This window comes from Pituophis catenifer, unplaced genomic scaffold, assembly GCF_029215685.1.
Source record: "Pituophis catenifer annectens isolate HBS135680 unplaced genomic scaffold, rPitCat1.0.hap2 SCAF_1, whole genome shotgun sequence".
In the NCBI taxonomy this organism is placed as follows: Eukaryota; Metazoa; Chordata; class Lepidosauria; order Squamata; family Colubridae; genus Pituophis; species Pituophis catenifer.
In genome coordinates this window covers 68,731,995-69,020,352 of record NW_027256881.1, presented here as the reverse complement: position 1 = coordinate 69,020,352, position 288,358 = coordinate 68,731,995, and the positions used below count along the sequence as shown (strand labels likewise).

Sequence of the window (288,358 nt, the reverse complement as noted above, 5' to 3'; positions counted from 1 at the left end):
AGGAATTTCCTGACAGAACAATTAACCAGTGAAACAACTTGCTTCCAGAAGTTGTGAATTCTCCAACACTGGGAGTTTTTAAGAAGAGATTGGACAACAATTTGTCTGAAATGATATAGGGTTTCCTGACTGAGTGGGGGTGGGGGTTGAACTAGAAGACCTCCAAGGCCCTTCCAACTCTGCTATGCTATGCTGTGCTGTGCTGTGCTGTGCTGTGCTGTTCTGTTCTGTTCTGTTCTGTTCTGTTCTGTTCTATTCTATTCTATTCTATTCTATTCTATTCTATTCTATTCTATTCTATTCTATTCTATTCTATTCTATTCTATTCTATTAAGGAACACTCAGGGTAGAGAGCTTTTTCTGTTTTTGTGCCTGTCCTTTGGAATATCATCTACCTGGATATTAGATTTGACTGGAGACTGGAGAATCCTGGAGACATGGTTTTGTCATTGGGTTTGGGGATCTAGATATGTGGTAGAGACAGAGAGAAATTGTTCTTTGATTTGTTGGTGGTGGCTCTGTTCTGTTTTTATTTTAGGTATTGATTCTGTGCAGCGTTATACTTATGTGTTTTGTGATTTTTTCCCCCCATTTAGAGTTGTGAATGTGAGGTGGGTGGCTATATAAATTGAAATCATAAAGTCGTTTTGTACAAAAGGGATGTTTCCTATCAAAAACATTTGTGTCTTTTTGTGTCTTACTGTCAGCGTTCCAGAAAAACCCCAACTCCAAGTAAAGACTCTGAAGCAAGCATTTTTCAAAGTTCTGTTTACTGGAATAGGTAAACTGGCACATCTGGGAAAACCCAAAACTGAGAGGTCCGGGTTTTCCCTCAGTAAATCAAAACCCTCAAAACCATTCCCTCACTCCTCAGTTGATCACATGCTCCAATCAACCGCTGTCCCATCTTGAGACATCACTCCGACAACTCCTTCTCCAGATGCAGGATCGCCCTGACCTTGACCGACAGGAAGAATGCTATTATGTCTACAGACAACCCCTCTACTTAGGGTTGCCAGGTCTGCTTCCAAAAAATAGTGGACAAGCCGGGGGGGGGGGTGTTAAGTAGTAAAAAAAATTAAAAAACATTACAATTAAATTATATATTTTATTACAAACATTTTAACACGTATTAAAATAATCACTTCAAAACTTTACTTAAAATTCAAAACATCAAATATATTATAATAATATGTAAAATATTAAATTTACATTTTAATTTCATCATAAAGCTTTTGAATAAAAAAAATGTCCACTATTTTGTCAAAAAAAATAGTGAACATAATGTGAAAAAAGCGGACTGTCCGCTCAAATAGTGGACACCTGGCAACACTGCCTCTACTAAATCCCCCTCCTACTTTCCTACACATGAGAAGGTGGCAGCATGGAAGCTTCCGGCCTAATATGGCTTCCAAAATTGACACTTACAACACAAAACTTTAGTCTTACACTAAAGTTGAGTCTAGTTCCCTTTCTCTTTGTGCACATGTTGTACACAAATTGTACAATCTATAATGCAGGAACTTTTAAAGAAGATAAGGTATAGCAATGGAGGTTCCAGGCAGACAAAAACATTGATAATCTATTCTGGATACAAGGCAGGTTATCTTTGAATATACCACATACAATCCTAGATTAAACCTGAACCTGGTTAAGTATTACTGTATAGTCTATTGGAAATATCTTTGGACAACACTGGCTCCCTTGGCTAAGAAATGAAGACAAGCACCGTCCCCTAGAGCCAGACACAACTGGACAGGGGAACCCTTTATCTTTAGACTCTTATTGAGAGACAATTTTATTTTTTTATTGTTTAATAATCTCTTGTCATTCTATCAAGTTGATGTCAAATGTATTGGGGCAAAATTGTACAATCAGAGAAATCCCAAGCAAGCAGATTTCCTATGTTAGGATAGTTCTGCAAAGGAAATTGAGATTCTTCATGATCTTGAACTCTGTGACAAGATGGTTTGTACTTCTCCAATTGTAAGAGGTGTCCTCTGGTTCAGAGCAAAGGCCAGTCTACTGCACCATCATGTTCTCACTAGCCAAGTAAATGCTTCTGGAAAGCCTATAAGCAGTGGTGGGCTGCTGGTGGTTTAACAACCAGTTCACCCAGCACCAAAAATGTGTGTGGGTGCATCCTTCCACGCAACACGGTGATATAGGACGGGATAGCACCATGGCGGGCGGGGGCAGGCCCACTCGCAGGTCGCAACTACCAGTTTGCCCGAACTAGCAGCAGCCCACTTCTGCCTATAAGTAAGATACTCAGCCCACCTCTGCCTATAAGTAAGATACTGTGCAATAGCATCGGCTGCACCTCCCACCAACTGGTAGTAAGAACTCACCTTTTCAGCTTTTTGTTATTTTATTTCCTCAGGGGATCCCATTTCAAAAACTGAGGGAGACATGAATTCTCACAGAGCTCAAGCTTTATTTTTACTCCCTGCTGATGAAGCAGACTTGGAACTTCTTTTCACTGTTTTACAGCTAATGCTCTCTGTCAGAGGAGCAATAGGTGCTCGCAAACCCTTTGTAAGGTTTTAATGTGATCAATAAACCTTGATGAACATCCACTATTAGGCGATTTAAGACCTTCCTTTCCCTGTGTAGAATTGCTTGGAAAGCTACTTTTTGTAGCATAACCATAATCTATAATAGCAAAGTTGTGAGAGTTTCTGAGAAATTGCCCTCCAGTAACCTAGCTTAAAAGGCCTTGGGAAGGCCATATGGGATAGATAGCGCTTTAATTCAATCCCACAGCATCTTCTGCCTGAATTATCTGCCTTATTAGACCTACCAGTAAGGCCAGATCTGCTCATAGATCAACCTTACACATGGTTTAAAAGAACAATTAAAGACAGGAGGAATATATTTATTGCTGTTTCTCTACAGCAGGGGTGTCAAACTGGCGGCCTGCGGGCCAGATGTGTCACGCACAGGGCACACTCCCCCCAGCTCCGTGAAGGGAAAAAACACCGCAAAATTTCATGTGATGGCAATGTGATGCCACAAGTTTGACACCCGTGCTCTACAGCTTAACTGTTTGCACGTCTTGTCAACTATGTTAAAACCCATATTTTATGTGCAATTGATTTTTTGCCTCCATCTCTCTACTGTATATATCTGTTATACTTGATGACAAAGTAAACTACACCAAAAAGTAGCTGCCAGAAGTACCTGCAACAAATATTTTATAAACCAGGTGACACTTTCAAACAGCATACATATAGTCCTCAATTTACAACCACAATTGAGCCCAACTTTCCTGTTGCTAAGTGAGATTTTACCCATTTATGATCTTTCTTGCCACTGTTGTTAAGTGAATTGCTGCAGTTGTTAAATTAGTGACACAGCTGTTAAGTGAATTTCAGCTTCCCCATTGACTTGCATGTCAGAAGGTCACAAAATGTGATCATATGACCCTGGGACATTGCAACCGTCATAAATATGAGACAGTTGCAAAATGTCTGAATTTTGATCATGTGGCTATGGGGATGCTGCATTGTAGGTAAGCGTGAAAAATGGTCATAAGTCACTTTTTTCAGTGCTGTTGTAACTTTGAACAGTCACTAAGGAGAACTGCTGTAAATTGAGGACTACCTGTAGTGTATAAATCTCTTGTTGAAGAAACTTTCTGTTTGTAAATAGGATTGGTAGAAAATTATAAACAGAGACAGAGATCTCAACTATATGGAAACAAAAGTAATAGATGATTTGAAAAAAATAAATCTAAATCTTTCTTATAAAAAAAGAATATCCAGACATAGTGTTGTATTTCAAAGGCAATGTTTTTTTACAAAAATTATTTTATTGGCAGTGTAAAAATTATTTGAGTACAGTGTAAACTTTTTTGTCACCTGAACTTGAAATAACACTGGTTACTGTTTTTTAAGAAGCACCTTTTGTTTGTTTCAGCAGTTATTGTTTTTTGATTTACAGTTTCAGATATTTCTAACAGAATGAAAAAAAAATTAAATGTATTAAAGTTATACAAAAGTTATATCAAATTTAAACATTTAATATAGTATTTTATATTTCAATGATAAATATAACATGAAAATGTAATCAGAGACTTAATATCGGCTCTGCTTTCCTTACAAGGAAGTCTGATGGGCTATGATTTCTGATGCATATTTTATTTTCTTAAAAAAATAAATTGCTGCCTTTTAGAACAGCTATCTTGACAAATTTGATTTGCTTGTTGGACTGTAGATATACTTTACCGCAGCAGCAAACCTTCCTAAACCATTTGGAAATATTTTTATTAACCCACAGATTGTGGGATATAAGATTCTATTTTGTTAATTTGAAGGCCAGCAAGAGGCACAGAAAATCTACTCCTTTTTTTCTTAATATCAAGGAAATCATAGAATAAACACAGTGACTAAAGAAAATAAGTAATCTTCCCAGTGGGTTGTTTCACAATAGCAATTGCTCTTGCCATATGTAATTAAAAAGCACATCTAAATTGGACACAAAGAAACTACAAGTAGTCCTCATTTAGTGACTGCAATTGGTTCCAATGACTCAGTTGTTAAGTGAAATAAACAACAAGTGGACATATGACAGAAAGAAGAGAGAGACACTGCAAAGGTCGCAGCCTTCTCCTTCAGAAAGGCTGCCTCATACAGTGCCCTGTGCCTGACTTTCTTCTTTTTCCCTCTTGCAGAGAGATTGCTTAAATGAGTTATTACTGAGTTGCTTTTCTCCACAGCCCAGCACTTCCCTAAAAAGTGCTAACCCCAAGTTAACATTCCATCCAATGCTGGCAATTGCTGCCTGAAACTGACTAGACTTTAATCAGTTTCTAGACTAAAGGGTTTTTTTTTTGTCATAAATGCATGCATTGGTTGGAAAATGATTTTTAATTACCATTTATTACAATCATATTTATGAACAATCGCCATCCAAGACAGTTGCTAAACAATGACTACCTCTACTAGAAAAAATGGATATAAAATTTATTAAGTATATTTGACAAATTTTCACCTGAAATCATTTTTCCCACTGTTTAAACTTTTTGCTGTTCAATGTAGACATCCACAAGGCCATACCAAAGAGCAAAGGAATTCTGCAATCATTTGCTAAAGGCTGTTTATTCTTCTACTGAAATTAGACAAATAACTCATATATATCTTTTTACTTCCCCTATTGCATTCTGGAAAATTAAGTTGGGGAAAAGATAGCATTAAGAGATGTTGTCAATTTTTAATATCACCCTGCTTTAATCCTTCTTAATAGAGATCTAATATTATTTTTATTTTCAAGATTTCTGTGGAAAAGTGATTGTACTTAAGATATTTGGCATAAAAACATGAGATTCTCTTTGGCTTAGGTAGCTGATTATAATTACAAATAAACTCCTACATTTTGGGCTTCAAGTCATTTCATTAAATTCCTTCTTGGTGTTTTACTGCCCAGCATGCAGTTGTATTAGTTATACATGAATTGCCAAAATATGATTCCATACTAAATAAACATGGATATTTAATATTTGATTCTCTTGCCTTTTGTAACAGCCTGTTACCATAATTCATACAATAACTGGTTTAGACGGTTTTATTTAACTGGCACAGTTACAGGTAGTTGTTATATTTTGTGTTCTTCTGTTTCTTTTAAAAAAGGAATGTATAACAAGTGGCTGCAGAGAAGTACCAATATTCGATTGCAATGTGCTTCCAGCTCCAAGAAAGAGCAGTGATTATCTTAGGAATCTTTCCATTATCTTAAGGAAACTTGCTGCTTACTTAGTGGCAGTGTAGTTCCCCAGGGTGGGAGCTACAGTTTTCAGTTCCTTTCTATACAATCCACTCCAATGATGTTATCTGGGCATCGGCAAGAACGGCCTCCTGGGGTAGCCAGACATAGATGAGTACAGCCTCCATTATTCACGGAACAGTAGTTATGTCCTGCAAAATATATATGCCAGCTTAATGAATCCAAGTGCTTTATTTATTAAATAAAACCTTTTTACAATGGTGGCAAATATCTGTAGCTCAGGTGGAGGATGAGGGTGGAGGTTCATTCTCCAAGCTTGTGGGTTTATTTCTAAACATTTCATTAACAGGATAGGTAACAACTTCAGTGGAGTTTAGGTCCTTATAAACAGAGGAACACTGACACTGACATCCCTTAAACTCAGGGGTGCTATTCAGCAGGTTCTGACAGGTTCTGGAGAACCAGTAGCGGAAATTTTGAAGTGATAACCGGTAAATATCACCTCTGGCTGGCCCCAGAGAGGGGTGGGAATGGAGATTTTGCAATATCCTTCCCCCACAAGTGGGGAGGGAATAGGGATTTTGCAGTATCCTTCCCCTGCCACACCCACAGAACCAATAGTATAAAAAATTGAATTCCACCACTGCCTAAACTCTACTGAAGTTGTTACCTAGCCTGGTAAAAAAACATTTGGAAACCAACCCACAATCTTGGAGAACAAACCTCCACCCTTTTAAACGGTTTTTGGCAAAACAAATATTAAACCAGCTTGGATATGTAAGCCACAATGTACCTTAGGATGAATCATGCATTTCCTTTACTGTCCACCTTTTGCATACAAAAGTAAGGAACTTGGTTCTTTCAGAGAATCCAGGCTAAATATCTCATAAACTGTGTGACAAACTATAATAATAATGGATTGGAAAACCTGTGTATTTGGTTTGTGAGTCACATATCACAGGGAAGGATAACTAACTTGGGTAGTTCCTTCCTAGAATTCTTTTCAGTGGTCTTGAATAATACTTGCCAAAACTCTATTTGTCAGCTCTGAAATGGCATTTTTGTCACACAAGCTGTAACCAATACTCAAATTTCCCAAATATTAACCGAGAGCTTTGTATTTGCTTCTATAATAATTTACTTCATTCAATCCACCTTCTATTTTAGCTCTTTTGCCTGTTTAACAATTGCACAAACAAGGTAAGAAATGCCATGTTTCCCCGAAAAATAAGACCCAACTGGAAAATAAGCTCTAGCATGATTTTTCAGGATGCTCGTAATCCTGAACCCTACCCCCAAAATAAACCCCAGTTAAGATTGTCAGTCAGACAGACAGATTTTACTACAGCATTTCTCCAAAAATAAGGCCTAACCAGAAAATAAACATTAATGTGTCTTTTGCAGCACAAATTAATATAAGACCCAGTCTTAGTTTTGGGGAAACACAGTAAGATAAGCAAGGAATATGTTAAGATCTTTCTTTATTTCTAATTTCAGCAGAAAGCATGCCAAACGCTTTTTATTCTTGATAGCGCTAAATTCTTGATGGCACTGATCCGTCATGAAAACTGACTGAATTGAAAAAGGATACTCTACTAAAATATATTACCAAGCAGGAAAAGATAATATTTTCTGTTTGTTTTAACTCTTCTAAAGCAATCAAAAGAAAGAAATGCAATAAGTTAATTAAATTTGTACTATTAGGAATTACACTGATTTTTATTGGTAGTGGAATTTCTCCAGAGAATTTTCTAAAATCCATGGTGTATCTTCTTTCCTATTTCAGCCTCTAGTTCATTATAAGTTTGCACCATTACCTGCTGGACATTGAGCCAAGGCTGTTGTTATTCCATAAAGACGAGTGCGCTTATAGGGTTGGAAGTTGTCATTCTCTTTAGAGATTGTGCGATCCACTGCTACCACAGCATCTCTATGGACATAAAATAGTGACATAAATAAAATACGAGATAATGGAGAAAGAAGGAGAGAGAAAAAATTAGACCTTAATAAACCAAAACTTGTTGGTGTGCATGCAAGCAACCACACATAGACCTCAGGAAATTTATCTAAGTTATCTGCCTGCAGTGGATGTAGCAGTTTTTAATATACAGATTTTCCCTAACAATATTTGAAGGCTTTACCACTTATATGAGGCTTGGGGGTAGGGGAGTGGAGACGATGAGTAAAGTACAAGCTTTTTTGTAAATAATATAAAACAAACAAAAAATAGGTAAATCATACCTTCTCCAGTCAGTGTAAAATAAATTCTTCCCATAGCTTGTAATGCTAAAAGGATATTGAATTCCTTCTAGGATCTTTCGACGGCTATGCTGGTTGAGATCCATACATTCTACTCTTTTGGTCCCTGCGTGTGAAAAAAATAAGCTGGACTTTGCAAAAAACTGATGACCCTTTTCTTAGTAAGAAAATTTAGTATTTACTAAATTAGTATTAATTTAATATATATTCTCGGTTAAAGAAAATAACTTCTCTACATATAATTTGGACATGATTATTTGAGGATTTTTTTCCCTTTTGGATAAATACAGTGTATATACTATTGTGGCTTCCTTTTCCATTCTTCTATATTAACCCATGTCAAAACCTGTCCACGTCTTTTCCAGACATTCATTTTGAAAATATTAATTACAAAGTTTCCTTGCTGCCGCCAAACAGTTTTGTGTTGGACACCCAAAGATCAATGTAAATAAAACAACAATTCTTAACATTTGCTTTCCTTGCCCCTTTTTGTATGCTTGAGCTATTCTAGAGCTAACCATTACCCATTACCCATCATGGGTAATTTAACATAATACTTTTTGTAATGACTGACAGTCCTGAGAATTTCAGATAGCAGACTTCCACAGCTGTGCCTTCAGACCTGAGAAATTAAAACTGGACTATGATGAGAGGTTAGGGGTCACCTCTAAACCACTGCTATTTTGAAACAGAAAAGAAAAAGACAAATGGCATAATTGTTGAGTACTGAGAAGTAGCACCATCATGATTACACCTTAATATTTTTAGCATCCAGCTGCTTATTTATTTCATCAGTTTCGTTTATTCTACAGTGTAAGGCTTTACCTGCATCTACCCAGCACAGCAATGAAGAATAGGCATCAAATGTCAGCCCATTTGGCAGTCCCAAATCATCCTTAACAAGAATTCTTCTATTGGTGCCATCCATATAGGAGGTTTCAATTTTAGGAGCTTCTCTGTTCCAGTCTGTCCAGTAAAGGTTTCTGAGTGTATTGATAAAGACACATACACAAATAAATAAATAAATAAATATAATTGTGCATAAGGAGGGTATTGGTATTATGTAGTATTATTTCTAATAAAATTACATGGATATTTCCATTAAGGCACCAGGAGTCAAGCTTGACTTGGGGAAGATGTACCTTTGCACAGTATTCCCCTCTTCATTTTAGTTTGATAATAATTTGATCACTGATATTTTAAAATTCAAGATTTACCTGCTATTTACATAACATAGTGAACCTCCAATCACTTTTTAATCTAAGGCACTGTGCAAACTCAAGTCAGGTAGTTAGTTTATACATTGAATCTGAATGAAGTTGGGTAATTTATAGTTCAGCATCACCTAAGGAAACAGCTATTATGTCAGCATACTGAGTGAACAACTTAAGCCATCACTTGTTTTTTGAAAAGAAAAATAGGACATAGCATATTATATTTAGCCAGTTGTGTGATATTAAATCATGTTTAAATTTTAGCCTTTTTAGTATGTTGCATGATCTCAGCCAGTATGTTGTGGGAAACTAAAATTTGGGGTAAACCCATCGCTCAGTGAATGGTCAGTGAGCTTTTCGTGTGAATACAGCTTTTCTTCCCAAGGAAAAAAGGTCAGACCTTTTAAAAAAATCACTTGTTACTAAAACACATGGAAAGTTTTTGCAGTAGCTATAAAATTCTAGGCACTATATACCAAGCAGTAAAAATATTATACTGCTTCTTATTTGTTAATTTAGCATACTGCTTCCATTCTACATTTTTTTTCCAGTTTTATAGCTTAATCCTCTTTTTTTTTTTTTTGCACCAGAATTACAGTTAGGTTTGTAGCATGCTATGGGACTAAGACTGTCGCCCCTGTTTTCAATTTAGGCTTTCATTTGAATTCATGAATTCAGAATATTTTACTGGTGTGCTGTATAAGATAGGTTGTGATTAGTGTGAGTTCAAGTACTGTTGTGTGATATTCAATTTAGTGCAATTTATAAATTGATATTAGGTATGTTTAACATGAGCCAAAATTCAGTTAGTGTGAGGCTGGCACATGCACAGTTAATATTAGTGTATGCACAGCCTCCCTTAATATATATTTAGCATATAGTTTGAATGAATAAAGACAAGTCTCATCCCTTCGCTGATCTGGAGCCAGTCTGTTTTCTCATGTTTCATCCTGTCCTGTATATAGGTTCCACCTGGGATTCCTCTTTTCCTAAGGACATTCCACTGTTTGGCATAGTCCACACAACTGAATGCCTTTCTATAACCAATGTTTCTTAAATATCTCTCGGAGGGTTTTTGTTGTTGTTGTTATTGTTAAATTCCTTCTTTAAATCATTATTTCTCAACATTGGCTTCTCTTCTCTTGGCAAACTCCATCATCTGTTCTAACATTCCCTTTAGATTCTTGTTTTTCTTAGTCTTTGGCAGTTGTTTTTCACATTCATCCTTAACGACTTATTCTATTTCATTACACAGTTCATTTGGTTCTCTCTCAATGAGGTTTGGGACTTTGAAGCAATTCCTGATCTTCTTGAAAATGCTGCAAGTGGGGTCAAGATTGTGGAAACTACTTGGGTTTGTTCTTCCACTTTAGCTTGACTTGGCGCTTGCACATGAGCAGTTTGTGATCTGTTCCCCAATCAGCCCCTGGCCATGCCTTTGCTATTATAACTGAGCTCTTCCACTTCTTGTACCATTAATATAGTCAATTTGATTTCTATATTGTTCCATGCAACACTAGTTCAGTTTCATCAGCTTGTACCTGATGTGAGATACCCTTCCCACCTTTTCTAGTCTTGAGTTACTGCTGGATTCCAAATTAAGATCATTTGCAAAGAAAACATGATCTCATACTGGCAGCCTCAGCTTGTATACAATATTAATTTTTGCCAGTTGCCCAGGGTCATCTCTAGACGAGATGTGTGGCACATAATTCAAATAAATGAATATAACAGGAAATCTCCAAGCTGCTCTCTAAACTGAAAGAAATTCAACATTCAGAGGCTGGGTTCACACAACATATTAGACTAAACTATAATGGATTGGATAATTTGTAGTCAGGTTGTTATCAGATCTTACCCTTGTCTTACTAGGTTGTGTGATTCATGCATCGTATTAAGCTGCAATACAGTTTATGTCATGCCTGGAAGCCATATTACCTGTGTGCAGTGGTGGGATTCAGTCAGTTCGCACCAGTTCGGGAGAACCGGTTGTTAATTTTCTGAGCAGTTTGGCAAACTGGTTTTTGGAAGAAATCATTAGGGCAGAGAACCGGTTGTTAAATTACTTGAATCCCACCACTGCCTGTGTGCCTTGAAGATCCAGGCCTGCCACAATCATACCGTGGGAAGTTGGGACGGGAGATTGCATGAGTGGAGTAGAGATAGCCATAACAAACTTCTCTAAGAGAAGTTCAAGGCCATGGTGTCCGGCAGCTGTGCAAAGAAGAAATTGGAGGATGTCTTCTGTTTGGAAGAGAACTGATTGGAGCTGTGTGACATGTGGGAGATGTGGGCAAGGTCTTGAACTTTCTTGTGGGTGGAAGCTTTCAGATTCGGGTTTTCCCAAATTTGCCAATATGACATCTCTAATAAAAGTTAATAAAAAAGCTAATAAAAGTTAGTTTTGAGGAACTTCAAACCTTGGAATTTGATTTCGTTGGGGGTGTTACTTGGAACCCTGACAGTTTATTTATTTGGCTATAACATGTTATGGACTGATAGTTTTAGCATGGGAAAAGAACCTGATATAGGTATTGAAACAGCATGGGCTATAGGAATAGGAAATAGATGAGAAATAAAATAACAGGATATTTATACATCCCTACCCCCTCACAGGATCTGCAACAATGGCTCGAGGATTCACCAGCTCAGTATCAAACAACACACGCCGATGGGTGCCATCTACTTTGGCTACCTCTATTCTGTCAAGCTGAGAATCAGTCCAGAAGATGGTACGACCAAGGTGATCCAGTGCTATTCCTTCAGGACTTTCCAAATCTTGAAGAAAGAGATATAAAGAGAAAACATCAATCAAAGGGCATGACTAACATTCAAAGCCATGCCTGAGTTTTGAGGATGTTTATTTTGTTCAGGAGATATCCCTTCCACATTTGATCTCAAACTTCTAAAAAGGGCTTGAGGCATCTAATGTTACAACGGTAATACAGTACCTCAAACACCAAAAATGCAGGGGTCCCTAATAAGCAAAATGCTGAGACCTAGTGCCATATTTTTATGTATATCCAGTGTGGGTATTGAGGATTTTGAACCAATTTCCTCTGGAGTGGAATATCTCATCTTGCTCCAGGCAAATTCAAGGAAAGTATATGTTGGTTGTGAATAGGATTTGCTAAAAATCACAGTAATAACTCTTTAGTGGTAAGGCAAAGGCAGACAATATGCTTAAAGATATCGAGAAACTACATGGGAGAAATTATGAAACAAAAATATCCATTCTGTTGAAGAGAAGGTAAAAGTTAACTAGCACTGGTGGATTTCAACTGTTATTTCAATATAAAATTTCTTAGTTATGGATTTACAATAATTGTTGGAACACTTGCCCTAATCTTCAAGTTAATTACTATAAGTACCATGTTTCCCCAAAAATAAGACCCTGTCTTATATTTTTTTGAGCCCCGAAATAAGCGCTTGGCCTTATTTTTGGGGAGGTCTTATTATTTTGGGTCGTGTGGAGCAAAACGGGGCTCCTCTTGCCGTCTTACCTGATTTCCAGCTCTGTCTCCCTAACCCTAACCAGAGGAAATGACAGGGATCAGCTGCGGATGCATTTAAATATTTTTGGGGAGGGCTTATTTTCAGGGGGGCTTATTTTAGTGCATGTGCTCAAAAGCCCGATTGGGCTTATTGTCAGGGATGTCTTATTTTCGGGGAAACAGAGTAGTATAAATACAATGTTGAGAAGAATGTTTCTTTTGTTAATTGACTGATACAATTTTGTTCTGCATTTCCTCAGGAGCTCATGGTAGTGAATAACACAATTGCTCTCTCAAAACTTCCCTGTTGAATAGGTTGAACTAAAGAGTATCACTGGCCCAAAGTTACCTAGTAAACTCCAAGGTTCAGTGAGGCTTTAAATGTAGGTCTCCCCTAACCCTAAATTATAGGGGTATAATATATTGTGGTACAGTATAAGTCACTATACACATTAGTACTTATCATATTGTGACTTTTAACATTCTAATTAAATAAATACCGTAGGTTCATTCCATATAGACATCTACAAGGAAATATCTACACTGGGTGACTGTATAATTTCACAAATATGACAAAGTCTGTATTGTTTTTTAGTAAAAGAAACAAAATTGGGGCAAACTTATAAATACTTAAGTATTGTCAATAAAAGATACACACTTTTCTGATAGAGATACAATACCATGATGTTAAATTATTGACTGAAAACAAATAGAGAAGTACCCATTTTGAGAACTTTTTAAAATCAATTGGTTTTTAGTCATTAGAGGAAAATTTAGAGCTCTAAACAGCTAATTGTTTTGGAAAAGAGATTTCAGCTTTAGAAGAACTCCTAAAAATGTATGCAACTAGTTTTTCTTGGACAGCGACCAGGCCCAAGGCAACAGGAAATAGCAGATGATAACCTCTACACTGGTTCCAAGGACTGATCACAAACACAGATTGAGTATAGACATCTTTTTAAAAGTTCAACATTCATTCAACTGTGCTGGATTTTTTTCTGCTCAAAAAGGGTTTTGTTCTATTCAAGAGAGACTGACGACAATTCAGGCCAAGACTGTAAGCACATTCTGTTTTTAAATTAATGTTATACAACTTTGGTTTTTGTTTTTTAAAAAGTATACTGCATTCTGCCTGTTAAAAATGTTAACACTATCCTTTATGTATAAACCCCCAGGACATTCCCGCTCCCTACTCCATTTCTTATTTTAAATAAGATAAAAAGAGTACAGAACTTTTTCTTTTCTTTTCTTTTTTCAGGTTTTCAAACCTATGTTTTGTGATGAAAAGTTTCTAGTTGATTCAAGCGAGTAAAAGCCACTAAGTTATTTGACTCTGCCCACATAGGTAGTGAAATGGATGTAACCATTTTAAAATACTTATTACAGTATGTAACTCTTCAAATACTGTTACAAAATTGGATTGCTGTTTGATTATCAGACCACCTCACAATCAGTCAGGCATAATCGAAGAATGGAAAGGAGTTGAAGGTTCAGGGCACAATGCCGCATTTCTCCCCATGTGGTAGCTTCTGCAGCTGATAACTTGAGCAGATGATTATAAAGGTCATAGGCTACTCAGCTGACATGGAATATAGGTTTTAATGGGATTTCATGTATACAAAGCCACTTCTACTCATTAGGAAGGGGTTAATGCAGACTTCCCTGTGAAAACTCTTTCACAGAGACAGCTGTGCTATTGCTCTGTGGCCTTGAGAGATATAAGCAGCCAGAAGAGTTCCATCCAAGTTGGCACACGTCCCTTACATACATCTTAAAGAATTCTTCTAAACAGTCAGTAGGTTATTTGTTCTCATTGAGATGGAAACCTCCATTCTAGGCAATAACTCTCACTGAGCTCGGGGATATTTACTTCTGAGTTATATATAAAGGGACTGCACTATACATACAAATTAGGGATACTAAAATAAGCCACTGTAGGAATAGATGCAATCAAAATGACATGCAAAGTATTATAACAAAATTAGCTTAATACACATCACTTTAAAGAAATAAATTACATATAATTATACGATATGTTAAAAATGCAATACATAATAGTGTTTTATTCCAAAACATTTTTAAAAATAGCAAATCAAATCAGTATTTACTGATTTAGGAACAAAGTTATCCCAACATTAATCGGTACCATCAGTCTGGTTTATCAACACTATCAACATGTCAATTCAAATCTACATAATTTTTCAAAGTTCTTGGCTGTACCCAATAAATATAACAATCAATGGATTCTTTGAACAGAGTAGAATTAGTACCATTCTACACTAAAGTATCTTTGTTAAGTTTCCTGGATCTGGTTGCTTGTATGAGAACTTGGATAGTAGTAGTAATAGTAATAGACCAAGTGAATCTAGAGTTTCGAAATAATTGATTAGGTATTTTTCTGCAACTAAAAAGCTTTTTGATGTAGCAGAATGTTGAGCAATTTGTTAGCAAAAAAAGACAAGTATTGCAATTCTCTATCTGTGCATTAATTTCAAACTTACCCCATAGGGCTAAATCAGTGGTGGGTTGCCCCCGGTTCGGACCGGTTCACAAGAACTGGTAGTAAAACCGATGGGAAAACCCACCACCCCAGATGTCTTCATTGGCGATCTACGCATGCGCAGAAGCAAGGCGCGTGAGTGAGGGAAACATGATCCCATGGCGAACTGGTAATAAAGGTAAGTAGAACCCACCCCTGGGCTAAGTGTTTTATCAAGATATTGTGAGAGGTTATGCTGAGGACTTCATTTCATTTCATTTCATTTTGTTCAATTTGTATACCGCCCTTCTCCTAGTGGACTCAGAGGGAGAAGGCCCTCCCCCTGGGGGTCGCCAGCTGACATTGCCTGGCTGACGGCACCCTGAGGAGTCCCTCTCTGTGGGAGCATACTGGTCGGTGGGAGGCTATTGGTGGCAGAAGGCGGTCCCGCAAATACCCAGGTCCTATGCCATGGAGCGCTTTAAAGGTGGTAACCAACACCTTGAAGCGCACCCGGAAGACCACTGGAAGCCAATGCAGCTCACGCAGGAGAGGTGTCACATGGGAGCGCCCCCTCGCTCCCATAATCCCCTGTGCGGCCGCATTCTGCACCAGTTGGAGCCTCCGGGTGCTTCTCAAGGGGAGCCCCATGTCAAGAGCATTGCAGTAATCCAGGCGGGAAGTGACGAGTGCCTGAGTGACTGTGCGTAAGGAGTCCTGATCCAGAAAGGGACGCAAGTGGCGAATCAGGCGGACCTGATAAAAAGCCCCCCTGGCCACGGCCGTCATATGCTCTTCTAAAGACAGCCGTGCATCCAGGAAGATGCCCAAGTTGCGAGCCCTATCCAATAACTCGCCCCCAATAGCCAGCAATGGCACCAGCTGGCTATATCGGGACGCCGGAAGCCACAGCCACTCAGTCTTGGAAGGGTTGAGTCGAAGCCTTCAGTGTTAACTGCAGAAAATAATCTTCCATCTTTGAAAATATACATTGGATTCAGTTTGATATGGTGAGGAAGGAAATCTATAATTCCTACCTGTCTTTATGATGGATACTGGCTCTCCTCCACCAAGGCTTGCTCTACTGATAGATGGGCTGCTGATATCTGTCCAATAAACCATCTTCTCCAAGCAGTCATAAGCAACTCCAATAACAACTTTATCCTGCATTTTAGACAAACCATTATAAACCATTATATCACATTTGTAATGCTAAAGAAATGGATAAGAATTTAGTGGCTTGAAAATTCCACAATGAATAATAAAGAGACTAGTGAGGAAATTCAAAGGTTAAAGCCTTATATCCTAGTCCAAATCAAATTTAGGAATCAGTCCAGGTGGGTTAAGTGCTGCCTTCTGGCTTAAGGCAATACCCAAGATCAGAAACAAATTATATTGCAGGAATAGAAAAGGAATAGGTTGTGTCACCTAAATCTTGGGACCCCTGTAAGCCCAGCTAAAAAACTGAAGTGACAGAACAGTAGGACTACTCTACCTTATTATTTCAGTCTTTCCCAATTTGATAATTGCAAATGAAAAATCTCATGATGAGACCTTAGGATGTCGCCATCTGCCAGAATGTGTGAAGTCAATTGTCTGACCTTCTATAAGGCAGGTTCCTATATTTAAGTGCCAAATACCAATTATAGATAGATTAGGCTTCTGGAAGAATCAGAATAGATTACACACAGTCACGAAAGAATAACTATTCTAATTAATATTAATTTGAGCATAAAAATCAATTCCCCTCAATCTTTGTGCTTGATAAAATTCTAGTTTCCCTCTATCCTTTATCTGCCCGGAAGTTACTATCTTTATATTGCTTGTCTTCTCTTCTCCATATTCAAATTTATCATTCTAACACCTGTTGTCATTGAAACAATACTGCAATCAACTAAATTTCCTGTCACTGTTTAATTAGCCTCTCAACTTTGGGGGAAAAAAAGCTATGTACAAACATGGCATGAGTACTGGGAATGAAGGAAAAATGAATCTTTGGTTGAACGTGCAGGATCAATGGTTTCTATTACCTTTTCAAAAAAAATATAATGCTAGCATTTTTCAAGGCAGAGAAATGGATAACAAAGATGATAGAACTTGCTGAGATGACTGCTTTAATTAGAGATAGGACATTGTATAAATTTAAGGATGATGGGAAACTCATTGATTTTTTGTGGAAAACGGGAAAAAAGGATATATGGTTTTAAAAATTAGAATAAAAACAATAGATTATAGAGAATTTTTTTTAAAAAGAAAAGAAATTGTATTTCAGACATCAATACATTAGAGAGGGTTCAGAGACATTTTACTAGAAAAGTACTTAAATCTTCTGCTCAAAATAAAATTCTCTATACCACCAGGCTTGATATAAAATTCCCTATACCATCAGGCTCCGACCTAGGCTTAGTTCATAAGATTATTTACCAAAAAGTCCTACCTGAAATGAGTACTTTAATTTCAACCATAATAACACAAGGGCTATCAATAGATTCAAACTCAATGTAATTCGCTCTACCCTGTTTCCCTGAAAATAAGACATCCCCTGATAATAAGCCCAATCGGGCTTTTGAGCGCATGCGCTAAAATAAACCTCCCACCGAAAATAAGCCCTCCCCGAAAATATTTAAACAGAGAGCTGGAAATCAGGTAAGATGGCAAGAGGAGCCCCATCTTGCTCCACACACCCCAAAATAATAAGACCTCCCCAAAAATAAGGCCAAGTGCTTATTTCAGGGTTAAAAAAATATAAGACAGGGTCTTATTTTTGGGGGAAACACGGTAATCTTGATTATAGGAAATATGATTTCTGCAATGGAGTAGTAAATGTCTGGAACATTCTACCTGATCCTGTTGTTAGTCTTTCTAATCCCCATACCTTTCACCGTAAACTGTCTACCGCGGACCTTTCATGTTTCTTAAGAGGTCCCTAAGGGGGCGTGCAGAAGCGCACCAGCATGCCTACCGTCCCTGTCCTACTGTCCCCATTTATATGTAACCATTCTATGTGTTTATGGCTATGTTTTGCCTATTTATACCCTTTTGTTTGTGCCAATTTTTTTCATGTGTCCATGTCTATGTCTATACTGTTGTTTCCTTGTACTTGTTGATAAACAAATAAAGATAGATAGATAGATAGATAGATAGATAGATAGATAGATAGATAGATAGATGTATCATGTTCATGGTATACTTACTGGCACGTACAGCAAAGCTTTTGCATCTGATTTCTTCATAACATTCCCCTCCAGAGGGACATGGTCAATCTTCCCACTCTGTGCAATGAGTAAGTGGCTTCCTGGAGGCAGGGGAATTGCATCTGGTTTTACTGAAGGTCCAATTGTAACAGGAGGAGCAACTGTGCCCAGACCTTATTGACCAATAATATAAAACACATATTACTCAAAGACAAGACTTGCCATATCTACAAGGCCAGGTAAACTTACTGATTCTACACAAGCCTGGCAATTTAGCACATTTAAGCTATTGCTACAATACATGCATAGGAGATTGCAATTTGGTGCATTGTTATTTGAGATTTAGGTCCAATGACCTTAGCTGCCCTAGTCTCAGATTGCAATGCATGTCTCTACCACAAAAAGTGATCAAATTCTAAATGCAAAACTTAATAATGATTACACCATTGTATGCATGCATCATCAAACTTGCACACATAAAAACCTATAGCATATAAATGTTCATTGCATGCTACACTTCTTGCTTAAGAGATGTAGCCATTAAAAAACAAAGGTAGCCAATCCACACATTAATGTGCAATACTGAAAACTTATTTTATTTCTCTTACAGTTGATGATTTATTTATACATACATACATACATACATACATACATACATACATACATACATATATATATATATGTCTTCTTAAGTTTTCGCGGGTGTGCATATGCAAAAAATTAAAATCTCGGGTGTTTTCCCGAGGGAAAATACCCGAGATTTTAATTTTTTGCACATATATATATATATATAGGTCTTTGGTTATTCGGGTCTTCTCCCACGTAAAATTGGAAGTGTCTTGGCGATGTTTCAACGAAGTCTCATTCGTCATCTTCAGTCTGGTGTTCTCGGCTTCGTGCTTCCAGGAGCAAGGACCACGGACCAGAAGCCAGACCACAGCTGTATCATTAGCCCCTTTAAACTCCTCCAATTCATACATGAAGCAGACTGACACCCACCATGAAGAGGTAGCACGGCCACGAACACGAAGCCAAACAACAGCAACACAGCTCACCAGCTCAAATTCCCCTGCTACTCAGACTAACCCGAGCACAACCAAGCCCCCAACTAAACAGAACACACACCCATCCAATCAGAGCACAGCCAAACCCCCAACCATCAGAACACACCTCCACCCAATCAGAACACAGCCAAGCTCCCACCCAATCAGTTCATACCCCCACTGGCAGTTAAAAGGAAGAAACAGCTGCGATCACACACATTGCTCCTAGAAGCACGAAGCCGAAGACACCAGCCTGAAGATGACGAATGAGACTTCGTCGAAACGTTGCCAAGAAACCTCCAATTTTACGCGGGAGAAAACCCGAATAACCAAAGACCTACATACAAACACCCGTGAAAACCTCAGAAAACAAATATATATATATGTACGTACGTACGTACATATGTACATACGTACATACATACACACAGCAATAAATTTTAGGTCTGAAGTTACATTCCTGTGATCCCAATCGTGCATTACTAACAATATTAAAAACATTGGACAATTCAGAAAAACCAAGAAGGATGCTCTTCCCCAATTAATGTCCACTCCTCAGACATCCATGGGAGAAACACAGGAATCAATTGATGAAATGTGCATTATGATACCTCAATACAAACCACATGAGTTACATGTTTATGTCTGACATCAGGAAGCAAGTCCAAAGTATCAAAGTTTGATATGTGCTGTGTCAATATATGTTTCATCATTGTACCAGGGACCTATGATTTAACTTTCTGTTACCTACTACGGCAGTGTTTTTCAACCTTGGCAACTTTCAGATATGTGGACTTTGACTCCAAGAGGAATTCTGATAGTTGAAGTCCACGCATCTTAAAGTTGCTAAGGTTGAGAAACACTGAACCAAGGTAAAATGCAGAATTGACTGGAAAACTTATCCAAAACGTTTCATGCTAACAATATTTTACATTTTCTTCTGCAGTTTCTATTATTGGAAATACAAATCTAATTATAAAATACAACCAAATAATTCAAATCACATATATAGTATAAATGTACCTTTCACTTAATCACAGAACTTTGATATACAAATAACTGCAAATATCTCGAATTCATACATATCAATCTTCTTAATTAAATTGAAAGTAAGAATAGGCAAAATCTAAATGAAGAAAATTATTGCACTAACTTATTAACTTAGAAGCAACTTACATGGAGGTTGGATACCTGGGCCACTTCTAGTACCATCCATCTCATTACCATCTCTGTCCACACACCAGCAGTAACCAGTGCTAGGATGGCACTGGGTTGGCAAGTAATTCCCATAGATATCACACTGGGGAATAAATTGGCCAATTGGCCTAGGCCCTCTTGGGCCCAAAGCCAGAATTTGTTCTTGTTCTCTTTGACATTTGGTCTTCTCTACTTCTGTAATAAAAAGAAGAAGAAAATGTAAAAATTCTTTTAATTTTATTTCTATTAGGTGGGTTACCTAAGCCCATACCCTACCCACACGAGTTCTTCAAGGTCAGCTTGCTGTTTATAATTGCAGGGAAAAGATACAAACTTATTTTTTTTCTTTACACAATATGCATTTAAACTTTGGATTCACTACACTAGGAAGGCATGGGGGGGTCAATGGTTATTAGCTTTCATCGTAGTGTGACGGTTTCTGAAGACCATCTGCTGGCTTACTTATGGAGTTATTTGGCCACTGTAAGAATAGACCAGAGGCCAGAGAGCCAATCCAGCAGTACCTTGCTTATGTCTTTATTCTTTCTCTTTTTCTGGAGGAATAGTGTTTCTAAGTAACTATCATTGTTTTCTTTTGGATTTTAGGGGAGCGGAGCAGAACAAACCAATTGTTATTTTTTCCACAGCTGTAAATAATATATTTGAATAAATTAAATTCAGAAAACATCTGAGTATTAGACTACAAAGATACTCAAGAGAGATAGAGATCCAGTAAGGCTGTTCCTATGTTCTTAACTATGTGTGCCCTAAACATTTTTAGATGAAAAGATCCTAGCAGGATAGCTGTATATTCTACAGATGTAGTCCAACCCTTCTGGAGGATATCAAGTTGAGGTAGATTGGTGTAAAATGAGTCATCCTTCTCATGATAGCTCTTGGAAGCAACATGTCATTTTGAAGTGATATTCTTAAGAGAAGTTCAAAGAAAAATTATTTTAACACTTCAATATTAGGAGGTTATAATTGAAATCCATTCACTTTTACCTCTGTTATAAAGAATTACCAATTTGATGCAATTTTTTAATCAACAATTCATTTCCTTTGTGAAGGATAACACACTTTACAGTTGATGAATGGTACTTAGTGATAATACCCTCTAGCCAGTGTCTGGATTTGTTTCTGTATGGTAAATAAAGTCTATGAAGAGAAAGAGGTGACAGAATTCAGACAGCTGTTTCTTTTTGAAATCAAACAATAGAGTGTGAGGGTATAATGAATTATAGACACACTTAGTACTTTTTAGAGCGCTACTCTTACATCAGTACCTCTTTTACTGGCAAGCTGGATATGTCCTGAAGAGATGCAAAATTCTGCAACTTCTTTAAAGAATGAATTTGTTAAATGAAAACAATTTCTGCATTGTAGAATAAATACTTTTGTTTAAGTTTAAAGATGCAGAAAGCTGTGTTAAAATATTTCAGCTGTAATACTGTTGAAAAACTGTAAAAAATATTGGTAATAGAAGTATTGAATATGACCTTGTAGTTCTATCTTACAGCTATATATATCAGAACTGGATGGCTGTTTTTTCATTTCCTTAACTACAAGGAACAATTATCAAACAACAATAGATGGAACAGACAACAACAGATCTGAAGAAAGAGCAAAAAACAGTATCAAATAACTATACCTTAATCAAAGCTTGATTAATCACAGTATGCAAAACATAATTGCTGCCCATCTACTATTCCATGGAACTCAGTGATGAAATGTAAAATGTGTTACTACCAGTTCTGTGGGCGTGGTTTGGTGGGGGGATAATGTGACTGAGTGGGCATGGCCAATTTTTTTTTTTTAACTTTTAAAACCTCTTCGGCTGAAGAGGTTGTAAAAAAAATATTTTTAAAAGCCTCTGACGATCCCAGCTGAGTTGCCTGATCGTCAGAGGCTTTTTTTTCTTTTAAACGCCTCTGACGATCCCAGCTGAGTTGCCTCAAAAAAAAAAACCATTTTTTTCTACAACCTCTTCGGCAGGGATTTTTGCTACCGGTTCTCTGAACCACCCGCAGCCATCGCTACTGGATCGGGTGATCTGGTCTGAACCGGGAGCATTTCACCGCTGATGGAACTACTCTTTAGCGCTTGCACTCTAAGAAAGTTTTATATATTATTCCAAAGGTTTACCTTGTGGTGCACAGTGGAAGCCATCTCCATGATAACCTGCTTTGCATTGGCAGCTAAAGGACCCTGGGCTGTTGTAGCAGACAGCATCTGGATGGCAACGGTTCGATTGACATTCATCTACATCTATTTTTTTTTAAAGAGAAGAATAATACAGGATTTACTGTAAGGCTCTTCCATGCAATATCTTATTGTAAATCCTCTGCAAAATATTTGAGTCTGCAATCCCATGGACTTTTCTGTGCAGAGAATCAAGGCACAGTGCCTACTGAGTCAAATAATATCAAACTATTTGTTTGATCATTCAGAAACAACATTTATGCACATAGGTTTTGGGCATGCTAAACGGCTCCAAGATAGTTGTAACTATCTTAATCAACAATTAAGATACTTTAAAGAGGAAAAAAAGTACAAAATTGAATATGCCAGTATCCTGTGCATCTTCTATACAAATAAATAAATTGTTAATGGCACAGTAAATTCAATGGGAATCAAATATTGGAGAAACATTTAATTTCCCCCATTAACATAAAATAATGCATTTGTAGTAATATCACAATATTCACAATCAGATTATTTTATAACTGTTAATATTGAAATTAACAATTGCTATTTGCCTGCAAAGCCTGAGTATTCTAGATGGAATCTGTGAACTTTTGATAAGTGCAACTGTTAATAATTGGTTATTTCTGCCTTTTTAGAATTTCTGAAGATATATTTGTAATTAATAACATTTTCATATAAACTGTCATTGCACAGCATGCCTCACATTTACTTTCAAAAAATTAATATAAAAATAACTTTTAAAAAATATGGATTGTAGAATACTTGACCCCAGCAATAAAAAAAGCTTCTTTTGGTCCATTTCGGTTATTTTCTTCAGCACGTAAAAATTATTATGATAAAAGGATTGAACACAATTACCATACAACAGAATTGTATGTATGTAACAGAAGACCAAAAAAAGACAAAGAGGAAAGGGAACAATGCTATCCCTCACCTTCGCAGAAACGTCCATCTCCAGAAAATCCCTGAATACATGCACAGATATAAGAAGATCCACCGGAGTAGATGCAGCGGGCACGTTGGGGGATATCACATGTATGTGAACCTCTCAAACAATGATTCACTACATGGTCAACAGCTGTAAATCAGATATGCATATGTAAAGAAGATTAAAGTTGAAGCTTTTTCTTTAAAAAAAAAGTTCAGAAGATGATGAAAACTGAGAAAAAACTGAGTACTGTAGAATTTTTTAAAGTAATCTTTCCAAACTGGGATTTCAAGATATTGTTAACTTTATACCTTAGATGTTGCAAAATTTGGGAGAAATAATAAAAGCACTGGGTAGCCAAATTCTTACATAGAAGTGTAAAGTGTGTTATGGCATCTAGCTAGTACCCATGTCACCAGTACTCTGTATTTATTTATTTGCTAGTGTTTATCAGATATATTTTGGTTTCCTTCCTGTCAGTCTTGCAGTTTATATATAGATGCTAGAGTCATCTTTTGGTTTAGCTGCTTCTTTTTACCAAACCCTTGCCACATTTCCTGCATTCTGCTTTTTCTCAAGCACAGATTCTCACATTCCTGGTAGCTTTTTCCATCATTTAGTTCATTATGTTATACAAATTTATTTGATGTTTCCCTTCTCTACAATTCAACACAATTCCATACATTTTGCTGTTTGAGACAGTAGTCAAGGTGACAATCTCCAGACGTAGAGAAAAAGAAGCGTGGCAAACTTAGTTTGTCCCATACTTCTAGCCTGCTGATTTGTCATTAACAGGGCTAGGAGATCTCAGAGAATCCAACATTTGCTATTCATAATGTGTTATGAAGAATTTTTCACCTTACTTTCTAAATTATCTCTCCCACCTTCCTTTTCCCATGGCATCTAGACATGAATTTTCAGACAGTATTCTATTCCTGTTTGAAAATGAATGGGGAAAAAGGAGAATGTCGGCTGTACCTTACATAATAATCTGTATCTTGAACAAGAGAAAAAACACCAAAGATGATAGCCATTAGAGAGAGAGAGGGGGGGGGGGAGTGTCTGTCTGTCTGTAGCAGTACTAGCATTTATTCAAAATCATTCCAGTAGAGTTTACCACCAGTTACTGTTTTGCACCTGGGGAAGACAGACAGATACTGTAGATATGCACACAATATATAGCACAATATTATAACCTACTTTTGTTCAAATATATTTTATGACAGCAGCTACAGAGTAGAATATGTTTTTGAAATTCTGCAGTATTGCGTGCAACATTAATATCCTGGAAATTAATCAATTATGCATAATTCAATACATAATCAAAACCTCAAATGCAGCATTTTCTTTACATAATTGCTGAGTAGCAATGGCTCCATGTGGAGAAACAATAAAACCATGAAAGGGCTCTTTGCAAACTCTGGTTGCTTATACAAAGAATGATTTACTCTCTTACGAAAATTTAAGCCACTGATGACCCAGAATTACAATTTGGCAATTGACTATAGCTGCAACTCAGTGAGATATAAAAATGTTGGCAGATTAATGAGTTTTAAACAAATACAGAACATTTCCAAACTGAATAGTCATCAGTCATTTGGGAATTAAATTGTCTCTAAAATCTGAGAGAAACTATACTATTCATAAAACGATACATTTAAGGAGCATGTCATTAACATTCTTTTTAAACTCTGAAAATCTTCATCTATACTGTAAAATATCCAAAGGCACATTGAACCTTACTTAATTTTTTCTACTATGAAAACAATTTTCCATTTAAAATAATTAAGTAATGAAATAAATATATTCTACAATTAATTAATTAAATCAATTATTATTTCCAAAATATTTTGTATGACACTGGCAACAAATAAGGCTATGTCCAATGTTGGCTATACATAAGGAAAATATATAGTGCATATATAACACAGATTTCTCTCCTGCTGCAATTCTTCATGACTTCTTGTAAAACCTGACATATTCTCCCAATAAGACAAAATTGTCCAAGTTTCCTATACAATACTGCAAAGCATATCTAACTGTTTTCCTTTCCTTCAGAGCTATGTATCTATTGGGTCTGATTCCTGGTGACTAGATGGACAAATGATACAATCTCCACTTGTATCGAGCTATAGCCCACAGTATTTCCAAGGTGATCTGAGGATCTTCCTCATCCTTTAATCCAGGTGATTCTTTTCCTCTATTTCCCTCAACTTGAGCAAGCATAATAGTTTGTTATGTCAATCAGCTCAAATCATACTCCTAAAATCTGTGAGTTTCTGCTTGAAGCAGTCAGTTTTATTTAGTCCAAGACCATTTGATTAGCTACTTTGGGTAGCCAATGGTAATAACCTCAGGGACATAATTCAAAGGTATCCATCTTCCTTCTTTACTACTCAAAAACACTGCTTCAAAGTTTGGGGTTGTTGTTTTTGTTTCTAAATGGCTTCAGTATTGTCCGTCTACTTTTTCTGCATTCATCTGTCTCTTTTTCATTTCTCCTGTGCTTTCTCTTTAATAAACCTATCTTAGTTGTAAATTTTCTTCTGATTTTGTTATAAGACAGCTCTCTATCTGTTTAGCTATTTTCTTTTATTCCTTTGAGTTCTGAACTGAGGTGTATTACCTTGTGCTTTCTAGTTTATACTTTAAAATGCTACATTCAGTCATTGTACAGCTTTCGTCCTCTTTTTCTTCCCTGACTATAACAATAGCATCTTTTGATGGGTACTTGGATCCTTTCCTCTTCAAATATTTTTTCCTCTTTGGTTTTTTCATTATTTGACGCAGCTACTCAGATTCACTTTTGCATAAAGTAAGGATAGCAGATCTGTTCCTTATACTGATCTTATCTTTTGACTGTAGAGCAGGGGTGTCAATCTTGATTTCATTGAGGGCTGCATCAGGGTTGTGTTTGACCTCGGGGGGCTGGAGTAGATGTGGCCACAGTGGGCATGGCCAGCTTGGGATCACTCACGTTGGGGGCACCTATGGTAGTCTGAGCACTCTGCCAGTGAAAACGGAGCTTGGTAGGGCCTCCATTTTCACTGGCAAATACACCGTAGGCCAGTCCTTCACTGTTTCCAGGGTGGCCCTGAGGGCCAAATCTCCATGGGCTGGATCTGGCCCCCGGACCTTGAGTTTGGCACCCCTGCTGTAGAGACTTGAGGTCACACTTTTCTGGTATAACTGCTGGAAAAACTGAAAACATTTTTTTTCATTAGAGAATAGATGACTATAACTCTGGAAACAATGCAAATCAACTTTAAAAGAAAAGGGAAAAACTATGTGTGAAGAGAGGAGGCTGAGTAAGAAGTGGAAGGAACTCTGTACATCAGTAACTAATAGATAATGCATTGTAATAGAGGTTTATCTAATTAATGACAGTTCAGTCCAGGGTACAGGAAGAAAAGATTCAAAATATTCAAAAGAGAGGATTTACTTTAACAAGTAGTTACCTTCTACCTTAGTGGTAGAAGAGGGCTGGAAGTTCTTGTTGCATTTCTAGGAGTCTGTATCAAATTCCTAATTCCTATACTAAACTTCCTGATTGGTAATTCTTGATCATGTCCTTCTGAATGGGGCTTGACAGTATAAAACACTTCAATTTACAAGAAGTATTTTGTAAACTATTGAAGTTATTTGTTGCTCCTCAAATAACGATCATAACAAAAGTTGAGCTACTTTAAGACCCAAATTATTTGGGGTCGTGTGAGGCATAAATGTGGCTGATTGTCTAGGGTGTTATATCCCTTTCTACCTCCTTAAATATATACATGGAGTCCTCAACTTATGACTGGCCACTTAGCAATTGTTCAAAGTTACAATGGATTCTTACAACCCAATTTTGAAGTGCTGACATCTGCAAACACAGATCACATGGTTGCATTTTGGGCACTGGGCAACCAGTTCATCTTTATGGCTCTTTGGATCATCCCGTGGTCACAGGACAATATCTTCCTACACTTCTTGCTAATTCCCAGCATTTAGTCCCAGTTTTTGGCAAAAAACTGTCATTAGATAAGATGGATTCACTTAACAGCCACTCTGGAAAAGGTTGTAAAATCAGGCAAGGCCAGTTGTTACTTAACAACTGCAATGACTTATGACTGTAATTTCAGGCTCAATTAAGGTCTTTAAGTCAAGGACTATGTATATACAAAATACAAGTTGTCTTATACTGCACTAAAGCCCAAAACTATCTCCAGATTTCAGAGGATATTTTTTTACTTCCTTCCCCTTTACTAAACATACAGTTAACTAAACAATTGCATTTGACAGGGAGAAAGAAAAAAAATAATTAAAGACATGCCTAGCTACAGCCAAGCACTAAACTTTCTTCCAAACAGATGTTGAAGCTACTAAAATATAAGAAAGGAAATGTTTAATATAGCTGCTTGGCAGACAATAAAAATTTTTTCAGACTAAAACTTTAGAAACCTTATCACATATGCCTTCACTATAAACTATCCAGTCTCCCTTTATTCAAAGTTTAATCTTAACTCAGCCACAGTTTTATGTCTCCTCTTTCCTCAATACAGTTCTTTAGGACATTTTTAATATAGCAAATGATTTATTCAGTAAAGGTTAAAAAGACACTTCACCACAAATTCTGCTGGGATCACTTTGTATATTTCTCTACTAGAGGATCCATGATAGAACAAATGTTATTAGTTATGAAATCCGAGACTGTATTAATTTTTCCTACTTAATTTTTTTTTAAAAAGGAGCACAGGTATTGGTTCTACTTTTTTACATGCATTTGTTGATTGAGCACCTTCCATTTTCCATTATTTAGCTGTTAAAATCTCCCAGGTGCTCTTTGCCAAGTGTCCTCATCTTCTCTAGCAATACCGCAATGACCCAGAACCACAAAGCAGAATGGGATATTTTTACACATAAACAACAGCAGAACAAAGACCATAGTTATCCACAAGAGGAATAAGGGGAATGTAATTGTAATAAAATGTTTTGCAATACAATTTCTGCCCCTTATCTACCTGTGTAAATGGAAGCATGGCGGGATGGAAATTGTATCATGAAAGGTACAAGGTACACCAGATTAATAAACCAATGACATAGAGGTGAGGGCTACTTTTATTGTACAGGTAGTCCTCACTTAATAGGGACTAAAATTTTCGTTGCTAAGCAAAGCGGACATTAGGCAAAATGTCAATTGACTGCACTGCCTAGCAACAGCTATTCCACTAGTCCCTGTTTTAGCCAATAGGCTGGGATTGCACACTGTTGTTAGTCCCAAAGTTGCTTTTTCAAGAGGCAACTGGACTTTCTGGTTTTTCTTTGAAGATGTTTCGCTCTCAGCTTCTTGGATAAGAAGCAAAAAATATTCAAAGAAAAACCAGAAAGTCCAGTTGCCTCTTGAAAAAGCACCTTTGGGGCAACTATGACTCCTGGATGACTGAGAACCTCCGTAGACATACACTATTGTTAGGTGAGGACCTCATGCTTCTCCTACTCTGCAGTAGTCCCCTCTACTTCAATTCCCCCATCTCCCATCTCTATCCTCTTCTGTCCTTTTGGTCATCCTACACTCCATCACCTACCCCTACCATCACCCACCACTTCCAGCCGACCTTTGGTATCTTCTCCCTCTCATTGGAGGAGCCTCTGGCTGTAGCAGCTGCTGGACCTGTCGCAACCTCGCAAGCACACTTCATCAGCAGCGGAAGAAGATGGTGAAGGTCAGCTGGAGTGGCAGGATTAGGCAGCAGCAGAGTGCCTGGTAGCCAAAAGGGCAGAAATGGAGGGTGCTGGGGAGAGTTGAAGTGCATGCTACTGTTGTAAATGCCAAGTGACTACAATTGGGACCAGAGTTTCTATTGTACGTCGTTGAACCCAATTTTTACAGCAGTTGTTTTGCATGAATCAGGTAGTCATTAAGTGAATCCAGTTTTCCCAGTGGATGTTTGTCTGCTGACCATTAGCAAAAAGTTTGCAAATCAGAATCATGTGATCACCGGATGCTGCAACCAGTTGCAATAAATTGCAATTATGTGACCATAAGCACCATAAATGCAACTTCAAGTCATAAGTTCCTTTTTCTGCGGCATCATAACTTCAAACAGTCATTAAACTAATGGCTGTAAGTAATGGACTACCAGTAGTACTTTCTTTAACTAGTCTGGATTTCCCAAAACAACAAAGGAGGTTTTGAAATAAACTTACCTATGCATGTTCGCCCATCATCTGAAAACTGATAACCCTCTAAACATTCACATCGGAAAGTTCCCGGCTGATTATTACACACAGCATTACTGCCACACACTGTTGGCTGCTCCTGGCATTCATTTACATCTGTGTAGAAAAGTAACATTATTATTCAACTGTCACTCACAATTCTTTAAAGAAAGAGCACGATGTATCTGTGTTTAGCTTTAGTTCAGCTGAAAGGCCATCTCTGTTTTCCAAGCAAACCTGTTACAACAGAGATTAGAAGCACCAGCCAAATGACTTGTCAAGACATAAGTGATGAAGAACGTAGTATCTGATTTTGTCAGATTAGAATATCAGGGTGTTTTTATTCCATCTGATTCTTACAGCACAGTAATTTAATATCATGACAACATCAAGGTGTGCACAAGAGGGGATGGGTATTTATCTTTAAACCCAAAGTACCTCAGAAGATTGCAGCCTTGCAGAAGATGAATAAATTGTGGAGGGACATGGCTAATCCATCCTTTTTCTCCTAGTCACCATGCTGTTCAAAATTATCTTCAGATTGCTGTGTAGCTGCTGTGAAAAATTCTAAACATAACTCAAGCAGGACAGCAGCAATTCTGTACTGCCACTCCTCAGCTCTGATACACCATCTCCCAAGAAAGCATTTTTGTTTTCTTAAAACAACAATTGGCGCAATAGCTATTATTGCAAATCACCTTTAGTTTGGCCCTGAGAAACCGCGAGCAAAAGTCAAGGCAGTATTAATTGTATGGATTGACTCGGGTTCCCCCCTCCCCCACCCCTCATTTTTGCAGATGATAGGTAGGAATTGAATTTTATCTTCAGCATTTTTACGGTGGCTCCCATTTGGATTGCATTCCTTATGGATATGGGCAAAAGACCATTTCCAATCGGAACAAAGGATTAAACATTCTTCCTTGGTTCTACATTCCCAATCTGGGTCTACTTTAAAAAAAACTCCCAGCAGGAACAGGTCAGATTATACAAATAACCTCTATGTGTATACTTCACACATAGTTCTGCCCTAATTTGCCCTAATTGGGCTTCAGGATAAGCAGAAATGCTATAAAAAGATATTATATAGAGTACAATTTGATCATATTGCTATTTCTGTTGAGGAAATCAGGTGTCTTTCTGTTGGCACACATATACAAAGGGGAAATATATCAGAATTTGTCATGTATAGCAACTTTATAACAAATAGCAAACAGCAAAACCTAGATTCTGAAAGTGAATACAGTGATGAAAAATCACATTGATTTTACATATGTCCTATTAAAAATAAAATTCCTACCATAACATGTCCGTCCATCTCCTCGGAACCCCACTGAGCATTCACAGGTAAACTGATTGCCTGTTCCTGGACGACAAACTGCATTAATGTCACAACCATGGGTGCCTATGTAACAAGGATTGCGGCTTACATCACCCGAACCATCTGCCAAGAGACCATAGAAGATACTTTTAAAGAAGATTGTCTGAAAAAATAATCTTTCTACATTTGTGCTCTTGAAAAAGTGGTTTAAGTTAACATTGAACGGTTTCCAGGTCAATAAGATGCCGATGGGTGTAAAATCTGGACAGCATAGCTTTTAAATGCTCAGCAAAAAAAAGTTTATACTCCTCATGTTTGTAAAGGTTAAGATAAACTATGGAAATGTATCTTAAAGGTAATGAACAGAAGCTCTAAGTTCTTCTAGGCCCATGATGGCGAACCTATGGCATGCGTGCCAGAGGTGGCATGCAGAGCCCTCTCTGTGGGAACGTGTGTCATTGCCCCAGCTCAGCCAGCTGGTCATCGGGTTTCTGACGTGTGCATGCACGCCTGCCGGCTGGTCATTGGGTTTCCACCATCACTGTTCTAGGCCCATATATTATTTCTACATATAGAAACTCTAAGCATTTCTCTCAGTTCAGAATAACTATAAATATAAGTTTAATAAATAATAACTATGACTTAATAGAGTGAATTATAGCTGTATTCACAAACAGCATGCTGCATTTCTACTCAATTTTTCTGCAGTCCAATTTTGTTACCTATCCCATATGGATGGTTTATCAAATCCAGCTTTTAGAATTCTGTCTGTCTGTCTGTCTGTCTGTCTGTCTGTCTGTCTGTCTGTCTCTATCTATCTATCTATCTATCTATCTATCTATCTATCTATCTATCTATCTTCCAGTCATAACTCAGCCTGGCTTCTGAACAATTTTAATCATTTTAAAATGCAATCATTTTAATAATAATATATCATTGTAGTCAAATTCCATTATGCAATGACTTCATAAGTGATCTTAAGCACTGACATCTAATAAATGAGTTATCTTACTTATGAAATTTCATGGTAGAATGTTAAAAAATCAGATAGCGAATATTCAGAAAGAAAATATTCTTTAGCTATACCCAAACAGTAAGGTATTTCTCATTTAAAGAAGTAATCCATATGCACTTACATGGAAATAAGCCTTACTGAAATCACTGAAGCTTACTTTAGAATAGCCATATATAGGTTTGTATTATTGTCAGTGTAATAGGTCCTTTAAAAAACAAACTGCTTTTATGTCTGTTCTTAGAAGATCAGAAAATCAATAGCGCTGTTCATGAATCAACCCATTCTGAAGTGAATATCAGAGAGCAGAAGAAAAAAACATTCTTCATTTGAAGAAAGGTTGAATGATTGGGTTTTCTAACTAGCAAAAATATCACTAAAGGAGCAAATAACAACAATTTATGAATTTATATATGGGGAATGGATAGTGAATACTTTTTTTCTTATATTACTAGCACTCAGGGATTTACTGGATGGCACAGGTAGTTCAAGGCAGGCACAAGAAAGTAATTCTTCACTAAAATATATATGGAATTCATTGGCACTATACAGTGATGGTCACTAGCTTAAGTTACTTTAAGCAAAGATCTGTGAAAATCATAAAGAATAGAACTGTTAATGGAACTTCTAGGATCAAAGGCAATATGTCAGAAACTAATTTTAGAAATGAACAGCAGGAGGCTGACTGTTGCCTTCAGTTATTACATCCTGGAGATGTTTGATTTGACTCTGTGGGAAGCAGGATGGTGGATTAGCAAAGAGAAGGGCTCTTTCATATGGACTGTTGCATCTGAAAACCCACAAGTATAAAATCAAAGACAGGCTTCTATGCAAAGGCAGTGGAAGCGAACCAGGCTAACTGTCACCGAACGTACCAATTGGGCCAATTGAATTGCTCATTGCATATCGCAAAATCTGTTCCTCTTTGTTATATAAGACAAAGACACTGTCCACTGATAGCTGCTGAGTGGCTGAATTAGAATGATGGGAATCATCATGGATGCATTCATCAAACGAAATAGTTTGTCGCCATTGATAAGAAACTGTGTATGTTGGCGATACTCCATTTCTTTCTGGCTCCGTCACGGTATACTCTCTGGTAGAAGAGGATGTGGTAACTGAAAATAAATTCATATTAATAAAAATTAGCGACACTTGAATATATTTCATTTAACATAAGAGTATTAAACTATGACAAACAATCTAGCTCTACAATGATGGGGCCGACTCTTGATAATTCATTCACAGAAGACTCCAAAAGACATCTTGTTCCTACTGACAGAGGAAATGGGGTGGGGGACTTATTTATTTTCTCGTGCCTCCGCACTCTTTAGTCACATTTCATGCTGCTTTATTGCTATTTTGCTTCTTCAGAACAGCTTTTCAGACTTACAGGGAGGAATGTGAAAAACAAAAATTTTTTTCACTGTTTCTTTCTCCACTATGAATTGTGTGTGTGTGTGTGCGGGGGGGGGGTTGTCCCAATTCATTCCTTTATAAAAGGCTAATGTTTATTTTATCTTTTTTATATATTTATGCAATAGTTTAAGCCAAGGCTCAACAATATCAATCAGCTTGTGTTTAATTTATATTCAGTTCACTTTTATTCAACTAAAGACATTAACTTTGCAGTGTTGCAAAATGTAACTTTTTATATTGCGCAACTAAAGACTACAGCTGACTTGTTCAAAATGTTGAACTGGGTTAAAGAAAAGCAGTAGATCTCCTGAGACAAGTGTTTCCCAACCTCAGCATCTTTGTGTAGATTTCAGTAGAATCTTCTTAAAATAATCCATTTTTCCCATCAGGTTTCATAATAAAGCAGAAATATTTCCCATTGCATCACACAATTCAATTTTTGTACTATGTCTTGTTTTGCAATCTTAAATTCCATCCATCAAACAAATGGATGTTTTTGAGAGCAAGCTCTTAAAATCTATGAAATGGTAAACAGCACTGATCATAGGTCTTACAGATCTGGACTATAAAAATCTGGACAATTACTAGCTGTCAGCTAAGAGGCACAGAGAACTCAACACTCTCCTGTCATCTAGTGGTCATCTGGATTTTTGCAGCCCACATCTGGTCAGTCTAGCACAGTGATGGCTAACCTTATCTGGACTGAGTGCCCAAAGTGTGTGCATGCGAATGCAATGCGTGCACGGCCCTAACACATGTGCCCCACCCTCTGCACATGTATGTGCAGCCCCTGCACATGCCCTGTGCATGCACCATGGCCCCCCGTGCATGCCCCACCCCCACATGTGCACACAGGCCCCCCGCATACGCCCCACCTCCTGGTGTGTGTGTGGCAGAGACGCGATGACCAGCTGGCTGGCGGGAGGTGCGCGCGCTTGTGGGCAGAGCTGAACTGGGGCAATGGCTCGTGTGCCCACAGAGAGGGCACTGTGTGCCACCTATGGCACACGTGCCATAGGTTCGCAATCATGGGTCTAGCAGGTCACATCCTCAGTTACATGAGTGCAAATTGATCAGACTTGAGTAGTGAACAATTTCATTACAGAAAGGTTTGTCTGGCAAAGTCTTTTCAGTAAAGCATGTTCCACACAATGGATGTTTACATTTAAATATAGTAAGAACAATGTGAAGTATCTTTTTTATTGGTAATTATAAATGATCACATAAGGTTTCCTGGAATATAAATTGGGGAAATAAAAAAAACTGTGGCTCTCCCAAAGCTTTGATTGAAGAGTTCCTGGGGGGCGGGGGAATGATTAAATACAAACTGTGTCGAAATAAACTGCATTTGTGGAGTGTAGTTCTTAGCATGTCCCTCAAAATTCCTAATCAAGATAATCCTTTATTTTGAGCATATGGCTGGAAACTAATCATTTTGATCAAAATTTTTGTTACCAAATATAAAGGTAATTTGTTGGCTAAAACACTGCAATAAATTAGATAACTTCAATGTCTTGCTACAAATCAAAGATACACGATACCAATTATATAATTATACATGATGCATTGTGCTAGCCTGCAGATATAATACATATATATGGGGGGGAAATAATGGAACAAAATACATGTTTAGCAGAATTAGCAGAAACTGACTTATCTACCCCCTTTTCTCTCAGCAACCCCCAAGCTCCCCCAATCCAACAACTCTGCCAAGAATTCTGAAACTAGTAAATGCCTGACTAGTTAGGAAAATCTTTGAATAAAAAATGGTTGTCATTAATCATATCAGTTATCTCCTTTCTTCAATAGTCCTTAAGACTATTTGAAGGAAAGAGTTGCTTTGAAGGGGGAAGGGATGAGAAGTTAGCTTTGAACACCTGTATTTTGCATACGTTGATTTGGGTTCCAGCCACTTAATGTCAATTAGTTTCATAAATGGTGTGATATACCTCCTGTGGTTAAAAAGAGTTCCAGTCTGGAGAGACCAGAGACTGAATAGATGATTTCATCTTGCATTAATAGATTTGGCTGCAAGCTTTCCAAGCAACAAGCCTGCAAATGTATTTAACTTACCCGAACTAGAAGAGTGATATAGCTCAGTGTAAGGTTCTATATGGACAGATGAGCCGAATGGGATCTCAGGTACTTTGCCTTCAAGTTCCGTGCTGATTGTAAGATGCCCATGTTCATCAATCCCACTGAACTTCTGCTTAATTATCAGCTTTTCATTGTTGTTGAGGAATGTAACTTCTGCTTGCCTTGTAAACTCGCCACCTAGAAGATAAATTACATTATGTTTTATTTATCTGTTGGAAGAGCCACTCTCTATGTTGAAATATTAACCTTTAGTCTTGGTTCACCTAACCAGCTAAACCTTAAGTGGATTGTTTGCTTTTGGTTTAGTATCAGGGGTGGGATTCAGCCAGTTCTCATCGGTTTGGGTGTACTGGTAGCTCCAATGATCAGCAGAGAGTGAACCGGTTTGCTCCGATGATCAGATGGGCCCACCCACTCTCCCCTGCGCTATAACCTACCTATATTTCTTTTGTTGATAGACGCGGCAGAGCAGATTGCCGCGTCTCAGCTATTTTACTGACTCTGGATTCACTAGAAGGTAACTTTTGGTTGTAATGTGCATGCGCGGAAGCGCAAGTTTGGTGCGTATGTGAGTGAAGCGCGCATGCAGCGAACCAGTTGTTACAACTGGTGAATGCCACCACTATTTAGTCTTATGTATATACACCGCTAACTGTGACTTTGTTAACAAGCTGTAGTTTATATGTCTGAATTCTAAGAAAATTTAACAATTGTTTAAACAAATCATGTTTTAATGTGATTATGGAATTAGATTCTGCCTACACAACCCAAGGTCTATTTTTCTTGCCCATCTTTGGACCCACATTCTCGCTTTCTGCTTTTGGTGTCTCCTTGCTTTTATTATTATAATGGCTTGTTGCACAGTCAGCCAGATGTTTAGACTGGATTTGGCATTTTATCTACCTATTGAGTCCTTCCCAAGGACCTGGGATAGGCAGAGGTTGTTATTAAAGGTATTCATCACAGGCTGTAAGCTGTTCCAAAGTAAAGCTGTCTTTTGCAATTGACTGATGGTGATTTTGTCAGTCTGATGGGGTTTAAGTAGTGCTCCTGATGTTTTTGGGCTGCACCCAAGAGGCCTGTTACTATTGACAGTATTTTTTTTCTTTCTTTTGCTACAGTTGTTTCACTTTTATTTGAAAGTTTTTGTATTTTATGATTTTTTTTAGTATGTTATGATGATGATTATATTTTTATTAATAGGATGGGGGAAATGGTGAAAAAATAGTTCATGAAAGAAAAAACAGTATATTATGGTGTAGTTTTGCTACTTGTCTTCTTCTGAAAATAGTTATAATGACCTTACAAAGTCTCCCCTATGAGAATGTAGAAATCATCACAAATATTAAAACCTAAATATAAATATAATTTTGAGAACAAATGTTAGAAATTACCAGTAACGCTGAATCCATTTTGGTAACCTTCCTGTTCTACGGCAAACATCCATCCAATGATACCCCCAATGGAAGCGAGAGGAAGCAAGGAAAAACCCAGAGTTTCTGGAATTGTGCTAATGGCCGTGTACGCACGGCCATGGTTCATCACAACATATGAGTGGAGGTCGGTGTTCTCAAATACAACTGGTACTGGGTTGTTTCCAACAAAGATCCGTCCTTTGACTTTTCCATTGACTCGCTGAGGAGAACCTGGTAAAATAAAACAGGAAACTGTAAGTATTGTATTCCTGTAATATTGTAGATCTTGGTTAATGTGATGGGGCTCAAGGTTGACTCAGCTTTCTATCCTTCTGAAATCAATAAAATGAGAATACAGAATGTTGGGGGCAACATGTTGACATTGTAAATATTGTAAACATTGTAAAACACTGTAAAGAGTGCTGTAAAGTACTATGAAGTGGTATGTCAGAGGTCTTCAAACTTGGCAGCTTTAAGACTTGTGGACTTCAACTCCCAGAGTTGTCGTATCTAAGTCTATATACCACTAATTGCTATTGCTATTAACCAACTAGCAAGTTGTGTTCTTTTAATAATAACTTTAAGAACACCAGGAAAATGTGGAGTTAATTCCTTTTTCAGATTAACAATTTTAAAAATAATTATGTATTAATTTGAAATCCTGTAGTAGCTAGTAACATTTTCTTTAATCATTTCAGAAAGTTAAGTATGTCAGAGTTCTCTACTATATCCTGGACTGGATATTGTACAAGATCTTGCACAGTGCCTAGTCTGCTCTAAGAGAATAACATTTACATTCGCCAAAGAAAAGACACTTCAGAAAAATGCTGTGCAATATTTTAGATATTTAACTTGGAAACCAACATTTACCTTCAGCTACACATTGCCTGCCATTTCCTTTGTAGCCAACAATGCAACTGCAACAAAAGCCACTTGGGTAGTCTTTGCAAACAGCATGAACTGAACACTGATGGCGGTTGTTTGCACAGCTTTGCTGGACATCTGTATTGTAACGGAACACTGTAGACAGAGGAAAAAAATACAATGCTTTCTGTGGAAGACTGGTTAAGCTTGCAAAATTTTAAGAGTTATGGTGTCTTTTATCTCCCCATTTTTTAGCTATAAAATGTACAGAATGCAGAACCACATAATATAGGAGTATGTTTCTTATTGTAGAAGTAATGTCTCCTGAATTACTATTGGCCACATTTAGTTCTTCAGCACCCAAACCTCTGCCGGTTGTGAAACAGAATAGAAATTCAGCCTAGTAGAGCCAGAAGAAACAGATCCATGGCAAGGTCCAATTTTACAATTTTTCACTTACTGATAGCAAGATGCTTTTTTTTAATCTCTGGCACCAGACTTTCTCTTGCATTGTTCCCAGACTGTCCTCCCTCAGCAGCTGCCTCTAGCCTCCACTCTCCAAGCTTTTAAAAATATTTTGCAATACTTTGAGTTGTTAGGTGGTGCTGGTATTTTTTACTATGAATTTTAATCTTCATTATTGCCTCCATTGAGCAATGAGATATAATCCAAAATGAGAAGACATATGTTTGACAAGAGTACATCTCTATAATGTGCCTCAATTCATGTCAGGATTGTTTCAATGGACTTTGATAACAAAGAAGTATACAAGTTATTCACAGTGCACTACTAAATAGTCCAGCTCTTTCCCTTCAGTTAGTTAACAATGCTATTTTCTCTATCTAATACCAGGATTGCAAAGCTTTTATAAGCTCTACAAGGTAGACTAAACTAAAAAACCAAAACCATATAGGGCAGGAGTACTTTTATTGAAACAGCCTTAGTAACAGAATCTTGCAAATCTGAATGTGCTTCCCCCTCCTCCACTTTATATTCTTGTGAACTAGAGAGGGGCCTCTCTGAAACATTTACTCAAACTGGTTTCTTGGAATGGGTTCAAGCAGTTCTGATCATTGCCTTGGTAGCAGTTCTTCATCCCGTCCTTCAAAGCCATTCCCTGTATCCTGAACAACTTTTAACTTTGCAATGTTGGGAGAAGGGTTATTTTCTTAGGCAGCTAAGGGCCACAAGAGGCAAGTCAATGGCAACATAGCATTGCATAAATTCCTAATGTTTAGGAGGAAGAATTTTGAACTGCAGGTTGCCTCTCCTAGCCGAATTAGTAAATGGTATATTAAAGGCAGCTCACATTGGAGACATGTTTTGTTCATCAACAACCCCCAAATGAGGACTTTTTTATATGATGCAAAGTTAGCAAGTGAAAGACATGCTGTGAGACTTTTAACACTTCCTATGCCCATGCATATTTAGAAACTGTTGGGGGGGGATTCTTTCCGATTTGTTGTTCATCATACAATGGACAAATAAATACTTTTGTATCTCATAAAACAGCCTATAGTACTGTATTTATGTAAGATAATCAATAGAGATTTTTCTAGGTGATCTTACCAATTCCAGTTTCATCATCTTCTTCTACTTCAATAATCTGAGCATGCTGGTTGGGAAATTGGTGGATTGGAAACTGTAGAGGTGGATTTTTCCCTGTTGGGAGTGGAAGTTTAACTGGAGGCTGATCAGTTAAAGTTTGGTATGGAAGCTGCAAATCATCTTCTATTGCTGGCTGAGGTAAGCTGTATCCAGTCTCAAAATTATCTCCTCTATCAGAAACATCATAGGAGACTTCTGGATGGCTTATTTCAATGGGATCTTGTTGAAGAATGGAAGGGTCTAGGGTCACTTCCTGGAATTGCTCATAGTCACTGTATTCTACACTGGCAGGAGACTGAGTACCTTTGGCCGATAGGATATCATTTGAGCCACCAATCTCAAATGCCCAAACTCCAGGTTGTCCCAAATTGCTGGCCCTAAAAACAAAACAACAACAAAAAAAATCTAACTATACATTACTAACTATACATGCTCAAGCATTGTAATTTTTTTTTATATTTAAAAAAAATAAGTTCCACACCACAAATTACAAATATAGCTGGGGTAAGATAATCCTCATGAACTGTTTTGTTCAACCCTAAATGGGGAGGCCTGAGCATAAAAATTATTGGACAAGACTAAATAATATTTAAGGGGTACTTATGACCTTAGAGAAAGTAAATATATAAATATAGTAAACACAAATATAGAGAGCACACCACAGACCTGAATTTTAGAGAGATAGGAAATTCATTTCTGTTTAATATATATTTTTATTTCAAAGTCATGCTTTCCAAGCTGCAGAATAAAAGCTGGAAACTTACAATTGTTATCTATTTCTTGGAACCGGTATTGTCTGAGGAAGTTCAACTGAAGTTCCCAGAAAGATAATGAGCATTTGGACTGGGAAATGTTATAAGCCTTTCTCTCTTTGAATAAAGAAAAACTATGCATTGCTTTATTATTTAAAAAAATAGTAGTGGTATAAAGTTTTTAACTAAATATATTTTGTTCTCTTGTAACTTTTATCCCAATAAACATGCATAAGGTCCACACTGGCATTTATTATAGCAACACATTGCTTCAGGCTAGCTCTGAATACACCCTTGCAGTTTCCAATATGAAATGCTACTCACATGTTATTAACTTTGAACAGGTTCTGTAACTTCTACGTAATGTATGTAGGGACATCTAATATGTTCACACACACTGATACCACCATACCTCTTCCTCCTCTATCCTCTTTTTGTCTTAGTTGTCCATTAGGCTATTCTTTTAAAAAAACCTGTCTCTTACAATAGGAAAAGGATTATAAATTCTTAGCTACCGGTATCTCTCCACCTACAATTTTGGAGTCCTTCATGTGATGCAACTTAAAGAGTAAAATTTTATTCATAGAAGAACACTGTCAAGATTTATAGAATTACTAGAAAATAGAAAATTATTTTGGAAAAAATAATGAAAACCACATACTTGCACAGGTTCCTAAGGATCTCTTCATCATTAGCAATTATATTGTATGATCCAGCTTTTTCCCATAAGAAGTAATATGTAGAAGGTTGGCTGAAGCCAACAGTTGCTGGGACAAGTATGTTATCATTTTTGGAATGTGTACTATAGAACTGCAGACCATCTTCTGGATAAAGGAAAACTGCATAGGAACTAGAATCAGAAGACGCTAAAACAGCCTGGAATGTGTTTCTCTGTGGGGAAGATTTAAATTTAATTTGCAAAAAATTAAAAAATAATAATTAAATACCTGAATGATATACATTTCATAAAAGAAGCCATTTTAAGTATTTATTGCAGAAGGCAATAATAAGCTTACCCATTTTAGCATGCTCCAGTTCCACTCAATTTCAAGTTCCCAGAATTCCTAGCTAGCATGGAATTCCATATTACGATGCAGGCTAGAAATTCTGGGAGTATCTGAAAGTTCCAAATTAAGAAAAGCTGGAATACAGAATCAACACTTTAAAGAAAGAAAGCTAGAAAATTTAGAATTTTTATAAGAAACATTAAATTGTTCATGCCAAAGCAAGTTTTTCTCTAAGCACTGAACATCACAAAGTTGTATAATTCAGAAATGAGCAAACTCCCTTTCATAAGTCATTATTTATTAAACTGTTTTATTCTATTTCCAAAATATCTCAAAGCAATGAAGAAATAATAAACAGTATTCAAGTGCAAAAACAAAATGTAATTGAAATTAAATTAATTAAAACATGAAGAGAGCCTTTTTTTCCTGAGAGATATATATTAAATTCCACTTTAAGGTTGTACTCCTAAATTTCTAGGAGATAAAACCTAGGTAGTTTCAGTGAGAATTAATTCTCAGTAAATATGCACAAAATCATCTACACTTTCAGCATTAAAAAATAGTCAGTGAATGAATTTTTTTCAGTGGTAGGCTGTCACCTGCTTACCTTCACTTCTAAAGTAGCATCTTGTCCAGATCCTACATAAGGAGCCACAGAATCCCAGGTAACAATGACAACACTCTCTGGATCAAAGGTAGTATTTGGAAAGCCCCTTTTGATGTACGTGGCAGCAAGTTGGAGGATCTCAGGAGAAGAATCTTCCCTGTAATACACATTTCCATGTCTACCTGTAGTATCCAAGTCAGCATAAAAGGGAGCAAGACCTCCAAAACTAAGAGGAAATTGACCAAGATATTCGTCTTCTCTTGATGGCTTACTCACTGCTATGATGCCATTAGTAAGAACCTAGTTAGAAGAAAAAGTATGTGTTGCAAATGCTCAGATATAATGCAATCAAACAATGCTTACCTCCCTTTTTGAAAATATAAAAAATCTAAGAAAATTGTGTATTTGCTTATCTGAATAATAGGCAGATTGTGTATTTTCCAAAATGAAGGAATCAGCCATTGGTGCAGGAGTGCTGAAGGCAGTCCAATATACAACCTGAAACCATCACAGCACTGGCAGAGCCTAACTTGAATATTTGCAATCCTTATTGAAACTTAAGGCCATAACAAATGTTACTCAAGCAACATTCTTTTTATCATCTAGCTTGATGAAGGAGTCAAAAGCATAAATCTTAATGTATTCTTCAGGTTGGCCTAAAGATATAAGGTTATCATAATATGGATTTAATTTAGTTCATTCGACACTCAACACTTTTATTTTTTTGTATGATACTATCTTGGGTAGCAACTTCACTTATAGCATTAAATGTATAAAACAGTCAGGAAATATATAACTAGACTCAAATAATAGAAACCAGTATTCCACAACTCCAAGTCAAATTAAATAAACTCCTTTAATACAATTGCAATTAAGAGTAGAATTTCATAATTGTATTCCGCAAAGTTCAGCATTGATCTGATCAGAGTGGAACTACAGCTCTTTTCAGACATATAGTCTATGTGTTAAGAAATTCTATCTTGATTTTTTTAGGCATTCATGACATGGACACTATGTTTCTGTTAACAAAGCCTAAAATATTTTTAATTTCTTTTTAAGCAACTGCATGACACAACTGGCACTTTATTTGTCCTACCATTGAGAACCTTTTGACACATCCTGCCAGGGTGGATAAAAATCAATGATCTTTTTTAAAAAATCAAAAAAATCAGATTTTTTTTATTTAAATCGGATTTTTTTTATTTAAATTGGATTTTTTTGATTTTTATCAAATTTATTTTAATAAAAAACTTTTGGGGTAAAAATCTATTGTAAGATAGTTTTCTATTTAAGATACATAAATAATTTAGTTTATTCAGCATGAAATGGAGCTAAGTTATGTAGCATGAGGCTGTATATTCTGCAACACTGGGACTATCGGTGAGTCAACAGTGGGTCAAAGGAGTAGCAGAGATGACAGTTGCTCTTTAAAAATTATGTTTTAAATCGAGTTGATTTAAATCAAGCCTTTTTACTAGTGATTTAAATTGCGATTTAAATCAACTCGATTTAAATCAAATCCACCCTGCATCCTGCTAAAGCAAATCCTCGCCTTCATTTGCTTTGATGTGATGTGATTGTTCCCTTCTCTTCCCAGAAAGCCCTGGTTGTACATTTTTATTTTATATGCTTCCCTGTTGGTTAGAGTGGAATCCTGGTCTCTGATGTGCTACTTTTCTATTTACGAAGAACTGCTTTCATTTAAAAAAATCAATATAGTTATGAATTTAATAAGATTACGTATCATGTTTTCCTTGAAATGTCACTGTCTGCTCCACCACTTCAGTGTTCTAGTACAACTTCATATATATGGGGGGAGGGGTAACTACGGGGTGTGGGATATTTTCCTCCCATGTGCCAGATATAACAGCGATAAGGCCCGCGGGAATCAAGGTCGTCTCAATGAGAGTTCACAATGGCCAGAGGGAGTAGCTGAGCAGACTGCCATCTACCTGGTAGGCTAACATGACCTGTGACACTAGGGAGATGGGGGGGATGTCTATTTCTTCTATTATGACAAAACGCGGGAAATATTTAGAGTTGGTTTCACATTTGAACGTGCCAATATGATGTACCCAATAAAATGGATCTTTGAGAAAAGCCACAGTCTCAGAGTCCTGAATTGATTGGGAACCATGATATTAAACTAACTAACTTAAAGTAACAATGCCAACAACCAAAGATACTTGTTTGTAGTACTCCTTTTAGAATATGACCTGATATGACATCATTGTACTGGTTGAGTTTCACACCCTATGCTAAACCATAAGTTATGTATGGTTTATTAATAAACTAATAGATGGATTTACACTTCATGCTAAACTACGAAAACAATGATTTGTAGACAATAATGGCTGAATTCATTGCACATGATAAGCCAAGCACAGTCAAATCACATTTTGGTTTAGCATAATAGATCACTATATCTACCTCCCCCAGTACAATCCATCCTACTATTTTCCTTAGCCTCATATGTATATCGCACTATAGATGCTAATTTAGCAGGCTTGTGTTTTCAATATTCTGCTATTTGACTATGAGGCACAAACCTTATAAGGATGTCAAAAGAAAACAGAACAGATTCCATCTTTGCTATTTACTTTACAACTCTGGCATTTCCTTACCAAGATAAGATAATTGCTATACTCATACTTTCCCAGAAGGACTGAGAAGAACCGTCTCAAACAGATGCAGCTGTAATGCTTCTGGATAAATATATACAGGATGCCAAACAGATAAAAACTAGTTAGGTTGTCTGGTAAGAAAACTAATGCTACATCTTTCAGAGGCGAGAAGTTTTGATTCAAGGATATTTATTAAAAAATTCTGATATCACACTAATATCAGTGAGTAGGAATATTTAGTAAGTAACATAAACATTTGTTGTTAAACATTTCTAGCTGATTTATGATGGGGTCATATTGTTGTAGAAGAAGTGACATCATAAGGGAATTTTGCAATGATTTCTTAACTTCAAACTGAAGATAGGAATAAATAGATCCCTCAACTCCAAAATCAGGTTTGCCCATTATTCATACCACCTCAGAAGATCATATCTTCCCTGAAATATAACTTCCTCAATTTAATCCAAAATCACAAAATTTATTCGAGTTGATTAAATACTAAAAACTTCAAAAATAGAATATTTGATAAGTTATAAAACAGATAGTTTTATGTCACTGAATACACATTTAAGAATTTGCTCTAATTGTGTAAACTACTATAGCTAAAAAAAATGCTATTCATCCATCTCTTCATCAGATATCTTTGATGATATGACTCAAGAGTAACAAAAAATACTAATATAACACTATGTTTTATAAAAGCTAAAGACTTCTGTCTATTCATCATCAGATACTGATTTGCCACAGAAGAATAATTGTGCTTTGAAATGAGATAGCTAATCCAGACTTTGCTTTAGATAAGAAAATAACTATCAAAGTTTTCTATCTGTCTAAATCTAAGTACTGTTGCTGGTCAAATGCCTCCATTTGATTCTTCCATAGACTATTCACTGGTGTGGAAAGAGGTTCCTCTTCACACGGGGAACACAGGAAGGGCCAATTATAATGTTAGAAAGTCACAATGTTATGTGTCATTCCTCTTATTGTATTTTTGAATTTCTGTTGCTGTTATCTGTATTTTGTTTTATATGGTGGTCCACCCAAAATAAATAAGTAAAATTTCTGTGCCCAGGCTACAAATCCAAATTTTGCAGCACAAAAAGAAGTAAGATAATGAAACTTGATTTTACAATCACTAAGATAGAATCATTTGTGATTTTAGTAGTTATTACTCATATGCTTACAAACATTGAGTATTTGTATTTTTATAGTATTTTATTTGTTTTGTGTATAGGTTTTATAGTTTTATCTTTTTAACATTGTAAGCTGGGCCAAAGTTGTCCTGTAGTGAGATGGGCATCCAATAAATTTAATAAATAAACATATGTTGAAGCCATGGAGGTTCAAAACCAACGCTCTTCAAAATTTTTGAAAGGGATATTTCTTAATAAGTGATAGCCTTCTTTTGAAGCAATAAAGCAGCTGCATCTTTTTCTGGCCTGAACGAACAGATGTGATGAGTAATAAATTGGATTTGATCCTAACAGATTTAGATTCGTCTCAATGAACAGCCAATCGATCTACAGATGTTCATATTTCTCTCATTCCATTCTGTGTCATGTTCATAGATGTTAAGCATGTCTCATTTGTTGATGTCTCTGCTTTATGGAACAACATTACCTCTAATGTCCATATGGCACCAACCCTGTTATTCTTCAACTTGTTTTCTGGATCATTTTCCTCAGTGTTTTAAATGGACAAGTATGATGGGTTTTTTATTTGTTCATTTGGATGCTAGCTTTAGGACTTGTGTAGAAAACAGGTCACATTTTAGGTCGAATTTATGCAGAAATATTGAACATCAAAAAGAGTTCATAAACTTTTAAGCACTACTGTAAGTTACATTTGTAAGTAAAGATTTCTCTTGCATACACTACACATAGTTAGCTAGAGGAATTTATAAAAAGCAGCAAGAGGATAAAAAGAGACTTGAGGAAAATGTCCAGTGTTTCAAACTATGACATTCTTAGTATGAATGTCAATCAATCACATCACACAGTAGAAGGACATTACTATATACATGAGCCACAGCCCATTACTGTAATATCAAGAGGCTATATTTCGGTTGTGACAGAAGGGACACAGCAGAACTCGTAATTAAAACTTGGCAATTAAACAGCTTGCAAAAATTAGGGCAGGCAGGGTGAGGAGAGGTTTTTATCTCAAATTGTGAGGAGTTACTGCTTACCAAAACAAATAACAGTAACTATATGGGTCAAATATCTCATTCAGGACACAGCGGTTTCCTGTTTGCTTTCACAATCAATAGATTTGTATAAAAATGTTATTGTAGCTGAAAATGCAGGTAACATTTTAAAATATACAAGGCTTTCCAAATCTGTTTAGTTGAATATGATGTTCTCCCTTTAACACAGAAATTAACTCCTGCCCAGTGGTGAAATCTAAAATTTGTTACTACTGGTTCTCTGGGCATGGCTTGGTGGGTAGGGGGTGGAGTAATGTGACTGGGTGGGCATGGCCAATTTTTTTTTTTTTTACTTTTAAAACCATTTTGAAAAATGCTTTCAAAAGGCTCTGACGATCAAGCTGAGTTGCCTGATCGGCAGAGGCATTTAAAAGAAAAAAAGGGGTTTTTTCTTTTAAAAGGCTTTGAAAATCCCAGCTGAGCCGCACGATCATCAGAGACTTTTTTTTTTTACTTTTAAAAGCATTTTTTCAGCTGAAGAGGTTACAGAAAAAATGCTTTTAAAAGTAAAAAAAAGCCTCTGATGATTGTGCAGCTCAGCTGGTCATGGGGAGGGGGCAGGGATTTTTGCCAGCGGTTCTCTGAACTACCCGCCTCCATTGCTACCGGATCCGGTCCGAACCGGGAGCATTTCACCCCTGCTCCTGCCCCTCCATCTGCATTTTCCATGAACAAGTGCATTTCCAGAGCAGAGGCTTTCCATACAGATGGGTAGGTGTGGCATGAACAAGAGACTTTGCTCAGATTTGTACATTGTGCAAACTAACCCATGTTATAACGATCTAAGTGTGAGGTGATCATTATTTTCAAAAATGCAATTGATGACACCCACTTACAAATCTATTAACAAGTAAGTGAAATATTTCCATATTCTAACAATTCATTCTGCAATGCATGTTTCTTTGTTCTGATATCTATTGTCCCACTTAATTCCAATGACAATGAGAAACAATTACTCTGAATAGATTTTCCAAAATCTATTGTCCCAAAGACCAATTCTAATATACTGTATTACTTTTGTAGAAAATATACCATATTTTTTGGAGTATAAAATGCATCCTTTTCCCCCAAAAAAGAGGGTGAAAATCTAGGTGCGTCTTATACTCCAAATGTAGCCCCGCCCAGCCTCTCAAACGGAGGTTTCAGAGGCTGAAAAAAGCATCAGAAATGAAGCTTCAGGAAAAAAGCCTCCAAACAGAGCTTCAGAAAAGAAGCCTCAGAAACAGAGCTTCAGAAGCTTTTTTTCTGAAGCTCTATTTCGGAGGCTTTCAGAGACAGAAAAAAAGTTTTTTCTGAAACAGAGTTTCAGAAGTTTCAGAGGGAGAAAAAAAAGCAAAAAAAAAAAAAAAAGCAAGGCACAGAGCTTACAACCAATGAACCTGTTGCTAAAATTCACCTCTGGGAATAGCTGATTGGGGATATTCCGGGAGGCCAACCCACCCGCCAATCAGCTTTTTTCTTATTTTCCTCCCCAAAAACTAAGGTGCGTCTTATACTCTGGTGCGTCTTATACTCCGAAAAATACAGTAAGTGATCCCAAGAAGTTTTCAACAGAGTGATTTCCAAGGAAGGATTCTAGAAAATTGTACTTTACATTAGTGATGCATAGGAATAAAGAAGATTTACTCAGAGCAAATATATTCCATATCTTCCATATCTTATTTTCCTATGTCCCTGTGTAATTTATGATTTCCAACAGTGGTCCACAGAAATGAGCCTCTTCAAAACATCTTAATGTAGGAGGGAGCAGGACAGATATGTGCAGAGAGAGAATTGCACTCTCTCAAGAATCCAGCACATAATTCATGCAGTGCTTTACATGCCATTTGTGAAATCCTGAACTTGCTGCAGTCCCGGCCAAGTCCTTTAGAATTTATGTTTTATGAGTTAATCCTGAGAGTACCCAGCTGCTGTATTCTGCTCTAGCTACTCCTGATGTAATCTTCAAGTGCAGTTTCACATAAAGCACATTCCAATAATCTAGAAGAGAAATTATTGTTAATTTTATTATCACTACTATTAAAATAGAGGCTCTTAATTAGGAAAAATTAGTATAGCCAGATTATTCCTGTCTGGGAACCTCCAATAAAGATGAATCAAGTAAAATTCCCTTGTACTTGTCCTAAATAAGAATGCAATACCATTCAGAGCAGGATATTTACTCAATATCAATACCTGGGAAGCACTAATTCACAGAAACCCTCTTTGCAGGGGTCAGCTCCACATTACTGGTTCAGAGCCAGCTCATAACACACAACAGTGACTCCTGGATCTCTTGGATAGGGAGGGAATTCTGTACTGATGACACCTGATGAACTAAGTGTCATATAGCATTATGGAAGCAGCAACTTAGCAGCCATGGAGCCAAACAAACATTCTCTGAAGATCAGAGCAAAACTACTACAGAAGTGAGGTGGTGAACAGATTCTGGCTAGTTGACTGTTAAGTGGGCATAGACAGATGGTGGTTGTGGCTCTAGCTAGCGAACACAAGGAGAATTAAATGGTGGGCTTCCACAGGTCCTGCAAAGGAGAGATTTCTTTCTTTCTTACATTATCTCCTGCATTATATTCTTGAAGGATCATCCACCAGAGTTGGCCAAATCTTGTTGGCGTTGGACTTTGAGAGACGTAGAACAGGATCCTTGATTGGCTACTGTGATTACGGTAATTAGTTCAGCACTGTTCCTCTATACATGCATCTTGCAGTTGTAGCATAGTGATTCTTAAAATGTGATTTTCAGGCTACAGAGTACTCTAACATGGACAACTAGGTGCTCATTAAATCTAGTTTATAGCACAGGTTATCATCCAATGAATTTTGAGCAATACTGCACAGACCCTTTCAACATTTTATCCAAGGTAAAGGTAAAAGTTTCCCTGTCAGTCATGTCTGACTCTAGGGCCCGATGCCCATCTCTGTTTCTTGGCTGAGGGAGTCAGCGTTACCCGAAGACAATTTCTATGGTCATGTGACCAGTATTGCTATACGCCAAATATACATGGAACTCTGTTACTTTACCACCAAAGTGATACCTATTAATCTAGTTGCATTTGTAAGCTTTCAAACTGCTAGGTAGGCAGGCGCTGAAAGCAGCAGGCTGGGATAAAATTGCCCCATACACCCTAGGTATTAATGCAGTGGTGAGATGAAGCTAGTATGAATGTCTTTGTAATACAGGCACTGGAGAAGCACACGCTCTGTTGTTTCTGTGTGTCCAGAGTCTTTGGGGTATTGTCTCTCTGGGTAAGGAATTTTTCTGTATTGGTCTTTGACAACACCTTGAGGCATGACATTGTGGCAGAGTAAAGGCCCTTCAGTGTTTAGGTATTTTGAGTTTAATCAAGTATGCCATAAAGGAGACATAGTCCTTGTTGGATTAACTGGCAATAACATTTGGGATCCTAACTAGGTCCACTTGGTACACTGTGTCTGCTATACTCTGCTTAATAAATGCTTTGGCCTGATTGTATCACATGCTAAGTAGAACACCCGGAGAGAAACCCAAAGCTGAGATTTTAATTATGGCTGTCTGCTTACATGCGGATTGAAAATCATTACTCACAAACATCAGAAGTATAGTTGACTCAGCCTTCCATCCTTTCGAGGTAGGTAAAATGAGGACCCAGATTGTGGGGGCAATAAGCTGACTTTGTATAAAAAAATAACACAACTTGGGGGGGGGGCGAAAGCCCTATTAAGCAGGTATATACAAAAGTATGAAGGCTATTGCTTAACGCATTGTAAGCCACCCTGAATCTCCGGAGAAGGGCGGTATATAAATTGAATCAATCAATAAATAAATATTCAATCAGATGACAGGTCTCTCTAGCTCAGCATTGTGTGGCCCAAAATTATCAATCACATGCTATAGAAACTCCCAAGTAGGTCTTACAAGTTCAACAGCATTATCCTGCTTGTGTTTCCCAGTAAACACCAGGAGAACATTTTATGAGACTCCCCAACTAGTATCAACAGTAAATCACACCCCTGATACTTTCAAGATTTAGCTTGTCCACACTCAGCAGAAGACTCTAAAACACAGTTTAGCTAGATTAGAATCTTTGTTGAAACAAGAATGAGGCTGCACACAACAGCTGATACTTTACTATCAGGAAAAATATGTAAATGATTTGTATACCCCTAAACTTGTTATTCCTTCCTTCTGTCTTTTGGAATTAATGGATCTTGGCAAAGTGCTCCATGGTCTTAAAGCCAAACAGCTGTTGCATGTGCACATAAGGTCGCTTCTGCCCAGGAACCATTCATTGCAATTTCCAGCAGCTTCATTGTATGTTAATACAATATTTACATTGTCTAGTAGTTATTGAGAGCTTTACAGCAATGCTGTGACCTGCAATAATTTTATATGATTTTTCTAATTTTTCTAGATTAAAAAAAACCAGATTTATAAATGTTCAGCATATTTCATAAAATTAGTAACTCAAATAACCAAGAATAATGTAGGAATATGAGGCAGCACAAAAATATGGAATAACATAAAGCCTCAACAGTTGAAATGTATGGCAAAGAAGAATTTTTCATTTGATGGCATATAAAAGGCAGTAATGAAGATGACTGATGAGCAAATTCTGGCAGATAATTCTTCAACTTCAATACAACCACTATCATAAACATTAACCTAAAAAACCAAATCTTTTCCGGCTCTTGACTGGTATATATAATATACCAGCCCCGCTTCTACTGGGAAGATTTACAGGGGCTGATACATTGAACTTATATACAGGCATGTTGAATGGAAGACAATCATCCCTTCAATACCTAGGACTACCAAACTACTTTGAAGAATAGTGTAACCAAGGGTGTCTAACCTTGGCAACTTTATGACTTGTGGACTTCAACTTCCAGAATTCCCCAACCAGAATGGAGTTGCTCACAAAAGACATGGTACTGTCTTTTATATGCCATCAGATGAAGAATTTTTCTTTGCTGTACATTTCAAATGTTGAGGCTCTATGTTATTCCATATTTTCATGCTGCTTCATATTCCTACATTATTCTTGGTTATTTGAGTCACTAATTTTATGAGATATGCTGAATATTATAAATATTCCATTTATAAATATAAATATACAAATCTTAAAGTTGCCAGCGTTGGACACTTCTGGTGTAAACCTTGGATTTCCTGAAGATTTAGTCCAAAAATGAATGAGTGAATGAATGAATGAATGACACAGCTTTATGAAAATGACATACACAACCTCTAAATAAATGCTTTTCATTCCTTGCTACTGTAAGATTTCCTTATCATCAAGCTGAATTTCTGGTGACTTCAGCAATACATCCATATGGCAGCAATATGGAAAGAGCTTAATTACCTCTATGATTTTTTTTCAGCTCCAGCCTACAAACCGAGGATTTCCTAATGACTTCCCATCCAAATACAAGTAATCCTCAACTTACAACAGTTCATTTAGTGACCGTTCAAAGTTACAACAGCACTGAAAAAAGTGATTTATGACCATTTTTCACACTTCTGATCTTTGTAGCATTCCCATTATCGTGTAATCAAAATTCAGATGCTTGGCAACTGGTTCATACTTATGACAGTTGCTGTGTCCCAAGGTTATGTGATTACCTTTTGCAATTGTTTGACAAGTAAAATCAATGTGGAAGACAAATTCACTTAACAACCATGTTACTAACTTATCAACTGCAGTGATTCATTTAACAATCATGGCAAGAAAGCTCGTAAACCGGGGCAAAACTTACTTAACAAATGTCTCGCTTAACAACAGAAATTGTGGGATCAATTGTGGTCGCAAGTCAAGGACTACCTGTATTAACCAGGTGCACCTCTGCTTAACTTTTTCAAGAACAGTCACAGTCAACTAGGTGCTACCACACATGTGAAAGCATTTTATGTGGATTTGGCTGTTTGAACGAGATCAGAATATAACAAACCCACATATTCTGAAAACTTTCAATTTTAAGTACAGGAAGAAAAGCAAGATGACCTAACCCTATCATTGTTCCAATCCTCACCATGCTGAGAAAAACCAAGATCAGATAAATTCAAACCAATAATTAGCGTGAAAGAATAATCATGGATTAGATCTGTGGCTTGAACTGTACTAAGAAAGGAATGTAAATATTTAGAACAGAACAGGGTCTGCTTTTTTGTGCTGACATGCATGAGCATTATTTTATTTGCATGACCTGCAACTTCAGTGGATTCAACTGCTGAAATGATAGTAACAATGCTTTTTCTAGTTAGTATTGTAAATCTTGAGGAAAAAACAAAGGACATCTGCTTTCTATTTTGTTTGGAATTAGCAAAAGTCTATCCTAATTGCCAAAACAACTCTGAACAAATCCTTCCCACCGCACCCAAAACATCTCTTTGCTTTCCTTCTGCATAATTTCTTCTTCCAATATCCCGTGCAATTTCTCAAGCATTGACATTTTATTGAAAAGATTCTACTTATATCAGATCACCCCAGATTCGCAGAAATTCAAGGGACACCATTCGGTTTAGAATAGCCTGATGGAGGATAGCTACAAAGAACATAGGAGTTTCTTCTTGATTAGGAATGCTGATTTACAAATCCATATTCCAGGTTTTGACCCGGGGAATCAGTTTTTAATTATGAGACTTAACTGCAAGCTACATGGACTCATGTAGAATTACAATCAATTCTAGAGCCTTGGTGGCGCAGCAGACTAAAGTGCTGTTAAGTAGCACCAGCTACTTGCAATTAGTGCAAGTTCAAATCTCACCAGGCTCAAGGATGACTCAGCCTTCCATCCTTTCGAGGTAGGTAAAATGAGGACCTGGATTGTGGGGGCAATAAGGTGACTTTGTATAAAAAAAGAACACCGCTTAGGGGGGGCCAAAAGCCCTACTAAGCAGGTATATACAGAAGTATGAAGGCTATTACTTAACGCATTGTAAGCCGCCCTGAGTCCCCAGAGAAGGGCGGCATATAAATCGAACCAATAAATAAATAAATAAATAAATAAATTCAGACAGAAGGATAACATTGCCCTGAACATAGGCATGAGCGGCGCCTTGCCCAAGACACAACCCAACTGTAGTCATGCCTCTGCAATAGGGACAAGAGATTCTCAACTCAAAGAACAAGCCAAGGAAAAGTCTCTCTTGAGTTGAGGTAGACATCTACCTAGCTTTATGGACGATTCACATGGAAGATTTCAGTTTCCCAGACTTTTGATTTCAAGTCATTTCAAGCCTGGTTAGGTGGCTCAGTGGCTAAGACACTGAGCTTGTCAATCAGAAAGGTGGGGGGGGTTCAAATCCCTAGTATAGGTCTCCTGTGTGAGCAGGGGGGGTGGACTAGATGACCTCCAAGGTCCCTTCCAACTCTGTTACTGTTACAAGTCAGTTTTTTTTTTACTCTTGGAAACTTGTCCCTGCTGTTTTCTGAGGAAGGGGTTTCTTCCCCCCAGAAGTGGACATTGTCTGCTTGGTAGGGTTGAGAGAAGGTGACTGGTTCAGGGTCACCCAGTTGTCTTCGGGACTAAAGCCCGGGACAAGAACTCTACCCTGATGCCTTCACCAAAGCCAGCCATCCTCTCTCTCCCTTTTAGGGATGAAGCAGCCGCTCCATCAGAGCAAACTTCCTCCTCCTTGGCTGGAGGCCCGAGCAGCAGCAGCAGCAGCAGCAGCAGCCTCTTCCACCCGCAGTGACAGCAACCCCTTTTCCCCCTTTCTCCCCCCCACCCCACTTCTCCATCCTCAGGCGCTCCTTCTTTGGAAATCGCATTCCGGGACCCTGCCTTCCACCCCCCTCGCCCCCCGCCCTTCACCGTTCAGGACCTCGTCCTCGGCCCGAATCCACTCGCCACGGCCCCTCCTTCCCTTCCTCTTCCCAGCTCTCTCTCTCTTTTCTCTCTCTCTCCAGCCCTATCCCCTTCCCTTCCCTTTCGCCTCCCGGGCACTTACATAGAGAGAGTGGACGCTTGAGCCGTAGAAGTGAAGCGGCGTGTCGAGCGAGAGAGGCGCGGAGCTGATATCGTCCCCCGCTTCCAACGCCTCGTCGCCCCGACCCAAGCCGTAAGGGAAGAGGATCCCCTCGCCAGGGGAGCAGCTCCCCAGCGCCGGCAGCAGCAGCAGCGCCCACAAACTCAGCCCCCTCATGACCCCGCGCTTTTTTTTACCCCCCTTCCAGTCGCCTCCAAGGGCGAGGCGGCGAGACGCGCTACAAGTTTTAAACCCCGCCGGGGCTGCGAAGGAAAAGAGAGGAGGGGGACGCGTTCGCTAGAATGGGGAAGCGACCAATCAATAGATGATTGAGAAAAAAGCTACCCTATCGCAAGGCGAGGACTTGCCTGGGCTTCCCTCCCCACCCACCCCCCACCCCACGACTCCCTCCCCCCCGACCCACCCCACAAGCCATAAAAGAAAGACTCGAAGCGTGGGATCGTTTTGCTTCCTCCCCTTTCCCGCCTTCTTCCACGAGCTCCTATGGTCACTTTCTGTAAGATGAGCTCTTCTGTTTCTTAACTCGCCTACTCGCGTGAATGGTTGCATATTTAAAAAAAAACTGAACGAGAAATGTGTCCTTTTTTTTTTTTATTTATTTATTTATTTATTTTGCCGGAGGAACTGCCCGGCTGGGATTTACGTTAGAGTTGATCAAATTGTAACCAGAAAAACTCCGTTTCGTTTTCGCCGGGCGTTTAGGATTGTTTTGAGCGTACTGAATTTTTGCAACAGTAACTGTTTGTCCCTATTATGAACGTCTTGTCATCATTTAATGGCTCGGGTTAGGAGGATCGCTTATTCTTTGTGGATTTGTTTCATCTTTCTTTCTTTCTTTCTTTCTTTCTTTCTTTCTTTCTTTCTTTCTTTCTTTCTTTCTTTCTTTTTTGGAAAAGCATCTCACAGTAGAAAAAGTGCTCGGGGGCCAAATGCTCCTCTTTGACTTGAGGCACTTTGACAACAATACAGTGTTGCATTTGAAAAGTATTTGACAGTATTGTTTGTTTAATTAAGTGCTGTGTACACTCTACACAGAATTACTGTCATCTGACATGGGTTTCATAATAAAGCCTGATCGGTGGTTTGAAGCCAAGGTACAGTCCCCTTTGCCATCAATCTAAAGACAAATGAAAAACAGGACAAGCAAATCCTTTCTTCCTTCCAGCTGACAGACATTCACTTTCTGGTCTCCCCTCAAGCTTCAGTTCATGCAGGCTGCATATCCGGGTAATTTTCCTCCTTGCACACGTAGCTTTTATTTATAAAGGGGAGAAATGTAAGATGTCAAAGCTCCATGGCAGCTGAATCTCTAAAACCACAGGGAGAGAATTTAGTTATTTAGAACAAAGATGAGGCAACTTCCACTCATAGTGTAAACAGCGTCCATAAGCTGCAAAACATTCATTGTACAAGTACTGTAGAAAATTTCTGTCTCTGTGTGTGTACCTCATATAGCCAGAAATGTACTGTATTGGTTCATTAGAGAAACAGAGATGACAGGATTTATCCTGTGTCAGTGATTTTTGAATGGTGTAGGAAACTTTCATGAAAGAAGATAAAGAGACTTCCATCATCTTAGATGGCACATATTGGTTAGGTTACTTGAGTCATGAGAGAAATCTACTCTGCTATCTACTAACTAAGACATGCCCTTGAAATTAAAGAATTTCCAGCCCAGACCTATGTTTTGCATATCAAAAACTGACCAGAGCTTATGACTTTTTTTGCAAGAAATATGTAGTAAATTTTATTCCAGTCTTTGTTATTTCAACAGTGTAATTGATGAAAATCATGTGGTTATTGTCCTTAAAAAAAACTGGGAATCAGAACTCCCTAAATTCAAAGAAAATACTTAAAGTGTTAAGGCTGGAAATACAGTAACTGTTTTGTATGTATTGTACTATATGTATATACACAAAAATAAGCAACAAAATTGAATAGGAAAATAGGATCTAAAAGAAATTTTAGCTCTATGTAGTGTTTTTTAATCTTAATAACTAAATCTCAGGACTTCAGCTTCCAGAATTCTCTAACGGGCATCCTGGCTGGGGAATTCTAGCTCCAATAAGACAAATCTGAAAACTATTTCTACCATAAACTACAAAGATCTATGACTCAAGGAAAGAACAACTTTGACTATGTAACCCTGAGATCCTGTACATTTCTTTGTTATAGTATGACAGTAAACTGTCTTCCCAAAATAACAAAACTCTAAAAAATGCTTTAAACATACAGTTTTAAATACCCTTATATTGTTTATAAAGAGGAAGGAAATCAGTTATTTTATGTGTTTAATCTTTGTGTTTGAATCACATTATTTTAATTTATTAACCACTTTCAGCACCATCCTGTGAAATGAATATACAGTATAAACACCATACAGTAAGTCATTTACTAAATGATTTTATATTCAATACCATCCTCTATAAATATGTGGAAAGAAACATTAATTAAATCAAAACAATTCACATAGCTGCTTATCTGACAGTTGTGACTCTGTGCAGCACACATAGGGATAACATTAAACATGCACAACAAAAATTAAAACAGTAATGGTGGCAAAAAACAAGCACAACTTAAATAATAAAAGAAAACATTTGATGGGTTTACCTAACCTCCAGACCTGAGAAACAGAGACACTATTAGATGTCAGATCATGCTACTATCTAATGGTCATCAATATTTTTGCAAAATTTTGGCACTAGCAGTGGTGGTTGTAACAAGGAGGTTATTATTTCTACAACTAATCCTAGTATATCAAGTCAACTGGATTTGACAATAGTTGCTCATGTTTAGTTGAATCCTGTCTTGGTTATTATAGGGTGTTTTCAAGGGTTTCCCCTTGAAAGTGCTTGGAAGTTTCACTTAGTGCAAAGTCTAAGCTTCTAATGAGTTCTAAACAATTAACAGCTTGCCAAATGCTGTTTGAGCATCATAAAGTATTGATCTTACCTCTGAAACCTTAAATAGCTTCATTGTTTGAAGAATCACCATTCCTGTTAGGGATCTCAGGAAGAGAGATCTGCAATAACAGGGAGGCCCTTAAAGATGTCCACTCTCACAGAACCTCATCCAATGCATCTTCTCCTGACTCTCTCTGATAATGCATTCTCTTTGTACTCTGTCTACTCTTTAGAGAAGACATACCTCTTAAGTTAAGCCTTTAAATAGCAATCATTTTTATTAAAAGTTGCTTATTTTAATTATTTTTATCTATATTTTATTTTAAACTGCAACTCACCTTTGGTGTTCATTTCAAATTGAAAAGCCATGTACAGACCAAATAAGCATGTCCATATTTAACAGAATAACAGAGTTGGAAGGGACAGATGGTTGTCCAATCTCTTCTTAAAAACCTCCAGAGCACTCACAACTTCCGGAGGCAACCCATTCTGCTGATTAATTATTCTGTCAGGAAATTTCTCCTTAATTCTAAGGTAAGTTCTCTCCTTGATTAGTTTCTATCCATTGCTTCTTCTCCTGCCTTCAGGTGCTTTGGAGAATAGGTTGACTCCCTCTTCTTTGTGACAACTTTAGATACTCAAACATTGCTATCATGTCACCCAGTGGTGGGATTCAAAATTTTTTATTACTGGTTCTGTGGGCGTGGCTTGGTGGACGTGGCAGGGGAAGGATCAGAGATGAAATGCTCCCGGTTCGGACCAGATCGCCTAATCCAGTAGCAATGGTGGTGGGTGGTTCGGAGAACCGGTAGCAAAAATCCCTGCCCCCTGCCCATGCCCAGTTGAGCTGCGTGATCATCAGACGCTTTTTTTTTACTTTTAAAACATTTTTCCTACAACCTCTTCAGCCGAAGAGGTTGTAAAAAAAATGCTTTCAAAAGGCTCTGACGATCCCAGCTGAGCAGCACAATCGCTTTTTTTTTACTTTTAAAAGCAATGCTTTTAAAAGTAAAAAAAACCAGATTGCGCACCACAGTGATCACCCTCCCCTCGTGTGCTGTTCTACTTACCACATGCCTCCTTTTAGCGTGCACTGCATGCGTGCACCTCGCGTGTGCAGCCAGCAAATCAGTAGTAAACCAGTTCAGATTTCACCACTGGGAAGGATACTGTAAAATCTCCATCCGCTCCCCACTCCAGGGGAAGGATACTGTAAAATCTCCATTCCTTCCCCACTCCAGGGGAAAGTTACTGCAAAATCTCAATTTCCTCCCGATTAGCTGGGACTCCGTAGGCAGAGAATAGATTGGGGTGGGGCCAGTCAGAGGTGGTATTTACTGGTTCTCCAAACTACTCAAAATTTCCACTACCGGTTCTCCAGAACTGGTCAGAACTGCTGAATACCACCTCTGATGTCACCCTAAGTCCTTCTTTTCACTTACATCCATATTTATTCCTTTAGCTAACTGAAATGCTTTAAGTTTAAGATGGAAATATACTTTGATTTACCAACAATTATATACTTAAGAAAAAGTTTAGCAGACAAAATACAGATGCAGTAAAGGATTAAACTTTATCTATTGACTTCTGCAGTCTCCTTTGCCCCCAATTAGTTGTTTATCAGATAATCCCAGGTGGACAGAAGTCTCCTCTGTCTGTCCTACTCCTGTCCTTTTAACTCAGTGAAATTATTCACCTCCTGCACCCATCTTCTGCATGCACAGACATAAATACATGCACTTTTAGTTTTATATATATAGTTTAATAAAATGAAGTGGGCGAAAAAACAAAAATACTTCTCAAGTTATTGCTTTTAAAATATTTGGCAGGAAATTAGTTTGAGCACATACTTTGACTAATGTTGCGGAGATCAAAAACCAAATTATGATGTTTATTATTTAAAATTGCTAAGTATATTTGCAGCTGTCTCTGCTGGTCAGTAATGGAAACTTCTCTTGAGAATGGGAAAGGCGTTTATTTTTGAGCTGACTGAAAAATATAAATGTTGCAAAAATAAATCCAGCTACCTCCCTCTCTTCCTTTCTTCCTCCCCACTCCCAGCTTTAAAGTATTTAATTAAATATAATACTTGGACAAGGAAAAAAGCTTGCCTAGAACTGGGCATCAATTCACTGAAAGAGGAATTGTGTTTGATGCATAGAACACAGCTCATTATAAACTGAGCAGGAAACAGTCACCACATTCCATTGCCTCTTATTAATTCACTGGTTTTCAGGCCAGAGCCTTCCTTCAAACCAGTGAAAGAAGCTGCCATGGAAGTATTGCCAGGAAATCAAGATCTGAGAACTTACATCTCCATAAAATTGGGATAATTTTCTGATATTTCCCATTTAGGAGCCTCAGATTCATTGCCTCATTAATTATTTCCTTCTCTTTACAGAGAAAGAGAAGAAGTGGGGAAATATACATTGCTTGTCCTTGGAGCATGTGTGTCATAACTTAATGATTCCTAGAAAAGCTTTCTTCGTCCTTTGATGTATTGTGGAGCGTTATTTACATTATGAAAAAATGCAGTCATTACTGAGAGCACATCCCAGAATCTCCTTTAGAAAAGTGCATTCCACCCACTCCAATTGTTTGGTTGAGCTTTCTCTTTCTCTCTCTGTCTCTCTGTGTATCTCTCTCTCTTGCACAGTTGTATGAAACAGACCAAGATAAGTGTAAAAAAGGTCATTGCCAGTCAGTAGCCAAAGAGTATGTTTGAATATTCATCAACAGAATTAGCAATTTGCCAGACCTTGTAGGTAATCTCTAAACCAGGGGTGAAATCCAGCAGATTCTGGAGAACTGGTAGCGGAAATTTTGAGTAGTTCTGAGAACCGGCAAATACCACCTCTGGCTGACCCCAGAGTGGGGTGAGAATGGAGATTTTGCAATATTCTTCCCCCAGGAATGGGGAGGGAATGGGGATTTTGCAGTATCCTTCCCCTGCCACATCCACCAAGCCACATCACACCCAAGCCATGCCCATAGAACCGGTAGTATAAAAAAAATTGAATTTCACCATTGCTCTAAACTTCCCGAACTTTAGCAGGAACCACCCTTCCAGAGTAGTTCACACAGACAGACAGACATGGCTTTCAAAGCAACTACCCAAAACTTTCAGAAATAGCTTCTTTTAAGGTGAGTGCCCATTTTTCTGTCCCCAGGGACAGTGTGATCCTACCAGAAGGGAGGGGAGGCAAAGTAAAGGGTACAGTGAAGGCAGTGCAATTCAGCCCCAAGCTGTTAGAGTGCCAGAAAGGAAGTGATGATCCACACTCCCACATTCCTGATAGTAGTGGGTTTTTTTTTGCCAACACAAGGCAAGGGTAGCACCAGCTAAAGAACAGAAACCCCAAACTTTGGAAGCCACTAGATTGGGAAAACCTATAATATCCTAAAATGATTATTTTTTTCAGAACAAAACACTTAATATCTAACTGTGCAAGCAAATCTTACTAGGAATAATGTATTCAACTGTATCCCTGAACTTACAGTAGGTTATGTTGTATTCCTTCAATTTAGACTGTAGATTTAAAAAAAAAACCTGCAAATGATTTTTTATTATATCATATTTTTGTCAATAAGACATGTTAAATGATCATTTGCTTTTCAATAAAATGCATGCATGCTAATATAGATTAAATACATATACACATAAAATTGTGTATTCTCAAATGTAAACTTTTAAAATTTCTTTTAGTATAACATTATCCAGACTCATGGAATGGGACTATAATTCCATGAATTGCAATTATTTATCCTTCTTGACCTCAGTCTTCTTGGCTATAATGCAGCTCATTCTATTTAGAAGTTACAAATCAAAACAAACACCCACACATTTTTTCCAAATATGGCTTGACATTCTTTTGTACATTATACACAGTGTACGTTTGTCCAGAGGCAATGGCCTGCTTTGTAAAGCAATTATTCAACAATCAACTCCTGAGAAAGTACACAAGATTTTGCAATAAACAAGACTGAAGCTACGTCCCCCTGTAGGCTTGCTGTTTATTGGTGGGAAAACTACAGAAGCTAGAATTGTGAAAGCCTGACACTCTTATAAATTATACGTTTTTAAATAATGTATGAGCACTGTGCACAGATTGGACTGCCATTTGTCAGAAATGGTGTAGGGTCTCCTGCTTGAACGGAGAGTTGGACTAGATGACCTATAAGGTCCCTTCCAACTCTGTTAATCTGTTATCCAGATTTCAAAAAGCAGAAATAATGTGTTTGAACAGTCTTTTCCAAGGAAGCATTTTCTATTCTATCTGATCAACACAACAGATTATCCAAAAGCCAATTCTTTCAGCCTCCATAGGGGGTGGGGAGGGCATAGCAAAGAGGAAGTTTTAGTTCAGTACCTTTGAAACATGAGTAATAGATTGAGAAGATGGGAGTGGTTGCACACTTGTGAGATTTTTGTTCTTATATTACTAAAGTAATTCAACTCGTTTTAATGCAACTTAACTGTGTAGGTCAGCTGTGGGAAGCAACAGCAGAATAGTTTGCAACCCAAGTCATTCTTTGCTCATATTTTTTGGTACTAAAATATATATGCTTTCAGGTATACCAGGGGTGAAATGCTCCCGATTCGGACCGGATCGCCCAACCCGGTAGCGATGGTGGTGGGTGATTCGGAGAACTGGTAGCAAAAATCCCTGTCCCCGGCCCATGCCCTGCTGAGTTGTGCAATCATCAGAGGCTGTTTTTTTTTTTACTTTTAAAGCATTTTTTCTACAATCTCTTCGGCTGAAAAAATGCTTTTAAAAGTAACAAAAAAAGCCTCTGATGATCGTGCAGCTCAGCTGGGATCATCAGAGGCTTTTAAAAGCATTTTTTTCTACAACCTCTTCGGCCAAAGAGGTTATAGGAAAAAAAATGCCTTTAAAAGCCTCTGACAATCCCAGCTGAGTTGCCTGATCATCAGAGGCTTTTAAAAGCATTTTTTTCTGCAACCTCTTAATGTTGGCCACACCCACCCAGTCACATTACCCCACACACCAAGCCACAGAACCGGTAGTAACAAATTTTAGATTTCACCCCTGAGGTATACCCTCTGTGTTTCTTGCTTCATAACTACTGTGATTTTTTTTTCCAGTTGAAGTCAACAAAACAAAATATTGGATTAAAAATAACATATTGGAAAGAAATAAAACATTCCTGCTAAGAGAGAGGTCTGCTTTTTAAATGAAGTGCTCCTCTAAATTAGGATCACAGATATGTGCAAATAGTGAATTTGTTGAGGAAGGACTGATCTGTGAACAGTATTGCATGCATGTATCTGTGCTTACATATCTGGCTGAACAGACCTACGAAAACAGGTTTCAAAATATAATTGCTCCACAGGTTTTGTGGAAAGTTTACAATTGCCTTTAAACAATTGAATGTTTGGAATTACAAAGTGGCAAAATCTGTGAAGATGGGGGTGGATGGGCATTTAATTAGCAATAGCACTTAGACTTATATACCACTTCGCATTGCTTTCCAGCCCTCTCTAAGCAGTTTACAGAGTCAGCATATTGCCTCCAGCAATCTGCGTCCTCATTTTACCAACCTTGGAAGATGGAAGGCTGAGTCAACCTTGAACCAGTGAGAGTGGAACTGTCAAACTGCTGGCAGCCAGCAGTCAGCAGAATTAGCTGCAGTACTGCATTCTAACCACTGCACCAACGCGGCTCTGTGAGTCAGAGCAATTTACTATTTTTTCATATCTGGAAGAGATCCATAAAGACTCCCTCATTAGACGGAATTCCTGATGACTACATGTCCATACTGTTTTCTTACAAACAATCTGGAAGGGATTTACTTTATCTTCTTCCAAGAATGTTTTTTCAACTCACCAGTCTGCATCCTTGGAATTTCCTCATGGTCTCCCATCAAATTACGGTATTAGCCAGGTCACTTTGCTTATTTTTCTTTTAAAGTCAACCAAGGTCAACTAGAAGCTGTTATTGACTTGCATTACTGTTAGAAAATAGACAGTGCATTAACAGTAAAATTTTTGTCATGTTGATTTCTTGGGCAGTCATGTACTGTATATTGATGAGGTTAATTGGGATAATACATAGGACGTCCAGATGATGTCGCCCTTTAGTCATTAACTGATATTTAATATTTTTGTCTGTTCCCCCTTCCCCACAGATGGAGTTCATAGACATACCAAGAATAGAGATGCAGACTTCTGTAAAAGTGTAAATGATTCTTGCATTGCTTTACTTTCATTCATTTTGTCCATACCTATCTTTTCTTCTTTCTTAAATCAAAGTGTGCTTTATTTGACATCAGGATACAAGTGAAAACTATTTGGATAGGTTAGTGAAGCAGACCCGCGTTATGTTTGTTTGTAATGTCCTGAAATGCAAACCTAGATGCATTGTATGCCATTCTAAACTTGCTTGTCTTTAGAATTGCATTTATGTATTTATATGCTTCCATTATAATCCTTCAAGAACGTAAGGGCAGCAGAGAGGAATGAAACTGGCACAGAAAAGTGAAATAGGCTGAGCTGAGAGAAAGAAGGTCCTTCAGAGGACAATGGATGCCTTTGGAATTCTGAGAGTGTCACAGGTGTTTTCACAAAATATTTATCATGGGAAATAAGGTCATAATGGTAAATGCCCATTTACCGAAAGGCAAAACTGCAAAGACCTTTCTTTATTCCGCTTTTTCTTTCCACCAATATATTTTCCTCTATGTTGCAGCATGGGTCATTTTTTCTGGGCAAGTGGACAAATCCCAATATCACCTCACCAAGCATGGGTCAACATGCTTTTCATGGTTTATGAAAATAAACTAGCATTTTTAGTTTAAAATATTTCTTATAAACCATCTGGGAAATAAAAGTGAAATAAAAGCTTTCCCTTTTGACAAGCTAGCTTTCCATTTATTAATTAGAAAATCTAAAATAAATCAAGTCATGCGGACCAGGGAGCTTGAGGAGATCCAAAAGAAACATCAACAAACATTACAAAACCTAAGGCAAGCAGACCAATTAAGGATAAGAATCCAAACACAGGATAAGCAAACTGTGTTTGGATTCATTCAGAAATTTATAAGAGTTACTTAAATGTCTTCCCATTTTTACCTTTGCTGACAGCATAAGGCATATATTTGAATTAATCTGATATTGGAACTATGTGCTACATATCACTAAATAGGCAATATTTAGGTTCAATGTTGTTACACAGGAACTGAAAGGTCTTTACACATCCTGTTTCTGCACAAGACGGAAATATTGAGGCCATTCAGAGTTCTGCTGCATCAGCTGCATCATATCCCTAAAGATCAGGAATTTTAGAATAAAATGTTTGGGGAAAAAAACCCTGCTATTCATTTGCAGATTTCCGCAGGACATATTTAAAAAAACTCCATACGTATCACACAATGCCTAAAATGTGAAACATTGTCCTCCCCCATGGTTTTCAGTGCAGAAAAAAGAAACTCTAGAGAGACACCTACTGGTTCCTATTATTAAATCACTCTCAATTAATATTAAACCACTTTCAACCACTCAACCAGACACAGACTTCAGAGGATAATTAAAACTGCAGAAAAAAACAATTGCTACCAACCTGCCTTCCATTGAAGACCTGTATACTGCACGAGTCAAAAAGAGGGCTGTGAAAATATTTACAGACCCCTCGCATCCTGGACATAAACTGTTTCAACTTCTACCCTCAAAACGACGCTATACAGCACTGCACACCAGAACAACTAGACACAAAAAGTTTTTCCCCGAACGCCATTACTCTGCTAAACAAATAATTCCCTCAACACTGTCAAACTATGTGCTAAGTCTGCATTACTATTAATCTTCTCATCATTCCCACCACCCATCTCCTTCCACTTATGACTGTATGACTGTAACTTTGTTTCTGTATCCTTACGATTTATACTGATTGTTTCCTGATTGCTTATTTGTACCCTATGGCTATCATTAAGTGTTGTACCTTATGATTCTTGATGAAGGTATCTTTTCTTTTATGTACACTGAGAGCATATGCACCAAGACAAATTCCTTGTGTGTCAATAATATATATATATATATATATATATATATATATATATATATATATATATATATATATATATCAATTTTCTTACTTCTTCGTAGGGTCTATGTGTGTTTTTCTTCTAGCCAGGTTTTCCCTACGTAGCCAAGGTTTTTTTGTAGCTCCAGCTCAGTAGAATCTCATCTACTCGGTTCTGGGCTTTTTTCTTTTCTAACACCTAGCAAGCTCTTGTGAGAGCTTGCTAGGTGTTAGAGCTTGCTAGGTGTTAGAAAACACCTAGCAGTGAGAGCTTGCTCCAGCTCAGTAGAATCACATCTACTCGGTTCTGGGCTTTTTTCTTTTATATATATATATATTTCCAAAAGCCTGTTTGCGATTAAGAGACAGAAGAGTAGTAACCTGACTGAGAGGAACCAGTTTTGCTTAGGTACACAGTTCTTTTATAAGGATTAGAAAACTCATTAGAAGCCTTGACTTCTTCTTCTTCTTGTGCCATATCCGTCATTGGACATTGGCGATCATGTTGGCGATCCTATTTTTATCAACAGCCACACAAAAAAGTGCTGCAGAGTTTTGTCCAAACCAGTTCCTTAGATTTTGAAGCCATGATGTTCTTCTGCCTGGACCTTGTTTGCCTTCAATTTTTCCCTGGAGGATTAAGTGAAGGATGCTGTATTTTTCCGGGAGTCACATCACATGTCCAAAATATTCTAACTTTAACTTTTTTATGGTTTTGATGATTTCCCTTGGCTTTCCCAGGTGGCTTATCATCTCATTTCTGATTTTGTCAACCCAGTTTATATGTAACAGGAGTCTGTAAATCCACATTTCAAATTCTTCTAGTCTCTTCAAGTGGCTTTCTGTCAGAGACCAACTCTCCACTCCGTAGAGCAGGATAGGAAAGACATAGCATCTGACAAGCCTGATTTTCAATCTTAGGTTAATGTCGTGACTGCAGAAGACCTTTTTCATTCTGAAGAATGCTGTTCAAGCTTTCTCTATCCTTGTCTTTACTTCAGTGGTTATGTCTCAGCTTTCATGCAAATTAGAACTGAGGTGGGTGATTCTTTTGTCTTTTTCTAGTGGTATTCCTTCCAAAGTTATCGGTGGTAAATTAATGGGTTGGTTGCTGACGACCATGATCTTGATTTTTGAGGTGTTAAGCTTCAAGCCGTATTTTTCAAATATATCTTTGACTCTTTTGATGAGGAGCTGAAGGTCTTCATACTTACTGGCAAGCAGAAATGTATCATCAGCATATTTTAAATTGTTGATCCAAACACCGTTTACTTTGAAGCCAGCATTGATGTTTTTCAGTGCTTCATTGAAAATTGACTCAGAATAGATATTAAACAACAGCAGAGACAGAATACATCCTTTCTGACCCCTCTTTGTATTTCTGCATCCTTTGAGTGTTTTTGGCCTAATCTCACATTTGCTACCTGATGCCAATATAGATTCTTTATTATTTGTATGTCTTTGTCATATAGTCCCACTTGTTTCAGGGTTTTTAACAGTTTGCTGTGTCTTATTTTATCAAATGCTTTTTCAAAATCAATGAAGCACATATAAACATTGTGATTGACATCTCTACAATGCTGTACAAGAACTTGAATGCTGAATAGAGCATCTCATGTACCAAGATTGTTTCTGAAATCAACTTGTGTGTTACTTAGACGCTCCTCAATTTTGTTGTATATTCTTGTGTGAATTATTCTCAGGAATATTTTCAGGGCATGACTCATTAAGCTTATTGTTCTGTATTCGGTACACTTTTTTGCATTTATTTTTGGGGGGGATTGTCACAAAGGTTGACGTTAGTCAATCATTTGGTATATTTCCTGTTTCATATATTCTCAATCTCAGCAACTTTAAGATGTATCGACATCATCTGAGGCCAGCTGGAGAATTCTGGAAGTTGAAATCCCTACATTTTAAAGTTGTTGAAACTGAGAAATTATGTCAGGCTTAGAGTAAATGCAGCTTGAAGTGCTGACAAATTAAGATGATGTAGTTTGCTAAAAAGATAACTCATGAAACCTGCTACTGTAGAGAGCTGCAGGTTCAGACAGTGGAGGCAGGAAAAGCAAGATTGTTTTGAAAATAGAAAATATAACCACTGGTTATACGTATTTGGTACCAATTGGTACAGTTCCAGTACTGCAGGGTGCTAGTGCCCTGAGGTTTAATCCTGACACATTTTTGAAGTGTGAAAACTCTGAAGATTCATTTTCACATAAAATAAGAAATGTTTTTAAGCTGCCCTGCTTATACATACATGACATTGGAGCAAAGTATAAGTAGAATTTATGTGATTACAGGTTTCCATCTTGACACAACACCTTACAAGGTTCAGGGGCTGGTTCTTCTCAGTCAGACTACTGCCCTATTTCTGACATCAAACATGCTGTTGGAAAATTGAAGACAACCTCCCATTCTTAAGTATTTTGGGATGTTATTTGGAACTTATTCTAGGTGAAAAGGCTGAGTTCACATGATGAGCTTACCTGTGATTAATCTAGCTATGACTTATTCAATTAACCCAACTTTCTAGGCTTATACAGCACAGCATTTATACCTGTTGAGTTCACCCAACACGCTAATTTGTGATTATATGTCATGTGAGCATAGCTCAAGAGATGTTAATGTTTACACTAACTTCAGGAACATGTCTAATTATAATTTCATCTCCAAATTTATACAATCTTCCCATATTGAAAAGAACCCAGCTAATATATAAGAGATGCAATATATCGTATATTAGATAAAAACAATTGATCCAAAAATAAGAAGCAATCACTTTAGTCACAAGGATTCTTGGATAGTAAAGGGTTGTTGTTGTTGTTTTTGCTAATTAACATTCACACATTTCACTAATGCGACATGTGATTTGTACTTCTGGTATATGAACATATAACAGCATACAGTATTGTGTGACCCTAGTCAGTTGTAGTTAAATTAACAAACTACTATTAAACAAATGGTGGCTTAGCTTAAGTAACAAAAGGAAAATGAGATAGTTTAGACTTTGGAATCAATATGTTATGTAAGAATAAAATACACCCAGGATTTTACAATTGGACTGTAATTGAAAAAGCTGAAGCCCTCTGAGGTCTGTTGCGACAATCTTCCAAAATATTTTAAGGGTGAAATCACTGCTATTCTGCAATCTCTGTGAAGGTCCACACTACATTATCTGGTCTAGTTTTAGTTGTTTGGGTGTAAAGTATAGGTATCTTGTTTATAGGAGCTCAGATGTTCAATGGCATATTTTAGTCTTTCTTTTTTATCCTTTTACTCTTATCTGCCTTGGTTTTTAACAGCAAGCTAAGGGACCTAATAGGTGGCTTGTATTTTGCCTATGGAGATTTTCACTCATCCAGGTTATGGTTGTCCTAAAGGTACTTTTTCAAAAGGCAATTGGATTTTGTTTTTCCTTGAAGTTGTTTTACTTCTCATCCAAGAAGCTTCTTCAGTTCTGACTGAATAGTGGAGGATGGAAGAATTTAAATTCCTTGCAGTCATCTGGTTGTTAGCACTCTTTCTGACAGTCCTTGAGGCTCTTTGGAGGTTTATCTGTGCCTTCAAGGTCACCTGAATAGTGCAAATGGATGTGGAACCTTCTTGGAACTGCTGAAAGGACTGTGTTGTAAACAGGATATGGGTGGTGTTGTATCCCTGTTGAAGACGAATGTTCATTCTTAATGTAGATGGCCTCTTTGATTCTCTTTGAAGCCAGTGGTCCTCTCTGTCCAGAATGTGGACTTTGCTGTCTTCAAAATAATGACCTTTGTCTTTCAAATGCAGATGGATTTCTGAATCTTGTCCTGATTGGTTTGTTCTCCTATGTGTTTGTGAAGTGGTTTGTATCGGGTGAAATGCTCCCGGTTTGGACCGGATCGTCCGATCCGGTAGCGATGGCGGCAGGTGATTCGGAGAACCAGTAGCAAAAATCCCTCTTCCCCCCTATGCCCAGCTGATCATCATAGGCTGTTTTTTTTACTTTTAAAAGCATCTTTTCTACAACTTCTTTGGCCGAAGAGGTTGTAGAAAAAAATGCTTTTAAAAGTTTTTTAAAAAAAGGTTGGCCATGCCCATCCAGTCACATTACCCCCCACCAAGCCACGCCCACAGAACCGTTAGTAACAAATTTTACATTTCACCATTGGTTTGTATTTTGATATCTCACTGTCTTTTGATGTCACCATCAGTTATAAACATACATCCCACATTCCTATCTCATTTTATCCACAGAACAACCCAAGGAAAAAGATTGATCAAAGAGGTTGTTCCAAGCTCATCCTATGACCTTCTGGTTGAATAGAAGACTTAAATCTGGGTCTTCCTGATCCACTCTAGTATATTAGCCATTGAATTATTTACTCACCTTGGGTTTTAGGGCCTTCCAGATCTGGGACTTTACCATCTTTGGTGCTCAAACAAACCCAGTGCATAAAGTATGGGGGGGGGGGTTCCTCCGGGATTTGCAACTCCTGCTCAAAGAGCAGAATCCTGACTACATTCTACCATAGGGAGCCAGTGGGACCCAGAAGGCATGCCTTTGCTGCCATAATGCCCACTTTATAGAACATGGATGTCAAACTCATGGTGTCACGTTGCCTTCACGTGATGTTTCACGAAGTTTTTTCCCTTCACAGAGCTGGGGTGGGCATGGCCTGCGTGTGACACATCCGGCCCACAAGCTGCCAGTTTGACACCCCTGTTATAGAACATCATCCTGCATGAAGTGAGACTGTTTCCATCCCTACTGATTTTTTGAAATCCCTCAAAATCTGGTTATGCCATCAGGCCTGGAGAAACCATGGGCCAGTCAGGTATTGAGGTAGCTCCAATACTGTTGACATCTGCTGTTCTCCTTAGCCTTTAAGCATGATTTTTAAAATTTTATGGAAAATAATTGATTTTTAAAACATATTACTGTTTTATAGTTTTATTGTACACTCATTAGATGGGTGGCCATATGAATCAATAAAAAAAAAGTGAGAATGTCCTTATTTGTCCAAGCACTGTAAACTGTAGGCACGCTTCACTGGTTTACTGTTTTGATATTCTGACTTATATTTATTGGGACATTTTGTTGCTTTATATATAATAGTAAAGCTTTGTTTGTTTTTATGCCCCTTGTAACATACCTAGTATTCTGCAATAAATCAGATTAAAAGTAATTTGAATTCCAACAGACAAACAAATTTCCCCCCAGGATTTTCTGACAATTGCATTCCCACCCCTACCTTATCTTTTATCTATTCAGAAACTAAGTGAGGAGGACAATTTGAAACTTACTTTTGGATTTCCCCAAATATGCTAATCAGTCCACTGCCACTAAAATTTCTCCCATTGGTTCTTAGTCTTTTAAAAAAATTAATGGGTTTATTTTTCCTTTCTTGTTTCTTGTTTATAAGAAAACATATTTATAAAAACTAGATTCCTTTGGGAGATCACTAAAGGTAGATAATATAAAAGGAGGAGTTGCTAATCTATTTAAAGTTAATACACTCATCTTTATCTCTGATAACCTGGCTCTAGTTTTAGGTATTTCTTTCCATTCTTTGCTTGGAAAAATCTGTGATCTACAATTGTTTTGATATCTTTAAAACGGTATCCCTCCTACTGTAGCACTTCTCCACCCAAGGCATGAAATTTAAGGGGGTGTAATTTCATCCTCAGTTTAATGGGGTTATAGGACAACCACTTTTGTTCTCAGAAGGGTCCCCAGGATCTGAAATATAAACTTTTATTCTACATTTCTCCCATATCCAGTTGACAAATACAACATAACCTCCAGGTTTGTCATAACAGGACTGAAATCCCTATACCTATGTCTCTGGCAGTTCTGACAAAGAACAGATTCCTCCTTAAGGATCTGATTTGGCTTAATACAGGATATTGAAGATAGAAAATTGTTTTGCCTTCCAGGTTTCTCCAACCAACATCCAACACTCAATCTGTTAGAGACAAATTCATTAATGCAATTAGGAAAGACAAATTGACAGGAACTGCAAATTTAGCAACTAAAAATACATCACAATCAAGCAATAGGTGCAACTATAATGCCCAACGTAATATTTTTACTTGAAAAACGTTCTTTTCTTCAACAAACTGGGGCTCCCAAGTATAGTAACGGGGATTCTGTAAAGTTATTCGATCGAGGCTCTGCCTTGCCTCAGGTGGAAATTCAACACGAACAAGACGAGTCATCCATTTCCCCCTTCAGAACAATTAGCATCCCCAGGAGAGAGAGAGAGAGAGAGAGAGAGAGAGAGAGAGAGAGAGAGAGAGAGACCCACAACTGAGGAGGAGGATTTTTATTTTATTTATTTCGTCAAGCACGCATTTTATGACAGATATAAGTGTAAACATAATTATAAATACATGTAAAGGATACGAATAAAAGAAAACATTAGGACAGGGACGGTAGGTACGCTGGTGCGCTTATGCACGCCCCTTACAGACCTCTTAGGAATGGGGTGAGGTCTAGAGTAGACAGTCTAAGGTTAAAGTTTTGGGGACTTGAGGAAATGTAATGTGATGCTTAAGAAGACCGCCAAATTAAAAAGGCGGTCTGGCATCTTGGACTGCGTTGGAATGGGCTGAAAGCTTTCGCTCAGCAGGCCCCTGGCTGAAGAACAAAGCTGTGCTGAAAACCGGGGAGCGGACGGAGAGCGGGAGGGGGACGGGACACCATTCCCTGTCCGAGAGCCAGAGAAGGGGGCGTCCCCAAACAGCGGCTCTCTCTCCCCGCGCTGCTCCCGGCCAACTGCTGACGGAGGACGCGCCAATGAATCCCTCCGTCCCGAGATCATGTGCTTCCAGCCACCAGTGCGCTGCCAAAGAGGAAGTGCGGCTTGTTTTCGTTCGCTCGGTTCCTCTCCTGACGAAGATGAAAGGCGGCAGCGGCAGCGGCAGCAGCAGCAACAACAACAGGAGCCACTGTCGGCAAAGTTAAGCCCGAGCTCCGCCAGCCCGAATCCCGGGCGCCGATGGAGGCCCTGGAATGGGACGCACTGAGGAACGGCAGCTTCCTGCCTACTCTGAGCCCGGCTGTGCCCCCGTACGTGAAGCTGGGTCTCACCGTTGCCTACACCGTCTTTTATTCGCTCCTCTTCCTGTTCATTTACATCCAGCTCTGGCTGGTCCTGCACTACCGGCACAAGCGGTTTAGCTATCAGACGGTCTTTTTATTTCTGTGCCTGCTCTGGGCTTCTCTTCGGACGGTGCTTTTCTCCTTTTATTTCAAGGACTTTGTCGCCGCCAATTCCCTCAGCCCCTTCGCCTTTTGGCTCCTCTATTGCTTCCCGGTGTGCCTCCAGTTTTTCACCCTGACGCTTATGAACCTTTACTTCACCCAGGTAAGGGAGGGACGGACGGACGGACGGCCGTTCCCGCGCTCGGGTGGCCGGACTGGCGCGGTGCTACGGCAACAGATCGCACTTACGCGATGTTGTGCGAATATCTTACTTTAGACAATGGCAGGCGGGTTCGTATGTTAGTTAGAACCCCCGTTTATGGAAGCTATGAGACTACTACCGGCCCGTAAAAGTGGACATTTGGAGGAGGAGCCCTAATTTGTAGACAGAGACAGTAGCAATAACAAAAAAACTTCTTACTCAGCCAATTGGACAGACCAGCTGATTTTACAAGGTTTCACAATACAGCATAATGCAGCAGGAAATCTGGATCTCAGTTGCTCTTAGGAGGGAGAGGAAAAATAAAATAAATCCAAGATTTTTGGCCATTTACTTTCAAGCAAGATTTCCATCAAGCTTTGTTTTATCCACTTGGGAATAACTCCTTCCTCTTTCTCACCAAAAATTACATGGTTCACAAATGGATCTCTTTAATTTTATTTTCTTGTTGTTAAGTGAGTAGTGATGATTTTACATGCAAAGCAAATCTTTTCTTGGACACGGGTGCAAAATTTTTAAATGGGATCAGGGAGATAGGAAGTCTCAAACTATTCTTAAGGATCCTTCAGTTAACAACATGCTCAGAGAGGCAGCAACCCTGTTTTGCAGTGGTGTGAATAATTGGAAACATTTCTGAAAGAAATGCATACACTTATACACTTATACACTTTTAATGTTTGAAATACATCAAATAAATGTTAAGGAATATTGATGTTAAATTTAGTCTTTAGTAATAAACAGGCTTTACTGAGATTTTTTTTTTTTAGAAACGAGAAGAAAAAAAGATTTAATGAAATTTTAAAGAAGTTAAGCAGAACATTATTTTAAAATAGGAAGTAGGGAGGGGTCTCATTGACTTCAGTGTTTTTTCAGCTTAATAGAAGGTTGATTGAAGTTTAGCTTCAGTGCTTCATATTATAATGATTTATAACTTTTATTGTGATTGTGAACTTGGACCAGAACCACTCATTAAAAATGCTTTAATATTCACAGATATATCAGTCTTTCATTACATGCAAATGAGATAAAGTTTTACTACTATTTTAATACTATTGTATTGAAATAGTAAACAAGGACTTGCAAAAGTATTACATAGAAACCAATTAAGTTTTGGCATATTTTATTTCTTAGAGGCTAAATTGAAAGAATATAGTCAGGTTCACACATTGCATTAACAAATAGTTTGGCTACTGTTTAGTGAATAAGTAACAAGTATTTAAGGTAGAACAATTGCCAAAATCTATAGTACTATGTCAAACTGCTGTTCTTGCATGTTTATTTCACTCTAAATAATTCCCACTGAATATAATGGGAATTGATTCAGAGAAGCACATTTAAAATTGTGATTCAAGGTAAACATGTTTAAGATTGCATTCCACTTAACTATAGTCAAGAGATTCAGATAAACATCAGGTGACAAGTTTGGCTTGTAAGTCTGCCTGTTGCCACAGAGTACCCCTTTAACTATTTACACCTACATTGTCACATCAGACATGCATGGGCAAGTGTAAAAGGCAGGCGAGGAACACACACTCAGTCCAGAGGCAATCTTTATCCAAATGGAAAGACAGGTTGTGCCTCAGTGTGCCTTAAATCCAGCCTGCTTGGTGTGAACAAGTTACTAAATGTTAATAAAACTTAGGAAATACTTGCAAAACTGCTAAGAATTCCCTCTATACACACTGTTCGTTAATATGACAGAAGAAATACTTTAAGAGTCACTGAAATTATGCTAAGAAAGATGAATAATTAACAAATAGTTAATTGGCAGAAAAAGAGGCCGAGTCTTTCTTTCAATCTATAGTACTATGGACTATCTATAGACTTTTCCAATGTGGTGCTCCTGATGTGTTGGATTTCAAATCCCATAATTATTATACAAGTTTAAAACGGAATATTAGTCATTCTTGATTGACTCCTGTGACTTTATGGACACATCTATGTACAGTACTTTTCTTGGCAATGATATTGGAAATGGTTTGCCATCTCATTCTTTCACAGCACTTTTCAACTTCCCATTCTAGCCTACAGTTTCTGGGCTGCCGTGATAGTCTTCCCTTCCAATACTAACTAGGGCTGACCCATGTCTAGACAAGATTGGTGAAGTGCTACAACCTATTGAGACAATAGTAATGGAAGTGTGGTAAGGAAGGAATGAATGAAGAAAGGCTTTAATATGTTCTTGCCTTTCAACTCTTTCTTGCAATCTCTGCCTCTATGACTGTTTATCTTAGTTGGGTTTATTTTTAGATTTTGAGCCATGATGGGCAAAGCTTAGGAGGAAGAAGTTGTAGGAAAAAAGTAGTGGAAGACTGAATTGTATCCTTTTTGAATCTTGCTCTTTTCTCATAATAACAGATTAACAGAATAATAGAAGGAAGGGGCCTTGGAGGTTTTCTAGTCCTAGCTCAAGCAGGGGATTCTATACCATTTCAGGCAAACAGACAAAACTGACTGACTGAAGAAGTGGACAATATATTGAAAAATCCTGTGTGTATTACATATAATGTAGATCTACTTGGAAGCATTGTATTTTAAATAAATTCAATAAAGTCCCTCGCCAACAAAATACCGAGGAAGCATAAACCTGTTTCAAAACACTGGCTCAGTTCACTTCTGTATTCATACCCATATCCGTTCTACTTTAGGACTAGAATTTAGTTTACATGTTTTTCCACCTATATCAGGATTTCTGTTATCCAACGTATTACACATTTTGTAGCATGCATTGTATTGTCTCTGTTCTATTATCCTTTTTTGTCTTTTGTATACAGTCTAATAGAAAATGAAGGGTGAGAACACTCTCTCTGTCATCTATGCAAATCATATGGTTGCATTTTGATGCTTGGCAAACAACTCACTTTTATGGCTGTTTGCAGTGTCCTGTGATCATGTGACAAGGATTTGTGATGTTTTTGTTGATTTCTGGTGTTTACTTCTAGTTTCTGGGCAAACCCCCCCACCCCCATTGGAGAAAATGGATTTGTTTAACCAGCACTGCATTCACTTAATGACCACCACAAAAAATGTTGAAAAATCACATCCGGCCACATGCAGACTTATGACTGCAATAATTTATGACCATAATTCCAGGTTCAATTACCCTCCTAAGTCAAGGATTATCTGTCCTTGGATAGGAGATCAACAGGGAATATCAGGGCTGTAGGCTAGGTTGAGAGATTGAAAAAACATTCTGGAAAAAAGCAATGGCAACTCACTTCTGGATTATTGCCAGGAAAACTGCATGAATGTGTCCATCAATCAAGATTAATCTGAGAATGTTTTGACCTTTAAATGAATACTGTTTTATCAAAGCCCTCCGTTCCGTATATGTTTGTACATGAATGTTATTCTGTGTTTTTATCCTTTTCTTTAAAGCATCCAGATAAAACTGTTCAGTTAAGTCTGATTTGAACATGATATGTGCAGCCAAAAATAATAATAATTGGTTGTGTTATACATCAGGTCTTGCTTGACTACAGCATATAGAAATTGGATCATAACGTACAAGTAGTCCTCAACTTACAGCAGCCTGTTTAGTGACTGTTCAAAGATACACTAGCAGTGAAAAAAGTTATAAACTTATGACCATTGTGGTATCACCGCGGTCATGTGATCAAAATTCAGATGCTTGGCAACTGATTCAAACTTATGACCATTGTGGTATCACCGTGGTCATGTGATCAAAATTCAGATGCTTGGCAACTGATTCATACTTATGACCATTGCAGTGTCCTGGGGTCATGTGATCCCCTTTTACAACCTTCTAACAAGCAAAGTCAGTGGGGAAGCCAGATTCACTAAAGAACCGTATTACTAACTTAAACTACAGTGATTCACTTAACAACTATAGCAAGAAAAGTCATAAAATGGGGCAAAGCTCACTTAACAAATGTCTCACTTAAGAACAGAAATGTTGGGCTCAATTGTGGTTGTAAGTCAAGGACTGCCTGTAAAGAAGTGCCCTCCATGGCATTATCCTTAGTTGTACTGGACTACAACTCTCATCATCCTTAAGCATATCACTTTTGAAGAGTTTCCTGTGCAAAGTTGAGAGATACTAATTATAGTTTAATCTCAATTTTTAGATTAGTAGAAACAAATGGAGATTTAGAGGACAATAAAAATATTGGACAGTATGATTACTGAATTGGAACATATGATACATTTGGAAAAGATTAGGAGGCAATGGAACAAAATATATTTAGAGAAAGATGCAGAATATGCTAGTCCCTTTTAAAGGATCTTTCACTTGAAATAAATGTTTTTTCCATGATTGTGGGGGATGTTTATCAAATCCAATAATACTATTTATGGCTCAGCCTTCCTACCGTTGCTAGGCTCTACCCCTGGACAAAGAATCATAGACATAGCTAGGCCAAAATCTACATGACTATACATCCCATCTCAAACTGACTTTTCCTATGATTCAGTCTTAGGCTAAATTGATACTGAAGAAATCTTCTGGAAAATCAGATCACCAATAGGATTGATAGGCTAGCATGAATTTCCACTCATCCATATCTAGAAATGCCTCTGCTTGGTGAATATTTCTTCAGTTTTCAAGTGGTTTTGAGGAGAGATGTAAGATGAGTTGCTAACACATCCATAAGGCTGAAGTTTCTGGTAAATTAAGTTGCTTAGGTTTGTGAGATACATGTTTGATGGTGGTATTTAAAGGAAAAGGAATTGCTGTTTCTTTGGCATATGGCAAGGAATAATACTACTCCATTATGAAATTTGTGTGTTGTGAATGAAGGAAGATAAGTTATTTGAAGAGTTACAGATGTTTTACTGCTTATAGTATTGTAACTGTAGCGCCAATTACTGTCATTTCAGTTTTCTTTCTCTACATCTCAGCAGTATCAGCTCCCAAGATGTGGAGTGAGAGGGTGGGGATTTCTGTTGCTACAAAGCTTGTAGCAGGACAGGGATGAGATTTTTCCTTCTTATTCTCAGCCACCCATCTACAGAAGTGAAGATAATCATGGCTCATCTTCAGATTGTTTCTGAAAATGTTGCCAGGATAGAAGTGTTCAACAATCAATTGTGCATGATAGCTATAGAAGCTATAATTTCCCCAAAGAACCATCCTAAAAACAGCTGGGGAAGGGAAGGGGATATTCAGGAAAATAGTATAACGGAGATGGGTTGAGAAGAGCACACATGCAATAAAGGTGGATCAGAACACTCCAAGCCAAGCCAACTGATTGTAAAGATTGGCCCAAGATCGTAAAGATTATGTGACCCATCATATAATATTAAAAAAGAACTGAACATTTGTGACTTCTCTTTGTTTGATTCTTAGTAAGTTGTGAACTTGGAAATATTTTATTTATTTTTATGTATTTATTATTATACTTCTATGCTGCCCATCTCATTGAGGCCACTCTAGGTGGTTTTTAGTCATACAATTAAAATATCATGTAAAACATTAAAAAGAATAAGAATCATACATTTAAAGTTAAAATTCAGTTAACCAGATGAAAAGGAAAGGAGCAAGGTGGGTATGGGAAGGAGGTAGGGTCTGACAAATCCATGTGCCCCCCCTCCCCTTTGGAGTTCCTGGCCATGTGGAAGTGTCAGGGCTTCAAACCCAGAAATGAAGGTGCAGATCTCATCTGGGGGAGGGGGGAGAATTATTTAGTTCTTTTACTAACTGGGGGGATGTCAGCTCCAGATTTAGCATTCAAGGATATTGAAGGAAAATTTTGAGAAAAAGTGTTTTCTATATCACTCTGAACGTTCTTATTAAGCATGATTAATAATTATGAGTAACAGATTGACTTTTTGCTTCTGAAATACATGACAGATCTAAGTAGTTTCAAGATATGTAGACTTCAACTCTAAAACTTCCTCAATCATTGATGAGATTTCTAGTAGCTGAAAGCTATAAACCTGAAGTGAGACCAGTTTGAGGAAGCTTGTGCTACAAAGATATATGGAAGGGAAACTGCAATTTCTGAGAATAAATTGAACATGGGAAATAAATAAAATTACATCATTACTCTTGTAGTGCCAAAGTTGTATATGTGGCCTATTTGAATATGCCCTGCTCCTACTTTTTCTATGTTATATAATGCAACTCTGAAAAAAGATTATGATGCCTTTGAGGGGTTATTTTTAAGGAAAGGTGAAATATTTCCTTTATTTAAAAAGAAATGAATAAGAGAGTACCCATCTGCCTGTGACTAACAGAATCTCCTCTAATAATAATAATAAAAAAGCAATCTACAAGCAAAAAGCTAAAGATAGCGAAGTCCCAGGCAGTAGTCAGGAAGGGTCGATGACAATCATGAAAGCAAGCATTGGTGTTTTTCTGACCTGCATGAGCCTCATTTGCCCCATTGGCCATTTTTCTGATCTTAACGTGGGACAGCACCTGGTCTGAGAGATCACCAAGCAATCCCAGGGTGGTGGGCTGGACTGGAAAGTTGAAAAGCACTCCAGAGGAAGATAAGTGCCAAAAATAGCAAGAAATTAAATGGCTGAATCCAGGCAGTTCCTACAACATGAACTCAATCTGAGACAGGGTTTCCTATTTTAATCTTGGAGCATAAACAATCAGATCACCACAAAACTAATAGATAAGGTAGAACAGGAGTCCCCAACCTCTGGGCCCAGCCCCCTACCGGGCTGTGAGGTATTGAAAAGTGGGCCGCCCAAAATGGCAGGTGAGCGCTTGCACATATGCATTCCCCCTTGTGCGAGCACTTGGTGAGCATGTGCACCCATGTGCTTGCCCATCACTTGTCCAGAACCATCCTCTCTCCCCCCTCCCCCACACCAGTCTGCAAAACTGGAAAGGTTGAGGAACTCTGGGGTAGAACAGAAGCACTACTACAGAATTGTTTCCTTTCAAAAGAACTTGCCCTTGAATGGATGATCATAGTTATTCTTTTTGCTTGGTTTCTCTGATTGTATACAAAGCTACTTTAGCTTCTGCAGGGTTTTTTTTGTCTAGGATAAGATACATATTTCCTGTAAATACACTGATGAATAAAATTTTACTGCCACATAGAAAATTGTCCATTTGCAAATCTGAAAGCAAGAGTGCAGGAGCTGCGCAATGGTTTTGCTACGTATGTGGCCAAGTCATCCATCTGAAATATAATGAACTCACAGTACAAGACAGTGCCAGCCCTACTATGCATTGCATGTTTAATAACACAGTCTCATTTTCTTACAGGTGATTTTCAAAGCTAAATCTAAATACTCACCAGAATTACTTAAATACAGGTAAAAACATATTTCCACCATGAATGAAGGAAAAAAAAGCAGTTGCATACTATTGGGACATGTTTTATTTTATTTCTAGGAATACAAAACATGCCCATGTATTTCTGAGAAATAATTACTTTTATTAATTTATTTAGAGAATTTACAAAGCTGCCCATACTGTATATGTATAACCCTGGGCAGCTAACAACAGATACCCTAAAATACATAATAAGACCTCAAAACACAAATACAAACCAAGTTAAAAATAGATGAAATACAATAGCTGGGCACCATAAGAAACTTACACTTATATTGGGCTCATTACCATCCTAGTCAACTACCTGCAGGAAGAGTCAGGTATTCATAGCCTTCAGGAAGATTAAGTGGATTTGGGCCTTCCAGATCTGGGGGCGGGGGAGGGGGGAGAGGCTGCTCCTTGATAGGCACCATGACTAAGAAAGCTTAATTACTTTTAAAAATTACAATTATATTTAATTTGTAATAATTTTCTGAGAAAATTTAGTTAAGATTCAGCTACAGTGACTTGGTTTGTGCAAGCTACTGTAATTAGTCACTTTAGAAATGACAAGATACAGTCCAATGTATTCCTGAAAATTCAGTGATGGGAAATTTGGGTTATATATTATTTTATAATAGAAGGCATATTATGCATTTCTGGGAAAAACTGAGCAACACAAAACCTTTTTCAAGCAGCCTGGAATCCCAACAGACCTGGAAGACACCAATTTGGGGAAGACTGATTTAGTATTGTATTAATATTTACTAAAAATAATAATTGCAAAAATTAATACTATTTTCCCTCTCCTTGCTTAGGTTGCCCCTCTACTTGGTGTCTTTCGTGGTCAGTCTACTTTTCCTGCTGGTGAATTTAACATGTGCTGTGCTTGTGAAATTAGAAAATTCAGAAAGGAGGACAATTGTATTGGTCAGGGTTGCTATAAATGACACTCTGTTTGTACTCTGTGCCATCTCACTCTCCATTTGTCTCTACAAGATTTCCAAAATGACCTTAGCAAATATTTACTTGGAATCCAAGGTATTGTACATCTTAGTTTTTTTGTGTTGTGTATGTGTTTTTGTTTAGTATGGGGAAATCATTCCAATGCAGATAAGTGAATGATATCTTGTTCAAGAATAGCAGGATTTTTCTTCAGTGTCTAATCAAATTAGTGGGGGTAAATCCAATTGATAGTTTATTCTATTTCTTTATAAAGTTATAAAATTTATGTTTGTAATCAGTTTAAAGGCAGTAGCAAACCACCTCTGAAAACATTGTAAAAAAAACCTGAATGGACTTGTCTATGTATTTGCCAGGGATCCCGACTAACTTGATAACACACACATGCACATATCAATCTGAAATCAATCAATTACAGGTTTTACCTAATCAGCTAAAATTATTACATTCCATTTAAACAACTCTGAAAACCTCTAAATGTCCTGAGTAAAAATAAACCCTCTTTTAAACTTTAACAAAAGAAGGGCTTCATTGCCAATAGTCTTGTTCTATTATCTAGATCTAAGGAAAAAGCAAAGTTGTTAAATGATGGGATATTATGACCTTCTAAATTTCAGCTTATTGTAAAATATCAGATTTTTTTTTTTCAGTTGGGTATCTAACAGCATTTTCATAATGGTTTTCTCCAAAACCAGATTGACATAGGAATATCCAGGACAACACTGTGTTATCTCAAATTCTTCACAAGCAAACTTAAGCATATTCAACACACATGTACAGGTAGTCCTCGACTTACAACCACAACTGAGCCCAAAATTGCTCTTGTTCAGTGAGACATTTGTTAAGTGAGTTTTGTCACATTTTATGAACTTTCTTGCCACAGTTAAGTGAATCACTGCAGCTGTTAATCTAGTAACATGGTTGTAAAGCGAATCTGGCTTTGCTTGTCGGGTCACAAAAAGAGATCACATGACCTTGGGACACAGTAATGGTCTTATGTATGAACCAATTGTCAAGCATTTGAATTTTGATCACATGATCATTGAAATGCTGCAAAGGTCCGAACTGTGAAAAATGGTCATAAGTCACTTTTATCAGTGCCATTGTAACTGAATGGTCACTAAATGAACTGTTGTAAATCGAGGACTACCTGTATTGAAAAAAAATTATCTGAAAGAGCAACTGTTTTCCTGTGGATACTTTCTTGAGAATATGTTCTGCTTAGATTGTTCTGAAACAACATATAAACATGAATAGTAATCAGGAAATTTATTCTTTGAATTATAAACTTCACTTTGTCCAATATTGACAAACTGCATCTTCCATACCAATTTGTATAATATTTGCTTTTTAAAAAATCACCAATTTGTCTATCATAGTAAATCAATGCAATGTAATCAAAGCTGCCAAAATAAAAAGAATCGTACTAAATCATTCCAAAGACCTAGCTCAGAAGTCAGCAATCTTTTAAAGTTGGTGGCATTATCATTTGATTTTTCATTACATTAAGGAAGCAAAAGATAGAACATTTTTCATGTTAAAAATGTTTTAAACATTCCGAATGCCCCAAATCTAGAATGCAGAGAGATTTTATGAGATCTGCATATGTCTCAACTTTTCAGCAATTTTGTCAGTGGGCAGCATATATTGGTATTTCAGATGCCATGATCTGGTATTTTCAATATCCTCTATCCAATCAGATGACTGGAGGACCACAGTCTAAGACTTGGAACAATAATGAACTTCCATCTGTCCCTTCTCAACAGTTGTAACCAAAGACTGTATTATCTTTCTCATTTCCATCACTGAAAATTTAATGAAGGAATAAGTGGACAAAAGAGGCTTTAAAACTGATTAAGCAGACTGCTTATATTCTTACTTGGAGTGAAGTCAGGCTCTTTCTCTTTTAACACTAAGAGTGCTATTGTTTATTCCTTGAGATTTTATTCTTTCCAAATGGTTTTATAAAGATAGAGAAAAAAGTGTCTTTTTTTCAAAGAAACCTTGGTTCCTTTTATTTTATAGGGTTTTTTTCCCCTCCCTCTCCAGGGATGATATAGGAGCTAATTGTCTTTGATTAAGGAAATTTAATCAAAGGAGCCTGTAGTACAGTGGACTAAAGCACTGTTATTAACATCTGCTGCTTGCAATTACTGCAAGTTCAAATCTCACCAGGCTCAAGGTTGACTCAGCCTTCCATCCTTTCAAAGGTAGGCAAAATGAGGACCCAGATTGTGGGGGCAATAAGCTGACTTTGTAGAAATATACAAAAGTATGAAGGCTATTGCTTAACGCATTGTAAGCCGCCCTGAGTCTCCGGAGAAGGGCGGCATATAAATTAAAGCAAAAAAAAAAAAAAATTCCTTTAAGTTATCTCCCTATCCTTTATATTGTAGTATTCTGTTATTAGAAATGCTCTAATTTATGCCCTATTGGTAGTTCTACTGCAACTGTTTTATGAACACGATTTTGCAACTGTTATGATTACCTTGTTGGACAGTGTAATGATTTGTAAGATTGCATTTGTTGTATTTTATAAATTACATTTAAAAAAGATGCTGAACATTTTCCAGATGTCCAACAGATATGCATAATAACTTGTATAATTCCTGACTAGCAGGTTAATATCATATCTATTCTCCTGCTTTAGAAAAAGCAGACTGAATTATTTTCAGAGCTTAAATTTTTTTCTGAATTACGTTAACTTTTTTTCCACTATGATGTGATATATTTTTTCCCATTGTGGAACATTAAATAGACAATCTTTTATTGTTTTTTTCCTTCTACCTGCCCCACCAAAAAAACATGACTTTCTCTTTTCCAAGGAAATATATTGTAAGGTATCAGCACTTTTTAGATTCCAGCACAATGCTTAGGATGGTCCAAAATGACTTGAGATTTGACTACAAATTTTCTCTCAAACTAGAACCTTGAACATTTTAGTGATCAGTAGACAAGTGTGTTTTAATATCTGTGTTTTAATATCTTCTCTAGGGATCATCAGTATGCCAGTTAACAACAATAGGAGCAACTGTTATACTACTGTATACCTCAAGAGCCTGTTACAACCTGGTTATTTTATCATTTTCTCAAAATAAGGCAATGAACTCTTTTGATTATGATTGGTACAATGTATCTGATCAGGCAAGTACTATGTAGCAATTTTTTCTGACAATACAATGTTTGTTTAGATACCAATACTTAATGGTGTAAAAGTAAGCATCCTTCCTCCCTGCTCCCACATCATTGCAGTTACCAACTCAAGATCTTTTAACTACATATGTCAAGAAAAAAAAATTACAAGACTACTTGGCATCATTTTCATAAAAATGAGAATGGAATCTTCAGTGGAGGATTGAAGGAAATGTTTATATGTGACTGAACAGTCATAGTCTAAAAGGTAAAGGTAAAGGTTCCTCTCGCACATATGTGCTAGTTGTTCCCAACTCTAGGGGGCAGTGCTCATCTCCATTTCAAAGCCAAAGAGCCAGCGCTGTCATGTGGCCGGCATGACTAAACGCCAAAGGTGCATGAAACGCTGTTACCGTCTCACCAAAGGTGGTCCCTATTTTTTTACTTGCATTTTTTACGTGCTTTCGAACTGCTAGGTTGGCAGAAGCTGGGACAAGTAATGGGAGCTCTCCCGGTTACGCGACACTAGGGATTCGAACTGCTGAACTGCCAACCTTTCAATCGACAAGCTCAGCATCTTAGCCACTGAGCCACCACGTCCCTATTAGTCATAGTCTGGAGTATGTTAAAACCAGGGAAGCCATAAGTCACTTTGCCCTTTGCAAAAAAAATTATGATTTACTTTGAGAAAATCATAATGGGCGGAATTGAATGTTAGCCTTATTGTAATTTTAATGGAGTATTGTATGCCAGCAATACTTTAGCCAAGGAGAATTTTAAATTTCATTCAGTTTAGTTTTGTGATGAAAATTTTACAATATATCAGATAAACCAATGGGAACATTTCCTAATCTGGATTAACAGATTAGAAGAAAGGGGATTGTGTAGCAAGAAGAGTTAATCCTATTATTTATTTTAAAATGTATTTAAATGTGGCATGCTTTCAAGTGATTCATATGTAGATTACCTATGTGTTAGTCAATCTGATTGATTCTGGATTAAATCAATGTATCCATGATTGATTCAGGCTACAGTTGAACACTTTGAAGCTGTTTTCAGAATGTATTCTTCTGCTTGGGTACATATCTCTAATACAGATTGTAGTATTGATACAACTCAGTAAGCATCCACTAATTGTTATGTTCTGACAAGAAGAATGTGCTCAACAATAAGTATTAATAGTTCAGATAGATGCATTTTACCGTAGTTTATTTAGGTCGAGAAAATTTGGAAAATATCTAGATTTGGAAGCTGCACAAATCTTATAAAATTGCTTGTCAGATAAGGTTTCATCTCACTATCTGCTTACAAACGTTTAATACTTGACTATATTAAACCGTTTCCCCTTTAATTTTGCAACAGGCAGATCTGAAATGCCAGTTGGGTGATGCTGGCTATATAGTATTTGGAATAATCTTGTTTGTGTGGGAACTTCTCCCCACTTCCTTGGTGGTGTTTTTCTTCCGTGTTCGAAATCCTACAAAAGACCTAGTAAGTTATACCTATGTCTTAATATTTACTTATTATAAAGGAAATGATTTTTCTAAGAATAAATTAACTGTTGCAAACCCTAAGTCATCATTTTTTTATTTGCTTTTAAAATATCACTGTGGTCATAACACCTTAATAAATAGTAGTCTGAGAGTCAATAAACTCTCAGATGTTTATTTATTGCATCACTCCCACCCTGTGAAATAAGTATTTCCTACCTGCCAATTTTCTGTCAAACTCAAGCTAGAAGCCTATTCTTTCATACAATTGCCTAGGGAAGCTTACATGCTCTTCTCAGAGAAAAGTGACTCAAAATGGGAATTGAATAATTATTCATTTTCTTTTTTGTTACTGTTTGTCACCTTCAATAAGCTAATATATTATTTCTTCTTCTCTTATTATGAACATATCTGAACAAGCTTGTGTGTGTGTGTGTTAGTATTTATCTCTAACATCAGTTTGAACTTTTCCAATGCCAACTTTAAAATCTAGGCAACACATATTATATCTTTCTTGGTGATTTGTCTCTGATTGCACTTTGTGTGTATATAATTTTCAAACTTTCATTCAGCTTTTGGTTAAAAAATTTTCTTTTTTCTCTTTTTCTAATTACAAGTAATACTTGATTTATGACAATTCAGCCCAAAATTTCTTTTGCTAAATGAGATAGTTGTTAAGTGAGTTTTGCCCTATTTTATGACCTTCTTGCCACAGTTGTTAAGTGAATTACTGCAGTTATTAAGTTAGTAAGATGGTTGATAAGTGAATCTGGCTTCTCCATTGACTTTGCTTGTCAGATCACAAAAGATGATCACATGACCACATGACATTGCAATCGTCATATATATGGGTCAGTTGCCAAGCATCTGAATTTTGATCATGTGACTATGGGGGTGCTGCAATAGTCATAAATCACTTTTTTCAATGCTGTTGTAACTTTGAATAGTCACTAAATGAACTGTTATAAGTCAAGGACTACCTGTATTGGTATTTTAGTTCTTGTTCAATTTGCTCCATTTGCAATAAGACTTTAATATTAAATAATTAATTTAAGATCAAAACCTTTTAAGATAGTGTTGATGCAAGTCACTGATTTTTTAAAATGTTATATTCAACTTTATATAAAATTGTAATGCAGATATCCTAAATTGTAATTAATATTGGATTGAATACCTTTTCTTCTCTATTTTCTATATTGTTATCTAAAGAATAGAATGTCAATAATATTTAAGTATATTATAGAAAAATCATTATATTGAAATAATACATTATATCAAGATTTATTGTAACAAGGGGAAAAAAGAAGTTGAAGCCACTCATAGCAGCATCATTTGTTCCTGTATGATGAATTTTGGCAGTGCACCATTACATTCCTAATCTGTGCTTCTGGAAGATTTGGGAATTTGACTAGAAGTCTTCCAAGATCCCTTCCAATCCTTTGATTCTATGACTCTAAAATAATACATTTTAAAAGGCATCCTATTCATCTAGTGCCCATTACCTTTGGTTCTTTGTCATAGCTAATCACAAACAATTACAATTCTCTTTATCCATTTGCAGGTATCAATTCCATTTGTTCTGCTCTGAAGTGCTCCTATCTCTCATATATTATTCATCATGGTCTCCCACTGTAACAGCATTCTTGATGGTCTTAAAGCTCTTCTTAAATTCTATCAGCACAGAACATCTTGCTTCTGGTTCATCAGTGTTTTCTACAGAGTAAGGTCCCCTTCACTCCTTTGCTTTTGGTATATCACCCTCACCCCCATGTCATTTCTTGCTGCCACTTTTGCTTAATCTAAGAAAAGTTTTATCTTTTCTGAGTTGGAATACAGCCACTCACTGCTCTAATCCTCTACTTCTTTTTTTCCCTAGCATTGTAGTAAAGTTGCACATGCATGCTTTATTTTCTGCCAAGGATACAAACATATCAGAAGCATTGCTGGTAAACTATGAGGTAACTAAACTCTGTCCATTTTCAGCTTCAGTTAGAAGGACTGTAAAAAAAATTGCAGCTCAAATTCTTTTATAGCTCTTCTGTAAAATTCCCATTTTCCATTTGCTCGCTCATTCATATTCATCAGCCTCTGTATTCATTGAATTTATATTCATTAGTTTTCCATTCCATTCATCTGTTTCTGCTTACTCAGCAGCAATTAATAATCAGCAATTCTCAAGGCAAACTCTTTATAATTAGCAGCTATACAAAAATGTTTCTTTCACTTCTCATAATTGAGGATGTAGTAATTCATAGCTTCTTTGACATTTCTCCCTTGTATTTTTCTTCAGTTCAACCTCGCTCCTAATTTTTGTTAATTTTCCTTGATTACTTAGGGAACTTGAGCTCTAGAAACTATCTATCTTATATTATTTGTACAATCTCTGTTGCACAATATTGTTTGTACGATTTGTCAGAAACAAAACATTAGGGATGTACATACTGTATAAATATATGGAGATATCTATGCAATCTCAACATGCCGTGTTTTACTACCAGAAAACCAACTGTCAACAGAAAATTCTTCTCCAGTTTTCTTAAATTAGCAATATTACATATTCTGGCAGTAAGCTACCAGAAGGTGTAATAGTTTAAAAGAATACTTATCTGCATAAACAAATGTTTATATGGGAAAGGAAAAAAATCTTTAAATTAATAGAAGATGTAGGCTGATGTTTGATTTCTATCAATGTAACTTTGCAACGGAAACAATTTTCACTGAGGGTTTTTTTTCATTATTCTGTTTTGCTATCCCCATAAATCTGTCAAAGTTTCATCTGCAAATAACATAAACCTCACCATTAGTAACACAGTCTAAAGAAAGCTAAATATACATTGAATCAAAGTTTTATCTAAAAACAAAATAGGATAAGCTTAAACTAACCAACATACCAGAATGTCACTGAAAAGATACACTGTTATATATAATTTTGTATATGGGACAGATAAAGGATTTTATTGATATTATGCATGATCTAATCACTGATGTGGATTTTTATTTGAAGTTATATATTCAATTTGTAACATCAGAAGTCTAACAGCAAGTGATTGATAGATCTAATGACAAATGAAATGAAGAAAAAATATATCCGTGAAAAAGAGGAAGTGATTATTTTGAAATTCAATGTAAATCAGACCATTCCTCAAACTGACTGGTAGAAAATTTTATTTGAGAAGTTGAACAGTCAAAGCAATTGAATTACTAAGAAAAAAATTGGAAAGGCTCCTTCCAAACATAAAATATTTTCTACTACGGGAAGAATAATTGATCATTTATATGTAAAGCATAATGTACAGGACCCCTAAAACATTTTGTTACTTGTAGCTGTTTAGAGATAGCTTTAAAAATCCTGCTGGATCTTAAAAATTACTCTCAGAATAGCAAAAGTTCCTTATCCTCCTTTTGCCTTGAAAAAAAAAAAAATTCAAACTATAGACTAGTCAGTCTGACGTTGATACTAGGAGAACTCTAGAGCAAATGTTAAAGGGATTATCTGTTACTATCTTAGAACAATGTGATAGTTATCAGAAATAAACACAGATTTGTCAAGAGTCTTGCCAGAACAATCTGATCTTGCTGTTGACTATATAACTTCTGTAAGATTGTTAGCCTATCTTAACATTAGCAAAATATTTGATAAAGTCCCACATGTCATGCTGATTAGTAAGGCTGTTTGGTATATGTGGTGTATGGCATGACAATAAGTGGCCTAGTGTGAAAATTATATTCAGAGTAAACTCAAGGATTTATCATACTGCTGACAGTTATCAAAAGGAATGCCACAAAAACCAGTCCTGGGTCCTCTAATCTTAGTTTTTTTTAAATAATCGCTTGTTTGAAGCAGATGGTATGCATATTAAATCTTCTGATAATATCCGAAGGGTATTATAGAGGGTAGGTAATATACCAGAAGACCAGATTATCATTCAACATTAGTTTGATAGCTTGTAGGCTGAAAGTAACAGTAAAATATAACAGAAGGCAAGTAGAAAGATCATCACTTATGAAACAATCATTATATGCACAGGCTATAAAACACTACTTGTGAAAAAGATCTTGGAAAAATAATTGATTGCACAGCAGCTGTATGAGATTCCTACAAAAAAAGGAAAATGTAATTTCAGACTTATATTTCTGCATTGACAGAAGTGTAACCCCCAAGTCATGGGAATTAATGTTTTACTGTATTCTTCTTTGGCAAGACTTGACTTCAAATTTCGGTATCAAGTCTAGGTACAAACTTTTAAAAAGATACAGAAAAAATTACAACCAGGTGTAGATAAGATAATCAGGATATACAAATGACTAGAAATGAAGTTCTAGGAAGAGAGGTTGAGGGAGTTGGTATGTTTAGCATTGAAAAAACCTAAATGGTGATATGATAGTTTTATTCCAACATCTAAAAAAAAGTCAGATTAGAAAATCAAGGCCTGTACTTTCTTATTCCAGAATGCAGGATAAACGAATGGGTTTAAGTTACAGAAAGGCAGAATTCAACTGAATATTAGGGGATAACCATAAGAGCAACAGTAGAACCAGTAACCCAGAGGGAACATGGACTTCCAAACTATGGATAATTCATGGGAAAACAATAACCATCTGTCAAGGATGCTTCAGTTTGGATTTTTGTACTGATTAGGGGTTGAATTGATGATCTAAATGTCCCCTTCTAATATATGATTCTAAGTATTTACATTTTTCTTTTTTAAAAGAAATCAAAGAACAAATTTCTACAACAACAAATAGCTTTAATTATAAATAACTTTTCTTTTTTCTCCAGACAAATCCAGGAATAGTACCAACCCATGCTTTTAACCCAAGAACTTATTTCTTTGACAATCCTCGCAGATATGACAGTGATGATGATTTGGCATGGAGCATATCACCACATGGCATATATGGCAGGTAGGACAAACATATGTGTATAGATCTTGCAAAAGAATGGCATAACTTTACAAAGAGCTTCAGGGTCCTAGAAAAATGCAAAAAAAAAAAAGTAGGCAGGTAGTGTTTTGACTAGAACAACTGGTGAAACGGATAACCACATTCTTTAAAAAATCCCATTACGAGTGGACTAATCAATTACACAAGTAAACAGACTTGTGACACAGACTGATATTTTGTTTACAATAATCATGCATATCTTACAGTCAATTACCATAGCATATTATATGCAGCACAGTATACTTTCCTTAGGTTTATATAACTTTAACCTTGTATGTGTATGCCACAGAAAAATCTTGGGGGGAAGGGTTTACACTTTCCATCAATAAATCATACAATTTAGAAGAAGAAAATGAATTACTTCACCAATGAACCAATCTACACAAAGAACTGAAAAGTCTTCAACCTTACAGGTTATGATTTTTTTTTTTGCTTTAATTTATATGCCGCCCTTCTCCGGAGACTCAGGGCGGCTTACAATGCGTTAAGTAATAGCCTTCATACTTTTGTATATTTATACAAAGTCAGTTTATTGCCCCCACAATCTGGGTCCTCATTTCACCTACCTTTGAAAGGATGGAAGGCTGAGTCAACCTTGAGCCTGGTGAGATTTGAACTTGCAATAAGTGCAAGCAGCAGATGTTAATAACAGTGCTTTAGTCCACTGTACTACAGGCTCTTACTGAATGTTGCAAACATACATCATCAATAAGCAAAATACCTTTGGTACTATTCCTTCTTTGTTAATAAAAATGCCTTTTGTATAAATAAAAACTGTACATAATTGAAAATTCTTAAAGTGAAATTTTTCATGTCCTGGATTAACAGCTATGTATAAAATTTAGGCCAAGCAAATGTCTAGTCAGATGCACTTAGAATTTATTCCAGGAACAGGACTAAAGCAAACAGGTCTACGCAGTCAGAATATGAGCAGTAAAATGCATCTGAAGAGCTTTATAAAATTGCATAACTTGAAACACTGCTAAACTTTCACTTTTTTTCACAAAGTCCATTGTTTTTATCTTCTAGCTTCTCTCCTGAATCCTATGACTGGGGATATCTAAATAACAGCTTAATGGTTCAAGTTGGATCCCTGCAACATGATTTCATATCAGATTCTCAGCGACGAAGTCCAATATAACAGCAGACCAATGATACTCCCTCCCCTTTATTCAACTTTAGTAAGAAGGGTTGTTTTGCAAGGACTTACATACTTAAATTATGTACAAAAGAACTGAGTCTGAGTTTATATTGTTAAAAATATTTGAGTTTTAAAGATTTGAGTTGCTGAAAAAAATCTTGTTTTCTATATTTACAATTTAGAAAAATGGTTTGAAAAACTCTAAATTTTGAAAAAAGTCAAATATTTAAAATGTTAATATGTATAAACCTGGTAGTGTTTAAAATTTTAATTTAATTGTACAATATAATGCCCAGTGAAACGTATGTTGATAGGAGTTTTTGACCTGTATTAACATGCAAATTTAACTATTTAAAATATATTATTAGTTTTAGTAAATTGGTCATTAAAATAATTTTGTATGCATTTACTCATGCATGAGTGAGGGTGACAAACAGATTGAAAGAACTGTTTTGTCCCACTAAGATTGTCTATGTTTTATTTCGACTTCCTGTCCTCTTTGATTATACCAGGAAGCTACTAACTTTAAAAAACAAAGAAGAATTTGCCCTGAGATACAGTTTATAGTTGTGTCAGCTTCAGCAGTCCATATAATAAATTGGAATTTACAGTATTGACTTGTCATGGCCAGATTTTCTCTAAAACAGTGTACGTAAAATTTTTATTTGCATGCGTACTTTGATTCCAGACTACATTTCTGAATTTTCTTCACTTTGGACATTCATTTGTAAGGAAAAACAATCCAAACTATCTATTCTTTTTCAAAATAGAGCTAACTGTGTACTTACTACTTTCTCTCCTCCCATAGTCAGTCTACAAGCTTGTGACTCATCCAACAAAACACACCTTTGTGCACATGCCATATGTAATGTGTATGCAAATCTAAATATTTTATGAAAAATGTTTATACAGGTGGTCCTCAACTTTCAACCATTCATTTACTGATCATTTAAAATTTCAATGGCACTGAAGAAAAGTGATTATGATTGTTTTTTGTGCTTTATGACCATTGCAGCATCTCATGTGATCAAAATGGTCATGTAATCAAAATTTGGACCCTGGACAACTGGCATTTATTTGTGACGGCTGCAGTGTCCCACAGTCATGTGATCACTTTTTGCAAAGACAGTGAGAAAGCCAGATTCACTTAATAACAGTTTTACTAACTGAACAACTGCAGCGATTCATTTAATAACTATGCAAGAAAGGTCATAAAATGTGGCAAAACTCACCTGTCTTGCTTAGCAATGGAAATTTTGGGGATTTCCTGTATATTATTTATTTTAAAATTCCCAAAGCCTAAAGGCAGAAATACTTGCCCATGTGTTCAATCCTAGATGACAATTGCAATCTCCCAGATCCAAGAAAGCCTTTTCCTGGTGGGGTTAAATTGTGACCTCTTTAAGGACAACCAGGAGCATGTCCTAATGCAAAGAAGCTTTCCCCCAACCTTGAACCCATCAGTTAATCCTTTTAAGCTAATTTAAAGTAGCCATGATGGGAAAGAGGCAAGACAACAAACGATAGGACAAACCACCACAAGTGTCTGGGTAGCAAACTGCATCTCAAAATGCTCTGCAAATTTCTTGTAACAGGTTGCTGAAAGTTGTAAAAGAATAGTTCCAATACTTTACTGAAGACTACAATGACTTAGGACTGAAATTTCAGAGTCTATTGTGGTTGTAAATTGAGGACTACCTTTAAAAGAAATTCTCTTTATTGCCCTCAGTCACACAGGAAGTATTTTAGTGTATCATGTTGTACATATGACCAGCTTTAAAGAGTTCTTTGCAAATGGTATTCTAACTGGAACCTGATAGGCTTCACTGCATCTAAAGACATTCATAGATGACTGTGCTGCATCTTGTCATTCCACAGATACTCGACAATGTTACTAATTCTAATTATTGTATAGTTCCACAGCCCAAAAGGAATTAGTCAACACAGGATTATCAAGTCTTTGCTGGGCTAGAAAACTAATCTAGATATTTGATAACAAATTATACTGTATTGTTGATTTTGTATTATATAAATTTCTCATTTCCTGTCCCAAATAAAATTGTAGTTAAGGATTGTACTTAATAAAATTTGCCCTTATGACCGACAGCAGAGACACTGCCACCTACCCACCTATTATTCTCCCATCCTGCCTTGCTAGGTCCTAAGAGGCACTGGGCCTGTTTTGCCATCATACTGGGTTACATGCACTCCTCCCCATCCCCACTCCCCTATCTCCATTCGCTTACTTACCTTTTGACAAGCTCAAGAAATCAGGGTAGAGAAGGCTGCTCCCTCACTGGGTCACATGGCACAATCAAGTAGAAGTAATCTTGTCACTTTTGCTTCTATTGCAATCCTTTCCTCTCCAGCCTGCATAAACCACTACGATTTCTTCTTAGCTTCCCCAGAGTGAGACTAGCATAAAGCTAGTTTATAGTGGCTGGAGAGGACAGGCTTGCAATGAATCAAACTAGGCATGGTTTCTTTTCAGTGCCGCCAGCTCTAGCTTTACGCTAGTCTTTTGCTTTTGTAGTGGTTTATGCTGGCTGGAGAGAAAAGGATTGCAATGGAAGCAAAAGTGACAAGAATTCTTCTTGATTGGCCCACCTGGCCCACCGAGGGAGCAGCCTTGGTGGCCTTTACATTAGCAGGAATGGGGACAATCAAGTTTAGAAAGTGTAGCATCTAAAGTTATGACTATTATTGTTCCTCAGTTAAGTTAAATGGAATGGAAAGAAACTTCTTTTGTCCGTTTCTTTCTATTGTTAATTAGAATAATAAGAGTAACAGAAAGCAACTCTCTTAATTGCAGCTGAATTCAGCGGCTTGGAAATTCTTGTTTCTATATGGCAAATTCAAGGACTTCTTTCAAATCTGTATACTACTGAATAAAAACTCATGTTGTCTATTACACACAACTAGCTATTTTTGAAAAACTGCATTATTTCTTTCAACAAAAAGAACAGCTGAGCAGACAAAGACATAATTAAAGAGATGCTTTGAACTCTCAAATGAGACTCAGAATTCCAGAGGTAATTGTAGCACTTCTTGTGTTTTGGCCACATTTTAGCAATTAAATTCCTTGTTCAATATGAAAGCAATTCAATAGTCAAGAAGTCTGAAAACTAATGACTACAACAACAAAATTATTTTCTACTTATAATTTCATTTCTGTTTTTTGGTAGTTCATTTCTGTATTTTTAACCAATTAAATAAATAGTAGCCTTCACAATCTTGCATGTACACAAACGTCCTGACTAATGTACTCCTGTAACCTTATTCATAGGATCTTGACTTGATTCTAACATCTACCTTAGCACAAGATACACATGAAGTGAAGTCTGCTGGCTTCCTCCATAAAAATATCAGCATAAGTTAGTGAAGAAGACAAAGTAATACTTCTAAAATAGATATTTCATTAAACTTATATTTAGCATAAAGAGAGAGAAAATATTTTGCTTACCTTGGCCTTTTTTTAAAGGGAGTGATTTAAAAAAAGCTGAAAGGATTCATGTCCATGTGACTTGAGTTTTAGGAAGCACACACCAAGGAAGAACTGAAGTTATAAGAACCTTGCATATGGGTTCCATGCTAACTCAGCATTATTTACCATTTGGAACATCAATTTCCATTCAAAAGACATTAAAAATAGAAAAATTACAGATCACATGCTTTAAAAATTTGCCCACAAATTCTGAAGCTCTTAGTCTCCTTCAGCATTTTGAGAATGGGGGCCATTTATTTACTCCTGCAATGGCAGCACACTAGACTATTTTGAATTTTTCTTTGGATTAGCTATCCATTATCCTTTGGATTAGTTATTGGGAAAAGGCATGAGAAATGGATGAATTCACGAAAATAATCTCCATTCCATTGGACAAAATCTTATGTCTGATTCATTACAAATTGGATACAATAAAGCTAATTGATAAGAAACAGATCTTAACAAGTAACAGATCTTGCCAGTAACATTAAATTATACGGCCCATAGCAGTTTCCTTAGTTTCAGAATCTGTTACCACAAGACTATTCCTTTCTATCATATTTGTTAAACTCTGAACTGAATGCAATCTTTAGAATAAGGCCCATTATCTATTGATTTCAATAAACAATGAAGTCTTAAATTATAAGGACAAAACATTACAGTTTTTCTCATTTAGTTATCACTGGAGACTTTCACATATGTGGAAAAATATATAGCTGAGAATCTTCATTTTTAAAAACTTAAACCGCAAAGTTATGGAATTATGTTGCGTAAAGCATGCAGTATAAATACATACACACAACAGCAGCAGACATGTCTTAAATTAGAAGATTTTAAGAGCACTTTAATTTTGTAAAGACTGTTTTACTTATCAAAGCAAAGCAAAATATGTACAAATCTGTATATTGTACTTAAACTGACATTCATTCCCTCACAGAATACAAATATTACATTACAAACAGTTTTTAAATAAGGTGCTCCTTTACAATTTATAGACTTCTTCCTACTGCAGATTAAGAATTTAAATGTTTATTACCCGCAACAGTTCTCTGATAACTAGATCCCCCTTTGTAGATAAAGATTTAGGAACAAATGTATAGAATATCCATTTTATTAGAGACTATATTTTTAAAGGTGTAATTAGAGATTGCATAGATAGAATGTGCTCTGTTGAATTCTGGAAGTGACTTTTTCTTTTTAAAAAAGTGGACATTTGTCTGTGAAAATATTTAGTTTTATTTTTTATTGTATTTGTCTAGAAGAGCACCAGAATAAGAGGAATTTGTAAGGTTTTTGAAATGGAAGATTAAGGTCTATGACTCTAAAGTTTGAGCTGAATTTTTTAAGCTAGCAACAGTTAATGGGAAAAGCCTTTCATTATCCACTCAGAATAAAAACTGATAAAGTAATTTAATCCAGTTTTGTCTCCTCACAGAAAAGAAAATGTGCTGTAGAAAAATGAAATAAAAAAGGAAAGGAGAAGAGAAGAGGGCAAGGAGGCAAAAATAATAAAAATAACTTGAGATTCCCCAATAACTAGTTCCCCTGGATGCCAAGGGGCTTATTTTAGTAAAATATTTACTGGCCATGACAGAGACTGTAACAAACAAATGAAATACAAATGCAAGAAAACATTTTTCTTACATATCAATTTCTCCAAATAAACATTAAAAAGCCGCATTTCCACCAGGTATTTTTAGAAGAATCTTTTCCATTTGAGCAATGCAGGCTGGATGAGGTTCCTGCATGGTGATGTAAAGCAAGAGAGGCAACAGTTCTTTTGAATGATGATGAAACAAAAGTAGTAGAGACTAAGAATAGTGAAACAGTTGAAAACAAACATAATTTACATAATTAAAGCCAGGTATTTTATCCATAAATATTTTGTCCAATGTAACCTTTTCTATTTTAAATATTCAAGTTGGAATTATATATATTCTTGCCTTTCTAGAACAGTCTTGTATGAAGATTGGCTTCCTTTTGCCTGGTGTTAAATTAGTGGCTTCTTCTACCAGTAGGTACAAAGCCGTCGTTAACTTTTTTGTTGCAGTAAGACTTTGAAATTCTGTAGCTCTCGTATACTTGTAGAAAGTCTGTGAAGAAGAGAAGGGAAGAAGGATCAAGTCTACAGAAGTTCAGTATTAAAAGAAGGAAGCTCTTCCTGCATGAAACACCAACTTGAATTTTAGATCAAATCAGCAATTTGATCGAAAACTTAGTACTGCAGTTCATTAAAATAATTATCTCATCCACCTTCAACACTATGTGTGTGTCTGATGCATTTAAAGTCTAGAATTATTTAATTTGACTAAAGTGGACTAGATTCCCTTTTATCATGAATGTTGGCACTGTGTAAGTTACTGTGAGAGGACATTATAGCTTTTAGAGAAAATACAGGTAGTCCTGACTTAACAACTGGCATCTTAACAATTGCTTGAAGCTACAATAGACTGAAAAACAGTTACAAACTTGTTTTCAAAGTTGCGACTGAGGTACTAACCCCCCCCTTGTCACATGACTGTGTTTTAGATATTTGGCTACCACCATTTCCAGCATACCACAGTCACGTGACTCTGATTTGCAACAACTTTTATGGATTTCAACAGAAAACAACAAAAAACACCCACTGATATGCTGGATTTGCTAAATGACCACGATTCGCTTAACAACCATGGAGATTAGTTTAACAACTGTCATAAAGATTATCATAAAATTGAATCAAATTAATAATTGCAATGATTTGTGACCAGAATTCTGGACTTAATTGCTGTCATAAGCTGAGGACTACTTGTACATACATATTTTTAAAGTCCATATCACATGAAGAAAAAGCCCAGCCTATCGCTACATAGCTATAACAAATTTCAAGTGTAACTTACCTTCCAAATGCATTCAGAAGAGCAACTATTTCTTGCCGTGTCAATTGAAAACCTTTGAATGGACTGTTCTCAGAAAGATTCTTTATTTCTTTTTCAGAGAATAAGATTTTCAAAGCAGTTCCTAAACCTTGAGTCTGAAAGAGAACCAATATATTAAATAGCAAGAGTACAATATACATTAACAGTTTTGGGCATTTCTACGTTTATTTTTGGGTAGACCTTATATTAGGAGCACACTTAAAAATCAGGCTAGGGCTTATTTTCTGGTTAGGTCTAATTTGGGGGAAAACACGGTATAAGTAAGTGCTATTGCTATACAGTATTTTAATATAAATATTGAATAATATTTGCATATTAGGGTATGTATTCTTACTATACAGAAATTGTATTCTATAATTGGTGAAATGACATGTACAATTTGAATAGCTTGATTGTCATAATATAGCAAATGTAAAATATCTGCCTTTGTAGTAAAGCTAAAATTTATCATATTGATATTAACTGGCCTTAGAGATGCAAAGTATAGGAAATAGTTTACCTGGTGTGAGAAACTGTTTTGCTATGTAAGAATGTTAGCCTTAAAACATGAAAAAAAAAAATCACATACCTGTAATTTTCCCCATAACCGACATTTATCACATCCAACACAATCCATTATGCGAGATATGTTCTTGAAATGCAATCTGAATTCTTCCTACCAATACAGAAAAACATGTTTAAAACTTTTTATAATGGCATTAGTGATTCTAAAGATGGTGGGCCAACACTCTCTTCTCTCAGTGTTTCTCTACTTCCTAATTTTCTGCATCGTTTTCATTTTAGAGGTAACCAATTCTTCAAACTAATTAGTTCAAACCATAGTTTGCAACCACTTTTAATCTGATGGCAAGCTGATTGAATGTATCCATAGTTATTCTATAAATTCTATGTCAGTTTCACTTAGTATTATTGGCTTTTAAAAAGTTATGTCAAAAGGATGAAATGAACATTACAGTGGTGAAATTCTGCACCTTTTGTACATGTGTGCAACAACATATCTAAAAAAGAGGTGGAATATGCATTGGAATGACATAACTTGTTCCATCATTTGATCTCCGCCCCTGGATGCTTCTGCTCCTGGTGTTTCTTTCATATTCTCATAAAAAGAAAAAGTTTCATTTTTTTCATGTAGTAAAGTAGTTTATGAATTGGCATTTAACATAAAGCTATAAAGTATATCTGTAAACCAACAGTAGAAATACAAAGATGGCTCAACATTATGCAAGTAGATAGCATGACAGAGATTCTGATTAATGTATCTTACATTAATCCAATATCTTACATTCTAATGACTTGCTTGCTACTCTTCTGAAATATTACTCGTAAGAACTTAAAAGTAGCTTGATGTTTACTGATGATGTTGCCTCAGATATAAAGCAAAATAATCAAATGCACACACAAAAACAAAGAAACATGATTTAATCTAATTGAAAATGTCTTTCATTTGTACATATAAATTGTCAATGTAAAAACTATGTTTACCTTTAAAGATCTGGCCTCCTTTTTGTTTCCAGAAAACATGGACTTTTCATCAAAATGCATAGGAAAGGACCTAGATAAATTTTGATAATGAATTAGACTTATTTAACAAAACTGTTTGGATACTACTAATAATGCTCCACTTTCTAAAATTACTTGAAATATCTACAGTACCTAAAATGTTTACAATATAGCTCAAGAGCCAAAATATATATTACAGGCATTCCTAGTTACATGGTTTGTCCAACTCTATAAGCAATGCAGAAATGTTATTTTTATGTTTTTTTTCTCAAAGGATTCTTAATAAATATCCCAAAAGAAATAATAACATGAAACACTTCATTACATAGCAGTTTTAGCCACAATTCTCAATTTTGTCTTTCTTGCCAACTCTTTTATAAAACTCTTCCTTTTCTTATCTGGATGTAATGTCTTGTGGGTTTTGTAGTATGTCACTATATCCTTCCCCTTGCTAAATAGAAATAAACAAACAATTATAAACTAACTTTCTGACAATAGAGAATATTATTATTCAAAAGACATAGAGAGAACTTCATCCAAAACTACATACTGTATGTACATCATGATATCTGACAGGTCTTTTAACAACTCTGCTATTTATAGCTATTGTCCCCAGAATGAATTTGTTAGCCTAACAGAGTAGATTTGACTAAGAAACCAATCCTATAGAGCAGGGGTGTCAAACTCAAGACCTGGAGGCCAAATCTGACCTACAGGGTGCTTAGATCTAGCTCGTGGGGCCATCCTGGAAACAGCAAAGGACTGGCCCACAGTGCCTCTGTCAGTGAAAATGGAGCTCAGGAGGTCCACAAGCTCCGTTTTTGCTGGCAGAGGGTTGCAGGAGGCCGTCACAGCCGAGAACAGAGCTCAGGAGCCCGTTTTCTCTGGCAGAGCTGTCGGGCCACCACAGGTGCCCCCGACATTAGTGATGTCGAGCTGGCCATGCCCACTCTGCCCCCCTGAGGTCAAACATAACTCTGATGTGGCCCTCAATGAAATTGAGTTTGACACCCCTGTTATAGAGGTTAGAATTGCTTTTATTGCAGGGGTGTCAAACTCAAGGCCTGGGGGTTGGATCCGGCCCACAGGGTGCTTAGACCTGGCCTAAGGGCAGCCTTCCTGAGCTCCATTTCCACTGGCAGAGGGTTGCAGGAGGCCATTGCAGCTGAAAATGGAGCATGCGACAGTCACGGGGGCCCTCTTGAGCTCTGTTTTCGCTGACCGAGGGTTGCAAGAGGCTGTCACAGCCAAAAACAGAGTTCAGGAGCCTGTTTTTTCTGGCAGAGTGCTCGGGCCGCCACAGGCACCCCACACAAGTGACATTGAGCCAGCCACACTCACCCCAGCCCCCCTGAGCTCAAACACAACCCTGATGTGGCCCTCAATGAAATAGAGTCTGACACCTGTTTTATTGTAATAGGTACAGTAATAGAAACTTGCAAGTCTGATCGTATTTTGTCCTCCCTTACTTTATCTTTGTGTAAATTAGGGATGTGCTTGAGAGGATTTCTCAACCTCTGAGGGCTGTGTGTGTGTGGGTGGGTGGGTGTTGCATGGTGGGCGTGGTCATGGTGGGCGTTTGACACAGGCTCAATTATAGATTGTTGATTGTAGATTAAATGGACCTACAATATGTAAAATCTGGCATTAAACTGTAGTATTAACATCCCTGATTTAGACTTATATACCGCTCCATAGTGCTTTACAGTACTCTGAGCAGTTTACAAATGTCAGTATATTGCCCCTAACAATCTGGGTCCTCATTTTACCAAACTCGGAAAGGTGGAAGGCTGAGTCAACCTTGATCTAGTCAGGATTGAACTCCTGGCTGTGGGCAGAGTTAGTTTGCAATACTGCATTCTAACCACTGCGCCATCATGGCTCCTACTGAAGTTCACCCAGACCTTCTAGCTTTTTCCACTGAGCTATTGTTCTCTCTGACCCCAACATCCTGTAACCCAAACGGCTCAGCATTCTAAGATGCAGCAGTTGTCCACAAAAACAATATAGTATAACAGATTACCAGTTCACTGAATTCACTTGACATGGCACCCTTCTCAATAATTTGACTTTTCTAATCAAAACACTCCATCTTTGGGATTAACTAATTCAAAGGAAGAATCAAAAAATGCCAAAGGATAAAATAGTGAATATTCTTATATATTGGCTGAATTTATCACCAGCCAGTTTGTCAGGAACCTGAAACTAATTTCCTGTATGTGTTAACCACATGTGTGATTTCAGCATAATGTTTCATTTGGCCCTTTTTGGCCACCTGCATTTCTTCCACTATCTGTCATAATCCTGATGACTTGGCTATCTGCTTCAATACATTTGACTATGTGATTTAAGATGAGATCAATACTTAAAGCCTTATGTTCCCTTTACCTTTTGGATTCAAAGAAAACAGATATTAATTATTTGCACAATTTAAACTGGAGCTGGATACAAAGAAACCCAGCCAACTAGGGCTGATGTAATAAATTATGATTAAACAATAGTTTAATCTGATATGTGAATTCAACCTTATTTTTAGGTCTGTTTTAATAACTTCATTTACCTGCAATTCCCTAAACATCTTCTGAAATCAACTTTATTCAGTTGTCTGTATCTGAATACATAATAAAGGCGGAGAAGAAAAGTACACCTACTTTGTATCTTGGAAGATTTCTAACAAGAGAGACTTGGTTTCTGTATCCTCCTGTGAATTTCCAGTATAAAGGTCCACAATTGAACGCTCAAAGTAGGATGCAACCTTTGACAATGCACGCAGTTCCACCAAGTATAGGAAATATAAATTTTTTAGTCGTCTTGGTCCTTCACTTTTTGTTTCAGTAGGGTCAAAACGATGGGCAAATTCTTTGACATTAGATCCCCAACGAGGTCTTCCCCATGTTTCTGAACAAAGAAAAGCAATGCTTTAAAGTAAATATTGAAATTTTTTTTATGGGAATAGTGGAAAAATTAACTTCCCACAATAATAAAAAGAGAGGTGGCAATTTACCTTCAAGTAAATAGTTTGCACAAAGATGTAAGTTGATACTTGCATGAAGTCCTGAAATAAGTTTATAGAATACACGTTTTTCAAGACAAAGCCCTAGATGAGATAAAAATATTGTTAAAACTGAATTAGAAAATAATTCAATAATCCAGTTAGAAAGTATTTTGCTATATAAGTAGTCCTCGACTTACAACAGTTCATTAGTGACCGTTCAAAGTTGCAATGGTACTGAAAAATGTGACTTGTGACCATTTTTCAGAGTTACGACCTTTGTAGCATCCTCATGATCATGTGATTAAAATTCAGATGCTTGGCAACTGACTCATATTTATGACCGTTGCTGTGTTCCAAGGTCATGTGCTACCTTTTGTGAGTTTCAGCTGCAGTGATTTTCAATTGTAGCAAGAAAGGTCGTAAAATGGGGTAAAACTCACTTAACAAATGTCTCACTTAACAACAAAAAATTTGGGCTCAACTGTGGTCGTAAATTGAGAACTACCTTTAATAATTCCACCTTTGGAAATTCTTGAAGAAATCTGAAGTTTTGCTTTTTGAGACTGACAATATCCCACTGGGATAGATACAAAAGGGAAATTTTGGTCCCTTCAACTTTTGCAATTTATGGAGATGAGTTCTGGAGAACTGATGAGGATTATCTAGAACAGCACAGATAACTGCAGGAAGAATCAGTAAAGATTTCCTCTGTCCATTTCTACTAATTGGATCCCCTAGCATGCTGGTTCTCAACCTGTGGTCTGTGGTCCCCTGGGGGGTCTGTGATGTCATCACAGGGGGTCTGTGAAAGCTTGAAGATTATTTAAATTTTTAGTTAAGTCTGGCCACAAAAGGTATTTAAAGGGGGTCGATAGTGAAGAAAAAGAACCACTGCTCTAGCAGATCAAAAGCTTTCTATGACTGGCAAAATATTTTTCATTCATTCAAAGCTAACCTGAAAAATTAGAGAATAAAGCATTATTTCAAATTCTGCCTTATTCTCACTAATCATTTTCCAAGTTAGAACATCTTATGGAAAGCACATTGCATTAAAAATGCTAGTGGATCTTTTTCTTTAGCATGCAAAGACCAGAAATGGGTAGTGGCCAGATCTAAGGTTCATTAGAGTTCTGTCACATAATGGAAAACAATAGTTTTGTTTTATATTTAAACCATACAACAAGATGGATCCAAAGTGGGTGAACATTGCCAGATTAGAGAAATTGATCAAAGCAATCCACTGATAAGACATACCTTAAGTATAGGAGATATTGTAATATTTTAGATAATATTTATTTGATTTGAATAATAAAATCAGTACTATTATATTTCATTCAGAAGTGTAGTAATCACTTTACTATTTTTTTCCATTTATATGTGTGATATGTGGCTCCTATGCAAAATTGACCTAGAGCAGGGATGTCAAACTCACAGTCACGGCGGCATCACGTGACATATCGTGACTTTTCCCCCCTTCACTAAAATGGGTGTGGGCATGGCCAGCGTGTGATGCATCCGGCCCACAGGCCGGGAGTTTGACAGCCCTGACCTAGAGTTTGGAGGTTAAAAAAAACAGCTGCACAAAGCATTCAAAACAGGTGATTTGCAAAGAAGGTGCTTTGCAAACCTTATTAGACTGAGTGAAACACTGCTGGAAACATCCAGCCAGCCATATCCTTTTAAAGGCTGAAACTTTAAAGCATTATTTCAAATGCTATCCTGGCAGATACATGCAGAGAACTGGGAACAGCCTTCAAAAGAACTGCGCTGGCTGCCATGGTTGCTTTAAGACTTTGAAGAGAGATGTTTTTTCTTCAATTAACATGATTTGCAAGGCATGTCTTTTAAATGTTTTGCAGAGCCCTAAGTAATGGTACACATTAATTTCATCATTGAAAGCATTGTCTTGCAAAATCAACAAGTTTTTTTTTTAGCTAAAAGGTTGACTGTTACATTTTTTTCCTTGAATGCATTACTTAATCTTTAAATTTCACAGAACTTTCTTATTGCACAGAGAGTTTGCAGTTTTTCATTAGAATTTTGATACAATACTGAATTTACCTTCTAGCCATGTATAAAAAGATTCTCCTGTGAACACAGAAATAATTAATTTCAAACAAGGCCTAGACATATCTAATCAATAAATACTTTGAAAATCTAAATTTGCAGCATATTCCAAAATACATTATCAAACTTATCTAGCCCTTTCATCTAAAAATTTGTGATAAAACTGAATCTTGATGTATCACTTCACCGCTGCTCATTTAACATTCTTAAATATTTATTTTTTAAGTTGAAAAAAGGGTTCAGGTGTTTTAAATCTGATTTATGCTTATTTCAAAGCAAGGCATAGTAATAGAATTTATATAAAGATCCCTGGAATGTAACAAAACATCAGAAAACCTAATCATCATTTTAATCTAGTTTGCTGGACCTCACAAGTTTAATAATGATTCCTAGAGAATAACAGAATTAATGGCAATTGTTTATGCATATCACCAATTATTAGCAGCATCTATTAATCATGAGAAAAGGAATAGTAGTCCTAGATAACATCTGTATTTCAATATAACCAATAAACTTTTGTTAAACTTTTCTTTTCTCTTCCCTACTTTATATCTCTCACTAAAATTTATTCATTAGGTACAGTATGGTGATATTGTAAAGTTGTAATCCTGGGGGATTTCCCATTCATTAAGTTTTTTTCCAGAATCTTAAATAATACAATGAAAGAATATTATGTCACAAAAACTTACCATCATCCTCTCCTGAAAAAAAGTTATAAAAAATAAGTATTATAATTTATTCCATCTTTATTTTTGCACAGAGTATCAAAAATATACTGTGTATGTTAAAATAATTTCTGATTGTAATTAATTCCAACACTATTTTTCTCAAGAGTTAAAGATTAAAATAATGATATATTTGCCATCCATAACAAAATGGGAGAATACTGGCACAAGATTGTAAAGGATCTCAATTTTTTAAAATGTGTTATTTCTTCTTGCTTTTTGTTACAAGTCATAGGTCACTTTAAAAGAATGTGTTTCGCACATCCAGAATAAAAATATCCAATTAAACAACATGAATTGAGAATAGATGATGGGATGTAATTATTTTTTACTAAATCAGACTAGTTGCATTATTTCGGATACATTTATTTAACTGAAAAATGGAACAGATTTCTTATAAAGAAGTGCCTTTCCATTCAAATCGGAATTATTGTTTGCAGAACTGTGGTTTCAGATGTAATTGCTGATTATGCACAAATATTCTATATAGCTAGGTCTCAATGCGTTTCATTAACTGATGAAAGTATATTTGCCAAGTTGAGTTAAACAAATAGACCAGGGGTATCAAACTCAAGGCCGGCGGGCTGGATGTGCTTAGATCTGGCCCACGGGCTGCCCTGGAAATAGTGAAGAACTGGCCCTCAGGGCCTCTGCCAGTAAAAACGGAGCCCGAGCTCCATTTTTGCTGGCAGAGGGTTGCAGGAGGCTGTTGCAGCCGAAAACGGAGCTTGGGAACTTGTTTTCGCTGGCAGAGCACTTGGGCTACCACAGATGACCCCAACACAAGTAACATCAAGTTGGCCATGCACACCCCACACCCCAGGTCAAACACAACCCTGATGCAGCCCCCAATGAAATTGAGTTTGACACCCCTGAAATAGACATTAATCTGCTGCCCTGGTAGCGCAGCAGACTAAAACACTGTTATTAACATCAGCTGCCTGCAATTACTGCAAGTTCAAATCTCACCAGGCTCAAGGTTGACTCAGCCTTCCATCCTTTCTAAGGTAGGTAAAATGAGGACCCAGATTGTGGGGGCAATAAGCTGACTTTGTATAAATATACAAAAGTATGAAGGCTATTGCTTAACGCATTGTAAGCCATCCTGAGTCTTCGGAGAAGGGTGGCATATAAATCAAATAAAAAAAAAAAAAGCTTGGATAGTAATAAAAATGTTAGTGACAATATCTCCAATACCTTCAAACAACAACATCAGCCTACTCCAGGTCCTTGGGAAGAATTTAGCTGGATAAAAATGCAAAACTCAGTCTAAATATTTGGCTGATTGTGCAACAAACCACAATAATGTTTTATTTAACAACTAATATTCAGAATTGATATATTACAATTACAAAGGATTTAACGACTCACCTTTGGTTGGTGCCAGTGGATTTAGAGGGCGATATACAGATCGTGGCCTAATGAGAAAAATATGCTAATTTATGATTTGTCAATTTAAGGAATTTTAAATTTCAATATAAAATAATTTTGCCCTCTATTTTCACTTACTTAAAGCAATTTTCTTCATAGATACTGTTCCATACTCTCCATGCGGAGGGCCCTTTATATCCAGTGTATCGTTCTGGATTCAAGAGCAAATCCACATATTGTGCATCAGGTGATCTCTCATCTAATAACAAAGAAAAACCGTGTTGCTTAATTATGAACTGGAACATGCAACTTGCCGACACATTCAGTATAAGGAGCTGTCTTGATGTAAAAGAGCAAATTACAGCAATAGCGTATAAAAGCATTTATGAAATTAACATCGTGCATTTTATATTTTTACATTTTAAATGTGAATATTGTAAATAAAATGGATATTAAAGGTAAATATGTAAATATTTTTAAATATGAGATATTTTTATTTTAATTTTTATATACAATTGAACAAAGTACAGGTGGTCCTCAACTTACGACCACAATTGACCCCCTAAATTTCTGTTGCTTAGCGAGACATTTGTTAAATACATTTTGCTCCATTTTACGAACTTTCTTGCCATAGTAACATAATTAAATTAATCTGGCTGCCCCAGTAATTTTGTTTGTCAGGTGGTCACAAAAGGTGATCATACGACCCTCCAAGACAATGCAACTGTCATAAATATGAGTAGGTTGCCAAGCATCCGAAATGTTTCTGTAAGTACTTTTGTAAGTATTCATTAAAATGTTGAAGAATATGCATTTTTGGTTGTATCTTATAGCAGCCCATTTAATACCTTACTTCAATTTTATGAAGACTCATTGATGATCACTTTGAATATAATTTCCAAGCTAGCTTTCCATTCTCTTAATTATTCTGCCAACCAGGTTCCCCTTAGATTAACATATTGGATTAGTAGTGTTTGCAATTAATGTTATACTTAACATTAGCCAAGAAAACAATAAGAGACATTAAGCTCAAGGTTTATTTACATTTGGAGGATTATTACACATGAAACTATTTGTAAGAGTGTTTAACACACCTGTTTTTAAAGTGTATGGGTATTTATTCTAACTTTGTTTACTTAGTTACACAGTAAAGAAAATATGGCTCAAATTTTACCATCCAATTCACAAAAATGGTCCTGGGAATCATCATATCTGGCCCAGTCAATGAAAGCTTCTTTAGTTTGGTTACTATATGAAAGAGAGATAGAAAAAAATATTAGCTATAGACTGAATGCATTTATTTTTATATAACTCTCAAACTACATAGAAATCAGAGATAAAATTATTAAGATGAGCCTGAAAAAAGTATCTATTATAGTCCCAACAAGCTTTCACAGAAGCTCGTAAAAACAGTAATGATTAAAATTAAATAGATGAAGACAAGATAATAGGAACAGCATAAACACCTATATTATTTTCCATGTAGTAACAAAGCCAGCAACCACTTTTTTATAACTATTTGCAATAACCATTAGAATTGCATAGTTACTCTACAGATGCAGCAGAATTAGATTACATATTCATGCTACATCTGTTGCAATAAATAACTGATTTCTCATTATTGTTGTTTTATATTTTTTTTCTGAACTAATAAAATTAAGAAAGTTTATATCTAAAACTAGAACCATCTGACCAAAGGTAATAAGGAGGTTATGAGTCAAAGTGAGATTGAAGTTCATTATCATATATAACACCAGAGTAGTTTTAAGAAATTAAGAGGCAGTCATTTTGTAGAAACTATCAGCTATCTGATGCATGTATTCATCCCATGTATAATTTAAATTGAACTGATACAAATGTTTCAAACAAAAGGTACATCAAATATGAAACTATTTTGTTTCCTCAGAACATAAGGAATAAAAAATATAGAGAACCATTAAATAAGAATTATGTCTTCCACTAATATTGAAAGCATAATTACCTTAATGTACTATTAATTGCACCCAGTTTGTTAGCCTGTTCACAGTCTTCACGTTCTTTGGTATGGTTTGCTATCTTTGAATACTGAAAGACAAAATATGTAATCTTTATATCTCCAATTCCAATATTTTAGATAAATACTTGCCAGTTTTTTATCTAAAGTATTATTGGATTCAAAATAGTACTTAATTTTTCAATACATTACTATCTTCTCTTCCAAATCCTGAACTTTCTGTTGCATGTGTTCCCCCAAATCCCTCATTGTACTAAAGAATTATCATAAAACTCTTAGTCCCATAAGTCCCAGACATGAATGTATTTTTTTTAAAAAATGAAGATTATACAAGGAATTCCCTGAGCTTTTAAAGCACTGCAAAACTGTTTGCAATATTTACTTCAAGAGACTAACACAGCAATAGAATAATATAATTACTCCAGTGCTTATAAGCTAAAAATTACATCACGTTATCTTTCAAGCAGTTTCCTATCCTATCCTGTTCTATTTACAATAGTTCTATTTAGTCTCTTGTTACCTTTGAAAACAGAAAAAAAGAGAGGCAGGTGCGGGTAGAAGGAGAACAAAAATATCAACTCTGCTTCTAGGACAAGGAAGCATAATGAAATATATTACTGCCAGCTACAACTTCTTCTCTATTAGAAAAGAAAAGCAATATACAAACAGCAAGAAAAATGCTGGCACTAGTTTTGCACCACTGAGTAACATAGCACAATGTTACATAAGAATTTAGGAGTGTCATGAGTGGACAGCAAACTCTAGGTCCGTGATGGCGAATCTATGGCACGCATGCCACAGGTGGCACGCGGAGCCATATTAGTGGGCATGCCAGCTCAGCTCTGGGGCGCATGCGCACGCCGGCCCAGCTGATTTTCGGGCCTTCTGGGCCCACCAGAAGTAGGGAAACAGGCTGTTTCCTGCCTCTGGAGGGCCTGGGGACGGGGTGGGGAAGGCCGTTTTTCTTTCTTACCTGGCTCCAGATCCTCTCTGTATATCTGGGAAGGGCGAAAACAGCCTTTCCCACTCCCTTGGAGGCCCTACGGAGGCTGAAAGGGCCCATTTCCCGACTCCCGGTGGGACAGGAAGTGACATTTTTTTCCTGTCCCCAGCCTCCAGAGACTCCTAGAGAGGCTCCTAGAGACTCCTAGAGAGGTTCTGGAGGCTGGGGACAGCAAAAAATGTCACTTCCTGTCCCACCGAGAGTTGGGAAATGGGCCCTTTCAGCCTCCGTAGGGCCTCCAAGGGAGTGGGAAAGGCTGTTTTCGCCCTTCCCAGATACACAGAGAGGATCTGGAATCAGATAAGAAAGAAAAACGGGCCTACCAGGCCATCATGTGCCAGGAGCGGGGGGGAGGGGGTTGCGCACGCATGCGTGTGGGCATGTGCGCGTGCAACCCTCCCCCACCCCCCCCTCTCCTGGCACGCGATGAAAAAAAGGTTAGCCATCACTGCTCTAGGTTTTATACATTTACTGTTTGCCATATATAAGAGGGCGGATCAGATTATTTTGAAAGAAATTACTTACTTTGTTAGCACTTTCAGCTTTAATTCCAACTGGAACTTTACTCTAAAATAAATACAAGTAATGTAAGTATTTATCTTTATTTTTTCTCAAGCAATTTTCAACCCTCAAAATAAATGAACTAAAGAAAATTCAGAATTGGAGCCAAACAGTCAGGAAGACTAGTTGTGCATTAATTCCCCAGACAAATAAACTGACTGTTAAGAAACTTTCATTTATGATTTGACAGGTTTTGATGTCTGCATGCTTATTTCAAGGGAGTCAAATTCAACCAAAGGCAAAGATACTTCCCTATAAAATGCTTAAGAAAAAATGATAAATCCAATTAACATTTATATTAGGAATACCTATACTATAGCCAAAGTCTATACAGCATTTATGCAAGAGAATGTGCATTTAAATCATCATTCTGTCACTGACATCCACTTATATAAAATCCTCATAGTAACAATAAACATGTTGTCAGCAGAATAGTTAATCTAATAGAAGAGAATATATGTAGCTCAGGATTGAACTGTGGAGTTCTTCATACTCTCTGAGCCTGGTTGTTTGCTTATAGATGTTTCATTACCTATCTAGATATCATCACCAGTGATAGAGAATAGCTTGTTTCAGGTTTCTCCTTTGTTTTGAAACTTACCTCAGGACAAGGTTCTACATGGCAATCTCTGATAGAGCAATGGCCATCATCAGCCCAGAATGGACATGGTCTTTTCAGATTAACCTTAAAAAACAATTTTTTTAAATCTCATTCATATTAAGAAGTGTTTTAAAAATTATGAGACTAAACAAGCTGAACAAAAAGGGAAAAGGTCATTGAAAATAATTAGATTTTCTGAGAGCTCATTTGTAACAGAGGAAGAAATGCAGCTCATGCCAAAGATCTAGTTCCTCATAGTTATGAATGCATTATCATATCCATTTAAAATTTGAGAGTTATAATCTCCAGCAACAAACTGCTACTTATTGTTGTGTTTCCCTTCAGTCCTTCAGTTATATACACGGTGTATTTCATTAATTCACTAAGAAAAACAATATAATTTTTAAACTCGTTATAGGTTTCAAACTAGTTAGCAGTTACCTTTAAGCAACTTTTGAAAATATCTTGCCTTGAGTGTAATGTTTCCAAAAATTATCGATTTCACCCTCAATGGATTTTCATTGCCACAAATGAAGTAATCTTCCAGAATGTGTTAGGCAGCTGCATTTGTTCACAAGCTTCATGCAGCTGCTTTGAAGGTTTTCCCTGCCTATCACTTTGGGCACATTTACACACAGCCACTTTATAGTACTTTGTTGGCTGCCCCAAAGGGTCATCTGTTTATGCACACCCACAAAACTCAGAAACAGCTCCAAGGAACCTTCCAGGGGATGCAGCTGCTGCCTAAGGAGAGCACTAGCAAATGTGTTGCATACCCCTAGTCCTCTCTTTTCCCACTGCCTGGACCTCATTTTTTTAAATGTTTAAAAAAATACTCATTTCTTTACATCTTACTCCTTATTTCATTCCTTTCTTTGGAGAATTAAAGCTAGCTTTCAATCAGCTTTATAATAATATGCCATTTTTACTTTACCTTGTAATACCTGAAGTAGTCTCGTTCTTGAAGTTTCTGTATTTTTGGAAAGATCTTAAAATTGTTGAAGTCATCTATGCTTTCTATGTCACATAAGCAGTCATCAAGTAATCCTGTTACCTATGAAAAGAAAAAAAAAACAGCTAGAAATGTTATTTATGCTAGAGATTTAGGCTGCAAGAAGAAAGAATTAAAAATAGTAAGAGGTATTAGCAATTTAGGTAGGAATTTATTTTAACTGATTCGGTTAAATTATAAAATCTAAAACTAAAAAAAGGGAAACTACATAGTTTGGTCTCTTTACTTTTAAATAAAAAGAAAATGTTTCACAATTGGTCTTCCCTTTCTTCATTACAACGCATCTGTCAAATGAAACCTGTCTTTATTTGTGTAAACTATCCACAGTACTAAACCACAGTAACTAATTAGTAGCTGTTAGGTCATCATTTCAAAGAAATTTCCTTACCTAGAGAAACAGAATGACCAAGGGCAGGCAAAAAAGCAGTGCAGGAGTGGGTGCAGGAGTCACTTCCGATATCCTGCCATTTTTCCCATTGAATTTCCTAATGGTAATCTGGGAGGGAGCATCAAAAATCCCCTTCCCTTCCCTTCCCAGCAGGTAAATGGCTTGCTGCTGCTGGGTGGGGGAGGGAGGGAAGGAGGGATTGCCAGTAGCTGGGAAACTGTTACACAACACTGAAAATGAAGAACGTGTGACCGTGGCATCAGCCCAGCAGCAGTCAGTAGTACTGAAGCAACCATAATTTCCCAAATTTGATTCTGCTGGGAATCAGAAATCTTGGATTTTGGATACATATTGTAAGTTAGTCCATTTTGAAGTAGCTTGGCTAAAAATGATTGCCCTACGATACACTCTTTCTCCCAGTTAAAGGTCATGACAATGAGAGTTTTAGTAGTATGTAGATTAATATTTTATACAATGTTTAACTATAAGAAATGAATTAAAAATGTAGCTAAATTTGAAATAAGCAGTATTATGTTAAAATATTTGAAACATTTGTCCTGTTCTTATACCCCAAACATTAAAAGAATAAAGCACTTATTAGATATCAGTTGGTATGAGCTAATTAGACAGAAATATTTCCAATATGTATGGAAATACTTCAACAATCTCCAGTTATCACATGATTATTGGGGTGGGGAGGGGAAAAAGTATGCTACTCAAATAGAAATTTTAAATGCTAAAGCTTAAGTGGAAACTGTACTCAAGAAGAATATCATGGCTGAGACCAGGGGCATTTACAGGTGTCAAAAAGGTTGAAATAGTGGTCACATTTATGTGACTGAGGCCATTTTGGATGTGTTGCCCAGTTGTAGCCACCATTTTGACTGCCAAAGTTGACTGAATATCTACAGAGCTGGCATGAAAACAAATGTGGATCTACTGTTTGATCTCTCATTAATTTGCAAATAGGAAAATAACTCCTTTTGCCTAGCAACAAAATTACCCCTGACATGTTACGCAAAGCATAACATTGTGATAGTAATATAGATAGCTTTGAGGAACAGTGTATTATGTGGGAAAGGATTATTCATTCAATACTTCAAATTCTCAAATAAAGGTGTATGCTGTTGCTTTAGAATGATCCTGTTGGGTAAATATTAGGAAATAAGTAAAGAAAAAATTAGATCTTCCAGGCCTTCTTTCATCTCTAATCTGTAAGTTTTATAGTACTTAAATGATTTTTGGCAGTCGCAACTGTCTGCAGAAGTCCATCTGGTGGCCCAGGTCAAAGCCCATTCATTGCCTCAGTTCTCATCTCTGGGATGAGTGAGGCTCATTGCCTCACTCCTTCCCCTCTGATATGTCGACAGTAAGCTAAACAAAGCCTCTTGCTGTCTCAGACTTGCCTTCCTGTGCCCACGGCCAGCTGGTTCATGGGAATGGATCAGTGACTGAAAACTGGTTCTTTGAAAAGTCATAACCCAATAATGTGAGTATTAACATACATACAGCAGTCAATACTGAACAGATCCTAAGTGTAGTTACTAACTGTAAGTGCTTATCCTCTGTGCTACATGAGATGAAGTTTTTGCAAATGTAAGCAGGAAATACATTGAGGAATAACTGAAAATGGGATTTCAGGAATGATGAGCATGTTTTTGCTTAGAGGTGTTGCTTGTATGTGATATATAAAATTTTATTTATTACTTATTAAATGTATTTGCCACCCATCTTGTTTTGAAATGATGAAATCATAAATACTATTCAGAGGGAAGTGGCCACAACAGAGAAGGCACACTTCCTAGGTCCCACAAGATGGCAGCATTTAATTATGGGGACCTAGGACTCACCCACGTTTTTTTATTGTTTAATTTAATTACATTTTTCAAACATTTCATGATGGCAAAAAGTTTGAGAAATGCTAGTCCAACAATCTCTTTAGCTCTGTGTAAGGTTGGCAAGTATGAATTTGGTAGAAGTTCCCAGAATATTTCCAGCTCTATTGAGTATATGGGCAGATTGAGCTAAAACCCTAAGGTGCTTTAATGAACAACCAATAAGAAATAACCACATTCCTTCAAAGGAAGGAAACGTAGCCTTTTTACAAGAAAAAAAATGACTCACTTCCAATTATGCACTGACTAGACTCAAAATAGATAAAAAGTCAATATCTCATATATTATATTATATTATACATATTATATAACACATATTATATTGGCATCTGCAAGATTTACTTGCAGTAATGAACTTGAACTGCTTTAAAAAAGGAGACATATTAATGAAGGCTACTCTTGTTGCCTTCAACAAGAGTAGCCAGAGAATAAAACAGAGAATATTGCACTCAAGGTTTGCTTGTGGTCTTCCTACTGATACACAGATTGAATTGTGACAAAGGAATGGTCTTTGTGTGGTAGATAGGCCTTTGGGTGGTCCACCACAGCTCTTATGTTCTGGAGGAAAAAAACCCCACTGTGATTAGCATGATTTACCATGAAGATATTCACTTATCAGCTTTTCAAGTAAGCTGCATATGCTTCTGAAGACAGTTTCATGAAAAAATTGATGTATTCTATACAACAAAACTAAAGGCAAATTTAAAGTGCCCTTCACACAATGACTCCTGTGCTGTTTTAAGCAGCTATTATAAAAACTGTGTTTATAAATCTGCATGTCACACAGGTACATTCAGGAGGGAGATCGTCTCTAGACAATGAACAGACTCTGTGCAATACTATTCATATTTTAACCTGTTTGGGGAATTCATATGCTACATTTCAAGAGCCCTCCCCCTCCACAAAGTATTTCTAATAGGAAAGCATGGTTAAAAATAAGTTTCTCAATAACATTCTCAATAGTTTGAGCAGGGCCAGGGGGCTTTATGTTAAAATATTGCATTTTAAGCAAGCATCCTTCACCTTACGTCTGCCTGACTTGGAGAGCTGAGCTTTCTTAGAAGCACCTGTTTCCCCAAAGAGTGAACTGGATCAAACAACCAGAAAGATGGGGCTGCTCTCACCACCTAGCTCTTTGCTCCCTTCACTTTTACACAGACCTTTTCGTGACACAATCTGGAGTTTCTACAAAACCCATTGAACTTTTAACAAGATAATAAACATTTAAGCACTCAAAGCTCTCCTTCCTCTATTGAGCAAGCTTTGCACCTCATTCACACAGAAATACAGCCAACCCCTTTCACATAAAGGTCCTTCCTACTCTCTCTCTCTGCTCCTTTCCTTACAGGGTACAATATAATCCTGGCTGACATAATTACAAATCAGCATTAAACACCTGCTAACCTAGAGCAAAGAATCCCCCCCTCCCCGGAAGAGAAGATTTCCAGGAGGTCTCAGCGAGCGAGCAGAGGACGAATCCACTTTCTCTCGCAACTCTCCGATCACAAGTCCAGCCGGAAGGTTTCCGACACCCCAAGGCACTCCAAATCCCCCCTATGGCTGTTTCCCACACACACACACACACCACGAACTCCCTCCCCAACGGGCGACTCCGCTCACCTGGGCCTCTATCGCACACCAAAGGCAGCCAAGAATCACCGCTGCCAGCAAGAACTGCGCCGCCCGATCCTTCTCCGCTGCAGTTCTCCGGACGATTCCACTGCTGCTCATGCTGCAGAAACCGTTCGCCGGAGGTCCTGGGGGGCCCGTGCCCCGCGCCGCCGCCTTTGGGCAGCCAGGAGTACGGGATGTCCGCCAGCACCACTGGCGGGGATGCCTTCCAAGTCCCGATCCCCCACTCTGCCGGGAAAGGGACCTGTCAGGCGAGCGGGTGGATGCGCTCACCTCCTCCAGCCGCCGCCGCCGCCGCCGCCCTAGCTCCTTTCCCGGTGCCAGCCCTCTCTCACACACACACACTCACACTCACACACACACACACACACACACACACACTGCGAAAGGAGAGTAGACGCGCGCTTCCCCTGCAAGCGCTTTCCTTTACATAGGAGGAGGAGGAGGAGGAGGAGGAGCAGTAAGCAGCAGCAATCACAGTTTCGTCCGCGCAAAGCTTTTTGGGAAACGTAGTACACCAACCATCTCTCTTCACGTCGGCTTATGTTTCGGTCTCCACAGTAGTGTACTCGAATGACGAAAAAGGAGGGGCGGAGAGAGTGGCCAATAGGAAAGAACCACGCGCACCTTCAAAACAAGAGGAGGCAGTTTATAACCGTCAACAGAAGGTAAAAGGTCTCCAGTCTAGAGGGATTTTTTTGGGGGGGCGGGGGCGGGGTTTGCTCTCGCGGGAAAGGCTAGGTAGTCATTATCTTTGGGGAAACGTTTTTTGTGCAATACGATCCTCCTGCCTATTTCTGTAAAACATTCTTTGGCATCAGTATGTAATATGTCACTAGCTTATATAGATGAGTTCCTCCTCATGGGTCTTTAGGAATATTTACATATTCTATTAAATTATTTTTCCCAATATTAGGGATTCTATTAACAGACATTCGATTTAATTTTAGAATACTGATAAAAGAGCTTTTGTGATTATTTTGTGGTTACAAAACACTGGAATAATATCACATCAAAGATGGAAATTCTGTTGCAATTCTGCAATTCTGCAGTTTTTAAAGTTCATGTGTGCACAACAACCAAACACAAGTTAGTGTGCTTAAGGAGGATAATCAAATATGTGGAAATACCTCCTTACGAACTTCCCACTTGTAAGGGTGGAATATAAATTAATAAAATACCAGTAGTCCTCAATTTACAACTTAGGCACTGAAAAATGTGATTTATGACCATTTTTCATATGAGCATTGCATCATCCTCATGATCATGTGATCAAAATTTGGATGCCTAGTATATATTTATGATGGGGTCATGTGATCACCTTTTGCAACCTTCTGACAAGGAAAGGCAATGGTGAAACTAGAATCACTTAATAACCGTGTTACTAACTTAACTTCAGTAATTCACTTAGCAACTGTGGCAAGAAAGGTCATAAAATGGGGCAAAATTCACCTAACAACTTGTTTTGCTCAACAACGGAAATTTTGGACTTAATTGTGGTCTTTAGTTGATGACTACCTACAATTGGTGTAGATGATGGTGTGCAGCTCCAGAAGCTGCCACATAATACTAAATAAAGTGTCAGATGTAAATGCCTTATTCTCTAATGTGTAAATAATGTATATATGGAACATCAGGGGTTAACTTATTCTTTGGACTTTAATGTATTCATAATTTACCACTCCCATTCCTGGCTCCACCCCTTGTATATATAAGGAGCCATCCTCCCCATTTTCCTTGCTTCTATCTTGAATATTCAGCGAATATAGAATGCCTATTATGATTAAAGAGAAATATATTTAAATCTCTAACTTCTATTATCTTTATTGAGTCTGATCCTGAAAATATTGCAACAAGCTGGTAGCAGAGGATGGTTAATTGACTCAATAAGTAATTAAAAATGTCCAAGAAGGATAGGCCCAACACCAGGGCCTACAGCAAAGAAATAGAAACTGATCAAGAGATGATCAACGAATCCACTAATGCGATTTCGAGAGAATCCGAAGAATACACCACTGAAGAAGAAGAACTGATGAGTGAAAACAACGACCAGGAAGAAATTGAGATAGAAAATAACGAACTCAGGTCAGAGATATTAAAGATACTAAAAAGCCAAAAGAATGATGAAAGCCTCATCGCGGACCTCCAGGAGATGCTGAGGAACAGCGGAGCAGCGAGAGAGAAAAACGTCATTAAAGAAAAACCCAAAGATCAAAAAACTGTGAGTGAAATGACTACTGAGAAAATAGTTGTAAAAAAGAAAAGATGTGACCTCGCGCGAAATTTTGAATGGCAGCCATCTTGGTTTCAACGAACTTCAAAAGAGAGTGAAGCAGAGCCAATCAAAACGCTCAGTTCAAAATTTCTGGCGCGAAAAACGCTATCAGACGAAGAAAGTGAAAAAGAAGTCTCAAACTCTTCAGATGAACCAAAATCAGAAAGTGAAGACGATTTAACAAAGTCTCAAGTAAAGTCAGCAATGAAAACGCTTTTTGCTGCTTTTGGGCCAAGATTGAAAATTTCCAAGACATCAACGAAGAAGCAAGAAATCAAACCGACAACTCAAGACCTGCACGCTCCCATCCTGACTTCGAAAACGACGACACCCGAGCCCAGAGAGCCATGCCGATTCCGTCCTACACCGCAGACAGAATCGAGTGCCAGCGCACACAAGAGAAAGAGAAGAACCGTCGCCATCACCAAAGCCCCAAAAACCGAGCCAGAGACCGACTCATCTGAAGAGGAGCGGATCGAGAGAGCTGAAATGGAGAGAACCTTCCACAACGGCGCCAAAGAAGAAATGAGCAACGCGCATGTGCAAAACTACGTAGACGGCCCCGAAAGACTTGAACTGGCCAGAGAACCGCGCAGACTCATTACAAGCATCCCAATGCCGTTCTGTAATTTCCTGCACTTGAGAGACCACGGACTGCCTCAGGTTGTAAGTAATGGACAAAATAATGTGGGGAACTTACCCAGTGACTTCCCAAAACTTAGAGTTGATGGCATTAATTTACAAGAGTGGTACCAACAGCTTCAGGTTATTTTCATGAAAGAAAATTTACTATTCTTTATAACTAGTCCTCCAAGAAGACCTTGGACTTTAAAAATAGATTGTTTACATCATAGAGCATTTTTCATAATAATTTCTAGCGTGTCTCCTGCAATGTATCATAGCATCAAACCAAACCTAACTGTATCAGAAATAATTCAATGCATGTTTAATCTATTTCACAGCGATAGCGTAGCCACAACCACAAGAATGTCTAAGGATTTCTTTTCTTCTAGAGTGAAACCAGGGGTTTCTATAAGTGAGCATTTGATAAATCTAAACAAAATAAGAGCTGAGCTGCAATTGAGGGGGGAAGTGATTTCAGATCAAACAATGAAAAGTGTTATTATCAATTCACTTGATCCATCATGGGATAGCTTTATGTCACACTTAGATACCATTAATTTGGGATATTTATCAATAGAAAGTCTATCTAACAAATTGATAGCAGAAGACAATTCAAGAAAAAATCGTTCCAGTAACCAAACAGAACACAAATCTTTTAGGAAAGTAGTCTTTCAAGATAAATATAATGAGGCCTTTAGATGCCACAATTGTGGATCCAGGGAACACAGTAGAAGAGACTGTCCCAAAGTCCCAAGGGAGAGACATAGGCCAGAATATAGGAGCAAATACAATTACAGACAATCTTCCACAGATAGACACAAATATAGAAGTCCACCAAATTACAGAGAAAGTAGAGGGGGTAGAGAAAATTCAAAAGAGAGAAAATCTGGGTCACTAAATGGGCTAAATAAACAAGACAGCACCAGAACACAACAAGATGAGAACAATAATTGGCTTATTGATTCTGGTGCAACAAATCACACCACTAACAACAAAAGTATATTATCTTCATTTACAGAAGATAAGTTTGTGATAAAGGTAGCTAATCAAGAAAAGGTTCAAGTATTAGGCAGAGGAAATGTGACCTTGCCTGGTTTAGGGAAAATAGAGGGGGTATTATTAATCCCAGAAATACCTCACAACATACTGAGTGCTATAAAACTAAGCAGAGAATCTGACATCAATATAGTTTTCTCAAAGGGGAAAGCAACTATAGAAAAGAACAAAACAAATGTAGGTACTGTGATGATAAAAGGGGGTCTACCCTATCTGATAACCAAAGAAAGATGGTTACATAACATTGATTCAAATATGGAAGATTGTATTGAAGCAGATGATGAAAATGCCAGTAACAGTGACAATGATGAATGTAAAATAACTCATGATAACAAAAATACACACAATGAGAAGAAACCAAAAATAGGTAAACCAATTCATGATGAGTGTGCTCACATCTTACATAGGAAGTTAGGACATGCAAGCTTTCCCGTAGTACAAAAAATGACTGAACACGCAGAAGGTGTCAAAATAAAAAATTGTGAAAATTATTTGGAATGCTCAGTATGTAAATCCACCAAACTAAAAACCAGTCCCAGACCAAAAAAATCTAACAGATCAACTAACAATATTTTTGATTTGGTACATATGGACTTAGTTGGTCCATTAACTCCATCAATTACCTATAGAAAACGTTACTTCCTAACAATAGTGGATGATTACAGTCGCTATGGTTTTGTTTACACATTAAAGCACAAGGATGAAACCTTTCAGAAATTTAAGGAATTCTACAAACGCATAGAAACACAGCATAATATCAGAATAAAACAAATTATGACAGATAGGGGATGTGAATTCATGTCTAAAGAATTCTCCCAATGGTTAAAGGATAGAGGGATGCTACATTTCACGTCCAATCCATTTTCTGCATTTCAAAATGGGATTGCAGAGAGAAAGAATTCCACACTACAAACCATGATTAGATGCACATTAGAGGATGCTGGTTTAGGCAAACAATTTTGGTCAGAAGCCTTACATTATTCAAATTACACTCAAAATAGAACATGGTCCAGTATTGTGAATAAGACACCATATGAGGTGATGTACAATAGAAAACCCAAATTAGCACACATGCACATATTTGGAGTTACTGCAGACGTACACATACCTAAACAATTGAGGAGAAAGGGAGAAAACGTATCCAGGAGATTAAGATTCATGGGATACGAAACTGGAACCAAAGGGTACAGATTCATTGATAATAATAACAAATTTATAGTATCCAGAACAGCTGTGTTCCATGAGCAGGCCAATTGGTCTAAATTGCACCTTAATGAAATATTTCCTAATAAAAGCAAAGATAATATATCTTGCGAGGAAGGAACAACAGAAAATCAAAATATTAACAAAAGTAAGAACAAAACCAAAACTTGGACAAATAGTCAGCATAAAATAAAGACAGACACATTAACAAAAAAGGAAGCCAGATATTTGCATGACAACCATAGCAAACCTGAAAGAAATATTAGAAACAATAGAAACCAAATACCAAATAAATACAAAGATTACATAATGCATATGGATGGAGAACAAATAACACCTAATACATATGAGGAAGTATTGAAACTTCCCCGTGAAGAAAGAGAAAAATGGGAACTAGCTATGGAAAAAGAGATGGAAAGTTTACAAGGATTAAATGTATTCACACCTGCGATCGCACCTAAGGATAAAACAATTATAGGTACCAGGTGGATTTATAAAATTAAGAATTTGGAAGGAGGTAATACCTTATACAAGGCCAGACTAGTTGCACAAGGTTATGCACAAAAATATCCAGAAGACTATACTGACACTTATTCACCAACAGTGAGAACAGAGAGTGTCAAAACAGCTCTTGTAGTAGCATCTGCACTCAATCTGGACGTGTTTCAATATGACATACAGACTGCATACTTACACGCAAAATTAGATAAGGAAATATATGTAAGAGCACCACACAGTCAATACACTAATAAGAACGAAATTTGGTTATTAAATAAGAGTCTGTACGGATTGAAGCAATCTGGCAAAAGATGGTACGATTGTTTGGTAAAAGTACTTAAGACCATGGATTTCAACGCCACCACTGCTGATAACTGTTTCTTTGTTAAAAAGAGTAATGATCATATTGAATTTGTATTAATTTATGTGGATGATATTTTATATATTGGAAAGCATAAAGAGAGCAGGGAAATCTTTGTAAATAAGTTAAATGAACATTTCTCATTGAAATCACTAGGTAGAGTGAATAAATACCTTGGTGTACAAATTAACAAAACTAAAAGGGGATTCAAACTTACTCAGAAAGATAAAATCATTGAACTCCTAAACAAATGTAACTTAAATAATGCCAAAACATGTGACACACCTATGCAAACTGATTTTCTTAGAAACACTGATGAATCTTCCCCTGAGTTTAAAGACAACACATTTTACAGATCAGTTATAGGTTCACTCCTTTATATATCTAATTGGACTAGGCCAGATATTGCATTACCTCTCAATTTATTGTCAAGATATGTTAGCAAACCAACCTTGTATCATTGGGAAGCTGTCAAAAGAATTTTAAGATATCTGAAAAGTACATTAGATTTTTGTTTAATATTGGAACCAAATAATGACAAAGAACCAAAAATTACTTGTTATGCTGATGCAGATTGGGCTGGTGATACATCATGCAGAAAGAGTACCTCTGGTTATGTTTTTCTATTGAACGATTGTCCAGTTTACTGGTATACTGGTAAACAAGAACTGGTAGCCACTTCTACCACAGAAGCGGAATATGTTTGCTTGTCTAAAGCTGCAAATAACCTTGTATGGTTCAATGATTTGATCACAGATGTTTGGAAGAAACCTACTTTACCATTTATTATGCATGAAGACAATAAAGCGGCCATTGAAATATCTAGATCCGATGCAATTGGACAAAGGTCCAGGCATATTGATATAAAATTTAAGCACGTGAGACAACTATCTCAAGACGGATTCATCAAAGCAATACATTGTGATACTTCTGAACAATTAGCTGATATATTAACAAAACCCTTACCTTCTAAACAACACAAATATTTAACTTCTAAATTATATGTATTATATTGTCCTGAATCTGAATGTAACTGGTGTTGTATAACGAACCGGCATTTAGAGGGGGATTTGTCAGATGTAAATGCCTTATTCTCTAATGTGTAAATAATGTATATATGGAACATCAGGGGTTAACTTATTCTTTGGACTTTAATGTATTCATAATTTACCACTCCCATTCCTGGCTCCACCCCTTGTATATATAAGGAGCCATCCTCCCCATTTTCCTTGCTTCTATCTTGAATATTCAGCGAATATAGAATGCCTATTATGATTAAAGAGAAATATATTTAAATCTCTAACTTCTATTATCTTTATTGAGTCTGATCCTGAAAATATTGCAACATAAAGTTTATATCCTGAAGCAGCCTTAACATGGGTTAGAACCCTATTTGGTGTTTGATTCATTTATGGAGAAAAAGCAAATCTTTTGTATTTTTAAAAAGAAAAAGCTTTTCATAGATGTTCTTTTCCATTCCTTTTCTTAGTGAACCTGAGCATTTGTGTTGGACAAATGCCATGGTGAATTTATAAATTTATTGTTTGCTTGATTTTGATAGTTTTAAAGGTAACTTCAGATTTTTGCACCTGTTACTTTCCCTATTATACATAAACATTTCCAGACAAGTTATCATTCTAATAGTCTCCCTTTTCTCTGCTATTCTATATGTATTTAACCCTGCAAACACATTTTTCTCAGCCTATTCTTATGCTGTTAAGTCTTTCATCTGGGTTTCCTTACTGCTAGTCTACCATTAAACATTAATTGATTATGCTCTGAATCAATGTTAATTCTTAGCAGCTAAATATAATTTTTTTCATGAGAATTTGTCACCATATTTATTTATTCATTGGTTCGATTTATATGCCGCCCTTTTCCGGAGATTCAGAGCGGCTTACAATACGTTAAGCAATAGCCTTCATACTTTGGTATATACCTGCTTAGTAGGGCTTTGCCCCCCCCCAAGTGGTGTTCTTTTTTATACAAAGTCAGCTTATTGCCCCCACAAACCGGGTCCTCATTTTACCTACCTCGAAAGGATGGAAGGCTGAGTCAACCTTGAGCCTGGTGAGATTTGAACTTGCAGTAATTGCAGGCAGCTAGTGTTACTTAACAGTGATTTAGTCTGCTGCGCCACCAAGGCTCTTCCTATTGGTCCTTTGGGTTTTCCAATGGTGCATGCATTAGTGCTACAGCTGAGTTAATGCTGATGGTTGTCCTCTTTTCTTCCACCTTTCCTGGCATTACAAATTTGTCAAGAAAGTTCTGTCTTCATATAAGTGTTTAAAGTATAATCTTTGAGGGAGAGCGGCAATACAAAAATGTGAAAAATAAATTTCTGCTTCCAATGAGAACCCTGAGTTGATTTCTTTGATGATCCATTTATTTGTTTTGTTTGCTAACCCTGGAATTATTTGAAGACTTCTTTCACACCAATATTCAAAGGTGTCAATAGACTTTCTGTTCTGTTTCTTCAAAGTCCAGGCTTAAATACAAAACCATACTGATTCTTCTTTGCAACTAAACACTTTAAAAATAGATGATACAGATCACAATACAATTTAAGTTACGGGTGTCAACTTGCGGCATCACATTGCCATGATGTGACATTTCGCAACTTTTTTCCCTTTGTGGAGCTGGGGTAGGCATGGCTTGTGCGTGATACATTTGGCCTGTGGGCCGCCAGTTTGACACCCCTGATTCTAAGTCAAGGGTAGATCATTTCAGAATGACTTCCCTCTTTTTCCTACTTAATAATCACTTACCCAGCAGAGAATAGAGCAGTTAATATCTCAGATATATAGTAACAGAAAACAGAATAACTGAGTTGGAAGGGACCTTGGAATTAGGGGTGGGATTCAAAACTTTTAGCAACCTGATTGCTGGGTGGGTGTGGCCATGGTGGGTGTGGCCTACTCAGCCTGCACCATGGTGGGAGGGGCCTTTTCACCCTCCCCCAGCTCCGGAGGCTTTCTTCCAGGCTCTGGGAAGGCGAAAACGGTCTTCCCTGGGCTCCGGAGGCCCTCCGGAGGCCAGAAATGGGCCTGTTTCCAGACTTCTGGAACTTCCCAGAGGCCCCTTTTTTGCCCTCCCCAGGCTCCAGAGGCTTTTCTTGAGCCTCTGGGAGGCAAAAATGGCCTCCCCTGGGCTCTGGATGCCCTTTGGAGGCCGGAAATAGGCCCATTTCTAGACTTCTGGAACTTCTGGGAGGCCCGTTTTTCGCCCTCCCAGAGCCTCTGCACAGGCCCTGCACTTACCTGGCATCCAAAACAGGCCATGTGGAGACTCCTGGGAAGGGCGGGGCTAACCAGTCTTTGCAACTACCGGTTCGGCAAGCCAGATGTAAAATTAGCATCTGGCTGAATCTCATCCCTGCTTGGAGGTCTTCTAATCCAACCCCCTGCTTAGGCAGGAAACCCTACATCACTTCAGACAAATGGTTATCCAATATCTTCTTAAAAACTTCCAGTATTGGAACATTCATAACTTCTGAAGGCAAGTTGTTCCACTGATTAATTGTTCTGTCAGGAAATTTCTTCTTAGTTCTAGGTTGTTTCTCTCCTTGATTAGTGTCCATCCATTGCTTCTTGTCCTGGTGCTTTGAAGAATAGCTTGACTCCCTCTTCTTTGTAGCAGCCCCTGAGATATTGGAATACTGCTATCATGTGACTCCTAGTCCTTTCTTTCATTAAACTAGACATACCGCACCTGCATGCATGGGGGGTGGAGCACATGTCTGGGGCTGCATGCATATAGTATTTGGGGGTCCAGGGGCGCGTGCACCCATTCGCATATGCGCACACGCTTTAGGCACTCGGTCCAGAAAAGGTTGCTCTAGCACATTGGCCATGGCAAGTACTATGTGTGTGTGTGTGCGCGCGCGCGCATGTGTGTGTATTCTGTGTCTTCTCTCATAATTCAGGCATTTATTACCCTTTTTCTCTATTGCATGTGGATCCAAAATTCTTATTTTCTTGAATTCTAGAATGTAGACTACTGTGGGATGTTTATGATTATCTCTTTAATAGAGCAAAATGTTGACTGGCCAAGTGGGGGAGTATACAACTATGTTATTAGTTGCAAAGTCGTGTCTGACCCATTGCGACCCCATGGACAATGTTCCTCCAGGCCTTCCTATTTTCTACTATCCTCTGGAGTCTATTTAAGCGCCGACTGCTTCAGTGATTCCATCCAGCATTCTCCATGACAGCATTCTCTGTCATCCCATTCTTCTTTTGCCTTCAATCTTTCCCAGCATTAGGTTCTTCTCCAGTGAATCCTTCCTTCTCATTAGGTGAATTGAATTGAATTTGAATTTATTAAACTTCTATACCGCCCTTCTCCCAAAGGACTCAGGGCGGTGTTCAGCCATATTAAAACACATATAAACTCACAAAATTTAAAAACAATTTAAAACAAATATATAAAATTTGGCCCACAAGATTAAAAGCTAACAAACACCCGATTTAAAAAAACTCATTCCAGAGGGCAGGTGCCCCCACAGAGAAGGCTCTCTCCCTGGATGTCGCCAGTCGACATTGTTTGGCTGACGGCACCCTGAGGAGTCCCTCTCTGTGGGAGCATATTGGCCGGTGGGAGGCTATCGGTGGCAGAAGGCGATCTCATATATACCCAGGTCCTAAGCCATGGAGCGCTTTAAAGGTGGTAACCAACACCTTGAATTGCACCCGGAAGACCACCGGGAGCCAGTGCAGCTCACGCAGGAGAGGTGTTACATGGGTGCGACGTGTCGTCCCCATAATCACCCACGCAGCCGCATTCTGGACCAGTTGGAGCCTCCGAGTGCTCTTCAAGGGTAGCCCCATGTAGAGAGTGTTACAGTTGTCCAGACGTGATGTGACAAGGGCATGAATGACCGTGCACAAGGCATCCCAGTCCAGAAAGGGATGCAACTGGCGTATCAGGCAAACCTGATATAAAGCTCCCCTGGCCATGGCCATCATATGATCTTCGAAAGACAGACATGCATCCAGGAGAACACCCAAGTTGCGAACCCTCTCTGAGGTGGCCAAAGTATTTGAGTTTCATCTTCAGGATCTGGCCTTCTAAAAAGCAGTCAGGGTTGATCTCCTCTAGGACTGACCAGTTTGATCACCTTGCAGTCCAAGGGACTCACAGGAGTCTTTTTCCAGCACCATAGTTCAAAGGCCTCAATTCTTTGGCACTCAGCTTTTCTTATGGTCCAACTTTCACAGCCATACATTGCAACTGGGAACACAATAGCCCTGACAATACACACTTTTGTTGGCAGGTGATGTCTCTGTCAACAAAAGCTATGACAAATCTAGAATGCTGTCTAGATTTGCCATAGCTTTCCTCCCCAGGAGCAAGTGTCTTTTAATTTTTTGGCTACAGTCTTCATCTGCGGTGATCTTGGAGCCCAGGAAAATAAAATCTGTCACTACCTCCATTTTTTCCCCATCTATTTGAAAGGAATTGAGAGGGCCATAATCTTAATTTTCTTGATGTTGAATTTCAAGCCAACTTTTGCACTCTCCTTCTTTACCCACATCAAGAGGCTCTTTATTCCTCTTCGCTTTCTGCCATTAGAGTGGTATCATCTGCATATCTGAGGTTGTTGATATTTCTCCCGCCAATCTTAATTTCCAACTTTTGATTCATCTATCTCCGCCTTTCTCGTGATGTGCTCTGCATATAAGTTAAATAGGCAAGGTGACAGTATACAGCCTTGCCGAACTCCTTTCAGAATTGTGAACCAATCAGTGGTTCCATGTCCAGTTCTCACTGTTGCTTCTTGACCTACATGTAGGTTTCTCAAGACACAAATAAGATGGTCTGGTACTCCCATCTCTTTAAGAACTTGCCGTAATTTGTTGTGATCCACACAATCAAAGGCTTTAGCATAGTCAATGAAGCAGAAGTAGATGTTTTTCTGGAACTCTTTAGCTTTCTCCATGATCCAGCGCATTTTGGCAATTTGATCTCTAGTTCCTCTGCCTCTTCGAAATCCTGCCTATACTTCTGGTAGTTCTCGATCCACATACTGGTGGAGCCTACCTTGTAGGATTTTAAGCATAATTTTACTAGCATGTGAAATGAGTGCAATGGTGCGATAGTTTGAACATTCTTTGGCATTGCCTTTCTTTGGAATTGGAATGTAAATTGACCTTTTCCTATCCATTGGCCATTGTTGAGTTTTCCAAATTTGCTGGCAAATTGACTGTAGCACTTTTATTGCATTGTCTTTTACGATTTGAATAGCTCAGCTGGAATACTGTCACCTCCACTAGCTTTCTTGCTCAGATTTCCTAAGGCCCATTTGACTTCTAGGATGTCTGGCTCAAGATCAGTGACCACCCCATTGTGGTTATTAGGGAAGTTAAGCTTGTTTTTGTATAGTTCTTCTATGTAATTTTTCCACCTCTTCTTAATCTCTTTTGCCTGTGTTAAATCCCTGCCATTTTGGTCCTTTATCATGCCCATCTTTGCATGAAACATTCCCTTCATATCTCCAATTTCTTGAAGAGATTTCTGGTCTTCCCTATTCTATTGTTTTCTTCTATTTCTTTGCACTGTTCATTTAAGAAGGTATTTTTATCTCTTCTAGCTATTCTCTGGAATTCTGTATTCAATTGGGTGTATCTTTCTCTTTCTCCCTTGCCTTTTGCTTCCCTTCTTTCCTCAGCTATTTGCAAAGCTTCCTCAGACAGCCATTTGCTTTCTTGTATTTCTTTTTCTTTGGGATGGTTTTGCTACCTCTTGTACAATGTTGCAAACCTCTGTCCATAGTTCTTCAGGCACTCTGTCTATCAGATCTAATTCCTTAAATCTGTTTGTCATCTCTACTGTATATTCATCAGGGATATGATTTAGTTCATACCTGAGTGGCCTAGTGCTTTTCCCTACTTTCTTCAATTTAAGCCTAAATTTTGCAATGAGAAGCTCATGATCTGAGCCACAGTCAGCTCCTGGTCTTGTTTTTGCTGACTGTATAGAGCTTCTCCATCTTTGGCTGCAGAGCACATAGTCAATCTGATTTCTGTGTTGACCATCTGGTGATGTCCATGTGTAGAGCTGTCTCTTGAGTTGTTGGAAAAGAGTGTTTATACAACTATATCAATTGTTTATTTTTAGGTTTCTCTGGCTGTTAATTCTCAGAAGTTAAGAGACCGTGTAACTCTTAAATTTAGAATTAACTTTCTGTCTTTTCCTCCTCTTCCTCTTGCTTAATTAAACATTAAATATCACAGAAGGTTTTGCATAGTGCCTAAGAGTAAAAAAATATATGAAAGCTGTACAGAGAGAGATTCAAATGCAAATAATGAAGAATTTCCTGATCATAAATGCTATTAAATAGTGGAATAGCCTACTCCTGGAACAGAGCTCTAAAGGGTCCATTTCTAATGAAAAATAATGTCAAATTTTACATGCACTCAATGTTTTAACATTTTGCCCCAACCACAAAAACTTTGCTGTGATAAATAAAGCAAAAGTAAACTACTTATTTGATCTCTCTTTCTCTCTTCACTATCCATCTCATATTTGCTAAAGTATATTTTATTTATTTTATTTATTTTATTTATTATTAAATATAAAGCTCATTTTTTTTTGCTTTGTATAGCAAATCTCAAACACAGTGTGTACATGCAAAAGAGAACAGCCATAGTTATACCTTTTTGTTAGAAAAGCCAGTTACTGGTTAAAAAGTTATATGGGACAGAGAGTAAAAAATGGTGGATGTGCATCCCTATTAAACAACTTGAATAACTTAAGGTAACCTGTAAATATGTTCATCACATCATGTGAATCTAATGGTGTAGAATCCATATAATGGGATGCAAACAACTTCTTACTTGCTGCAATTCCTGGAGGGTGCAGTTGCTTACATTTTATTACATATAGTTCAGCAGTGAAGCTCTCTTTAATGGCTATGTCGCTTAGTTAAAACTCATTCACTTGTGATATACCTCTATGAATTTTAAATAGACTATTTTAATCCTTCACCATTAAGTGCTCTTCCATGCAGTACTTTTTAATTTGTTTGGCTCCAATGAAAATTAAATGGGAAAGGAGCAAACTCAGGAGTCATATGGCCCAATCAAAGCAGGATAGACTCATTTAAAACAGTACTTTTATGACAAATGGATGGAATATTTTAATCTCAATATTTATTGAGATTCTCAGTCATCCAGATCACAGTTGTCCCAAAGGTGCTTTTTAACTGAAGAAGCTACTTGGATGAGAAGCAAAATGTCTTCAAGGAAAAACAAAAATCCAGGTGCCTTTTGAAAAAGCACCTTTGAAACAATATTTTAAATCTCAAATTAACTATTTCTTTATATCACTATATTAAGCATTGTCTTTACAGTTCAGAAACATTTATACTAGTAAATTAAAATAATCTCAGGTGTTAACATCACTTTTAGTTAAGTTGAAATTTCCATTATAATGAAAACAGACATTTTTATGCTGTCAAATCAAAAATTCTCTACAAAATGTCAAAGTATTCAGAATATAGATATATATAGACTATATATATAGTCACTATTCAGATACTCAGATACTCAAAATAAGGCATTCACTTGCTTCTGATTAACATAATACAAAATATTTTTGTATTATGTTATGTTTCCTTAATGTGTATGTTTCCTTAATGTATAATCTTTTTTTCATTTTATGAGATTTGAGGAGTGTACTATACAATTGAAAACAAGGACTGTAATATTTATCCAGATACTTAAAAAATAATAGGGTTGGAAATGGAAACTCACGGTTGATTTCTTTCTTTCCCTTTGGTATTTGTGTGTATGTGTATACAGTTACTTTATCTGGCTAGCAGAAATCTAAATAAATACTACATAGCATTAAAAGATTAGAATTTATTCCTGGTTTGTAGTTATCCAGTTACTCTCTAACTTTTTGAAGCCCATAGGAAGCACTATTGTGTGTAGGGACATGGTCATTTAGAAGAAAATTATTTATGAAACATTTGTAAATTATTTAACTTTTAATTAGAAATAAAAATGCAGACATAACTATGAGTGCACCTAAAGTAGTCATTTACTCAATCCAGCTGGAATAAACTATAATGATATTGTTTGGCTGGTGTTTTTATTTTTTCTAAATATGAAACTCCTTGAGAGTAATAATACTTGATTTAGTTATATAGTTATTTAGTTAGTTATATAGTTAACTGGTATATAATAGATGGGGCAGCCTTCTGCAACTTAATTTTTCCTCCCAGTGGAAATAATATCCTGAGTTTTGAATGATACCCAAGAGAGCAGAACATAAAGTTACATTCTGTGCCTCCAGTATAGATCTTTATGTTAAGCAGTACTTCATTTTCATCATGGCAATAAACTATTTTTCTTAAACTAGGAACATTATTCCAGTGCATGTCACTTTATTACTTTAATATTATTAAGTTTTTTAGGAACAAGGCAATAGGTGTTTGAAGCGGTTAATAGTACACATAGTTTGAAAACCTAAAGTGTAAAAGGATTTTAAACCAGTACTTAAAATATAGTATTTATTTTTAAAGTTAATTGAATAAACAATGTAAATCAATAGATCTAATTCCTCTTTCCATGCTGACTAATCATTAGTAGGAGTGCAATGATCATTTAAACATTAAGCAACATTATGTTCTGTGTGATAACATCTTGCTGCCCACAATGATAATTTTAAACTGCATCATGATGTAAAAGTTTCATTGGAAAAGATCTTGCTACAGAAATGGACTTTGCAGAAAGAGAAAATACGAAAGTATAGAAGAAGACATGCTGAAACATTATGTACAGATTAGTGCCTTCAGTTGTGTTAACCACAACTTCCATCTTGTATAATCAAGTTGGCTGCAGATGGTATAAGAAATGCAGTCTAATACCTCTGATGGATAACACATTGAGGACAATTTTGTTCAGAATATGGGAAATATATTAAATATAAAAATAACTATTAATAATCCAAATAAAAATAATTCATCCAAGTAAAATAAAAACAAAAAGATAGTGGGAACACAACATATCTTTATGAGATACATATATTTCATTTTTAATATAGGAATAATATATTGGATTGACTAATACACCTGTATTTTAAGAGTGATTAAATATAATAGTCCAAAGGGGGGAAATATTGTGTCTCTCAATGTTTCAATTTTTAGAAATGCAATTGCTATTGAAAAAGTTCCTTCAACTGTTTTTGTCTGCACTTCCCAGCATTTTTCAAGGGGTAAGACCCTTGTTTAGAACCTGCTCTTATTCATTACTTGCAGGATATCACAGGACCAAAGGAATACTATCTTTATTGTTATCCTACCTCACAGAATTTAAATTCAGTTTCTGCATTTTTCTGCCTGGCATGCATGAATGTACGTTTTAAAAGATGCTTATGACAAGTCTATACTGGTATAGGACTGAGGCTTAAGTCCTTCCCCTATGGCTGGATGGTTGGTTACAAAATATTTAACAAGGGGACTTGGCATACCTCTATGTGATCCACAATCCCTTTGCTTCCCGAAGAGGCAAAATCTTGAGCAGGCTTTTTGTAAATGAAAACAGGCAAAATAATTTTGGGGGGAAAGTAGTATTTCTATAGTTTCCAATGCAGAAAGTGTCATTGGATGTTATTTCCAAGTGCTGGATGAAGAGTATATTGATGCACAAATAGAGCTAAGGTAGGATGTTACTTTTCTGCAAATGTTCACTGTTACAATTTGTAGGCAGATCTAATAGATAGCTTTTTTTTCTTTAGTGAATTATCTTCAAGTACCAGGCATAAAACAAACCTAATTTACCATTTTAAGATTTTCCCCAATTTCCTTTAGTCATTTAATAATTCAATCATTAGAGTTTGCTTTAAATAATTGTAAATTGCTTTTCCCCCTTGTAAAACAATTCATTATTTTAATTACCTGTATGCTTTACCCCAATTATTGCATTGTTTAAAGTGTTTATGCACAATAAAATTACTTTCTAAGATTTGTTTTGTAAGATACAATCAGATTTCTAGATCTGCCCTGTAATTGTTGATTATATTGATTTTACAAATAATAAAGTAACACAGAATGCTTTATATTTTCAATAAGAATTTTAAAACAGTTCAGATAGTTGTAGTTACTTCTGTAAAGGCATTGCTTCTGCCCACTTCATCTTCCAGAGATCTTATCTGGGGCAAGAGGATCTTGCTATAACTCTGACCTTGTCATTACCACATAGATTGGTAATGCACTCTTAAAGGGCTGCCTTTAACGATCACTTGAAAACTGCAGTTGGTTCAAAGTGCAGTGTTTATATGTTAGCTTGTTGATAGCCTTACTTTAGACCTCTACTATGAGTTCTACACTGGTTACCAATAGACTTCCAGATGCAATTTAAAGTGCTCGATAATGCTAGGAAGATAATAGATAATAGTCCTCATTGGCACTCCCAGAAATTATTAGCTGGTCTGCTTAATTTATCCCAAGCATGTTGAAATAAATAATCATTTAAAAATACATAAGCATTTTTTCCTTCTAAAGGAAAAATCAGGATAGATTTTGCAAAGATTAACCCTCCTCATCAATCTTTTAAAGCTTTTCAAGAATGTTAGCTGACCCATGACTGGAGAATATCGTGCTGACAGTGTAAACTTTGAATTTCAAAAAGTCTTTGACAAAATTCCTTGTCAAAGTTTATTAAATAAGATAAAATATTTTTATGGATTGGAACTGGTTTAAAAATTGAAGCCAATTGGAATAAATGGACAACATTCTGAATAGATAGTTATAAGAAGTGGATTTCTTCAAAAAATTTATTTTGGACCAGTGCTTTTGAATGTACTTACATAGGATCTTGAGTTACAAGTTAGCAGGGAGCTAGCCGAGGCTTGGATGGTGCTAAACATTTTGGAATAGTAAAAACCAAGGATGATTGTAAAGACATCCATAAAGTTCTCAAACTTGAGATAAATGTGGTTCAATTTAAATATAAAGTAATACATATTGAGCAAAAACTACTGTACATATAGATTAAGAGAGACTAAGTTCTATATACTGTAAGTAAACAAGAAAAAGATTTAGGGATGATAGTAGATAACTTATTTGATTCAGTGCATGGCTGCTGTAAAAAGGCAAATTCCATAGTATGGATCATTAGGAAAGACCTTTAAAATTGCTAACAGTATAAAGCTCTTAGATAAACAGATACCTCTGTGATTGCAATACTATCTACCGTACACAGTTTAGGCTTCACATTTGAAAATCACAGTAAAGATGTGAAAAGATGCAGAAAGAGACAACCAGGGATCGTAGAAAGCTTTGGCTTGATCCAGCAGAACTAGTCTTATGTTTTAATTGAAGAAAATTCTTACAATGTCATTGGTTAGAAGCTGATGACTGTTGACAACACTTAACTAAAATGTAAATAGCTTCAAATACTTGGGAAACATCATCTTGGGTGATGGGTCTTTGGACAAAGAAATTGACTCTCAGATTAGCAAGGCCAGCAAGGCACCCGAGTGGCTGTATACTGGAGTGCTCAATCAACAAAACATCAATATCTCCACAAAGCTAAAATTCTACAGAGCTATGGTCATCCCTCCCCTCCTATTGGAATGTGATTTCTGGACTCTGTATCAAAGGCACATCAATCAACTGAAGAAATTTCACATGTGTGCTCTCCTTTCCATCCTTGGCATTTGTTGGCATGACTTGTGTTCCAACCTGGAGATTTTGGATCATATAGAGTCCACCAGCATTGAGTGCCTGATTATTAGAACTTAGGTGAGATGGGTGGGATATGTCATCGGAATGGATGATCGCTCACCAGTTGCTTTTATAGTGCATTGGAGTCTGGCAAGTCACCTCAAGGCTGACCATGCAAGCATTACATAGATGCTTTAAAAGTAACCCATTTGCCATTTTTAATATTCAGCCAAGTGAGCTAGAAGCTGTAGCTCCAGACAGAACATACTGGCGAGCAGTGGTGAAATCCAAATTTTTTTTACTACTGGTTCTGTGGGCGTGGCTTGGTGGGCATGGCAGGGGAAGGATACTGCAAATTCTCCATTCCCACCCTACTCCAGGGGAAGGATACTGCAAAATCTCCATTCCCACCCCATTCCAGGGTAAGGATACTGCAAAATCTCCATTCCCACCCCACTCTGGGGCCAGCCAGAGGTGGTATTTGCCGGTTCTCCAAACTACTCAAAATTTCCACTACCGGTTATCCAGAACCTGTCAGAACCTGCTAGATTTCACCCCTGCCAGTGAGTCCTGTGCCATGAAGTGCCTACCAACTTTGAAGATAGGTGCCACCAAAAACTGATAGAAAACTGTGAGCAGCATCATAGAATAACATCCACCATTACTACAAGAATGGATTTCCAGTGCCCCCATTGTTTTAGACTCTGTGCCACCAGATTGGGACTGCAGAGCGATATTTTTGTCTACTGATGAACTACACAAGTGTCCTTCTTTGAGCCTGACAGACTATTTAGAATACTATATCTTACTCTTCTAATAATGGCTAATTACAAAGAATGCTTAATTTTATTTTTAAAAATTAATCTGAAACAATAAATCTTAAAAGACATTTTTATTTTTAAGCACAAAACTACAATTTTCTATATTTGCCAGTATTATTGGATTGAGAATCACTAGAGGGCACTGTCTTATTTGCTGATACAGAGGGCTTGGCATTATACAGTGACAATCTAAGCATAATATTTACGGAAATTGTTGATATTATTCATGTTTCTCACTCACTTTATTTCAAAATTCTAAATCAGATCTATAACTTTTTCTCATTTTATAATTCATCTTTAAGATTCTGGAGACTGTAGACATAGCCTTTCCTATTTCCTATTTATTAAAAAACTGTCTGTGTTCAATGAGCTGCATATTTTCCAGCAAATATACCGGTATATAGGATTGCTGCTCCATAGTAATCTAGAGCAGTGGCTCCCAACCTTATGGGCACAAGAGACAGTTCGATGGAGAGCGGTTTTCCTGTGGACCAGAGGGAGTGCTGTTTCGTATGCTGCCTGAACCCCATGGATGGAGCTTTACTTGTTTGCAGGGCCCGGTTTCTGGAACTCCATGGACCAGTACCGGTCCACAGACCAGGGGTTGAGGCCCCCTGATCTAAAGACAAATTCTATCCTGGACAGATCATATAATTTTGCAGATGGAAAAATGATATCTCCAAACCACAGTGAAAAGTGGGAACTGCTATTCATAAGATTTCTTGACTTTCACAGGTTTTATAGTTTTCCAGTGCTCAGATATTCAGATTACCATTGTAAATGAATTGAATCAGGAAATATGACTCTTTTTTAAAAAAGGAAATTATAAAGATCAGTGAGCACCTTCATGACTTAGAAAGTGCATAGAGAAATGATTAAAACATTTTCATTTGCAGCTGTTATAAAAAAAGATGAAAGACATGGCATTTATAATAATGAAATCCATAACTTGTTCCTTTGGCGTAGCATTCATTGAATAGAGAAAGCAGGAGCAGAAACAATTATCTCATGAAGACTACATTGTGTAATAACAATTTCCATAAATGTTTTTCAAACAAGTTCATTTAGGTTGCAATCCTATGCAAAACTCATCTGGGACATGTCTAATGGAGAAATCAGGATTAGGGTTGTGTTACCAACCAAGACAAATAGCTACATACTGAAGAAAGGAGATACTATGCTTAATGTCCTGAGTGAATAGTTGGTATGGCAGCTGCAAGCTTTTCTGCCTTAGATATGCTTATAGCAATAATTTATAATATCTTCAGCATGCAATTAGGCTATTACAATGCACTCTATTGCACTGCTTTTGAAAATGAAAACTGAAACTAGTACAATATGCAGCACCTTAGTTGCTAATGGGTAGCGTAGGTTTACCAGTGTAGCTTCAATGCTATGGTAGCAATACTGGTTATCAGTTGGTTTCCAGATCAAATTTAAGTGGCAATATCAACCTTTAAAGCCCTACATCAGTGGTCCCCAACCCCCGGTCTGCGGACCGGTGCCGGGCCGTGGAGTACCTGGCACCGGGCCGCGCAGCGGCCGGGGGACATGAACGCTGCAGCGCAAAGGCTCCTGGGCCGTGCGCAATGGGCCATGCGCAAAAGCTCCTGGGCCGTGCCCCCACCCCTGCGCGCGCTCAGCGGGCCGCGGCGATAAAAAGGTTGGGGACCACTGCCCTACATGACTTGGCTCTGTATCTTCAGGATCAATTTTTTCACAATCAGTCAAGAAATCAATTCTTCCATTCTGTGCTTTCACCCAGAGAAGAGATGCTGAGAATCATGAAACGGAGATTAGTGGCCTGAAGGGAATCCTCGGCAGTAGCTTCCACATTTGTGGAGCAGCTGGGATTTGTGTGGACCAGTCTGCTGGCCTTGCTCATACTCATTAAGACGAAATTGTTCTGCAGATAGTTTGGAAAATCATGCTGGTTATAGGGTGCTTTTTGAAGATTTTTTAAACAGATGTTTTTATTTATGGTATTGGTATGGATTTTTTTAAAAAAATGGGATTAGGATTTGCTCAACCTATAGTGTTTATTCTTTTTATTGTTAACTGCATACAGTTTCTAAAGTGGATAGCATGCACATTTGGTAGGTATGTATAGTATACTTAAAATATGTGAACCATTTTGAATTTTCAGTATTTCTACATAAATATGACTTAAAATGTTCATTCCGTACAAATCCTAAAATTAGATAAAGAACACCCAATTAAATCAATGAGTCAAATATATTATACTTGTTCATTTATTGCTGAGGAAAATTCTCTTGGTTTTGGCAGGATGGGATCTGAGCCCAGCCACAATCTCAACTCCAGGATAATGCCTCAGGCTAACCCTAGGAGCCCTATCCCATCCAGCCAAGAAGACTAACATGAGCAATAGATTATTCAAGAGAACTAAGTTTTGTGTTCAAAACTTATTTCATCTCCACAAATATTTCACTAGGGCTATCACAGCAAAGCTGCAAAAATCCAGACAATTACTAGCGAATAACAAAAAGCTGTGCTGGCTTCAGGCTATGGTTGAGTAGGCACTGGTGTAGGACACCAAAGGCAATGCCAATGATTATCCTTTTGAATCATTCTAAAAATGCAAAGCTTCTTATCAGCAGTAGATGGTATCATCAGTCACTGTGGCCAAGGGTACGTACGGGTATATCCATGATCCAGGTCTAGCAAAAAGATAAATAAATCTGCAGTTTTTTAGTGCCATCATGTGGTCACTTGGATTTTTGCAAACCATATATGGCATATATGGGTGAAATACACTAGGCCCATGATGGTGAACCTGTGGCATGCATGCCACAGATGCCATGCAGAGCCCTCTCTGGGGGCACACCAGCTGTCGCCCCAGCCTAGCTCCACAGTGCATGCATGTGCCTCCTGCTGGCAAGCTGGTGCTCAGGTCTGTGCTGCGTATGCGCGGGGGTTGGGGCGCATGCACAGGGAGGTGCAGGAGGCTTTCCAGGTCCAAAACAAGGCATGGGGGGGGCTTCGTGAGGCCCCCCACGCCCCATTTTGGGCTTGGAAAGCCTCTTGCACCAACCTGGAACCCAAAACAGGGGGCGTGGGGGGGCACATCCGTGGGGGGGGCACTTGCATTGCATTTTGAGGGTTCAGGCACGCGTGCGTACATTTGCGTGCGTGTGAGTGCGCGCTTTGGGCACTTGGTACCAAAAAGGTTAACTATCACTGCAATAGGCAGAACAAGAATCATAGAAATAGTATCTGGTAATAAAGGTCTCTAAACAGTGTGGTTTTCATTCATTTTCCTAGTTGTTGTTGCTGTTGCTGTGTGTATGTTCTTCATGGTGTAATAGGATGAAGGAAAAAATACTGTCTATCTTTCAAATGACTGAGTGTCTAATGCTTACTAGGCACTTCAAATCAAACTTGGTTTGATTTGAAAATTATTTTGCATATAATGGAGCAGCACAACAGGAAATAGGAAGTGTTCCATTTATTGAAAATTGTTTTATTACCGAAAAGGTTTCCAGATACTAACTTCTAAACTTTTTTTTTTTATCTTCACCTGGGTCTCTTGGGAAATTAAGATATGAATTAATCTTAATAAGTATGTAAACTTACATGAAATAATGCATCATATTTTACTTTTGATCACACTATCCCAGGTATGTTTCAGCATGCAACCTACTTTAAATCCTGGTTGGAGAACAAAGACTGAACCTTTTTTACCAGACAAGACCTTGGAAATATTACTAGCACAATGTGATAACCTTGAGAAGCAAGTTTCGGAAAGAATTGTAAGGCCTTTCTCCACTTGCACATAATCATGGCATAAATAATTCACTGGAAACATCTTTTTTCAGCTATGTTCTCATGACATTGTCTTCATTTTGGTCCCCCATAACTGAGACAGCCTTAAGTCCTTAGCTGAAATGACATTTTCTCTTGTATCAAGTATAGCCCCAGGATATATATCTAGAAGACTGTGCCAACCTTCAAATTGAAGGAAACCAGAGGTTTGCAGTGACTTAAAATATTATCTGCAAGTTTTCTAGCAATGGAGATAGCAAATTTATGCTGGGAGAGCTTTTTCCAACTCAAGGATGAGAGGACAGCATTTCAGTTCAGAAAGGCCTTATGGCTGCAAATTATCGTGCTTGTATTAATGACAATTTGATTGCACAATGTATTACATATTTTATTTGATGCTGACAAAATAATCTTTAGATTTATTAATCATCTATATCAAATCAATGTTTTGAGAAAACCAGTGTGAGAATGCTATGAAATACTTTTGGGAAAAACCAGTGTAAGCAGAAATATTTAAAATTACAAGCCCTGTAGGCAGGTATTTCAATCGCAAACTCTAAGTATGCTCTTAAAACGTTTATTTTTGAAAGGTTCTTATATTTCTTACAACACAGTCCTATTGAGAACTCAACTCAAGCCAAATCGCTGAGATCTTAGTCACAGATATATTTCAGGCTGCAGGCTAAGCAAAAACTTTTTATAACATTATCCAGTGTTAAAAATTCACAATGATGACACTTCATATATGGGTAGTCCTCAACCTACGACCACAACTGAGCCCAAATTTTATGTTGCTAAGTGAGTAATTTATTAAATGAGTTTTGCTCCATTTTACAACTTTCCTTGCCACATTTGTTAAGTGAATCACTGCAGTTCTTTAAAACTAGTAAAAAAGTTGTAAAGCTTCCCTTGTCCGAAGGTCACAAAAGAGGATCACATGACTCTGGGACACTACAACCATCATAAAAGTGAGTCAGTTGTCAAGATCTGAATGTAAATCACATGACCAAGGGGATGCTGCATCGGTCGTAAGTGTGAGAAATGGTCACAAGTCACTTTTCTCAGTGCCGTTGTAACTTCGAACGGTCACTAAGTGAGTTGTTGTAAGTGGAGGACTACCTGTACTTTATCAAAAGGAGGGGATTGTTTTCCGTGGCTATTTCTAATCCTGAATTTTACTCCTCCAAGTGGAGAATCTACAAGTCAGTTAAGATACTCCCCTCCGCCTCGGAAAACGGATGCTACAAGACATTTTTCAGGGGCCACACACGTTTTTTGAGAAGTCGCCGATGGTGCTTGGAAAAGCTTGGAAGAAAAAACACGCTTAGGCAGACCGCCGTGGCTTTGGGGGGTGGGGAAAGCGTATCTCCCCCGCCCCGCACAGGCTTCTTCCCCTGCTCGTTCGGGCTTTACCTGCAGCTTCCGCTCCCTTCCAAGGTTTCTCTCATCCTACAGGAGGGGGAAGCGCAGAAGCGTCCAGCGATAGCTAACTAAGGAAGAAGTAGGAGAGGGTCCGCGAGGGAAACGGCGGGCCGATCGCAGGTGCCAAAGCCCTCCAGCTCGCCGCGGCTTGCCCGACCTCCTCGCCCCCAATGGCTTCTCCCGCCATCGCTCTGCCCGAAGGTAAAAACCCGCCTCGCCTGAGCCTTCGGGAACGGGCGGCCGCGCCTTGGTGCAGACAGAGGCAGGAGAGCGGTGGGCTGCGCGCCCTTTGCGGACGGGGACCGCGGGCACCGGAAGGAGGGCCGGGCAGAGCAGAGCAAGGGAGGCGGGATCCTGGAGTGGCCTTTGCAGTGCGGAGGGGGGAGGAGGGGGGCGGGCGGATTCCCTGGGTGGACACTGATCCTCCCACCGGCTCTGTGGAGCTGGCTCTTCGTTGGCGGGATTCTGCCAAAGGCGAGCAGCCCTCTGCCTCTCGTATTATTAGTATGTATATTTGCATTGCTACTTTGCTATTTTTGGCAAAGGCAGCGTTCTTCTTAGATGAAAGTCTTTGTCTCTTGACTTGTCCGACTTGAGATTCTGTTCCTCGAAATCACCACCGCGTACTATAGTGATAAGAGGCAGCCGGGTTCGGTTTTGAAAGAGTCTCACTGTACCCCTTCTTCATATTTTGGGCTTTGTATTGAGAATGACTTTTTAGAATATTTTTTTTTAAAGTCTTTTTGGAGCGCCTCATACTCTCAAAGTCGGATGAATCATTCACTCAAGTGCTGAATAAATTAAGCCCTGCAGCATCCTTCTGAAGTGTAGCAAAATTGTTATAAAAGTCTGCCTTATGCTATAACTTTTGTGAATTCAGCTTTATATCCTTCAGCAGGGAAAAAAAATTTCTGCCAGTCTTTAAAGTGGAAAAAAAGAGGATATTATAATTTGCATTTTTAAAGGAGGAAATCCAGTATTTAATGTAGGATACTGTAACTGACTCCCTTTTTATAGAACTTGTTGAAAACTGAAATACATAGTATAACTGAAATGTGAAGGAACAACTTAAATGATTTCAAGATGTTTTAAGCTGATTTTTATATATTCAAATTGTTTAAAGGCTTAATGTAAATTAAAGCCATTTGTGAAATAAAAAATTATATAATAAAAATGTCCTGTTTTTTAAATTTAATATGGCTTTTAGACTATTGTTTATTGAGCAAGGTTGTTATATTTGAACTGACACATAATCATGTATGCAAGAACATATAAGAGCAAGCCATTTTCTTCAGAATTGTTCACCCAATTGGGATAAACCAGCATGTGAACCGCTGTTGTAGGGTTTGCAGCAAACTGACTGAATATGTAATTATTAAGCAATTAAAGTACAAATAAATATGTATGTTATATGTTTTATTCTATGGCTGTTCACCGCCCTGAGTCCTTCGGGAGTAGGGCGGTATACAAATTCAATAAAAGTAAAGTAAAGTAAAGTAAAGTAAAGTAAAGTAAAGTAAAGTAAAGTAAAGTAAAGTAAAGTAAAGTAAAAAAGTAAAGTAAAGTAAAGTAAAGTAAAGTAAAGTAAAGTAAAGTAAAGTAATAAATATCTCTAAAATGTTGGTGACTGTAAGCTTAAGCCCCTTTTTGGCTTGTTTCCAGCAGATCAAGCCACTAAAGAACCAGTAGAAGACACTGACCCTAGCACTTTATCCTCGGAAAATGTAAGTACTGTAGTTTTGTGAATGTGTTGAAGTGGCTAGTTGCCCAGCTAAGTGATTCTACCTAACTGACCTTGACTACGTTTGAAAAGATAAGCAGAGTGAGAGCTGGTTAACATTTGGATAAGGGTTACTAGAAAATGCAAGGGTTGTGGACTACAATGGGAAGTTGAACAAATATCCTACTAGAAGGTATTGGCAACATTTTTATGATGCAAGTAAAACTGCATGGATATATATCCATGAAGCTATCAGAAGTTGAGACTGATTCAAAGGAAACATTACTTCCGCTAACTAGGTCATTAATTTACTTATTTTACTTGTTGGTTGCTATTATTGTACATAGTATTTCATACTCAGAAAAGTTCAGTAATTAAGATGTGACAATATACAGGCTCTGAAATAAGTCTAGGGACATGATCACCCAATCATTTCCTTTGTGATCTTCCCAAATAGTTAATTAGCTTGCCATACAAATAGCATTTCTCTACGGCATAGAGTGCTGTGGAAGAGAATATTTAGTTGTTACTACTGAGTTTCAGATTTCTAAAAGCTATAGAATTCTGACTGTTTTTTAATAATAAGAAAGTTGTAATGGGAAGTTAATACCTGTTCCATCCAGTTACATGTCTCTATAAAGAATGAGTGATGCTACCGTAGTGCACTCTTCTTTTATGCAACAATCAGCTATTTTTGATGAAACTACTTGAAATAGTAACAACTAGAAACTAAACAGGTAGTATGTGTTAATCTCTGTAATCAAGAAGGAAAATGACCATAACTAATCAGTGATTCATATTTAGATTGTTCTGTTGATTCAGAAATGGGCAATTGAAGATTCCCTTTCCATTGGTTTGTGTGGATAAAAAAGTTGTACCCAGAAAACTCTGGTGGTGAGAGATGAAGTTGGAGTCATTATCCAAGAGTTGTTTGAGAACCCCTGTAGTGGTTTTATTATTTGTACCAGTGTGATGAATCCTGAATGAAATTTGTCCTCAAGCATCATTTCCTTTAAAAGTATTTCCTTCAAAATCTTATAGGGATGAAAGTATTGGAAACCATTTAGTGAAAGGATTCTGAATCAAATTATGGAAGGAAGATTTGGTGAGATATTGCCATCTTTACTGGCAGACCCATCCCACGTTTTTAATAATTTCTACTAAAATTTCAGATAAAGGGCTTGATAAATCTTCATTGATTACTTAGTCCTGCTTGGGACTGGATAAATACTTTATGTGAATTGTTGAATACTTGGCAAGCTCTGTGAACAGCTGGGAGACTGTATTTGGCTTGGAAGGTTACAAATTCAGCAGAACAAAGAAATTAATAAATCAAAATAATTGGTGTTTCAAAATGTATCTAAAATAATTGTTTAAAAATATGTCTTCTTTTTGTCTGAACAGATAGAAAAGTATCCTGTTCAAGATACAGCATTACCCAAAGGTAAAAATAGAAAACGACAATGACTGCAGTTCTTATTTTTTTAAAAAATATTGTAATATGAAACTTGATTAGATATGGCACAATAGTGAATCTGTTACTGTATGTCCCTTCATAGACTTCATAATTTTCTAGAACTGACTCCAGATATATTTGCTGAAATTCCCAACTTTTATTAACTCTGAGACCTTCAAAATCTTCTAAGGTCAAGAAGCCACCAAGTAAGAAAATATCTTACGGTTTTCTCTCCGTCGTTCATTTTCACCTTAGTAGCTCAATTCCATCACCCCAGAGATACAGTTTGGTCTAATGGTTAAAGCAGTGGGCTAGAAACTAGGAGATTGTGAATTCTAGTCCTGCTTTAGAATAAAAGATGGCTGGGTGACCTTGGTCCAGTCACTCTCTCAGCCCAACTCACCTCAGAGGGTTATTGTTGTGGAGAAAATAGCAGGAGGAAGGAGTATTGGGTATGTTAGCTGCAGCGGTGGAATTCACTTACCTTCCCTACTGGTTCGCAAATGTGAGCATGCTTGCTTTGCTCGCACACACCTCATCTGCGCATGCACACAGCCTTCTGCGCATGGGCAGTGCTTGCACATTACATCCGAACGGGTGAGCGTAGCTTCCTGCATTCGCTGCTACTGGTTCGCCCGATCTGGAAAGAACCGGCTGAATCCCACCACTGGTTAGCTGCCTTGAGTTATTTGTAAAATAATCCTATATGGGAGATAGTCAACTACCTACCCTGAAAGACCCAATTTCACTCACCCATGCTACTTCTCAGAACTAAGATCAGATTTCTTCTGCTTCTCTTACCTGTAGGAGTTTCTGTTCTTATACTCTCTGTATTGAGTCAGTCAGTGCCACAGTTAATGTTTTTATTAATTTAATATATTTGTATACTTTCCCAATCATAAAATCTCTGGGGATGATAGATGTTCTCTGACTCCACTGTCAGAATGCCTATCTTATTTCATATGGTACAACATAATTTGTGATAATTGTTTCCAGTGCCTCCTCATGCTATTAAAGTCATCACCTACTCTATAGGAGATTTAGCAGTTTCATTAACAAACAATACCACTACCTTTGTTTTATACGATGTATAATCAAGCCATGCAGCCTGGACCATCAAACTTCTTTCTTGTGACATGCCAGCTGAGGCATGATAGCTTTCTGTCCGGGCCCATCTTCCAGTTTTGATACCCCCCTCATGGACGTGGTGAGCCAAGCTTGTTTGAAGTTCGGTATCAACATTCCATCTCATCTTCACCCCCTCAGAACAAGCAACCTTAATCACAGTGCACCTAAATGTAGGCAATTAGTACACTGCATTGATGTTAGAAAACAAATTTCATTTTATTGCAATTATCCATGTCATTAGATATGGGGATTATTCACTCAAAGGGTATGGATGATCTAATATTCCATTTGATGCAGATGCTTAGGCTCCTGGTTTATTTATTTACAAAGATTTTTTAAAAAGCCTGGTTCCAGATTACTCTGGATGCTGACTATCATATCTATCTTGCCAGTTCTATTTTTAATCTGCAAAGGCACACAGCATTGATTAATTTTTGTACCATTGATGTTGTACAATATAGAGAACTGATGGAAGGAACTACATATTTTATTTAAGCATTTAACTGTAAACCCATTTCAGTTCAAGTCAAGAAAAAAACTTGTGGCTCACAAGAGAGAACCACAGTACTTATTCCACCGCAGCCTTGTCTTTTTGCCTCTACATCCTTTAGGCTTATCTAGCTAACATCATTGTTTCCTATAAAAGACAATAGCCTTACTGTTCTGTCATCTCCCACAGGATAAACAAAGGGCATCAGAACTATTTTCTTCTGAAGGTTATAGTCTCTCCAAGCGGCAGGTCAATACTATGAAATACCAAGCCAACAGCAAGACAGTTAATGGTTCTCTTTCTTGTACTTGGCTTGCTGAAGTCTGTTAGTCTTTCTCATGAAGAATTTCTCAGAACATTATGAATTGTATTGAAAACCCTCTCTTTGATGGGTGGGCCTCATCAGTGGACAGAGGGATAACAGCAGCAGCAAGATTAATGTAATTTCAGTCTGTGCTTAGAAGGATCATCCTTAATTCAGGACTTGCTCTTCTCAAAGACTCTTCATATTGTATACCTTATATAAGAGATAACTAGACCGCACAGATGATACTGACCAAAATCTAAAAGTTGCCAACATGACAATCAGACAATTTTTGTAAATATTGTTCCTTCTCCTAAGCTCATGATGTTTTATTTGTGATACATTTGTCAGTTTAGGAAAACACTACAGTCCTATGAATTTCTGTTTATGATCATAGGACATACTGTATATATTATACCACTAAGTTCAACGCTCAGCTACAAGTGGTAATAATTCACTTATCCCTCATCTTCTCTGTGGTGCTTGGAATTTCAGGAATTCATACTCAAAGGAGCAATTATAATGTTCCTGACATTTCTTGGTTGAGAAGAAAGATAAAGGGGGTTAACCTGCCTTGGATCTCTACAACTTAAAGTCGTTTATCAGGGCTAAGACATTTTATAAAGTCATTTTGTTGAAAGTTTTACCTCTACTTCTTTGAGGATTAAATATATATTCTTTTATATCTCCATCAGGTGAATTCTTATGCTTTGTAGTTCTTGGAATTCTCCACTGAATACTATTTTTTGCCTCATGAATCTATTCTAAGCGTATGGCAGTACCTGTAGTTATCTGCAAATATCCCACATCTTTAAGGGCCATGTATCCTAGACTTTTGCTTTATTTCAGAAGTTAAACCTTTTGGTCATTTTTTGCAAGTTGTGAATATAATTTATACATTCATACAATTCTTCCAACCTTAGGGATCTACTTAAAGTACTGAGTTTGCATTAATCTTACATGACCAGCTACTGAAATTGAGGGAATAGATAGTAACACTAATGGCATGTTTCTTACCCAAAGTACCGTAGTAATCTGCGCTTCTGGAGGATTCTGTTTGGAATCTGTCCATATTTGCCACTTATATGTTTAAAGGCATACATGAACATTTGAAGCACACTTATAAGAAAGCAATGGGTAAGCAATAACAATATATACTTTCTCTGACATCCAGCACAGAAGAATGTTTGGGAGCCAAGAATTAGGTGGGAGCCAAAAGATTGCATATGGATCATCTGTTTTCTTATTTCACTCTGATACCGAAAGTATCTACTGGAGGCTAGGAGATCCTACCAAAGTAGGAATCAATACAGTGTGAAGCAATAAAGGCAGAAGGAACATCATCAATCTCTTCATGCAATTGTGGAACTACTTTATGTCCAGATATACAGCACAAAATTTAGTCATGTTTTAGATGTGGTCCTTGCTAATTCAGCTCAACTTACTCTAAAAATATGGATGGTATCCAAAATCAATCAATAAACAACCAAACAACAGCAAGAGAGAAATCACTTAAAGAGAAATAATTATTTTGAAGGAATTTCCATTGTATATGGAATGGCAAATAAAAATATGAATATTTATTCTGATAAAACAGTATTCCCTAACTAAGGTTTTTAAACATTTCGTTTTTGTAACAATTGTAACTAATATTTATTGAATTATCCGGAATGTAATACATGTATTAGAAGGTAGACTTAAGATCATTACTATGAAAAAGAAGATCTAGCTCTGTCTTCTCCAGTGGTATCATGTAGATGTGCAGACTGAGTATTCTGGAAGATACAGTCTAACATTAGCTTTCCCTAATCTGGGCATTTCCAGATGTTTGGACTTAAAGCTCTCAAAATTGCTCAGACACCATGACAATTTTTAGAATTTTTGGAGTAAATTTCAACTGTGGCAAGTTTGAGAAAGATTGATCTTTATAAAGTTTGTCTCGGCAGCAATTTCTTTTTCCTCTTTCCCTTCTTCCTCTTCTCTTTCTGCTATACTTAGACCTGAAATTGCTCTGGATTTGATGAGGGTAACTATTGTATATGAACACACCCAGGCAATTTAAAAGATCTGGCTTTGTTCTTGTACCTGTTAATGATAACTGGATATTCAGGAATGAAGCCAGTGAAATGTTACGTGACATTTCAGATAAATGTTATCATTAATAATTATTGCAACTCATATGGGAGCCAGTTGTAAAATGATGATTTTAATGTAATTGGTTGGTGACTAGCAGGCAAGTTGACATATCAAATGGTTTGGAAGAGGGATATATGGTATTTCAGGGAAAAGAAGATTAGCATAATAGAGACTAGCAGTTCCTCACTTACTCTGTGTATATGCAGGGCTTTCATTCAATACATCCTTTCTGGAAGCTAATGGTTGATAATGTGCCCACAGGTTAGTTCCTTCTGCAATCTTTGGTATGTAGAATTTTAGGCAAGTCGTCACTGGTTATGCTAAATTTTATGAATGGAACAGTATGCCTGTATTACAGCTTTCTTTCTTGCCCTGATACATTACTTGAATTGGCACTGTAATCTTTCTGAATCACAGAACCTTTTTAGAAATATTTTGATCAAGTGATCCAAACCTGACTAACATTGAAGAATATTTGCCTTGTAGATGAAGAATACCAAACAGAAAAAGTGACTTTGGAAATTTCATCCATTAACATTACAAGCCTAACATCAGATTCTGGCTTGATACACCAGGTAATTGAAATGTTATTAATCCTATTAGAATATTTGTCAATATTATTTATTGTTATTTATCAACATTTAGACTTTTCAGTATTGTTCCCCAGTTTACTGTAAATCAGTGCTGAAAGTTTTATTTCAAATTTAGGTGCAATCTGGAAAGAGAGCAGAAGACACCATGAAAAAAATCCTGAATTTTAGATACTCTTTGCCTTCAGTGAAGGAAAGGCATACTACAATTTGGCACCTTGTTATCTTCAGAACCATCTACTTCGTGTAGAATCTGTCTGACCTATACTATCAAATAAAGAAGGGATGCCTGGGTACCGACCCTGAAAGAAATTGGGGGGGGACTCAAGATAGATTTTCTCATACTAAATCCTCCCTCTGAAATAGCTTGCCCCAAAGTTAGGAGTGCACCTATCAAACGATAGAAGACAAGAAAACAGTCTTTAAGAATGAATTCAGACTTACATGATGGCGACTACAGGGTTTTTAAAAATAGTTCTTAATTGTTTTGTTTATTATTTCTTGGTTTTATGGTGGATTTTCTTATTGTATTAATGATTTAGTCCATATGTTGTAAACTATCTAGAGCAGGAAGAATAGACAACAAGAGTAGATGATATTTTAGTAAATAAATATCCAGAGAGGTAGGAGATTCATGTTATACTAAGTCCTTGAGGAAATGCAAACCTAGGCATGAAAATTTTGCAGCATTGGCAACTTTTTGACCGCATTCATACATCTCTATATGCCACAGGCTAATTGAAACAAGTCTGTTGTTAAAACCACAATTGTATGGGTTCAACATTTTGCCCCAAGCCAAAGGCAATCACCACATTACAGTTTAGGACTAGAAGGCAACCACACACTACTTTGATTCCTAGTTATTTTACTTAACACCTTTTTGGATGTATTTTGAGTCAAGCATTGCAAATTCTTATTCTGGCTGCAACCTCTTCTTTCTTTTCCCTTAAGTAATGAAATAGATGTGCAGAATCCATATTCTGCCTTTAGGCAAGACTTCTTACCTTCCCTCACATGTGAGACAAATTTGTAGTTTTGTCTGGTCTTGCAACTTATGAAGAGGCATTTCTTTAACAAAATTGTTAAATGTAATGCTTTATAGTTAATAATCTTTCAATACAATTGCACCTTGGATGGTGTATACTATCCAAAAAATAGACAGTAATTTGGTTTTGTTTGTCAAATGGTTTTTTATTACCAAACTGAATAAAAATTAAGAAAATTTGGATGCATCTGATAAAAATTATAATTCTAAGACAAATAGAAGCTTTATTTTTATAATTATTGCTTTGTTTAGTTACTTTTGCAATCTGGGCAGAGTGAACAAGCTGCATTGTAGGATTTTTTTCCTCCTGGAAACATCAGGATTATTGAAATCATCTAATATTTTCTCTTTTGTGTGCATGAAATAATATTGTTTAAGTCTTAACACTGAAAATAAAATGAATATATTGCAGTGTTATCTCTGTGTTATATTCTTGCTTCTATAACTTGTGTTATTGCCTCTTCTCTATTTTCCCAATACTCCCTCTTTAATTCTGGCCCTGCTTTTCCATATTCCACACTATCATGTTGCCAGATGAATGATTCTCAGATTGACAAATGCCAATTTCATGGATTCTCCAGCAGCCTTGCCAGCTCCCAAATGGGGGCTCACAATGCCCTTTTTACCTCCCTCTCATTAAGTTATTCTCTCGTTTCCCCTTCCTGTGCTAATTTTCCCAACTGAATCATCACTACAATTCTAATTCAATATTATACTTAAAACTAGATAATCTATATCTGTTGAAGTCTCAAGTAAATAAGGACTTTACCTTGCTTTAATTGTATTTTTCACATATTTTAGCTTTTGTCAGTGCCCATGCTCATTTTGGGTCCTTGTCTCACTCTCTTTTGAGGTAGACCCGATATGTAAAGGGAGGAGAACATATTATTTTTTTAATGTTTCTTTTAGCATTCAGCCGGGATGGGTTTTTTAAATGTTTAAGAATAGAATCGAAATATTTTTTTTTGTACACAAGATGTTTTTTCCCTGTTTCCCTGTTTTAATTTTGGATGTTTGTTAATCTGTTTTTTTTTTCCTTTCTCTTTTTCCGTTTTGTATTTTATCTTTGGTGGGGGAAAAAAAACCCATGCCATTTAAAGACTGACGTGACCCTCATTTTAACTCATTTGGCATCCTGCTTTGCTGGAACTAAAAGAAGTCACCTAAACAGTACTGATGAAAATAAAAAGAAAATATGAAACACAAAGAAAAAAGAGGAAAAACCATCCTATACCATGTATAATATTTCGGAAAACTAGGCATAAGGTATTCAATATTTGGCATAGCTGGTACTGCAGAAACAATACGCCTGGTACAATTAAACATGGAATGTAAACGGTTTTAAGTTGAAGGTGTTAGGTTTCTCCCTGCCTCCTCTCCAAATTGTGATCAAGCTCAAAAGGCAGATTAGGCATTGTATGCATGGTTGTCATGGCCTTGCCACATAAATTATCTATGTGGCTTCTTTGGAATGGATGTACTAATGCAGTTAAGTGTAGGTAAGTAAAGGTGTCTGGTTACAGCATATTATATAACTACATAGTTTACCTGTATTTGCATGCACAGTTTATGATCTATTCCAGAGTGCTCTGTAATACTCTCAGGTGAATGACGCTATACAAAAGCCAACTGTACTTTACTGAAAATATCTCAAGGGAAAAACCCCACCTGCTTTCATCTTTGAAGCTGCAATAAGAGCGGGGTGGGGGGGGATCTCTTCATCTAAGCTTGTTTTTTTGTAATAGCAAAAGCATCTGCTGCAGATTTTTCAAATCTATTTTACCACGATAAAATCCTCCTGAACTCAGGAATTAAGTGCCTCTCTTTTATGATAATCTTCCTCTATAGAAATATACCTTCTTCAAAGTATTTAGGTTTTTTTTTATTGGGTTGACCTTTCCAAACCTTGAAATATTAATGACACATTTTTTCTAAATTCAAGGTGAGTAATTCGTTAAATTAAATGACATTAACGCAGGACTATATTTGTTTGTAGCCAGAAGAAGACGATGACACTCAAAGTAATGCTGGTGATTCACCTACAGGTAACTTTCTGCACATTTCCAAAATATATTTACTGCCTGATTTCAGAGTTTTTTTTTTTGTTGTTGTTGTTGTAACTAGGATACTTGTCATTATTACTGTAGAAAGAAATAGTCTTTCATTACACTGGTTGACAAGACGGATCTTTTTATTGCAACATCTCTGTGCTCTGATAATATAGGGAAATTCTTTTAAGAACATGCTTGATGATTTCATGATAACGAGGAAGTTGTCTTGTGAAGTCTATATGCACAAAATTGAGATTGGATTCATAAGGGGATGACAATATGAGGAGGAACTTGTTCTTGGGAAAATTACAAAATTAACAAAGTTTGGTATTATTGTATTTCATTTACACGTGCATACCCAGAAGCTTACTTTGCTTCTTAGAAGGATAGTTGATTACACTTAGAAGAATCGTTCATGTGCATGGGGCCAAATAGGGCCCCAAAATGCCATATGGTCTTTGGTCTCTGAAACCGTTCCTGAAGTTGTCATGAAACCATTTAATGTCTAAAATTAAACTGTATTTGCATGCACAGTTTATGCTCTACTACTCCAGAATGTGCTGTGAAACACTTAGGTGAATGATGCAATATAAAATCCAACTATAGTTTACTAAAAATATTTCAGGGGAAACTGATTTAAAATTTAATGAGCAAAAGATGACATTTAAAAAAAAACTTAAGTAATCAGATTAAGTAGATGTAATTTGTTTAATTTAGTTCTCATTAAATGACTTTACATATATATATATATATACTACACTATTCCCTTTTGGTTAAGCAACATTACACAAAATACAAAAAAAGAAAGTAAAGTAGCAACTAAAGGTAAGAATTGAAAGCAGGGTGGATTTGATTTAAATCGAGTTGATTTAAATCACAATTTAAATCATGATTTAAATCACTAGTAAAAAGGCTTGATTTAAATCAATTCGATTTAAATCATAATTTTTAAAGAGCAACTGTCATCTCTGCTACTCCTTTGACCCACTGTTGACTCACCGATAATCCCAGTGTTGCAGAATATACAGCCTCATGCTACATAACTAAGCTCCATTTCATGCTGAATAAACTAAATTATTTATGTATCTTAAATAGAAAACTATCTTACGATAGATTTTTACCCCAAAAGTTTTTTATTAAAATAAATTTGATAAAAATCAAAAAAATCCAATTTAAATAATAAAAAATCTGATTTTTTTGATTTTTTTAAAAAAATCATTGATTTTTATCCACCCTGATTGAAAGAGATAAAAAAAACCTAATTGGAAGCATTTACATCACCACTATTCACTATACCTCACCATATTGTTACATGCTACAATCTTTGCTTTAATGACAGTCTTCAGTCACAATTATATACTATGCTGTATAGCATTATACATAATCTTTCCTTCTTTAAACTTCTCACTTGTCTGCTTTTGAGGATGTTTTACATTTATCAATTTGTACACTGCTCCATAATCTAACCACAGTACTTTAACATAACTCCAGTTATACTGTCTAAACCACAGTCTTACAGTTTTTCAACATTTTCATTGCATTGATGGCTCCTCATTATTTTTAAATTTATATTCAATTTACATTTATAGCATTTATTTTAATCCTATTCTACAACATAACAATGCAAATCTCTAAAGCAATTATTCCAGCATTTCCTCGCTTCACTTTCATTCCAAGTCATTTCATTGTTTTTATTCTTAGTTCCATTCTGTTGCTTATTGTCATCAAAATCACCTTGCATTTTCTCTGACATCATAACTGTTCCTTGCACTCTTTAACTACATTCTTTGCTATTTCCTTTTTCTTTATGTACAATTATACAATACCTTTCACACTCATTTTTTGCATAAGTCATTTTGTTACATGATTCTTTTTCTTTACAGCTTTTTCCCATCTTTGATCCAACAAGCCTCATTGTTCATACTTCTATTATAATTCATACTTGGTTTTCCAAATCACCTCATAATTTTTCCTGTACAGTACTCTCTAAATTCTTTTCTTCCATTCATTCATATCATCTTATGGAATACAGTAACATCTTCTCCTAGATACCATTTTTCCTACTTTCAGACAGACCCACCAGTCTATATCAGACTAGTTTGTACTTTTAAAACATAGTTTTTATATACAGATTCTTTCTCCTTATAAGCCTCCATATTCCACTCTCCAAGTTGAGATCATCTTCACTGAAGTCTGTCATATTTTTCTTAGTTTCACTGGCATACCATATATTTTTTCTTTCTTTCATTGTATCTGTTAAGTCATATTCATGACTGTTTACTCCGCTTATACTGGTATTTCAAATTACAATACAGGTAAGTCCTTGACTTACAACCGCAGTTGAGCCCAAGATTTCTGTTATTAAATTAGACATTTGTTAAGTGGGTTTTGCCCCATTTTACAACCATTCTTACCGTAGTTGTTAAGTGAATCACTGCAGTTGTTAAGTTAGTAACACATTTGTTAAATGAATACGGTTTCCCCATTGACTTTGCTTGTCAGAAGGTCTCAAAAGGTGATTGCATGATCCCAGGACACTTCAACCGTCGTAAACATGATCCAGTTACCAAGCATCTGAATTTTGATCATATGACCATGGGGATGCTGCAACAGTCATAAGTGTGAAAAACAGTCATAAGTCATCATTTTTAGTGCTGTTGTAACTTCGAATGGTCATTAAATGAACCATTGTAAGTCAAGGACTACCTGTACCATGGTCAGCAACAGATGAGCCCATGAAAATTGATCTCTACTGCTCATCACTGCTTCGGTTGACTGAAGTTTTAAAGTAACGCTTAGTAAAATAGATTACTAGCCTTACCTTTACCCATTGCTCTCAGTGGTACAACCCTCCAAAAGCCGAATATAAAGGACAGCTTGGACCTCCCCCAAAGTTGCACAGCCTTGCATTATAAAATAATCTTCCTGCTTTTTCATTTAGGTGGCTTAGGCAAAATAGTTTACAGGTACATCATCCAGGGTCCAGCCTCTTCTTAACAGAGGCTCTTAACAGTTTCAGTTTTCAAAACATCTTGTCCAAGAAATATTTCTCTTTGCAATCTTAGAAAGCCACTCTTATGTGTACTGATAATGGTGTTCTCAATATCTTACCCAGGGGGGACAGTATTAAAGATATAAAATAAATTATCATGATGTTACTATATAGGTGGTTTCACATACCTATCTGCTCTTTGTGTAGTAAAGATCAGTACCCTCTTTAGTTGGAGGAGCACATAGCAACCAATGGTTCAATGCAGAAATAATGAGCCAATTTTATAATCAGAATATCGTTTCAAATGGGAAACTGTAGTTTAAGAAAGAAGAAAGATTTGCTTCAAATGGACATGCAACAAGTGGAAGGGAGGGAGGGTAAATGGGGAAACAAATTGGAATACAGTCTAAATCATCATGAACGAGGCTCATTACATCTGAAACATGGCAGAGAATTTTATTTACCAGAAAACAGTGGAATAACTCCCTAATATAATTGTAATTCTAGCTTTGAAGAAGTCATGTGCAGAAAATGGCTCTTGCTCTTTGTGTACATCTCACCAGCCAACCATCGGTGACCTACTAAATGATGAAGACTTGCTGTATACGATGAGGATCAAATTGGATCCATCCCACCCGACAGTGAAAAACTGGAGAAACTTTGCAAGCAAATGGGGAATGACTTATGATGAGTTGTGCTTTCTGGAACAGAAACAACAGAGTCCCACCTTGGAATTTTTGTTACGGAACAGTGACAGAACTGTGGAGCAGCTGATTGATCTCTGTAAATTATATCAAAGAGTTGATATTGAAAAAATACTGCAGAAGTGGGTGGAGAAGGAATGGCCAAAAAGAGGCCATGGGACCTATCAGAAAAACATATAAAGGAGAAAAATGACAGCGTGGAAAACCAAGAATGGGGTTTGATTGACTTTGCTTCTGGTGTGCATAGATCTTTTTTTTTTCCTAGAGAAAGGACAACATACCTTACTTATTTTTACAGCATAAACTGTATTTAACCTTTGTAGTGATAAGGATGACCTTTAATTAGGAATCAAGTCAATGTCTTTCACAGATGTCAAAGTCTACAGTACTCAGACTTTTGAAGCAATAAGAGAAACAATGAAAATTATCAGCATACTCTATAGGATAGCTGCATAATCATTTACTTTTGTTTAGCAGTATTTGTCCTGTATTTCTCTCTGACTGGAAATTGTATAGAAATTAAACATAGAAGGAAAAAAGGAGGTCCTCTTCAAGGAATAATCCATGCCTGTACTTGTGCATTTGGTCTTGTTCCATCCCTTTCCAGGTCACCTTTGTTCATGAACAAACCAGCAGAAAATACTGCAAATCAGAACTGGGATAGTCTCATATGACTTCATCTGGAAGGGAGAACTTTTATACCTAAAGATATATATGAACAGTACAGAAATAAGCCATGTTTTCAATCATACACTATAAAAATATAGCATCAGATGTTGGCATTGTGCTTCAGTCAAAGAACATGTAATTGGCAACAATTCTTTTGTACCAAATTGATCTTAAAGCTCAAATTTAAGAAAAAAATAAAATCTCACAACTCTGAAACCTATCTGTAACTTCATTTCAAATCCTTATTTAATGGGTGACACAATTAATTGTCATCTTAATTGCAGTCTCAAAATCTCTGACTGAGAAGTATATCCCCTTGATTTAAGACTGCATTTTTAAAATTATCATGTTAGAGATCATTCAAATCTTTCTTCTTCTGAGATGATTGATTCAAAAGCTGATCATTTAATGTTTGCAACAACCTGTGTTTCAACTCATTTAATAATTTTAGAGAAACTATTATAAGCAGCATACTAATTAAGTGTATTTGTGCCGCATAAAGCATCACATTTTAAGATAAATAGTATTCTGAACAGTGTGTACTTAAATCACAGAATTATCAAGATCCAATCCTTGATAGGTGCTTTTTTTTAGAGTATGCAGAACCTCTATCTGGCTTTGAATTGAAGTGGTTAGATCTCAAGTGTAGATAATATATTAAAATATTTTAAGAGTGATTATGTTAATTGGAATTGCTCATTCCCTCTAGCAATTAGAAAATATGTTCAAACATGTTTTCAGAGACAGTTTGAAAACTAGGGCTACTCCAGGGTATTACAAAGCACTTATCTTCTCTACAATATTATAATAAAATATTATGAAGCATGTATTAATAATTTCAGGGATACCATTGAAATATTATCAGAAATTAATCTTTAAATGAATTGGAGTCACTTGGCATAGTGAACACACTTTAGTTTCTATAGCACACAACGTGGGCAGAAAGCCAGCTCAATATTAAACTCAGACATTGTTTGATCACATTACAAATAACCATAAAATGCAAATAAAACACTGTATGCTGGAATGTAGAAGAGTTGCTCACATGTATTAGAATATAACTTATAAGAAAATGTGAGTTCAAAATCTTCATTGTAAGGAATTCGGTCTTAAAACCTAAATTCTTAAATATACTTCCTAACAAGCTTCTATCTTAAGTGTAAAGAGACCTGGGTTTTCAGTAGAAATATCATTTTCAGATATGATATGCTCTGGAAAATGTCACTAAAGATTGGAGTAAAAATGCTGCTTTCAGGAAGAATACTTACGGGGAATTGAGCTATTAGGCTATTCTACTAAACTCAAGCATACTTAATTGCAACACATGTTTTTATAGTCGTAGCTCTTTAGAGCTATGCTTGAAAATTAAGCCATTTCTATTACTGTATTACTTTCTATTACTACTATAGTAGTACCCTGAATTTTAAAACTTCTAATTTTGTTAACATATTCCTTTTTTGTAATAGATTTGAGTTCAAAGCATTTTTTGTGTGTACCGGTATCATCAATCTGTTATGTTTGTTACATGTTTTTGATATACAGTTTTAGAAGAAATTTTGTTTTTCATCCCATTTTTGTTTTTATTAAGAACGTTACTGTTACTTTTCTACACTACTTTGTTGTAACTATTTAAGATATGCATTTCAGTCATTAAAAGACTATTCTCAGAAGATGCGCAACCCTAGAATTTGGATTCTGTTTAGGATACAGTGGAATTTATTAAAATGAAGATCTGTGAATTCAGAGTTTTACTCTCACTGAGAATAGAAATATTTCCCTCCTTGTATAGTAATTATAAACAAAAGAGCTCTTTGGATCACAATAACTGTCTATAGAGTTTGGTCTCTTCTTAGCACAATATATATGTTGCCATACCTTATGAACAATCACTTCTAGTTGTCTAATTTCATCTCAGAGAAGTCATATAAACAGATATTTTAAAATGCTTAATTCATTCCATTACAAGCTCTTTCAGTGAACTGTCTGTTTATTTACTTTCACAAGGAAGGAATTAATTTTTTTGTGATATGCAAGGTATTTTAAAACCAAGCAGATCCTATATAACAGGGGTGTTAAACTCACAATGATACATTGTCGTCATGTATTGGAAATTTTTCCCCCTTCGCTAAAATGGGGGTGGACAGTGCATGACGTATCTGGCCCATCGACTGCAAGTTTGACACCCCTGATATACAGAGAGACATTATAGATTCCCTCCTCTTCCTTTCCCCTTTTGCAATATTTATTTTTTTTAAAAAATATTTTCCATTTAATCCACAATGTTATGTAAACATCAAAGCAATACACATTTCAAATCATCCTGTGAAATAATATATCCTGTAACATAATCGTAATTTATCCAATAAGACCGTGATGGCGAACCTATGGTATGTGTGCCCGAAGTGGCACATGGACCCATGTTGCCTGGCATGCACGATGTCGCCCATCCTCTGTTGGGTTTCTGGTGTGCATGCGCACGTGGCAATCAGCTGGCCTTTGTGCATGTGGCAGTGCCGGAAACCGGAAGAGCTCGTCTTCCATTTTCTGGCATGAGCATGCATGCCTGCCAGCTGATCGGCATGTGTGCATGCGTGGCAGTAACTGGAAACTGAAAGTACCTTATCCGGTGCACGCATGCTCCCTGGGCAGCTCCTCTTCCTGGTTGCGGCCCTGAGGAAAGTGCATGCATGCGCTCCCTTTTCAGCACTCCGTGCTGAAAAGGTTCACCATCACTGCCATAAGACACATATTCAAAGTGTTGCCTTTATCTTACTTCCAAAAGTTATGCAAGAAATCTGTGTGTAGTTACATCTCCAATATTTATTTCTGATTATATGAGATGTTAAATCTACATCTAAATTACAAGAATACATCCGCATTGTACATTCTAGATGAATTTAGATTTACATTAAAAACTAAATCTTTTAAAATTGGAATTGACAGTGTTTCCAGCAGGGAATGCATCAGAGGTGGGTTTCAGCAGGTTCTGACCAGTTCTGTGAACCGGTAGCGGAAATTTTGAATAGTTCGGAGAACTAGTAGTAAAAATTCTGACTGGCCCAGCCCCCATCTATTCTCTGTCTCCCAAGTCCCAGCTGATCGGGAGGAAATGGGGATTTTGCAGTAACTTTCCCCTGGAGTGGGGAAGGAATGGAGATTTTACAGTATTCTTCCCCTGGAGTGGGAAGGGAATGGAGATTTTACAGTATCCTTCCCCTGCCACGCCCACCAAGCCCCACCCAGAGAACTGGTAGTAAAAAGTTTTGAAACCCACCACTGGAATGCATCCAGGAGTCTCCTGGCCTATCTGCATGTATTTTCAAACATCTGCCCATCCCAGCAGAAGGAAATTATAATCATTAAGTGTTAACATCTGAATTATCTCTCTGTTATCCAATTTCCTAGTTGGAATTTGTTTGGGTTATAGTTACTCATAAAATTTCTGCTGGCGACTGCTCTGACTCCAACAAGCAGTTTTAACTTCAATGTTTGCTGACACCTTCAGAGGTCAGACAAGAGCAGACAAGGAAGCTACTGTGAAATATGAAGAACTCTTCAAGTTTTTATGAATTTATGAGCCACAAAACAAAAACAGGATTGATGTTCCAATCTGCAGTTGCAAAGATTACTGCCATAGCCATTTAATAGACTGTAAAAGTTAGTTTCGTTATATTTTATTTCTCCTTGAACATACTGTAGTATGTGTGAATATTATTTTTGAGAGTTTGCTTGTATTCTCACCACAATCTTTGTTTCTGAAATGTATTTATGAAATTAAAATGGCTTATAAAATAATTAGTATGCAAAGATTTATGAATAGCTGTGCCACTATAGCATGCTGACTAGATAGGAAAACCCATGAAACTTATTTGCTTCATAATTAAGCATACATGGCCTAAAGCAGAAGTCTCTAACCTTGGCAACTTTAAGACTTGTGGCCTTCAACTCCCAGAACTCTGGGACTTGAAGTCCACAAGTCTTAAAGTTGCCAAGGTTGAAGACCCTGGCCTAAAGAAGACTCACCCCACCTATTGATGAATTGTAGTACTGTAATGCATTAAAGTCTTTAGACATCTCAAGTAAGCATTATTTCACATTTTAATGGATGGAGAACCCAATATATTTTGCAGCTGAGATGAAGGGTAAGTTGATGCCTGTCCTTCAATAGAAAGTTCCTTGGACTAACAGTAACAATAGATGTATCCTCCAACATGAGGGTGACACCTGGTGTTACTCACCCTTCAAGAACACATCCATCTTATTCTGACTAATAAACTTCACTATTTTTCTTCTTTCTACAATCCTTTTCTATTGTAGAAACCTTTCTGTATTAGAAAAAGTTTAGACATCTTCAGTGGTTTATTTTGAGAATAAAATGATTGGGAGATCAACGTTTCAAGGTCCTTGGGAAAAATTCAAAGAATAGAAATAAAAATCAAGGGAATAGAAATAAGAAAATAAAATAAAGAAGAACATTTGAAAATAAGAAATAAAAATTGGCCCCAGTGAGAATTCTGGGTTGATTTGATCAATGTTTCATCAGATTGTTTTCTTGACCCTCCACGGTATTCTCAGGAGTCTTCCCGAAGTTCAAAGGCATCAATACTCCTTCCATCTTGCTTCTTCAAAGACCTACTAGCCCTTGGAAGATTTGGCTAAATCTTCTTCCAGGGCCGAGCAAACCCTGCGCAAAAAGCTTTCCGAAGTTTCATGCAACTCTTGTTCCTTTAAGTGTGGGAGGGGCGTCTCTTGGTGGGATGATGTCATTGTTCGGGATCTTGTGAACCAGGAAAAGGAAGAATGCCAAGGCACCATTTTAAACCGTGGGATCAGTAAGCATGATAAACGCGAGGTGAAAGCAACCGCTGCGGTTTTGGCCGGAAGGCGAAGAGTGCGCGCCCCAGATGCGGAGGTGAGTAAACTTGAGAGCATCCGCTGTAGAGAGTTAAAAGCAAAAAAAAAAAAAGATGCAGCTGAAAACCGTAGCGACCGGCTTGGAGTCAATTATCTAGTTTGGAGGAGCGGATGGGAAGGCGAATCAAGTCAAGGGAAACTTTAGAAAAGATCGTGGACCGTGCGCCATCCAGCGGAAATTAAATCCGGTTGGTCTCCGTGGATTGGAGCTCGTGGGGTCTGCGTGAAATTAGCTGGAACTTAAAACCGACTTTAGGTAGGGCCAGCCGGATCGGAGAAAGCAAAATTTCGAATACTGGTAATTAGTTTGCTCGTTTAATTTATCAAGGAACTAACCTGGTTTGGGTTTTAGAAAAGTTTTTTTTTTTTTAATGTAGATTTTTGCGTGGCTGTCATTAGACATCGAGCCATCCATCTCTTCAAAAAAAAAAAAGTATTGATAGCAAAGGGTGAAGGTTGTGGGTTTTCCCCCATTATTTGCTAATGAAGATAAAGAAAGTCAGTGTTGTTATAATAGAAGAACTGCAGTGGCTGCAAGAGTGTGAAATTCTGGCTTGATCCCATCCTTGTGGTTTTAATTTGTAATTGGTTTTAACGGTTGTTTTAAATTGATGGCCAAAATTATTTAATGTCTTTTAAACTGTTTTTAAATTTTATGTTGTGTTTTATCGTGGTTGTTCACCGCCCTGAGTTCTGTTGGAGAAGGGCGGTATACAAATAAAATAAAATAAAATAAAAAAATAAAAAAATTGCCTAGTATTGTTTTATCCGTTTGCCATGGAGACGGCTAGTGCACAACAATCCTATAATGTAGTCTGATATTATCCAGTCTCTTGGTGCTGTGTGGTTGTTGTTTTTTTTTTTTAAGAAAATGATTTAAGGGGCTTGGCTGGGAAATTCACTACAGTAGCTATCTTGTTGATTAAAAATCAGAGGGGATTGTAATGTAATATTGTATTAGTCCTTTAAGAGAGCCAGAAGATTGCACTGGGTTGTTTTCCTTGGCCTTGAGACTAAAATGATACAGCACCACATACTTCCTCATGAGTTATTTTGATAGCGTCTTGTGATAAAGAAAAAGTCTTGTGATGGTGTTTAAGTCTTTGCTTTAGGGCAAAATGGCCTGGAGAGCTGAGTATGGGGAAGTCAAGTAGCGGATTTTAACCGTGCCTAAAATCAAGTATTTTTAAATTAAGAATTTTGATTATTATAATAATAGAGTAAAAACTAAACAAAGTAAATAGGAGTAAAAAAGGGAAAGGGAAAAAGAAAAGGAAAAAATTAGGAAGTTCCTGAAAATCAAGAGGGATGGAGCCAGCCTCATGTGGGGGAAGGGTGGGAAGAGAACGATCCATAAGATGGATGCCATGTCAGAAAGGGGGCTCCTCCTGGTATTGTGGAGCTGATAAGAACTTGACCTCTGAATTTGAGAGTGACATTTATCTTTGCAAAAGGGACTTCTTTGCCCATCCAAAAATATGAATCGCCAAGTATAACAGGGAGAGCAAAAAACATTAAGGGGGAGGGGAGTCAAGTCTTCTATAAAAACAAATGATACATTCATTTGGTATGGGCTACAGTCAGAAAGCAAGTGATCAAACACTAAGACATGATTACATATGAGACCTGAATAATAGAAAATATTGATTTTAGATAATACCATATTCCACATTTATGGAAATTTGTGGGTTACTTTCATATCTTTCTCAAGACTTGCAAGTATATTAAAGGAATTTCCGTACTTTCACTTTCTGTTGTGAAGTTGCTGAAAAAGGAAGTTCTTGCCTGCCTAGAGAAAAACATGTTTTTTTAAAGTTAAAAAAGAGCCCGTGACTGCCATGTTAAAGGAGCTAATGTCATCTTTTAAATGCTAATAAAAGCCTAAAATTTGAGGCAGCACTAGATCCTACCAAATGCAGCTCCCTACCAGACAGCATCCTGTGTCATATTTTCTGCTGGATCTGAATGGGATGGGCGGAGAATTGGTCTCTCAAATAACCTAGTCCTTTGCCACAAAGAGCTTTAAAGATAAAAATAAACATCTTGAATTGGACCCAGAAGCAAAGTGTGATGTGCAAAAAGTAAAGTGCACAGAGCAGAGGTGTAATATTGGCCATTCTAAGAACACACATAACTGCTCCCATTTCATATATGAAATGGCAATTAGAGAAGATATTGGGTGTGTGGAGGAAAATCATAGTGATTCTTTAAAGAAAGATCACTAGTTGTACTAGTAGCAGTGATGACTTTTTCTTTGAGTTCACGATTAAGCATGAGACAATTTAAGTTTTGGGCATTTTAAAAACATCTCTTCCTTAGAACTATTTCAGATGTTGATTTAGAATTCTGTTTGTCAAGAGATAGCCCACACTGATTGAAAGGCTTGGGAGTTTTAGATGACCTGTCAACTCCATAGTTTAATAATGTTAAGTCTCCCGCAGTAGTTTACATCTGTTCTCCTCCAGATAACTTCATACTCAAAGGTAACAGAGGTTTTTGATTTCTCTTTCCAAACATTTCCTTTGTGTTTCCTTTAATGGTTCTCTCAAGATACTTACGTATTCAGTTATGTTCAATTAAAATTGAACATAGCTCTACAACTTTACCTTTCAGATATTGTTTGCATTTGGATCGTACAGAGGCTACAAACGTCTAAAGCTGAGAAGACAGAAAATGATGTCTTTGAACAATTTTCACAGGACAGTCCGGAGCCCAGTGATTATCTCTTCTTTCTTGTTGACCCCATTCAGTCTTTAAAAAAGGGGATTTCTGAAGTGAGAGGTTGGGGAAAGAAGAGGAGAAGAATAAGGGCAGCAAAGCGGCAATAGAGTTGCCATGCAGAGCAGAAAAATAGACTTTGAACTCTGCCTGCTCAAATATGTTTCCCAACTGTTTGGTTTAGAATAATTTTAGGTCTCAAACCTTAATCTAGCTTTTACACTGATGACTTGTTTTACATGGCTTATTGTAAAACTGGTTTGATTATATTAATTGCCTTGAAATCATGTATTACAATGAAGGTCTCTGACAATGTTTTCTTATATAAGTGTTGCTGCACACAGCGACATGTCTAACTCCTTATTCTCAGCAGTTGAGTGAAAAACGAATGGCTCAAGTCAGAGAAATATTGATCTTGCATATTCACATTTCGATTTAGAGATTCTGAATCTTAGGAATTATCTTTAGGAAGAGATTGTCTGAACTAACTAAACTAGAAGAGCATGCTAATTATTTTACTATATTTAGGTTAAAAAAACCCCAAACATTGTGAAAACTTGATTTTTCCCTTTAAGTTGCAAGGCTAGAAATTACATATCCTCTCTTTTTAAAATAGGTTGTTCCATATGCTGGGACCTTAATGGATGGTCTTTCACCTGGAGACCTTGTAATAATACATGGATTTGTTCCTGAAGATTCAGAGAGGTAAAATTAAAAATGTTTTATTAAAAGCTATTGTGTAAGGATATTGGGGGCAAGCACCATATATATTTGTTCATTTATTGAAATGGTTCGGTCTTTCTTTTAAGAAATTAAAGCTTTTGAGGAATGTTAAACTTTCCCTACAATAATGATTGTCAGTTGATATTAGATCACAAAATTGCTGGTGAAAGTATTTACATTATTTTGTTAAACCAGTCCACAAACTTACATTTGCGTGGATAAAGTAACTGATTTTAGTACTGCATACAAGAGACCATCTTATACCGTTGAATAAGAAATATAAATATGAAAAGAAATGAGCGAATGTTTCTAAGATCTGCCTACATATGTAATAAATTTTCAAAATATTAGCTAGAGTTATGACACTGTCCTGTAGAGTTACCATAGCCACAAGTGTGTTATTTTAGGGATGTCCGTGGTCCCATAAGAAAACTCTGTCCACATGTTGGAGATCATATCAGAAGTTAGAAACAATACTTCTAAATCCTATATATTGTTCTTTGAAGATGTCATCATGAGTCTGGGCAGGCTACAGAATGAATGTTCCTATTGATCCTGCTCAAAATTCTAAGTTCATATAACAGAGGTGGAATATGGAGCCAACAGTTTGAAGGTTCTCAATTTCTAGAGGTTGTTTGCTGCTTCAACAAGATTGCATTGACTCTAGTGTGTTTGACTTTACTAGGTTCCAGGTAGACTTTCAGTGTGGCAACAGTATAAAACCTCGTGCGGATGTAGCCTTTCATTTCAACCCTCGGTTCAAAAAATCCGGTTGCCTAGTTTGCAATACCTTGCAGAAAGAAAGATGGGGTACAGAAGAGATCACTTATGAGATGCCTTTCGAAAAAACAAAACCTTTTGAGATAGTTTTTATGGTTCGCCATGATAAATTCCAGGTAAATTGCTAGGATTTAATTATTTATCAGCCAGTTATCAATACTAGTTCAATAAATCCTGTACAACTGCAACTATATACTGAGCTCCCATTGATTTCAACAGGTTAAATTTAAGTTTAGGCTTAAGTTACTTTGATTTCACTGGGAGTACTAACTACTTAAATTTATCTAAATTTTATTTTTTTTGTTAGATACTTTCTGGGTCAGTGCTCTTAATATTGTATTTATTTAACTTCTATTTTCCACATTTTGGCTTTTTAATAACTTGCAAGATACTTAATCAAAAGTGCATTTAACCGAATGTAATTGAAACCTAATTGGATCACTGCTATCAACAAAACAGCAAACCCAAAAATATGCATCCTACCCCACAACTCTACAATCAAATCCCAAGATGAAAGTCACTTTTGTCTATTGGTGGAAGGAGAAAAAGTCTCTTATTCTGTTCTTTAAAGTTTGAACGGATGTGGTGGTGGATGTGAGTAAAACAGAAAGAGGACATGGTGTAAACTTCAGAAAGCTTTTTCAGTTTTTTAGGAGTACATCATATAGCACTTAGCCTTATATACCGCTTTACAGTGCTTTGCAGCCTTCTCTAAGCGGTTTACAGAGACAGCATATTGCCCCTAACAATCTGAGTCCTCATTTTACCCAACTCGGAAGGATGGAAGGCTGAGTCAACCTTGAGCTTGTTGAGATTTTGTCAGAATTTGTTGCAGCACACACAATCAGACAATTCAGCAGGATTCAAAACTTCTTTATATATATAATAACGCATAAGGCAAATCTACAATACCCATGCTGGTTTTTACAACGTGGTAGGGAGAAGAGATTGTAAGTAGGTACAAATACAGGCGGGGGACAGCAGAGACAAGACTTCTCCTATATACAGAACAGTTGAGCTAACCCACGCCCAGGCTCCTAGCTGTCTGAACCACCAAACAACCCCCTTTGGCTGACCTTGTTGCTATGCCTATTCCAACTCATGAACTTTTATACACTGACAGATTTGAACTGCCAAATTGCACTCATGTAAGAACCATATATTTCAGAATGAATGGCACTCTCGAGTATGACTTCTAGATCCAAGTAGATAGGACATTTTCTTCCCTGCAAGTACCTACTCCTCCTATCTTGCACTACTGGTTGATGTGTTAAATAATGCTGTTCCTAATATGCCAGAGGTGGTCTTAATGAAAAGCTGGGCAAGATTCAATCCTGTGGATCGTTTTATTAGCACCTTGAAATCTAACCACTAGAGAATGGTGCAAAGGCACCCCTTTAATTCACATATAACTCTAAACTAGGGATTGGCAGGCTGTATATGGCTCCAGCCTTCCAGCTGTGATCTCAAGAGCCTCTCAAAGATAACAAACATTTCAGAAAATTGGTGCTTCAAGTCTTGCAAAGGCAAGTATTTCAATATTTGCAGTGATATAAAGGGACACCACCCAAAAAAAGTTGGAATCCCCTCAAGAGTTGGATTGACTTTTTTTTCTTAAATTGTCAGAGGTTTTGCTGTATTAGCCTTACAGTCATCCATTATTTCGATTATCCTGTCATGCTAAAAATAGATTTGAAAAGTTTGACCAAATTTACTGCACTGTTATTGTAGAAGTACCAGCCACACCCATTATGGCCTTCACCGTCAAAAATAAAAGGCTACTTTTTATAAAATGCCTTAAGATGTGTTTGATTAATTTAAAAATAATTTGTTATCTAAACTTTATCAGTGCTTCTGTGTAAAATATTCAAATTTTAGTTGGCTGTTTTTTACAGGTGTCAGTTAATAAAAAGCATGTGTTGCTGTATAAACATAAGATTAATTTGGAAAAAATCGACACTCTTGCAATATCTGGAAAAGTGAAAGTTACATTGATTGGAATTGTTTCCAACAAGGTGAGTTATTACAAGAGACAGCCTGTTACTTTGGCATGGCTCTAAGTATAAAATATTTAATCTATTTCTTGTAACATTATGTTGGTATGCAAGGTATAAATTCATGATGTGAATAGAGTGGATTGAACCATTCGCTCCATAAATAGAATTATGAATTGGAACATGCAATTTGCTCACACATTCAGTGTAAGGAGCTGTCTCGATCTAAAAGATCAAATTACAGCAATAGCACATAAACGCATTTATGAAGAAATTAACAACACTCTGCATTTTATATTTTTACATTGTAAATGTGAATATTGTAAACAAAATGGGCATTAAAAGCAAATATGTAAATATTTTTAAAATATGACATTTTATTTTATATTTTTATATACAGTTGGACAAAGTACAGGTAGTGCTTGACTTACAACCACAATTGAGCCCAAAGTTTCTGTTGCTATGCGAGATATTTGTTAAGTGAGCTTTGCCCCATCTTACAACTTTTCTTGCCATAGTTGTTAGGTCAGTCACTTTGGTTGCTAGGTTAGTAACATGGTTGTTAAATGAATCTGGCTGCCTCCTTGACTTTGCTTGTCAGAAGGTCGCAAAAAGGGATCACATGACCCCGGGACACTGCAACCATCATATATATGAATCAGTTGCCAAGTGTCTGAATTTTAATCACATGATCATAGAGATGCTGCAATGGTTGTAAATGGGAAAAACTGTCATAAATCACTTTTTTTCAGTGCCATTGTAAGTTCGAACAGTCACTAAACTCACTGTTATAAGTCGAGGATTACCTGTAATAAGTTTCACACTGTTTGCCTCCTAGCAGCTCACAATCACAAGCGGGCTAGGCAAACAACCAGTACTAGTATATTCCTTTCAATAAATTCCTCACTGTATACCTGCTTATTCTCTTGCAATTTGTTCCTCTCCAGTGAATGTAAACACAAACATTTATTTCCCCCTTGCTATTTATTCCAGCAACAGGGGAAGTATTCCAAAGGGCAGGGGAGAGGGGGAAAAAAGAGCTATAAGATTTGGTCTTTTATCCAGCTTCCTCATGAATTGAGTTCTGGAAACCTTCCCTGTTGCTTGGATTCACCTGGCTATTAGGGTTGTATCCTTCTGACTCTTTGAAGGAAAAGAAAGCTGAAGTAAAATCACAAGCACAGTTAGATTTTTCACTTTTCACTGGAACCAAGTGTGATTGCTGAACAAGGACTACTCAGATATCACAATTCAGATAATATTACTACTACTACTACTACTATTATTAGTATAGTATTTTATACTAATCTTCATATATCACCGTTCATGTCAGTATCTTTTATTTAATTATATATCTTACGTTGGTTCTCAAGCATCCATAAACATGGGAAATGTATTTTTTAAGTTTACAATTCTGTTCTCTTATTTTATATTTAAGACTGTCTCTTTTTCTATACAGGAAGATGTACCTGATAGCTCACAGTTTGTAAGTATCTTTCTAAATACAAACTATTAGAATATGTTATAGCAGTAACCCCCAACTTTTTGGGCACCAGGGACCAGTTCTGTAGAGAGAGGTTTTTCCGTGGACTGGAGGGGGCGTGGTTTTGTGTGCTGCCTACATCCCATGGATGGGGCTTTGCTTGTTTGCACAGCCTGATTTCTAGGCCCAAGGATTGGGGACCCTTGTGTTACAGAATGAAAATGAACATAAAAGGACATGAACTTTTCTTTATCTCGATGTAAACTTTTTCATTACAATGGTATTTGCACATGGGAGTGACCAGGGCATAGCTGATTTATGATTTGTCATCCCTGTGACAAGACTCAGTGACTGGATTCAAAATTCTGCTAAACTATGGTTTATTGAATAACTCCTACTGCATGCTGTATGATCCAAACAGGTGCTGGTTTAGCAAACAGCAATGGCTGCATTCAAATTGTCCTTCAGGGCAGTTTCTTTTGATAGTTTTCTGCAAGTGCCATTTGCAATGGCCATATTAAGAGTTCCTTGTGACCTCAAAGATTATCTAGTTATCTGCTTGGTGAAGGGTCTGTTAAAGCAGTTCGGACAGATGGTTCTCCATTCTCTGTCTGAAGTGTTCCAAGGAGCATCTACTATTTCCTGAGGCAACCTATACCACCAGTTAACAGTTCTTCCCATCAGGTTATTCCTCCTAACATCTAACCTGAATCCTGATCCTGCTTTACAAGGCAATAGAGAACAAATTTACTCCCTCCTTTATATAACAGCCTTTTAGATAGACTGCTATCGTATTTTCCCTTAGTCTTCCTTTCTGTATGCTAAGCATATGCAGTTCCTTTCATCCTTGCAGATAGGACTTGGTTTTCAGTTCCCTCACCATTTTGAGGCACCTCCTTTGAATTTATTCCAAAACTTGTTTGCTAATGTACAGCTGTGGTGCTAGTGGACACAATGTTCCAAATGTGGTCTGACTAAAAAAGAGTAGAATACAGTGGTGGGTTCCTCCCGGTTTGGCCCGGTTCGGCCGAGCCGGTAGTGGTGACGATATGACATCACTGAACCGGTTCTCCCCCCCCGCTCTCCCCCCCCCACCCACATTATTCTTACCTTTTATTTGGTCCCACCCCCAATCTATTGCTGCCTCCTGAGTCCCAGCTGATGACTAGAGGGAAAAAAACTGTTTAAACTCTTGCCGCGGGGCTTCAAAGGGCCATCCTACAGCTGATCAGTGTTAAAAGCAAACAAATGAGTCGGGTCGTAAGTGCGAGGACTGGTTGTAAGTGTGAGGACCTTTCAGAAATGACTCTGACCAGCTAGCCACGCCCACCTAGTCACATGACCTCCAAGCCACACCCACAAAATAAGCCACGCCCACAGAACCAGTAGTAAAAAAATTTAGAACCCACTCCTGGTAGAATAGGACCATTGTTGACTTGGGCCTTTCCCTTTTTTCTTTCCCTCACCTTTTCCAGGTGCAGGTGTTCATATTTCTCTGTTAAATTTTATCCTGTGTATTTCAATCCACTAGTCAAACCTGTCAAGATCTTTTTGAATCTTCTCTTAACCACTTCTAGGGTTTTTTTTTTTTTTACATCTATGTATTGGATAATCTTCAACTTCCTTCACCTAGGTTATTAATGAAAATGTTGAATAGTACAGGACTCAAGATAGGGCCTTCTGGCACTCTATTCAATACTACTTTCCAAACTAATGTGGAATTATTTATGAATCCTGTCTTGTGTGGTTATTTGGCCAATTACAAATCTATCTATAACAATTGCATCATCTAACTTGCATTTTAATATTTCATTAATGAGGATCACGAGAGAATTTGTATCATTCTTTATTGAGGTCAGGGTTAAATATATCTATTGTTTTCCCTCTTTTGTTGAAAAAGAGATAAGCTTAATTTGTTTATGATAGACCCAGTTAGGCTCTTGATAAATTGTTGCTTTCCTATCCAAATTAAATACAAAAAGAATACACAAAATTATAGAAGAAGGAAAAAAAAGCTAAAAGAAGAAAGAAAAACGTACAGTGAATATAGTCAGACATATACACATATATAAAGTTGTACAATAGACACTTTAATGAATGGAAACCATATTTTGTTAGAGTTATGCATAGCTAATCTATATTGATAAGTCATTAATTCATAAATTGCTTGAATAGTTGGATATATGTTTATGTAAAGTATAGAAAACCCACTATCTTGGTCCAGATGTCAGCTCCCAAGCCTTCCCTAATCTGATATCCTTCTTATTAAATCAACTCCAAATCCTGAAACATATATTATAAGAATTGGTTAAAATATGAGTAGGAAACCAATTTGGGAGAAACTGAGTGAAGATCATGTGCCAGAGAGCCTAGATTGTCTTCTCACTAATCTTTATTGTATTGGTTCTTTATAGGAACCAAACTTAGATTGAAAAAAATACAGTTGCTTCAAAGTTTCCAGTATTGCACATGAATGTACAGTATTTGTTCATGCATATTACACAATCTTTTTCCAGTTGAAAGACACTCTTCAAGCCGAATGGTAGGGTCAGAACATAATTAAGTTTGATTAAATAAAAGTCTGTTTAAATTGAGATTATATCTTCCATATATATTTGGTGGGTAAGCCAAGAAGGCAAAGAGGCGGAACATACCATAAAGCATCCCCGCAATTTCTCTAATTTATATTATTTGTTTACTTTCGCTTAATTCATTCTAGAGGATTACTGTTAAGTTTTGTTTAAACTCCAATATTTGTTCTAAGCTGTTTTGCCTCAGATGGAAAATGGCTTCAGCAACAGCCTTACTGGAAAGAGATAGATGGAAGAAGGACATATTAAAAATTAAAAAGTGACATCTTAAAAGCTCTGGATTGAGGAAGAACATTGACCCCCCCCTTTATATTTAATAGTTTTATCTATCACATGAAAAGTGTACAATACAGAGACATTGGGAGTTGATGGTTGTCCTGGAGCATCTCTGTTTTAAATCTAAAGGAGTAAGAAAGCTTGTTGTTGCCAAGTAGAAAGTAGGCTTGTTCAGATAATTTCTAAATGTGAACTGCCATAAATCTGTAAATGAGTAATAATTGTGAATAATAATTTGTTTTTAATTTTTTCCCTTAATTATTATTGGCTTGTCTTTGTTTTAATTATTATTTTAATTATTATATGCCTCGAGTGATATGTAAGTACCAGAAAACCCAGATCCATGATATATATAAGCTGCAGTTTATTAATTTTTGGCATAGGTAACTCTGGGCCTGATTATATTTTCAGGTAATTCCTTATTCAGCGAAACTTAATTATTCTGTTGAGCCTGGACGAACAATTGCTGTTAAAGGAGAAGTTAAAGAAAAAGCAAATGGGTTAGTGCATTGGAATACTGCATTATTTGTAACATTGAATATTTTACATGCTGCTATTATTTCAATGGAGGCGTTTGTAATTCATTCCTAAACTTCTAGAGAAAAACTTTACTGAGTTCATAAGAAACATCTGTACTTGTATGTCCTTAACCTAAAATGTTCAGTATATCTTTAACCTAAAACCATGCAATTTAGTATCACCCCCAGATTTGTAATGTTACAGAATGCCCACAAACACCTACTTATCTGGAGAACAGTTTTATACCAATTTAATTAATACAGAGATGAAAGAACAAGAGATGCTGAAAGAGCAACAATCCTGGTGTTACCCCTTGGCCTTTTCAGCAGTGATTTTGCTAAATGATAAACTTCCCCCATATCAGTCAAGATCTTGTTCTCCATACTGGTTGTATTTGACATGTTTGTTATCCTTAACTTTGGATATGTAAAGCCTTTAATACAGTTGCTTCTTCCCCTTCCTCCACCAATTGATTCAATAATAGTTCTCTCTTAGGAATGATTTTTGGGTCTGGTGTAGGTATGTGGGCCTGACAGACACTGTAATAGCTGTCTGTCATCTGTTCAACTATTCATTGTAATGTCTTACAATGTAATGTCTTAGAGCATAGTTCTAAGTCATTATGCCCCCAACTTGCATGGAAACTAACAAGAATTATCTGGCAGGGAAGTGTCTATTGCCTACTTTATTAACCTATATTCTGAATCAAAGGCAGGAAGATTTCTATAAGCTAGTTGAATTGTGGGCTGTAATTTTTGTCATAACAAAAGCTATGGGTCTCCAACATTGAGGCAATCTATTCATCAAGACTAAGACTGAAGCTTAAACTTGAAACTGATTTAAATATCCATGTCACCAGCAAAGTGATAGTGAAGTTTAACATATTCCATGTTTAACTGGAATGTTGGCAGGAAAGAGATGAAAATACAGTTCCATCCTGGGTGAAGGCACAAATGAACAGGAAGGAGAGCTAATGGGAGCCACAGAGCTGAACGTAAGAGGCCACTAAGTTGGAGGAAGGCTAAGGCTACATAACTGATGTCACCATTTTTATTTTCAGCTTTGCAATTAACCTTAAACCGAGTGAGTCAAGTGATATCGCTCTTCATTTGAATCCCCGAATAAAAGATAAAATTTTTGTGAGAAATTCTTACCTGTTCAATAGCTGGGGAGAAGAGGAAAGATCTATTGCTCATTTTCCTTTCAGCCCAGGAATGTACTTTGAGGTAGGAGCTAAACAAAATTACTAAACTGTATATTGCCTATTAATATTTTAGATTTCAACCAAAACTATTTATATCTACTGTACACTACCATAAGTCACAATGCTGGAGTTGGGTGGCCATATAAATAAATAAATGGCATTAATAATTCACACATTTATGAATTATTTGTGATAAAAGGTGAAGTTGGAGGAGGGGGAAAATTATCATGAAATGTATGGAAAAACATATATTTGGACTTCATGAAATGTATGGAAAGCCATACATGTGGACTTCCAACTTATGAATTTCTGAATTCTGAGAATTAAATACCTCTGTATTAGACCCTAAGATGGTCAGTTATAGCTCTTTGATGTACAGAAATTGGTAACTATATAGAAACAAGATGATATTCAAATGTTTGCATTACATGTTCTTCCTTTTCAAAATTTGAAGGTTTGGCAACCTACTGGATGCAATAGAAAGAACTATAACTATTTGTAGCTTCAGTATTGCAACCCATTCTGTTATAGACAAACAAGTTTTATGGATACATTTAGAAAATAGATTTAAACACTCTAAAATTGTTCAATGGATATAGTGAAGTAGACAGCTTGATTTGATAAAGGATTCCTGAAAGATCAATCTTAATTTAGTGGTATTGCATTGTATTTGTATTCTTTGTATCCTTTCCAAAGAGTTTTGAAGTGCCCCATAAGTTGTCCCAAAGGTGCTTTTTCAAGAGGCAACTGGACTTTGTTATTTCTTTTGAAGACGTTTCGCTTCTCATCTAAGAAGCTTCTTCAGCTCTGACAGGAGCTGAAGAATTCTCCACTATCCTGTCAAGAGCTGAAGAAGCTTCTTGGATGAGAAGTAAAACCTCTTCAAAAGAAAAAAACAAGAAAGTCCAGTTGCTTCCTCAAAAAGCACCTTTGGGACAACAATCACCTGGATGACTGAGAATCTCTACAGACTTTTTGCCCCATAAGTTGATTCTATTGCTATTGACGTTATCCTTCTGAATTTCAGCTGCTAATTTTCTGCAAAGATCATCAATATAATGTTTCTGTCAATGGCACACATATCCTAGAGTACAAACATCGATTTAAGCAGCTTGACAAGATCCGTGTATTGGAAGTCTTCGGGGACATTCAACTCCTAGATGCAAAATGTTGGTAGTTGTGCAGTACCCGTGTTTTATTAATTGCTTGCAGAGAATCATCTTGATGTAACCAAAAAGAAAGAAGATTGCAGAAATTTCCCTGTATGTGATCATTTACATTAATTGAAGTACTGCATCTAATAACTAACCATAAAATGGTCTAACAGTTTATAGTTTACTAACTACGACATTGTGCCTAAATGTAAATGACATATTTGAAGAACACTGGGTGCTTTTACAACATTCTAGTGTTCATAGTGAATGGCTTGATTCTCAAGGCGTACGCCCATTAGTTTTTTATAAAGCTCATGAAATTTATGATTAATACTATTATCCTTGAAGTTATCTTCTGATGCTACATCTGAGAAATACTGTTAGAAGCACCAGTATTAAGTTTCAATCCAGTACATACACAATTGGAAAGAAACTCCACTGAACTCAACAAGGACTGCCTTATCAGTGTTCAGTAAAATTAGTAGGCTTCCGTGTATTTCTGTGCAATATATAACATTAAGACTGTTTACCTAGGCAGCGTTTTTTGTATCTCAAATCTACTGCCTAGCATTTTTTAAAATCTGTTATCAAAAATATCTGTAGAACCAGTTATAATTTTCTGCTGAGCTTTATGGAGAATGTTTGGCTTTTCAATTATAATTAAAATTCTGAAAGTGCAAAGCAATGTGGAATCGTCTATTAAACTGTAATTGTCTCCTTAAAGTGCTTTGGTATGAATAATAGGAAGAACTGAGGGTCAAGATGAAATCAGGTCTTCAGCTAGGACTGTATGAGTTTCTAGATGGGGAAATAAAAGGGTTGAATTTGTTCCATCAGTTCTAAATTAATGTATTCAGTAGATGTGATAAAATTTTTCTATGTGGCCCAGAAAAGTGATAAGAAATTAAACTCAATTCAGTATAGTAAGTGTAAGGCAACCTTTTAAAAACTGCATAAGAAAAAGTAAATGTAGAGAAGTTACACTTAAAATTTTGTTCCTTTTTAATTAAAATCTAAATAGTCTTTTTAACATAAATATTGAGCAAAATGGTCAAATATATTTGTGAAAATATACATAAAACAAAGAGTGAGAAAAAGGTTGTGTTCTCTTGGTCCTTGCAAACTCAGAAGAGCTGGTGGGATGGGATTAAAAGTAGCTCTGGAGTGGTTCCCCAAGAATAACTTCAAGCTGCTGAATGGTCTTTTGGCACTGATGCTCCACTTCTTCACATTCATCTGCCAAGAAGACAAAAAGAAATAAACAATTTAAGGTTCTCTCAATCTGCATCTTTCCTCTCTACCTTCCAGAGATTGTTTTAGCTGTTTTTCAATCTATATATATAAAAGCGAAATCCCACTCACGCATCATCACAAAATCTCCAGAACCGTAAAGCCTAGAAACTTGAAATTTGGCACGTATGTTCCTCTTGGCTTCTAGATGCTTGCTAAGGATTTTTTGAAATAACCATCCAATCATTAGTATTTCTTATATTATTCTTAACACACACTGATGCTAAGGATTTATTTTATTTATTTATTTATTTATTTATTTATTTATTTATTTATTTATTTATTTTATTTATGCATGCATGCATGCATGTAATTTAGACGTTAGACGTTCTACTCCCCCTCCCCACCTGAAAAGAACTCTGTTCCAACTGCCATGTGGGCGTGGCCAGCGTGTGACTCATCCAGCCTGAGGGCTGGGAGTTTAGACATTCTACCCCACTTGAAAGGGAGAGAAGGGGATAAAATAGGAGAGGCCTCTGTGGGGCAAGTCTGAAGGAGAGAAGGGGATAGGAGATGATCATTGGGGCCAGCCTGAGGGAGAGAAGGTAATAAGGTAGGAAAGGCCTCTGTGGGGCCAGCCTGAGGAAGAGAAGGGGAAAGGAAAGGCTGATCATAACTACTCATTAATTTTTAAACTGTGTCGATTTATCAAATCAGATCACATAGTTTTGTAGCAGAACACGTAGCTAGTTGTTTGGATATTATATATTTTTGAATGTACCTTTCCTCTCATGGGGAGGAAACTTATACCTTTTCAAATAGACGTCTTAAAATGTATTAATCTTATAATTAAATTTGGGGAAGATTGGGAAACACCAAGGAAACTTTCCCAGTAAGTTCCAAAGGAGGTGTTCTCAGAAAAAGCAATTACCAGCTCTGCCCAAGGAAGAAATCAATTTTCTCAGGTTGCAGAAAATAACATAAATGGGAGTTCAATCAGTGCTTAATTATCAATTTTAATTTTAGAGATTCCCTAATCTACTATTGAACCAACTCAGTACATAGATACACACACTGTGTGTGTGTGTGTGTGTGTGTGTGTGTGTACATACATCCAAACAAAACATAAGCATTCTAGACTATTCATTATATAAACTACATTTAATACTTGAATTAATTCCATTTTCTTCTAAACACTTCCTTACTTGTTTGACACATGACTTTTGAACATAAATACTGTAACATTTTCTTGGAAATAAAATAAAATGTACTATCATTGACTTGGATTTTGATACATTCTGTACATTCATGCTGAAAACCCGCCACGGAGAATTTTTCCTTGTAAGTGAGAAAAATATACTATCTTAACTATCTTAAACTTATATGTTCTTAACTATCTTAAACTCAAGGCTATAAGTGCTCATAGGACCTAAGAATATAGTTTAGTGGGTGGTATCATGCAGCCTGAAGTCCAGCAGTTTTCTACAGAGACAGGATAATTTGCCGTTAAGGTGAAACTGCAGGACAGCCATTCTTGATTAAAAGTAGTTTTATGGAGAAAAAGTAATTCAACGCAAAAACAATAAGCAATACATTACCTTCCATAAGTTCAGCTAAGAAAGGAATGGATTCTGGTAGTAGCACCATATAATTCTCTCTTATTTTTTCAGCAAGCTCTAACAAAGCCAACAAAGCTGCAAATCGAACCTAAACCAAAAATAAGTGCAGTCAGCACATTCAATAGCCCAGTCAGAATGGCCCAATTCTGGCCCCCTCCTGTGCAACATCTGGGCACAATCAACAACATTCCAGTTTTTAAAAGACTGACCCCCCAACATGCATTAAACTGTACTTGCTACCTTGCTTGTCTTAAGCAGAATTTGACACATCTGCCACTAACCTTGGGGGATGCATGCCTCATCTTTAGCAAAATCTGATAGTTCAGGGGCTTCCACAGAGCGTCATCTGCCATTGCAACTGCAAACTGTGCTATACATGGAATCAAATGCACAGTCACTCTCTCCTGGAATCTCTCTTCTCCTCCAAGCATATTTTCCAGCTAAAAATAAAATAAAATAAAATCATTTCCATGCTGAGAAAAAAAATGAAAATTCAACCAACATTGGGCTAGTTAGCCTGACCAAATAATTTGCTGTTACTTAAAGCAATTTTATGCTGGCGCTTTTAGAATTAGAATAATTCTTTTATTTAATAGATTCTTTATATACTTTTAATGCCCCTTTTTTAGAATCCACTGGTTGTACAAGACTGATAGATTGTTTCTTTATAAACAATACATCACTCAACTCATTTTCTAAACCAAGTATGGTGATCTGACAATAAGAGTGGCTGAAAAAGGAACCAGCTTAAATGATTAAAGTACATCTGTAAAAATGGACTAAGAATTACATAGCACAGTGGAAACCTATTAGGTAATAATCTAATAAGAATGAGACTGCTCTCTAACCTGATTGACTAAAGGCAGCATCAATGTTTCCGCCCTCTCTTTGCTCACAAAATGATGAGAATCAAAAAGGAAGATTTTGTACAAACAGTCAAGGCTATACTGTAGTAATAAGCAACTTTTTTCAGTGTCGCCCTCGGAGTCAAAGTAAGCTTCATCTGCATCTGAAATAAACAGCAAAAGATACAGGAATAAAGGTATTTACCCCATATATAAATATGCAATGTTACATTATTAGTGCATTATAATGTATCTTAATAAAAAAAAAAAAAATTCTTCCTTGCATTTATTTTAAATTAGAATTTTTACCTGTTTTTGATGTATTGATCTGGTTTAGATTGTCAGCAAAAGGTTTCACTAAATGGCCAGCAAATAGGCTGAACAGCCCTTTTAGCTCACCAGCAATACAATCTGCCAGTCGGTAGAAAGTTAACTGTCTATCCTTTGGGGCACCTTCAGTTTTGGCCCAATCAAAGAGCTGAAAAAAAGAGAGACCGGGGTGGGTTTTTTGTTTTTGTATCAAAACACAAACAAAGCTATTGAAAAAGAAGCGTGTTCAAATGCTTACCTTGAAAAACAAGGGCCGGAAAGACATTTCAGAAAGCTTCATAACCATGCTGATTAAACATGTGATAATTCGAGCTTCTATTTTGCCAACCTTCTCTAAATTGTCCTAGAATAAAGCAAGCATTATCAAAATATTTGTAGCAATGTTTATAGGATTGTGGGCACAATCCTGCCCAGAACTGAGCTTTTGAAACTGCCCCATAAGGAGATTAATTCAAAGGGAAACATCACTTGAAGAGGAACACATTTGTGCTACTCCCGAAAGATCTTATATGCTTCACCTGAGAGTGTTCAGTTCTGAAGTCCAAAGCCTTTGTGAAAAATGCTGTTAGCTCAGATTGATGAGCAGAGAGCTGATCTTTCTCCAGCGTTACAATGTGCTCCTTCAAAATATCCATAATTGTTCCTACATCATTCTAGAAGAACAAAGATACAAGTTCAGATTAATACCCAAGGAAATTCAAATTATTAAAACTGTCCAAATTGCTTGAGTTTCCCTTCAAAAACCTGATAGCAGCTTTTTTTTTAAAGGAAAACATTCGGTCCAGCATAGTATGAAATTTGAGAGCCATAAGGAACCATGACCCTACTCCTCTTTCTCCTTGCCCAAGAATAGAAACTAAGTGCCAAATCTAAGGTCATGATAGAGTACAGGTTAGCTGAGTAAACGAAGCAGCCTTTTGCAGGTGGAATTACGCCTCCTTCTCAATGAAGTGTGATGCCCTGCACTTTCTGAACTCCATTATTGCCTGAGGTAATATATTGACTATATATGTATAGAAATATAGCAAGAGATGTGTTGGAAGAACGGAGGCGCATCTCACCTTAGAAGCATTTGCAATTTCACCATAGCTCTTGGCAATTGCTGGCAGAAGAACTCTTGATGGAAGTTTTGTTGCCAAAGTGGTTTTCAGAGATGCCACACGTAGATTAACTTGGGACGAAGGCCCCATTTCAACAGTAATTCTGTCCAAGTGGACCACCTAGGAAGCAGCCAATGTACAAATCAAATTATTTCACAGAAGTTTCACACATTGTGCTGCTTAACTAATACTTGCTCTTAATCAAAGTAGGTTTACTGACCTGGAGCAGGATATTCAGCAAATATGGGCTGAGGAAGCGTGGCAACGTTTCCACAATTTTCAGTAGAGCTGTCACTGTGCTAAGTAAATAAATTTCATTGGCGACCAAGTCCTTTTTGTGTTTCAGTATATTTAGCAATGCCGGCATAAGCCTATGAGAAAAGACACACAAAATTAACCTGTTCATACTCAAACAGACCTCCCAGTAAAATAAATTATCTTCTATTCAAATACATTTCACTAAATGGTATTTTAAGTAAGGTCAAAGGCCAAGCTCTTCTGAAAACACAAACATCTCTAATGAATATTCACTGTTAAGTTTTTTAATCTACATAGAGAATGGTGTAGTAGTTAATTGCACACCAGTCAAAACTTATTTTATCTATCACTACTTTCTTGAGTGATTGTAATCAGGAAAGTGCTTAATTTTTCTTTGTTTTGTAGAAAGCTTCTAGCTAATTATACAAATTTTCCTATGAATATTCAAATACTCAAGCATTTCTTTGCAAGGAAGAGCAATCAGTTATCTGGCATAGAAAAGTAAGAATCATTTGCACAGAAGGATGTATATAATTTTTTTCCCAATGCCAACTAATTTTTCTCCCTTCAGAATTTCCTGGAAAACATATGTCTATCTATAAAAGGAGAAGAAAAATAACCACACTATCTTTTAGAGCTGCTTAATTGAAATTCAATTGCATTGCAATGTGAGGCATATTTTGAACAAAAATCTCAAGGGACAGGGGTCTCCAATCTTGATAACTTTAAGACTGGTGGACTTCAACTCCCAGAATTCCTCAGCCAGCTTTGCTGGCTGAGGAATTCTGGGAATTGAAGTCCGCCAGGCTTAAAGTTGCCAAGGTTGGAGATCCCTGGTCGATGTTCAATTTCTTGATCCTTAATTATGGGTGAAGAAGAGTACCTTGGAAGTTGAGGTATAGCCAATGCTTTCAGCACACAAGTGACCTCAGCAGCACACAACAGAGCACTTCCGACGACGTTTCTTTCTTCTTTCCCATCTGAAGAAATCACCTCAATGGCCACTTTTAGCACAGCTACAAACAGCTCATGTTTCTCTCTGCCAAAGCACTTGCACAGCAATTTCAAGCTGTACAAGGCCGTCTGCCTATTAATTGCCTGCTCCTCGGCTTCCTGATGCCGCACCACAGTGAGGAGGTCGGGAACCAATTCTAGCAGAAGTTCCACCTGAAAGAGCAAAATGATGCGGAACCATTCATGGGAAGGTTTCGGGGCTGAACATCCAAGCCAACATCCAGATCTTGCAATCCAAAGAAGCATTCAGCAGAAGATTTCCTATAGTAAGTTCAGGGTTCCATATCTAGTACTTCTTTATTTAAGTACTATACTTAAAGGGCAAGGCTGAACTTCTTGCATTGCAGTTGCTATGCTATGTGGCACGAAGGGCTACGACTATATGGGACAATAAGAAAAATTGCTTACTTGGGTTTGTTTCCATTGTGTGTTCTGTTGCAGTTTATTGTTGAGGAGATCCATGGCTTTACGTCTCACTGAGGGCAACTGATTGATCATCAGGCCCCTGAGGACAGGAATAAAGGTTTCTGTTGGAATTAAGGAATTGATCTAGAAAGGAAACACAGGAACATTTTAAAAAAGAATTAACGGTAAAAAAATTGTTTTAGTATTTAGATAGAAAAACTAATCTAACAATCCTCCTTTGCCTCTACCCCATTCCAGCCTTGAGTATCCCATTGACTCTTGAATTTGGGGGAAGTTCAAGAAAATCTCAGAATGCAAATCCAGTGTCAATTCAACGATTTAGCGCAAATTAAGAAACTAATGCCATATGGGTCAAGACTACGGCTACCATGACAACTATAGTAGCAGAATCTTGCAGGAGTGAATGTGCTCCCCCCTCCCCTTCACTTTATTTTTGTGTGATTTAGGGAGCGGCTTCTCTGAAATGTTTAGTCCACTTAGTGTCTCAGAATGGGTTCAAGTCCTGTTTATCTATTGCCTTGGTAGTGACTCCTACTTCCTCCTGTCCCTCAAGGCCTTTCCCCATATCCTCTACAACTAGATCAAAATTGGAAGGGAACAGTTATAAGCAGATAAAGCTTTCTTCACTCAGCTTTTTCCACATTCCAAGTCTTTCCTCTTGACTAAGATAAGTGAAAGCTCTGTTCCTCCTTCACTCTGCCTTCACTCAACTTCCTGAAAAATTGATTTAGAAAATCCAGAGTTCAAAGGAATTGTTTATAGACTAAATCTAATTCCTGGCTATCCAGCTTCTGCTTGAAAGTATTTAGTGAAGGGGAGTTCATAACCACCTATAGTAGTTTGTTTCTCTATTGAACTGTTCTTACCAATTACAAAACTTACCTTAATTGGAACTTATCCCTATAGTTTGAGATCCGTTTTTCATTATCAGGACTCTAGCACAATACTTTTCTTTTGAAGAACTTATTTATTTGTTTATTAGATTTATATGACTGCCCACTCATTCTCAATGACTCTGGGTGGTTTACAAACAATAAAAAACCCAATATAAAAGAATAAAAAACAGTAACCACCCCACCCCCTCCAGTGACAACACACAATTAAATGAGCCACTTGATGGGTTCTATCCCACTCTGGGTTCCCCAGGCCTGTTGGCAGAACCAGGTCTTCAGGGCCTTGGGAAAGAGTGTCCAAGTGGAGGCCAATTTAATCTCTGTGGGGATGATATTCCAAAGGGTGGAAGCCACCATGGAGAAGACCCTTCTTCTGGGTCCTGCCGGATGTACCTTCTTAGGAGATGGGACCTGAAATATTCCCTGCCTCCCTACTCTAGTGGGTTGGGTGGATGTAACTGGGAAAAGACGGTCCTTCAGATAACTTCCCCATCTTTCAGAAAAGCCAAAGTTCTATTTTATTTTCTGTTAAATCTTCTCTGTATTGTATTATTTGCTAGGCAAATCTGTGGTAGCAGGTTAACTCACGATATCTCAAGCAACTAAGATTTTTGCCTGGATTATCTGGTGGTTTAGAATTAATAAACCCATTTTTTACATCAAAATCACAAAGCTTCAAGATGTCACCTTACTGGCAAATAGAATAATACTTACTTTATCCAGTAGTTCATATGATTTGTTGAGCAAAACCTTCCAGAATTTGGCTGTCAAAGTGTTGGCATTTTTTTCTATTGATTGCGCCACGGCATTTATGTAGCAAAGAATTTTTTCCAACAACCTAGAAAAAAAAACCATAGTCAATGACTGACTACATCAATCCATATTAATTTTTCATTAGACTAAAAGTCAGAGAATCAAAAAACGAAACCATTTATCCACAGAAACAGGCCATGTGGGCATGCCATTAGATTCAACTCTGTTATCGTCATTGTGGTGATCATCATCAAGGTAGAATTCCATATTATCCTTGAAATTTGCCCCAACATTCAGTTGACAGAAGATGCTCCATCAATAGGAAATGTTAGCTAAATATTTGCATTATTTTAAGTTGACATAATTTTAAAGTCAGTCTACTGATTTTAGTGGCTACTTTAAATAATGAAAGACAGGATCCCACCCTATCAAGGTATGGGCCCAGCATTAATTTTACACCTTCTATCTTTGAAACCTTGCAAAAAAATAGTGTAACATAATGTTCACAGATCAGCCTGATTTGTTTTGAAATGGTCCTTGCCCTGTTCCAGGTTTTCTTATGTGTGACTTCTGCCTATCACCTCCTGTCATATGATTAGTGTCATATACTTTAATAGGCTGTAGTTTCAGGCAGCCAGCCAGCCAGCCAGCCAGCCAGCCAGACAGACAGACAGATACATACATAGACAGACAGACAGACATAGATATATTGATATAGTTAATTTCTCATCTGGTAAGAGATGTAAAGTAATGCCTTCTCAAAATCTCCCTATACAGCTTACTTGTATTCTTAATTAAAATTCAACAAAAAAAGCAAACCTACTTCTGTTCAAGTTCCTTTAACTGTTCAGAATCTTCACATTCAACTACCTAGTGGAGAAAGGAAGAAAAATCACTTACACAGTCCATGACATGTTAATGGAAATTAAATTCAGGTGGATGAACATGACTATGAGGTGCGCTAACATTTTGTTATAGTATTAACCAGATAAAATCTTCATGGCTATTTTGTCTGGAATTCGATTTTACACTAAAAAATTGGTGGCATTCAGGATCCTGAAGAGGCCATACTTTTTATTATTATGCACATATACATATTCACTAAGCTGTTACCTTTCAATGTAACCAATATTAAAGTCCGACACACTAAGTACCGAGCAAAAGAAATTAAATGAGAGAAAAAAGAAATTTAATTGGATCAAGTAAAACCATCCCTATTCACTGTATTTCTCCGCCCTTTTCAATCCTTGCTTCTACTGTAGCCATACATGGCTTCATACATGGCCTTTAGTTCTTCAAAATTTTCATCCTTTTCATTTTCAGGACCTTCATGCTGCCATCCTCATAACATACAGGATTGAGTGGGACTGGCTAATGGTTAGACGGATGGTTCCCTAAGTTCCTAACTAGTGAAAACACAGCCTTGAAAAGTCTCTTTTGCATATAGAATTTCAAAGTAGATGTCAAATTCTCCAACAGTAATCAGAGCTGGATAAAAACACCCAAGGAACTTGCTTTTATGAGTTCTCATTAATATATATATATTTAAAAAGGGACAGCACAAGAGTTCCAGCAGGTAGCTTGCTTTCAAATTTGCAGCTGAAAACTATTTCAACAACACTTACTATTCTTAGCATCAGAAGCCACTTCAATAAAAAGGTCAATCAAATCTGTCCCGATGGACTATCGTAGGTGGGAGGGGCATGTCAATTTTTGGGGAGGGTAAAGGCTGTAGCAGATGGGGCCGTAATTCAAAGCATGCAAGGCTAGGTCTCTGAAGGTCTCTCTTAACCACAGAATGCATTTTTAAATGTGTTTAACTATATTTATCCTAATAATTGATAAGCTGCACTAATCACAAATGATCAAACCTAAAAACAAATTTGTTTTTGTTATGCTGTTGTGGCTGTTGTATACAACATGTACATGGATGGAATGTTCAACTGCCAGCCACAATTTGTATATATCTGACCTCTGGTTTGTTCCAAGACTAGAAACAAAAATTCACTGTGGTTTGACTAATTCCATGCCTTCACTTCTTTTGCCAAGATATCTAGTCAATGATATTATGTGCAGACTTTACAGCAAAATAACATTCTACTGTAGAAACAGTAGACCGACTCCTGTTTAAAAAAAACATTAAAATAACATCTAATGTTATTTTACTTTGCACTTAATGTCAAGCATGTTTCTAGTTACACCAGGGGTGAAATCCAGCAAGTTCAGACAGGTTCTGGAGAACCAATAGCGGAAATTTTGAGTAGTTCGGAGAACTGGTAAATACCACCTCTTGCTGGCCCCAGAGTGGGGTGGGAATGGAGATTTTGCAATTGCCTTCCCCCAAGAGTCGAGTGGGAATGGAGATTTTGCAGTATCCTTCCCCTGGAGTGGGTAGGGAATGGAGATTTTGTAGTATCCTTCCCCTGCCATGCCCACCAAGCCACACCACGCCCACCAAGCCATTCCCACAGAACTGGTAGTAAAAAAAATTGGTTTTCACCACTGAGTTACACCAACCAGCACTACACTGAAGCCGGAAGTGAAGAGAAAATAAGTTTCTGCAACTTGCCTCAGTTCATGGAAATTACAGATTCTCAACTGGTAATGGGACTCTAGCGATTCTGGGCAAAGATAAATTCAACTCACTTTTTTTACAAAACTGTGTGAAGCTAGAAGCTGTGACATGAAAGAGACTGCCAAGAATTTCAAATGCCTCAACTGTTTGCCAGAGTGAGACTCCACATCAAAGAGTTCTGTTTCTTGATTGTAGGATTGTGTCCTAAGTGGCCTTGACTTCTTTTGTCCTGGGTCATCTGCAAAAAATAGACCCCAAAGCCATATAAATCTTTTTAAATAAGTAACTAAATTAATCACTCAATCACTCAATCTATGTACATATTATTTTAAAAATCCAATTAAAAGTGGCAATTTACTCACACCTATGCCAAAAAGCAGTATTCTAACCCTAACCCTACTTTAAGTAATACAACAACTTTTGCTCTAATTTTGGGGAAAGTAAGACTGACTCAGGCAGCAGATAAAAGGATATTTTATCCTTACTGCCAGAATGGAAATATTACGGAGATCATCTTCTCCATATGCTCAAGGAATGGAGCATTTGCAGCACTGCCTTTTGGGGCCAGCTCTGGAGAAAATAGTCCCGATTATGAACCTCCTAAACAAAATTATTTCAGCTGGGAATCAATCTGCTTGTTTGAGTGGCTGACTAAAAGTTTCTTTGCTGGCAATTACCTTCTTTGTTCTCTGGCAGGTTTGTTAAATAGTTAAGTAGATTCATTAAACTTTGTAATTGTTCGATTACGCTAAATTCACAACATACAGAAATCCAGAATTCCGACTCGGTTTCCAAAACAATATCCTGTGTAAGTAACAAGATGAAGAAAACAGTATTATAAAATGCCGCATATTTATGCATTATATTGCAACATTCTCCACAGCAACTCATACATTTTTAAAGGCAAAGTACTTTTCAAACCTCTACCTACCTTCTCCCCACTGGCTACTGCAGCCCCAGATTTGGTCACATGCTGTTCAAACAACAGTACTAAAAGAATCCACAGAAACCGCTCCGCCCCCAAAGTACTTGTAAGTTGTTCTAGAATTGGAAGACGCCGATGCTCTGGCACGTGGGGCAAGGCATCCACGAAAACCCGGATTATTTTAATCACAACTCCTTCCATGTTCCCTGCAGTTCTTGAAGACCTACCATCTTCCTCCGCCTACAAAGAAAATAAAAAAAAAGAAAAGAAAAAAGAACAGGTTATACATACAGACCAAAGGCTAAACAACAGACAAGGCTGTGTTCGAATGAAGCAAAACAAAAAACAGAACCCCAACCCATAAAAGATCCAAGGTTATAATCAAAGCTTGAATACTAAAGAATAACCGTGGAATAGATTGCAATAATATATAAATTAGAATATAATTAGTGAAGCTGTGTTTGTGTGGCAAAGCCAATCTGTAAATGTCTAAAAGGCAGGTTTGAACTAGGATTGGAAATGGCTTGTAAATGCAGCAATGATATTTATTTATTTATTTATTTATTTTATTTTATTTATTTATTTGTTTGTTTTTTTCTTATGATTAAGAAAAAAAATGACAATTTTTTTCTACAGTAAAGGAAACTCCTGTTTAAAAAAAAAAGGAAGAAATAAACCAAAGGATTTAGAATCCAAGTTGCAAGCAATAAAAATAAGAATACTGTCTCAGATGCAAGGTATGTTTGTTATAGAGGTAGCCCTTGACCTACAACTGTTCGTTTAGTGAACATTTGAAGTTACAATGGCACTGAAAAAAAGTGACTTATGACTTGTTTTTCACACTTACGACCACTGCAGCATCGCCATGATCATGGGATCAAAATTCAGGGACTTGGCTACTGGCATATATTTGTGACAGTTGCAGTGTCTCGGGGTCATGTGATCACAGTAAGAGCCATGATGGTGCAGTGGTCAGAATGCAACACTGCAGGCTACTGCTGCTGACTGGCAGCTGCCTGTAGTTCAGCAGTTCGATTCTCACCGGCTCAAGATTGACTCAGCCATCCATCCTTCCGAGGTCGGTAAAATGAGGACCCAGACTGTTGGGGCAATATGCTGACTCTGTAAACCGGAGCTGTAAAGCACTGTGAAGTGGTATATAAGTCTAAATTCTATTGCTATTTGTAACCTTCCCAGCTGGCTTCCGACAAGCAAAATCAATGGGGGAAAACCCAATTCAGTTAACAGCTGCATGGTTCAATTAACAACTGCAGCGGTTCACTTAACAACTGTGGCAGAGAAGGTTGTAAAAATGCAGCGCAATTCACTGAACGACTATCTTGCTTAGCAACAGAAATTTTGGGTTTAACTGTGTTCCTAAGCCAAGGATTACCTGTATTCTATTTCAGTGACCCAGTTTAAATGATCTCACCTGTATGAGAGCCGGAATGACCATCTTCACTGTCTTGTTAATCACCTGGAAACTGTATGCATCATCCAGGCGCATGACATTGGCTCCCATGAATGTAAAAATGGGCATGATATTGTGTAACACTTTATCCTGCACAAAAGAAAGCTGTTATTCCTGCAATAATGTAGGACTTGGTTTTGAGTGTTTATTCTTACAGTGCAGTTTCTCTTAGAACAATTTTCTTTCAGGCTTTAAAGCAATGGATCCTTTGCTGTTTTAACACTGCTCAATCCTTGTTTATATACAAGCAAACTTCACCATCCCCTTATCTGGCATCCAATACAGCTCGCCTAGCAGTGGGAACCCATGAGCACACCAGGAAGCACCCCATTTCTGCCCGCACCATTGCATTTTAACCAGTTGTAGCTTTTGGGTGGTCTCCAAGGGTAGCCCCACGTGGAGCGCATTGCAGCCATTCAATTGAGAGGTGACCAAGGTATAGTGATTGTCTGAAGGGCCTCCCAATTAAGAAAAGGGTGCAACTGGGTGCGCAAAAACTACTGAAGACAAGCGGTTTCTCAGGTATCGAGGTCCTGATAGGTAATAACCAGCACCTTGAATTGCACTCGGAAGCCAGTTTTGTTATCCTGAATGAATAGAAAACTTTAGCAGGTCCTCAATATTTGTTTAAACATTAAACAAATGTTTAACGTTTGTTAAATATTAAACATACTGTCAAACCTCTGTCCAGTTAGTGGTCATTTCAGGGAGTAACAGATTAGAGATAAAGAAGAGAAAGAAAAAAAAATTAGGAGTAATTGATGGTGATCTATGCAAAGAAAAAAAGCAGGAGGTGGTGAGAAAAATCTTGGAGAAAGGAGGGAAGTGAGTCTGGAAAGTGGTCAGTTAGCAGCCTCACCCAAATGCTTGTGTCAAAGCTGAAAAGGCACCTAAAATGTGATACTTTTTAGAAACTTGGATGAACTTCCCTTCCCTCAACATGCATTCCCATAAACTCACAGGAAACATTCCAGCTGCGGCGCCCAACAAGAGCAGTGCGTGGTGATGGGTCTGTGGCATTTCTGAGACCCGAATACACTGAACGATTAGTTCCACGTTGAATTTCTCTTCATCCAGGAGACCTCAAAACACAAAGAAAGCACCAAAAAGTTAACAAGTGCTTCATCCCATGTAGGGATACAAAGCCTGGGGGACACTGTCAAATATCCAAAATGAAATTAACTTTGGTCTTCACTTTACCTGCCTTTATCCTGTTGCTATCTGGGGACAGCTTCTGACAAATGTTTAACAAACTACCAAGTATTAGTTGTTTTGTGTATTCCAGATTTTCTTCCCCTGCAGTAGGTTCCAGACACCTGGAAATTCAGAAAGGAGTCAGGCTATTTTTGGCGAAATAGATGATCAAACATAATATTCCATGCTGCTACCTAAAAATAACAGTTCTGAAGGGTGGGGAGCAGAGAGAACCAATCTTCTATAACACACTGATAATTTCTACATCACATTCCAAGTTCCTTTTTTTCAAATACCTTATTTGGAAAAATCCTCAAGGGAATCAGTTAAAGACAGGAAAGGAACTGCAAGGCTCTTGAGGAATCAACATAGCTAAAGTAGAGGAAACTTGATGCAGCTCAAGAATGTTTAGCGGGATGGGAGGGGCAAGTGCTCTAAGACAGGGGTCTCCACCTTGGCAACTTTAAGACTTGTCGACTTCAAGCTTTGCTGGCTGAGGAACTCTGGGAGTTGAAGTCCACAAGTCTTAAAGTTGCCAAGGTTGGAGACCCTTGCTCTAAGATACTGGATGGAACATCTCAAAGGGCGGTCAGATCCACAAGTTCATAGTGACCAAATGCAAGTTTGCTTATAGCTTGGCCACATAAAGAGAGATTGGACAGAACTTGGCCGTAGCACAGAATGGAGGACAGAAGAGCCGAGATGTTTTGATAATGCCCAAATCTAAACATGGAACTCCTTTCTCCCATGGGCAAAATATAGTTTTCCAGGGTCAGGCAGTCCTCAATGTTTAATGGCTGGAGTGAACTCAATTATCGTTAAGAAATTACAAGATTTAGAATTGCTCTCCAAAGTAAAATTACCTAGATAGCAAATTGAAAAGGGTAGGTATCAGAGCCTGAGGCTGTTTGAGCTTCTTTTTGTGCTGCAGCAATTCTAGGATAAGTGTAATTCTTTGCCAGTTCATACTTTCTTCTTGTACACATTCTTGATCTTGGACTTTCCTGGATGATCAAAAGCAGAACAAAGTCAACTTATTTCCTTCTATAAAAATATCAGTTTTTGCAGAGCAACTATTTCTGTGAGTCAGATTCTACAAACAGCCAAAGAATCAACAACAAAATATGGCTATTAAATATTAGTTAACTAATATGTCCTTTTTAATCTTTCTATTCCTTAGCTTACCATATATGCTTATGACCTGGTTTTGTTCTCTCTCTGATTAACTACTTAGTTCTTTTATGTTTGGCTATTTAACCTGGCATCATCTATTCTGATGGTAATATTCGAGGAATTCAGACAGGACTTCTCATGATTACGGAGACAAGATTATAACTCTATAATTCAGAAGCACTGAATTTGCCCTAATGTCATATACATATACAATTACCAACAAAAGTTATTAAAGTATTAACTATATAAAATAAGATAACATATATTCTCATGTCTGTCCAGTCCTCTTTGGTTAACTCTGTCTCTTCCCATTTAATCACAGAAATGATCTTCATTATATTGCATCACAAGCATGTATGAAATTCAGTTCCAATTAGCCAAAACTAATAGAATTCAATGAATATAATTTGTGTTCTCTTCATGTAAAATGTCAGAGTGTTACCAATTTTATTCCACATGTAGACTCATGGAAATGACACAGCTTAAATTGTTTGCTTAATGAATCTTATCATGTTTTTAAGCTGCTTGGCTTCCAAATCTTTTCCATTTTTAAAACCTCTGCCATTATAGCATATAAGGCATTTATATTTCCCACCCATTTTACCTCTGCTGCTGTATTTTCTGCCTTCTTGTCTGGTGAACTGTAGCAATAGTCTTGACTTTAGGCTGAGGTTCCAGTTCGATACTAATCTGCTCAGCATCCACTGAAATCTAAACAATATGTTAGATGTTGTTTTAAAAATTTGTAACACACCACACATCACAATATATTGTACACATGCAGCCCAATTGGAGGATATGATCTGGCCAGCCTCTGTCAACTGGCATGTGACATGCCTGTATGGCGGTGCAGAAAGAAACCATGACCATTTGTATTCGAAGGGGAGGGCTATGAAGATTATGTTTCCTATGAATTTGGCATCACAGCATAGTTTCTAACTGAAAACGCGATAACAATTCTTGGTTTAAAACCAGATATTATTCTTTTGTGTTTACAAGAGTCATGTTTTCAATAAAAGCAATTCACTCATCATATGGCATATTACTAATTTTCCAAACTATTCCTATAAATATTGTGTGTTTTAATTCTCTGTAACATAACATTTTCGTTAGCTTTTATACTGAACACAATACGGTTGTTAAAAGTAATCAGATTACACTGGCCTAATTCCTGCAAACAAACTAAATTGACACAGAAACATATGAATACTTTGTTCTTTATTATTTATTTATTATTGAATAAATGCAGGAAGTCCTCGACTGAGAACAATTCATTTAGTGATCATTCAAAGTTACAATGGCATTGAAAAATTTGACTTATGACTGTTTTTCAGTTACCTTTGCAGCATCCCCATGATCATGTGATCAAAATTCAGATGCTTGGCACCTGGTTCATATTTATGACCGTTGCTGTGTCATGTAATCTTTCTGACAAGCAAAAGCAATGGGGAAGCAAGATTCACTTGTCAATGGGGTTACTAACTTCTCAACTGCAGTGATTCACTTAACCAATGTGGCAAGTAAGTTTGTAAAACTCACTTAACAAATATCACACTTAACAACAGAAATTTGGGGCTCAATTGTGGCCGTAAGTCGAGGACCACCTGTAATCCTGTTCTATTTATTCAGAGGAATCAGAGTCTCATTATGCCACAAGATTAAAATGATCTTACCCCTTTAAATACACTGCTGATTGTCTGGGCACAATGTAGATTCTTACAATTGAGGAGTAAGTCAAAAAGAACTCCCAGAATCCTTTGCTGTACCTTCCCATCTGGCAGTGCAGCAAAGAAAGGTTTTGTAATCTAGAAATAACAAAAAGACAAGGGCTTATATATAACATTTTGAAAGAAAGCTCAGCATTATTTCCAGTGATAAGGAAAATAAGGAGCTACCTTATGATACCCTGAGAATTCATTTCTTTATTAAATTTATATGCCGCCCATCTCACTCTGAAAAGCAACTCTGCCAAAATACAATTTAAATCTGGCTTTTTCGAATCTTTTTCAATTTACTGGCTTTCAGGATTGGACATATATCCTGTATTTTCTAATCTTATAACTTGATAGCACAATGGGAGATAAAGAAACAACACGCAACAAGCACTCAAACTTACATTGACAAAGAAAAATATATCAAAAGGATCTTTCTTCAGCAAAAAGAACTCTATTTGCCTCCTGCTGGAAAGAAGACTTTCTGTTATTTTTTTTTCTTAGTAGAACTGTGGTGCACAAGGAACCAGGAGGGGGAAAAAAAGGAAATTGGAGCAAAACCTAATTATCAGCTCTCTCCTTAGAAAGCAATTGGAAAAACCTTTGTGGCAAATAGAAGAGAGACGTCTGTACTCTAGAAGGTGACCTAGGCTAATAATCCCTGTGAAAGATTCTAATGAAAATCACTCATGCAAGATCTTACCTGCCCAAGAGCTGTAATCTGAAAAGGATGAAGGCCCTGGTACACTTCCTGTGAGGCATGCAAAGCCTTGATGAACAGATGTAGGCACTCTTGATTTGTGCAAAGCAATGTTGCCGAGTGCTCATTGTATTTCCCAAGAAGGAGATGCAAAAGAAGGGCTTCGTCTTTCAACATCTGTCCTGTACCAGAAGCTTTCTCCAATAATCGATCGAGGAGAGGCAGCAAGCTAAGAAGCACCGCCTGAAAAAACACACGACAAATGTTTTTTTGGGGAAAAAAAAATCAACCAAAACTTTAATAAACTTATATTTATAAAACTTGTTTTGTATTCCATTTATTGGTATGTCAACAGAATAACAGAGTTGGACGGGACCTTGGAAGTCTTCTAGTTCAAACCCATGCTCAAGCAGGAGACCCTATACCAGTGATGGTTAACCTTTTTGGTGTCAAGTGGCCAAAGCGCACGTGTGAATGCACGCGCGTGTGCTCGAACCCCCAAAATGCAATGCGAGCCTCCCCCGCACATGCATGTGCATCCCCGCACATATGCGTGTGTCCCCCACGCATGTGCCCCAGCCCTGCACATGCACCCCAGCTCCCCCGCGCCCCATTTTGGCTTCCAGGTCAGTGCAGGAAGCTTTCCAGGCCCAAAATGGGGCACGGGGGGGAGCTCACATGGTGCTCCTGCACCCCGTTTTGGCTTCCAGGTTGGTGCGGGAGGCAGAAATAGAATAGAAAGATAGGGCGCGCTGGGGGGGGGGAACCTGGGGAGATTGGGGAAGGCATGGACAGCAGAAATGGGGTAGAATAGAATAGAATAATTTTATTTCTATACCGCCCTTCTCCCGAAGGACTCAGGGCGGTGTACAGCCTATTAAAAGCACAAGACAAACATCAATTAAAATAATTTAAAATTATTAAATAATTCGGCTCAATTTAAAACCCCAGAAATTTAAAACACCCAATTTAAAATTATTATGTTGATAGCCCGGCCTGGTAGAAAGGTAGGGCACGCTGAGGGGAACCTGCAAAGATCGGGAAAGGCACCGTCCAGCGCACATGCGCGGCAGAGACCCAAGACCAGCTGGTTGGTGGGAGGCGCATGCGCATTGAGCTGGGCTGGGGCGACAGCTGGCGTCCCCGCAGAGAGGGCTCTGCGTGCCACCTGTGGCACACGTGCCATAGGTTCGCCATCACGGCCCTATACCATTTCAGACAAATGACTGTCCAATTTCTTCTTAAAAATCCCCAGTGATGAAGCATCCACAACTTCTGGAAGCAAGTCAATGTTTAAGGAGAGAAAGCCAAATTTCTAAATGTGTATGATGCAACCACATATTTAACCAATAGTCATTAAGCTAGCCATGCAAATCATCTGAAGACAATTCTTTGAGTCTCCTAAGAACCTATGTAGACTTAGTATATATGACAGTCAGCTGATTCTTTTTTAATAAGGTGTCTCATTCTGGGAGGATCTCCCTTTACAGCAGATATACTACTTGATGCCTTCTAGAAATTTTGGGTTTAAATCCTAGCAGCCCCAGACAACATGGCTAATGGGCAAAAATTGTGAGTTGCCACACAAACAGCCTGGATAAAACTGGGTTACCTTCTTTTTTGCACTAAAGGCATTTCTGTCAACAACAATACAACTATCCAAGTGGCAACTTGAAACCCTTTTATATATCTTAGTGTTTTTAAGTCTTGTTCAAATAAAAAGGGATAGAAAAAGTTCTATTTTGTTAATATAACAAAACTAAGATATAAACAAGGTCTCGCCCTGCAGAAAAACAACACAAAAATCTGGCTTGATCTTTGATATTTTCCCAGTGTTAACACCAGTTATTTCACCTACATTGCCATTGACTTCATGAAGTATTTTCATCAGGTTTCTTGCAATATAGGAAGGACATCTAAAGCCCTGGATACATTCAAGTAAGGCTGTCAATGCTTCTGAAGATTTCTGCTGCTTGGTTTTTCGCTTCTGTTGGATAGGTTCTCCTCCAAAGAGATCACCAAGAACCTAGATTAGAAACAAAAGGGGGGAAAGACACCAAAGGATCATTAAGGTAATTGATTGATTTTCTTTATTTCTGGTTGAAGTGACAAAGGAACTGAAAGTGGTCTGCAATTACTGTATGTGCATTTTCACGCTAACTATGAACCTTTTGTTCTGACCTAGGCTTCCTGATATAGTAAAAAGCACACAATTAGTCCCAAAAAACCCTTCTTTTATTTTAACGGCTGTGAATTCCTTTCATTCACAGCACGTGCTGAATCACCAAGAGTTTATAAATAGTCCAACAGAAGTCTGCCACAGTCCTTCGGATAAGGCTGGTAAACACCCACCTTTATCTTCTTTGACACACTGCCAAAGACCTAATTGGCAATTAGCTTGGCAAGGCCACACGGAAACACAGAGTCAAAAATGGAGCTTCAAAGTACAAACTGACACCATCCACAACGTTGCTTCCTGCAGAGGCCCACATGTCTGTGTTCTTCCTTTATGTCTTATGGGAGGGGCCAATCATCTCCAAGTCTTACTCCCAAGATGTCCCTTTTGTTTTAACTGTTCTTGCCTTCTGGCAGTTCTGTGTATACTAGGAACAGGCTCCCCCTATTCCTCTGCCTTGCTGATGTCCGACTCTGGAGGTTCCGGAGTCCGCATATAACTCCCAGATGGCCCTAGCCCCATCTCTGCCTCCAACGCAGAGCCCTCATCCGAGCCTTCCCCAGACCCCAGGACTGGCCCATGTTCCTCCCCAGCCTCCTCATTCTCTGACTCTTCTGCCAGTTCTGCAGGCTGCTGACAGACCACAACACCTTTATATGAATTTTCTGGCTATCTATAAAAGGAGTGGCCCCATGCCAGGACCTCCGTATTTTGCTCTGTATCTGCCATAGCATCTTCTGCTGATGTCAATTATCATTCTTAAGCCCCAGCCCCAGCTTTGAGGTATTACTCTGCATTTCAAAGCACACCCGGAGCCAAACTAAAGCTGCTTTCTCACAACCCTTTCCCAGACAATCAAAACAAAAATGTGAAATTCTGCAAAAAATAAAAAAGCAGAGCGAAGCACAAGCCTATCTGATTAACATCCCATTTAGTTGGATATGAAATACTGCAGCTGTGTGGAGAACTTCATGCAAGAGAGGCAACTGGGAAGAAGAAGCCATGGATCAGTGGAAGAAAGGATCTTCTGCATAAAAAAGTTTTCTGATTCTATTTCTAGTACCTCTTGAAAATGCTGAAAAAGCTCCTGCCAAAAATATCAGTCGGTTGACAATGCTAAGCTAGACAAATTGATCAGATACTAAGTGTGGATGCCTCCAATTCCCCATTGTTCATTTGCAAGAAGGACCAACAAAGCAAAATAATTCGTTCATCTTGGCCCGCAGGTCATGATAATTTACAACCTCCTCAAAGGAAGAAGATGGGCTCCTGAGGAGAAGATGCTTCCTAGTCTCTGACCACTTGCTTCAGTGATCCTGACACCCAAAAGACCACAAGAAAAGCTCTGAGTATCTGACTTATCAGAAAGACTCATAGAGAATTACAGTTGCAAATCAGGAAAGATCATACTTTCATCTATACTTACCTGGGTAACATAAGTTGAATCAGACATTATTTCCTCAGCTTTCTTCGTGAAACTCTGAAGCATAGGATGAAATATGGATTCTTCTATTCCACTTAAGGAATGAAGGCATTTGAGAGAAGCTCTTCGGATTTCGCTTACAGGACTTCCCAAATTGATCAACAGAGATACAATTACTGGAAAGTGCAAGTAGAGAAAACAGTTATTGCTTTAACCAAGTTCCAAATAATCTTAGATTTATTAACTATGCAGAATGAAAACTCCTACCCTGAGAAACAAGTTTATTGTGTTGCTTGAGAGGAGCAATCTGCCTACACTGTCCAGCCACCAAGAAGAATTTAGATCCTCAGACTTGCAAATGCTGACCCCACTGAGAAGGTCTTCTCTATTTTCTAATTCAAACCTTTCCAATCCTTTGAAACAGCTAAAAGCCTCAAAATTAAAAACCCATGCAGTTATTTATTTTTAAGAGCAATCTCTGGAGTTAAGTGAGTGTAATTAGAAAAAGAGACAATGTAAGTTAAAAGATAGTTAAAAGCATCTATTTAAGTCTGATTATAACCTGAAAATAGAATGCAAAAGTCCTGAAAAGTCCTTCCTACCTTCCCTCACTCCTTCTACTCAGTAACTCAATATAATAATGCATGTAAGTAAACTTCACTCCAAATAATCTAAAACGTCTTGTAAGGGTAGATAGCTGGAAAGGCAGGAAAGTAGTACATACTAATTTCTCCCTAATTTCTCTGGAGAGCCTATAAAGCCCACAATAAATTAATGTTGCAATAAGTAGAGGGAATATCCCAAAGGCCATCACAATGTACCTGGAGATGCAGTTGACACCAACTGCCTTTTTTTCTGCTTAGGTTGAGATTCGAGCATGACACATCCTATGTACAATGCCCGAGTTTGCAGCACAGCATCCATCACAAAATTCAGCTGATTGCCCAAGTTGTAGTTGTAAGTCCATACAATGGAGAGAAATCTAAATTGATGCTCTGGTCCTTTCAAATGTACCTTCAGATAACGATAAAAAGGAAGCAATTAATACACAAGTTTTGGAGAGCCCATTTACCCTTTTTTTTGGCGGCTTTGAAAAGAGACACACCCACATTTCACTTCAATGGTCTCCATAGTACAATCTCATTGTAAAATTTCAACAAGTTATTCTCAATTGCCTAAATCAGAAATAATAATTTCCTCTTGTCAGACGTATTTATGTTTATGTATGTAAAACGTACCTCAAACAGAAGTCGCATCATTGCCCGAAAATAACCAGCACAGAACCCCTCACTTGCTCCGTGGACAACAATGTCAAACAGTCCCAACAGCAGGTGCAAATAATCTTTACTGTCTGCATTTAAAGTTTCAGGATTCCACCAGACCTCATCTGTAGAAATGCAAAGAAGTGGCAATTAGGGGCTGTGGCAAAAGCATTTTCTGAAACTAAGCAAAACCAAGCTAAACCAGAGCAAATGCTTTCTTCAGGTTAAAACTGAGAAAGGCTCATAACTTCTGGGATCAAGTTTCAGAATTTCAAGAAACAAATGCTACTTCAACAAGCAAAGCATCCACATTGTGGAATTTTTCAAATTTCACTTCTTCTGCAATAATAAAAATACCTTTCAAAAAGGAATTTGGAGAGACCAGGCCTTCAATAAAACTTCTCAACAAAGCGATGAACAGCATGGCATCTTCAAGATCAACCGATGTCTGAATGTTTAATTTTTTTGAATACATCGATAACAGGTCCCAGAAAGATTCATTCCCAGATGGGAACTCAGCAGAAATGTTCTGAAAATGAAAACGAATTCTGAGCTACTGCATTGTCAAGGAACATGAGGGCCAAATACCTTTCCTAGCCCTTAGATATCTGTCTCCCCTAATTTTCCATAAATTGCTAACTATGGGAAGCTCACTAGTCTTACTGTATTTTTTTAATGATTGTCACTACAATTTACTTTCTTAATTTTCCTTCTGACCTTTAACTTCATCTCATCTCTTTAACACATTTTGAAAATTGCAGGAGCCAGTGTTCCCTACCACAGGTTTGTATCATGTAATTTCTCTCCTAAATCAACAGAACTGAACTCAGTATATATACACAAATCTAGAGTTGAATGGGTCAAAAGGGGGCTTCTGATTGAAGCTGCAATATTAAAATTAAAAATTCTCACCTCCTCTGAAGGACAGTGGTCTTTAAATCTGTCCATTTTTTTACTCAAAAAATTGAAGATCCTTAAAGCCAGGAATAAATGACGGTCTCCCATTTGGGAGCAACTACAACATGACAGGACAAGGACGAAACTTATAATGTGGCCTGTTAGCTTCTGTTTTCCAGTAGGAGAGTCCTTTTCAATAAGACTGATGAAACCTTCCACCTGAAGGAGAATCAAAAGAATAAGATTGATGAAACTTTCCACCTTGAAGGAGAATTATTCTTTTGAGAAATGGATTATTTTAACTGCCTAACATTCTGCAAACATTTAGCTTTTCTGTCTTTATTTTCAAATACACTATATGAAAATATAGGCTTTAATAAATAAAACATGGTAAGTATACAAAGCTGGTGTATACCAGGTTAGATTGTAGGAAAATGTAATTCAGTACTCTCTATTTTGGCAAACAGTCCCTTCTTTTTGTTTTGAGAATGGGCCTGCTTAGGGATATCAAAGAATCTGAAAGTGAATCCTGGAATGTGTTCTGCTACAAAACTACAACCATTTCCCCATTACGGGAAACTCTAGTCCAAAAGTTCAACCAAGCACTTTGTATTTGTTCCTTTTTTTTTTCTTTTTCACACTTCTAAATCACTCATCTCCCTCAGAGGGAAACTTTATTTAGAAAACGAAATTTTCAGAGAGGAGAGCTTGTTTTCAGCACCAATGAACTGCTTGCTCAAAATAATCCTCTCTACTCTTTCATTTTAAGATTATATAGTTAAATGCTCGAAATCAACAAAGGACTGTTCTAAACAACAGTTGTTGGGGGACATGGGTGAGAAGATTTACGCATAATTGTACCACGGCCTGCTTAAGAGATTTCCACAAACATTTTCTTACAGGGGAAAAGGCAGCGAGGTTCAAATCACCTGAGCATCTGCTTTGCAGAGAAACTTCTTCAGTTCTTTCTTCAAGTTTCTTTTCCATTAGAGATGCAGGATTTATAGCTTGGCTGGATAATAAACTTAATATCTCAGAGATGCTACTTTAAGAACAGAATGTACTAAACCAGCTGATTCAAGGTTTGGTCATGTATACTCATTTTGCACGTTCTTTTGCATCAATGAAATAGGAAAATTTTACATTTCTCATTAAATTGGGATGTCAATGTTTGAAATATTCCCCAACATGACGTAACAAAACACATACAGGATGCCTGATTGCTATGTTTTATTGTTATATTACTTACGTCAAACTATCTTTAAACCACTGATCTGAGAATTCTATAAGGAGGACATGTAAAACTCCATACATACCATTTCTGACATGAAGGAAGAATCTTCTGAAATCAGGTTCTTGGACAAGAGGTCCAGCAGTTTGGCATTTGATGTACCTGGTAAATCTCCTGATTTAGCTGAATTAGTCACCTCTTGGAAAACTATTTCAGGACGATAAAAACATAAAAGGAACCCTAAGTGGGAGATTGGTCAAACCCTTTGAAACCACTGATGGCTACAAGAGAGGGAAAGGTTTTAAAAGAATACACACTTTGATTTTAAAGTTAATTCATGGAAAAAAATGGAGGGTATCATTCTACTTACAGTACAAACAACAACAAAAATGATACCACAGAAGATGTGGTTATTTATTAAAAAGGTGCCTAAAATGTAGAAAGTGTATGTAGTTTTGAAGAATATCAATAATATTACTCATAAATTGATAATATAGGTAGCCCTTGACTTGTAACTGGTTGTTTAATTATTATTTGCGGTCACGTCAACCTCAAAATGAGTGCTTTACAGTAGGGGTCCCCAATCCCCAGTCCACAGCCTGGTACTGGTCTATGGCCTGTTGGGACCGGGCCACACAAGCAGCGGTTGAGCGTGTGAAGCTCCATTTGCACGCATGAAACCATCCTCTCCCCCCGCCGCCGCCACTGTTGCCGGTCCGCGGAGGTGGAAAAGTTGGGGACTGCTTTACAGATATAAAGCTTCCAACTTAAAATGTTGCCCCCATCACATGAGCACATTTCAAGTGGTTGGCACCCTGTTCACTAATGATTTGTTGACAAGTGCTGTATGTCCATCTGATTGCCATGTATAAGTTTTTCTGACTTTCCCCAGAAAGTCAATGAGTAAACTGGTAAAGAAGGTTGCAAGTGGAGGAGAATCCACCAGCACTCTGGAGCAACAGATTTCAAACCAGGCAAAAACGCTGATGAATGCCATTGTTCCCAGCCTTTCAGAATGATGACGTTTGCAAGTGTTTTAATGAACACCGTTGTCTCTGTCTTTCCGAAGAGAAAAATCTAGTGAATGCCATTATTCTCATGACTGTTTTCCCTAGTGGGTAGAGACAGCGCTCAAGTCTCCTGGGTTTGATGGAGCCCTTTGCCTGCCCCACCACACATGGGAGGTGTTAGCCCCCTTCCCAGCGCTTCACTTAACCTGCATGGCCACTTAAAGACCACAAGTGGGAAAGGCAGATTGTGTTCATTGAGAGAAGTGGTCACATGGCTTCTCACTTAGCTATCACTTCGCTCAATGATTGAGATTTCTGGCCCAATTGTGGTCATCAGTGAAGGACAACCTGCACAATCCTGGTACTTAAGACTGAATTCCAGTCCTCAACTACCGACTCCTAGCCCTATTCAGTTTGGAGTGTGGCCTTCATTACACCACAAGGCTGAGGAAGCTGCTGAGGAAATGAGAACTGTATCTCTGGATCAGATTTTTTGCAGTGTGAGCAGCTACTGGAAAGTCATGTCATTTGGATTTGGATTTGCTGCAGCCTGATTTTCAAACTTGCGCAATTACAAATATGAAACAAAAACTTCTCCTTTTCTGACTTCTGCTTCTTTTTTTCCTGCTGGCTCAGGAATTCTTGGAGTTGAAGCCCACAAGTTATAAAGGGGCTATTGTTCCCCACCCCTGCTTCAGAAAGAATTCAATTACTTACCCTTTGGCCAACCTTTCAACAAAGGATGAAGAGAACAAAGACCAGACTCTGTTATGCAAATTGCCACTCTCCCTTCAGCAGATTCTAGATCTTTGTTGGTTATGACCAGAAAAGGTAGCACATGTAAGACTAATTGATTGAAGAGATCTTTATTATCCTTAATGGTATCTACTTTCATTAAAAGGCATAATATCGTTTCTAGAATTTTGCACCTAGCAAGTGCATAGAAAGAAAAATGGATATGTTTAGCTTACACCTCCATAACCAAGAGTTGCACACTGTAAAACACACTTTAACATTTTGTTATGATTGTACATATTTCTATTACCCCATGGTGCGGCCTGAGAAAGAGGAGACAAGATTCCCTTCTATGGTAGAGCCTGATACTAAAGGCAAAGTCATGTTGGAACCTAGAATAGTATATCTAACATATTTCTCCTTCCCTGGCAGTACAGCAATAGTAACTAACAATTTGTTGTTCTTTCATGAGGTTTAAAATTAGCTGCCAAAAGGAACCACCATTGTTTAGTGCCACCTTACCTCTTTCAACAGTGAATCTATTAATAAATTTATTAACATATTTTTTTTTTATTTTTGAGGCAATCTTTTATTTGAAAACACAAATCCCAGTTCATAGTAAATGTAAGAATCATATAACTAAACTGCTTATCAATGCAAAAGCTCCTGCACATCTAATGAATGAACTTACTAAGGCAGATATATATCTGTAGATATGCATGTACATATGCACACATACACAGATTCTTTAATGAATTTGGCTGCCAGAATAAAACAATAGAGTTATTACATTGGTAACTATCTTACATAGTTACAAGGTTAAATGGCATTTTTCTATATATCTAGTAATCTGGGGAAAAAGCACTTGGAATGTGTAAAGATTCTATACTATGGAAAAAATTCCTAACTATTAATATAAAATTGAGACAGAAGGATATAAAAATTATCACTTACCATTTTTCATCCTTTGAGAGATCAGCTCTTTCAAACAAAGACAACAGACTAAGTCCAATTTGTTCACCAAGTATATTCAAACGAACTAAGGCACTCTAGAATAAAATATAACAAATAATATTTCCATTGTATGCACAAAATTACATAACTTAGAAACTAACTTTATTGTCACTTTGAGTGTACATTAATCGGCATACATTAAAATGAAATTTCGTTGCATACAGCTCTAAGGGTTACCACTCCAATATACACTACATAAACATGACAAAGAAACAAACAAACAAATAAATAAATGATGCATATACCCACATATATTATATGACACAGAAAAACAACAGTCTAGTTCGGAAATAAAATACATAGAGCAATCTAATGCAGAATCCTACCCAAAATAGTCACAATATGTGTACTTTTTAAAACATAAAGGATTTTTAAAATGTAACATAAATGAATCTAGCATCAAAACAGACTTAGTGATTCTGGTTTCTATTTTAGATTTTGTGTGCCTTAAGGATTTTTCTGAAAAAATCTTACTTTGATGATACAATTATAGCTTAGTAAAAATTGAAACTAACCTGCTTGTCCAGAATAAGTTAAATGTTTGATCTGTTCTGTTGGCTTCAAAGTTTTCTCTCCTCAGATTTTGCCTCAGGCAATACTACTCTTAAAGTACTACTCTACATATACAATTTTCCCTCTGACTGCAATTGGATTTATTCCCAGGTAAGAGAATACAGGATTTCAGCCAAAGAAGAGAAGCAGGGAATCTACTTTAACATGCTATCATTTTATTATAAATAGACCTTAGTAATTCTTTTTTAGAGATGGATTTCACACCAATACCTTAGTACTGTTCCAAAATATTGGAACAGTACTAAAGTAGACGTATGTTAAAGTCCATCCTCAGCAATGGAAACTCAATGGATATTATCACAGTCACTCTATGTCACCTTCAGGGGTATTAAATGGGAGGGAATGCTATACCTGAAGCTTCCGGAAGAAATTCTAACCAATGCAACAGCTAATTCATTGCTGACTAATTCAAATTACCACTTATTTTTGGCCTTCCAATGGATTAACACTTACATCTAGTGTATGAAGAGATGACATAACCACATCTAAATTATCATCTTTGAGTCGTGCTACAATTGCTTCTTGTATGAAAGAGTCATCAAAGCCCTCCTAAAAATAAAAATCATGAAGGAAATGAACATTAAAAAGGTATTAAAAATGTAATATCATGAATTCAGCATTTCTGGGAAAAATCCAACTTGTTTACATACAGACCTATTTAAATCATCATCATCATCCACTGCATTAAGTTATGAATCTGGGAATCATAAGAATTATGATTGTACCATTTATAAACCAGTTGGTCTAGTGGTTAAGACATCAGGCTAGAAACCAAGAGACTTTGAGTTTTAGTTTCATTTTAAGCATGAAAGCTAGCTGGGTGATTTTGGGTCAGTCACTGTCTTCCACAGCCTGACCTACCTCATAAGGTTGTTGTTGTGGGGAAAATAGGAGGAGGGAATATTAGGTATGTTCATCACCTCAAGTTATTTTTTTAAATAATGAAGACAGGATAAAAATAAATAAAATAAGGTAATGTCAATCCTTCTTACACGATAGCTGAAAACTGTCCTAGATTCCCATTTCTACTTTTGTAGATATACATTATATATAGCGCACAATAACTGGAGAGTACAAATGAGTACAGAGGTTTTTCTGACATTACCACGTTTGGAGTAGTGACCTACTCCAATTTTATAAAGCTCAAGTTTATAAAATACCATCTTGTCAACTTCAAACCAAACCTAGCTGAAGCCATTTTCTTGTTTCTCAAAGTGTGCGGAGGGACGGAGGGAGGAGAAGAGGCAAGAATGCCTTGCCAGGCACATCATAGAACTATCTTGTGGGAACCAAGATCATCTCCACAGGTGTTGGATGAAGAAGGAGGGGAGTGCCTAAGAAGCCAGCCAATTAACTTAATTAACGTATGAAACTTGGGCAAGCCTGCTGCCAATATCCCTATTTTTCTCACAGCTAGTAAAAGGGGTTTTCTGATTAGAAAGCATATTAAAAGTTCAGGAAAAAAAACTTAGGACTAAGAACCAAACAAGACAACCAACCTTTGATGCTTCAATTATTTCTTTCAAATGTTGAACAGCCAGGACTCTCACTGCTGGCTGTGAATGATTCAAACTAAGGAGCAGAGAGGTATTTGAATCTTCTAGAAACTAGGAAACCAAAGTATAATCAATCAGGCTGCAGTTCTACTTGTGTACCCCTGAAAGATCAGGGAGCTTATTTCTTAGTCATTTTCTATAGATAAACTACAACTACAACTATGCAACTACATATCAACACACAGACATATTTCAGTAAAAAAAACCCAGTAAATACATTGCTTGGCTGTACCATAATTTGCTGCCAGTCTATATTCTTTACTATGCTCTTTCCCGTTGCATACAAGCCAGGATAAAACCGCCAAATAGCGTTTCCTTTAAATGAGTCAGGAACTATAATTAATCACTTCGAAAGATGTCAGAAAAAGTTGTTTTAACTATTTTAAGGTGATTTATGGACCATGTATTGCTTTGGGTTTTTTTTAAACTTTCTTTTCCAATTCATACATAAAGGGGAAAATATATTAAAATGCTGAAACCCGATACTAGATTACAGAGTACTTATTCAAGCATGCCAAACTGGAAGATGTGACCAATTATTGATAAACTTTTGGCGGTAATTTTGCCTACTAGTGATTTATATGCAGTTAAGAGCAGTCTTTTTATAGCCATTGGATGCAAATTAGATAGTCGGTTGACATTATATCTCTATGACATCAGATTACATTTTAAAAAAAAGTTCACATCATCACATCTCGACAACAAACTGTTGTTAGAATGGCAGCAAATGTATCACAAGGTCATTTCTTTTTGTCAATACTGTTAAGAGAAAAATCCATGATTAATTATTTTATGAAATGCTCTAACTGGTCTTAATGCCGAAGTGTCAACCAATTAAAAAGAAGAAATCTTAATTATTACAGTCCTAGGATTGACTTACCTGGTATTTACCACCACTCACTGAAAGAGAAATGAATTGGTGGAAGAGATCTTGCTCCTTCTGATTTGTGATGTTCTTCAGATATTTCTCCAGTACCAAATCTAGTGTTGTAGAGTACCTGCAGTAGGCCAAGAAAAAAATCCATACGGAACTCTGGGAAAACCAAGCATGGTTCTTTAAATATTATTTCATAGTCTTGTTATATGTCTAGTATATGCTACCCAGAGTCACTTTTTCATGAGATGGCTGGCCACATAAATTTGATGAATAAATACATTTTGTGTACAAAAATTTCTAAGACCTTATAAATAAATGTCTTGAGTAATTTGTAAAAAGAGTAAAGGTGGGATAAAAAATAAACAAACAAATACGTATTTTGTACAAGGCTACCAAAACTTTGCAAGAAGTCAGCTTTCTTGCAGAAGTTCTCAGCAGCCAGAGAGGGCAGTTGAGAATATTTTTGGAAATCTTGAAAATGCCATACTACTAATTGATCTTTCATTACATATTTCAGGGAAGATTAATCTACTTTCAGACTATTAATAAAACAAACTCGGTGAAGACTGTTATATGGATTTAAGAGATCAAAAAGCAAAGTCTTGACCTAGAAAAAGAAGCGCCTGACAGAAACTGCAAAAAACACAATATTCAGTTCCTTCTTTCTTCATTCCTTAGAGTAGTGGCCCGCAATCTTTTGGGCACCAGGTGCCGATTCCACAAAGAGGTTTTTCAGCAGACCGGAGGGGGCATAGTTTTGCATGCTGCCTACATTCCACGGAGGGGCTTTGCTTGTCTGCATGGACAGGTGCCGGTTCACAGACCGGGGGTTGGGGCCCCTGCCTTAGAGATTTGTGTGATATTCTAGTTCTGAAGCTCTAAAACCTTCCAGATTAGGAGAGCTATGAGGCTACTGATAATTGTTATGGTCTGGTACTGAATAAATTTTAACTTGCTGATTTGGAATTACTTATTATTAGAAAACACCTCTAGTATTTTAATATCGGTTTTGAATTTTTTCAACAATTTTGTATACAATATTTCAACTTTCTGTTAAGTTTATAATATTTATTTATTTTTAAATAAATAAAAATTATAGAAGCTGTATGAATTCAAGAAAAATATAAGGGATTGGAGCCTACCTTCTGATCCTCACTGTACTGTTTATGTTTATTTATACATATTGCCCAGTTTGAGAATTTGTGTGACATTAAGAACAAAACCATAAATTAAACAATAATCCAGTAAAAAGGTAGACCAAATGTTATATTCCATAATTTACACAGAAATTAGTTAAGTCTGGATACAATAGTTCTGAACCTGGTTTTCAGCAGCAGAATAACATTTTAGCATCGTCTAAGTATTCCTTCACCTGACTAGTACTGAAGTTGGTGAGGTATAGCTCACAATGCTAATAGAAACCTTGAGTGTAATTATTTTACGCTTCTGAATAAGGTGACTGAAACCCAAATTCCATGATTTATCTCTGAGGTTCGCTTTGAAATGGGTGGATCATTGGGATAGTACAAAAATACTTTCAGTGCAAACCAGAGCAAGAATTCCACTAAAATTTGGCTTTGAGAATGGAACAGAATGCTATTGTTTTGAGTTGTCTCAAGTATTTCATATTCCTCTGGGCAACTTGACTAAAGGACTATCTTGCATCTTGCCCTGAAGTTTTATTTTATTTTAACCGGCCTTGGTCAGCAAAACAGCTGGGGTTAGTTGAGGCTAGATGGGGTGATCTGATAAATTTTATTTTTTTTATTTATTAAATTTTTATGATGCCCATCTTCCCTATAAAGTGACTCTGGGCAGTTTACATGTTATAAAAGAAATAGGAAAAAACACATTAAAAACCACGCAGATTAATTTTTTTAAACTATCGCTGAGAAATCAATGTGACTTTGGCTTTGCTCTTAGGGATCAAAATGGTAAGAGTCTTGCTGTGGAGGTCAGACTAGATTTGACTTTCTATTTCTAGATTCTATTCATTCTTCACAATGGAGCAGAATCTGTTTTACCCAAGAAAGCTGAAACAGAAGTATGTATCATCAGGACAGGCTTGAAATAATTGGGGAATAAAGCATTAATTGGTTGGCTTCACCTCTATTTTGATCTCTTTTAATATTATCTTCTGTAATAAAGATTAATTTTGATCTATTTGGTCTTTGTATAAATACTTTATCTCCTTCCCCAGTAAGAGTATGGAATAAAATCTAACCAGTACAGATTTATACTTCTAGATTAAAAAGTCACATATTAATTCTAGTACCAGTGTCATGACTTTAACCAATACATATGTCTGTTTTACTTACTTTCTTTCAAAAAGTCTGATTAGAGGAAGTACCTCTTTATTAATTTCAGCTATTTTGCCAGGATCCGAACCACTCTTTACACCATAGGAAATATAATCCTCCAGAAATTTACTGAAATTGGAAAAAAGGGAAACAATTATTTCTTTACAGAGAACTAATATTGTTTTTCACAACTTTCTCAAAGAATTTGAAAGCTTAATAATATCTGACATATTAAATTGTGACATGAAAACCAGGGATATGAAATCATAGATTAAAAGACTGTAGCTTACCAAGCCAATAAATGATCCAAATCTTTTTCCAGCGGTATAGTTGTAAGTATAGCTTCTAGATGTTTAATGTAGATTTGATTATCAACTGTGTTGGATCCTTCTTCCATCTCTGAAAACAAGTAGATGCCATAAAGAAAATAATGACTACCACTGAATCTTTCTGATTCAACTGTTCTCGGTTTTTATCATTTAGTATAACAGAATGTAACTCTTCTTTCCTGCATTATCTGAGGTTGGGTGATATAAAGCCAACATACCCCTTACTTTGTTCTGACCGATTCAAAGAATCATGCTTCTAAAAGGACTAGCAAAATCTCATTAGCAGAACCTAAGAACCTAACAATAGTCCTGATGGACCAAGCCAAGGTTCATCCAGCATTTTGTATCCCAGAATGACCAATCAGATGGCTCTGGAATTCTTACCAGCAGAAGTCAGAGACCTATTACTAACACCATCTCATTTACCTGCAGCTGATATTTTGAAGATGCAGTCTTCAACTTGGAATTAATACTGAATCTACAAAACAAGTAGCCCTTGACCAACTTGTCCTCCATGAATTTATCCAGTTTTTTAAAAAGCTATCTGAGTTAGTGGCTATCATTATATTACCACTTATGGCAATAAATTTCTGAAGTTAATTCCTCGAAAATAAGACCCTGTCTTATATTTTTTTGAACCCTGAAATAAGCGCTTGGCCTTGTTGCCATGCGCTCAAAAGCCCGATTGAGCTTATTATCAGGGGATGTCTTATTTTGGGGGAAACAGGGTATCTACAGCCTTCTTCGGCTTCTATTAAATCTTCCAGTGAGTTTCAGTCTTAAGTGTTTTGAGAAATGGAGAAAAATGCCTTTTTCTCTTCTTTCTCCATGTCGTGAAGGGTTTTATATTCCTAATGTATACAATGAAGAGATGCATAAGTGAAAAGATGGAGCACAGATAAATATACCTGCTTTTCCAAAAATAGCTGAATGAACTAGGTGGGGCAGCAAATAATGTAAAATTGGACTGGCATCGTGAGCTGCTGAAATTTCATGAAGAATGACGATCAGATTGGGTACATTACACAGATGAACATATGGCCTGCATAAAAAAAACACACAGTAAAAGTAGTTAATGGGACCTCCCAGAACAGCAAAGCTGGCTGTGAATTTCTTAAAAGAAATGATATTAAGGAATGAGTCCTTCCACAAATACCCCAAGATATCTTAAAAGTTTCTACAGTAAAGTTTACAAATAACAGGTGAAAATGCTTCCACAAGTTCAATAATGAAATACATTTTAAGTACATCAAAAGCTGAATTTTGTATTAAATGTCATTAATGTCAAACCTCAAATGTATCCATAATTTACCTTTTGATTTTATCTGTAATCTCCATTAATAGAGAAAACTAACTGCATTTTAAGCAAAGAATACAAGCACAGAAAAACAAGCTAATTGCACCAAATAGAATTTTTAAAAAACCGTTTCATTTGCTGATGACAGAAAAACACATGCACCCCCCCCAACACACAAAATACATTTATTTTCCTTACTTTTCCCCAAGTCCTTCTTCCTTCTGGCTCTGTAGAAGGACAATCAAGCAGCAAAGCCCATCTTTGACAAGAGAGGGTGTTTTGGTCAAAGTCTTACTAATCAGCACCATCAAGGAACGGACCAGTGATTGTTCCATTGTCACCCTCACAGTTAATTGACAGATGATCATATACGTTGCAGCTCTGAAATCAACCAAGGATGATTTCAAACCCTGTAGTAAGGAAAAGGAGTAAAAACATATTTGATTTAAGAATGAGGGCTTTAAAGTAATATAGCACAGCACGTCATAAAAGGTTTAGATCAGGGCTGTCAAACTCCCGGCCTGTGGGCTGGGTATGCTACATGCTGCCCACACCCACACCTGGTTTAGTGAAGGGGAAAAAAGTCCCAATATGTCACATGACGTGAGTTTGACACCCCCGATTTAGATCTCTACAAATAGCACTGGATAATGGGGAAGGCCCAGGATTTTCAGAAATGCATCTATAGTTGCTTTATTACAGTGGTGAAATCTAAAATTTGTTACTACTGGTTCTGTGGGCAAGGCTTGGTGTGTGTGTGTGTGGGGGGGGTAATGTGACTGGGTGGGTGTCGCCAATTTTTTTTCCCTTTTAAAACCATTTTTTCTACAACCTCTTCAGCGAAGAGGTTGTAAAAAATGCTTTCAAAAGGCTCTGACAATCCCATCTGAGTTGCCTGATTGGCAGAAGCTTTTTTTCTTTTAAAAGCTTCTGCCGATCAGGCAACTCAGCGGGGATTGTCAGAGGCTTTTAAAAGTTTTTTTTTTTTTTTATAGCCTCTTCGGCCAAAGAGGTTGTAGAAAAAAATGTTTTTAAAAGAAAAAAAAGCCTCTGCCGATCAGGCAACTCAGCTGGGATCGTCAAAGGCTTTTAAAAGCATTTTTCCTACAATCTCTTCAGAGGTTGTAGAAAAAAATGCTTTTAAAAGCCTCTGACGATCCCGGTTGAGCCGCGTGATCATCAGAGGCTTTTTTTTTACTTTTAAAAGCATTTTTTTGGCCGAAGAGGTTGTAAAAAAAAATGCTTTTAAAAATTAAAAAAAAAAAAAGCCTCTGTTGATTGCGTGGCTCAGCTGGGCATTGGGGGGGGGGGGGGGCAGGGATTTTTGCTACCGGTTCTCCGAAACACTCACCTTCATTGCTACCGGATCGGGCAATCTGGTCTGAACCGGGAGCATTTCACCCCTGCTTTATTAGTTATAGAAAATCACTTGAGTATAGACCTAAAGGCCAAATTAGGATAGACTAGGAGAGTAACTAAATTGTTCAAAATTGGGAAATACACCTAGATTGCATTGTCTCACTTTAATTAACTAACATATAAGCAAAATGTATAATGACAGCTGAGTGATCAGGTACCTTTTGGATATATGGAAGCAATCTGGAGATAAGGGTGTCTGTGACATTTTCTACAGCCCCAAGAGCAGACACAACTGTAGAAGCATAAAAAGTCAGGAGGACTCTCATCTGTGATGAACTCCCTGGGTATTGTGAAAAGACCTGGAGGAAAGAAAAAAAATACATTTGGATAGTGGGAAGGGAGGGTGGGACAGAAAAAGGAAGGAAGGAAGGAAGGGAGGGAGGAAGGAAGGGAGGGAGGGAGGGAGGGAGGGAGGGAGGGAGGAAAGTAGATCAAACTACACATTATTTTTATAAGCACGATATGTTTTCTCTATCCACACATTGAGTTCATCCACCAGTGTGGTGTGATGGTGAACATGATGAAGTACAAAAAGTGCAAGTTGTAGTCTACCTTAGCTGTGGAAGTTCATTAGATAACTTGGGCCAGGCACTCTCTGTCAGGCAATCTACCAAAAAAGGGTGCTGTTATGGGGCAATGGAGGAGAGTACACTATGAATGCCACCTTGAGCTCCTGTACAACAGCACTTTGAGGAGCACCTTGAGCTCCTCTAATCAACAATCATATTGGTAAGGGAGATGGTAAGTAGTATAAAGCTCCCATAAGAAGTACAAGGTGATATGTGAGGCCTTTCATTTTGGGGGAGGTACAGAATTGCACCCAATGAAATACGAATACATACAGGCAATATTACTGCATGTTTGACAAATGAATGCTACTTCTATGTTTAAAGTTAGGAATTCAAAAGAGAAATAACATAGAAAGAAATGTAGGAGAGGAAAAACAATCATGCTGGCCTGGCTAAACGTATCTGTAGTTGGACAATTTAATAATTTTCAGGATAGCTTTGTTCAGTACATTAACTTAGTTGCAATAATTTCTATTGCATTCAATCCATTTCTGTGTCCTAATTTCTTTTTAGTATTTCACTATTTAACTAAATGTTGAGGGGCGGGAAGGGAGAGAGAGAGAGACAGACAATCACACCAACAGTGCATTGGAACAGTTCACCAACCTTTACAGATTTAGTCACTAAGTTGCATAGGAAATCCATGAAACCCAAATCTTTGTGGCAGTGCGTAATCAAAGTTCCTCGTGCAAGAGGGACTCCTGGTTTCTATGAGAGACAGAGAGTGAGAGCCCAAAAGAGAAAAGATAGATAGATGTTCTTCAACCTCAGCAATTTAAGATGTGCAGCCTTCAAATCCCAGAATTCCCCAGTCAGCATGCTGGTTGAACAATTCTAGGAGTCCCCATATATCTTGAAGTTGTTAAACTGAACTAGGTAATCAATGTTAAAAACAGAGATAAAACCAGTTCATGATATTTAGTTCAGAACTTCAAAGTTAATTTAAGCACATATATTTTCAAAATCAACGTTATTTTTTCCACATGCTATATTTGATTACTGGGTCCCTCTGGGTGGCTCACATTTCCATTGTAACCCATCTCAAATAACTGCCATAAAATTTTATTTTAAAGAGAGTGTGTATGTATCAGCATATATGCTGCTATGTTGCTATGATCTGCTAAGATGCAGTAATGATTACTAATATGTAATTCAGTCACAAATTAGAAACACAAGAAAGTTGAATTGTTTTTTATTGACTTGAAAACTGTTGATTGACTGGTTAACAATCATAAAAGATGTTATAAAGCAGAAAATAAATCAGGAAAAACAAAAAAACTGTAAGAACAATGATCCAAATCAATAGGTTTTAAATTTATTGATTTCTTCCAGTATACCTTGTATTTAAGTAAAATAAATAAGCAAAAGAGGTTAAATAAGAACGCTTCACAGAAATACTCTGCGCAATATAGACAGCACTATACAGATGACTTATATTATCTTCCACTACTTTACCTGAATTGGATGCAACCAATGCCATTTATGAGTTGGGTCGCTAATTTTTAAAAGTTGAATAACTCGCACAAAGAGCTTTGTCTCATGGTAGGGCAATACACAGCCAATCAAATTGTCCTGATTATACAGATGAATATGAAACCTACAATCAGAACACACAGCGAATTAGATAAAGAAGTTATCATTTCAGATCGTTATGGACGTAATATGATACAATCTATGATGCAGGTAGTCCTCAACTTACAATACTTTGCTTAGAGACTGTTCGAAGGTACAGCAGCATTGAAAAAATGACTTATGACCAATTTACACTTTTGATCATTGCAGCATCCCCATGGTCACATGATTTACATTCGGATGCTTGACAACCAACTCACATTTATTACAATTGCAGTGTCCTGGGGTCTTGTGATCAGCTTTTGTGATCTTCTGACAAGCAAAGCCAATGGGGAAACCAGATTCATTTAACAACCTTGTTATTAATTTAACAACTGCAGCGATTCACTTAATAAATGTGGCAAGATGTAAAATGCGGCAAAACTCTCTTAACAACCGTCTTGCATAGCAACATAAATGTTGGGGTCAATTATGGTTGTAATTTCAATACAGGACTACCTGTACCGAACTACTAAACCTTCATCTTTGACACTTGTCCTGTGAGAATAAAATTAGGAAGACAGGTGAGAAGACTGATGGGAAATTCAGAGTATATTATGTGCAAGAACATTTCAATTTAATAAACAGGAAAGAGCAGAAAAGAAAAAAAAACCCATGAGAAAAAGAAAAATACATTGGAACCAGTTTGGTTTGATGGAGAAAGGAAACACTATTCTTAACTATCCCTCATGATGAAATATTACTAAATGCAAAACTGTGCCATACACAATAGGTGTCTACAGTGGTTCCAAGTACTATTTTATAAAGTAACACATTCTAAGAATGATTTGAGGGGCTTGAATCTATGGCCATCCACACAACAAGCAGTAAGATATCAGAGAAGCATGAATGAATTACCTGTGAATCAGCCACTCAAGGCATTTCTGTGCTGGCTTAAGCATGAAATATGGAGACAAGTGAATCAGGAACAATGAAATATTTTCATCTAGTTGCTGGTTTACTGCTTTAGTTTGGACACTGCGTTCCAAACCTTTAGATATTTGACTGAAAAGTGTTGTCTCAAAGGTCTCAAAGGATGGGTCAATTCCAATCAGCTCTTCCAGGCCAGTGCACCCTGTGAAAGTTGTCAGAAATAGTTTTATCAATTGATAGAGGTTTTTTAAAGGTAGCGCAAACAATAAAAAATCTTATTCTGACTGTTCTTGGAAATGAAGTTGTGTGGATAACATAATTCTAATGCATAAACTTAAAGAAGGCTGACATAACTAAGCTTAAAAATCAGGTCCTATTTTAATTATCAAAACACAGAACCATTCTAGAGCTGCCCAAACTACTATTATACTCAATTAATAATTTAAATTTATTAAGAACTTACTAAGAACTTACTAAGAACTTTAGCTCATACATTAAACTTTAACTCATTTATTAAACTTACTACATGTTACTCATCTTTTCTGAAAACCAAATATTTTTCAACCAGTAACTCTGTGTAGACCACAAATTTATTATGAACTATTTACAGAATGCAATAATGCTGAATATACCCATCAGACATATGAAACATGCTTGGCAGGACTTAAGTAACTAATTAGACAAAAATTAAGAGTAACTAATTACAAAGAAAAAAGGATTTACATTAATGATTGTATTATAAAAGTATAATGGATGTTGCGCATACTTAATTACTTACTATACTAATAACGTATGCTATTTTAACAGTTTTATTTTTCTTCTGTGGGTAGCAGTGTTCATAATAATCCATGAGAATTTAATTTCTTTAACATTGTTACACTATTTGGATTATAAACAAGATTAAATTTAAATAACCCCACTTAATCTTCTAATCATGAAAATGGAAAATGCTTGAAATTCAAGGTATAATTTGTCCCACTCTTCTTTAAAGGAAATTTATGAATAATTTTATCCAAAATCCACAAATGCTTTCATCAAGACAAGCCTGTACATGGTGTTTGTAAGTGTGCATATGATTTACTTATTTATTTATTCCTGGTGACTATATTTGTGTGCTTGATTTAACCATAAAGAAAGAATAATCTATGATTTCATGCTATTTTTAAAAACATTCAAAAAAGCATTACTTATTTTTCTTTTAATTATTTCAAAACTGAATATCAAATAGATGATCTTGCCCCTTTTCCCTGAGCCAGGGAAAGGAAGCATCAGTGGCCAACGTACAGAGTGCTGGGCTACCAAGATTATCCTTGGCCATGTTTTTAAGGCCACACTTACCTATTGCAAAAAAAGTATCTCTGTCAATATTGGCAGCTTCTTTACAATCAAAGAGCAATGAAGCCGCTTCACTTCTAGATAAGAGGCTGGGATCATTCTGAGGAAGCGCAAGGCGCTTCAGCTGATGAGCAAGGGATGTCATTGTTTCACACTCCTGTGATGGAAAAAAATCAATTAAAATATTCCACAGATGCAACAAGTATTAAATCAATCTTCCCAACCAAATGTCCCTTCAAGACGTCTGAAACTTTTATATATCTAGCCAATGATGTGATAGAGAAGGGTGATGGGAAACATAACTGAACACTACAAGAGAACACCAGTGTGGTGAATTATCTACCAAAACATTGTACCTGCAGCTTTTATACCAGTTGAGTAACAATAAAGCCATGGACATAATTTATTCAATGTTCGGTTACTAATGAAAGCCAGCACTATATCCTGTTGCCTTAAGCATGATTTGCCCAACAAGAACCAATTGTCTGATTCATAATACCAAACCGGACCAAACATGGGCTGTCAGACTCCTGAATGAGAAATAACATCATAATTACGTAGTATGATGGGACTGAAGGGCCGGCACAATGTATAACATGTTCACATTGGTGCAATAGGACTGGATGTTTTGTTAATATGATTTATTGGGTTAGGGATTTTTGTCTTCACTGTGAGTTGTATTGAGTTGGGTGTGTGTGCACTGAGGAAGCTCAACCAATCTCATTGTACATATGTTGTGAACTGATTAAGATTTGAATTGAATTTGAATTGAACATGGACACACTACAGCACAACCCACCTTAAGCCATCATCAAACATGCCACATGGGGCATACCAGAGGTGGGTTTCAGCAGGTTCTGACCAGTTCTGAAGAACTGATAGCGGAAATTTTGAGTAGTTTGGAAAACCAGTAGTAAAAATTCTGACTGGCCCTGCCCCCATCTATTCTCTGCCTCCCAAGTCCCAGCTGATTGGGAGGAAATGGGGATTTTGCAGTAACTTTCCCCTGGATTGGGGAGGGAATGGAGATTTTACAGTATCCTTCTCCTGGAGTGAGGTGGAAATGGAGATTTTACAGTATCCTTCTCCTGGATTGGGGAGGGAATGGAGATTTTACAGTATCCTTCTCCTGGAGTGGGGTGGAAATGGAGATTTTAGAGTATCCTTCTCCTGGATTGGGGAGGGAATGGAGATTTTACAGTATCTTTCTCCTGAAGTGGGGTGGAAATGGAGATTTTTACAGTATCCTTTCTCTGCCACTCACACCAAGCCACACCCATAGAACCAGTAGTATAAAAAATTTGAAAGCCACCACTGGGGCATACCAAAATGTATCAATTTAGCCCCCACTAGATTGTATAGGGGCCTGGTGGCTCAGCAGACTGATAACATTGTGATTAACACCAGCTGTCTGCAATTACTGTAAGTTCGAATCTCACCAGGCTCAAGGTTGACTCAGCCTTCCATCCTTTCTAAGGTAGGTAAATTGAGGACCCAGTTTGTGGGGGCAATAAGCTGACTTTGTATAAATAGTATACAAAAGGATGAAGGCTATTGCTTAACGCATTGTAAGCCGCCCTGAGTCTCCGGAGAAGGGTGGCATATAAATCAAATTAAAAAAAAATATTGTATAGTAGGGTAACAGGCAAGCACTCTACCACAATTCAACAGAACGAGAACACGCTCTTATGTTTGCTATCCCGACAACATTCAAAACTCAGCTCAGTCCCTTCGTGGAAATCAGGCAAGTCTCCAGTCCTCATCTTTCATTCAGCCACCCGGCAGTCTCTGTAGTAAGATCTGGGGGGCGGGAGGCGCGGAGGGCAGCAAGTGGTTTTAGCGGTGAATTTGTGCCATATTCTCGATTGCGGCCGGAAATCTGGCGCCCACCCTTTGCAGGGAGCCCGCGCAGCGCAATCCTAAACCGGTGCAGCTTCCACGCTCTCAGGATCGCGCATTAAAGATCTACCTGGCGTGACCACGTCTAGGCAGAGTCTAGGTGGGGGTGGATCCGCTGCCAGTCCAAGCAGCAGTTCCGGAAGGATGAAGACGTGTGAAGCCGGGGATCTACGATCTACCAAATGCGCGATCAACTGCCGGCGCGCATCTCCGATCCTTCCCTCCAACGGTGAATCCACTCCTCTTCTTCCCACGTGCGTAGTAAACTCGCCAAACATTTCCCCCTTGACCCGGAAGTATAAGCCAAGCGTGAGCATTTCCGCCGTGTTGCGGTAGGAACAGGTAGCGTCCCCTGCTTTGGTTTCCTTGCTTCGATCGCTGCTCTCGGCTGCCCCCTCTGGTCATTGAACCAAAGGTGGGTTTCCCCCCCCCCCCCAAGAGGCAAGTGGACTTTCTGGTTTTTCTTTTTCTTTGAAGACGTTTCGCTTCTCATCCAAGAAGCTCCAGAGCTGAAGAAGCTTCTTCAGGAGAAGCGAAACGTCTTCAAAGAAAAAGAAAAACCAGAAAGTCCACTTGCCTCTTGAAAAAAAAAGCACCTTTGAGACAGCCATGACCTGGATGACTGAGAATCTCCATAGACATCTGGGCATTGAAGTTCACAGATCTTAAAAGTTGCCATGGTTGAGAAAGGCTGCTGAAGAGGGATTCTGAAGCTAATTTCACTTTCCATTGGGGGGGAAAAAATTATACACTTAAAGGAAAAAGAAAGTGAAATTTTAGCCTTGCTCCCTGGAAAAAAAGGATGGACTTCCTCTTTTAAGGTGTAGCTTGCAACTGACAGGTTTCAAAAATGTACATACAGGTAGTCCTCGACTTACAAAGTCCATTTAATGACTGCTCAAAGTTACAACGAACTGAAAAATAGTGACTTATTACCTTTTTTTTTTACACTTACAAGAGTTACAGCATCCTCAGAGTCACGTGATCAAAACTCAGGTGCTTGGCAACTGACTCATACTTAGGACGGTTGTAGTGTTGAGGGGCAGCAGGATCCATATGATCACCTTTTCTGACCTTCAGGTAAGCAAAGTCAATGAGGAAGCCCGATTCACTTAACAACCGGGTTACTAACTTAACAGCTGCAGTGATTCATTTAACAACTATGGCAAGCAAATGGGGCAAAACTCACTTAACAAATGTCTCACTTAACAACATAAATTTTGGGCTCAATTGTGGTCGAGGACTACCTGTATTCAGTATCAAAATACTGGCAGCCCTTAGCTTGCCTTGAACCTTGTCTCCAGAATGTGATCAAAAAAGTCAATACAGTAGCTGCACGTAAAATCCAGAAACTGTCTGGACCATCATATTGACATTCTTGGCCATGTTCCATCCATACCTCTGTGTTACCTGATCTCAAGGAATGCAAGGTTGGATCTGATTAATATGGGGGACCAAAAAGACACCTGAAGTTAGAGACCATTACAGACTAAACTAGGAAGTTTTTACAAAAGCAGCTTTGAATGTTAGCAAGAGGGGAATGTAAATGTAATGTTAATGTGATATATGAATGTAGTCTGAGTCTTTTTATTTATTTTATTATTTATTTATTTATTCAACATCTTTCCATCCCCTGCCAATTAAAAAAAAAATTAGTGGCTTACGTTGAATAAGTAATGCATGGATTGCTTCCAGGTTACAATCTAAAAATTTTGGCAGCCATAAGTGCTGTATGAACAAAAACAATAAGCAACATTAAGCCATTTATTTCTTGTTCTTACTACTATTATCCCCTTTGAAACCACCTTATAAGTCATATTGCATGTTATTGATCTTCCGATGGATTCCCAGATAATTGCTGGTTGTATAAAGTTGACCTGGGATCAGCAGCTCCATTATGCTTGTCAGTCCAACCTGCTGCCTGCTCTGCAATTTTTGTAATAACAATTGTCAGTTGTTGAAGAGTGTGACACACCTTTGAAAAGAGTCACTAGCAGTTAAAAAGAAAAATATATCTCCTTTAGAATGAGTCTTTGAAGCAGAGCTAAAAATACAGCTTCTCACATTGCTGGCAGTGATAATAAGCTGATGTGAAATAGAAACAGAACTTATAGATGCTTAAAATGTATGCATGTGTGAAAGTTTGTTACCCTAGTAAGTTATTCTACATGTAAAGTCCCGGCCTCTTTTTCTCCTGCCTTTTGCATTCCCACTACCGAACCATTTTTAAATCCTTGGATCTGTCTCGCCATTTTTTCCAGTTCTATGCCAGCACTATTTGTAGTTTTCCACCTGTCACTGTGTGTATTATATCCTAAGTCTGTGTAGTGTTCCTGAAATTCTCATGTGTGAAGACATTGGGAGGAAGATGATTCATCCGTCCTTTTCTGTGTGAATTTTTTTTAAAAAATCAATTAGTCTTAAATATGCTTACATGGAAATAACAATCAATTACTGTTTCAAGTAATGTGTTTAGGAATAGATGTGTTGATGTCATTGAAAGAATTCATTTTCATATAATTTCAAGCAGAAATCATACTGTATATTTCCAAATATTTTTATGTGAGAATTCATATTTCACAGTAGCTAACTATAACCCAATCAAGTCTCTTTTTAGTAAGTCTTTCTTTTTTTAGAAAAAAAAATCCCATATTTCTATTTAAGAATTTCTGTTAGTCTAATTAGTCCTTTGCCTGAAACTCTACACAATCTTCTTTTTTGTGTTATTCTGTGACATCGTTTTTTTGGATAGGATGTCCATTTCGCTGAAATCTACTAGGAAGGAAAAACTAAAGATTAAAAGTTGGAGATTTAGAACACATAAAAGTATTTTCTTTACACAGAACCTAAGTCATGTAATGCACTCCTACAAGAATAAATGATAAGAAATTAGGACAATTCATGGAGGTTATGGATGTTAGGGGCCTCTTCTAGTTATGATATTTCTTTTAACACAGATAAGGATAGTCTTTGAATATTAACTGTATTGCAAACAAATGTGCGGTTGGTTTTCTGTCCTCGTTCTCCGCTTTCACTTGACTCTATTTCATACTGTGGAGGGGTTTAGAGCAGGGTTTTATCCTGACCTAGCATGACTCCCAAATTCCTCCTTTTCTAAGTAATTGTACACTCTTTACAAAATAATTGAATCGGCTAAACTGCTTAATTAAGAATAAGAATAATTTTATTTCTATACCGCCCTTCTCCCGAAGGACTCAGGGCGGTGTACAGCCTAATAAAAGCACAAGACAAACATCAATTAAAATAATTTAAAATTATTAAATAATTCGGCTCAATTTAAAACCCCAGAAATTTAAAACACCCAATTTAAAATTATTATGTTGATAGCCCGGCCTGGCGGAACAACAGGGTCTTGAGTGCACAGCGAAATGCCCGGAGGTCGGAGATCTTATGCACTTCCGGGGGCAGTTCATTCCACAGGGCTGGGGCTCCCACAGAGAAGGCCCTCCCCTTGGCTGTCGCCAGCCGACATAACTTGGCCGATGGCACCCTGAAGAGACCCTCTCTGTACGAGTGAACTGGCCGGTGGGAGGCTATTGGTGGCAGAAGTCGGTCTTGAAGGTACCCGGATCCTATGCCATGGAGCGCTTTAAAGATGGTGACCAACACCTTGAATCGCACCCGGAAGACCACTGGGAGCCAGTGCAGCTCGCACAGGAGGGGTGTCACGTGGGCACAATTCCCTCAGAGATGGGTGGATCTCTTTGCCATCTCAAGAAGTACATTGACTGCTACTGCTGTAAACTTCCCATTTAGTCCTTGTGTAGGACTTTTTTGAGATGACAGATGGTCTTTGTTTAGTGACTGCCTTGTTTAGTGATCTTTGTATTTGCCTCTCGGCAGAGCAAGTTTAGAGGTTTGGATCATATGTTTGAATTAAGGGGGAAAAAGCAAAGCAAAGAGACTTCCGTTGTCACATCTGGGAAGAAGTGGGAAATTTTACTGTTGGCTGTTGCTGAAGCATTAGATTAAATTAGGAGCATGTATCTAAAAGGTCCTCAAGTTGTACTGGGAATGGTGAATTTAAACCAGAATTAATTATAGAATTTGTACCATATGGTAAAAGGAGAGAGAAATTGCAAAATCTCTCACCATCAGCATATAACAGTTTTCTCTTGGCAAATTAACATCATTCTTGTAGAAGTTAAGAACTCAATTTTTCTAACATTGAAATGTTAACTATTTTGAACTGTTTTGCAGAGTATTACCCACTTATCTCTACTTGTCTTATGTATGCCCTTGTCTTCAGGTAATTTATGATTACTCTGTTGAATTACATTATTGTTCTCTTTGGTAATGTAATGTACTGTATGTTGCTGTTCCTTTTTACTTCCCCAGGAGTTGATGCAAGCAATGACTTTCCATTTTATAAAAGTGGGGTTAAAATAGTTTTCTAAATCAAATTGTTGGAATTTATGATATTGGATTAGATAAACTTTTATAGAAGAGATGGACAATAGTAATGGTTCTTCACATGAACTTCAGTTCTTAGCAGCTTGGGAGAACCAAAGTGATGGACTAAATCAAGAATAGACAACAATCAGTCTCCAGAACGAATGAATGAAGGGAAATGAAATCTCCATTAAACCAATAAAATGATCTAAAGGATTACACTTTTCAAACCATAGTGTACCAGAATAATCTTGTAGAAAAAGATTATATAATTATATATAATCTTATATATATTATATAATTATATATAATCTTATATATAATATATATATATATTATTATATAATTATAATTATATAAAGATTAATAATGCTCAGTTTTTATTTGCTGATTCAGATTAATTCAGCTTTCTTATACAGAACTAGCGGGGTAAAGTGGTTAAAACTTTTAGACTAAAACTGGGGATACAAAAGTTCAAGTTCACCCTTAGCTGTAGAAATTCACCGAGTAACTTTGAGCCAGTCACTCTCTCTCGGCTCTAGGAAGAAGGAATGGCAACCACTTCTGAAAAGTGGTTGTTAAGAAAACCAAAAGGACTTGTCCAGGCAGTCTCTGAGAATCGGTCACGATTGAATGGAAATAAAAAATGGTTTTGTTATCCATTCTTGGCAAAAATCACAAAACTGCAGTATTATTGGAAAAAGGAATAAGATTGCTGTACAAAATAAGATTGATGCAATTTTGTTAAACTGGAATGACATGGCACACTTTATCTTAGAATATTATATATCTATTTTTCTGAGATAGAAAAAGAGGCTTGCCTGGAAATACTTTTCAGGAGGAAAGTAAAGGTGAAATTTATTATTAGAGTGAATCTGGCTATTTAAACTTATTTTAATCATATTATTCTTCATTGCTTTTCCATCTATATGCATGTTTATATGCATGTATTTCTAGTTCCTTGAGTTGCAGGAGAAGATAATATTTCAGTACACCTATGTTGAGCTATGTTCTGTAACAAGTTTGAAGTGGGGATGGGATCACAGCTTCTGAGAGTAACAAATGCCTTTCTTCTAGTATATTCTGCTTCTCTCTGCAAACCTAATGTCCTTTCCCCCCAGATTAGGTAGCAAATTCAGAGTTCTTCTGAAGGGGAACTTCAAAACGTTCAGGCAGGGAGGGGAAGGGGATGGATATGTCCCAAGCGAGGCAGAGTAGGGTCAGGTGACAAGGCGAGGGGATAAAAAGCAGAAGCCGTGCCTAGCAGCTGCCTTCAGCCAGAGCCCGGCTTATAGCCAGCAGCAGCAGCAGTCCAGGAGCAGGAAAGCTGAGCGAAAAAGTGAAGGCTAGCTCCCGCTGTCAGTTTTATTGTCTCTTCTTCTATCTTCCCTTCCTGTACAGAGCCAAGTAAAGGGAGGGAAAAAAACCTTCCGTCTTTGGGCCACTTTGCAAGATTAATTTCCTTTACAAGCAATATTACCTTCCCCATTGTTACAATCATCTTGAGAAGATCCTTCATAAGTTACAGTAACCATCTACAGCGGTGAAAAAGGACCTGATCTCTAAGCAAGATGACCACTCAGATCAATTCCAACCTACACTACAGCTACGAATATGAAGAGGATGAATACATGAACCAAGAGGACGAATGGGACAGGGACCTGCTCCTGGATCCGGCATGGGAGAAGCAACAAAGGAAGGTCAGAAAAGCCCAGCCAAAGAAAACCATCTTCAGCTGAATGGGAATTTGTGCTGATCGTCATGTCACTCTCTAGAATGCTCACTTGTTGAAAACTTGGAGGGGGTGGGTGAGAAATAGAGGAGGAGGAGAGGGAGTGAAAGATAGGATGATGGTTTTAGATTTTGGTGTTGTATTATCATTTGAAGCACTGGTAGTGTCTCAGTATGCATTTTGAATTGTGTTACTTTCTTTATTTGTTAGGATTAGATTTCTGCCAAGAGCCAAAGGCAGAATATACGGTACACCTTCTCCAAATTTCCCCAAAGAATAGAATAAAGTAGATTATGTATAGAGACAGATGACCCAGTCACCAGTGAGTTTCCACATTAATAGTGAACTAAAATTGGTGTGTCTCTACTTTAATACCTTACCCATTTCATCATACTGGTGGTTACCTGCTTATATGTGTGCATGCATTTGTTTGTCTTTAAGTGAGTACAGTTTTATAGGAAACACAGGTGCTTCTTCATAGATTGAGGATGTTAAAGGTATAACAGAAACCAACCCCATACAGGTAGTTAATATATTGTGCTTGTCTCTTCTAACATCGTCCTGCATACCATTTCTGGCTCTTTGTTGCTGCTTGGGCACAAAGGAAGACCCTTGTGAACATGATCCTGGAAATGCTTTCTGAAATGCAGTTGACGGGATGAGAGTAAATGTGGAAGAAAGGCTTTGCTTCTCTATATTTCATCAGAAGCTCACTAAGTCCTCATTGTTGATGCTCAGAACTTGAGCTTCGAACTGTATGCTTCACTGCGCACATGGCAAGAGTCCCATCAGGAATAGTTTGGGATATTATTCCTTTTTTAGGTTCAATCCTTCAACTAAGATTATTCAGCACATTTATAAAGTTCTGTGAATTGGTCCAGTGATTAGGAATAAATGAAGCATCATCTTTTCTTGGTCAAAAGTTAGATAAGATTTTTGCTACCTTTAGCACTTCTTTTGTATAATGTTGTCTTTTATCTTACTGTATGTTCAATGCAGGTGGATCAAAAGATTATAGTAACAATAGAATTATTTCAACTCTCCTAATCACATCATGTTTTTTTTTCTTTGTCTTCTGATTTAAGAAGGCCAGTCAGTAACTCAACATGGTGCATATTTATAGAGGAAGATTTAATCAAATATACAGCTTGGAGTCAAACTACACAGTACATTCAATGCCTTAAGGATTCTCCGTTTTTTAGAAAAAACAGCAGCCACAGAGACAATCCCAGCTCTGTTAAAGATGTAAAGGAAAGCAGTGTTGGTCTTTTTATTTTTTGCCTTCTTAGTGATAATGAACAGCTTTCTACCTAATGCAAATAAGAGTTGGAGGTGTTCCGTGTCATGACACTGAAGGAAAAAGTTATGCTGCCCTGTTTACATATTACAGTCCAGATCATACTATCTGCAGCTGCTGTCTTTGAGACATAGCATTATATTGTTTGGGGTGATGATTTGGGCGTTGTGCTCTAGCAAGAGCTTGCAAGATGACACAAATACATTAAACTCAATTTTATTCTTACTTTATGAAGGAGTTTAAACTGAGTCTGAATGTCTGGCCCAAGGTCACCTTTGAACTTTATAACTGAGGGCAGGTTGATTTGCAGTTTTTCCAGTTCTAGTTATCCATTGTAAAACTGTATTGTGTTTGGTTAGAATCCTCCATACACTTTCCTGAATATAGTCCATTAAAGTTAACAAAAAAGCTATGAAAAAGGCTGCGTTCACACATTGCATTAAGTCACTTTTTAAGCCCATGAGTGTTGACTTTCATGATTCCCATAATGTGCTAAGCTATTAAGCTTATTAGACTGGTACATGAATTGTCAGTTTAGCATGATAGACCAGGAGAACTTGTTCAAAGGACAACAAATCATGACTTTTGGGGGATTGTAAATGTAGCCATTTTCTGAACTTTTTCACAGCATTTCGAGTCAGTTGGCATTTCGAGTCTCACTGGCTTAATGTTGACTCAGCCTTCCATCCTTCCAAGGTCGGTAAAATGAGGACCCAAATTGTTGGGAGCAATAGGCTGACTCTTAGAGAGGGCTGTAAAGCATTGTGAAGCAGTATATAAGTGCTACTGCTATTTTCTTTAGAAGTTATTTATTTTGTGGAAAAGAGCAGAATTTTTTTTCAATCAAGGCTTTGAATTGTTTGATTTCTAGTGGCATCACTGGCTTTATTTAGAATTCAGAAATCCTTTAATTTTTTTCTTAAAAACTCACAAAAATGGAACAATCTAAATGGATGCTACCAAAGAATTACCGTAGCATAACAGATGCTATAGTACAGAATATATCCAATTTACATTAATAATAATAATAATAATAATAATAATAATAATAATAATAATAATAATAATAATGTTTTACAAGAATGTGCCATTTTTGTTTTTATTGTTTAGTCCCAATTAGACAAAAAGTTCATCCTAATATTTCAGCATGAAAATGGTAAAAAGAAATAATCTCTAAAACATTGCTCTACTGCACTCTAGCCCTTTCAGTGGGATTTCCTCCCCACCCCCTTCAACAACTCACTTGATTTGAGTGGCTGGTGGATTGCAACCTTCATAGCTTTACATTGTCCTCAGTCTGTAAGAAAGGGAAAAGGTTAACTGGATGCATATATCTATAAATAACACCTGAGAAAAGGCAATCTCTTTCTTGGCATGAGAAAAGTCTGTTATTTGGATTTCAGGAAACAATATGCTCTCCCAGTAGGCCTTGTGGATTTGCAAATTCTGAGGGTGGCAGGCTTTTTTCTCCATGATGTTAAAAATAAGCTCCCCAAAGCACATTCCTGAAGTCCATATATACAATGATTTGCATGGTTGCTGAGCTTTGTTCAAACCAGTAATCTAATATTGAACAGCCAAACAAGCCCAGCAGTTGGCTAACATATATGTACTATGAGACAATCTTGGAACAGGACAAAAATAAATGCCATTGTTTCTATTGTGGGCTGCCCTCTGCAGACTTGCCATTTCAGGATATGCCTGGTATGAGAACTGTCAACAGTTGTTGGTAATACATGATGACGTCCTTAGGATTACAATGGCCATGACACCTAATTATAACTCCAGCTCATATTGTAGCACAGGGTTCCTGCAATCATTCAAACTCCTTGGTGCGGAATCCTTTGTTCCATAGATTTCCTTAAATGTGGGTGTTATATAACTCTATTGGTCTATATATCATGTGTTTAATCTTAAACAATTCTGGAAAACTATCATTTTATTCAGTACAAGAAGATGAGTTATGAAGAGCTGAAAATAGGGACAGATCTGATATTTTTTAATGTGCATGGTGATTGAAAACTAATGCTAAGTATAAAACTAAGTATGTTTAAGCCAATTCAAGCAGTGCTTTAAGTCTGTGATCATCAACACAATCATTTTTGTTTCTTGTTGACTCAGTGAACCCCTTGAAATCTCTTTTATGTGGGGAATAACTATGGGACAAGCAGAGGATCCAGAAGGTCCCCACGCAGGCAGGCTGTAGTCTGATTACCATTAAGAAATGTGGTCTTCCTTTGTGACAGCATGCACAAAGGAAGGCCACATTATGTGGTCTTATGTATTATGTGGTGCTTGCTTATGTAAAGCAAGCACCAGCAAAATATATATATGCATGTATGTGTTATGAAGAGGTGTTAGGAAGCTGCACCACGGGACAGAATTAAAATAAAAATGGTGGCCACTGTCTGTGTGTGATGATATTCTGAATTATACTTGGGAAGCTCTGATTTTCCTTGAAAATGTTTTGCTAGAATGAGTGTTAGAACTGGAAAAGTCAGTCAGTCAATGAGGGAATTTACAAGGAATGACAAGGAATTCTAAATGACATAAGTTAACGTAATATAAATTGCAATCCCGTGCTTACTTATTTGGGAGCATGAACTGTAGAGTCTAACTCAGAGGTCTTCAAACCTCTGACAACTTTAAGACTTCTGGACTCCGACTCCCAGAATTCTCTAGCCAGCATAGCTAGAATAGAGTTCTGGGATTTGTCAAGTTTGAAGACCTCTGGTCTAATGGGATTAATTGCTGAGATGACATTTTTAGAGCTAACAGAGCTAAACTGCTAACAGAGCAGTTAACAGAGCTAAACTGCTATGTCCTCACAAAAAAAATGTACCTTCATCTTCAGCACAGTGTAATCTGCCTTTCCATTACGGCAGGGGTGGGCAAATGTAGCCCTTTTACAACTGTGGACTTCAACTCCCAGAATTCCTGAGACAGGCAAGCTATCTCAGGAATTCTGGGAGTTGAAGTCCATAGGTTGTAAAAGAACCACATTTGCCCACCCCTGCATTAGGGCATCTCTATTTAAAATCCCCCAAAGCTTGTTCTACAAAAATAGCCCACAATGTCAAGAAGAGAAAAGGGACATGCAGAATGCTGCCACAGACTATAGATCAAATGCAACATTAATTATACCCGTTGATTCAATGAATGTAAGAGGCATCTTATGTATGAAACAATGCAGTGAGCTTTGTTACAATAGTATAAAAATATTGCAAGGAAACACATATACTTAAATCTCAACCTCTAGTAAATATTTTCTGTTGCTCCACCTTGGGACCTCTAAGGGGAGATCAAAAAGAAATCTGCATATGCTGTCAGATTCATATTTCAGAACTATAGAGCATATTGGGGACTCCATAGGCAAGGTAAGATCCAGAACGATATTGTTGAAGCATGATTTTGCTTTAGTGCAGGATACAAGAAGGGGCCTGCCTCCATTTATGAAGATTTTTCTGAGGGCTAATCCTTCACCGAGAGTATAGTCACTCTAGTGGGTCCTGTTTGTAGGCACAATAGCTTCCTTCAAAAATCCTTGGTTATCCTAGTCTGGATGTGAATGGGTAGACTTGGCACAGTGCCTGTTTCTTCTACTGAAGAAAGCATTAATGCTGGAGGCAGAGATGTTGGGCACAACACTAATGTTGAGGAAAGGATTAATAACTCAGCCCACACAGGGTGGGTAAATGAATATAAAAAGATTTGTTTATCAGGATGAGGGTTACTGACCTGTTAAACACACAGGGAAGGCCAGATGGAAGTGGTGACAGTTGGCATTTACTGTCACCAACTGCCAGAAGAGATTGATTCTTTTCTGAGAAAAATATCTAATGAATTTGTAGATAGCTTCATTTGTTCTGTACAGGCTGGTTGTTGTTCCCTATAGTTTTGGTCTTCAGCTCCACCAGTGTGTCTGACAGATTTGATTACTTTGGTTCCTCTGTTATTGTGAATTCTGGTTCTCATTTTGGGTCTTGATTTGGTAATTCTCTTAGACATTTGGTCCAGACTGTATCAGTCATTGAATAAATAAACTAAAAATATCTCAATGAGGGTTAGAGTTAAGGGTTTAGAATGTTGCATGTACTAACTATATGCATCTAAAGGAGTAGTTGCAGCCCCCATGAAATGTTGACCTTCTGGTAGACAGACGTGATCTCAAAAAAAAAAAAGCTTTTTGCTCTGCTTCACAGGCAGTGACTGGCGGTGAACAATCATTTTGCAGATGAAATTGCTAGGAAAATTATTTTGAAATACAGTAGGACTTAGGTGGCATACGGCCTCTTCAATTGCCTTAACTGTCCAAAATTCAGTCGAGATAGAAAGTAATATTGTAATAATTGTACGCAGTGCTAAGGTTTGCTGTTATCATTCCAGAATATATAACATAAAGGAGGAAAATGAGAAATCCATGTTCCTTTTTGGTGGCATTAATAACTGTGAAATTGCCTCTCCAAACCTTATATTGTAGTGATCGGTCCATGAAAAGAACAGAAGCAGAGGTCATGCTGCATATCAAGAGAAATATGCTGGTAGCTGGCGCATCATGAAGTAGTCTATGTTAAAAAAAAAAAAGTGTTATTCAGGTGCTGGGTCTCAAAGGAAATGCATTAGGGAACCACAGCTCCAAATATAGTTTTGCTAGAGGTTCTTACAAGGGCTATTATGTGAAGCTCTTCTGTATTAATGCTGTCAAGCTTCAGTTCTAAAGATTCTTTTTCTTTGCTATTCTGTGTAGGCTTCTATGTGCCATAAAAGGGAAATGCGTAATTCTTCTGTAGTGGCAGAAGCTATGTATATACATTTCAGTCATGGTTGCCATGTGCACTTCAAACAATTCCATTTATTTACATAATTAAAATTAGATGCTGTTTGGAACCTTAAAGAAAGTAAAAAGAAGAGACAAAAACATGTATATTATAAAAAGAAAAGAAAGCAATAGCCATAAGTAACATACCCCAAAATAATCAAAAGAGATTCAACACCACCTTATCCCTAGGCCTAGGAAAACAGCCAGATTTTCAAAGGTCTTTGGAATATCATCAAGATGAAGATTATATAGGTCTCTGGGGGGATACTGTTCCATAGGGCAGATGCTGAGACAAAGAAAGTTGACCCCTTTTTGATCTAACTCTGCCTGATCTTACTAGATGGGCAGAAACTAGCCGAGATAGGCAGTCCAATTGTGAAATCCAAATTTTTTTACTACTGGTTCTGTGGGCATGGCTTGGTGGGCGTAGTGTGGTGTGGCTTGGTGGGCATGGCTTGGTGGGCATGGTAGGGGAAGGATACTGCAAAATCTCCATTCCCACCCCACTCCAGGGGAAGGATACTGCAAAATCCCCATTCCCTCCCCACTCTGGGGCCAGCCAGAGGTGGTATTTGCCGGTTCTCTGAACTACTCAAAATTTCCGCTACCGGTTCTCCAGACCCTGTCAGAACCTGCTGGATTTCACCCCTGAGGCAGTCCCACAAATAACCAGTCTCTACGCCATGAAGGGCATTATAGGTAGCCAGCTTTAATTCTCCCCCTCCCCGTACCCTCATAAGGATGGTCTTTGCTATCATGCCGCTTAGACTATCTAACAGAATAACAGAGTTTGACGGGATTTTGGAGATCTTCTAGTCCAACCCCCTGCTTAGGCAGGAAACCCTACATTTCAGAGACACGGTTGTCCAATCTCTTCTTAAAAACCTCCAGTGTTGGAGTACCCACAACTTCCGGAGGCAGGTCATTCCATTGATTAATTGTTCTAACTGTCAGGAAATTTCTCCTTAATTCTGGAGCAGTTCTCACCTTGATTAATTTCCATCCATTGCTTCTTAACCTGCCTTCAGGTGCTTCAGATTGACGCTCTCTTCTTTGTAACAGCACCTTAGATATTGGAATACTGCTATCATGGCACCTTTACTCCTTCTTTTCACTAAACTAGACATACCCAATTCCTGAAACCATTCTTCATATGTTTTAGCCTCCAATCCCTAATCATCTTTGTGCTTAGGGGACTGGAGACAAAAACATTTGAAGAACGGTTGCAGGAATTGGGTATGTCTGCTTTAATGAAAAGAAGAAATAAAGGTGACACATTAGGTGTGGCAATGAACACACAGACATTTATATATTTTTCCAAAGAAATCTGTCTAGCTAAATTTCCTGGAGCTAAACAAATTGATTTTCTAGATATAGTCAGCTTTTATGCTTAGCTTCCCTTCAGTAGCAGCTGCATAAATCTGATTTTTCTTTACAGAATTCCAGTTGTGCTGGCCTCAGAATGCTAGGAATGTACAGGATATTCTATTAATAGTTTACCAGCATGCTCCTGAGGCTAGCTAAAATTCCAGTGTTTCATAGTAAGACCTTGCAGTGAATGTTGTTCGTTCACTGTTCCTAGCCGTTCAGAAGTAGTATTTCTAATTAGGATTGTTATAGGAGCAGAGTACAATTCTCTTCTCTTTTAACAAGCATTGCTCCTCTTTTGCCATTGCAGTAAACAAGAGTGTTCTCTTCTCTGCCATTCAGTTGCAGCTTGTTCTGTTGGGTGGTGGAAATTATTTAGATTCCAGAGGGAAGAGAAGCAAAAGTTCTGGAATAGCAATGGGTATGAAAGTGTGCAGTTTCCTACATGAGAAATTCTACTACAAGAAAGTTCCTATCTCAAAGGGGGCTCTTCTTAATATTGCAGCCAATAATCTCTCCTGGAGATTCTTCACTGTTTGCCACCTGTGGTCATACTTGGCAACTATAGAGTTCTACCTAAGGAAATACTGACTAATTACTCTTAAGAGAAAAAGCAACTGACCAAATGCCCAATTTTCTTATAAATTGAAATATAAGTGAAATGTGATATATGTATTGGGAAAAGCATGGGTACATGCACCAGTAAGAGAAAAGGATTCTGCATTTCCCTGAACCAAATCCATGCGTAAATTAAGCAGCTATTGTAGGCATCTTAAAAATTCATGACACAGTGACTTGTGTGAAATCAACTTAGCCAGAACATTATAGGGGGTCACAAATGTCATTTGTGACCCCCTATAAAACTGAGGTGCTCATCTGAAAAAAAAATAGTTTTTCCCCACTCTCCCTTGTCTATGCTTTGATAAAGTGTCTACACTTAATCAGTTCCAAAATGCTACAAGAAATAGCAGCCCTTCGAATATCTCAAGTCAATATATTAAATTCCTTTGTAATCTTTTGGTTGGATTGGGAGGACTCTGGACCTGGCATTTTAGCTCTATGGACAACTGTTAAATGACTTATATGGTACTAGAGAGAATCAACATCTAAAAAGCCCATACAACAGGCACTATAAATACCACACACAGAGAACAGCACATGCTCTGCTAGTGAGAAATTCCCTGAAGATGGGCTCCAGCACGAGTCTGAAAGCTTGGGAGACTAAACTTCTGGTCCCGGTGACCGACCCAGATTGGATCCTGCAACATTATCCTGGACACGTATATTCACCATCATTCATGAGAGGCAATCTCTCTGCGATAGAACTGTGTTGCCTGATTTGCATTGTAGCCTGTCAGCATTTAGCTAAATCTCTTTCTTTCTCTCTGATACCAGGTGATAAGCAGAAGATTTGACAAGTTCCTGGCAGATTATAATAAGGCCTTTTGAGTTATGCTCTGGGTGTGCTGGCTGGGTGCTTGGGTTTAATTTACTGTATGATAGAGCATTTCCCCTCAACTTGAAACCCTGAACACGTAATGGAGTCTTGCCCCCTTCTTCATGCTAGCAGGAGGTAATCCTTGATGTAATCCAACCCATATGGAAAGTACAATGTTTGGGAAGAGTTGGGCAGCATACAACTTTAACTAATAACAATCTAACACCCCAGGCGTAACAACATGGTGCATAAGAACACCACGTGCCTACCGTCCCTGTCCTAATGTTCCATTTAATTGTACTCATTTTATGTATTCAATTCATGCTTATACTTATATATATTATCTAATATATATTCGACAAAATAAATAAATAAATAAACTGTTGATAAAAAAGACAAAAAAACTCTGGATGGTGGACATTGCAATACCTGGAGACAGCAGAGCAGAAGAAAAAGAACTGGGGGGGGGGGGAAACAGAATATAAAGTCCTGTAAATAGAAGTAAAATGACTGTGGCTAAAGAAATAAAGATAGTAATAGGGATCTTGGGTGCAATCCCAAAACAACTGGAGCACCACTTGAACACCATTGGCACTGACAAAATCAGCATCAGTCAATTGCAAAAGGCAGCTTTACTTGGGACGGCTTACATCCTGCAACAATATCTGTATCACCATCAAATAACAGCATCTGCCTATCTCAGGTCTTTGAGAAGGATTTGATGCGAAATCTAGTCTAAACATCTGGCTGATTATGTAACCAATCATCAAAATCATCATCATTGTTTTATGTTAACTGGTGGTGGTTAGAAATATAAGGATATTAGCCTAGGGATGTTAAAAGTATTCACTTAAAATGTCTTAATATTCACAAAATAGCGTGCTTAAGGCAAGAAGTCATGAGCGTCTGAAGGGAGGCAAGTGAGGTGTTGTGTGTTGAAACATCAAACAAATGTCTAATTCAAATTCCCATTGTTCCAGCAGCAGCAAATAATTAAATAAGTGTTTGGTCTGCAGTACTTCAACAGCAGACATATTGCCTCTAGGAAAGACATCTGGATGTCTGGATCAGTTAAGTAACAATTGCCTATCTGTCCTATTGTAAACAAAAATCAGAAAATCAAGCTTTTCCCTATGCCTTTGTCACTTACTACCATCATACAGTATTAACAGTTCCTAAAATGTTCTCTGATGTATTTTTATTTATTTAATAGGGAAAAAAAACCCACAATGGGAAACCTTAGAATTGGAAAATTGGGGCTGTAAAGCATTTAATTGTCACACTGTGACACATATTGATGGTTTTTCAAGATTCCCCCAGCTGCTATCTGATCTCTTGCTCTGCTTCCATGTGTTGACCGGTGAACAATAAATGGTCTAATAAATAAAGGATCTTTTCCAGTCCCAAGGGATATATAGGCTATTAGTGATATATGTTGGTTTGTAGCTTGACTGCTCAGAAATGAGTATATTTTGAATTCTGCCTCAATGGTAATAATAGAAAAAATTAGTCAGAGGCAGCACCTTGTTCTTTCAACATATGGAAACTGAATGAAGACACAAAGCTGAAGGCTACCTACCTAGTTCCTTCCTACTGGAAGGAACTATTTTAAAGGATAATACTGTATAAAAATACCATTAGGGATGCAGTCCTAGGCATATGAATGAATCCTACTAGGTTTATTCCAGCCCATTCTAAATGAATTAAAAAATATTTATTTCTGTAGGTATGTGTTCATTTGCTCTGTAAATGTGGCATATTTAGACCTTTCCATGACCCTATGGCAATGAGATCCCACCATCTAACTCAGGGCTGTCAAACCCGCAGCCCAGATGTGTCACGTGCTGGCCACACCCGGTTTAGTGAAGAGGGGAAAATTGTGATATGTCATGTGATGATGCCATGACAATGCGAGTTTGACACCCCTGTTTTTAACCCATTAAGTAATTACATTTACAATTCAAAGAGGAATTAAAGAGAAAACAAAGGATAAAAAGGTTTGGATAGATAACAAGTAGCACAGAGAATTTTCTTCTCTTTCTCTAGGGCAGGGGTATCAAACTCTAGGCCTGGGGACTGAATCCGGCCCATGGGGTGCTTAGATGCGGCTCGCGGGGCCGCCCTAAGAAACAGCAAATGGCCGGCCCGTGATGCCTCTACCAGCAAAAATGGAGCTCGGGACCCTCCCCCCCGGGCTCCATTTTCACTGGCAGAGGATGGTAGAGCGCTTGGGCCACCACAAACACCCCTGACACGAGTGACATCAAGCTGGCCATGGCCACTTTGGCCATGCCCACCCCTTCCCCAGGGTCAAACACAACCCTGATGCGGTCCTCAATGAAACTGAGTTTGACACCCCTGTTCTAGGGTTTATGGTGATTGCCATAGTATTATGTATCTTTCTGGTCTCAATATATCCCTTATTTGGGCCATGTATTTTTGTATCAATGGAAGTGTATCGGCTTTTATATCCACAAGAATTTTCTGAGTTGTATAAGATACTAGGGGCAGAATTATATGCGATCTGTACTATGCATAATGTTATATTTATTACTATGTACAGAATGGAAAAATTCTGGGACTTAACTTGATTCCGACACATGATAAAGTCAAATCCATTTCCACAGCGGTTAATTTCTCAGACAAAATGTCTCAAGCCAGTAGTCTCCCATGCCTCGTCCCCATAGTGTGAAAAATGCACCAGATTTTTGCTGTCAAGATCATTGTGATAAGAACTGGAGCATTAATGAGCAACCTTACAAAGCTCTTGGAGTGAAACATTGTGTAAAGTATACAACTACTTTATCTATGCTAGTTGAGTCAGAAATCACTGTACTGAAGATGAGGGTAAAAACATTTATTGGATTTATTGGAAGTGAGGACAGTGCCGTGAATAAAATATACAAGCAACTTTATAGTTTTGCCACTGATCTAGGGATGGGTTGGGGGAGTAGCAACAGCCATAATGAATCAATTACTTATTCTTCTGTGTATTCAAGTAGCTGCATATTTAAATGTCAATTCTAAGTTAAAATATGATTACAAAACAAAACACAAAACTCCTTGAGTATCTTTGCAGAGGTAAGTAAAATAATGCTCTGGTAGTTTCCAAGAGGGATTTATAATCTCAGCACATCTGGAAGCTAGCAGATGGAGAAAGCTGCTTACGTTATAATCTAGCACATGGTTACAGGGACTGTTTACAGAGGCTGCAAGACACTAATTAATTAATAGCTCTTCTTATCAGTCTAGTTTAAATGCTCTTAGTTCAGATACCTTTCTCCTTTTCATGTAGAAATTGGTCTCTTACGGCATTGGTTCCCCCCCGCCCGACCCCAATGGAATGATAATTGATATGGAACTTCATCCCGATGATGCTTTGATGTGTGAAAATGTACAGGTAGTCCTCGACTTACGACCACAATGGAGCCCAAAATTTCTGCTGCTAAGGGAAACATTCGTTACGTGAATTTTGCCCCATTTTACGACCTTTCTTGCCACAGTTGCTAAGTGAATCACTGCTATTGTTAAGTTAGTAACATGGTTGTGAAATGAGTCTGGTTTCCCCATTGACTTTGCTTGTTAGAAGGTTGCAAAAGGGGATCATATGATGCCAAAGCACTGCAACCGTCATAAATAAGAGTCAGTTGCCAAGCATCTGAATTTTGATCATGTGGCCATGCGGATGATGCAACGGTCGTAAGTGTGCAAAAATGGTCATAAGTCACTTTTTTCAGGGTCATTGTAACTTCCAAAGTCACTAAATGAACTGTTGTACATCGAGGACTACCTGTATATGCAATAAAATATACATCATTCTTACTGAAGATGACACTAGCCAATATAGTATAAGTGTATTGACATGCTACTTTTGTTATTTTACATGTTATAGAGTCAGCATATGTTAGCCATCCTTCATCACATTGAATTCTGGCAGTCTATAAAGATGAGAAATAAATGCATTTGTCCTCCATAAAAGTTGTGAACATGCATTTATTAAACAGCATTATATTTAAAAGCTGGAGTAAGGTAGAGGTTTTTCCAAATTGTCAGGTAAAAGTAAAGGTTCCCCTCACACACGTGCTAGTTGTTCCCAACTCTAGGGGGCAGTGCTCATTTCTGTTTCAAAGCTGAAGAGCCAGCGCTGTCCGAAGATGTCTCCGTGGTCATGTGGCCAGTAGACTAAACACAAAGGCTGTTACCTTCCCACCAAAGGTGGTCCTTGTTTTTCTACTTGCATTTTTTACGTGCTTTCAAACTGCTAGGTTGGCAGAAGCTGGGACAAGTAACAGGAGCTCACCCCGTTACACAGCACTAGGGATTCGAACCGCTGAACTGCCAACCTTTTGATCGACAAGCTCAGCATCTTAGCCACTGAGCCACCATGCCCCAAACTGTCAGAGTCTGTGAGAATTTCTATGCAAGACAGCTATTGACCATGCTGGTTAGGCAGTCTGAGAGAGAGAGGGTGCTAAACTGGGAAAAACTGAGGTGGTTTAATGGCACTGAGCTGTTTTGAAACCATCTCCAGGGTTTTTATGACTTCAGAAATGTTGGAGAACTGAGCTCATTGTGGCTTTCTTTCCCCACTAGAGGGCAATCTTCCCTCATTGTCCCTTCTGACTCCTGAGCTTCACAATTTGTAAGAGGAATGGTAGCTTGCTGGCTCTTCAGCTCCTCCTCAATACTTCATTGTGTGTAGAAATAAGGATTTTTGTTACGTTATTGGATTTGCAACAGCTTTAGATATTCACCCCTTAATGTCAGTGTTCCAGATTGTCAGAGACAAAGATAAGCAGGGTGTCCTTTGAGATTCATTCTGAGAGTTCAAGGAGCGAAGATGATGGATGTAGGGAAGTGCTTTTTGAGAATCTGAAATATGTAACACAGGGTGCATGCAGTATATATACTAAGATGAATAAGAACTACCACATTAAAATCCTGTAAATGCTTCCCCTTCTTCTTTGTTAAATACAAAACAGACGTGATGTACATTTGTCATAAAGTGAGCCAATTTCTAGAATTGTAGTATTTCAGTTTTGACTCAGGATGTTAGTGCCTGAAACTGAGCATCTGAAGTTTATTATTAAAATGAATAGCTTTTTTTAATCAGGTCCTTCATTGCATTGGCAGACATTTACAGCTTGGTGCAATTCCCATCTGCGGAAAGCTGGAACCCAGATTGAGAACATTGAAGACGATTTCAGAAATGGACTGAAACTGATGCTACTCTTGGAAGTTATTTCAGGTTTGTTTCAAGATAGCACCTTGTCAAGATATATTTCCAACTCAGAACCTGCCGCATGGTTTTTCGATGTCGTGCCAGTTCTGACTCCAAAAGTTGTTGCTGATTGAGATGCAACATTTATTATTAATTGCAGCTCTATTAATAGTATAAAAAAACTATGTAAGTTTGAAAAGAGAAAAAGTAAAGAAAGGGAAAGCAAATGCCAAAATTGCAGAAGAAAAATATTCATATAATCACAATGCTTGTGCAAGCAATCAGTTTCTTGTTCCAATGAACCGCTCTCTGTTTTGCTTTCTTTTTGTATTATCCAGGATTACACTCAGTATTTTTAAATACAATTTTAACACATGTTAAAATTGTTTGTTGAAAAACCTTCATTATTAGTTTATAACATTTACAATGAAACTAAATACTAGTATAATTATGTAACTATACTACTGTTCTATGAAAGACTTCAAAAAACTAACATTATCTGTTGCATAAAAAAGTATGTAATGAGAAGAAAATGAAAAGACTGTATACTTAAACTTCTAAGGAGAAGAAGAAAGAACTCAAATGATAATTTAAAAAAAAAAATAGCCAGATAACTGAAAAACCAAGACAGTTAAAGAATTAAACCAAATTAAAAACTTAGAAGTACTACTTATCTAAACTGTGTCTAATTCTAAATATTTATACACACTAAATACATGTACACACACAAAAATATATTTCAGTTTAAACATGATATTGAAGCATCATTTTCTCTTTCACTTCTCTTTTGGAATTGCATAAATTTGAATGCAAATGCATTAAAGCAAATTTTATTAATACAGCCATGGTGCCTGGGAGCAAGCATACTTCCAACCTTTTTACAACAGTTCAAACTCAATATATCCAAATTTCTTCACAGATGGAAATATACCAACTTTTGGAGTTTAACACACCATTTCAACCCATAATTGCCTTTCAAGAACCTGGTTAACATGATAATGTTACATAACCAATAGGAATTACATGGCATGGCATATAAGCCAACATTTCTTCAAATTTATTATATTCCCAGCATAAAGAAATGAAGGCCAACTATTTTAAAATAATTTTATTCTATGGATTAATCTGAAGTAAGACCTTGGTGGGATAGTAAATGCTACTTTCAAATAATTTATTGCTGTATTTAGAGCAGTTTTAGGTACCTGATGGTCCTCCAGATGTTGGTACAGAAACAGCCACAATGGGAAATGATAAAGGATGCTGAGAGCCATCTCTGGTTACTTTTCCTTGGATCTGAAGTAAACTAAATATTAAAAACTGGTACATTAATTTTTAATGCTTGAAGCATTCTAAAGGACTAAAAATTAAGCTAAAAAGTGAATATACAAATTGTATATCATAGCTTGGAAAGGTGCAACTGTTTTTACCGCATCAATAAAATGAAACGATGAGTAAAAGTAAAGTAAAAGTAAAATGAGTCATTTTATTACATTGCAAATGAACTCAGTCATTAAAATAAATCTTCAAAGAAGACTAGATTTTACTTTTATTTGTGTATTTATTTATTAAATTTATATATCATCCAACTCATTCTGTAAAGCAATTCCGGATGGCTTACAATTAAAATCATAAATATAAAAATATTAAAAACATTAAATACAGAGGCAAGGAGCAAGAGGCAATTTTGGTGCGATAGTTTGTATCTTCTCTGTTAATCTACCAGCCACCTTTGGTTTTAGCTAGCAAAGAGCAAGCTTCTCCCACTAGAGTAGTGCAGCCAGATTCTAGTACTCACAAATATTTTTGATTTTCTTTCCTGCAGGAGAAAGACTTCCGAAACCAGATAGAGGAAAGATGCGCTTCCATAAAATTGCAAATGTCAACAAAGCTCTGGATTTTATAGCAAGCAAAGGTGTCAAACTTGTCTCAATCGGTGCAGAAGGTATGTGAAGTGTATCCATAACAAGATTTTTCTTTTAGTCATGAACCTACATTTTTAGTGCTGCTTGGGGTCACTATATATATACAACATACCTTCAAAAAACAACTATGTAGTACATTTCAAAGCACAGGTTTTTTTTTTTTTGGCACACTTCTTGTTTGAAAGAGCTGTAGCAGAGTGCTTCTTTTGAACAGAGAAGACCTTAGCATCTTCAGGTACTATTGAAAATACTTTTCATTCTTAAAATACAGGTAGTCCTCGACTTACAACAATTCATTTAGTGACCATTCAAAGTTACAACGGCACTGAAAAAAGTGACCTTGACCATTTTTCACACTTGCAGCATCCCCATGGTCATGTGATCAGCATTCAGCCGCTTGAGAACTGGCTCATATTTATGACATTTGCAGTATCCCGGACTTACGTGATCTCCTTTTGCGACCTACTGACAAGCAAAGTCAATAGGAAGCCCGATTCACTTAGGAATTGGGTGTCTAATTTAACAACTGCAACGATTCACTTAACGACTGTGGCAAGAAAGGTCATAAAATGGGGCAAAACTCACTTAACAAATTTTCACTTAGCAATGTAAATTTTGGATTCCATTGTGGTTATAAGTCGAGAACCACCTGTAGAATCTACTTTTAAAAGTAGAACTACGAATCTGCCAGCAAGATATCATGAAATAAGTATGCATGAGGAACATAATCTCAAATAACAGCTACTACATATTGTTGTATTGATGACCCTGCTGTAAATTATCCATTCCATTTCTCTCTAGAAATTGTGGATGGCAATGTGAAAATGACTCTGGGTATGATCTGGACTATCATTCTCCGTTTTGCTATTCAAGATATCTCGGTGGAAGGTAAGAAAATTCTATATAATGCTGCCTTCAACTTTTTGTGTCAAATAGACTTGATTCCAGGAATACAGATCGATTGAACTGGCTATAGCTTTATTGCCCACAGTGAATTTTGATGTAAATATCAGGATAGCAATTAAGCGACTTATGAAGAAGCATTCAGGACTGCTTTTTGTTGATCTGCTTTGTTGTTTATTATCATTTCTAGTAGGGTAAACAGATACCATAAGGAAAAGAATTATATTCTCTTCTTCAAAAATGCATTAAAACGTGTGATATTTTTATATCCAACAATCTGCCTCTCCTACAAGTGGACCGATCAGTTAGAAACATTGAGTTCCTTGTGAATCATAAGGCTAAATTAGATGATACACAAACAATATGTCACCCTGGTTAGCTTCTTATTTTGTTCATTTACTTGTAAACAGCCTTAACAAGTGCTAGCATTTGGCTGACTTTATCTGGTTTGGAAATTAAGTAGGACCAAGCCTGATTAGCACTTGGGTTGGAGGCTACCAGAGAATACCAGGTTGGAGGCAGCATTGGGAAATTGAAAAAATATCTCAGAAGGCGGCAACCGCAAGCCAGATCTATACTGTTGATAAGAAAACAGCATGGATGGATACACCAAGTAATCAGGAGGCAAACTTAGTTCAAAGGAGACTTTAGCTTTACTGTAGCTATTTGTAACCTCAAATTATTTCCTCCATAAGGGAACAAATTATTATTATTATTAAAAATAACTTCAGGTGACCAAATGTAAAATTTAAAGAAAGCTCTGTACTTAAACAGGGAGAAATGCACATACACAAACACACAGAGAGGTAATTGTGAAGGTTGATAGAAAGATTATACAGCCGCTTTCAAGTACAGCATTCTCGACAGAGAGTTTGCTTGAACACTATTATTTTCTTATCATCAAATAAATAACAGTAATAAGATACAGTTTTGTATCCTCTAGTTTAGGCCTAATTCATTTGGGAGGGAAGGTGTGGCTCTATGGTCACCATCTCCTTGAAGAAAGAAAACAGGAATATCAATTATTTAGGATAATGATTGAATTAATATGCTGAAATCTTCTTGACATCTTTTCATGAGCAGGGATCTTTTTACACTGTAGAAGATTTCCACTTAGACTCTGATTTAATGCATTCCATGTCATTTGCTTGTCATTCTGTCCCAACCTGCCATAATTTGATAGTAAAGTTGAAGTTTTTTTTTTTTTTTTAAAAAAGTAAAATAAGGCAGTGAGCTAATGTCTATAATGTCCTCAGATTCTTGTGGTGACTTGGCTCTGGGATCTTTCTTGTGTGAACTTCCTAGTCAACATTATCATCTGAATCCAGCTTCCAAGGAAAGCAGACAGAACAAACTGTATAAAAGAAGAACAAGCACACAAAAAATACAACATAGTCTATTTTTATATGTAAGAATGCACAAATATCTGTCTTTCAAACACAAAAGAATTTCATGTCAGGCTTTTCCAAGTGAACAATACTAGCGATTCAAGAATGCAGCTCTTTGATAAATTATTCTTATTGCAAGATCTGGAAATACAATTAAAAGAAGAAATTCAGAACAGACAAGTATAGAATGAAAGTCCTATTTATAGTAGTGGTCGGGTTCAAATCTCTTTCTCTTGCCTGCCCTATATAGTGGGCTGAGAGCCTCTTGTTTTCTCCTCTAGTTGGGAGGAAAGATTGATACCTTATTACTGTAAGAGGTCTGTAGGGCCTCAAGTTCTTTGCTTCCCACTTCCCACTTTAGCTCAAGAGATGGATAGTTTGGCAATGCCAATGGACTTTCTATTTTCTATGAGATGATTATCCATCCAGTAAACATAATGGGACATTTTATGACTTTGAATTGAGAGAAATACTAGAATTTGCTGCACTGGAGTTATGAAGTACAAGGAGTGAGTAGTAAGTTCTTCCTAATGTAAAATAGTTCTGTTCTGGGGAAAATATATTTTATCCAATTGAGTAATAACATGTGGAGATTGGAGAATTGTTTGGTAGGATCATATGTAGATACTGCAGCATTTTATGCTACTTTGTAAAGATTGTTTAATACTGTAAAACAGTGAATAATTTGGGCAGCTATAGATTTTTTGCCAAGATTTTACTCAAGCAAACAGCTGCCATCCATTACAGTAGACAATATGTAGCGGATCAACCAATTTTTATACTTCGTTGGTTAATTGAGAGAATAATTATTCCTGACAAATTTACCCTGATTCTATTGTACCAATTAAATCATCTTTAAAAAGAAATTTCTTATGAATGATGACATCATTCCTGAGTCAGTGAAGCAGGATGCAAATATTAAAGAAAAACAATGAACGGATGGCTACATGAGGAAAAAAAATGATAAGGAAAGTTCACAGCCAATTCTAGAGTTTCCTTTTCATATAAATGCCCCTTGTTTTTGTAACAGACACAGTGTTAACTTTCAATTGTTGCATTTTGTAAGAAAACATACGGAAGAAAGAGAGGGAGATATTTTCATAAGTAAACTGGATGTATTCACTACTTTTCTGGTACAGATTTCCTTGGAAGCACTCTTTGTATCCATTGAATTAAGCAATATCATCTGAGGTAGATGTCCAACCCTCTAAGTCAGCTGAAGGTCTGTTATGTACTGTAGTGAGCAAATTGAAGTTCTGTTATTCTTTATAAATCTTCTTTTATAAATCTTCTTTGATGGTATTTTCAGAGACATCTGCCAAAGAAGGACTGCTGTTGTGGTGTCAAAGAAAAACGGCACCTTACCGAAATGTGAACATTCAAAATTTCCATCTTAGGTAAAGTGAATCATTTCTAGATGTAAAGATGTAGATGTGTTTTACCCTTAATGGTACAGTTGGAAATGGAGAGCACCCAATACATCATATTTTCTTTGCAGTTTGAGAAGGGCCAGGAATAACTCTACAAAGCTAGCATGAGTATAGGGGCTCCCAGATTATCAAAGCAATTAAAATGGACACCCTATATGAAAGGAGTCAACAGTGTGATTATTTCACATGTCACCATGGATGCTCCTTGACTGATGAGGCCTAATTAGAGAGGAAATTACTACAACTAATATTTGGGGGAATAAACAGAAGTCCCGATTGTAATGTACTGACAACAAAATATTAAAAAAATCAAACACTATCATTTTCTGTTTTACCTCCATCTGCATAGTGTAAACCTTTTGTGTATTTTCTAGAAATCAATTTATATTACAAATATGTTGAAATTTCCAGAAATAGTGGAAGAAAGATCCCTTTCACAGAACCTATAAATAGAGTGAAAATTGGGCATTGTGGCATGATTAATAAATGCTAATTTTTTTCCCCAGCAGTTGCTGCTGAGATAAAAAAAAAAAAGACACTTGTTTTTGTTTTGCATCTAATCAGGTTATAAATAAATATGCAAGCTTTCAAGTTTCATAAAGCTCTTGCTCCAAAGAACAGAAAGCAGTAAAACCTTAGGTGTACAGTGTGTAGAAAAATCCAAGACACAAATAACCTGAACATCATGGGTATTTATGTTGTGTCTTTTGTTTTAATCTCTGTACAATGCCCAGAGTTACCATTGTGAGATAGGAGGTCATAGATATTAGGTAAATACATATATACATATAGGAATAGAAGAAAACACTTCTGTTGTTGAGAATGGTCTCTTACCTACAGATAGTTGAGGTAGTTAAGAACAGATTTTACCAAACATCCTATTTTTATAGATACTTGTAATTACTGGATTGTTGGGTTTGGCTTCAAATGGCATTTTTAAAATAATATATATGAAAAATGCATTAAAAGTGGTAAAATAAATAGACCCAGCTTCCCAAACCTGGCATCTTCAGATGAGCTGGGAGTCCCAGAGGTGCTTTTTTAAGAGGCAACTGGACTTTCTGGTTTTTCTTTGAAGACGTTTCGCTTCTCATCCTCTTGAAAAAGCACCTTTGGGACAACCATGACCTGGATGACTGAGAATCTCCATAGACAAGAGCTGGGAGTGTTGGCTGAGACATTCTGTTGGCGAATGCAGGATAAACTAACTACTGCAATGTATCAAATAATTGACTCAGAAGAATTATACTTTCTCCCAGATGAAACTTCCTACTCCTTATAAGGCATTGGAGAGAGGAACAACTCTCCTGTTCAACACATGTCTTACTGTCTGTGTATGGCAGGTCATTTCCATGTTTGGGTTCTAGACACAATCCATTGGAGCTCTCAGAAATTTATTTCAAACATTTTCATCCCACCAGACTTTTCAGACTGTGTGAATGGCCTGCTCTTTTATTTATTTATTTATTATTTATTAGTTCAATTTATATGCCGCCTTTCTCCGGAGACTCAGGGCAGCTTACAATGCATTTAAAAAAAACCATTATAACCATATTGGCTGCTGGTTTAAAATTTTACTACTGATTTTCTAAATGATATGCAAACAATATTTTCTGAGCTACCCTGAGTATGCCCTCGATACGTAAAAGTAAATAAAAAGATGGACAAACCACTGAGTGAAATGAGCAGCCCATCTGTTCCAGCCAACTGCAGATTCTTGCACCGTGAAAAAAAAAATAAGTAAGCAATCATTCATCATCTAGTGCACTGTGCATGAAATTTCTCTGGGCTCTTTTCTGCACAAAAGTGTCTACAGTCAAGGAAATTTGTCTTACAAGATAATATCCTAACATGCTTCTCTGCCTTATCAACATTTTAAATATTTTTGATTGTCTTGAAAGTAGATAACCTGGTTCACAAAATTATACTATGAATTTCTCCTGTGTTCTGCCATTAAATGAGATTTAGCCAAATTGCAACAACCACTGGGATTTTATGAGCTACTGCTATTAGACATGTGGTACAATTGCTGAATATTGTCAGACCTTGCACTGTCTGACAAAATCAGTGTTTCATTAATATATTGTCGCCTTATTTTTGGTTTCTTCTCATGAAGCTGGAAAGATGGCCTTGGTCTCTGTGCACTGATTCATAGACATCGACCAGATCTTATTGACTACTCCAAGCTTTCAAAGGTCATTAATTTTGCTGGCATGGCATGATAACTTGCACCAATCTGGCATGATGATTTGCACTGATTTGGCTCACCTACTACATATAGAGAGATATGTTTGTTTTGTAGTTTGAAATGAGCCTTCTTTCTTGGCTCTTGACCTGCAGATATAGAACAGCCTTCCTGAACCAGGTGCCCTCTGCTAATTTTAAATTTCTCCCACTGATAATGGCCAATCAGTATGGTTAAGACTGCAGTAGGTGATCCCAAGTAAGCTAAACCACAAGCCATGAAAGTGGCTGAAAAAATAAGCTACTCTTTGGACAAATGTACTTGGACTTGGGATATTCAATGTAGATCTGTCTCCAACACACAGCCAATTCAGTCAATCTATGAGCATTATATTCCTGAGTAAAGATGCATCGTGGGATTCACTATATTAGAAAGTATTCAATAGATGGTGCAACCCTGTGAAATGTTTAAGTGACATGAAGATAAGTAAACCGCACAATATTTATATCCAATATTGTCATTGTAGATTTGATGTGGGAGTGTGTGTGCACTTGTGTGCATGTTAGTTTTTCTTTCTGCATGCCTTTCTTTGCTTTCTGGAAATCTTTGGAGAGCCATAGAGGATCTTTCTTTGCATTGATGCATTAGAGTATGTTCTTACAATATGCAAAGCTGAAAAGCTTGATTTATGGCTGCCACACATTGTTTGGTTCATGTGCAGCATGAGTTAAATGGCAGGCATAACTAATAACTAAGCTTTTAGTTTAGCAAGGTGGCAAACACAGCAAAGCCACACCCATCTTTTTGTGTGTCTGTCTGAAGCTTAGACATCCCTAAGGGCAGGGAAGGTAAAAGCAGGAGCCCTCAAGTGAAGGCAGCACTTCCAAAATCTGTCCTACCAGAACAGTTTTTCTGTTCAATAGTTCCCTAGTAACCCTGAAATGTCAGTACCATGCACTGGAGTAAATTCCACTGAAACAGTTTTTAAAAAAAGATGTAAGAGACAGCTGCTTAATTTCTATATTATATAAACATACTTGGGAGTAAGTGTCAGCATTATGGTTAAAAATGTCAAGATGGAAGACATGATGCAGTGGAAATCTGCCTGGTTTTTACATGCTTCTTGGGGGAGAATTTAATTTTATTTTAAAATGCTGCTATTGAGTGAAACTCTAACATATTCCGTCCTTGCTTTTGAATTGCTGCAACCTTGCTTAAAATAGGGGACTTACCAATTGTAATTTCTGCTTCCTGTGCAGGACGACCCTCTGGGGAATATAAACCTGGCCATGGAGGTTGCTGAAAAATATCTGGATATCCCAAAGATGTTGGATGCAGAAGGTGTGAGTTAATGTGCTTTTAATAGGCAGCAGGTTGCAACTGTTAAAATCTTTTTGGCCCATATGTTATAAACAAAGGATCTCCTTCACATAGTTATTTATCAAACAGCATTCTACCTGTCATTTCCATTTAGACTAGAATAAGAAAATGCTCTCTGATGTAATTGAAATTAATAGCAGGGGGGAGGACAATTTTCAGTGTCCCCCCCTTCTTTTCATTTAGTTATCCCTCAAACACTCCAGGCTTTCCAAGTAATTCAGAAACATAAATCCAGAGATTTCAAGTAAAATATCATTTGAAGACCTGTATCAGTTAGAATTATTTTTTAAATGCAGCTAAAATAATTGCCTTCTGAAACTCCTGGCAACTAAAACAATGCAGGAAGCCAGGGACAAGAAGACCAGACTACACAATTGAACCTGATCTTTTTTTAAAAAAATGTTTGTTGTTTATACAACACACTTTAAAAAGGGCAGGCTTCATTTCTGGGGTTGCAGCTGCCATCTTGACTTCTCCCCCCAATCCAGGTAGCAGAGACATAACAACACATTCTTAGACAACTTCAAAGAATATTAGCATTAGTTCTGAATATTGTCAGTTGAGAGCAACATCTATCAGCACAATTTATCCATCTTTCCCTGAAAATCTTCTCTGAAGGTAATTCAGGTCTATGAAATGACTTTTCACCCCATCTTCTTTATTATTGCTAGGCTATGGAGTCAAGAGCAAAAAAGACTTGATTTTTTGGGTTTTTTTTTTTACAGCTTCTGTAGTGTTGAGATACTTGTCCCCATCTAATGTTGCTACTCGGATTTACTTGCCTCATTTGGTATTCTACACCCATGGTACAATACTATTGTACTAATACTAATACAATACTATTAGTAATACTGTTTTGGGATTTACAACAGATAAGCAATTCTTTTGCGTTCACTGGCAGTTTTGAAATTTTGAAATTATGGCTGGTACTTGCCTTATTTCAGCATGGCTGCCATGGTGGAAGTGTCAATTTACTAGAAAAATAAAGGCATAAAAGAACCCACACTAATCTCCTGATGCTCTTTATTGATTTTATCTTGGTCTTTCTACAGGGCTAAGACTAAGTGGGTTCATTTTCAAATAAAGACTTGCCCTGTAGCTATTCATCTTGTTTGTTTTCTAAGGATGTGAGATTTATGCAAGCCCAAGGCATTCTTATAAATACAGTACATTTTTAACATGTCGCTTTCCCAATTGTTTTTTTTTTTTTCAGTTTTAAAAAATGGATAGGTCAGGGGAGTTTGGCAGGGCCAACTGATATCTACTGGCTTCTTGTTTGCTACCTGTCTTTCTTTTGGAATGACTTAACAGTGTAATGTCAGGCTCATTAAATCTCTTTTCTCCTGTTGTCACTGGACATATCCCAAGAAAAATTGTTTTATTTCAGGTTGAAATTAACTGTTAAAGGAATATGGATCTAGTCAGTCCTTGAGGGGAATATACGTCTTGATGGAAAATGATCTGAGATCTATAAACTTTATCTTCAATGAAAATACATGCTTTCATGGATTTCTTCTTAACTGGAAATGAATTGGGCAGCCTAATGACAATTTTGCGGTATATAAGATGGGATCAAGCTTACCAGGCATGCTTATTTAAATAATTGAGTAGTCAACCCTCTTGAAAAGATTTCATAGCTTATCATTCTTGTTTTTATTGATGCTAGGAAAATAGAGTATTTTTGTTCTGTGGCTGCTATGATATTGTATGGGTTTTTTTTTGCTTATCCTGTGATTCCTTTCTGATTTCTTTTTCTTTTTAGAAGATATAGTTTGCTCCCTTATAAAATGCATGGGTATTTTTCAGAAAGTCCTTCTTTAAAAAATAATCACAGTTGCTTTCTTTCACACTTCCATACAATATCAATATACAATATCATTGATATACAATATCAATATACAATATCAGAGGGCATTTGTCAGATCCATTCTTCATATGTTGGACAATATTAAATCTCTACCATGTGGAAGTAAAATAATACTGCATTGCAATTTGTACTAATGCATTGAAATAATAATGCATTGAAATTATTATTTCTAAAATAATAATGCATTGAAATTTGTACATGAAAGATAATTCCTTTTAAACAATGAAAACAACAATGCAAATATGACATACTACCTTCAATTATAATACTAACTTTTTCTTTCTAGAAAGAGCCTTTGACAGGTGGAAACTTTTAAGCATCCGGTAGTAGTTTCCTTGTGCATTCAGAAACACAATATATGGTTACCTCAGATTGTAAGTCCAGTCAGGCGGGCCTCAGCATTTCAAACAATCTCTCTGTGTAATTACAGACATGAGGTATTCTCAGGGGGATAACAAAAGTCGAGATGACAGACATTTCTGCAGGACTGAAGCCATGCTTGTAAAAGGGGGGGCAGAATTTGAGTGTGAAGGAGCACCTATCTTCTTGATTGCTTTGATTCTCCATGTACACACTCCTGAATATACACCAGTGTCTTTGAATCAAACCATATAGCATGCCAGCACCTTATTTGTCTGCAAGTATTCCTCTCAAAACCTTGGATATTTTTAAATTTTGTTCTCCAGGATTTCCATTTTAGCATCAATGTTTTCTTCTTCCAGTTTAAATGACTCTATAATACTACAGAGAACAAAATGGAGCACATGTTGTGTCTCCCTTGCTTGCTACTGTTCTTCTACATATTGTGCTTGTTTTCTTTCTTTTTTCTTTTCTGATAGACATTGTGAATACCCCCAAGCCTGATGAAAGAGCAATCATGACTTACGTTTCTTGCTTCTACCATGCTTTTGCTGGAGCTGAGCAGGTATTCATCATCACCTTTTGGATCGCTGTGTGCTTTGTGTGTTTCAGGTTTCCATGAGCCCAGAAATCACTTTGTTTTTTTTAATTAGGACTGACAAATAAAGTATATGGGGCTATTAGAAACACTGCAGTAATACACGCACAGAAACAAGCATATAAAGATGCATACAGAATAAATAAAAACAGATTTATTTATTTATTTATTTATTTATTTATTTATTTATTTATTTATTTATTTATTTTATTGAATTTCTATACCGCCCTACTCCCAAAGGACTCAGGGCGGTGAACAGCCACGAAATAAAACACATACATATAAAAATTTAAAATAGAATAAAGTGAATTAAATAAATTTGGCTGAATTAATACCCATGATTTAAAATACCCATATTTTAAAACACTTTAAAATTTAAAATTTGCACTTAAAAGGGAGAAGATTTAGGTGAGGCCAGCTTGATGAAATAAAAGAGTCTTCAGCTCACGGCGGAAGGTGCGCAGATCCGGAATCCTCCGTATCTCTGGGGGGAGCTCGTTCCAGATCGTCGGTGCCCCCACAGAGAAGGCTCTCCCCCTAGGGGCCAACAGCCGACATTGTTTGGTCGACGGTACCTGGAGGAGCCCCTCTCTGTGGGAGCGTACTGGTCGGTGGGAGGCTATTGATGGTAGTAGGCGGTCCTGTAAGTAACCAGGTCCTAAGCCATGGAGCGCTTTAAAGGTGGTAACCAGAACCTTGAAGCGCACCCGGAAGACCACCGGGAGCCAGTGCAGCTCACGCAGGAGAGGTGTTACATGGGAGCTCCATGCCGCTCCCATAACCACCCGCACGGCCGCACTCTGCGCCAGTTGGAGCCTCTGAGTGCACCTCAAGGGGAGCCCCATGTAGAGAGCATTACAATAGTCCTTGACTTACAAGCACAACTGACCCTGGAATTTTGGTTGCAATTTGTTGTGGTCATTAAGCGAGACACCCACGTGACTACCTCACTCAATGAGCACAATCCCAGTTCTCTATGTTACGATCATTAAAGCAACTGTGCAAGGGTGCCTCGGGGGGTGGGGAAGGCCTTGGCAGGCCTGGCGCTAACCAGCATGAGGAAACCTGCCACAGGCCAACTAGGCCTGCCTACATGCGGGCCCCTGCCTCCCCTCCAACTCCCCAGAGGCCTGGATCTTCTCCCTACCCCACTGTTGCCAGGGTCTATTTATCATTCCCTTTCCTGTAACTGCTGAGAGGTGAGCCAAGATGATGCTAATCTAGAAAGCTAGCAAAGGCAATTTTCCTCAAGGCTAGAGAGGCAGGAACACAAAGTCAGCCTGCAAAGTTCCTGATCCGGGACCAGCCTTGAGAAAGATTGCCTTCATTACCACCATAACAGCAAGGCCTACCTGGCAGCAATTGCAGGAAAAAAGGACAGGTAGGTGGCTGTGATGGGGCAGGAAGAAGTGGAGTGATGAGGATGGAGAGAGGAGACCCGCAGACCAGTGGACCTGTGGATCTAGCTAGCAGAGGCCTTCTAGTCCTCCCAGTGGAGGGAGGGGTTGCAATGATTTCACAGCCATAAAGGTAGGTGCATCTGAATTTTGATCATGCGAGTGTGGGTGCTGCAATGGTCAGGACTTCAGACTGTGGTCATAAGTCCCTTTGTTCAGCACTGTTCAAATGGTCGCTGAATGAATGGCTATTAAGTCGAGGACTACCTGTATAATTACTGTGATAATTTCTATCACTTTTGCAAAGGCCACTACTGTTTTCCAGACAAAGCCTACCCATTGGGGGAAAAAAAATCTTTTTTTGCAGTGTCAAGGCAGTTTATAGTGATGGAAGGAAAGCATTTCTTCGGCTGCTCTAATATGATTAGACTGTCTGAATTATTCAGATTCAATATAAATATTTTAATACTCTGTACTCTGGTGAAGTCTGAGATTTTTCTGCAGCTAATCATCACTGAGGAGAGCGACAAGGACAGACAATCTTCTTAGAAAAAGCATTTACCTTTGCTATTAAACTATTGCAAAACTAGAATTGCCATAAGAATATCCCTGGGGCAGTTTCCCCCAGGATGATAATCATCAGGCAAATTGAAGATTAGATTAGATTAGATCTTCAGGAATTTCTCAGCCAAGGTGGCCATTGGTTATGTGAACTGAATATACTGTAGTAATCTCTATAGATGTGAAAATGTAGACTTTTTTTGTAAAAGGTTCAGGCCCAGAAGGGTCATGATCAACCAGCTGTGAGGATAGATTTCTCCTGGACATACCACATAATTTTTTGCTGTGTGCAGAGATTCCAGGGTATACTTTATATGGAGAGTAATATTTGGCTGTAAAGTGAAATCAGGATTTTATTAAAAATTATTGCCACTGAAGGAATCATCCTCACTTTATTATTTTCTGGGTATAAATTCAGAGTTAAGTTAATTCATTTCTTTTTTTTTCCCCTCCTTTCCTCACTCCTTCCTTTCCCCTCCTAGATAATAGCATAGATTCCCTTAACATTGTATTTTGTGATTGTGCACTGATAGTTTGTTGTTTACATTACCAGTAGTAGAGATGAAACACCAACTAGCTAGCTGTAATAGAAACCTTTGGAATTAATCAAAGATTAAACTGGGAATTACAGAACACAATCAACATTTCCGCAGGTTTCTCCTAATATTAATAATTTTTTTTGTTAAAAATACAGTGAGTAAAAAAATAATTGTGTGGCTCTCATTTATTTATCATAACTGAAGCTAATGCAGCAATAATTCTGTTATTCTTTTAAGATGCTATTAAAAAATGTCTGATTTTATTATAACAGATTAACACTGCTATTTCTTTTGAAATGACTATTTGTTAGTATAGTACATTTGGGCATCAATAAACCTAGAAAACTTACAAATCAAAGTGTATGTAATAGAATGTGAAGTTCTTAATATTGCTAAATTAATTAATTGATAGTTGCTTTTTCCAACAATTATTCATCTGAGACATTTGTCACTAATTACTTTTGGGAATATTATTTTTACATTAGTTCATGATTATATTATTTTTGCTTCTATGACTTTATTAAATTTCCTTCAATGAAATGTAAATAGATCAAAATACGTTTACATACATATATTAAGATTATGGCTTTTCTAGTGTATTTTATAAAGAAATTAGGAGATAATAAAATATGTTATTTTTATAGCAGGTTCATAAATTAAAATCAGATTAAGTCAGTGTCATGATCAGTTTCATAAATTAAAAACTATTACCTCAGGAGTGATTTAAAAAAATCAACTGAAATTATATGATACAGTTATAATACAATACTGTAATTAGATACAGAAAATCTAAGGTCTTTCTCAAAAAAAATGGCAATGTTATAAGACTACTCAACATAACGGTTTTAGCATAGAAGTAGCGCTAGGTTTGAAGAAATACTCATTTTTATGATATTTGTGTTTCCCCATAAACTTAATGGGATTTTTAATTCAAAGTGCTGGTTGTTAGCTATAAAGCCCTAAATGGAAAAAGGCCTGGTTATTTGAAGGACTGTCTGTTTCCTACAGTAAGTGCATGGCCAATTCAACCTTGCAGAGTTGACATATTCCAGAGTCCTTTGATTAAACAAGGCCATCTATCAGGACCCCGGAGCTTTCTCTGTAGCAGTTCCTGCACTCTGAAATGAGATTTCCCCTAATGATCCAGATGTCCCCAACTTGCTATTGTTTAGAAAGCCACAAAGACTTGGTTTTTTGCCTGGCCTTTGGCAAAGGAAAATAGCAATAGCACTTAGACTATTTCACAGTGCTTTATAGCCCTCTCTAAGCAATTTACAGAATCAGCATATTGCCCCCCAACAATCTGGGTCCTCATTTTACCGACCTCAGAAGGATGAAAGGCTGAGTCAACCCTGAGTCGGTGAGGATCCCTGGTAGGCAGCAGAATTAGCTTGCAATATTACATTCTAATCACTGCCCCACTACTGCACCATGAAGTCGCTTTGCTTTGTTACTATCTGGTTTGTCATTCTCATCATCATTTGTTCATTTTACTTGCTATTAATTGTATTTCTCTTTTTTAGTTTTCTTTTTTAGTTTAGTTGCTTGACAGTATGTATGTTTAATAAACAAATATACAAATATGCAAGTATTTATATGAGAATTTAAAAAGCTATAGCTATACCTACAGATGAACAAAGATATTTAAAAGGATTCAAGCAACAGATGAATCCCTAGTTTTTTAAAATGCCATAGAAATATTAGAGCATAAATAAAATATATAAGAATTACTCTAATTAATTGAGTAATCTGAAAAATGATCAATAGTTGAAAAATATCAACACACTTCATGCACAAAATGCATACATTTAATTAAGATATAATATTATCACTGGCCATTGTAGCCTAACATGCAATTGCATAGCATATCAAACGTGGTTAGTATTATCCTTAGGTTTTTTTTTTTTTTGCGGCTTAGCACATGGTGCAGATCCAAACTGTTTAGTTAAATTAGGGTTGGATTCATCGTGTGAACAATCCCAAAATGGGTTGACACAGTTACCATGTTAAGTATATTGTGTGAATTCACCCAGTGAATGGCAGTGCAATAAAGATTCAGAATTGTCAGAATTTCCACTTTTCTTATCTTCTATCTCAAACAATCCATCATATGTTTTTTCCTCCCATCTGGTGTTCCCTAGATGTGCTGGTCATATTTGCTGGAGAAATGAAATGTGTCTTGTGAAAGCAAGAGTGCTGGTGTCAGTATAATCTCCAACCTACACTTCTGTTCTGTCCTGTCCTGTCCTAGCAACATAGAACTGAATGACAGGTCATAAGGCAGGTCTGACAAGAAGTCCCATGCAAAAAGAGGGAACAAAAATGGAATTGTTGTCTCAACCTCTGGATTCTTGACTGTTATGGTGAATTGAGCAGGTTTTCAGGACCTTGGACAGAACTCAGGAAGCATTCAAGCCTGATTATTGCAGTGCTGTACTACTTTCTCTCAGCCCTCCAGAAATAGTTTTTCAGAAAGAGGCACATTCTTTATCCAGAAACCTAACACTCCATTGTTTCTCCATGGGCTCATGTTGCATCTGTTTTGGGGGCATTGGGTCTTCAGAATTTGTTGCACTTGGAATGGAAGTGCAGGCACCTTGTTGGCCATAGCCTTGTAGGGTGTAATTCCAAGGTGCAATGTTGGGTTATTAATTTTTGGAAGTCTAAGCATCTAAACAGCTCAGCTCAGTAATATGGTCAGGGCTCAGGTCTCCTTCATTAGCTGATAAACCCCATATTTCCATTTATTTTCCATAGTGGATTCCATATTGTGACTTTTAAGATATTTCTCCTTGGATCAATTGGATTCTAGGGTTGATGGAAGAAGTTTTCATCTGTGAAGTGTCTTTTAGTGCCAGTTGTCACAAAAAGGTTACACTTTTTTTTACATGCAGTGGCATGTCTATATACCCAGCCATGCAGAGAAACTTCCTGGTGGGCACTAATGCAGGCAAATGGCCAATTTTGCCATTAACCCCTATGCTGTTATGACAGGAATGACTTCATTGTGCTACATAAGCACCTTTTCACAGCAGAGTTACACATGAATCCATAATCAATTGAGCAAAACACACACACACAAAATCCCAAAACAGAAACAAATACTTTGTATGAACCAATCTAAAGCCTTGGATTTTTTTTAAAAAATACTTGGAATTAAGAAAATAGCTTTCTTTACTGCATGAATTATTCAGTAGAACTTTAGTATTTTAAAAAAGGGATTTTAGGGTGAGGTAAAACTTTAAATTAATCACAATTCAATTAAGCAGGGATATTAATGCAAACCTATCTAGATCCGTAGGTGATGAAAATGTGTGTCATCCACTGAAACAGCTTAATGAATCTGAAGTATGGCAGTATGAGAAATATTTTATATTCCTGAAACAGCCCAATTTTTCTCTTATATGTACTTCAATCACTGATTTTAGAAAATGGAACTGCAGGAAGGCAGTGATCCTTGAAATAATAAGAATAACATGCGTCATGTCAGTTATCTATGTGGTTATTTATGCGGTTTATGCTTATTGTCACTGTGGAATATCCCACTTTGTCATTCACCCAATCTTAAATTATATGATATTGGAGAACTTTGTGATTCCATGCATGAAGGAACAGACAACTAAAATAATACCTAAACTAATAAAAACCAATGGCTGGATGTGCTTATTATTTTATGCTGCAGTAGCCACTGGATCATCATTCACATTTTGTTTCTGTGTGAATCTAACAACATACCTACACTGTTTAATTTTCTGAATTTTCCAGGCAGAAACTGCAGCTAATCGGATTTGTAAAGTACTTGCTGTGAACCAAGAAAATGAAAAGTTGATGGAAGAATATGAAAAGCTAGCAAGTGAGGTAGGCGAAGCTTGTCATAACTCTTGAGGTCTGCTTCTGATACCAAATCATTTTATGTGTAATTTTATAAGGACAGAAAAGTTACATAAAGCTGTTAACTATTACTGAGGCTTTCTTTTTTGAATATAATTAGTGTGGGAGGAATCTCCATTTATATCTGTAGTTTCTATTTTTAGGATATTAAAATAAATATGCTTGTTTTTACTTGCAATAACGAGGAACTATTAAATCTGATGTATGTTGGCAATTCTTGCCTGACTACATCTCTTGTATCTGCTTCTAGCATATTCTGGACTAATTTTAGATTTTGGCCACCCTAAAAACAGTAAATGACAAAATTGTAGAACTTTGTATATAAGAGCTTTGTTCACACAAACACAGTGGACTAAGTAAAATGGATTGGATGGTTTATGGTTCAGCATGCTGAGGAAAGTTGCTTATATTAGTGTATTATATAAAACAGGCCATTATCTAATGGAATGTATTTGTTTTGGACATAGCACTTTCTGTGTTCACATCAACTGGGTTTTTTTAATCTGGATTTAGCATATTGTCTGAACCCAGCCAAAGCATAAAGGTTACAGTCTTACAGACAAAATGGAAGCAACTAAAATAAATGAAAAGCTCTTACATTTATCTTGTCAAGGGATTTCAGTGAGTCCTGGATCCTTTATATATTTCTTTATTTTATTTATAACCTACCTTTATTATTATTATGAAAGACTCACGGTGATGAACATATCTAATACTCCTTTGTCTTCCTATTTTCCCTGTAACATGAACCCTGTCAGGTGAGTTGGGTTGAGAGAGATTGATTGACTCAAAGTCCCCTGCCAGACTAGCCTGATGCCTTAACCAAACTGGCTCTGTCAGTTGTCAGCCATACCTTTCTTTTGGAATTTACTGCCAGGCAAAATGGTCATGGCTACTGCCTATCCCAGAATGCCCTGTCCTTTTTAACTACTCAACTGTTCACAACCATAGTAGTCAACTGGAAAGCAATAACCGGGTTCTCTCTTTCTGTCAAGTTATAAGATGCTTCCTTCCCCTTACTTTGGCATGGTGATCCACTCGCCACTATCATGAGTACTAATATGCCTTATTCAGCCAACCACAAGTAAAAAATAATCCTGTAGCATTAAAAATGAAAACCCACCCCCAGGAAATCTGGCCCAATGTTTAAGCTACTGTAGAAGATATTCGATTAGGAATCTTTTTCTTTTATTTTTTATTGTTGTTTTCATAATTTTTTTGGTCATTTGCTAACATGTCTACATATGTGCAAACAGCTTTTAGAATGGATTCGGCGTACCACCCCTTGGCTGGAAAACAGGACCCCAGAGAAGACCATGGTAGCTATGCAAAAGAAGTTAGAGGACTTCAGAGATTATCGCCGAAAACACAAGCCTCCCAAGGTCCAGGAAAAATGCCAGTTGGAGATCAATTTCAACACTTTGCAGACGAAACTGAGGATCAGCAACAGGCCAGCTTTCATGCCATCAGAAGGGAAGATGGTTTCAGTAAGTAGCAGTGCATTTGGGCTGTATGCTATTAAACCTTTCAGTTCTGGAAACTAGAAAATTGTTTAAATCTCATCAAAGCAACCATCCTGCATTATAAGGGAATCATGAACAAATCCAAAGGAGTAGAAATTTTGATGTGATTCAATCTTCAATAGCCTGGTGAAGTAATTCAGGCAAGAATAGAATAGAATAGAATTCTTTATTGGCCAAGTATGATTGGACACACAAGGAATTTGTCTTGGTGCACACGCTCTCAGTGTACATAAAAGAGAAGATACATTTGTCAAGAATCATAAGGTACAACACTTAATGATAGTCATAGGGAACAAATAATCAAATCATATTAGGAAACCAGTCAATATAAATTGTAAGGATACCAGCAACAAGATTACAGTCATACAGTCATAAGTGGGTGGATATGGTACAACCAAGGGTAGTAGCTCTATCTTTATTGTTAGGTGACATTAACAGAATCTTAAAGACTGAAAGAATTTCTTCCCTCCTTTTCTTTTACTCCCCAGAGTAAACTAAGGAGGGTCCTATTGAAACATTTCCCATGTCATTCCCCCCTTCTATGGGCTGAGACATCTTTTACATACCATTTTACAAGCTCTCCCTCATGTCTCCCAAGGTCATTCCTACATATTATTAGAGTCTCAGCATTTTGTTCATCCATTCCTGATTCTCTGTCTTTGGTCTTTGTAGAGACTGCCTCTATTTAAAAAACGATTGAGAAATGATTGCATTTATAGATGCACCCTTTTCACATGAGAATCACAACTATGTTAATAAAGAATTGCAAAATAGGCAGAAAACAGTAGAGTTAGGCTTGTGATATTATTGACATTATTAAGAAAGCAGCCACCTTGAATACCTTTCATCATGAGATTAGAAGCTTTCAGAGCTATTTATGCTCATCTAGAGTTTGTTACCCTACATTGGTGGGGACTTGAGGAGGCATATTCTAGTTAGTTACACCATACCAGAATTGTTATGTCTTTTACCAAATATATTTTTTCATCATATTATTCGGGGAAAAAGTGAAATGGAAGGTGAATTATTATAATGAAATGTTTTCACATTCATTACAATAATTCACTGTTTGCTTTAGAAAGCTAAGATAACAGTCCTTCTCAACCTAAATTGAGAAGGGCCCAGGGCCAGACAAGCAAGAATCAGAGAAAATGCTTAGCCAATCAGAAAACCCCTTCTTGAGATACAGGTTTTAAGTGTTTGGTTTAAAATATCCCCATGCTTTTGTAGGATATTGCCAGTGCTTGGCAAAGACTTGAACAAGCGGAGAAGGGCTATGAGGAATGGCTGTTGAATGAAATACGAAGGCTTGAACGGCTTGAACATCTGGCTGCTAAGTTTAGGCAAAAGGCCACATCACATGAAACCTGGGCGTATGGTAAGTTGGGATTCTCTTGCCTGCAAAAATATCTATCCAGTGTTTTCCCTTTGAAATAGAATTTAAAATCAAATGCATGGTTCAAATGAAAAAAGTGGACAAGAAAAAGAGATGAAGAATATGTAGCAACATAGGGGGAAGGAATAGACTGAAGGATACAAAAGGCAAGAACTAAAATATCAATTGTAAAATAAAAAGGAAGTCAATAGGTTTAACTTGTCCGATGGTTCCTTGGCTCCTGATAAGGTTGCTGCTGACATGTAATCCTATTCAGCAAATAACTCAGATTCATTCTGAGTTGGATTCCAGCTAAGAAGGTGGAAGTGACAGAGCCTTGGGATGCTGTCTGGGATAGGTTTAAGGATTTTGGTCCCAAGAAAGTTGGCAGGATATTCAGAGCTAGGGACACCACTACCTGCGTTTTGAGCCAATGCCCTCCTGGTTCAGGCCTCGGTGTGGGGTGGGGGAGATATGTGGGTAGCTCCATGCGGTAGTAAATGACTCCTTGTGGAAGGAGGTGATTCTGCTGGCTCTGAAAGAAGTAGTTGTAGATCCGTCTCCTCAAGAGATCATTGCTGGATCATCTTCATCACAAGATGCTGGTTTTTACCTTTAAAGTCATACCTGGCATAAGATCAGGTTACTTGTGGGACCGCCTTGTCCCAAAAATTTCTGCCTGTCCACCATGCTCCCATAGGGAGAATATGTTCTGGATCTCTCATCGAAACATTGCTATCTTATGGGTACTAGAAAGGTGCCCTTTTGGTGGGAGCCCATGTGCTCTGGAACAGTCTTTTCCCTTTTATATGCCAAACCCCAGATTTGCTTGCCTTTAGAAAAGCAATCAAGACCTGACTTTTTCCAGAGATATTTGTGTCGAGTTGAGTCACCTTTTGGTTGTTTTTGCTGTCATATTTCATTATTTATTTAATTATCTTGAAAATTCCATGCACACCTAGACAGTAAAAAGTGTTCTTCGTGGGGATTCACAAGCCGTGCAGGTCAAGAGCTGTGCTATCATACCTGAAGCAAATATAGCTGTTCATGGGGCCTTCACTGCTCTCAAAGATTTGCTCTGGGAAAACACTGAAGCTTTCAGAACCTATCTGCATATAGAAAGTAGCCTGCTTTAAACTTTTTGAACTTTTGAAGTATTAGACAAATAATCCTGAGACAAATAACGAAGTATGAATAAAGCTGTGTTGAAGTAAATATAGCAAATCTGCCATTGTGTGGAAGATTGGGAGAGGTGGCAAACCATGCACTCCACATATCCACCCCTTTCTATCTATTTCCCTGAAGTGTTTCTTCACACATTGTGCTTTTAGCCATGCACAGTTCAAGAAAACACAATTCTATGTGTATTTGTTAATGGTGGAACAGCTGCTAAAGTGCGGGTTTAATCATTCCCCGGGAGCCTTTGGGCAGAATTTGCTATTCAGGAAAAAGGCCTTCTTCAACAGGAATCTGTGGGTTGATTTTATGAGCCGTGATGGCGCAGCGGTTAGAATGCAGTACTGCAGGCTAATTCTGCTGCCTGCAGTTTGACAGTTCAATTCTCAGCGGCTCAGCCTTCCTCGGAATGAGGACTCAGATTGTTGGGGGCAATATGCTGATTTTGTAAACCGCTTAGAGAGGGTTGTAAAGCACTGTGAAGCGGTATATATTGGTAAGTCTAAGTGCTATTGTTATTGCTATTGTTATTGCTATTGCTATGTGGTTGTATTGTTTAATGTACTATATGTTGCTCCTGCCTGTATTTTACACCCTGCCGCTATGTGTTGGGGTGTCTTTGAGTCTCACTGCAGTTTGCATCTCAGATCCTCTCTAATGTGATAAATCTGTATATGTATGGATCTGGTACTTAGTGTTATTGCTAAGTGCTACCATCACCACCATCTTGTAATCATTATAGCTTTAGCTTTGGGACAGGCAGGGCCCTGCATGGTGATCAAAGCAAAGGGGAATGGGAATCAGCTAAAGAGGCATTTGCTGCTATACTTCGGGCAACCAAATAGTAACATCACTCTTATACATATCATTTGATATGTGACTCTTACTACTGTTGGACTCTTTGACAATACCAGTCATTTCTCTTTGGGCCCTTAGTCACCAATGCTGCCAATATTCCACCTCAGTGGTTTGGTTCTTCTCTCTTCCTACCAGGCAAAGAGCAGATTCTGCAGCAGAAGGATTATGAAGCTGCTTCCCTGACAGAGATCCGGGCTTTGTTGAGGAAACATGAAGCTTTTGAGAGCGACTTGGCTGCTCACCAGGACAGGGTGGAACAGATCGCTGCCATTGCCCAGGAGCTGAAGTATGTTCCATTTAGAGGCACACAGCTGCTGACATTTACCCGATAAACTCTTTCCAATAAATTCAATAGTGTCATAGGTACAATGTAAAAATTCCACAGATAATTTTCTAAGTGTTATTATCTTGGCCTGTTCTCTGAAAATCTTTTTGATTTCCTCCTTAACTAAAAATAGAGATGCCTTGCAGAGCAACTACTGCAAAGCTAAATTAATGATAAACCTTTTTTTGGTCCATTTTCTGGTTGGTAATCTTGAAGTGGAAGGGTGAGTTCTGACTTAATATATTTAATCTAAGTGATGTTAAACAGGAAAGCTGCCTTACAGTTCCTAATTTCTTTTCAGTTACTGCAATCTTCACCATTAAGATTGTTTGCAGAGATGTTGATATTATTTCTTGTAGTTATTTTCTATGTATACATCTATTTACAGAATAGAAAGAGCTGGGAAAATGTTGTTTTGTTTTGTTTAAAGAGGCATTTATATTTAAAAAGTGGGTGATAGCTCTAAGCCAGAGATGTGTTTCCAAATTGGCCCATCCCATGTGAACAGGCTTTCAGATCTTCTACAGACTTTAAATCTACTTTTGTGATGCTGTATTAACAGAGTTCATCAAATGCTACTGAACAACAAAATCTATCCTTTTTCAGCATTAGTGATATTGCTGTAGCAGTTGGGATTTGGGTTCAAGAACATCTGAAGACTGCAGATTATTTAGTTTTAGTGTAGGAACAGGAGAAAGTCATGTCCAGTGCTGATTGCTATTTGCCAGGAGCATAAGCTGCAAGGTGACAGGATGTTGGGCTCAGAAGTTAAGCAGGATCAGTCATGGTCAGTATATGAATGGGGGACACTGGTCTGATTCTTAACATAATGTAATGGACATGAACATCAGAAACAAGGTGGATGGGACAGTTTTCTTCAGTAGACCAAATTCAGTCTGAAGTGATGGCATTGTTGAATACTCTTTTCTCGTCAAATAGATTTTGATTGAAAAACAGTAATCAGAAAAGTATGAATCTTCTTTTCTGGGAATTGGTTTTAGAAAGATGGGCAGGCTAAGAAATTTTGGGCATGAGGTGAGTTAAACACTGCTAATAAGTACTACAGGTCCTTTGAGGGAATGATACTGTTCTTTATGCTGTTTGGTTTGGCATAGCTCTATATTTCTACTTCCCACCACTTGGCAATGCAAGGTTGCTATTTCTGGAAAACAATTGTTATGTTTGACCTTGAACTATGCTGGTTAAAGTTCAGTGTCAGCTTCACCTTTTTCTCTTATGGCAGCTGAGATTGCTAAAATCATAAAGATTAAAATTGCTGAAGTCTTATTGAACAATGGTTTCTGCATAGAAACTGCTGTATGTGTGCCACATGAGTAAGGCAGCCGCCATTGAGTTCCCACAACTGTATAATTCCAAAAATAATACCTTATAGTCAGTTACAAACTTCAAGTACAAATCTGTTCAGTGAAAGAAAAGAATACAGATGCATCTTGAGTATATATCAACACATTCATGAACTAGTGATTACTAGTTTAGAATTTCTACTTGCACAGACTAGTGTGAACATGGACAGAACAAAATGACTTTGGCCAAGCTTTTGACATATTGGCCAAGATGTGTCCAAACTGCCCAGTACCATAGTTGCCATAGCAAGAAATGTAGGTAGCATAGGTGCAACTAAAGCTGCTAACCTCACCTATACCTGCTGTATATGACTGAGAAGCATTGAATGAATACTTCAGTTGACCAAAGGTTTGATGCATGAAGTGAAAGGAGAATAATAAGATGCATGTCTGCAAAACTCAAGAGAAAGATTGTAATCGTTATGAATGAAATGGAGTTGTTGAATAACAGCAGCGAAGTGAATGTGTAAGTTTTATTATGAAGGGGCTAAAGTATATGTTGGAAACTACAAATTTATGTCATTTAGATTGTTATGTAAAAATCCATAGGTTGTGGGTTAACGGTCTTGTTTAATTGTAATAAATAATGACAAGGAAAGAATCAGAAATGAGTTGAGGGAAATTGTGCAGCGTTCACAATGAACTGATCTATTGAGAACATTGCACAATGTTTTCCTTAACTTATTCTGTTAAATGTCATGTACGTTGGCAAGAGAATATAAAAAAGTGACACAAGAATTAGTGAATGACAATGGTGGCTAGGGAGCATCTGCGTAGAAAAAGATCTGCTTATTTTGAATAAATTTTTTAAATATAAATGTATTCATCTATTCAGAAATCTTTTGTTATATATCTCTTTGTTGCCATCTAGTGGGCATCCAGACTTTATCAGTGTCAATGTGAAAGCCCTATATATACTATTGCTTGTTGAAGCCATTACCGCCATGAGATTCCTTAAAGACGTAACATGTTGTGTTCAACTAAAAACTTTATCTATCTCTGTTTTTGGTTGAGATCAAGAGTGCTTATTCCCTATTTATGAAAATTTTACTTAAAATTCATTATAATATTATTTAAATGTAGAAAAATTTACAAGTATCCGATCTCAGGCCTAAATTCATAATATTATTTTATGTTTGATTAACCCCTGGACTTAAACTGGTATGTTCTCACATTACTATAATGACTTTGATTCATAATGGCATACCAGGGGTAGTCAAAGAGTAGCCAAGAGCTAAATGTAGCTGATGATGAGATATTCAGAATAACAACTAGCTGAGGACAAAGTACATATGTCCAATCTCTTTAGAACCACACAAACATATCTGACAGTTAAAAGAGATTGCAATAATAAACGGCAGAATATAGGTATGAAACTATTATTTCCTTGGCCCCCAGAAGTCTGTCTTGTTTTTGCACAAGGGGAAACCAAGAGACATTTAATAACAATAATAACAGTAACAGAGTTGGAAGGGACCTTGGAGGTCATTTAGTCCAACCCCCTGCTCATGTAGGAGACCTATACTAGGGATTCGAACCGCCGAACTGCCGACCTTTCTGATCGACAAGCTCAGCGTCTTAGTCACTGAGCCACCTAGCCAGGCAAAGAAAGTGGTCTCTGGTATTTGTAGACTAGATGTATCCATTATTATGGTGTTATTCCAAAAATACCCTTTGGAATCTTTCCTGTCTAATGAAAAAATACACAAAACTAGTACTGTAGCATTTCCACCTGTTTCTTGTTAATCCTAGTTGTTACGATTAATTCCTGAAGATGTTTTTTGGCAGGGCATCCAAATATTAAGGGCACAAAAGCCCTGCAGAAAAAGTAAGTTACAATTGGGGGAAGCAGTTTAGAAATGTAATGTTTCTAAACTGCTTCCCCCAATGTTTCATGTGTATGTTTTCCAAAGTAACATGGATGTTATATCACTAGTTATTGAGAGCTGTAAGAATATGGCATGTTCTGTATTCCTATTGATCGTTTGGATTTTTGAAGCCCAAATAACTTCATTCTTATCATACTTCTCTATTATATATAAAATCATGGGTAAAAAGCTATGGGACGCCATGCATTTTCTTTCTAAATGACATTAGTGTTTCCCCTCACAAATCGACTGTGTGTATGAATGGAAGATTAACTCTAACGCGCATGAGATTAGTGACTGGAAAATAGAAATCCAAAAGGTAGCATTCTGAATGTTGTTTCTCTAGAATAAAAATCTTGGATGTGTTTTTGTGATGATTGTTGGAATGATGCATTCCTCTTCTCTGGCTGTGTGTATAAATTATGTTCAGATTGCTGCTGTGTACGCCAAACCAGATTAGAAAATTAATGTAGAGTATAAAGGAATTTAAAGGTTATGTTCTCCTGTGCATTTCTGAACTGGAGGGGACCTGCAATTTGCAGCACCTAAGGGGAAAACTAGCTGTCACATTAGGAACACAGCATTCTCCGAATTGTGTAGATTGAACCCCCTGGTTATTTGGAGTATCTGTGAAGATTGGCTAAATATGTATCCTTTTTTCCCCCAGTGAACTAGACTACCATGATGCAGCAAGTGTCAATGATCGATGTCAGAAAATATGTGATCAGTGGGATAGATTGGGAACCCTTACCCAGAAAAGGAGAGAAGTATTGGAGGTAAAGTAAATGTTGACAATAGTTTTACTCTTTAAAGCACTACACCAGGGGTGTCAAACTTGATTTCATTGAAGGCTGCATCAGAGTTGTGTTTGACATCGGGGGGCCAGGGTAGGCATGGCCAGCTCGATGTCACATGTGTTGGGGGTGCCTGTGGGGGGCCCAAGCACTCTGCCAGCGAACACGGACTCCCAAGCTCTGTTTTCGGCTGTGACAGCCTCCTGCTACCTTCTGCCAGTGGCCCTCCCTAGCTCCTTTTTCACTGGCAGAGGGTTGCAGGAGGTTGTCACAGCCATAAACAGAGCTTGGGAGTTCGTTTTCACTGGCAGAGGCTCTGTGGGCCAGTCCTTCACTGTTTCCAGGGCAGCCCCACGGGCCAGATCTAAGCACCCTGCAGGCCGGATTCAGCCCCTGGCCTTTGAGTTTGACACCCCTGCACTACACTCTTCAAGATTTGTGGGGAATCGGCATTCTTCAAGTGGGTGGGAATGAACTACATTATCCACAATCCCCAGCCAGCAGGGTTATTGGTCAGGCTGGCTGGTGGTGATGGAAGTTGTACAGATAATCCAGCATTTCTAGGGAGTCCTGTTTTCTCTCATTGTTCTGTTTATACATGATTTATTTTAAAAATTGTTACCTTATTGTCAAATGCAGTACCAACTGACTGAAGCTGGCATGGAAAAATGATTGATGTAGATATATGACTTTTTTCTACAGTTCATGACAAAGTTTGTTTAAAACAGTTTAATGTATAGGTGGCCCTTTACTTATGACTAGTTGCTTAATGATTGTTCAAAGTTACAACAAACTTCAGAAAATCTACTTATGCACTATTCTCAAAGTTATGACTGTCACACACACCCTATGGTCATGTGATTTCATTTTGTGCACAAAAGTGCCCTTCCTTTCCTTGGAAGCACTTCCACTACCCTACCAAACTTTGTAGTAAGAGACAAGCAGAAACAGATATATAGATGTACACATCATGTTGAATAATGGCTTATATATCACAGCATGTTGATTAAATTGCAATGGCTAGGTTCACAAAATACTTTGAGCCAAAACAACCACATTATGGTTTAGTATAACATATGTACCCATTCTTGGAATTAAGTGCATTGGAGTGGGAAACAGGAAATTGGATTTTAGCCCCATCAGAAGTTTGAAAAGTTGTATACTCCTAAATATTTGCATCTACGACAAAAAAAAGATATGGCGAAATAGGAAAAAAAATCCAATACGTTCACAAATAGCAATTACAGCAACAGTCAGACACTCATAAAGCATTTGTCTTCAACAAACAATATCATTCCAGGACATCTATCCAGATATAGATATCAGGAAGACAAGGCCTGTAGTACAAGGCCTGTAGATGCTAACTGGGTAAAATAGATAGGTTTTTCCTGGATTATGCCCAGATTACAGTTTCACCTTTCCAAGCATACCAGAGTTAATGAGGAAAGCTGTGTTAAACAGTGATGTAGCTCCTGCCTGGGCCAATCTCCCTTCCTGCCAACTGCCTTGACTTATTATTTCCTATAGCCTAACTGACTGCATCACTTGTTCTAGCTGTAGTGTGAATTGGGGAAAATCATGGTCCCTGTATTGCTGTTAAATACCATAAGAACCAGTGGAATTGTGTCTTCACCATCAATGCACTGAAAACACAAAGGAATGTGAAAAGCCAGAAGGAAAGCACAAACAGTTGTCACGCACACCCTGATATTTGCTAGATATTAAGAAATTGAAGGACAGAGGAAAAAAGTTGCAGTATTCGTTTAACTTGCTGATTGTGTTGCCTGTTAATGGTACATCCTTAAAAGCTGCAAAGCTCGAACTCCCTAATAGAAACCAAAAATGAATGTGCATTTCTAAAAGAAAAAGTAAGCTAAATCCATTTATGTGTGTCTTTTTAAAGAGGACAGAGAAACTGTTGGAAACAATTGATCAACTTCACTTGGAGTTTGCCAAGAGGGCTGCTCCATTCAACAACTGGATGGAAGGTGCAATGGAAGACTTGCAAGATATGTTCATTGTTCACAGTGTAGAGGAGATCCAGGTAAAGTAAAGCTGCATTATGAGCTCAACAAGGATAGTTGTTCTATTTTCACGGTGGGAAAATTCCCTTATTTCATCTCAGAAAGTTTCAAGTCTTGCTTACCCCAACTTATGCCTGAAAAGATATATTACAGCAGCCTTTTCTAATCAATCACCCTCCAATTTGGGATTGTAACTCCTAGTATTCTCATTCCTCCATCTGACACCCACATCTTTTTTGGGGGGTGAACAGTCAGATGACTAAATCAAGAGTGCAGTGTAGTGACTGAAATACCAGATTTTGATCTGACTTCAAAATCATTGTTTTCTTGGTTAACCATTAAAAAAGTAATAGCAATTGGATGGTAGATCATTTCCAAGTTTGTAAATTGAGCTTTTCTGGGATCAGGCAGTTTCCTTCGTTACTTTTGGTACTGTACACGAAATACCTTTATTGGTGCATGGAGTCAACACAAGCTGTGAGATCACTCTGAACCTAGTCATCATCTTAATATGTGTAACTGGGCTGGCCCCTAAGACTGGGACAGAACTCAGTATTCTCTGGAATTTAACATGGAATGAAGGGAAAGAGATTTTAGTTCTTCCTTCCATTGCCAAGCATCCTCCTCACTATCTTTATTGCTGCTTGTCTGCTCCTTCTGGGTTAGGGTGCTCACCTCAGGGAGAGGGCAAGAAGAATGAGGGTATCTCACTCTTGGATCTTTTTGCATACTTGAGGAGAGGTGACATGCAGACCTGCAGCAGCAGGAGGAGATGGAGAAGAAGGAGGCTCCATGCTTGGGAAGAGCCCGACTCACTTCCAATAATGGAATTTAATATCTTTGCCATTCTTTTCTTTTGGGGGGGGGGGCTAGGAACCTTTAGAAAGTAGTGGAGGTGGGTATTTACTGAACAATTTTCTTCCTCAAAGCATAAATGAATGGAAGAAAAACTCACTATGGTAATTACCTTTTTTTTTTTTTTAATTTGATTTATATGCCGTCCTTCTCCGGAGACTCAGGGTGGCTTACATTGCATTAAGCAATATTTTACCAAATTACCTTAATTTGGGAAATGTGAAAGCCATGAAGAATTTAAAAAAAACCTTGAACAAATACTACATTTTGTGTACAGAGCTGCTAATTACACGTTACATACTATTAAGAGTGTGTACAATGGAACTGAGCACCAGTGGGGGCTTTTTAATTCAGTTTGAGGAACCTTTGAGCAATTATTGTGTATGGGGAGGGTAAAGATTCATTCATTTGTCCTGATCTTTGCATTTATATCTGCATCTTTTGCACATCTATGCATTTGGGATACTCTCAGTAAAAAGAATGAAGGGGTAATGCTTGCTGTTGCTGCTGACTTTCACTTGGGATTTCCCCTCAGAAGGTACATTTTAAAACACTGTGCCATTTGCCTTTTCATTTTTGGAAAAGAAAGCCAGGATCCTGTTATCCACATTTCCGAATATTGTATAGTATTTTTTCCTGGACCTTCCCCCATTCTCAGTTTCACTGTTTGCCCTTTATAATGGCACAAGAAACAAAATTTACTTACTCACCACTGATTATACAGAAGTGCCAGCTACACAATCTTGCAAATGTTTATATAGATAAAGGGGATGGGAGGGGGAGGGGGTGGAGGAAGACGAAAAGTGCCAGACCACAGGTTGGTCCTTCCCCACCTCTTCTTCCTTTTGTTTCTTTCAGAGTTTAATTACTGCCCATGAACAATTTAAAGCCACTCTACCTGAAGCAGATGGTGAGAGGCAAGCTATTTTGTCCATCCATAATGAAGTGGAGAAGGTGATTCAGAGCTACAGCCTCAGAATAAGTGCCAGCAATCCTTACAGCACAGTCACCATGGAAGAGATTCGTACTAAGTGGGATAAAGTAAGTGGAAGTAAAAATACAGGAGTATGTAGATTTGTTTGTGATTAATTACAGGATGGAGGGAAAAAGAGGTTCTGCCTAGGATAATTAAATTTTCAGTTTATTTGTTAATGTTTTACTCTGCTTTAGTACAAGTAGTATTAGGAATTTGGAAGGTACTGTTGTTCTTGGATGTACAGGTAGCCCTTGACTAAAACTATTTGTTTAATGACTGTTCAAAGTTACAACAGTGCTGAATAAAAGTGACTTATGACCAGTTCTTGCAACCATCACAGTGTCCCTGTGTCGTGGTTGTCATGTGATTAAAAATGCAGGCGCTTTGTCGACTGGCATGTATTTATGACAATTGCAGCAATTCTGTTTGTGACCTTCCCATAAGGCTTCCAACAAGCAAAATCAATGGGGGAAGCTGGGTTCATTTGACAACCGAGAGATTCGGCTAGCAACTGTAACAATTTGCTTAAAATCTATGGCCAAAAATGGTCATAAAATCAGGTGCAATTCATTTCATGACTACATTGTTTAGAGACAGATGTTCTGGTTCCAGTTGCAGTTGTAAGTCAAGGGCTCCCTGTGTAACAGCATGCAATAGATAAACAACTACTGAATATAGGTAGTCCTTGACTTACAACAGTTTGCTTAATGACCGTTCAAAGTTACAATGGCACTGGAAAAAGTGTCTTATGACCATTTTTCAAGCTTATGAATGTTGCAGCATCCTCATGGTCATATGCAGTGGTGGGATTCAGCCAGTTCGTACCACTTTGGGAGAACCGGTTGTTAACTTTCTGAGCAGTTTGACAAACTGGTTGTTGGAAGAAATCATTAGGGCAGAGAACCGGTTGTTAAATTACTTGAATTCCACCACTGGTCATATGATTTACTTACTTGATAACTGACTCACATCAGTGGTGGGTTTCAATTTTTTTTACTACCGGTTCTGTGGTGTGGCTTGGTAAGCGTGGCATGGCTTGGTGGGCGTGGCTTGGTGGGTGTGGCAGGGGAAGGTTACTGTAAAATCTCCATTCCCTCCCCAATCCAGGGGAAGGTTACTGCAAAATCTCCATTTCCTCCCAATCAGCTGGGACTTGGGAGGCAGAGAATAGATGGGGGCGGGGCCAGTCAGAGATGGTATTTACTGGTTCTCCGAATTACTCAAAATTTCTGTTACCGGTTCTCCAGAACTTGTCAGAACCTGCTGAAACCCACCTCTGAATCACATGTATAACAGATGCAGCATCTCGGGGTCATGTGATCCCCTTTTGCAATAAAAGTGACTTATGACCAGTTCTTGCAACCATCACAGTGTCCCTGTGTCGTGGTTGTCATGTGATTAAAATGTAGGCGCTTTGTCAACTGGCATGTATTTATGACAATACATGCCAGTTGACAATCAAATTCAAATTCTGACAATCAAAATCAATGGGGAAAACCAGATTTACTTAACAACCAGGTTACTAATTTAACAACTAGAGTGAGTCACTTAACAAATGTGGCAAGAAGAATCGTAAAATGGGGCAAAATCACTTAACAAATTTCTCACTTAGCAACAAAAACTTTGGGCTCAATTGTGGTCATACATTGAGGATTCCCTGTACTATAGGGTTGGCTTTGCCTGGCAGCAAAAAATTAAGATTCAGCCTATTCATGTCTACGCTTTATGGCTTTGTTTTCAGAAAGTTCAAAATAATGTTTCTGAAGTAATGGAGGAATGGGGGAAGAGAATATTCTTGAAGCTTCCCAAAGTTGTGAACAAATGTCTCTTCCACCTTAATGTCGAAAGGCTAGGATGCCAGCAAAGCTCAGAAATGAAAGAAGAAAAAGAGACAAAATAAATAAATAAATAAATAAATAAGCATTCATAAAATAATTGTGGAGCTGCTATCACTTAAGACTATCACTTACAGATACGTAGCACTGTATGCCTTGCAGCTATGCTTTAGAAATTAGTCCAGGGTCAGAATATATCTGAGAAAAACATTACAATTCTGCTTCTGAAGCAAAATCTGAAAACAGAAACTCATGAACTAATATAACTACTAATATTATGCAGAACAAATGGTATAAACATGTATTGCTTTCATATTGACTATATCAGTGATGGCTAACCTTTTTGCCGTCGCGTGCTAAAAGTGGGGGGAGCGCGGGGGTTTTGCACGTGTGCATGCCCACACCCATAATTCAATACGCCCCACCCCCTCATTCATGCGTGCATGACCCCCCCATGCTCCCCCCTGCTTTTGATACATGGTGGCCCGGTGGGCCCGGTAGACCCATTTTTCGCCCTCCCCAGGTTCCAAAGGCTTTCTTGGAGCCTGGGGAGGGTGAAAATGGACTTTCCCACCCCACAGAGGCCCTCCGGAGGCCGGAAACTGCGTTTCCCCGACTTCCAGTGGGCCCAGAAGGGCTGAAAATCAGGTGGCCGGTGCACACATGCATGCTGGAGCTAAGCCAGGGCAACACTCGTGTGCCCTCAGATATGGCTCCGTGTGGCACGTGTGCCGTAGGTTTGCTATCATGGGACTATATCATGTTTCTGTCATGGGCTGTTGGGTGGAAGTTGAGAAACTTCTCCAGTGGAGAATAGCATTCAGTAGGACAGATGAAGTCCAGCCTCAACAATTTGCAGATTTTTCCTCTCGTAATTGGTTGCTTTTAAAAATTGATTAGGATAGAGGTACTCCTTTTTCTCTTTTCTTTAAAAAGAAAAACTCTCTCTAATCAGTTAAATTGTCTAATAGCGGAATAAGAAGATTGATATAATGTGGAAGAGTTACTGATGCATTACAATAGATATAATGGTTTTGTTGGTAGAAAGAGATTCATTGGTAGAGATAAATGAATCAATTCCCACTGAAACACGTTACCATTGTATTGGCAAAAATAAATGAAACCAGAGCTGAACTCCTAGGTACACCTAGCCAGATTAAACCCTCCAGACCATAGCAAAGCTGTTTTCTGCATTAAAAAAAATACAATGATGTACTTAGATATCACATCAACCCGAAAGAAAGGTGGCTCTGAATTTAAAACGATTCCCTTAAAGTAAGTATAGATAAGGGGAAAGAAAAGAGATTACAACCATGGACAAAATCTTGCACAGCCCTTCCAACTTGTCAACCTAAACTACCAATTCTGGCTGTAATTAATCCCCAATTGCAAATATGTGTGATGCAGTTGCGTATGTGTGTGTGTGTGTGTGTGTGTGTGTGTGTGTGTGTGTGTGTGTATGTGAGTATCGGTATAGGTATAGGTATGTATATATCAAATAACATCTAATTTTCAAAGAAATCTATTTGTATCTCCACTGATATATTTGCCTTTAGCGACTTTTCTATTCTTCTTGGCATCATAGCATGATCTCCTACCACTGGGTTCATAAGTTATTATTTGGGATATACGACTTTCAGACTTTGTACTTAAATGGCTTTATGGAATTCTTCTCTTGGGATATTTCATTATGCAATACATGCTAGTGTGCATAACTTCACATAATTTCTAAACATTATTCAGCCATGCTTATTTTAATGAGTGGAGCCTGTTTGACATTAGGTCTGGATCATGCTTTGGGAATCTATCCTATGTGATTAGTTTATGGCTCAGTGTGTCTGACAATCCAAGAAAATTAGTTTATTTGATAAATAATTGCTAAATTATCCATAAAGAAATGTGCAAACATAGCCAAAGTTTTACCTAATGGAACTACTTGCTCAACATATCTGAGATGGCAGTACAGTTGTAAATTGAAGCAGTGGAATACCTTTATAGGAAGTAACACCAACAGTTAATATTGATTAAAATGTGTATTTTTAGAACAGTCTTTAAATTTTTTTTTTTTAAATGTTGTGAAGTAATAAAAATAAAAGCAGATATAGAGCCTACAGACTAACTTAATTTTGCACACTGGCAGGTCAAACAACTTGTGCCTGTAAGAGATCAATCACTGCAGGAGGAGCTTTCCCGTCAGCACACCAATGAACGTCTGCGCCGTCAATTTGGTGCTCAGGCCAATGTCATTGGACCCTGGATCCAGAGCAAGATGGAGGTAAATGCAACCAAGATCTGCAGAAGTTTTAAATCAGAAATTCTAAGCAAATTCTATCCCTGTACAAATTGTGTGTCCTTTTGTGTGCATGGGTCTCTCTGTGTGTGTCTGTGTGCATGAGGAAAAACTATTTGCTGCTCTCTTTAATATAAGCTGTAACATTTCGCAAAATAATGAAAGCTTTTTCTCTTTCTTTCTCTCTCTATGGCAGGAAATTGGCCGAACCTCGGTAGATATCACGGGGCCATTAGAGGACCAGATGACCCAGTTAAAGCAGCAGGAGCACAATATCATTAATTACAAGCACAATATTGACAAACTAGAAGGAGACCATCAACTGATACAGGAAGCGTTGGTCTTTGATAATAAGCATACCAATTATACCATGGAGGTAAATCTGGTCTTTATTTAATTTTATATATGCAGTCTAGCTGCAGCATGTATTTACACAATGACACTGGGGACTTTTGTGTTTCAATGTTGTTTTTAAAATACCAGAAGCTTTTTCATTCAATCCTAAAACATTATTTTATTTTTTCCAGCATTTATCCCACTCAGGTCCTGTCTGACTTTTAGCAGTTAACAACAACATAAAAAATTAAATATAAGAGAGAGAACATAAATAAAACTGATCTACATGAACAAGATGCCTTAGAACCAACTAAAATGAGCCTTGGTGGCGCAGGGGTTAGAGTGCAGTACTGCAGGCCACTTCTGGTGACTACCGGCTGCCTGCAATTTGGCAGTTCAAATCCCACCAGGCTCAAGGTTGACTCAGCCTTCCATCCTTCCGAGGTGGGTAAAATGAGGACCCAGATTGTTGGGGGCAATATGCTGACTCAGTAAAACCCCTTAGAGAGGGCTGTAAAGCACTATAAAGCAGTATATAAGGCTAAGTGCTATTGCTAAAAATCAAAAGCCCAAACAAGCAGGTTAGCTGTAACTTGTTGCAAACAATAAGCAGGACTGGGGTATTTATACTTCCTGCAAGAGTGTTTCATAAAGTGGGAACCACCTCTATGAATCTTGCAATAGGGACAATAGCATTGAGCCTTTCTGTGAAGCTTTGGAGAAGGTTCAAGAGCTTTCAGGTGGAAAATCGTTGAGATAAAAAAATAACAGTCACACCACGTCTGACAATAGCAGGGGTTAACCCAGATCTGATTCATAGACATGATTTCCTTAATGGTGGTTTATTTGCTAAGCTACAATGTTTAGGGTCACACAGCATGATAGTCCTATAACTTTGAGATTTCCTGGTAGTCCCCCAGCCAAATATCAGCCATGCCTCGCACTGCTTAACTTTTGGGAATCAGCCATATTTGCCTAAGTGCAGCCACACGAGCCTGTAAAGAATCGCAACTGTGCTGAAGTACAGACATACTTTCCAGTTTTTGAAATTATTTTTAAAATGACTATATTGTAAATTAGGCTTACAATTGTAATAATAAAAAGTACAACTGCATAGCTTCTTGAGATCAATCAAGGTTGGCTAAATGCTGCCACCTAGCTTGGCAGTCATTCTGTTATACTAATTCCAAAGGTGGTGTAGATCCAAAATGTTCTTCAGTTATAGGAAAATCTATCATGATTTTTTTAAAAAATTACTTTGCTATAAAACATTTATCCAAGTACTAATCAGCTTCATCAGAGTAAATTATTGCAATGCCTCAGTAGGTTCTAGTCTTAAATGTAGTTGCACTGCAAAGTTGGGAAATCCCTTTCTAGTTCTAAATTGTCAACAGCCATGAATTTGCTCCTACTTTTCTTGATAGCATTGCAGTCCAGCAAATAATTTGTTTATTTGACTTATGTCTCATTCCTTTCCCTGTCAAATCTTATTGGGAAATAATAATAATAATAAACAGGATTTATAAAATAGGCTCCTCTCAGATTTTATCTAAAACCAAATATCACCTTCTGTTTATGTCTGGCCACTGTACATTTGCCTAAAATGAATGGACTTTTCTACCTTTATAAAATACCATAGGAAGGCTATCATTAAAAATATCCTACTGTAAATCTGTCAAGGCAGAGATTTATGATGAGATACAGCAGAAAAGGCAGTTGCTATGATAAGTGGAACCTTATCATGTCACAATTAATACTAAATATGAAGAATAAAATGAATAAAGACCATATGTTGAAGGTAGACTCTATGATGGGATCATGGGCAAATTTGCGGGATCCTTTCTGGCCAGAAGCCCACTATCACCCCAGAAGGAAGATAGTAATGAGCTGGTAACTTGCAGCCATTAAGTTCTAGCCTAATGTTTCAGAATCATTCTGGAATAATTAGAAATAAAACATGTCATAATTTAGTCTTTTTGTTTTGGGGTTAGCGTGATCTGAGAACCAGGCTCTTGTGGCTTGTCAATCATGGCCAGTGGCTTTACATGTCTCTTACATATGAAAAGTCCACAGAATTTATATGGTTGTTAACCAGAATTAGTATCTTAAAGTGTTTTGGGAAGCTACAGGAAAGTCAGGACAAATGCTACAGCCCTAAATTTTCCAATCTTCCCTTACTGGGTAGGTCTCTATAAGCAATATAAATCACCCATTAATAATCCTCAGGGACTCACTGTAAAAGATACTGAAGACTGACTCTCCAAAATTAGGATAATGACATGGCTTTGCCATGTCCAAATGAGAGGGAATTGGTGAAAAGTTTCCATGTAATAGTTCTGAACTGGATATAGTACTGTAGATGTAGTTTGGGAAGTCCTTCACCTTGTGAACTGGAGTAGCCAAGAAATTTTAAGCTTCAAAAATAAGTAGGATGCTATTTCTTTTCTTTGTGGGTGACAACCCAGAACTCCAGCACTGCTCATACTCTCAGTCCCCAAAGCCAGAATTCTTCTAGATTTTTAATGATTAAAAGAGGAAATTATAAAAAGAAAACATGGTGTGTAATCTTGTTCACTGTCCTTAATTAAATTTATTTACCCTGTTTCCCCGAAAATAAGACATCCCCTGATAATAAATCCAATCAGGCTTTTGAGCGCATGCACTAAAATAAGCCCTCCCTGAAAATATTTAAACACAGAGCTGGAAATCAGGTAAGATGGCAAGAGGAGCCCCATCTTGCTCCACATGCCCTCAAATAATAAGACCTCCCCAAAAATAAGGCCAAGCGCTTATTTTGAGGTTCAAAAAATATAAGACAAGGTCTTATTTTCAGCGAAACACAGTATATTTTATTTAAATCAAGTTTTTTTAATTATTCTGAATGTTTTGTTGTTATAGTTCCAGTGACTAGTTGGAATGTAGCCCCCAGAGCATACCATTCACAAGTTGAAGGCTCTCTTAGTCTTTGGCGCTTTATTTCTTTGGGGTGTTCTAAGGTACTCTTCTTCTTTTCTGCTGCAGCATATCCGGGTTGGATGGGAACTGCTGCTGACTACCATTGCCCGAACTATCAATGAAGTTGAGAACCAAATCCTTACAAGAGATGCTAAAGGAATAACTCAGCAGCAAATGAATGAATTCAGAGCATCATTTAATCACTTTGACAGGGTATGATTATCAGTTTTATTTTATTTATTTTTTAATCTGCAACTGGATAACAAAAATACGGTATTTAGAATAGAATAACAGAGTTGGAAGGAACCTTGAAGGTCTTCTAGTCCAAGTCCCTGCTTAGGCAGGAAACCCTATACCACTTCAGACAAATGGTTATCCAACATCTTTTTAAAAACTTCCAGTGTTGGAGCATTCACAACTTCTGGAGGCAAGTTGTCCCACTTATTAATTGTTCTAGCTGTCAGGAAATTTCTCCCTAGTTCTAGGTTGCTTCTGTCCTTATTTGCATGACTCCCTGCTCCCTTTTTAAAAGAGTAGAATGTGATTTAAGACTCAGAAATTATAATATAAAATGAGATAGAAATTTGAGAAATTGAGAAGGGGCTTGGGATAGGGTTGGGCTGGGCCATCTCAGGACAACCATAGATCTCTATGGAATTCTTGTTCCTGGCCACTTCTTTTTTCTGGCCATTAGCCAACTTCTGCATTCCAGAAGTGCTGGTTCACAACTTTGCTCTTGATTGTCCTTGCGGTATTCTTTTTTCTTAAGTTCGTGCCATAATCTTCCTTTTCCTTTCTGTGTTTCCATTCCTGAGGGAAAAGGAACCCTCATTTGAATCTATTGACATAACCAAAGAGCAACTCAAACATTTGTTCTTTGGATACTACCTGTGTACTAATGTGTATAGAAGTGCAGATGAAAAAGTGGGATTCCTGGGCATATGAGGTTATGTAATGGGATTCTTTATATGTTCTTTTGGTGTGTGTGTCTGTTGTCTCTGTATGTGTGTGTGTGTGTGTGTGTGTGTGTGTGTGTGTGTGTGTATGAGACTTCCCTTAATACTTGCTTTTTCTTTCACCCCATTCAGATAGTTAGCAAAACAGATGCCCAGTTGCTCAGCTCTGCCTTGAGTGAATTGATCTTATTGTACAAGTGATACCATGATCTCTTTTTCTGTACTTAGTTCTGCCACTAGGAAGTTCTGTTTGGAGGTTACAAGATAAACAAGAACTAAAATTTTCATAATTTGGGGATGAGGGTAAACATCCAATAATGTGTGACTAATTACACAATACAATTAATACACCTTAAAATCACTCAATATATCATGATAATGGCATAGAGCTCATTTCTGAATTATATGTGCTGTTTTTTTAAATGCCCAAAATATAGTTTATGAACTGCTAAATGACCAGGAAAAGTCATTTATTGTCAGTGCATGTGAGCTTTTAACTTACCATAAAACAATTACCCATTTTATATTTTTCCCTGTAAAAGTATCAGGTATCAGAACTTGTTAAGATGTTAATAGCTTCTCTCCAAACTATCTATGAAAATTGAGATTAATAAGAATTGTTGAATTAATTCTTTTTATAGTTTATTAAAATGGGTAACAGGAATTGCAGTGGAAGTAAATAATAATAATAATAATAATAACAATAACAATAACAATAACAACAACTTTATTGTCATTGTACATGACAATTGAGATTAATGAGAATTGTTGAATTAATTCTTTTTTTAGTTTATTAAAATGGGTAACAGGAATTGCAGTGGAAGTAAATAAATAATAATAACAATAACACAACTTTATTGTCATTGTACATGTATACACAATATACCCATACAATAAAATAGGAGTATATATATTGGAACTCAGCTCAGTGATGACTAGGGAGGAGACGTCCCATTCTCCGCTTCTACTATGTGAGGTGCCACAGAGTTCGGTGCTTTCTCCACTTTTTAAAAATCTACATGAGGTGCTACATGGGGCTGCTAGATTAGCTCATCTGTTGCCATGGGATAAAGTATCATCATTATGCTGATGATACCCAATTGTACATTTTTATCCTAGGCAAATTAAACAATACCATGATTGTTTTATCTCAGTGCCTGGAGGTTGTGAGAATCTGAATGGAGAACCACAGGCTTTAGCTGAATCTTGGCAAGACTGCTTGGGTCATGGAGTCTACTGATTCTAAGACTATGCCATCTTTGATGTTTCATGGGGTTCTATTACACCAAAAAGACTCTGTGTGCAACTTGAGGTCCTCCCTAGATTCACAATTACTGCTTGACAATCAGGTAGCAGTTGTATCTAGGAGGACTTCGTACAGCTTTACCTTATGCATCAGTTGTGCCTGTTTTTGGATCAGGAAACCCTGCTTACAGTCACTCATGCCCCTGTTACCTCCAGACTGGACTGCTGCAATTTGTTCTACATGGAGCTGGTCTTGAAGAATATTCTGAAGCTTCAACTGATGAAGTGGTGTGGATATTCTGAAAGGCCCTCAAAATGTGGTTATGTGACCAGGCTTGGGGCTCCTATGGAAATGGAGACTTGTCTAGAGGGCACCATTTTTTATTCTCCCTCCATTTATGATTGTATTTTTGTTTTTTTATACTTAGTACTATATTTTTTTATATTTGCAATTGCTGATTTTATACTTTTAAAAAATTTTTTTTACTGTTGTGCACTGCCCAATTGGGCAGTTATATAAATAAACTGCTGAGGGTGCTGTAATTTTACTTAACATTTAAATATACAGAAATTAATTTTAAATGAAATAATTGGATCCAAATTTTACTGTATAGATTAACTGTACATTTTGTCTAATGACTTTGGTGGCATTGCTAACTAGCTTACAAAAATAAACAAGCAATTTCTATACCAAGGATAGGAAACAATTCAAACTTTTAGTTTTTTTTTTAAATGAGCACTGATGTCACTGGAAGAGAAGGGGTTAACTTTTCTGCCTTTATGGAAGGCCTATGGAATCTCAATGTAGCAATTGTAACTATCATTTTATTTTATTCAATTTTAGAAATCAATCAGCACTCAGCAAATTACAATTAGTAATTTGCAATAAAAGACCCATGGTACAAAGAAAACAATCAAAATCACAAAATACCATCAAAAATATAAGTTTTAACAAAAACCAAACAAAAATGACAAAAATAAATGACTAGATGGCCTCATTCAGATATAAAACTGCTCTCTTGAATAATTCTGGTTTTAACAGTTTTTTAAAATTTAACATGGTAGGTATTTTGCCAAATAGTCTGAAAAAATGATTTTCTAGATTTAGCAACTAAATTTCAGCAGTGTGTGCATATATACATGCAAAAAAATGTGTTAAAAAGTCTGGGGCAACATTTGGCCTTGAACTGTGATTGGTCACCGCTGCTCCACACCAACCCATATTAATGCAAAATACCTTCTGAAAAACTGGTAGCTAAAAACGGTTGCTGAGCTTGGGAAGCAGGGATGATGATGATGATGATGATGATGATGATGATGATGATGATGATGATGGTAGCAGCTTGTGGGTTTAAGACCTGATTCTTTACTTCTAAGTATCAAGGCAGAATAGTGATGATCATGATTCCTGCTTTTTTGTTGGAGTATTTAGAGACAAAGAACCAAGATCTTGAACAGATAAGCCCATAGGGCCAAGAGTTCTATTAAATATATTTCATTATGATCATTCGCCTTGTGTTCCATCAGCTTCTTCTGTCTCCTTAAACATTACAATTTGATGGCAATAGGAGGTCAAACGTGGCCAAATTCAGTAATTGTGTCGGCAGGGTGGTAGTCCTTCTATGAGCCTAGATCTCATGGGCTAATTGTTAAAAATAGGTTCATATGACTTGTTTGATTATAAAATGGTGTCCAGCCATTTGATCCACCTCTCTTAACAACCTTCTGTTCTCTTAATACATGAACATCATACCTTTAAAAAACTATAGTTCTTAATTGATCAGCCCTCCTATTTTAGAGCTTTAAAATGAAACTGCTTTTAAGCTAATGAATTCTCTTTTTTAAGAGAGTTTTAAAACAGAAAATGTGCTTAAGCAAAAGAATATAAAACCATACAGTTTAATTAGTGAACAACAGTCTATAATGGCCCATAAAACTAAGGCTAAGTTTGAGAAAAAAGGTTTACTTATGCACAGTAAAACTAATTATTACTCTCTTTGATTTGATTTTTTTTTAAGTTAATTTAAATCAGATGGCATTAACTAGAAGGAATTGTATCTAAGGGTGTGAGCTTTCATAACGTTGTTTACTCAGATAAAAAACATATGCTTTTTTCATGGAGGAAATCTCCAGTCCACCTCAATACTATGGTGTACAACACAATTACAGACAACCAATAATAATGCTATGCATTACCTATAATATACTGTATGTATATATTGAATACACTTTACTGGAAATTCTGGCGTTCACAAAAACAAGATGAAATACACAATGAGTCCTTCCTATCAGAGTCACATGTAAAATTATGCAAAAATTAAATATCATTGCAGTAATCATTCCAGGCTCCATTAGTTTGTACTTTCAACTCCTAGCTTGGCACTTTTAAAAAATGTTTTTTTTTTTATCAATATAGATAAAAAGAGCAACATGTTCAAAAACATGTTAGGAGCTAGCTTAGCACTTTTAAAAACAATATTTAACAATCTTGTACTGCCTGTGAAATGTTAGAATCTTGAAGTGTTATTTTTTTATTTGCATTGTGTAGCTTTTAAAAAAAATGTTACTTTAAATGTGCCTTGCCAATTGAATTTGGCTCATTTAAGAATGCTGTATTTTATGTCTTTCTCTTACTTTTTTGTTTGTATTTCATTAGCATCTTTCTAGCATTATTTCATGTAATCTAATTTCTTTTCTTCTGCTTTCTGTTGGTTCAACTTGGTTTTGAATGAACGTCTGATACATCTGATCATGAATCTATTCTACCTTTATGGAAATTCTGGTGGCTTTATTCTGATCCTTGAATCTTCCATGCTGTTTGTTCCTACCAACAGAAGAAAAATGGGCTGATGGACCATGAAGATTTCAGGGCCTGCTTAATTTCAATGGGTTATGATTTGGTATGAATTTTAAGATGCAGTTAATTTGTGATAATAACCCATGTTACACTTAGAGGACTTTATCATTACAAGTACTTTAACAAAGTGACTGTTATAGATGTAATTGTAAAACTTCTGTGGTGAAAAAGTTCAGCCCACTCTAAATCTTAGTACATCAGAAATGTTTATAAATTATCTTCTCGGAGGGAAGCTCCACAAAGATGTTATTCTTAGGTGTGTTTAGAATTAGACTTATTAATTGCTAGAACCCTATGCAGACAGCTGTTTATATGTATTCATACTAAAACATTGTGCCCATTTACCATGGCATTCATATATAGATTCTATTGCATTTCAATTTTGAATATTTTTCATTCTGTCTGTTTGTTTATCTGTCAGATATTGAGGGCATTTGACTCCCAAAATATTCTGGGTAACTTGCAATTTTCAAACATAGTATATATAAAAAAAGATTGTCCAGACATAAATAATAATCAAAAATTGTTAGACTTTCTACAAATAACTTAAATCTAGGCCTGGGAACAGAGTGAAGTTTTAAGGGATTGATAAAACATTTGAAGGGTTGGAGCTGCATATATCTCTGGGGAGCTATTATTCCAAAGGACAGGTGCCACAACACCAAAGGTCTTCCTTCTTGGTCCTACAAAGTAAAACATTTAAATAAAGGAACTCAAATCATACCCAATTGTTAGGCCCAATTGTATTGCATAGGTACTCTTTCAATTAACCTAGCCCTATCTTCCAGGTAAATCTTGAAGTGCATCTGGAAGTCAACTGGTAACCATTGAAGCTCATAAAGCATTGATGACATGTGGGTGCAATGAGAAACACCCCTTACTACTCATATGTCCATATTACAGCTGTAATTTCTAGATTGTTTTCAAGAGCAACTTCCCTTGTAATAGCCTAGCCTAGCCTTGAGATGACCAATGTGAATGACCATCTAAAGAACCTTCTTGTTGAGAAAAAGATGCAACTGACACACAAGGTGAACCTATACAAAGGCCCTTGTGACCATAGCTTCTGCCTGTTTGTTGAATAGTAGCTATGAGTCTAGGAAGGCCTCCAAATTGCACACTAGTCTTGAGTGGGGAAGTGCAGTCCCATTCAAGACCAAAGATGAAATCCCAGAGTGTAGGACTGACTTAGACCTAGGGACCCCAAATATACACAGTCACTCAGCCTTGTCAAGGTAGAGCTTGAAATTGTTCTTTCCTATCTAGATGTATATAGCCTCCAGGAGTTGGAAGCAATACATTGACAGTTTCACCTCTGCAGTCCAAGGTTGAGACTGCCAAACAAGCTAATGGTAAACTGTCCAACCAAAGACCTTCCAAGACCAGTCCCACCAACACTGACAGAGCAAGACACTAAAATATAAATTGTCAGCAGACTCCATTCCTTACTAGCATTGATGATGTTACGTAGTTAGGGTAATGAAACATCTGCAAGAAAACAACCAAACTCAGAGAGCACCAAGGACCCTTCATAACGATATTTGCTGCCACAATGTAGGCATGAATATAGGCTCTTACTCATATCTGGTCCAATTTCTGTTTGTCTTCATTTAATAGTGCTTTAAGCGTCTTTTATGATGCTTTATCTGCTGGAGCTTCTAAAAAACAAACAAATAATCTGCAGGATTTCTACAGAGAGGCTGCATGGAAGCAATTTGGTTCAAGCTCTCGATCATCTGACTATCCAGGTTGCAACCAAATGCAGTAAATCCTAGTGGATTCCTTCCTATTTTTTATATATTTTTCTTGTACAATTTGTGTGAAATCCATAGTGAACATTCAGCCTAACATAAGCTTCCAATGGATTTAAGAACGTTTCATGTTCCTGCAGTACAGTTAATACGTTTCTGCATACTTAAAAACATGCAAAATCTGATATTTGGCATGATGCTGAATACGTTATTAATTTTTTAAATTTTTCTTTGCATTATAATTTTCATAACTAACTTTTAATTGTATTTCAGGGTGAAGCCGAGTTTGCCCGAATCATGTCCTTAGTTGATCCCAATGGTCAGGGAACGGTTTCCTTTCAATCATTTATTGATTTCATGACCAGAGAGACTGCTGATACTGACACTGCTGAACAAGTTATTGCTTCTTTCAGAATCCTAGCCTCAGATAAGGTTAGTGAAAGGATTTCCATTTGCTGTGATTGTTTCGACAAATTCTTGCAAGAGAAGGGGGTATCCAAATGCAAAGTAAGCTGAGCTGTAATTTAAAATAGAAACTTATAGTTTATATAGTTAGAAGCAAGATTGTTTTCACCAACTAATGAAAGCTCCTAAACTTTGCATGCTAATTTTTTGAAATACTATACAGATTTGTATCGAAACTTTTAGACTGGGGTAAGATAAGAGTTTTTGGGATCCTGTTTTGCTAAGGGTATGTAATAAGACAGTTGGAGCATCTTAGGGAAATTAAATATAAAGATGCAAGTACTGGGACTTTTGTTGGCTACAGATTTTCTACTTGTTATTGATATTCAAAGACAGTCTCCAGTTTTCTGTCTTTTACCCCAAAACATATTTGCTGTACTTTTGTGGGTGGGCACCTGCAGGAGTTTGTTTTAATAAAGCTGAAATAATTTTAAAGCATATCTGCACAAAATATTTCAACTTGAGGTTTTTTTAAAATGACATATAATGCATATTCACTGGGCAACCGCAATCAAGGCTTTGAAATATCCAGAAAAGACTAATCTACAGAGGTTGTACAATGTAGATGTAGGCTGTGGGAAAGAGCTGCCTTAAAATTATATCTAGTATAAATATATACATTTGGCCCCGACCTTACAGACCTTTTATGAAGGCCAATTTTTTCTCCAGGCTTGGAGCTCAGTTGAATTAAGTTCCAATTGGTTTAGTTGTAGCATATTTTAGTCTGATAGCCATGTCATTGTTTACTGCTTTAGTTGGTCTTTAATGTATTGTTTTTCTTCAGGTTGTATTTGTTGTAATGTTTCTTTCTGTATACCACCTAGAATTATTTTGTTTGACGTTGGGTTGCCATATGAATTGAATGAATGAATGAATTAATTAATTAATTAATGACTTCCATAATAAGGTATTATGGATCAGTGCTAGTTTTGTCCAGGCTGGTGCCTTTGAAGTATTCTGGATTTTGCAAACAGTGAGGATACCAGATTGGAGAAAACTAATCTGTATGACTGAAGTGTCTGCCCAATCTCATCCTTGTTTTCATCAAAGAGAGTTCACCGCTTGTTTTGATTCTGAAATTTCAGAAAAAGCTCATCATATTCCTCCTTTTCAATCCTTTTAGCCATATATTCTTGCTGAAGAGTTGAATCGAGAACTGCCATCTGAACAAGCTCAGTACTGCATCAAGCGTATGCCAGCGTACAAGGGACCAGGAGCTGTTCCTGGAGCTCTGGACTATACCTCATTTTCATCAGCATTGTATGGGGAAAGCGATCTGTAACTGGGGACTGACTCTGTGGGCAAGTGAAACTAGATATATTCCAGTTTGCTCCTTGAAAAAAAAAGAATAAGTAAGCTGACCTCACTACAATTTCTCAAGTTTAGCAGGAACAGTCAGTAAGGAGCAATGCCCACGTAGTGTGCAGCATGATGAGTTTTTACGTTGTTTATATGTACTTGATCAAGCTTATACAGTGACAGACTGCACTGGCCCCCTGCCTTATCAGATTGTTGTTGTTCTTTTTAAATTAAAAATGGATAATCCCAAAGTGCCAAGTTAGAAAGCCTCAGGAAAAACAAAAGAAAACATGCCTTTGAAAAAAACAAAAAACAAATCTAGCATATCTTTGATTTTCAAAACATGAAATGTTTTCAAGAATTCTGAACATTTTATGCAAGTCTTCCACAACCTCCCTCTGTGCACCTCCTCTTTTTTGCTTTCATACCATGGTAATGCTTTCATCTATGGCAGAGGTCTTCAAACCTGGCAGCTTTAAGACTTGTGGACTTCAACTCCCAGAATTCTCTGGGAGAATTCTGGGAGCTATGCTGGCTGGAGCATTCTGGGAGCTATGCTGGCTGGAGAATTCTGGGAGTTGAAGTCCACAAGTCTTAAAGCTGCCAAGTTTGAAGACCTCTGATCTATGGGTACTGGGGTTTAGGTATGCTTGTGCAAATGGAACCATATACAAGAGAAAATAAAAAACCCAGGTCATACCAAATAATCACATGAGATTGTTTCATTGTTTCTAATGTGAAACATGCACAGGAATTCTAGTCTGAGTTTCTAGTGGTATAAAATCACAAATCCTCTGGAGGTTGATGATAAGGGCATCATCTTAATGGTGGTAATAGCATTCAGCTTAAAATCAATGCCCAGTTTGAAAGGGCACAGTGTTAGTAGCCTGGATATTATGAGGGAGTTCCATATTTTAGGATGGTTGTTAATAGATTGTGTCTGCTCTCTGCTATATTCATTGTTCTGTTGCAATTGTTCTTGGTTAATGCTAACAATATTGGCATTTTATTACAAATAGTCTAAATTACTTTGTGCAGTAGCTTCCTGACCTTTATATTCTTTTCAACAATTTGTAGAAAATCTATTTTATCTGAAGTCTAACAATCCCATGAAATAAATGCAAAAAAGTAAATGTTCATACAAGAAGCAAAGAAAACTGTACCATCTGCTACTATTAAAATGTGCCTTTAAAATAAAGTCTGCTTTTCAAGCCTTAATACTGATTCAGTTTCTGAGATTAAACTGATACATCTTTAAATACCTGTGTTTCCCCGAAAATAAGACCCTGTGTTATATTTTTTTGAACCCCGAAATAAGGGCTTGCCTTATTTTTGGGGATGTCTTATTATTTTGCGGCACATGGAGAAAGACAAAGCTCCTCTTGCCATTTTACCTGATTTCCAGCTCTGTCTCCCTAAACCTAATCAAAGAAAATGGTGGGGATCGGCTATGCATGCATTTAAATATTTTTGGGGAGGGCTTATTTTCAGGGGGCTTATTTTAGTGCATGCGATCAAAAGCCCGATTGGGTTTATTATCAGGGGATATCTTATTTTAGGGGAAACAGCATATTAGGGCATGTCTTCTGGACAACAGGGTTCTCACCTCATTTTTAAAAAACTTTTCTCTGTTTGCTTTATATGTAGTGAGGCATCTATCTTTTTTATTTATTTTTTTTCCCAATTAGAGTACAGATCAGGGGTGGGTTCTACTTACTTTTACTACCGGTTCGCAATGGGGCTGCATGCACAGAAGCTTCCTGACGTCAGGGTCGGTGGGCGGAGCCTCCCGCCGGTTTTACTACTGGTTCCTGCGAACTGGTCCGAACCGGGGGCAACCCACCACCGGTGCAGATTATTCTTTTTGCTGCTGCTCTTCTTCCTCTCAAAGGCATTGATCCAGCTGATTTGTCAGAAAGTTGGGCCCAGGGGCAACTACCTGAAAGAACAGAATTGTAATAAACAAAAAGATATTATTGGAATATACTGGGTTATAGGTTTCAGTAGGATTTATAATAAATCACACAGTTTGCTTCGGAGTAAGTAGCACTATGCACTTCAGAAAAAGAAGAGAGAGTGAAAGAAAATAAAGGCAAGATAGAAGGGAATAATCTACCTTAGTGCTTATAAATCATCATCAGATGGAGCATATTCCACTATTTCATGCAAATTAGGATATCTAATCTAGAGATAACTTTCCAAGCCAATATGCTGTTGCCTACCTTCCATCAGCTAACAGGTGTATATATAATGTAGGGATGGGCTTAACTTCATGCAGATTCAGTCTCATTTTATTGCAAGGCAAAGATTTTCTAATTTTGCAATATTGCAATCTCCTAAAATGATAAATGAATTTATGTTACTGTCTCCGCATATTAAAGTAGAATAATTGAGCATTGGTAAACCTTGCTTCAGGCTTTGCAAAAAAACCCTTCGCAACCCCTCTTTAAATTGTTTGGGGCCCCTTGAGGGGGTCATGACTCACAGCCTGAGACCCAACAACATAAGAGTTCTACATAAAACACAAATTCCTGTAGTTATCCTCTCTTGATAAGAACTTTAGAATTTGCATAAAAGTTTATGCTGAATTGAATTTACTAGCTTAGTACCTGATAGCATCAGCATAGAAGTAGTCTATCATTGCTCCTAAAGATTTTTATTTCCTAGTTCAACTTAGTTTGGAATTGTTTGGTTCATCTTACATTTGGGATAATCCCATCCAATGTTTACAGTTTACAGTTTGGGATAGTCCCATCCAATGACTAACTAGATCTGATTCCGCTTAGCTTTTTCCAAGATTGGCTACCCTGTTTCCCCCAAAATAAGACATCCCCTGATAATAAGCCCAATCAGGCTTTTGAGCACATGGCAATAAGGCCAAGTGCTTATTTCAGGGTTCAAAAAAATATAAAACAAGGTCTTATTTTTGAGGAAACACGGTACAGGATGTCACCTTCTGTGATGCACAAAGTTTAGGCATGTCTATTGTTCTGCTTAGTACAGTTACAAATGTTTTAAGGAACATATAATGCTATATTTGACTTCTCAGGATAACGAGGTGGCATTTGGGGAAACTGGATCCAGAGATACATTGCTATACTCAAACACACATACGATCAAATAACCAGAAACCAAATTATCCATACTATGTTTCAGTGAAATGTGAATGCAGCAGAAAGTTAGTTGGACTGCAGTATAAAGACATAACCAAAATGTGCAAGTCTCAAGGATAACACCTTTGGCTATTTATTCTTAACAGCACTGAATGTTTGAGGATGACCTATCAGAGATCTTTTTCTAGTGCATCGTATCAGAGATTCTAGTG

The 288,358-nt window shown here is 37.3% G+C and overlaps 7 protein-coding genes across 8 annotated transcripts; 4 read left to right on the top strand and 3 right to left on the bottom strand.

Annotated features, from left to right (window-relative positions):
• Positions 1–5,480: 5,480 nt before the first annotated feature.
• NID1 (nidogen 1) lies at positions 5,481–55,026 on the bottom strand. The gene is made up of 20 exons (XM_070950781.1): positions 54,795–55,026; positions 42,038–42,337; positions 41,085–41,314; positions 39,633–40,048; positions 38,070–38,219; positions 37,179–37,430; positions 35,761–35,961; positions 33,144–33,386; positions 31,236–31,379; positions 29,927–30,055; positions 23,747–23,890; positions 22,750–22,872; positions 20,584–20,799; positions 18,365–18,537; positions 16,208–16,334; positions 11,804–11,975; positions 8,809–8,966; positions 7,966–8,089; positions 7,542–7,654; positions 5,481–5,915 (listed from the first exon to the last, which is right to left on the bottom strand). Exons 1-20 carry the CDS (start codon positions 54,987–54,989, stop codon positions 5,794–5,796), a joined length of 3,732 nt encoding a protein of 1,243 aa, XP_070806882.1. The 5' UTR covers positions 54,990–55,026; the 3' UTR covers positions 5,481–5,793.
• A 17,553-nt stretch (positions 55,027–72,579) lies between these two features.
• GPR137B (G protein-coupled receptor 137B) lies at positions 72,580–92,667 on the top strand. The gene is given in 8 exon segments (XM_070950768.1): positions 72,580–72,718; positions 72,721–73,127; positions 80,374–80,423; positions 81,240–81,462; positions 84,379–84,532; positions 85,883–86,007; positions 90,787–90,911; positions 91,980–92,667. Coding segments are annotated over 8 exon segments (1,335 nt in total). The 3' UTR covers positions 92,092–92,667.
• Positions 92,668–96,491: 3,824 nt separating this feature from the next.
• Positions 96,492–116,668, bottom strand: ERO1B (endoplasmic reticulum oxidoreductase 1 beta). The gene is made up of 17 exons (XM_070950757.1): positions 116,225–116,668; positions 112,244–112,363; positions 111,310–111,393; positions 110,673–110,714; positions 109,133–109,215; positions 108,326–108,399; positions 107,290–107,410; positions 107,152–107,198; positions 106,978–107,025; positions 105,745–105,756; positions 105,050–105,076; positions 102,998–103,090; positions 102,645–102,891; positions 99,976–100,045; positions 99,062–99,148; positions 98,455–98,588; positions 96,492–97,668 (listed from the first exon to the last, which is right to left on the bottom strand). Exons 1-17 carry the CDS (start codon positions 116,333–116,335, stop codon positions 97,608–97,610), a joined length of 1,461 nt encoding a protein of 486 aa, XP_070806858.1. The 5' UTR covers positions 116,336–116,668; the 3' UTR covers positions 96,492–97,607.
• A 24,454-nt stretch (positions 116,669–141,122) lies between these two features.
• Positions 141,123–155,748, top strand: EDARADD (EDAR associated via death domain). The gene is made up of 6 exons (XM_070950744.1): positions 141,123–141,153; positions 142,618–142,676; positions 144,077–144,116; positions 148,673–148,761; positions 151,818–151,866; positions 155,372–155,748. Exons 1-6 carry the CDS (start codon positions 141,123–141,125, stop codon positions 155,746–155,748), a joined length of 645 nt encoding a protein of 214 aa, XP_070806845.1.
• Positions 155,749–161,044: 5,296 nt separating this feature from the next.
• Positions 161,045–175,523, top strand: LGALS8 (galectin 8). Of its 2 annotated transcripts, none has more exons than XM_070950724.1 (9): positions 161,045–161,149; positions 163,765–163,866; positions 164,486–164,574; positions 165,278–165,488; positions 167,268–167,387; positions 168,826–168,852; positions 172,128–172,216; positions 173,296–173,461; positions 174,467–175,523. In XM_070950724.1, the coding sequence occupies exons 2-9, from the start codon at positions 163,825–163,827 to the stop codon at positions 174,614–174,616; spliced, it is 894 nt and encodes a 297-aa protein (XP_070806825.1). In that variant the 5' UTR covers positions 161,045–161,149; positions 163,765–163,824; the 3' UTR covers positions 174,617–175,523. The 2 variants fall into 2 exon arrangements, with proteins under 2 accessions (XP_070806825.1, XP_070806833.1); XM_070950732.1 differs by lacking the exon at positions 161,045–161,149 and adding an exon at positions 161,160–161,449.
• A 48-nt stretch (positions 175,524–175,571) lies between these two features.
• HEATR1 (HEAT repeat containing 1) lies at positions 175,572–215,443 on the bottom strand. The gene is made up of 44 exons (XM_070932543.1): positions 215,302–215,443; positions 213,949–214,165; positions 212,935–213,076; positions 212,086–212,187; positions 211,069–211,209; positions 209,690–209,901; positions 209,103–209,236; positions 208,156–208,264; positions 207,884–207,994; positions 205,569–205,686; positions 204,632–204,739; positions 203,586–203,681; positions 202,500–202,594; positions 201,528–201,739; positions 199,886–200,007; positions 198,585–198,788; positions 198,030–198,201; positions 197,649–197,797; positions 197,232–197,424; positions 196,414–196,586; positions 194,670–194,837; positions 192,815–193,054; positions 192,073–192,204; positions 191,004–191,110; positions 190,090–190,230; positions 189,233–189,348; positions 188,993–189,114; positions 187,994–188,122; positions 186,568–186,801; positions 186,314–186,440; positions 185,708–185,874; positions 183,885–183,931; positions 183,023–183,146; positions 181,398–181,538; positions 180,859–181,142; positions 179,938–180,088; positions 179,679–179,837; positions 179,136–179,270; positions 178,856–178,960; positions 178,597–178,765; positions 178,291–178,451; positions 177,724–177,882; positions 177,422–177,530; positions 175,572–175,829 (listed from the first exon to the last, which is right to left on the bottom strand). Exons 1-44 carry the CDS (start codon positions 215,441–215,443, stop codon positions 175,741–175,743), a joined length of 6,468 nt encoding a protein of 2,155 aa, XP_070788644.1. The 3' UTR covers positions 175,572–175,740.
• Positions 215,444–222,894: 7,451 nt separating this feature from the next.
• ACTN2 (actinin alpha 2) lies at positions 222,895–286,251 on the top strand. The gene is made up of 21 exons (XM_070932542.1): positions 222,895–223,310; positions 237,398–237,512; positions 239,308–239,427; positions 240,209–240,295; positions 243,008–243,095; positions 245,245–245,323; positions 246,573–246,654; positions 249,400–249,485; positions 255,781–255,873; positions 257,163–257,393; positions 258,660–258,807; positions 260,974–261,124; positions 265,063–265,171; positions 267,093–267,233; positions 268,927–269,109; positions 273,020–273,154; positions 273,366–273,545; positions 276,527–276,673; positions 281,496–281,561; positions 283,543–283,701; positions 284,858–286,251. Exons 1-21 carry the CDS (start codon positions 223,182–223,184, stop codon positions 285,014–285,016), a joined length of 2,688 nt encoding a protein of 895 aa, XP_070788643.1. The 5' UTR covers positions 222,895–223,181; the 3' UTR covers positions 285,017–286,251.
• The last annotated feature ends 2,107 nt before the right edge of the window (positions 286,252–288,358 follow it).

Coding starts and splice junctions, on each gene's coding strand:
- NID1 (XM_070950781.1), bottom strand. CDS start 54,989: ATGAGGGGGCTGAGTTTGTGGGCGCTGCTGCTGCTGCCGGCGCTGGGG. Junction 42,338..54,794: donor CAAGCGTCCACTCTCTCTAT/GTAAGTGCCCGG, acceptor TCTTCTAACTAG/GTTCTTACTAATGGCATCAT. Junction 31,380..33,143: donor CAATTCAATTGGCCCAATTG/GTACGTTCGGTG, acceptor GTCTCTTGGCAG/ATGGTTCGGGTGATGTAAGC.
- ERO1B (XM_070950757.1), bottom strand. CDS start 116,335: ATGAGCAGCAGTGGAATCGTCCGGAGAACTGCAGCGGAGAAGGATCGG. Junction 111,394..112,243: donor ACTACTTCAGGTATTACAAG/GTAAAGTAAAAA, acceptor TTGTTTTTTAAG/GTTAATCTGAAAAGACCATG. Junction 99,149..99,975: donor AGGAGGCCAGATCTTTAAAG/GTAAACATAGTT, acceptor CTGTATTGGTAG/GAAGAATTCAGATTGCATTT.
- EDARADD (XM_070950744.1), top strand. CDS start 141,123: ATGGCTTCTCCCGCCATCGCTCTGCCCGAAG. Junction 142,677..144,076: donor GCACTTTATCCTCGGAAAAT/GTAAGTACTGTA, acceptor TTGTCTGAACAG/ATAGAAAAGTATCCTGTTCA. Junction 151,867..155,371: donor TGCTGGTGATTCACCTACAG/GTAACTTTCTGC, acceptor TTGTAATTCTAG/CTTTGAAGAAGTCATGTGCA.
- LGALS8 (XM_070950724.1), top strand. CDS start 163,825: ATGATGTCTTTGAACAATTTTCACAGGACAGTCCGGAGCCCA. Junction 163,867..164,485: donor ACAGGACAGTCCGGAGCCCA/GTGATTATCTCT, acceptor TTTTTAAAATAG/GTTGTTCCATATGCTGGGAC. Junction 165,489..167,267: donor TTCGCCATGATAAATTCCAG/GTAAATTGCTAG, acceptor TGTTTTTTACAG/GTGTCAGTTAATAAAAAGCA.
- HEATR1 (XM_070932543.1), bottom strand. CDS start 215,443: ATGACATCCCTTGCTCATCAGCTGAAGCGCCTTGCGCTTCCTCAGAAT. Junction 198,202..198,584: donor ACCACTGTCCTTCAGAGGAG/GTGAGAATTTTT, acceptor TTTCATTTTCAG/AACATTTCTGCTGAGTTCCC. Junction 177,883..178,290: donor TGCTGCCTTTAGTCAATCAG/GTTAGAGAGCAG, acceptor TTTTATTTTTAG/CTGGAAAATATGCTTGGAGG.
- ACTN2 (XM_070932542.1), top strand. CDS start 223,182: ATGACCACTCAGATCAATTCCAACCTACACTACAGCTACGAATATGAA. Junction 261,125..265,062: donor GCCATTGCCCAGGAGCTGAA/GTATGTTCCATT, acceptor TTTTTCCCCCAG/TGAACTAGACTACCATGATG. Junction 281,562..283,542: donor TTTCAATGGGTTATGATTTG/GTATGAATTTTA, acceptor ATTGTATTTCAG/GGTGAAGCCGAGTTTGCCCG.